Source organism: Schistocerca cancellata, chromosome 2, assembly GCF_023864275.1.
Source record: "Schistocerca cancellata isolate TAMUIC-IGC-003103 chromosome 2, iqSchCanc2.1, whole genome shotgun sequence".
NCBI lineage: Eukaryota > Metazoa > Arthropoda > Insecta > Orthoptera > Acrididae > Schistocerca > Schistocerca cancellata.
The window spans coordinates 813262631-813506423 of NC_064627.1; the positions used below are offsets into that span (position 1 = coordinate 813262631).

The window sequence follows — 243793 nt, forward strand, 5'->3', positions numbered from 1 at the left end:
TGAACAGGTTTTCTCTCACTGATTTTGTAGGAAATGCTTCTTCAAAAAGGCTTGTAACTTCACTGATAAATGTATTAAATTTTGAATTAACATCAACTGTAGCATATACAAGAGACCAGTCCACAAGCCGTAATTGCTGATTAAAGGTTTCAATGGTGTGTCTGTTTATAATCCTAAATGCTTTCCAAATGACATTTTATTTTCTTTGTACATTCATTTGGTTTAGAGGGAGGAATTGCCCTTCATGATCAGAGAGGACATTTATAATATTTTTCATGGTTAAATTATTGCAAATATCCTTATCTACAAATACATTATCTATTAAAGTGCTAGAGCTGGCAGTTACTCTAGTTGGAGTGTCCACCACTTGTACTAAATTGTAACAGTACATTAAATGTTCAAAATCTGTCTTGTTTCTATTTTCTGTTAAAAGGTCCACATTGAAGTCACCCATAACAATGATAGATTTAGTTTTCCTACATAGGTGGGCCAGAAGTGATTCATTTTGTCTTAGAAATACATTTAGATTTCCAGCAGGTGCCCTGTAAACAGCCAGAACAATAACAGTTGCACTGTCTGCTGTTAACTCAATGCCACACACCTCAAAATGTGGTTCATCACAGTATTTGCTTAAATCTAGGGATTTATACACTATATTATTTTTTATAAATATTGCAACACCACCTTTTTCCATAACAGATCTACAGTAATAAGTAGCTAAACTAAAGTTCTCAATCTGTATCATGTGGATCCCACTCATAACGTGATGTTCTGAGAAACACAGTATATCAGGCTCACTTTCACACTCGTCTTTTAAATTTATTAGCAACTGGTCTATTTTATTCTTGAGGGTACATATATTTTGGTGGAATAAAGACAAAGTTTGATTTTTTCCCACCTCTGCATTTGCGTGATGTTTGCTAGGAGTGGCTTTTTTCAGTACATTAGTTGATAGTATTGCTTGGAAAACTCATATTGAACACACGAAAGAGATGCTTCACGCAACTTTGAATCCTCATCTCTCGTGTTACTCACCATAAAAAACGCTGAATTTGTTTTCTGTTGCGTGTAGGACGGGCAATAGTTACCGCTGAATATGTTGTTTTAGCTGTTGGTTCCGCCACTGACGATTCTGCTGCTTTTGAGGATGCTTATTTTTCTTTTGCTGAGACTGGTCCCATACCGGTACATGGAATTTTTCTGTTCGCTCTCTCTCTGTTCACAATGATTTCATTTATCATTTTACATACAAAGTTTTTTCCTTCATAATTTAGATTCATTCCGTGTTTGGTATGCTGGTATCTGTCCAATTTGACTATATCAAGGACGCTACATTTTCCAATCAAAGAACACATCTGCTTTTTTTTAAATGTTAGTTTTACGAATTTCTATATTTACACATGAGTGGTACATTAGATCATATCTGTGTGGTAATGTTGCTACTATCGTATTTTTTTGTTTACTGCGTTCCAGGAATTTCTTTAGTTCAGTGAGACAGTTATTTGTTTCGTTTTTCGCAACATCATTTGCACCCGCTATACACACGACATAGTCATTTTTTCCCGACATTTTGTCTTGTAAATCAATACCAATAATGGTTTTTTTTTGCTGTTGCTCCTGGCATCACAAAACCTGTTGCGTCGTATTTCGTGTTTTCTTTGAATAGTCTCGTCATTTTTCTGCCGTGACTGTCCGTTACAAATAATACATCACTTTCCTCTTTGCACTGTTGTACGTTTTGATTGATAGTGTCTTTCTCATTACTACGTGCAATAGATGTCCCATTATTATGTACAATAGATGGCATGCTCAATTTCGCACCTTCATTGTTTGCGTTAATGCTGAACTCAGAGCCTGTATCACCATTCTGATTACAAAGTTTGTTCAGAGGTTCATGTTCCCTTACCGATGTTAGGCCTAATTCCGCCTCTTCACTCACGGAAAGAACTTGAAACTTGTTTTTACCGCCAACTGTTTGGTGTTTTTACTCCCTGGTGATGCTTTCGTATTCATGCCTCTGTTTTTATATGGTATATTTGTACACTCGTTAGAGTTTTTTTGCGGAAGAGAACTGGCCTTTTGTTTGACTAATGACTCACTTATTTCTTTTCGAAGTTCTGACATCTCACTACTCAATACACTGACAATTTGTTGAAGGCTAAAAATACACTCATTTAACTTCATAATTTCGTCCCTACAATTCACACACACTGTACTTTTACCGATATTATTTTCTTTTTTCGCAGGAACACTACTCACTTGTACACACAACATCTCCGCCATCTTTGAGGTTACTCTGTGAAGCGATTTAAGCGCAGTTATGTCTGTTAACACCAAAGGAAACACGCTTAAGATTGGAGATGATCACAGACAAAGAAAGAAATCGTATGAAATGCCGCTTTTGAAGTTTATTTGAATAAAAATTTGAGATGTGTTACCCTCAGTGTAAAGTATTAGTAAAGAGTCCATGATCACGTTTCTGTAAAGAATAAGGTACCGTAAGCTTCGAAGCAGAAAAACAGAAAAGAATAAGCCAGAAATTTATGAGAAGAGTACCGGTATCTGAAAACTGTGGACGAACATTCGTGCTATGGCGACTTCAAGCAAGACAACTGAGTAGCGTCTATAAAATTCCCACATTTGTCGAGACTGGGGATGTTAATCTACATATTATCTTCCATTATTAAAGTTGTGTGCACAAATGACGTACTGAAAGTTAGTTAATGATTACATAACGAATAAGAATCTCCCTTAAGTATTTCTCAGTTTCAGGAATAACCACCGCACTGAAATGCTTTGCTTTGAAACACGGAATAAATAGTTCAAACTGGTATATAAGTCCCCGGGTACTAGCTACGGGAATCTTAATGCTAGCCTTATTTCTGCAGTTTCCCAAGCAGAACACATAAAATCTCGCTGTAAGCTTCTTCCGAGATTTGCAGACAAATCGGTGTTCATCACTTTGTACGTTTCGTACATCTGTTATTTAGATACTTCTTTACCTACAGCCATTTTTGCGTTGTCTTTTTCGGTAGTCTTTTAATAAGAATAAAATATCAACGCAACACAACCTCCCAAGCAAAGAACGGGATTCATAGAAGATTGCTTACGTAATGAGGCAAAGTGCGGACGCGAGAACGCCCATACATACATGCGTTCCTTCCTCAATATTTTTGTGCATACCTTTCTATCCCCGTGCGTCTGCGACTGTGCACGACAAAAGATGTGGACATACATCTACATTTATAGTCTGCAAACCATCATGAGGTGTATGCCAAAGGCTACGTCCCATTGTACCAGTTATTGGGGTTTCTTCCAGTTCCATTCAGGTATGGAGCGCAGGAAGAATGATTGACTGAATATCTCTGTGCGTGCAGTAATTATTCTGATCTTCTCTTCACGGTGCTTATGTAAACGATACACAGGGGGTTGTAGTATATTCCTAGCATAATCATTTGAAGTTGGTTCTTGAAACTTTGTTAATAAATTTTCTCGGGATAGGTTACGCCTATCTTCAAGAGTCTTCCAATACCGTTCCTTCAGTATGTCTGTGACAGTCTCCAACTGATTAAACAAACCTGTCACCATTCGTGCTGCCCTTCTCTGTATACGTTCTATATCCCCCTGTTAGTCCTATCAAGACGGCGGCCGTTCAAGATACGCAATTCGTGCGCTCCGTTCTCATTAGTAAAAATCGCGTGTATTAGTGTTTTATGTGCAAGAAATATAACGCAGTGAGTGATAGTTTGTGTGAGCCGCGTCACATCTTAATAAAAAAAAAAAACACTTGGAAAAAAAAGAACTTGTAAATCCTCTTGTATACAGGGTGGTCCATTGATAGTGACCGGGCCAAATATCTCACGAAATAAGCATCAAACGAAAAAACTACAAAGAACGAAACGTCGTGTATAGTTGCGCCACTGGACGCAAGAGAAATTACAGGTCGATGACAGATTTTTTGCATGCGTTCCATTTAGCGACGAAGCGTCATTCACCAACAGCGGTAACGTAAACCGGCATAATATGCACTAGTGGGCATTGGAAAATCCACGATAGCTGCGACAAGTGGAACATCAGCGACCTTGGCGGGTTAATGTATGGTGCGGCATTGTGGGAGGAAGGATAATTGGCCCCCATTTTATCTATGGCACTCTAAATGGTGTAATGTGTGCTGATTTCCTACGTCATGTTCTACCGATGTTACTACAAGATGTTTCACTGCATGACAGAATGGCGATGTACTTCCAACTTGATGGATGTCCGACACATAGCTCGCATGCGGTTGAAGCGGTATTGAATAGCATATTTCATGACAGGTGGATTGGTCGTCGAAGCACCATACCATGGCCCGCATGTTCACTGGATCTGACCTCCTCGGATTTCTTTCTGTGGGGAAAGTTGAAGGATATTTGCTATCGTGATCCACTGACAACACCAGACAACATGCATCAGCGCATTGTCAATGCATGTACGAACATTATGGAAGGCGAACTACTCGATGTTGAGAGGAATGTCATTACACATATTGCCAAATTCATTGAGGTTGACAGACAGCATTTTGAGCATTTATTGTATTAATGTGGTATTTACAGGTAATCACACTGTAACAGCATGCATACTCAGAAATGATAAGTTCACAAAGGTACATGTATCACATTGCAACATCAAAATAAAATGTTGAAACTTACCTACTTTCTGTGTTTTAATTTAAAAACCCTACTTGTTACCAACTGTTCGTCTAAAACTGTGAGCCATATGTTTATGACTATTACAGTGCCATCTATCACAAAGCGAAAAAAGTGGTCCAACTAAAACAAGCATATTTATTTACGTACTACATGAATATGAATAATAAATGGGGGTTCCTATTTAAAAGAACGCAGTCGATATCCGTTTGATCTATGGCAGCGCCATCTAGTGGGCCAACCATAGTGCCATCTGTTTTCCTCTTCAAGCTAGACAAGTTTTGTTCTTTGTAGTTTTTTCGTTTGACACTTATTTCTTGAGATATTTGTCTCGATCATGATCAATGGACCACGCTGTATATAAGGGTTAGTGATCAGCTCGGTAAACACGGACGTTTAGTAGTAGTAGTAGTAGCAGCTTTATTCATCCATAGATCTCTTTTTACAAGGATATAGCACATGTCAAAGTATTTACAAGTTTAGATCAATTTAAAATAAGCTAATTCGTATACACATATATTTACAGACTTCTAGTTAGAGACAATCATTAGATTTACTCCTGGTATGCAATACTGTTTTTACAAAGAACTTATTAAATAATGTAATGCCACACTGTTCACTTATATCTCACTATCAGTCACTGCACACACTATTCACACATTGTTTCATAACCACTCACTACACACACACACACACACACACACACACACACACACACACACACACACACACACACACATACACACACTGGTGATCTCTGCATCATTTTCTGTACTGCAACTTCCCATTTGCTATCCTGAAGAACTGAGTCAGCATCCCTCCTTAATAAGTGAGATGTTGAGCTCAGAAAGAGGAAGACGTGTTAGTATTGTGTTATGCATTGCTTGAAGGTAAGTATTTCTAGAAAAGAAAAAAATAAGAAAAAAAGCACTAAGTGAAGGTGTTATGTGGAATGTTGGATGTTTTATAATAATTATTATTATTTATTTGCATAACATTTTTTTTCAAACCCCTACTTTGTTTTATCTATGTAAACCTTCAATGTATAAAATGTATGCATAACAGGTACTTTTAGCTGCCATTTTAAATGAGTGTATTTTTCCAATTCCTTTAATCTCTTTTGGTAATTTATTGTTTAGTTTTATTCCTTGGTAGAGAATGCTGTTTTGACTTTTATGTTTATTTTTCTTGGTAAATGTAAGTTGAGTCTACCTCTTGTTACATGGTCATGGACAGAGCTGTTTGTGCAGTAATTACCAATGTTATTTTTGATGTGTACAACTGACTGGTAAATGTATTCACATGGACAACCACAGCGCCATCTGGTTTCCCCCTTCAACCTAGACAATTTTTGTTCTTTGTAGTTTTTTCGTTTGACGCTTATTTCGTGAGATATTTGGCCCGGTCACGATCAATGGACCACCCTGTATATGAATCGTGCATAAACAAAGAAATAACTGAGGCTAACAAACAGTTCGAAAACATGTGCAAACTGTATCTAAATATTTGGTTTCTACCTGTCGACGTCCTACATAGAGACAGCTTCACGAGACGTCAGAAAGGGCAAGAAACTTCTCTGCAGCAAAAGGGTGGAAATGCTATCTGCAGTTACCAAAAAAGAAGTAACTTGCCTAGGGTAGTTCAACCTTCAATACCTCATGTGTAGGTACATGAGAAAAGACCCCCCCCCCCACACCCAGATATGGTAAAGTTAAAATTTATTAAAAAATGAAACAGCGGTAATGACAGAATCGAAGACCGACTACAAGCGTCGGCAAAAACATTAATTATGAATGTGCAGTAAAGCATAGACAAATGACCATACAACATCTTTCACTTTTTTGTACATGAATTTGTTTCACTCTCTCGTATGTAGAAGTTTGGTTAAGCTGTATTGCTCAGAATATGATGGGCTACGAGTGTTTTGTATCATATGTGTTTCTGAATAAGAGAAGACTTGATATCAGTATTAAGTATTTTTATTAAAGTGAAATAGAACCAAGTTAAGAAGAACGCCTTCATATTTTATATCAACTTGAGTGGCACTGGTGATCCCTGGAGTCGACTGTCTGCATCTACAATGGAAATGGAGGAAAAGTCCAAGGTCATATTTTCATAAAATTAACAGAAGAAGAAGATTTCAGAAGATGAAAAATATAATTAAAATATATACAGTGATGGACAGAGAAAAAGCAACAACGCAAGGTAAAGTGAATGAACGATAGCACAATTTCGTACTCACAGAACATTTCATAACAATGCAACTGCACTAACATTCTCTCTTCATTGCAAGCAAAATGACAATTACCAATCAGTTACAATTACATCTCACTCTTTCCAATTAATTAATTACTTTTTTATTATTATAATACAACTGGCGATCTAAGTGCAACGACTTCAGGACACAGGTCGCAAGTAGGGTCTCTTAACTATTGCTATAGTAAGAAATTTCTGTGACATTGTTATTAGTCATAAAACTAATTGTCTATGTTTTCTGTTTGCATGAATCACAACAGGGAGCAAGTAAAGCAAAAAAGGCAAACATTGAGGAGAAATTTTGGAAAGAAATAAGAATTGGTCCCAGGTCACGTAAAATTTTCCATAGTAAGCTGTTCTGTTTGGCGCAGCAGAGGTAGGATGGCTACACAAGTTGCTTGCATGGCTATGTTTGGTAGCGCCTCTTTTGATGTAGATAGAAAACTTTTCCTCATTATTCCCTTCCTTGAATTTTATTGTGGAAAATTTACAGGAATTTTTCAGTGTGATATGCATTCTGAGTAAAATATAAAGAATCGCAACACAGTAGTCTGTGTGCAATAGTAGACGTAAATCAGGATTTGACATCGCATAAATTACAATTATCAAGTGTAATAATTAGCATTCGAAATTTCTTGTGAAATTTCTATTTTTGCATATTCATACAACATTGTTGATAGCAATAGCGAAAAGATAATCAACCAAGATTGCGTAGAATTGTGCAATCGAACAACTGAAGTTCAGGCATCAGGCATGCCAATTGCAGAAACTTTAAGTAGATCAGAGACGAGTGTCGCAGGTGTGACAAATGATAGCGACGCTCCACAGCAGAGTAACTTTGACGACACAATGTTTAAATTGACAAGACAATCTCATACATCTCCCAGAGTAATACATCACTCATGAATGAAACATTGGAGAGTGATACAAACATGAATATTGACAACATGTCACAAGCACCACTTGTTCACAACACAAACATTAACTTGAAAAGTACAGCTGACAGCAACCACAGTAGTACAACTGAAGCACTGCTATGGCAGTTATTGTCTAATGTAAGCTCGAAATTAGATAATATGAACACCAATTTCAGTGATATGAAACAAGATATGAACATGGTAAAACAGCAACAAAGCACTGTCACACAAGATCTAAACACAACGAAAAAGAACAAAAACAAGTACTCAAGGATTTGCAAGACAAGGTCTCACAGAAGATCAATTCGCACTGAAATCGACGAAAAATTGAATGATATGAAAAACCAGAAGGTAGATTCTTTTAATGACCATCGAGATCTAGTAGAGCAACAGATAAAGAAAATCATAGACAGGAACACCAACACTGAAGCCACGCAGATCCAGTTGTGTTCAACAGCAAAGAAGGTAACCACTGCCGTTACCAAATAAAAAAAAGACTATGAAGGTGTACCTATAGCTGTAGAAGAGCTTACTTTAAGGGTACCAACATTAGAAGTTGACTCAGCATGTGCTAAGAAGGAGAGAGAGAAGATCAATGAAAATCTAAGTGATATCACTGGTCACGCTGAAGCAGATACCTTAAATAAGTAGTAATACCATCGCAGAGAAGTTAGTAACTGATATAAAGTTCTACACAGATGTAGTAGAAAAAGCTATTCACAAAAAAGAAAATGAAATAATGAACAAAGTAAACATTATCCTACAAGCCGCAGAAGGTAGGATCCACAATCTTTTAGAAGAAAATATTACTGGATCTCAAAATGTGCACGTAAATAATACATAGGCTACAGGCTACAGTGAACAAACCACAACCTGTCGGTATTTATCCACAAATTGTCACGAGTTCTACAGCAGGTACCAGTGACAGTTATACCCACACTCCAACACCTGATCAATTACCAACTGGAGTTACAGGTAACTACAATAACAATATAAATATGACGGAAAATGCCACATATCTATCAACTATTCTTGCAGACAAAGGTTTGCTGAGACATCAACAGCTTCCTACATTCATTACTGAAGATAAAAGAGTGAATCTAGTAACAAAAAAGTCTATTTTTGTTAAGGAACAAGTCAAATTTTTAGAACAAGTTGTGTCAGAACAAGGTATATTCCTCCTCCCAAACAGGCCATGAATGCCCAACGGTACCGAACTGCCGCCGTGTCGTCCTCAGCCCATAGGCATCACTGGATGCAGATATGGAGGGGCATATGTCAACACACCACTCTCCCAGCCGTATGTCAGCATAAGAGACCAGAACCGCTACTTCTCAATCAAGTAGCTCATCAGTTTGCCTCAGAAGGGCTGAGTGCACCCCAACTACCATCGGCGATCGGCAGGCTGTGTGGTCACCCATCCAAGTACTAACCAAGCCTGACAACGCTTAACTTCCGTGATCTGACAGGAACCAGTGTTACCACTGCAGCAAGGCCATTGGAGAACAAAGTATATTACCTGATCCAAAAAAAACTTGATGCCATATGCAATTGTCCAGCTCCGAGGAATAAAAAACAACTTAAAGCTTAGTTAGGAGTAACATCATTTTTTCATAAGTTTGTACCACAGCAACTGATGAACAGTGATGCATTACTCAACTTGCTACAAAAAATATAGCTTGGTAATGGGATAATAAGTGCAGGAGAACTTAAATAACATTAAGCAGATATTAGTCAATGCAAACATTCTTAGCCACACTGACATGTCCAAGGATTTTTGTCTATGCACACACGCCTCATCTCATGGGCTGGGGGCATGCTTGTTCCAAATGCGAGAAGAAGAAGGTAAAGAAATAGCAAAGGTCATCAGTTTTGCTAGTCGAACATTATCAGAAGCAGAAAGATCTTACTCTGTGTCAGAAATGGAAAGTTTAGCTGTAACATGAGCATTTAAAAAGTTTGAATTTTTTTGTTGGGTAGGAATACCAAAGTTTACTGTGACCATCAGTCACTGTCATTTCTTTTAACATGTAAACTATTGTACCGTATATTAGCTAGGAGGTGTCTATATATACAAGAATTCAATTTCGAGATAATTTATATTAAAGGAAGTCAAAATGTTATTGCAGATGCCTTGTCTAAGTTACGACAATGTTTAGATGAACTTAGTGAATTAACAGAGCAAGATGCAGAAATCAGTACATTATTAATGCGAGGTACAACACAACAGTCTGATTGCCATAATTTTTGTACGGAAATGAAAATTATACGATAGCAGGATCGCAGATGGAGTAAAGTCATACAAAACTTTAAGCAGGCTGAAGGTGGAAAGGTAAGTAAACGGTATCAGGAGTACAAGGACGTTTTGTTTCATAAAAAATCTGATCAATAGTGTGCGTGTGTTCCTGGAGATTATATCGACGGATCTATAAAACACACACAAAAAGTATGGGTACATAATGGAGTAGGAAAATGTACTGAAAAATTGCAATACTTCGTTATTTTCCAAATTTAGAAGGCAAGTCTTAAAGGTATTAAGAAGGTGTGCAATATATCAAATATCAAAACAGTCCAATATGTCGAAATATACTGAACTACACCCTATACTCGTTACAAACCCTCTAGATATAGTATCCCTGGACATAGCTGGTCCATATCGAAGTAAAGGAGGTGTAAGATATGTAGTGGCACTATACAATATTTTCTTGAAACATATCAAAATGTATGCCATTAAAAATGCAACAGCCACAAATGGATGTAATGACCAAATGTCTCAGCAGCTACTGAGCTATGTAATGCAATTAGTTTTAAGTTAGTTTTTTTTATTTCCGCGCCAAATAGAAATACGTCGAGAATAGTAGGTACCAAATGAAGAATTGGGCCGAACCTCGAGTAAACAACTTAGTTATAAGAATATTTATACAAAGGTCATAAAGCACATGAAAAATGAATATATGCATCGTCGCAGTATAGCTCCGTGACATTTACCAGTACCTATTTGCTGCAAAGAACACACAAACATTAACGCATGTGATTTTACTAAAACCGATTAATTTGTATTGTGCCACATGAAAGCATAAATAATGACATTTACCTGTATTCGAGAAGGATAAGTCTATGATGGTTGACACTCATTCATCATTAACACTAAGCTACACATGAATTGAAGTAAACAGCACTAGCGCATGAAGAAACAACATGATAGTACATGAATGGTTAGTCAGTATACATCATTTCCATGAAATAAGAGTTCCTTGGCAACTAGTCCATGACTGTACGAGTAGCAATTCCTCATAAATCCTTGAACCAGCAGATGAGTATTTCCTTTCTTCCCTCCCAAACAAAGGAGGTGGCGCCAAGCAGAGTTAGACCAGCACTGCGTAATGTTTTAATGTTTTCCTCTCCCCTCTATCTAAGGAAGTAATGAGCTCACATAAGTGATAAAAGCATGTCTATAAAACGAAATAAAAATGTATCATATGCATATATATTGTACCATAATGATGTGTTCTGTAATTAATTTGTATATGTGATGTGAATGTAGATAAGGTGAAACTAACAAACAAACTGTGGAAACCGAAACCAGTTAATGAAAAATTTATGACGTTTTACAACTTAAGAAATTTATGTTCGAGTACAAGCCAAGGATGGAATGTCAGCCATAGGTATAAGCTACCATGTCATATATTGTTGTAACTCAATACTTACACAAATTTTCATAGAAAACCAAACTCTGTGTAAAGGAGTGAACTTTAAAAACAAGCAATTTATACAATGTTTTGGATGGTAATATTAGTCTTTCAACAAAGTGGACAGTGAAGTGCGGTGACATTAACATATGTGTGCAAGGAAGTAATTTCTGAGTATTGTGTCTCACAACACCTGATGCATTAATAATTGATGTGTAGTTGTTCGAGCCAGTACTTTCCTCGTCGACGGATGCTGTAGGCCAGGGTTCTCTCCGCTGAAACTACGAGTACGATGGGTAATAATGACGCCTGGGCCGTAAGAATGGAGATCTTCTGTCACAAAGTCGGGTTGTGAACAACAAGCACACACACACACACTGCAACCAGAATGAAGAGAAACGCCATGACAATCTTTTAATATGTAGTAATCAGGTGAAAGGGCACTACTCAATGTGAAATTAACACTAAGAGACGAGTGCACGCACATACAACATTAGCAACTAGCATGTTAACCGTTAGTGGCTCGTACTTATCCGCCAAACATACTAGTGCACAGACGCAAAACCTGGCAATGAGGCCGAAGCAAACTGAACATTTTTTTCAGTGCGCTAAATTCAAATATGTAATGAACTATCATATTCTAAAATGAAATTTTCACTCTACAGCGGAGTGTGCGCTGATATGAAACTTCCTGGCAGATTAAAACTGTGTGCCGGACCGAGACTCGAACTCGGGACCTTTGCCTTTCGTGGGCAAGTGCTCTACCGACTGAGCTACCCAAGCACGACTCACGCGCCGTCCTCACAGCTTTACTTCTGCCAGTACCTCGTCCCCTACCTTCCAAACTTTACAGAAGCTCTCCTGTGAACCTTGCAGAACTAGCACTCCTGTGTCCACAATATCCTTTCTTTCAGGAGTGCTAGTTCTGCAAGGTTCGCAGGAGAGCTTCTGTAAAGTTTGGAAGGTAGGAGACGAGGTACTGGCAGAAGTAAAGCTGTGAGGACGGGGCGTGAGTCGTGCTTGGGTAGCTCAGTCGATAGAGCACTTGCGCGCGAAAGGCAGAGGTCCTGAGTTCGAGCCTCGGTCCAGCACACAGTTTTAGTCTGCCAGGAAGTTTCAACTATCATATTGTGTGTATAATCTTTCAATTTGTTGTAGAACTCTAACACACATAGGATAAGCTGACATATCCATTCCTTTAAATGAAAGAGAAGCCGACAAATAAAGGGCTTCAACTCCTATCAGCAAATGTAAATACAAGTTATGCACATACAAAAATACTGTATGTCTCCATTCTCCATACCATGTCAACGTACAGTATTTGGGCAATTGTGTAGGTACATGGTGAAAGACACTCCCCCCCCCCCCCCACCCAGATATGGTAAAGTTAAAATTTATTAAAAAATGGAACAGCGATAAAGACAGAATCGAAGACCGACTACAAGCATTGGCAAAGACATTAATTATGAATGCGCAGTAAAGCATAGACAAATGACCATACAACATCATTCTCTTTTTTGTACATGATTTTGTTTCATTCTCTCGCATGTAGAAGTTTGGTTAAGCTGTACTGCTCAGAATATGAGGGGCTACGAGTGTTTTGTATCATATGTGTTCCTGAATAAGAGAAGATTTGATATCAGTATTAAATATTTTTATTAAAGTGAAATAGAATCAAGTTAAGAAGAATGCCTTCACATTTTATATCATCTTGAGAGGCACTGGTGTTCCCTGGAGTTGGCTTCCTGCATCTACAATGGAAATGGAGTAAAAGAAGTCCATGGTCATATTTTCGTAAAATTAACAGAAGGAGAGACGACAAATATAATTAAAATATATATAGTGATGGACAGAGAAAAAGCAACGACGCAAAGTAAAGTGAATGAACAATATTACAATTTTGTACACGCAGATCATTTCATAATAATGCAATTGTACTAACATTCTCTTTTCATTGCAAGCAAAAGGACAATTACCAATCAATTACATCTCATTCTTTCCATTTAATTAATTATTTTTTATTATTATAATACACTCAGCAGCAGCTCAACTTTCAAAATTACTGCATCAACTCAATTCCCAACAGTGAACCCACTGTTACTATTATTAGCAAATTTACCACTGTCAGCGGATCCTACAATGTCAACACCTGTGGCAGCAATACCAGGATTAACTGCTAATACAACAGATCCTTCACTAATGGCAGCAAAACATGAGTCAACTGCAGGAAAATCACTCTTGTCAGAAGCAGCTGCAACAGTAGTACAAGCACCAACAACTGATGCTGCTGTAACGGTCATTCAACAAATTATTTCAGTATCCAGAATAGATTTACCAACGATTTCAGAAGATCAGGGGATATCATCACTACCAGAAGCAGAATAGATGTCCCCAGCATCAACTCAGGAAGATATATTGGCAGCAGGAATAGTTCCAGAGCCAAAAGATGAAGCATCATTAGCACCCAGAGCATCAGTGGTAGCTGTAGCTGAGCCATCAGAGCGGCTAACAGACAAGAATTCATCACCATCCCATGGAGAAGCGCCACCTGCAGGAAGAAGGAGGCAGCAATCCAAAAAATCCACAGTACAATGTGAGAATTTTTTATGGTATCATCCCAAGGAAAGTAGAAATGTGCCGTACCTACATCTTCAGGTTTAAACCTAATGTTAATACTTTAAGAGAGGCTAACCCAATCAACCACCTCAAATCCCCAGTTAGTGCTGATAATTTCACTGTTTTCCATCAGAACATTCAAGGCTTATTAAGTGAACTAGATGAGCTACCCAGTAACATTTTAGACTAGTACTTTATTAATAATGCAGATTTAATCTGTTTTAGAGAACACTTTCTGAAACTTTGTTTGGACATGCTGCAACTGAATAACTATAACCTAGCAGATCTTTATTGTAGGCATTCTTTAGATAAAGGTGGAGTGGCAATTTATGTTAGAGTAAAGTAGCTTATAGAACTGTAGACTTGAGTAAATACTGTATTGAACAACATTGTGAGGTCTGTGGAATTGTAACCTGTATTGACTTTTCTGAAATTACTGTTCTCTCGTTTTACAGGACTCCTACAGGCAAAATTTGTATTTTCCTAAAACAGTAAGAATCTCTGCTAACTAATTTTTTTTTTCAAAAATAAAAGTTATTATAATATAGGTGATTTTAATGTTGACTTTCTTACTGATAACATGGGAAAAATTGACTTACCACATTTAATGAACTGTTTTAATTTAACGGCAGTGGTGGATTTTCCCACTAGGGTCACAGTTAATTCCATGAGTAGAATTGACAACACCCTCTTAGAGAGAAGCATAAATCTAAACACGACTGTAAAACATACATTAAATGAGCTCTCAGACCATGATGGTCAGCTACTTTCGATTGAAGTTGTTAGCTCTCTTAGTAAGAACAATTTGGGGCAGCAAAACTTTCAGAGTAATTAACACACAATCTATCAATACCTTCGGTAATTCCCTACAAGAAGCTGATTGGGACCAATTTGAGGCCTTTGACAATATTAACGACCAGTGTAATGCTTTTCTCAATGAATTTATCTGCCTATTTGAAGCAGCCTTTCATAAAAGAACTGCCAAATTCAAATGTGAAACCTATTCTAATAAAAACTGGTTGACTTTGGGCATCAAAACCTTCTGCAGAAGGAAAAGTAATCTGTATGCCTCACTCAACCCCAGTTTTAGTCTAGAAAAGGAAAAACATTATAAACTATACTGCTCTATCCTTTATAAAGTTCTATGAAGGGCAAAGAGTATTTCTATAAAATCAGAAACTGATGTCTCTAATAATAAACTTAAAACCGTGTGGGACATAATAAAGAATGAAACAAGTAATATCTCTACTGCAAAAAATACCATAGAAATTAAAACAAATGGTACCATTTGCGAAAATGTTGAAATTATTACTGACATTTTTAACAACCACTTTTTGGCATCAGCAAGCCAAACTGAGAAAACATGTTCTGTTAATGAAGCCATGTCATCCCTTCAAAAAGCTATTAATAAAAAAAACAAGCAGATTAAAGTGTCTCCAGTCACATTACTTGAAATTGAGAATATAATTAGAAACATGAAAAGCAAGAATTCTGTTGGCATTGATGGTATCTTTTAAAGATTACCGAGGGGATGCTATAAGCCAATACGCAAAATACTGTGCCAATATTCAATGAATCCATCCAGCATGAGTTTTTTCCTGAGAGATTAAGTTATGCTACTGTCAAACCTCTTTTTAAAAAAATGTGATAAAACTGATGTTACCAACTATTGGCCTATCTCCCTTTTAAAAACCTTCTCTAAAATTATTAAGAAATTGGTTCACAAAAGACTTAATGACCACCTCATTCATTATAAGGCATTAAACAGTACCTAGATGGATTTCAACAGGGGGTATCAACAGAACAAGCTATTTTGTCCTTCAACTATCAGGTCATAGAGACATTTAATAATAAATTATCTCCTGTTGGTAGCTTCTGTGATCTTTCTAAGGCCTTTGATAGTGTTTGCAAAGCAAAGGCTGAATATTATGGTATGAATGGATCAGCTGGCACATGGATCAAATACTTCCTAACTGGAAGAAAGCAGAAGGTCATGTTGAACGACTCTGAGGGGCACTCTGTGTCAGCTAGATGGGGCTTTATTGGCTGTGGTGTTCCTCAGGGCTCTGTACTTGGCTCCCTTCTCTTCCTCATCTTTATCGATGACATCCCTTAGTGTACTAGCTTTAAAGCACATTTTCTCTTTTTGTTGATGACACCTCCATCCTCATCAACGGGACTCCCAACCACAATCTTGACGAATCGGTCAATATTGTCTTCAATGAAAATAATGAGTTATCACTAAATGTTAACAAGACTCACTTTGTTCATTTCCAAGTATGTAGAAAAGTGTAGGATCAATTAAGTATTAAATGTAATTGTAGTGAGTTATTACAGGTTGAGTCATTCCTGGGTGCACGCATTGACAGCAATCTAAAATGGTGTAAGAGGTCCATGAATAAGGAATTTATTGCCAGCACACTTGAGCAGATGTAACTTTGATGGAATGCTCACACGCTGCCTGCGATATGTATGTTACAATAGAATCGCAGACTAGAGAGCAGTGTCAGCAGTAGTAATAGTAGCTCACAGTCGGGTTGTTGAGTCAGTTTGCTCGTAGAGAGCAGTTTTCTAGTTCTACTGTATAGCTCACTGAGAGCACTTGTGGCCTGTATGGAATTACGAAGACTGGTCATGTAGAACGATGGTGGTGACTGAGCAATGTAGTATAAGGTAAAAGCAAACTATTATTTATAGCAGCACGCATATGTAATTTGTAACAACTGATTTTGTACTACTGTTATATCAAGTCTCATGTAAACGATTTAAAAAAAAACTTTTAATAATAATCTTTCTTATAAAAATAACTTTTGACAATCATTCATCTGAATTTAAAGATTTTACCAATTTCTCCTACATACGGTCATCCCGATTATCATAAAGAAAACTCAGTTGTTTCTTTTTATACATGACAAATCTAGTGGCCAGCAGTGCACTGAGCTGTTCCAGAAAAATTTCTTACAGGAGCAGATATATACGCGTTATCCACCGACATAATTGAGGTAAGAATTTTCAGTTTGTTCAGAATGACTTTTCAGGGCCATGACACAGCATTGCTGATGTCCAAATTTACCAGTTTAGATTCACAGTCAGTGAAATGTTATATGTGAGTCACATTTTCATTGGGAGGTTAGTCACATTTTTACTCCGAGGCTACGGGTTTGATCTGTTGTCAACAGCCAGCTAGGATCGTATTTTTTTGTGAATTTCTGAGAAGTAGTCAGCTATATATCCTCTGTTATTTACCTAATGTTAAATGTAGTTTGCATCTGGCGCAACGCATTTACTAATCTGTAACTCCTTCTTTCACAGATCATTGGCAATTAATTGCTCTTTGTTGTTATTTTATTTGTTGCATTTTTGCTTTGCCTTTGTTTAGTTTTGTGCCTACCTTTGACTTGTGAAAATACCGCAAAAAAAACCGTCAACAGTACATCGCTATGCATAATGAGTGAAAAAGCGGAGTTGAATAATTTGACTGATAATACTAGTGACACTCAGTGTCATAATGATAATCCTCCAATTACAGATAATCAGTGCATGCCGACCACAAGTAATGACTAATCTAAATGATGAGCAGACAAATTCAATTACGTCCATAGTAAATTTAACGACAATTGATGACGCAGCACGTTTCGTTACAGTGAATGCTGTCCAGTTTGATACACCTGATTTGCAAAATTTACAACAGTGAACAGATAAATCTTTCTAACAAAGATGAACAATGTGCTCATAATACGTCAAATTTATTTGATTCCGATGTAGTGACCAACAGTGCACATCCAATAGCAAACCTTTTCATGAATCAGACAATGAACAAATGGTTACACAAAACGTGACAAATGCAGGTACACCATCACACAGCACAGAGATTAAAGTCGCTAATTTTAGCATGGATCAAGTTGTGGCATTATTGCTTAATGAAAAACTAGACAACAATTATAGATAACTTAATGAAAATCTCAAACAGTCGAATGAAAAACAAGATAGATCAATCAAATAATCCGATGAAAATTTCAAACAAATTAATTAAAACCTTGACACCTCTATTGAACAGCTTACTGAACAGATTACAGCCGCTGCGGAGCAATGTAATGAAACTAAAAAACAATTACATGGGGAAGTTAAGGCCTGTGCCAGGAATAGTAGTGAAGAGATACGCAATACACATGCATCCACAACAAAATACACTCCTGGAAATTGAAATAAGAACACCGTGAATTCATTGTCCCAGGAAGGGGAAACTTTATTGACACATTCCTGGGGTCAGATACATCACATGATCACACTGACAGAACCACAGGCACATAGACACAGGCAACAGAGCATGCACAATGTCGGCACTAGTACAGTGTATATCCACCTTTCGCAGCAATGCAGGCTGCTATTCTCCCATGGAGACGATCGTAGAGATGCTGTATGTAGTCCTGTGGAACGGCTTGCCATGCCATTTCCACCTGGCGCCTCAGTTGGACCAGCGTTCGTGCTGGACGTGCAGACCGCGTGTGCTCCCTGCCGCCGTTGGATAAGCAGCTGCAGCAGCAAGTCGTATACTCCTACCTCACTCATTTGTTACATAGTTTAATTCTTAATTTCTTTGCGTGTTTTTGGTACTTGCATTGTTTAATTCATAAATTTCGGGCGTATTATAGTATTTGAGAGTTGTAGCATCGCGTTTTAGTACTCGAATAGTGTTAAATCGCGTAGTCTCCTTCCGCCGCCGAGCAGTGTGTCAGCAGTGCACAAGTGGCAGCATTACTGCATTTACTAGGCAATCTTGTATTTTAATAACCGTTTCAATTTTGTGTCGTTTTGTTTGCGCTCTCTGTAGATTAGTTCAGACGTTCTTTGCACAACAGTTTTTAGCATGGATAGGGACTGCAACTGCTGTGTTCGGATGCAGGCTGAGTTGGCATCCCTTCGCTCCCAGCTTTGGGCAGTGTTGGCTTCGGTCACACAGCTTGAGGCTGTTGCCAATGGTCATCACTGTGGGGGTCCGGATGGGGGTTTGTCGGGGATGGCCAGCTCGTCCCATGCATCCCCCGATCGGGCTACGACTGTGGTTGCCCGGGATACTGCCCGCATTGAGGCTGATCCCTCACCTGTGGTAGAGTGGGAGGTCGTCTCAAGGTGTGGCAGGGGGCGAAAGACATTCCGGAGGGCTGAACGGAAGGCCTCTCCAGTTTGTCTGACGAACCAGTTTCAGGCTCTGTCTCAGGCTGATACTGATCTTCGGCCTGACATGGCTGCTTGTCCTGTTCCAGAGGTTGCCCCTCAGTCTGCAAGATCCGGGCAGTCGCAGAGGGTGGGCTTACTGGTAGTTGGGAGCTCCAACGTCAGGCGCGTAATGGGGCCCCTTAGGGATATGGCAGCAAGGGAGGGGAAGAAAACCAAAGTGCACTCCGTGTGCATACCGGGGGGAGTCATTCCAGATGTGGAAAGGGTCTTTCCGGATACCATGAAGGGTACAGGGTGCACCCATCTGCAGGTGGTCGCTCATGTCGGCACCAATGATGTGTGTCTCTATGGATCGGAGGAAATCCTCTCTGGCTTCCGGCGGCTATCTGATTTGGTGAAGACTGCCAGTCTCGCTAGCGGGATGAAAGCAGAGCTCACCATCTGCAGCATCGTCGACAGGACTGACTGCGGACCTTTGGTACAGAGCCGAGTGGAGGGTCTGAGTCAGTGGCTGAGACGGTTCTGCGACCATGTGGGCTGCAGATTCCTCGACTTGCGCCATAGGGTGGTGGGGTTTCGGGTTCCGCTGGATAGGTCAGGAGTCCACTACACGCAACAAGCGGCTACACGGGTAGCAGGGGTTGTGTGGCGTGGGCTGGGCGGTTTTTTAGGTTAGATGGCCTCGGGCAAGTGCAGAAAGGGCAACAGCCTCAACAGGTGCGGGGCAAAGCCAGGACATGCGGGGACCAAGCAGCAATCGGTATTGTAATTGTAAACTGTCGAAGCTGCGTTGGTAAAGTACCGGAACTTCAAGCGCTGATAGAAAGCACCCAAGCTGAAATCGTTATAGGTACAGAAAGCTGGCTGAAGCCAGAGATAAATTCTGCCGAAATTTTTACAAAGGCACAGACGGTGTTTAGAAAGGATAGATTACATGCAACCGGTGGTGGAGTGTTCGTCGCTGTTAGTAGTAGTTTATCCTGTAGTGAAGTAGAAGTGGATAGTTCCTGTGAATTATTATGGGTGGAGGTTACACTCAACAACCGAGCTAGGTTAATAATTGGCTCCTTTTACCGACCCCCCGACTCAGCAGCATTAGTGGCAGAACAACTGAGAGAAAATTTGGAATACATTTCACATAAATTTTCTCAGCATGTTATGGTCTTAGGTGGAGATTTCAATTTATCAGATATAGACTGGGACACTCAGATGTTTAGGACGGGTGGTAGGGACAGAGCATCGAGTGACATTATACTGAGTGCACTATCCGAAAATTACCTCGAGCAATTAAACAGAGAACCGACTCGTGGAGATAACATCTTGGACCTACTGATAACAAACAGACCCGAGCTTTTCGACTCTGTAAGTGCAGAGCAGGGAATCAGTGATCATAAGGCCGTTGCAGCATCCCTGAATATGGAAGTTAATAGGAATATAAAAAAAGGGAGGAAGGTTTATCTGTTTAGCACGAGTAATAGAAGGCAGATTTCAGGCTACCTAACAGATCAAAACGAAAATTTCTGTTCCGACACTGACAATGTTGAGTGTTTATGGAAAAAGTTCAAGGCAATCGTAAAATGCGTTTTAGACAGGTACGTGCCGAGTAAAACTGTGAGGGACGGGAAAAACCCACCGTGGTACAACAACAAAGTTAGGAAACTACTGCGAAAGCAAAGAGAGCTTCACTCCAAGTTTAAACGCAGCCAAAACCTCTCAGACAAACAGAAGCTAAACGATGTGAAAGTTAGCGTAAGGAGGGCTATGCGTGAAGCGTTTAGTGAATTCGAAAGTAAAATACTAGGTACCGACTTGACAGAAAATCCTAGGAAGTTCTGGTCTTACGTTAAATCAGTAAGTGGCTCGAAACATCATGTCCAGACACTCCGGGATGATGATGGCATTGAAACAGAGGATGACAAGCGTAAAGCTGAAATACTAAACACCTTTTTCCAAAGCTGTTTCACAGAGGAAGACCGCACTGCAGTTCCTTCTCTAAATCCTCGCACCAACGAAAAAATGGCTGACATCGAAATAAGTGTCCAAGGAATAGAAAAGCAACTGGAATCACTCAACAGAGGAAAGTCCACTGGACCTGACGGAATACCAATTCAATTCTACACAGAGTACGCGAAAGAACTTGCCCCCCTTCTAACAGCCGTGTACCGCAAGTCTCTAGAGGAACAGAAGGTTCCAAATGATTGGAAAAGAGCACAGGTAGTCCCAGTCTTCAAAAAGGGTCGTCGAGCAGATGCGCAAAACTATAGACCTATATCTCTGACGTCGATCTGTTGTAGAATTTTAGAACATGTCTTTTGCTCGAGTATCATGTCGTTTTTGGAAACTCAGAATCTACTATGTAGGAATCAACATGGATTCCGGAAACAGCGATCGTGTGAAACCCAACTCGCTTTATTTGTTCATGAGACCCAGAAAATATTGGATACGGGCTCCCAGGTAGATGCTATTTTTCTTGACTTCCGGAAGGCGTTCGATACAGTTCCGCACTGTCGCCTGATAAACAAAGTAAGAGCCTACGGAATATCAGACCAGCTGTGTGGCTGGATTGAAGAGTTTTTAGCAAACAGAACACAGCATGTTGTTACCAACAGAGAGACGTCTACAGACATTAAAGTAACCTCTGGCGTGCCACAGGGGAGTGTTATGGGACCATTGCTTTTCACAATATATATAAATGACCTAGTAGATAGTGTCGGAAGTTCCATGCGGCTTTTCGCGGATGATGCTGTAGTATACAGAGAAGTTGCAGCATTAGAAAATTGTAGCGAAATGCAGGAAGATCTGCAGCGGATAGGCACTTGGTGCAGGGAGTGGCAACTGACCCTTAATATAGACAAATGTAATGTATTGCGAATACATAGAAAGAAGGTTCCTTTATTGTATGATAGCGGAACAAACACTGGTAGCAGTTACTTCTGTAAAATATCTGGGAACGATTTGAAGTGGAATGATCATATAAAATTAATTGTTGGTAAGGCGGGTACCAGGTTGAGATTCATTGGGAGAGTCCTTAGAAAATGTAGTCCATCAACAAAGGAGGTGGCTTACAAAACACTCGTTCGACCTATACTTGAGTATTGCTCATCAGTGTGGGATCCGTACCAGATTGGGTTGACGGAGGAGATACAGAAGATCCAAAGAAGAGCGGCGCGTTTCGTCACAGGGTTATTTGGTAACCGTGATAGCGTTACGGAGATGTTTAACAAACTCAAGTGGCAGACTCTGCAAGAGAGGCGCTCTGCATCGCGGTGTAGCTTGCTCGCCAGGTTTCCAGAGGGTGCGTTTCTGGATGAGGTATCGAATATATTGCTTCCCCCTACTTATACCTCCCGAGGAGATCACGAATGTAAAATTAGAGAGATTAGAGCGCGCACAGAGGCTTTCAGACAGTCGTTCTTCCCGCGAACCATACGCGACTGGAACAGGAAAGGGAGATAATGACAGTGGCACGTAAAGTGCCCTCCGCCACACACCGTTGGGTGGCTTGCGGAGTATAAATGTAGATGTAGATGTAGATGTAGACGACGCTTCATCCAGTCCCAAACATGCTCAATGGGGGACAGATCCGGAGATCTTGCTGGCCAGGGTAGTTGACTTACACCTTCTAGAGCACGTTGGGTGGCACGGGATACATGCGGACGTGCATTGTCCTGTTGGAACAGCAAGTTCCCTTGCCGGTCTAGGAATGGTAGAACGATGGGTTCGATGACGGTTTGGATGTACCGTGCACTATTCAGTGTCCCCTCGACGATCACCAGTGGTGTACGGCCAGTGTAGGAGATCGCTCCCCACACCATGATGCCGGGTGTTGGCCCTGTGTGCCTCGGTCGTATGCAGTCCTGATTGTGGCGCTCACCTGCACGGCGCCAAACACGCATACGACCATCATTGGCACCAAGGCGGAAGCGACTCTCATCGCTGAAGACGACACGTCTCCATTCGTCCCTACATGCACGCCTGTCGCGACACCACTGGAGGCGGGCTGCACGATGTTGGGGCGTGAGCGGAAGACGGCCTAACGGTGTGCGGGACCGTAGCCCAGCTTCATGGAGACGGTTGCGAATGGTCCTCGCCGATACCCCAGGAGCAACAGTGTCCCTAATTTGCTGGGAAGTGGCGGTGCGGTCCCCTACGGCACTGCGTAGGATCCTACGGTCTTGGCGTGCATCCGTGCGTCGTTGCGGTCCGGTCCCAGGTCGACGGGCACGTGCACCTTCCGCCGACCACTGGCGACAACGTCGATGTACTGTGGAGACCTCACGCCCCACGTGTTGAGCAATTCGGTGGTACGTCCACCCGGCCTCCCGCATGCCCACTATACGCCCTCGCTCAAAGTCCGTCAACTGCACATACGGTTCACGTCCACGCTGTCGCGGCATGCTACCAGTGTTAAAGACTGCGATGGAGCTCCGTATGCCACGGCAAACTGGCTGACACTGACGGCGGCGGTGCACAAATGCTGCGCAGCTAGCGCCATTCGACGGCCAACACCGCGGTTCCTGGTGTGTCCGCTGTGCCGTGCGTGTGATCATTGCTTGTACAGCCCTCTCGCAGTGTCCGGTGCAAGTATGGTGGGTCTGACACACCGGTGTCAATGTGTTCTTTTTTCCATTTCCAGGAGTGTACTTAGAGATGAAATCAGTGCAGTCGCTAAACAATGTCCACAAAACGCAACACAGTAACGCGACGAGTTTAAATGAATGTCAGCAGAACTTTCACGCACTCTGAATGCGAAAGTCGATAAGAAATTTGAACAACAGAACAGCCAAATTGATGAACGTTTTAGTCACCATCTACAAAACAGTGAAACGTTTTACTGTAAATTCATACAGGAACAGAACAAAGTAAAGTAACAACTCATGGAAACTATTACTACACAGAGACAGAAAGAAAACCGTAACTTGTTCGCAAAAGCAAAAACATACGTAGACACCAACATTGCTACAGTATCAGACGAAATCAATATGATCAAACAGTTGATCACTGAATTGCATGATAAAATCTCCAATCTAAAAACAAAAACAGACATTAATATTCAGACTTTGGAAAATAAATACACAGTAGACTTTCAGACAGTGTCCAGAAGACTTGAACAATTGGAATTAATACAGTTTCCTGATGTCATTAAAGCAGACGTTAAGAAATTAAACAAAACCGCACGTAAAATGCAAAAAACAAATTAATGCTTCTGACACTAAAAATGACAAACAGGTAAAAGCACTGACTAAAAAATTTGATGTATTGGTCAGTCGTATTGATGTTATCGAAACTAACAATGACACCAAGTCAGACGATACGTCACCAGTTTCGTTCAAACACCCGAATTCCAAAATACACAGCAGACAATCAGTAAAATAGGCACGTCTAATAATATATTACGTAGGAAATTGTCATCTTTACAGCAAGAAGTGACAAAAATGAAAAATGTTTCAGCCTCTAACACGTCACAGCATACGCCACATTCTGAACATTTGTCCCCCTCACACAGCCAGTATAACTTAGGTAATTTACAGAGAGTGCGTGACTTAGATTCCGAACAGACACAGACTAATAGATGATCATACAATCCTGAACCTGCTCAGACATTCAGAGACGATAATTTTGAATACAAACACTTTCTATCCATTAGGATATTTAAGGTATTTAAAAACCATAGAACACAGATTCACCATCTTGGATTGGACACAACAATTTAGTTTTGCTTTTTCACCAACTTGGCCCGTAACACACAAACTTGAATTTATTTGCAGTTTTTTTAGAAGGCGAATCGGCAACTCGTATGAGACTGATCGCGAGACAATGTTAATCGGTAGAAGAATTTCAGAATGCTTAAAAGTCAGCCTATTGGTCGAAGACGACACAACGTGGAATCAAGTATCAGTGAATTAGCTTGCCGAATTATGATAACTCAAATTTTTATACTGTCACGCAATTTTTTGGACACATGCTACAGCAAAACCAATGTTTATGTGAGGCATACAGTGAGTCAGCACAAATCCAAATATGTATTTCAAAATTACCATGATCGTTAAGTGTCACGTTTTCGCCAGTCTGCGACGGCTCACCTGAAAATGACTGGCAGGTACCCAGTTGAAATATCGTGCGAAGTATTGAACGACGACCGGCTGCAAGCCCGAAATTTGTTTGAACAGTCAATTCGCCGGGAAAATTTTAAAATTCACAAGTTACAAAAGAATTACAATCTATGTTTGAACCGGCAGTCAGTCTGTATACAAACCCGCTCTATATTGTTACGAGAAAAGGCAGCTTTCTTCGCCTCTTACTTGAATCGCGTCATGTCAACGACATTATTATTAATGAAACAGATCGCCCACAGACACGAAGAACTTCTACAGAAATTTCATGGTTGTTGTTGTTGTTGTCTTCAGTACGGATCTCCGTGCCGGCACGTTCACAGGAGCTCAGTCCGTCAGTTCACCTGATGATGGCGACATGTATGATCGCCGAAATATTGTGCCCGTTGGACACTATAGACTGGCAGCACACCCGTGGATATTTTGATTAACATACTTTATGATTTATCACACTGTAATGCCATTTCCAGATATTTATAGGGCCACTTATTGATTGATGATGATTATATTTTTTTCTTGGCAAGTTCCCAGCAAGGTAAGGTTAGCAGGTCACTTTTCTTGTCGTTATACCTCAAACGGTGCACTTTTTTTTCAGATAAATGTACATATTATGTGACCACTTATGCATTTATATCTATGTGACTACGTATTGATGATGATCATATTTTTTCTTGGCAAGTGCCCGGCAAGGCAAGGTTAGCAAATATAGTATATGCACCATATGATAGCAACCTTGAGTAATTACTTTTCTTTCAAATTATGACTCAATTGTGGCAGAGCTGTGTATGTTAATTTTAGTGATGAAATATGCTGGAAGTAAGAAACTTAGTAATATGATGACACTGATGAATGATGCTGATAAATAAGATAATGAATAATGAACTATTTTTGTAAAGGATAATAAATTATGGTGTCTAGTTATATGAAGAAAATGGTAATGAATAATGAAGTTTTTTTTCTTTTTGCAGATGAGGATAATGATGAAGTTTATGTAGTTATTTAAGTATTTGTTGCATTTCTATTTGACAGTATGCTGTATATCGTGTAGTATAATGATTGAATGTTTTGGAAAGGGACAGCTAGTGTACATGCATGTTAAGCAGATATGTCATTACTTGGTAATTACAAGTTTACCACTTTTCAGCATAATATATATTTCTTCTTTCAGCGTAATAATCCATTTTGTATTTTTTCCAGGAGAAGCTTTTCATGACATTAAAATGAATTCTGAAATGTGTCGTTATGTTATGTGCTACAAGCACTTAGTTATTAAGCCTATTTTAGTATTTGCATTTTTTTTACTCAGTTGTCTCTATCATTCATGAATGTGATCACGTATACTCTACTTGTCTGATAACCTTACTGCAGCTTACTCATGACGAATGACGTTGATAATCCTTATTTCCAGCAATAAGTCAAAAACAAATATTTTCATGTCCCAGCAATTGACTATTGATCCCAACACAATGCATTGCTAGCACAAAAAAATTATTACTAGTCCTGACTACTACCAATATACAACTAAATAATTCTACCAGCTTAAGATATGTTTCTAGTCCTAAATATAACGCAAATTTTTCTGATGTATTGATTCCATTATGTCTATGTATTATTGGATTAAACACCTTGAGTACTAGTTCCAATGTCTTACATTTTAAATACGTCATATGTCACTTGCATGATATCGAATATAGTCAATAGCAGCTTGTTGCACACACAATAACTCCTGTTTTGAATTATGACTTCTGAATAATACTGAATAATGTTTTGTATTACCACATAAATGCTTTGTAACTGGCCAATGAGTGCCAATAATTATTGAAATGAGATGACTTATGAATAATGTTTTGTAATACTCCATACATACTACATAAATGCTTTGTAACTGGCCAATGAGTGCCAATACTTATTGAAATGAGATGACGTATGAATATGTTCTGTAATACTACACAAATGCTTTGTAACTGGCCAATGAGTGCCAATAATTATAGAAATTAGATGACTTATGAATAATGTTTCGTAATACTCCATAAATTCTAAGCCAATATTTACTGAATTAGATGACTTATTAATAATGTTTTTTAATACTCCATAAATGCTATGCCAATAATTACTGCAGTGAGATGACTTCTTAATAACGTTCTGTAATACTCCATAAATGCTTTTTAACTGGCCAATGAGTACCAATAATTACTGTAATGAGATGACTTATGAATAATGTTTTGTAATACGCCGCACATGCTTTCTAACTGGCCAATGATTGCCAATAATTACTGCAATGAGATGACTTCTTAATAATGTTCTGTAATACTCCATAAATGCTTTGTAACTGGCCAATGAGTGCCAATAATTGCTCAAATCGTATGACTCACTAGTGTAGTTCTGAATGATGACTAGCATATTACTAAATGTATCATTCACCTTCTGACCTAATTACCACAAATTACTGTGATATCTGCATGTTCTGTCCATCCTCATGATCATGGAGCACTCTATTTGTATTTTGAACTAATTCTACAGTGATGTAAGATTATGGATTCTACAAGAATGTGGTGTTGACATCAAGCTGTCCACCACCTAGAATGATGGAGATGTTATTATGGACCTGCTGTTTGGTATAACTAATGTACTACCAAAATGATAACATACAATATTAATACAACATTTCAGTGTCTTGGCTACACTGATAAATACTCCAAGGAAGAGAACTTCAGATTGTCTCACTTGGTGTTGAGCTTTTGTAGAAAGATACGGACTTTTAGTGCAGCTATGTGCAACCCACTGTGCTACAAACATGATGCTATCCTTCCCATTCCCTTCCTAGTTCTTGTAAAAATGCGAAAGAGTTATACAGCGTGTGTGCACTTTATTTCATTTCCCAATGTGTTCAGTTCTCTTAAAATGCTAAAGACTTATACAGTGTGTGTGCACTCTATTTCATTTCTTAGTATGTTCTGTACCCATTGTGTGTACACTTTATGTCATTTTTTAATATGTTCTGTACTCAGTGCGTGTGCACTTCATTTCACTTGTTAATATGATCAATTCTCGTAAAAATGCTGAAGACTTTTACAGTGCGTGTGCACTTTATTTCATTTCTTAATGTGTTCAGTTCTTGTAAAAATGCTAAAGATGTATACAGTTCATGTGCACTCTATTTCATTTCTTAATATGTTCTGTACTCATTGCGTGTGAACTTTATGTCATTTCTTAATATGTTTTCTATATACTCTGTAACTATAGACTTAGTAAACTAAATAGGTTATAGAAAAATTTGTTGCTCATGGCAAGTCCAATTGACTCATCATCGCTGCCAAATTTTTACCCCCTAGTGGAGGGTTATGTAAGAAGTCCATGAATAAGGAATTTATTGCTAGCGCACTCGAGCAGATTAACTTCAATGGAATGCTCACGCGCTGCCTGCGATATGTATCCTACAATAAAATCGCAGACCAGAGAACAGTGTCGGCAGTAGTAGTAGTAGCTCGCAGTCGGGCTGTTGAGTTAGTTCGCTCGTAGAGAGCAGTTGTCTAGTTGTGTAGCTCACTGAGAACACTTGCGGCCTGTATGGAATTACGAAGGCCGGTCGTGTAGAACGATGGCGGTGCCTGAGTGATGTAGTATAAGGTAAAAACAAATTATTATTTATAGCCGCACGCATATGTAATTTGCAACAACTGATTTTGTTCTACTGTTATATCAAGTCCCATGTAAATGTTTTTAAAAAATCTTTTAATAATAATCTTTCTTATAAAAATAACTTTTGACAGTCATTCATCTGAATTTAAAGATTTTACTAATTTCTCCTATCCATCGTCATCCCAATTATCATAAAGAAAAATCGGTTGTTTCTTTTTATACATGACAAATCTAGTGGCCAGCATTGCACTGGGCTGTGCCAGAAAAAAGATTTGTAGGAGCAGATATATACCCGTTATCTGGCGACATAATTGAGGTAAGAATTTTCAGTTTATTCAAAATGACTTTTCAGGGCCATGACTCAGCATTGCCGACGTCTAGATTTACCAGTTTAGATTCACAGTTAGTTAATTATTGAAAGGTTATACATGAGTCACATTTTCATTGGGAGGTTAGTACATTTTTATTCCAAGTTTATGGGTTTAATCGGTTTCGAGGTTACAATGGTCTTAACATATTTTACAACTTCTCAAAAAACTCAACTCAGCAATATTCGTTATTCGTATTATTTCCACTGTCTGTGACCGAGACACCACAAAAACTGCTTATTTTAGTTACTTCCATGCACTATAGTTATATGGAATAGTTTTCTGGGTTAATCAGTCACTTTGCAAAAAAAAATATTCATTGCCCAAAAGAGATTTATTAGGATAATGAGCAGAGTCCAGCCTAGACATTCTCATACAAAACTTTTTTAGAAAATTAGGGATATTGACAACTGCAAGTTAATATATCTACTCCCTGTTATATTTCATTGGTAAAAAATGAGCAATTATGCAAAACCAGTGATTCATACCATACCCACAATACCAAGAGGAAGATGGACCACCATTATGAATTAAAAAGCCTTAGTATTGTACAAAAAGGAGTCCATTATGTGTACTGCAATGTGTTCAATGCTCTCCCACCATCACTGAAATCACTTGTCTATGAGCTTCCCCAATTTAAACAACAGCTTAAACACTATCTAACAGATAATTCCTCTTGGTTGAAGAATACCTCAAATGTGCTACCTCTAATTGATTTTTTCTTTTAATTAAATCTTGTGTACTTTTATGCATTATGATGGTTGGAATCATTGTTAACTATACTGTCTTTTATGTAGCTATAAAGATGTACCTTTATTTTAACTTTTTCAAGTGTAATTATGTTCAAATCTATTAATGTGTATTTTGTCTTATACCTATATTTCTCCTAGCAAGAGGGTTTTTGTTTACCTTTAGTATATGGGTCCCACATACCTAAGCAATATTCTAGAGCTGGTTGCATGAAGGATTTGTAAGCAATCTCCTTTGTAGACTGATTGCACTTCCTCAGTATTCTATCAATAAACTGGAGTCTACCACCTGCTTTACCCACAACTGATCCTATATGATCATTGCATTTCCTATCGCTACAAAGCGTTACACCCACGTATTTGTACGAGATCGCCGATTCTAACAGTGATTCATTGATATCATAGTCATAGGATACTACGATTTTTCCTTTTGTGAAGTGAAAAATTTTACATTTCCGAAGAATTAAATCAAGTTGCCACTCTCCTCATCACTTTGAAATATATCAACATCTGACTGAATATTTGTGCAGCTTCTTTCCGATAGTACTTCATCATAGAAAACTGCATCATCTGCTGAAAGCCTGATTTTACTATTAATATTGTCTGCAAGGTCATTGTTATACAACATGAACAGCAAGAGTCCCAACACACCTGACGCTACTTCTACATATGATGATGACTCTCCATTCAGGATAACATGTTGCATCCTCACTAACAAAAGGAAATTTCACTTGATACCCCATATCTACATCTACATTCTACAAAACCACCGTGAGGTGCGTGGCAGTGGGTACATCCCACTGTACCAGTTATTATGGTTTCTTCCCGATCCATTCATGTTTTAAGCGCAGGAAGAATGATTGTTTGAGTGCCTCTGCGGATGCAGTAATTACTCTAATCTTATCCTCAAGAGCCCCACGTTAGTGATACATAGACGATTGTGGTATATTCCTATACTGTAGTATATACCTTGAACGAAACAGGTCTAGCGTGGCTGCCATGTGGCAGTAGAATGGATGGAACTAGAAGAATTAAATCACACATTATAGGCACACAAGAACAGACAACAGTCCGCGAATTGCATGAATCTGAACACACTATAAAGTTGTTTTTTAATTTTTTTGGGGGAAACCTCCAAACACACCAAAAGAAGATAGCGTGAGTGCAATTATTCCGACATAATTAAACGATTTATTGCAGCAAAATAGCCATCATGGTTATACATTAGATTACAATCATTTGAGAGTGAATTACAAGTTTGTATTGAGTGTCTGCATAATTCTTAGTAGTAGATTACATTCAGTACAGGTATTATAACAGATTATCATTTGAACCATTTATTGCATAGTCTCTAATTGATCTGGTCCTCTTGTTGCATATTTCTATATGGTATCTCTCACAAGACTGTCCACATAGTGTACACTTGCAAAGGTTTGACGGTTCGTGGTATGTTGTATTTGCACAAATTTCATGGTGGAATCCATATACTGTGAGTCTTGTAAGTACGTGTCTCATCTCAAAATTTGCTGCTGTCCAAGTGCGGTCGATCATGGCCCCGGATCCATAGAATTCTGTTGGTACTTCCTCTCTTTTCTTGAGTATTGATCTTCGTAGTTTCTCCGATGCTGATGTGTTGGGAAGTAAGAACCTTTTCCTTAGATCCTCTATGAGGAAAGATTCTCAGGTGAGAAGGTAGACTAATCTTGATCTTGTGGTTTTTGCTACCCCTAATGCTCTTTTGATATAGGCTGCTTTTACTCTTTCCAATGTTACTAAGTTCTTTTCATTTAGGTGTATCCATATGATTTCTATCCCATAAGCCAGTATCGGTATTATTTTTGATTTGAAGAGTGCCATAGCTGTGTCTAGATTTAGTGTTCTGATGGAACTTATTTCGTTTATCACTCTGATGACCTGTGTCGCTTTCTCTGTTGTATGTTTAGTGAAGCACTTTGCGGACGGCTGGAGTGTTATCCCTAGATATTTGTAATCTTTTGTGATAGATATTTGCTTTCCTTATAGTTCAATTCTTGTCGTTTTTGGGATTTGCCCACCTGGTCTGAATACCATCATTTCCGTCTTGTCTGTGTTGATAACGAACTTGTGTTTTGTGCACCATTTTTCCACGTCTTCTATAGTCTCCTGTAGTTTCTTTAAGTTTTTTGAGCCTATCACAATGTCGTCCGCGTAGGCATATGCTTTGACATCTTCGTCTTGAGCGATTTCCATAATGTCCTTTGCCGTCAGATAGAACAGGAGCGGGCTTAGTGGGTCTCCTTGGAGTACTCCGTTTGTTTGCCTTATTGGTTCAGACAGGTCGAGGTTGTCCGAAATCCTTATCTCGTTCCATTCATTTATGGAGTTTATGATCCTCGTCCAGACGCTGTCTCTTCCCATGGTTTCGTCGAGCATCTTTTTTACTAATGATCGATTGAGGAGGTCGAAGGCCTTTGTGAAGTCTATGAATACAGCATAATATTTTTGCTTCTTATCGATGGTTTCCCATATGTTTTTTAAAAGCAGCTCCACTGCTGTGATAATGGATCTTTTTTCCCTGAACCCGAATTGAGATTGTGGGAGGTGGACTTCCAAAGTGTGTCTTATTATTCCTGTGATTAGTTTTGTGAATACATTAAAAGGGTTGTTTTCCAAGGCTATTCCTCTGTATTTGTTTGTGTCCTTTGGGTCGCCCTTCCCTTTGTACATTACCCTTACTATTGATTTTCTCCACTGGCCTGGGATTTTTGCTGTTTCAATGCATTTGTTATTAAGTTTTGTCCAGGTTGGGCTGTGTCTTTAAGGTATTCGTTGTAAAGCATGTCCGGTCCCGCTGCTTTCTTCCTTTTTGTTGATTCAATGATGTTTCGGACCTCATTTGGAGTGAGTGGGGACCAGGCTGGCATCTCTTGCGGTGTGAGCTCTTGACTTGCTACCTGTGCTCCATCTCTACCATCTTTGTTGAGAATGTCTTTGAAATGTCTCGTCCATTCTTGCATGCTTATATAGTGTGACTGCCTGCTTTCTGGGGCGCATTGCAATGAATGGGTCTCTCCTGGCTTCTTCAGCTAGTCTTCTTCCCTCTTCTTCCCTGTGTGCCATTCTCTTCTCCCTTGTTAGTGTTTTGTAGGATCTTCTTTTCTCAGCGTATGTTTGTAGTAGTGAGTGATTATCTGTGACCGTTTTTAGTCGGTGTAAAGCATGGAGTACTTCTTTTCTTTGCTGATAACACTCTTGATCAAACCATGGTTTAGCTCTTCTCACTTTCCTGGGGGTAGTTGCTTGTTTTAAGAGTTTCTCCAGTTCAAGCGCTGCCTCCTCTACATTTGAGTTGTCGATTAAGGACTCAATTTGTTCTATCTGGTCGTGGTATTCTTCCACTTTCCTGGGTCCAGTCTCCTCGTGAGCAGTCTCTTCTCTTGGTTCTCTCTTGCCTTCCAATCACTTTGTATGGCTATGTTCATTGGGATGTATTTTCTTATAGGCGTGTGGTTTCATTCCAAAGTGGGCTTATGTCCCCTTTTTATGTTTTCTCTTATGATTGCGATATCAATAGCACTTTTGCCATTATGGCAGAAGTACGTAGGGACGTTTGTGTCGTTTAGCAGGATGACACCTTCTTCTTGTAGTGATTCGATTACTAATTTTGTTTTGTGATTCTGTACATCCAACCGACAGTTTAGATCCCCTGCAATAAGTAAGGGGATGTCTTTCTTGCTCCATCTTATTTGTTGTCCCAGTTCATCAATTATGTCTATGGCCGATTCGCTTGGCTGGAAGTAGGTTGCTAATATTGTGATGCGTTTTACTTCTATTAGAATGGAGTGATTTAGTTCTGCTGTCGCTATAATTGGTGCTATCCACGGTTTCAGTAGGACTGTTATTCCCCCTTGGGGTCGTTCCCTTTCTCCTTGCTTTGCCAGCATATTTATGCTATAGAATTTAGGGTGTTGCCAATGATCTGTGAGAAAAGTTTCTGTAAATATTGCTACGTCATAACCTTCCAGAAAGTCTTTTGGAGCTATGCATGCTGCGTTTTTCAATCCTTCTACATTCCATAACATTATCTTCATGTTTTTTCTCCCTTCGTTTTCTCCTGGTTTTGTCGTCTTCGGGTGCATCTGGTTTTGACACTCTAGTACTGGTGTGCAGATTGTCTGCTATGTTGTGGCATTGCTGGTCTTGGGCCAGTGAAAGTCCTGAGTTTCCTTTGATGACAGCCTCTTGTAGGTTGGCCGGTTTCTGGCTTCATTATATAGGAAGTTCTGATCCCTTATAGGTTTCTTTTTTCTTTCTCCCCTCCCATATCTTATCTGTCAGGTCTCTGATGACATTACTTCTTTTCCTGTTGTTTGCGTTATCTGTTCCTCTTTTGGGGGTGGGGGTGGTGAGTCCTCTTCTGTTGGTGATGATGTTGCTTCTTTTCCTCTACCGGGCATGGTGAGGTTTGTGGGTCTGCTTCTGTTGGTGATGAGGTTGTTTCTTTTTCTTTTATATGGCACAGTGGAGACTTTCCTGCCTCTTCCTCCATTGGTAGTATTATGGGTGTCTGTGTCTGCCCTTGTAGTCTGTAAAAATTTTCCAAAATTTCTTTGCACAGAATAGTTATTCCGCAGTTGTTTCTGTGTAAACCATGCCTTGTGAAATGCTCTCTTTGTAAGCTTGTTGCATTTGTGAAAGTCACATTTGGGAAGCTGCTACGTATCTTCCTAAATATCCTTTTTGTTCTGGTAATTTCTGTATTTACGCAGGTCTCGACCATCAAGTCGTGTCTTTGAGGAATGCTTACCACATATACTTCAGAATGAGTAGCTTTCTCTAGAGTTTCCCTCGGTACTCTTCTTGCATTGATACTTTCGTTTCTATAAATGTCGTTTCCTCCACCTATAATGACACGGCCTTGCTGTTCTGGTACTGCGAACGGCTGAAAGCAAGGGGAAACAACGGCCGTAATTTTTCCTGAGGGCATGCAGCTTTACTGTATGGTTAAATGATGATGGCATCCTCTTGGGTAAAATATTCCAGAGGTAAAATAGTCCCCCATTCAGATCTCTGGGTGGGAACTACTCAACAGGACGTCGTTATCAGAAGAAAGAAAACTGGCGTTCTACGGATCAGAGCGTGGAATGTCAGATCCCTTAATCAGGCAGGTAGGTTAGAAAATTTAAAAAGGGAAATGGATAGGTTAAATTTAGATATAGTGGGAATTAGTGAAGTTTGGTGGCAGGAGGAACAAGACTTTTGGTCTACGTCTACATCTACATTTATACTCCGCAAGCCACCCAACGGTGTGTGGCGGAGGGCACTTTACATGCCACTGTCATTACCTCCCTTTCCTGTTCCAGTCGCGTATGGTTCGCGGGAAGAACGACTGTCTGAAAGCCTCTGTGCGCGCTCTAACCTCTCTAATTTTACATTCGTGATCTCCTCGGGAGGTATAAGTAGGGGGAAGCAATATATTCGATACCTCATCCAGTAACGCACCCTCTCGAAACCTGGCGAGCAAGCTACACCGCGATGCAGAGCGCCTCTCTTGCAGAGTCTGCCACTTAAGTTAGTTAAACATCTCCATAACGCTATCACGGTTACCAAATAACCCTGTGACGAAACGCGCCGCTCTTCTTTGGATCTTCTCTATCTCCTCCGTCAACCCGATCTGGTGCGGATCCCACACTGATGAGCAATACTCAAGTATAGGTCGAACGAGTGTTTTGTAAGCCACCTCCTTTGTTGATCATCATCATCATCATCATCATTTAAGACTGATTATGCCTTTCAGCGTTCAGTCTGGAGCATAGCCCCCCTTATACAGTTCCTCCATGATCCCCTATTCAGTGCTAACATTGGTGCATCTTCTGATGTTAAACCTATTACTTCAAAATCATTCTTAACCGAATCCAGGTACCTTCTCCTCGGTCTGCCCCGACTCCTCCTACCCTCTACTGCTGAATCCATGAGTCTCTTGGGTAACCTTGCTTCTCCCATGCGTGTAACATGACCCCACCATCTAAGCCTGTTCACCCTGACTGCTACATCTATAGAGTTCATTCCCAGTTTTTCTTTGATTTCCTCATTGTGGACACCCTCCTGCCATTGTTCCCATCTACTAGTACCTGCAGTCATCCTAGCTACTTTCATATCCGTAACCTCAACTTTGTTGATAAGGTAACCTGAATCCACCCGGCTTTCGCTCCCATACAATAAAGTTGGTCGAAAGATTGAACGGTGCACAGATAACTTAGTCTTGGTACTGACTTCCTTATTGCAGAAGAGAGTAGATCGTAGCTGAGCGCTCACTGCATTAGCTTTGCTACACCTCGCTTCCAGTTCTTTCACTATGTTGCCATCCTGTGAGAATATGCATCCTAAGTACTTGAAACCGTCCACCTGTTCTAACTTTGTTCCCCCTATTTGGCACTCAATCCGTTTATATTTCTTTCCCACTGACATTACTTTCGTTTTGGAGATGCTAATCTTCATACCATAGTCCTTACATTTCTGATCTAGCTCTGAAATATTACTTTGCAAACTTTCAATCGAATCTGCCATCACAACTAAGTCATCCGCATATGCAAGACTGCTTATTTTGTGTTCACATATCTTAATCTCACCCAGCCAGTCTATTGTTTTCAACATATGATCCATAAATAATATGAACAACAGTGGAGACAGGTTGCAGCCTTGTCTTACCCCTGAAACTACTCTGAACCATGAACTCAATTTACCGTCAACTCTAACTGCTGCCTGACTATCCATGTAAAGACCTTTAATTGCTTGCAAAAGTTTGCCTCCTATTCCATAATCTTGTAGAACAGACAATAACTACCTCCTAGGAACCCGGTCATATGCCTTTTCTAGATCTATAAAGCATAGATACAACTCCCTGTTCCACTCATAACACTTCTCCATTATTTGCCGTAAGCTAAAGATCTGGTCCTGACAACCTCTAAGAGGCCTAAACCCACACTGATTTTCATCCAATTTGTCCTCAACTAATACTCGCACTTTCCTTTCAACAATACCTGAGAAGATTTTACCCACAACGCTGATTAAAGAGATATCTCTGTAGTTGTTACAATCTTTTCTGTTTCCATGTTTAAAGATTGGTGTGATTACTGCTTTTGTCCAGTCTGATGGAACCTGTCCCGACTCCCAGGCCATTTCAATTATCCTGTGTAGCCATTTAAGACCTGACATTCCACTGTATTTGATGAGTTCCGACTTAATTTCATCCACCCCAGTTGCTTTGTTGCACTGCAATTTATTGACCATTTTCTCCACTTCCTCAAATGTGATCCTATTCCCATCATCATTCCTATCCCATTCTACCTCGAAGTCTGAAACATTACTGATCGCATTTTCACCTACATTGAGCAACTCTTCAAAATATTCCCTCCATCTGCCCAAGGCATCCACAGGATTCACCAGCAGTTTTCCTGACCTGTCCAAAATACTTGTCATTTCCTTCTTACCTCCCTTTCGAAGCCTGCTAATTACACTCCAGAATGGTTTTCCAGCAGCTTGACCCATAGTCTCCAACCTGTTTCCAAAGTCTTCCCACGATTTCTTCTTGGATGCTGCAATTATCTGTTTGGCTTTGTTTCTTTCTTCAACATAACTTTCTCTGTCTACCTGGGTTCTGGTATGTAGCCATTTTTGGTACGCCTTCTTTTTCCTTTTACAGGCTGCCTTGACTGTATCATTCCACCAAGCTGTTTGCTTCATCCTACTTTTACACACTACTTTTCCAAGACATTCTTTAGCCACTTCTAGTACTGTGTCCCTGTACCTTGTCCATTCCTTTTCCAATGACTGTAACAACTACATTCAACTAACTGGTACCTTTCTGAGATCGCTGTTATGTACTTGTGCCTGATTTCCTTATCCTGAAGTTTCTCCACTCTTATCCTCCTACATATGGACCTGACCTCCTGCACTTTTGGCCTCACAATCCCAATTTCACTGCAGATTAAATAATGATCAGTGTCATCAAAGAATCCCCTTTGTTGATGGACTACATTTTCTAAGGACTCTCCCAATGAATCTCAACCTGGTACCCGCACTTACCAACAATTAATTTTACATGATCATTCCACTTCAAATCGTTCCGCACGCACACTCCCAGATATTTTACAGAAGTAACTGCTACCAGTGTTTGTTCCGCTATCATATAATCATACAATAAAGGATCCTTCTTTCTATGTATTCGCAATACATTACATTTGTCTATGTTAAGGGTCAGTTGCCACTCCCTGCACCAAGTGTCTATCCGCTGCAGATCTTCCTGCATTTCGCTACAATTTTCTAATGCTGCAACTTCTCTGTATACTACAGCATCATCCGCGAAAAGCCGCATGGAACTTCCGACACTATCTACTAGGTCATTTATATATATTGTGAAAAGCAATGGTCCCATAACACTCCCCTGTGGCACGCCAGAGGTTACTTTAACGTCTGTAGACGTCTCTCCGTTGATAACAACATGATGTGTTCTGTTTGCTAAAAACTCTTCAATCCAGCCACACAGCTGGTCTGATATTCCGTAGGCTCTTACTTTGTTTATCAGGCGACAGTGCGGAACTGTATCGAACGCTTTCCGGAAGTCAAGAAAAATAGCATCTACCTGGGAACCTGTATCTAATATTTTCTGGGTCTCATGAACAAATAAAGCGAGTTGGGTCTCACACGATCGCTGTTTCCGGAATCCATGTTGATTCCTACATAGTAGATTCTGGGTTTCCAAAAACGACATGATACTCGAGCAAAAAATATGTTCTAAAATTCTACAACAGATCGACGTCAGAGATATAGGTCTATAGTTTTGCGCATCTGCTCGACGACCCTTCTTGAAGACTGGGACTACCTGTGCTCTTTTCCAATCATTTGGAACCTTCCGTTCCTCTAGAGACTTGCAGTACACGGCTGTTAGAAGGGGGGCAAGTTCTTTCGCGTACTCTGTGTAGAATCGAATTGGTATCCCGTCAGGTCCAGTGGACTTTCCTCTGTTGAGTGATTCCAGTTGCTTTTCTATTCCTTGGACACTTATTTCGATGTCAGCCATTTTTTCGTTTGTGCGAGGATTTAGAGAAGGAACTGCAGTGCGGTCTTCCTCTGTGAAACAGCTTTGGAAAAAGGTGTTTAGTATTTCAGCTTTACGCTTGTCATCCTCTGTTTCAATGCCATCATCATCCCGGAGTGTCTGGACATGCTGTTTCGAGCCACTTACTGATTTAAAGTAAGACCAGAACTTCCTAGGATTTTCTGTCAAGTCGGTACCTAGTATTTTACTTTCGAATTCACTAAACGCTTCACGCATAGCCCTCCTTACGCTAAATTTGACATCGTTTAGCTTCTGTTTGTCTGAGAGGTTTTGGCTGCGTTTAAATTTGGAGTGAAGCTCTCTTTGCTTTCGCAGTAATTTCCTAACTTTGTTGTTGTACCACGGTGGGTTTTTCCCGTCCCTCACAGTTTTACTCGGCACGTACCTGTCTAAAACGCATTTTACGATTGCCTTGAACTTTTTCCATAAACACTCAACATTGTCAGTGTCGGAACAGAAATTTTCGTTTTGATCTGATAGGTAGCCTGATATCTGCCTTCTATTACTCTTGCTAAACAGATAAACCTTCCTCCCTTTTTTTATATTCCTATTAACTTCCATATTCAGGGATGCTGCAACGGCCTTATGATCACTGATTCCCTGCTCTGCACTTACAGAGTCGAAAAGTTCGGGTCTGTTTGTTATCAGTAGGTCCAAGATGTTATCTCCACGAGTCGGTTCTCTGTTTAATTGCTCGAGGTAATTTTCGGATAGTGCACTCAGTATAATGTCTCTCGATGCTCTGTCCCTACCACCCGTCCTAAACATCTGAGGGTCCCAGTCTATATCTGGTAAATTGAAATCTCCACCTAAGACTATAACATGCTGAGAAAATTTATGTGAAATGTATTCCAAATTTTCTCTCAGCTGTTCTGCCACTAATGCTGCTGAGTCGGGGGGTCGGTAAAAGGAGCCAATTATTAACCTAGCTCGGTTGTTGAGTGTAACCTCCACCCATAATAATTCACAGGAACTATCCACTTCTACTTCACTACAGGATAAACTACTACTAACAGCAACGAACACTCCACCACCGGTAGCATGCAATCTATCCTTTCTAAACACCGTCTGTACGTTTGTAAAAATTTCGGCAGAATTTATCTCTGGCTTCAGCCAGCTTTCTGTACCTATAACGATTTCAGCTTGGGTGCTTTCTATCAGCGCTTGAAGTTCCGGTACTTTACCAACGCAGCTTCGACAGTTTACAATTACAATACCGATTGCTACTTGGTCCCCGCATGTCCTGACTTTGCCTCGCACCCGTTGAGGCTGTTGCCCTTTCTGTACTTGCCCGAGGCCATCTAACCTAAAAAACCGCCCAGCCCACGCCACACAACCCCTGCTACCCGTGTAGCCGCTTGTTGCGTGTAGTGGACTCCTGACCTATCCAGCAGAACCCGAAACCCCACCACCCTATGGCGCAAGTCGAGGAATCTGCAGCCCACACAGTCGCAGAACTGTCTCAGCCTCTGATTCAGACCCTCCACTCGGCTCTGTACCAAAGGTCCGCAGTCAGTCCTGTCGACGATGCTACAGATGGTGAGCTCTGCTTTCATCCCGCTAGCGAGACTGGCAGTCTTCACCAAATCAGATAGCCGCTGGAAGCCAGAGAGGATTTCCTCCGATCCATAGCGACACACATCATTGGTGGCGACATGAGCAACCACCTGCAGATGGGTGCACCCTGTACCCTTCATGAGATCTGGAAGGACCCTTTCCACATCTGGAATGACTCCCCCCGGTATGCACACGGAGTGCACTTTGGTTTTCTTCCCCTCCCTTGCTGCCATATCCCTAAGGGGCCCCATTACGCGCCTGACGTTGGAGCTCCCAACTACCAGTAAGCCCACCCCCTGCGACCGCCCGGATCTTGCAGACTGAGGGGCAACCTCTGGAACAGGACAAGCAGCCATGTCAGGCCGAAGATCAGTATCAGCCTGAGACAGAGCCTGAAACCGGTTCGTCAGACAAACTGGAGAGGCCTTCCGCTCAGCCCTCCGGAATGTCTTTCGCCCCCTGCCACACCTTGAGACGACCTCCCACTCTACCACAGGTGAGGGATCAGCCTTAATGCGGGCAGTATCCCAGGCAACCACAGTCGTAGACCGATCGGGGGATGCGTGGGACGAGCTGGCTGTCCCCGACAAACCCCCATCCGGACCCCAACAGTGATGACCATTGGCAACAGCCTCAAGCTGTGTGACCAAAGCCAACACTGCCTGAAGCTGGGAGCGAAGGGATGCCAACTCAGCCTGCATCCGAACACAGCAGTTGCAGTCCCTATCCATGCTAAAAACTGTTGTGCAAAGAACGTCTGAACTAATCTACAGAGAGCGCAAACAAATCGACACAAAATTGAAACGGTTATTAAAATACAAGATTGCCTAGTAAATGCAGTAATGCTGCCACTTGTGCACTGCTGACACACTGCTCGGCGGCGGAAGGAGACTACGCGATTTTACACTATTCAGGTACTAAAACGCGATCTACAACTCTCAAATACTATAATACGCCCGAAATTTATGATTTAAACAATGCAAGTACCAAAACACGCAAAGAAATAAAGAATTAAACTATGTAACAAATGAATGAGCTAGGAGTATACGACTTGCTGCTGCAGCTGCTTATCCAACGGCGGCAGGGAGCACACTGACTGTGACCAACCGACACTGGCCGTTCAAAACAAAAACAGAAGACAGACGACTACGCGAATTTACACTATTCAGGTACTAAAACGCGATGCTGCAACTCTCAAATACTATAATACGCCCGAAATTTATGAATTAAACAATGCAAGTACCAAAAACAGGGTTATAAATACAAAATCAAATAGGGGTAATGCAGGAGTAGGTTTAATAGTGAATAAAAAAATAGGAGTATGGGTGAGCTACTACAAACAGCATAGTGAACGCATTATTGTGGCCAAGATAGACACGAAGCCCACGCCTACTACAGTAGTACAAGGTTATATGCCAACTAGCTCTGCAGATGACGAAGAAATTGATGAAATGTATGATGAGATAAAAGAAATTATTCAGGTAGTGAAGGGGGACGAAAATTTAATAGTCATTGGTGACTGGAATTCGAGCATAGGAAAAGGGAGAGAAGGAAACATAATAGGTGAATATGGATTGGGGCTAAGAAATGAAAGAGGAAGCTGCCTCGTAGAATTTTGTGCAGAGCATAACTAAATCATAGCTAACACTTGGTTCAAGAATCATGAAAGAAGGTTGTATACATGGAAGAACCCTGGAGATACTAAAAGGTATCAGATAGATTATATAATGGTAAGACAGGGATTTAGGAACCAGGTTTTAAATTGTAAGACATTTCCAGGTGCAGATGTGGACTCTGACCACAATCTATTGGTTATGACCTGTAGATTAAAACTGAAGAAAGTTCAAAAAGGTGGGAATTTAAGGAGATGGGACCTGGATAAACTGACTAAACCAGAGGTTGTACAGAGTTTCAGGGAGACCGTAAGGGAACAATCGACAGGAATGGAGGTAAGAAAGCTTTGAGGGATGAAATAGTGAAGGCAGCAGAGGATCATATAGGTACAAAGACGAGGGCTAGTAGAAACCCTTGGGTAACAGAAGAAATATTGAATTTAATTGATAAAAGGAGAAAATATAAAAATGCAGTAAATGAAGCAGGCAGAAAGGAATACAAACGTATCAAAAATGAGATCGACAGGAAGTGCCAAATGTCTAAGCAGGCATGGCTAGAGGACAAATGTAAGGATGTAGAGGCTTATCTCACTAGGGGTAAGATAGATACTGCCTACAGGAAAATTAAAGAGACCTTTGGAGAAAAGAGAACTACTTGTATGAATATCAAGAGCTCAGATGGAAACCCAGTACTAAGCAAAGAAGGGAAAGCAGAAAGGTGGAAGGAGTATATAGAGGATCTATACAAGGGCGATGTTCTTGAGGACAATATTATGGAAATGGAAGAGGATATAGTTGAAGATGAAATGGGAGATATGATACTGCATGCAGAGTTTGACAGAGCAATGAAAGACCTGAGTCGAAACAAGGCCCCCCGAGAGGACAACATTCCATTAGAACTACTGACAGCCTTGGGAGAGCCAGTCCTGACAAAACTCTACCGTCTGGTGAGCAAGATGTATGAGACAAGCGAAATACCATCAGACTTCAAGAAGAATATGATAATTCCAATCCCAAAGAAAGCAGATGTTGACAGATGTGAAAATTACCGAACTATTAGTTTAATAAGTCACGGCTGCAAAATACTAACGCGAATTCTTTACAGACGAATGGAAAAACTGGTCGAAGCTGACCTCGGCGAAGATCAGTTTGGATTCCGTAGAAATGTTGGAAAACGTGAGGCAATACTGACCCTACGACTTATCTTAGAAGAAAGATTAAGGAAAGGGAAACCTACGTTTCTAGCATTTGTAGACTTAGAGAAAGCTTTTCACAATGTTGATTGGAATACTCTCTTTCAAATTCTGAAGGTGGCAGGGGTAAAATACAGGGAGCGAAAGGCTATTTACAATTTGTACAGAAAGTAGATGGCAGTTAGAGTCGAGGGACATGAAAGGGAAGCAGTGGTTGGGAAGGGAGTGAGACAGGGTTGTAGTCTCTCCCCGATGTTATTCAATCCGTATATTGAGCAAGCAATAAAGGAAACAAAAGAAAAGTTCGGAGTAGGTATTAAAATCCATGGAGAAGAAACAAAAACTTTGAGGTTTGCTGATGACATTGTAATTCTGTCAGAGACAGCAAGGGACTTGGAAGAGCAGTTGAACGGAATGGACAGTGTCTTGAAAGGAGGATATAAGATGAATATCAACAAACGCAAAACGAGGATAATGGAATGTAGTCGAATTAAGTTGGATGATGCTGAGGGAATTAGATTAGGAAGTGAGGCACTTAAAGTAGTAAAGGGGTTTTGCTATTTGGGTAGCAAAATAACTGATGATGGTCGAAATAGAGAGGATATAAAATGTAGACTGGCAATGGCACGGTGTTTCTGAAGAAGAGAAATTTGTTAACATCGAGTATAGATTTAAATGTCAGGAAGTCGTTTCTGAAAGTATTTGTATGGAGTGTAGCCATGTATGGAAGTGAAACGTGGATGATAAATAGTTTAGACAAGAAGAGAATTGAAGCTTTCGAAATGTGGTGCTACAGAAGAATGCTGAAGATTAGATGGGTAGATCACATAACTAATGAGGAGGTATTGAATAGAATTGGGGAGAAGAGGAGCTTGTGGCACAACTTGACTAGGAGAAGGGATCGGTTGGTACGACATGTTCTGAGACATCGTGGGATCACCAATTTAGTACTGGAGGGCAGCGTGGAGGGTAAAAATTGTAGAGGGAGACCAAGAGGTGAATACACTAAGCAGATTCAGAAGGATGTAGGCTGCAATAGGTACTGGGAGATAAGGGGGCTTGCACAGGATAGAGTAGCATGGAGAGCTGCATCAAACCAGTCTCAGGACTGAAGACCACAACAACAACAACATAATGACACATTTCGCACCTTTTGTTACAGATGTTTCCCAGGATTTCAACACTTCACTTAATGGCGCGCCTGGCTTGGTGATTCCGCTTACTTTTAGTTTGTTTTGCATATTGGCCTTTTTTTCTGCTAAGCCTCTTCTGTGGCTGTCTGAGAAGATGTATACGTTACTTTTATTTCTATTATTCTCACTTGTCTCATACATATGATCCTTACTTCTAGTTCCCTGTTTGATCGAGTCTTCACTGGTGTCAGGAAGCTCAATTTTATTCGTTGTTTTCAGATCGTGATGATTTTTGCACTGTTTCACACGCCAGGTTATTTTATGCCTAGTACTCTGCTCGATTTCCACTTCTTGTTTTTGTTTACGATCCCAATTTACCCCTTGTTTCACACGCCAGATTATTATAGGACTAGCAAATGACTCATTTTCCACTTTTTGTTTTTGTTTTAGTTCCCTGATCGATTTTTCTATGTTGTTTGTATACTCTTTAGCTTGCAGTAGATGCTGATCTAGAGTTTGTACGACGTTTCCTTCCTGCATATGTGCTTGTTTTAATAAACACATTGATCGTAAACAACAACTGATTACTCCACAGTCACAAATTGTGCTTACCTTTTGAATTACGTCCTGCTCTTTTGTATAGCCAGCGTTTCCTTCCTGTGCGTTATCTTGTTTTGATAAACACGTCGGTTGAAAACAACAGTAGCTAATTTCCCCCTTGTCACTTTTCATGGTTACTGCGACGAAGCGTTTGGCACATTTTGTATGAATCCATTTTTGACTCGCTGAACATAGTCTTAATCCATTTAGAAGTCTTTCACTGCATAGAATACATTTTATATCGGTGAAATATACATTTTTCCCGGAGCCCCTTACTACTGCTTCTCTACTCGCCGCCATGTTTCTACGACATAAGAAACAGACACAATGAAGCACTGTGAAATGAGCAGTTTAACGTTGGGGCACCAAATTGATGGATTCATCATAATAAACCAAGAACGTATGATGACTGCAGCTGACAATATGATATCCTTAGTTATACTGTTGCAAATTCCAGAGGAACTATAATCAGGTGGCTTATAACTCAGTGCCACAATGTGTAGGAAATGCTTCGTAAAGCACCCTGTATGTCTCAAAATGTCAACATCTTATTGCAAGGCATTTGTGTACAACGAAAATTGATGGAGTTGTATTTGGTGACGTGACCATTGTTTCAGAACACAATTTTGGAAACAAGAAAAAAACATATCTTAAGACTCTTCTTATACCCTCCCCCAATGTTTGATCACAGAGCAACAACATATTATAGCGAACTCGAAAAATTACTTCAAGAGCTCAATGATTGCACGAAGACGCCTATTTTTCCAGTAAATTGACTAAGAATTGTAACCGTAGTCGGTAACTGAAGTACACCAATCAGAAAACAATTTCTTTAGAAATATCGTATTATGGGAGAAGATGTTGAGCAGCCAGATTTTGTTATTCCTTTTTTTTTGAGTTGGAATCAGTTCAGTGGATTGGATGACGGAAAAATCAGTTTAAGAGGAGTCGATATGAGTCGTTGGCTTTGGCGAGTGATCTAAATAACATGCGACAACCGTCCGTAGTATTATACCCCGTGGCCTATCATAAATACAGGCCTAAGAACACGTCTGTAGACCTCCTGTATAGCCGGCTGAATCGTCCACCATGTTTTCCCCGTCTCTGAGGATTCAGCAGTGTTTGCCTTGTGTGTGGTTATCCTATTCACGGAACTTCTTATAGTATTTCTTATAAAATATTTGAAATTCTATGTTTGAAGTGAACCAAACCGTAATTAATGTTTATAGAGACATTTAGAATCCCCTTTTGATATAACAGAAAAATTGAAATACAAGGCTATAGAAATGTAGGCTCGGATTGCGTGATAGTTTGTATTGTTATGGCACAGAGTAATACAGGTTCCATGTTACATAATTTTTAAAGGAGTTCAACCACCTAGAGGTAAGATATGCTGGTTACGCCACGATTAACGGCGGACCAGCAAGCACGGTGACGCAAGACAGGTGGGCAGCACAGTCTGCAACTCTGCAGTAGCTGAGTGAGAGAGAGCACACGCAGCGGGAAAACAGAAAAGGGCAGCGACTAAGCAAGTAACAAGCACGCTCGTTCGCACGGCGGGATGCTCAAGAATCTATAGACACGGCCAGAGAAAACACTCATAGACCAATGTAACTAGCTGCTAAGAGAGAATTAAAGCAAGGGCAGCAGAATAACGAGGCCACATGCGGTCATCGCTGGCAAACCATGTCACAGAACTATGGAGAGATCTTTAAATACCGGAGCACCAGCTCCAAGTAGAGGAGAACGGCTGAGGTCAATGGGAACGACAGAGTCCGTGTCGACGACATTCCGTTTCATGACCATGTTGTTTTAGTCTTGTCTTAGATCAACCAGCGCAGTCCAGTCAACCGTGGAGTGCCACAGAGCTGAACTTCACTGACGAACTTCATGCTGTCACACCAACCACTGCTGATGGGAGAGCTGATGAACTACCAGCAGCAGTGCAGTACCAGTTGCTAAACTCTCTGATTCTGGTACGGAGGACAACAACAAGGGTTCCTGGTAAACTACCGTCCGGTGCGCCTAAGCGCATCTGGGTGTGGGGCCTACCAGGCCAGCAGTATTAGGTTCAACATCTGCCGCCTACATCACACTGCGGGTGGGGTGGTCCATGGAAGAAAAGGCAGAGAATGGGATCAAGTACACTCCCTCATCCGGTAGTAGCTATGCTGTAGCAGGCTGGGCTAAGCATCCGTATCGACACAAGAGGAATAACATCGCAATAGGACGCAGGTGCAAGGACTTGTGCAGCATTCAACACCGAGAGTCTGTTCGTGACCAGGGCAAGAGGCAACTACAGCCAACAGTGCACCACCCTTTGTAAAAGTTGTCAAAATATGCGATTCACTGAATAATCATGATTTCTAAGCGCCATGACGACTTCCAGACGATTCCTGGCATCGTGCAGAGGCATCATCGACTTGGTCCCTCCATAGTAAACATTAAATGTAATGAGGTAAGAACTCAGTCTCAATGTCTTCAAATATGGGTGCTATGTAGTAACAATCTGTGGCAATTTATTAGTTTCCCCTATATATAGCCCATTGTAAATGGGGTGTTTATTTTTTATTCAGAAGGAGGTACTTTAAGAAATGCCACATTTTTGTTGTACAGAGGTGGGGGAAAGTATAGTTTCCTCTTACATTGAAACGAATTTTCATTAATAGTTTCATCTATCATTTAACCAGTATTCATTTTATGTACTTCATGATAGGTATGTTTCTTGCTGAGTTGTGGTAAAAACTTCATTCTTTTTAGGGTTATGTTACTTGTTCATTCTAAGAAATGAGATTAAGTGTTATTCAGTTTGCATATGTATATTTATGATGGTATAAATACATCAAAAATATTCTTCTCCATTTTCCCTACTGCGAAATTATTGCATGAATCCAAAAATTTAGAGATGAACAGCTTCAGCACAGTTTTCGACTGAGAAGAAACGCAATTGCATACAGCTGGTTTAATGTTTTTAACTACTTTTATTAAAGTATATTTACAATACACAACTGAGCACCGCGTGGTTCCCGGTTCTCTCTCTGGAAATCTATGGCCCATCTTTTTCTTCAATCAGGGTCACTAGGAAATATATACATGCGAAAACAATTTTTGCAATAGTTACTGCAGTTCACAGCAGAGCAGCTACCCATATCTATGACCAATAATTCAATACATTTAATTAGACATCTCCAGTCACATTGTGACTAGTGCATAAACAAGTAGGAATATCCTACACTTCGGGTAAAACGAGGCAGACAGTTCTGCTTAGGTTATAGGTGTCTTAACTATATTACTGACGTCACACAGTCATAATAGGAACAGTGAGTAAAAGAAAACTAACAATGTCACAAAAAAACCTTCAGATTGCGAATGTTGTTATGAAAGAAACAGTTGTTTGGACGAAAATGAATTGAGTAGGCCTTATTGTAAAAACACACACTACCGCTATAGGGACGTCAGAAAGTAATGAGTGGAAAGAAATGATTCTGGTAAAATAAAAACTATTCGAAAATACACTTCATATATATACACATCATATACAATGCTTCTCTGTCTCTCTCTCTCTCTCTCTCTCTCTCTCTCTCTCTCTCTCTCTCTCTCTCTCACACACACACACACACACACACACACACACACATATATATATATATATACGTTAACACATCCAGTTTTACATGTAAACAAGAAAGCGAAAAGCAGTTTCCGAAATTCGGTTTTCATATATATGAAAGATGAAAACCGAATTTCGGAAACTGCTTTTCACTTTCGTGTTTACATGTAAAACTGGATGTGTTAACGCAGTTAAATATGGAGTCTGGAAAATAGCTGATCCAGTTTCTGATTTAGTCAACATGATCGTTATTCCTCTTCACTTCAATATTATAGGTAGACAGCTTCATGCTCAGTCTAATATTTCTGCTTCTCCTTCACTGCATAATAAGTCTATTCTAGCTGAATCTTCTGCAAACAAACTGTAACTTGATTATCCAAGCACGTTTCAAAACCAGCTCCATTTACATCGGAGCGAAAAACGATTGCAGAATTGGAAAATGGGAAACTAGAAGGGGATTTCCAGTATCGATTTTGAAGTGTTTATGCGACCATCCAGAAACGGTATTGGGGAATCGGTTTACGAAATCCGGTTTTGGGAACCCCACGTACACGGTATGATTAGGAATTTACAAAAACTGTAGATAAACTGTTAGAAACTAAATCGAGTCATATCCAAGAACTATAACTACCGGTATCTGTTCAAAGCGCCGAATCTACCAAAGTGAGAAATACACATTAATTTTCTCAAAATACAGCCTACATAACTGAAAAAACTGCTACTAAACGAAAGAGCCAAAATCAGAAAAAAAGTAAATTAGTAATACACTTATGAGGTCAACTATTTTTCCAAAGTCTGATGCTACTGATAATGGCTCCCTTAATCCTCGGAAATAATATTTGCTTCGCGAATAATTGTAGCTCATATTAATACTCGAAACAACAAAATATTTTCAAATAATAATTCCTCATAAATCGACTACACACCTTATCTGCTATAAGATTAATTTGCATTGACAATTCACTCCCATATCGTCACATTCCATCCTAACCTAGACCTCCAGCTAAACCAATCCATTATTGTGACATTAATGGGTCATTCCATGTGAATTCAACGAGGGACTCACTAATAGTGTCAGATTTGGCTGAAATTTAGCACATCAATGTTACCATGTGTGGAATCCTCGTGTACAAAGTACACCAAAGTACACCAATGTTACCATGTGTGGAATCCTTATGTACAAAGTACTAGGCTTCCTTGACAACTAGTTCCACAATTACAATTTGCAAAAGAAGATGGTGCAACCCGGAAACTGAAACACACATTTAGCAATCAATCTTCAGAGCCAACTTCAGGGATTAATAACTTAGGAACTATTCCTCACAGTCCAGTAAAATTTTTACCGCCTAGTACCATCTAGCTACGGAACACACTCAATGTATCAAAACAACAACAACATGTTTCTGATGAAAAATAAAAAATGTCAAAATGTGATAAAAAATGTAACATGTTAAAAGATACATATTGTAGGTGCCCACCATGCCAAATATAATTCACTCAAGAAGAGAATAATAGTTTTTGTAGTAAGCCTGATGCAGACATAATGCATACACAACATATCATGTCCAGATATTTCACACATACTGAGTTACATGCACAGGAAAATACAGAAAATTGAAAAAACCACCGGCAAAAAATTTATTTTGGAAGCGTTGTAGCTCAAAAGGCACTAGTTATATCGAAGCAAAATTTCACACACTGCATAAGTGCACCATAATGTAACACAGGGTGATTCATGAAGATAAGCAAATATTTTAATATGTTGTTCTACAAGTAAAACTAAAGAAAAATGTCCATATAAACATAGGTCTGCAAATGTTTACTTATGGAGTTATGGCTAATAAAAGATTTTGACTGAAATTTATCAACTTCGCTAATATGAAGCTATCACAAAACTGTATGAGGTTAAGGTAAAGCATGATTTCCAGTTATTTTGTTGTTATTGATCTGGTGAATCTAATAAAACATGTCCTAGACGTGTATCTGTGGTAGTTTTCCAGAACATCCAGAGAAGCAAAGAAGTAATTTTGTAAAATTTTTATTTTACTAACTATTTGGCCCAATTTGTTTTTTAAATTCCAGACAACTGCGCAAAGTTTTCAACGGAAGTTGTAGAGAGTTTAATTCTGGGAAAATGATGGTAATAACATTAACTGAAACTGTAAGAATGCGTCAGATAATCTGATTTTATTAATACCATTCATGTTAAATCAGAAAAAAACAAAGCTCAGTGATAAGGACGTTGTACAGTGTACATACAATTTCACAATACATTTCCAATATATGTTCAAAAATGTCTCCACCGAGTTCAATGCACTTAGCTACACATGTATGAACAGATTTTGTTGACCGTTTCAGTTTCACAGAGTTGTTCTTAATTTCGTCTGGTGCATTCACAATGCGAGCTAGTAATGCCTCACATGTATTGACTTTGTACTCATAAACTATATCTTTCATCCATCCCCATACACAAAACTCCATTGGTGTTAAATTGAGCGACCTGAATGGCCACAGGCGTTAGCACTACGACCAATCCATTTCTGAGGAAAATGTTCATTTAAATGTGTAGTGACGGCGTTGGTGAAATGTAGAGACGCGCCGTCATGTTCAGAATGCATTTGTAATCGCGTAGGTTGTGGAACATCTTCGAACCGGGGCATTTCTTCTTGAAGGAATTGTAAGTACCTCTCGCCAGTCATTGCACTGTTGCATCTGGGTTTGCTTCAGATCATAGGTGCTCGTTACGTAAATTATTTATACTATCTCGAGCAAACTGTGTCTCGTCATTAAATAAAATTTGTGTAACCGCCGATTAGTATTTAACCAGTTGCACAACTCCAAGCGAAGGGCAGGAGCTCCCGGATGTAAATGATGCACCCTTTTCGTTTATGGTAAGGATACAGATTATTGTACTTCAGTGTATGCCCTACCTTAGGTTGTGAAATGCCTAATCGTTGAGAGATACGACGTGTACTGGTACCCGGTCTACGTTGAACAGCATCCATAATGTCCTCATCATCGTCGTCACGTATCGAGTGCTCATATTGATTATGAATGCTAGGTAGAGAACCTGTCTTCCGTAACATTCGAAATACTTCACGAACGGCTTGTGCATTCGGAATCCTCCAAGTTGGAACGTACGCCAACTACAGCCATAGCATTACCATCATATTTGCCATAAATATGGCTACACCATATTGGCGTATTCCTCTGCTGTAAATTTGACGGCATCCCTATTTCATAAATAATCTACAAACTGCAACAGTTACTATGTGGTTTCATTTAAATATATCGTTGTTATTATGTTCTTTCACTGAACAATATAGAAAACTAACTCGTGTCAAGGTTAGGAAACGATTGAAACAACTCACTAATGGTTGCCAACAATGACATAAACGTTTCTACATTCTTAATGGAAAGTAAACAAATTTAATTGTATAATGATCTTTGCTTCCCTGGACGTTCTGGAAAACTACTGCAGATACACGTCTGGGTCAGGTTTTATTGGATTCACCAGATCAATAACAACAAAATAAATGGAAATTGTGCTTTACTTTAACCTGGTACAGTTTTGCGATAGCTTCATACATTTCAGATGTGTTACGACTCGTGGCTCTACCCTTCATTTGATCCCTGCGAAACCCTACATTTCAGCAGGATAATGCACGACCGCATGTTGCAGGTCCTGTACGGGACTTTCTGGATACAGAAAATGTTCGACTGCTGCCCTGGCCAGCACATTCTCCAGATATCTCACCAATTGAAAACGTCTGGTCAATGGTGGCCGAGCAACTGGCTCCTCACAATACGCCAGTCACTAATCTTGATGAACTGTGGTACCGTGTTGAAGCTGCAAGGGCAGCTGTACCTGTAAACGCCATCCAAACACTGTTTGACTCAATGCCCAGGTGTACCAAGGTCGTTATTACGGCCAGAGGTGGTTTTTTTGGGTACTGATTTCTCAGGATCTATGTACCCAAATTGGGTGAAAATTCAATCACATGTCAGTTCTAGTATAATATATTTGTCCAATGAATACCCGTTTATCAACTGCATTTCTTCTTGGTGTAGCAATTTTAATGGCCAGTAGTGTATACATCTAATATTTGTTTTGTGTATGTTGTAATATTAGATTTAAATTACTTGCCTTTCTCGAAAAGATTTTGTTTCTTTATAACAGACTCAAAATATGCTATCTTAGTAAAGGTATATGGACAATCCTGTGTGATGCAGAATTGCCCTCTAGATATTGAAAGAGGTGGATCAGTACGTTGCCAGTAGAGAAACAGTAACGACAGAATGGGTCTGTCAGGAGAGCACAGTGACTTTGAATGTGGACTAGCCATTTGAAGTCACCTTGATTAAGAAATTCATCAGGGAAATTACGATCCTTCTGTAACAGCCCAAATCGACTGATAGCAATGTGCTTACAAAGTGGAAAGGTGAAGGAAGAACTGCAGCCAAATCAGGACAAGGCAGGTCGCATGTATTGACAGACAGAGACTGTGCAGAGAGTGTTTCTAAAAAGACGCATGAAATCTGTGGAAAGAATCACTTGTACATTCCAAAGTGTTACCAGCAGTCCAGCTAGCAAAATGACTGTATAGTGAGTTAAAAAGAATGGGGCACAGTGGTCTAGCACCTTGTCATAAGCCACACATTCTGGTACACAGTGCTAAGTGATGCTTGAGGTGGTGTATGGCTACCATTGGACAGTGGATGAGAGAATGATGAATTATGCTATACTTCTGGCAATGCAATGGATGGGTTTCAGTTTGGCAAATGCCTGGAAAACGTTATGTGCCATCATTTGTAGTACCAACGGTGAAGTAAGGGGGAGGTGGTGTTATGATATGGTTTTTTCCCCTCTTGTCTCAACTGTCAGGCTGTGGACACCGTATTGTGCTTGAGAAAATGCAAGCTGTGGAAGGATGTAAACACATTTTACAGCATTGTGTGCTGTATACTACAAGGCACAGTTCAGAGGCAATTGTTGTTTGTATCAACACAACTATGAACTCTGTCATATAGCAGCATTAATCAATGGTTCATTGACAGTAATGTTCCTGAAGTGGACCAGCCTACCCAGAGTCCTGACCCGAATCCAATAGAATATTTTTGGAACGAGTGAGAATTTCGACTTCTCTTCAGACCCCAGCATCCATCATCACAATGTACTGAAGAAGAATGGGCTGGCATTCCTCCACATACATCCACACACATAACGGAGTGTCCTCAGCACACTTAAAAACCCATAGTAAAAGTGAAAGGTGGACAGAACCCATATTAATGCCCATAGTGTAGGCGGAGCAGACTATTTTTTTTTCCACTGGATGTCAGTTGCACAAGACGAAATTGTTATTGCAAGTGTGGCGTTATTCTTTTGTGTGGATAGTGCATATCATAGATTTTTCACTCATCCCCCGCTGTGAGGATGTCCACCTGCTCCTCAAAATACTTCCCCAGGAATTTCACAGTCTGCTATCTTAATATTGTCACATAGAAGAAGGTGTAATTAGATGAATGACGAACACTAACTTCACATAACGAAGGTTTATTCAGAACTTGCACATAACATTCCAGTACAATGATTCTTGACATTTGTGGATACTTCTAGAATCTACTCGAACCGAATATAGAATTAAAATTTTACAGTTCAGGTGAGTTTCGAACTCACAATCCTCCATGCGACAGTATAGTATCATTATCACTATACCACGGTGACTGTGCTACTCAGCTTCTTCTGCGTCATTACTCCCTCCTTGAGTGAACAGTGTCTCAGTGTTACATCCTCCTAGTCCAGGAAAAAGTTATCAGTCCTGCACACTCAGAGTCCCGATGATTGATGTTTGCCCTGGCAGTGATCTTCTTAGAACTTCCTTTGCCGCCACTCTCTTCGTCACCTTTCTGCTTGTCGCTGGAGCTTCGAATTGACCCTGGGTTGCAGGCTCCTTATAAGGCTTCATTCGAAGAACGTGGACAATATCTCTGATTTTTCGTCGTCTTGTGTCAGGGTCGAAATCTTCAACTTCATATGTAATATCAGACAACTGTTTTACAACCTTATAAGATCCAAAGTAGCTTCTCAGAGAGACCGACCTTCTGATCAGGAGTGAAGATCCAGACGAGGTCACCAGGCTGGTAGACAAGAGGGCGGTGGCTCGCGTGATACCTTCGGCTATCGTTTACTTGAGTCTGCAGCATGCGAAGTCGAGCTAACTGCTGAGTTTCCTCAGCTCTGATTCACACCTGCTCGATGTAGTCGTCGTCCACGACATCAGGATGTAACAGAAATACAGTGTCCATTGTCGTTCTCGCCTCACGTCCATGCACCAAGAAAAATGGCGTAAATCCTGTGGTGTCTTGTTTGGTGGTGGTGTAGGCAAACGTCACGAAGGTAGCATCTCATCCCAGTTGCTCTGCTCAACAAGGAGAAACATTGATAGCATGTTGGCCAAGGTCTTATTAAGGCGTTCAATAAGCCCTTTAGTTTGCAGATGGTAGGCAGTTGTCCTGTGATGAGTAATGTTTCACCGATGGTTTATCTCTGTCACAAGATTTGATTGGATAACTTTCCCTAGATCCGTAATTAACGACCTTAGGGCACTGTGTTTTAATACAATGTCTTCCACAATGAATTTGACTGCCTATGATGCTTTGGCTGTTTGCACGGCTTTTGTAATGGCATAGCGTGTCAGAGAACCAGTGAAAACAATAATCCATCTATCGCCACTAGCAGACGTTGGAAATCGTCCGAGGAGGTCAATCCCAACACGCTGAAAAGGCGTTTCGGCTGGTGGAATTGGTATAAGTCGGCCAGGTGGTTTCTGAGGAACTGCCTTTTTCCTCTGGCACTCTCGACAGTGCGACACCTAGTGACGAACACTGCTATATAAACCTGGCCAGAAAAATCTCTTGTGGATCCTATCGCATGTCTCAGTAAATCCTAAATGTCCGGCCTCAGGTGTGTCATGGAATTTCTGTAGAACATCTAAGTGCATGTGTTTAGGAATCACTGGTAGCCACCTGTTTCCAAACGGATCAAAGTTTTTCTTGCAAAGTAATCCATTAACTACATTAAATTGTCCTTTCACATCCTCTGACCGATTTAAGGCAAGCGTAATTTGAGATATCTTGGCGTCCTTCTTCTGCTCAGCAACGAGATCCTGGAGTGCAGCGAGATAGTCGCTTTCTTCATCAACGTTTTCATGGTCTTGCACAGGGTTTCTTGAGAGACAGTCGGCATCAAAAATGGTTCAAATGGCTCTGAGCACTATGCGACTTAACATCCGAGGTCATCAGTCCCCTAGAACTTAGAACTACTTAAACCTAACTAACCTAAGTACATCACATACATCCATGCCCAAGGCAGGATTCGAACCTGCGTCCGTAGCGGTGGCGCGGTTCCAGACTGAAGCGCCTAGAACCGCTCGGCCACACCGGCCGGCCTCTAACTTATCGATACAGTCTGTAGAGATACGAATCAGACATTACAAGGATGTTATACGACGGGTTGAAATGAAAAAGCAGTTCGATCTGCGCTCTTGCATATGCCAGTGCTGAACAAACCTTCGTTAAGTGAAGTTAGCGTTCGCCATTCACCTAATTACACCTCCCTCTACGTGACATTATCCTGGTGGAGGCACTGGGTATTGGAATTTGTGATAGCGCACATTATCGACGATACAATGGCTCACATAAGATATATGTGCAGTTACAGAACATTCCAGTACAATGATTCTTGTCATTTGTGGATACTTCTAGAATGTACTCGAACCGAATATAGAAATTAAAATGTTACAGTTCAGATGAGGTTTGAACTCACAACCCTCCATGCAACAGTCTAGTATCATAACCACTGCATCACGGTGACTGTAATACTCAGCTTCTTCTGAGACAAATCTTGGTGTTTGTGTGTGGATTGAAAGTTGTCCGGTTTTGATAGTTTTGTTTAACATTGTAAGGCTTCTGGTTTTCTTTCAGGTGAAGACATACCCAATAAGCAAGTGAACAAAATCCAATGATGTAAATGAAGATTTCTGATGTCAAAATCACTCTGGGGCACAGCTCCACACCAGCCAAAGATAACAATGAACATGGATTTCTGGCCACCCTCTGCTCTTCCCCTTCTCCCAAATATCCCAATAGCTACTCCAGGAGCAGAACGTGGTTAATTTAGACTAAGACATTTTATCTTAAGCATACAGGGTGTATGGAAAAGGATGGAATAAACTTACATGGCTGAAAGTACACGATAATAGAAGCACAAATGTCCCGGTAAACACAGGTCTGCAAATGAGCCGCTTGCGAGATAATCATGACTGTATGGTTCCAAGCCACCACTGATGGCATTGTTTGTAACATTGTCTGGTTTCCCCTTTGTGCACTTGAGGCAGTACTATGTTCGCTGTTTACACAACAGAACATTGCCGAGAGGTGGAGTTGGAATCACGCCATACATGCAGAACATAGAGGACAGATACAGTACACAGTCTCAAAGGGTATCAGTCGCTTCTGAAGAGTGCCAAGTGTGCTATGTTGTAGTTACAATGGAACCATACAGTAATGAAGAGTATGCAGATATGCATTTCATGGACAGTAGGGCTTATGGCAATGCACACGAGGCTGCACGCTTGTACCAAGAAACATATCTTGATCAAAGACATCCTGAAAGTCGTACATTAACAAGGATCCATCAGCGCCTGAGAGCACATGGGGTTTTTGCACATGGCAGAGCAGGAGGTAGGCCTGCTCGCATGGCACCTTAGGTTTAGGATATGGTGTTGGAAGCTCTCCTGGAGCTTCGACGAGAAGAATATGGAGAATTTTACTGTACCCTTACCACCTTCAATGTCTGAATGATGTGGACTTTGTTGCTAGCGTGGTGTTTGTCAGTGGCTGTAACAACAGGCTGTAGTCGACCCTTGTTTCGCATGTAACATTTTTTTTACAGACAAAGCAGGATTCACACGCAATGGTGTGTTTAACTATCATAATACACATTTGTGGATTGAAATAAACCCACATGCTGTTCATGAGTCACGACATCAGCAACACTTCTCACTGAGTGTGTGATTGGGGGTACTATGTGATCAGCTCATTGGGCCGCACATTCTTCCATTACAACTTAAGGGACAGAGGTATCTTACTTAGCTTTCAGCGGCATCATCTTCCAGGATTGCTTGAGTATGTTCCCCTTCAGCAACATCAGAGTATGTGGTACATGCATGATGGAGCTCCGGCACATTTTGCTGCTGGTGTGAGAAGGCATCTAATGTGTAGATAAGGCCAAAGATGGATAGGTCGAGGCAGACTTGTACCTTGGCCTCCAAGATCACCTGATCTAAATCCTTTGAATTTTTGTGTCTGAGATCACTTCAAAAGAAAAATGTATAGGACACCCGTTAACACAGTTGAAGAACTGGAGCAGAGAGTTTTACATGCTTGTCAAGAATTCCAACATGATCCAAGGGTTTTCGAAAGGATGTGAAATTCATTGCAGAGACGAGCACAGTATTGCATCCAGATGAAAGGAAAACACTTCGAACACCACCTTTGACGGGTACCCCATATGTGAAATGTGAACTAATTGTGATGTACAATCCAATAATAAAATCTAAATTTCAAATTAATGTGCACAAACTAGGACGATGTTTACAATGATGTCAGTGGTGGCTTGGAACCATACAGTCATGATTATCTCGCAAGCGGCTCGTTTGTGGACTCGTGTTTACTGGATCATTTGGACTTCTATTACCGTGTGCTTTCAGCTCTGTAAGTTTGCGCCATCTTTTTTCATATACCCTGTTTATCTGTATGCATAAATGCCTGATACTGAACAAAACATGCTCAAAATGCATTAGAATGGGTTAAATGAAACATAAAATAAATAAATGTGACAGGTAGCAAAAAAATACAAATAATTATGTCACGATGAGTTGTGGCAGAATATGCCCTTCTTTTTTGAAAGTAGTTTTTCTAGCTTTGTGACTCAAGCTCATTTCCTGTTTGTTAGGATTTTTGGTATTAACTTCTTCAGAGAGTATTAAACAGTTGTCAAACACAATATAAATGTCAAATTTTAGTACCAGGATTATATGGGGGTGTTTCCACTGCACCTTCGCCTTGTCATTATTTTATAGAGCCTTAAATGTTCACTTTTCAAACCCAAATCTAAATTTTTAAGTGGTCTAGAAAATGGGTTTTACAAAGAAACAAATTTGGAAGAATATGCAGAAAATACATTGTTGTGGAAGTCCGATGAAAATACCCACTTTTGTTGTTTTTAAAAAATTGTCAACTTTTCCGCCGATTTCCAAACTACTGGAAAGCAGTAGCACAGTGAAATTTTATTTTCTAACTCATTGCGTAGGTAAGATATCACATGCATAGTTTCAGGTGTATCATGCATCAATTTTTTTGGCTGACTTTGCCTCAAATTATCTATTTGAATATTCCACGTGATTTTTTTGTCAATATTCAGGGATGTGACAGGAACAATTATTCAAAACAAAAAGTCTAGTAAACAAGGGCTCTAAAATCCTTTAACCACTTCTTTATTTTCGGTACTGTGAAACAAAACTCCACTGCAAGCTCTTTGCTTTCCATATTCTGAAAAGCATTATTATGTACCAAAACAAGGAAAATATGTCCAATAAATACAGGTTATTTTGAATACCTTAAGAACTAAAGGCACCTATTCATCTTCACTACCATGAAACATCTCTCCTATCAAACAAGTGCTCATAGCTCTTAAGAAATGCATTTTAGATCCCATGTTTACTACACAATTTTTTCTTATTTTGGTCCACATCACCAACTTCCAAAATTTGGAGAGCATATAGCTTACAATGGAAGAGATTTGTTTCACAGTATTAAATATGATGAAGCACTCATAGCTCTTATGATATGCATTTTAGAGCCCATGTTTACTAGATTTTTTTTATTTTGCTTAGACTGATCGTTGCTATCATATTAGTAAATATTTACATTCCTTTTGTGACAACCTGTATAATGATAGGACAGAGACTTTGAAAAGAGATTTTAAACTGTATGGCATTATTGATTATGAGCTGCAGATTGAAACAGTAGAAATGGAAAGAAGGTAGAATATTAAGGAATGGACCTGTATGAATTTAAAGAATCAGATGTAGTGGAGGGTTTCAGAAGGATCATTATGCAGCAGTTGACAAACAGGGGATAAGCAATCCAACAAAAAAACAGATGGGTACCTCTGAGGTAGCAGTATATATCCTTTGTTAACATATGAGATATTGAAAGCATTTGACAACAGGAGAAATAATTATTTAAATAAAAATAAATTTTTAATATAATATGTTTTTATATCTGATTAGAATGTATAAAATAATTTCTGATAACGTAATACAGATTCCTAAAACCATACAGATAGTTCTGAAAATTTGTGATTGTGGTTTTTAATAAAAAGATACTTGTAAGATTTGTAACAAATAATGTGCAGCCCATGCAATAGATAATAATTAGAAGGTGAACTATTCATACATCAATCATGTAGTGCATGTACCACATGCTTTTCATTATAAATCTAAAAGTATGTTGATAGCTATTAAAAATTCACAATTATAAATTTTCAGTACAACATGTGTAGAGTTAGGAATCTGTATCGGGCTAATAGAAATTATTTTTTATTTTTTAGACCCAATAAAAATATTATATAAAATATTTTTACTGAAATAATTATTTTCTGCCTAGTCTAGTGTGTGTGAAAGTTTTCAATCAATCTCCAACGACTTGATGAGTTTACTAAAGAGATATATGATAAATTTCATGTTTATTTCTGTTTCTATTTACATGAGTCAACCTCCTATGTATATCTCATGAAAATACTGTGAATATAAAAATGAGATATTTGAGCTCACACAGAGGCTAAACAGTAGCCATTCTTCCTGTGAATCATTTGTGACTGCAACAGCAAAAGGGAGAAACGACAATGGTATACAAAGTACCCTCCATCAACCACCAGACAAGAAAGCATTTAATTATACGGTATTGTCGAATTCCAAGGAACGTTTTGTACCAGAACGTTATCTTCCCAGCTGGTGAAGGTGTTCGTGGACGACACTTTTACTGAAACTCACGTATCCAGATGCATTGCACTGTTGTTATTAATCAAACCGACATAAAACACTTGTTCACATTACCTGGCGACTACAGAACATTTTAACGCCATGAGATCTGACGAACATTAATTTATCTAATGCGTGACATGATGTGATGCTGTTTATTCATGGTGTGGCAGTGTGGCAACAGGGGCACTTTACCAGCAGAACCGCTGACGACGTGGTAGGGAAAGCCAGCTCGCCATTGGTGTTACCCGGGCAAAGGTGTCACGTCCCTCTCCTTCAGCCAAACGTCAAAAGTGGCAATTAATTTTAAACACACTAAGAGTGAATCATTCCTCACGAAATTCAAAATCATTAATTGCAGAAGTTTTTAGTGTCACGTAAGTTATCACAATATGTCGAAGTGCGTAAGCTGCTAATGCAGTTTCTAGAACCGATAGTTTACAGAAAAGCCCTTGAAAATATACCCCACAAACTAGAAGTAATTTTTCGTGAGAAAACTATTCCAGTTCTTATTATCTTAAATGACTAATTCTATACGTTTCTGATTGTAGAGGACTGTGCAGATAGTTTGGTCTGATATGAGCCCTGTGTTTTTTGCCAATGTCCGCAAAAACCTCATGGACATTCGTTTCCTTTCTTAAGCTGGAGCTGAATTCGATCTTTAAGTAGCAGTGCGTTACGTACTTCTCTCGAGAAATTCATATCCTACTACAGCAGTTTACGAGTAGCTATATATTTTTATGTAACATCCCTTTCAGCAAATTGAATTTGTGAAGAGCACAAAGACTGTTGTAACTATTCTTCATAATCCTGTAGATGGAAAAGTATCTACTAATATACTGGACTGGAATGGAGAAACAGTAACAGCTGTTAGGTTTCGTGACATACGCTACATAGCTTAATGAGTATTGTTAGAGCGAGATCTACACAATCATGTTTACATACTTTTTACAAGTATTTGAAATATTTAGAAAATCGGTCGATCTGTTTCTATAGTCCATAGTCTCAATAGTGTGATACAGAAAATTTTCTTCTGAAAGATGTTTCGAATGATGGAATAGCCTGTAAGATACACTGTTGTTGCAGGAAATCAGGATTATTAATATGAAGACTACTTTAGTACAAAGGTATGAGTTTAGAATAAAAACTGCCTGTGCTGTCTAATTGCCATGTGTTTTGCCGATAAATAAAAAGCAAATGAAAATTGTCACTGCTAATTGCAATGATTAAAAAAACAAAGCGGATTATCGAAGCACGTTTTTTATGCTGAAAACCATGATAAAATAGATGACTATGTTTATTTGATACTATTTCTAAACTTGTAAAGGTGTCAGAAATGAGGTTTCTATATTCCACGTATGACAAATGAAAAATTTTATATCAGATTCTTCAAATAAATATTTTTTTTATTTTATCAGTTTTGATTTTGATGAAATCTTTAGGAATTACACACATGAAAACCCTACTATTTGGTGTGTGGGAAAAGAACGTTGTGGCAACACAGTCTTTGCCATAATTTTCTAGGATAGCAAAGTTTGAGACTTTCAAGATTACAAGTCAGGGAGAGTGATCCTGAAATGTAGTGAGTAGTAAGAACACGCAGATCAAAGAGAAGCTTGTTTCTCTCCTTCCCAACTGATTTTCACTCTCCTAAAGTAATGAAAAAATGTTGGTATATTGTTAATTTTTACAAAAATTTTGGTTATCATGCCTGTATCTTGGACAGTTTGGCGATATTAAACTTTTATTACTGCCCTATATTGCAGTGCAAGTATATTTTTCCAAATGAAAGTTTTAGCTCAGTCTAACATAACAGTCGCGAGACTTCGCCTCGATTTTGTTGCCTACCGCCCCAGCAGCGGCCAGTAACTTAAACTGTGAGTTCAGCGCGACCGTGAAAGCGAATTGTGGTGGTTTATTTTGATTTCTACAATGGTTTTTACAAGGGGGACAGTTTGTAGTACAATAAATTGCACCAACAACAGGAAGAAGACACCACAGCTGTCTTTTTTTAGGTTCCCTAAGGATCCTGAGAGATATATACCATCATGTTACTACACCGTATCGTCAGGATTCACTTGCAAACTACATGTGTATTAATGATTAATGTTTCGTTTTAGGAGCAGAAGATGGGTAGTTAGAAGCAGACGAGAAGACCTTATGAAAAAAGACCCAGTTTACCTGTATAATAATATTTGGTTTTGTTCGCTACATGTCGAACAAAATCAGTTCATGAACGCAGACAATAATAAATTCGTGTGGAACGCAGTACCCACACTGTTTGACATGCCAAATAAGCCACCTCAACTGACGATGAAGAGGGCACTGCCACAAAAATTCGACAATCCATCTAAAGCTGTAAAACAGTCCTATGACACAGAAGCAGCCAGTTCAACTCTCTATGTATCAATGCCAGATTGATGTGAATCAACACAGACCTGCTTTGACAATGAAGTGGTTAGATTAAGTGCAGTTATTCGTGTCTCACAAAAGTGTAACGTTTGGTATGTATTTCATTTACTTCTGTTGTTTGTCACTTAATTTTCCTTGCTTCCTTCATGGGATGACGTTATTTTGTTAGCACCTTGTTCACTGACAGATTGTTTGAAAATTATTCAAGTATTTGGTTGTGCGTGAAATGTAATGTAGTCAGATCATTATATTGTTTTCAACATATTTCATCCACTATTTGGCAGTTGCTTGTTCCTCTTAGAATAATATAAAGATGAAGGTCATACTTCTGGCAACAGGCGACAATGACAAACACAGTAGGCCTACTGAATGATAAATGAGCTGTCAATCGCTTTTGCTTGTAGAGGTACATATCTGTGCTTCTAACGTGTGAATACGTGTGTTTATATTCTTTTGATATCAACGAGGTAAGCTGCAATTTTATCCAACATCACAAGTGTTTCTTCACAAATGTATTGCAGCTAGCCACTCGGATCATGGTTTTTGTCTATACTTGCGCTTATTTTAGAATCATTTTTAGAAATATATATATATATATATATATATATATATGCCTTCTGATACTCCACAAACCCTTGGAGGCAAGAAAATAACTCAAACATTTCGTAAATTATGTAGGAAATTGATGCAAATCAAACATTATGCTTACGACGTGTCTGATGTGCATCTTGCTCGCCACTTGGAGCGCTAGTGTCGCTCCGTCTGTCAAACGGTAACAACTTTTACAGCAGTGAGTGTCGTGACTGTTATGTTAGACTGTGGTTTTATTATTGTTGTTGTTGTTATGGTCGTCAGTCCAGAGACTGGTTTGATGCAGCTCTCCATGCTACTCTATCCTGTACAAGCTTCTTCATCTCCCAGTACCTACTGCAACCTACATCCTTCTAATCTGTTTAGTGTGTTCATCTCTTGGTCTCCCTCTAGGTTTAATACCCTCCGTGCTGCCCTCCAATGCTAAATTGGTGATTCCTTGATGCCTCAGAACATGTCCTACCAACCGATCCATTCTTCTAGTCAACTTGTACCACAAATTTCTCTTCTCCCCAATTATAGTTAATACCTCTTCATTAGTTATGTGATCTACCCATGTAATCTTCAGCATCCATCTATAGCACCAAATTTCGAAAGCTTCTATTCTCTTTTTGTCTAAACTATTTATTGTCCATGTTTCACTTCTATACTTCTATACATGGCTACACTCCATACAAATACTTTCAGAAATGACTTCCTGACACTTAAATCTATACTTGATGTTAACAAATTTCTCTTTTTCAGAAACGCATTCCTTACTATCGTCAGTCTACATTTTATATCTCCTCTACTCCGACCATCCTCAGTTATTTTCCTCCTGAAATAGCAAAACTCCTTTACTACTTGAAGCGTCTCATTTCCTAATCTAATACCCTCAGCATTACCCAATTTAATTCGACTACATTCCATTATCCTCTTTTCGCTTTTGTTGATGTTCATCTTCTATCCTCCTTTGAAGACACAGCTACTCTTCCAGGTCCTGTGCTGTCTCTGACAGAATTACAATGTCATCGGTCAACCTCAGTTTTAATTTCTTCTCCATGGATTTTAATTCTTACTCCAAATTTTTCTTTTGTTTCCTTTACTGCTTGCTCAGTATACAGATTGAATAACATCGGGGAGAGGCTACAACCGTCTCACTCCCTTCCCAACCACTGCTTCCCTTTCATGCCCCTTGACTCATATAACTGCCATCTGGTTTCGGTACAAATTGAAAATAGCCTATCGCTCCCTGTATTTTACCCCTGCCAACTTCACAATTTCATAGAGAGTATTCCAATCAACATTGTCAAAAGCTTTCTCTAAGTCTACAAATGCTAGAAACGTAGGTTTGCCTTTCCTTAATCTTTCTTCTAAGGTAAGTCGTAGGGTCAGTGTTGCCTCACGTGTTCCATCATTTCTACGGAATCCAAACTGATCTTCCCCGAGGTCGGCTTCTACCAGTTTTTCCATTCGTCTGTAAAGAATTCATGTTAGTATTTTGCAGCCATGACTTATTAAACTGATAGTTCAGTAATTTTCACATGTGTCAACACCTGCTTTCTTTGGGATTGGAATTATTATATTCTTCTTGAAGTTTGAGGGTATTTCGACTGCCTCATACATCTTGCTCACCAGATGGTAGAGTTTTGTCAGGACTGGCTCTCCCAAGGCTGTCAGTAGTTCTAATGGAATGTTGTCCTCTCGGGGGGCCTTGTTTCGACTCAGGTCTTTCATTGCTCTGTCAAACTCTGCATGCAGTATCATATCTCCCATTTCATCTTCAACTATATCCTCTTCCATTTCCATAATATTGTCCTCAAGAACATTGCCCTTGTATAGACCCTCTATATACTCCTTCCAGCTTTCTGCTTCCCTTCTTTGCTTAGAACTGGGTTTCCATCTGAACTCTTGATATTCATACAAGTGGTTCTCTTTAATTTTCCTGTAGGCAGTATCTATCTTACCCCCAGTGAGATAAGCCTCTACATCCTTACATTTGTCCTCTAGCCATCCCTGCTTAGCCATTTTGCACTTCCTGTCGATACCATTTTTGCGACATTTGTATTCCTTTTTGCCTGTCAGTATCTCCAGGCTTCTTCTATGTATACAATCTTCTTTTATGATTCTTAAACCAAGTGTTAGCTATGATTAAGTTATACTCTGTGCAAAATTGCACCAGGCGGCTTCCTCTTTCATTCCTTACCCCCATTCCATATTCATCTACAACGATTCCGTCTCTTCCTTTTCCTACTATCGAATTCCAGTCACCCATGACTATTAAATTTTCGTCTCCCGTCACTACCTGAATAATTTCTTTTATCCCATCATACATTTTATCAATCTCTTCGTCATCTGCGGAGCTAGTCAGCATATAAACTTGTACTACTGTGGTAGGCATGGGCTTCATATCTATCTTGGCCACAATAATGCGTTCACTATGCTGTTTGTAGTAGCTTACCCGCATTCCTACTTTTTTTATTCATCATTAAACCTTCTCCTGCATTACCCCTATTTGATTTTGTATTAACATAAACAAATGCAGTGCCAGACGAGCGCAGCCAACCGGCTCACCTGATCGGCACCAAGATTTGCTCTCTTTAGACCTGCCTTTGACGCAAGTGTGGAACCTCCATCTCTTTGTTTGTTGCAAATTACCTTTGCTGAGTACATAGAGTAAATATCTCTGGAGTGAGCATTCAAATTAGTGATGGGCTAAACTGCGATTTTCCGATATCAGTGATTTCTGTGAATGCTACTTTTCAGTATCTGTTATTCTTAACTGTGATTTGTCGCAGTTAAGAGTCGCAGTTAAGGAACATAGTTCGTGTATCCCTCCGCCACTGCTATTTCTGCGATTTCTGCTACTTCCGCGATTTCTGCTACTTCCGCGATTTCTGCTACTTCTGCGATTTCTGTGACTTCTGCGATTTCTGCGATTTCTGCTACTTCTGCGATTTCTGCTACTTCTGCGATTTCTGCTACTTCTGCGATTTCTGCTACTTCTGCGATTTCTGCTACTTCTGCGATTTCTGTGATTCCTGCGACTTACCACCCTATGAAAAAGTTACATCTGTCAACACAGAAAATTGCATCTCAACAAACCTGTCATTGGCAAGTATGTTTTACGTTTTTTCTTCCGTTGGCTTTAATTTTGTGTTAAAGAAACAACTGTGAAAATATTAATAGTGTAATTAATATGTAAGTAGCGTACAGTACCGTAATAGTTCGTATTTAGAAAATGAATTCTAACATATTGTTATGTTCACAGGTACCTGAACTACATTTCAGTCACTCAGTAAAGTGATAACTCAAAATATCATTGTCAACAGATCTGAAGAAATTGCCACTGCGTCTTTAGACCGTTTTCGTCAGACGAGAGGTTAGTTTCTAAGCGTTTCGATGGACTTAATTACTTCAGTGAGATCGTTCTTGCAAATGTGATATTCATTATAGCAAATATTAGCAATCTACTCTGTCAATTATATTGCTAGTAATTAATGACAGCAAAAATTGTTTAATAATCCTTGTGTTTTTGCAGACACAGTTCTGACTCTGATTACTGGTTGCTGTACGTATCTATCCACATCAAGGCTGTTTTTGAGAGAGACTCTTGAAGATTCAAGACAGCTCTTAGACGATTTGCAGTTTAAAAGTGAAATAATTGTGAAATAAGTGTGTGAATGATTAAACTGTGTTTTATTGAAGTTGTTGTGCGATTTTAAAGGAATAATAAATGTCAAATACAGTGAGTGAATTATAAAAATCTCATTTTCCACATGTTTAAGCCGTCCTATACCCATAATTTTCCGCCACTTACTTATTGGTAAACACTTGTTGGAGAGTGACATGCCGCCCCCCCCCCCCCCCCTTTCTCCACAATCTTGGTGTGACACTGACCTGTAACATATCCCGAAGTCTACAATATGCATTTTGAGGCTGTTGATATGAAAGTGGGAAGTACAGATCTTCCAGTTAAATCGGGAATAGCTTAAGTGCATTACTTGAAAGTAACACAGGAAAAGCTTACTTATGTAGGTGGTAGTAGTGTCGGCAAAAAGTTCTTGTGTGTGAAGTTGCCATGTAGAACACCAGGTGTAAAACTTTTCTCCCGAGTCTTGAACTGTATCGGAACAAAAGTGAGGCATTCATATGACTGTTTTCATTTCTCTACACTTATACAGATGTCTGAGTTGTGCTGTGTTAACATTGCAAAGTCCTGTAGGCATGTGGAGTATTAACCAAAACTGTCATATTGGAAGCAGAATCAAACACATTTGTTACGTTACTTGATATTTTCAGGAGAAAAAGGTAATGTTGCTTCTTATTAATATAATACATTCAGAGTCACAGCAGTATTTGACCAATCATAACTGATGCTGAATGTGCATGTCGTCATATAATATGAAGGGCTTATTTCAATAGTGGTACAAGTCCATTAGCTCCACTTTTCTGTCTATAATGCTTCTGAAATTAGTGATCCAAACAAACATAAATAAAGGTTCATCTCTAGCAAGAAGCCATATGCTTGAATATTTCTGGTATCTCAAATGCAGATTTGTCAGCGCTCATTTAACTTTACGACTCTGTATCTCAAAATGAACAATAATGGACTTGTACCACTATTGAAATAAGCCCTTCATATGCACACAGCACATCGAACTCGTGAGGCACAAGGCTCTCATAACGAAGTACGTACGTCGGTCAACAGATGACACTAGGAAAAGTATGTTAACTGCGCTTTTTAGTTGCTACTTGCGACTCTTAGTTGCGACTTGTCACGGAAGTCGCAGTTAGACCCGATACCATATCGCAGAGATGGACGTAGTACGAACTTTGGCCAACAGATGGCACTGTTAACCGCGCTTTCTAGTTGCTACTTGCGACTCTTAGTTGCGACTTGTCACGGAAATCGCAGTTAGACCCGATACCATATCGCAGAGATGGACGTAGTACGAACTTTGGCCAACAGATGCCACTGTTAACCGCGCTTTTTAGTTGCTACTTGCGACTCTTAGTTGCGACTTGTCACTGAAATCGCAGAAAGCAGTGCTAAATTCGACCAATAGATGGCCCACGTCTTTGAATATGAAATACTACTAGCGACTGCTAACTGTGACTGAAATCGCAGTTAGATTCTGTAAAGTTGCTACTGTGATATCTGTGACTTCTCAGTCACTGTGATTTCTAACAGATACGCGATTTCCTGCCCACCACTAATTCAAATGCACAGAACAGATTTTGTGTTGTCAACATACATTGCCGGCCTGGTCACGTGTTCTCGGAACGTCGTGTGTTTGTCAGTACAGCTCTCTGTATATTTAGAATGTCACTACATCCCTATACAGATGGATTCTTTTCGTACGTGTCGTGGATTATTTATATATGTTGCACAGACATTTTAACAGTATCCATTTGATACCGGGAATAAAACAGCTACGTAACTTTTAAGGGCAAGTGATATTGCATTCAGCTTCTTTGCGATAGGTGTCACAGTTCAGATGCACTCGATTTTTGGTAGTTTTCGGTATGATATGGAACTTTATAATATTACAGAGCCTGACGTACATTTTTGCGGTCATAGTCTTGCAATACTACTTGACAGTACGCTAGTACTTTTGCAAGTGTCCAAAAAACACCGAATTTGCCACAACAAACAAAGAGATGGAGGTTCCACACTTGAGTCAAAGGCAGGTCTAAAGAGAGCAAATCTTGGTGCCGATTAGGTGAGCCGGTTGGCTGCGCTCGTCTGGCACTGCATTTGTTTATGTTAATACAAAATCAAATAGGGGTAATGCAGGAGAAGGTTTAATGATGAATAATTCGTCCTGTTTTCTGCTATTTCTGCGTATTTATTTTCTCGTTTTGGCGACCTAAAGCACAATTTCTCTTACTGGTGACACTTTGAAGTAGTATTTACTCATCGCATTTTATGTACTTGCTCCCAGTTTATTAAATAAATATTTCTCAGTGAAAGAAAGTAGCGAATATGATAGCCACAAGTTATATATTGAACCTGACAAATTTCGTGCAGGTGGTTTTCATGTGGGTACTTTTGGTAGTAGGTGCTGTGGAAGATTAAAAATAGTTGGTATAACATCTACCTTCAGCCACACACGTCCAAATTTTTCTCTGTCTAAAAATTCCTCTTCAAAGTGTTTTGAACATACTTTGGAATATTTTGTGGGGACAAAATTACTCCTCCATATTTTCTGGAGCCAGAGCTTTACTTGTTGTTCATCCTTCGGGAAACTAAAATATAAATCACACATAATCATTCTCCATGTCCTAGAAACACTTAACATGGTATAGCAAACAAATGAGTTTGGACACACATATTATACGAAGACAATTACAGACTCCCACTCTATTGAATTTATCTGTCTCCCGTCTTCCAAATCTATATCCACTATCGACAAGTCACTGACAAATGCATGGAAGTTAGCATTTGCTGAAACAACTAACCATTCCCTTTCCTGTTCCACTAGGAAATTTACGAGAGGAAGCGATTGTTTGCAAGCTTTTGTACGAGGCGTAATATCTATTATATAGTCATAACATCATAGAACAAAATATGTCTACAGAATCAAGCCTTAATTATAATGCGTCTCGAAATTTTTAAACATATACAGTGTCCCTTACTAATATGATAACTATAATTAGAGCTACATGGTATGTACCCATGAAAAGTTACTATCCCTCCCTTCACATATTTTTCTTTCCATCCGTAGTGACAACAGTAATTCACCACCGCTATTACACTATCAACAAAGGGTGAAAACACAACAAAAACTCTTGATATTATTAACTTCAAACTCTGCACTAGAGGTGGCAAAAAATAACTTAACTGATAGAAATAACTGGTTACTGAGAAGTAACGGTTACTGCGATAACCGTTCCTCTGATTCTGGCAGTTATTTCAATAACTGTTAAGTGTCAATAGTGCCTCGCGCCATCTGTTGACCGAAGATCGTACTGCGCATTTGGAAGGCGTTCTATAGACCATGGGAATAACTGTGAGACTGCGCGCCATCTGTTGATAAGAACTGTGTACTATTTCGTGGGCCTTCGTTACTTTTAGCATAAACAATTAAATAAAGTTAATGTCCGAGCCGTGGCTGATAGGAGCTGCAGTACAGGCATTAACAAGTACGGTCGTTCCCTTAAGCCACCGCCTTACGTGTTAATTTAGCTTGGATGGGTAGAAGAAGGAAAGTTACTTAGGAATTCGAGCGACTATGGAAATAACTGTCAGAGACCTGTATTCTCCTCTGGCAGTAATCGTTATTGGCTCGTAATTCTAGTTCTCTGGTAGTTATCGGGCTACCAACACAGATAACCTGGAAGCTGGTAACGGAATAACTGTGTGTCTAGACGTTCCTGACTCGGTAACTCCAGTTAAAGGTCGTAGTTCCAGGTGATATTTCCAGAGAGGATAGTAACTGGAGCGAACAAATATTTTCGTACTGCTACGGAAATAGCCGCTGGCCATCGCGAGTGACAAATAACATGTCAGAAAGTATAACATAATACAGTGGAATATAATAATTATTATCCTCATCATTTGTCAGGAGATTGTCAAAATATGTGAATATATCACAGTAACTGCTAATATTTACAGAATTGGTACACTGACAGAATAAAACACAGTTACGTACTTTTAATAAATTTATCGTATACAGAATACCCGATCTTGTCTGTTGCAACCAAGTGCTGTCAAAACTGAAATATAGCAGAATTTTTACCTAAGCTGGTCTATCAGTCTCTGTTACGATATTCATCTACAGAGTAGAAGGAGGGGTCAATGGAAGCGTCTGATTCCACCCGTCTGCTTCGACGTAAAGGTGTTGTGGTGTGTGAATGTCATTACGGCACGGTGTTTATGAGTTGGTTTGTGTGTGTGTGTGTGGGGGGGGGGGGGGGGGGGCTGTCGATCTAGGTTGCAGTGCCGGAATTTGCTGGTGGTAATTAAAGTTTTTTTTTCTAGCTGTGATGTTTTGTGTATTTATGATGTATTGAATGTGATTTAATTTATGTAGGGATGATTGATTTGTGGACTTTTGGGATTGTGATTTTATTTTTCGCAGTTGTAGGTGTTGGTTTTTTGGCACCAGTAGCTGTGGTGGACCTATATAAGTCACCGGAAATGACCGATTCCCATTTTCATAGTTGTGTGTGTTGATGTTTTAGTATTGTCATCTGAGGTTGACCTATATAGGTCAAGGGAAATGTCTGATTCCAATTTTCGTACTTTTAGTTGTGGGTATTGGTGTTTTGGTATGGTCACCTATAGTTGACCTATATTGTTCAAGGGAAGTGTCCGATTCCTGCAGTTTTTTGTTGGTGTAGCAGAATGCTGTAATTTTTTTTCTTTTTCTTCATTTTGTGTTTTTTTTTTTTACTAGCTTGTCCTCACCCTAAAACCCCCAACTTCTCGCAGTTATCCCATTGGTTTGATTGTATTTTTGGTGGGAAATGTTATTGTATTATTTATATGTATCTTCGTGTTTGTTGCTATGTGTATGTAGTGACGTCATAGACACTTAAAATAGCCATTTCCAGCATATTGATGACGGGTGGAATCAGACACTTCTGTATCAAATAGTCTTTCAAACACACTGTAAACCGTGCCTTATCTGAAACCAAGTTTTTAATGGTTGCTGACTTGCTGGCAGTTTATTGAAAATGCATGTTCCTGAATATTGGACCCCTTTTGGACCAAGGTGAGTAATTTTAGGTCTTTATGTAGATTGCTGTTCCCATTTCTAGTACTGATATTATGTATTAAGCTATTGGTTGGAAATACTTGTAACAAATTTCATAAAGGAATAAATATATTAGGAAGCAGTGATTAGAATACAAAGTTCCTTGAACAGGTTCCTACATGATGTTCTTGAATTGATACCACAAACGATTTTTATTACACGCTTTTACATGCAAAAAACTTTTGCTACGTTTGATAAGTTCCCACAGAATATGCTCCCTTATGAAATAACAATGAAAAAATGTGGTATGCCCTTCCCAACTGAATTTATTATCGAGTTGTAGTCCCAGAAATGTAACACTGTCAACCTTTTCGATCTGCATGTCTTCATATGTTATAAATATGCTGTCGCTGGAGAAATCGAGCAGTTTGCAAATCTGACATAAAACTTGGATTAGCGTACTCACACTTTCCCCAATAGGACTAGCTTTTACAGCACAGGAGTAAACGAATCTGTCACATTACGTATATTTTTTGTTGTATTATAAGGCTGTACACTTTATTCTATTATGTGAGCAGCACAAGAAATTAAGCTTCGAATTTAACCTACAGTACTCAGTTTACATATTACTTCATACTTAAAAATGCACTTTGTTAACATTTTACTTAAACAGTGCTTTGGCGAAGTTCCGCGTACTTTCTGTCGCAGCTGCGAAGATAATATTTCTAATAGCGACCGATAACCTACAAACATATAATATGAAACACTAATAATCGTTCTAAACATCAACTAAAATGTACCCGGAGTTAATAAGCTCAGGTTATGACACGATTCATACGACATTCCTGCTATTTCACACTACTCCCAGTTATACTGATAACTAAACTGATGGATTCCAACTATGTCGTTATTTAACTGTCGGAGTTAACGGTATTCGCTAGCGAAAAATAACTTGGCAGTTATTAATAACGGTTATCAAAGTATAACTGGAACTGTGATAACGGTTACTCCAGAATAACCGTTTGGCCCACCTCTACAGTCTGCACTCTGCAGGAAGCACACACGTACAGCGAAGTCCCAAAAACAAGTGACTATCCTGGTTTAATGTTGACAACATGCGCAGAACACAATGTTCACTCCAGAGATATTTACTCTATGGCTGAGTGGTTAGATGTTGCAATTGTAATGTCTGGGGAAGCCTGAAATAAATTCTCGAAAGATTTATTTTTGAGTCTAGCGACCACAATGGGGATTTATAGCTTTTACGTAATGATACATTCATTTCAAATTAAAGTTCGTCAATTTCGCGAAATGAGTGTATTGGCAGCACTTAATCCCACCAAAGACGTATCTGTTTTGCTTTTGCACGATATTTGAACTGGTTTTTCAGTTAGAACGTTGTTTGTTGTGTTGTGTTGTTGGACATGAGTGACAGTGGCATAGATTGTGTCGAAGGTGAATGTGTATTGTCGTTTATCTTAGTTTCACGATTTATTTTATAAGTGAGTTTTGTTGGTAGAGTCGAAGAGAGAGCGCAAGTTTCAGTTGTAAGATTGTTGCTGTGCATTATGCTTTCTGTGAAATGAAATGCTAGAAATTCATTTACAGTTCTAATTTCTCAAAATAGGCAAAAAATCAGTCATGGTGCTCACTCTCAAGTTTAGATTTTAGCGCGTATAACTAACGAATATTTCTCGTCTAAATGTTTTCACGTTAAACTAGATTGAGGCTAATGTAACTTGCAGTAAAAGCACCAACATGCTGCAATCCGTAGCCTGTGTCCAATGTAATGGTCGTGGAAGTTTAATTTCTGATAAATTTCGGTTTTTATTGACTACAAGCTGTAGGAAAGTCACTACCAAAGTATGGACTGCTCGACAATCAGTTTAGGTTCCGTAATGTGATATGTGAATTACGCAAATGCATAATTTCAATATTATTTCAGGTGAAAGAGTGCACTTAGGCAACTTCAGTTCACCTAAGGTGCTCTGTGATGAGCTGAGATCCATTGCCACTGATGGACAGTTACCTGACAGGTAAGGGCATGCTGCCATAGGCTAAGTGTAATGTAATAGTTGCAGAATTTCAAAAATCCAGAAAAGATACTGTGTAAGTTGAGGTTGGTTTCGTGGCATGTCGTCTCGAGTAGATCGTAACTCCCTTCTGGAAAAAATTGCGCATCTTTGACAGAGAAGAGGACAGGTTGCCCAGAAACAGGTAACCTAAGCTTTGTATGTGATGAGAAATCTTCGAATGCACTCCATATATTTGTTTAAATTTTGTTTTCTCTACTGCACATGTGACTTAACAACTAAAGAAAACAATGATCCCGTTATTAAGAAAATAGCCTAGACCTGTTACCGATAGGATGCAGATTGCTGTGTGCAGTACTGTAAGTTACCTCCATTCATAGAAAACAGTTGTTGCATGGTGTGCCTTGTCTTCACAGATATGTTGTAAAATTGAAAAATATGCATTCTATTTATGTTCAAAGAACAAAATGTCACACACTGTTTGAAAGAAGTGAACATCTGATACTTGTAGGTGGGTTGTGTTGTCAGTTCAACCGGGGCTCCAGCTAATAGTCAAAAATTTGGATGAAATTTAGCACACCAATACTACCACATGTGGAATGCTCTTGTACAAAGTATAAGGCTCCACTGAGAATTAGTTCCAGTATTATAGCATATGACCTGGAAAATGCAATATACATTTGTTAGTCAGTCTTCAGAGCCAACTTCAGGGCTCAACAACTTAGGAAATACTCCTCACAATGCAGTGAGATTTTTATGACCTAGTAACATCGAGGAACAAGCACTACATCAAAACAGAAATAACATATTTCTGAGGGAAAATAATAACCAATGCCCACCATGCTAAATATAATTAAGTCAAGGAGAGGCTGATATTTTTTGTAGTAAGCCTGATGTGGACCAAACATACATGTTCACATATTGAGTTACATGCACAGGAAAATACAAAAAATTGACACATAACCCGAAGAACGTGGATTTTTGAAGTGCTGTAGCACAAAAGGGACAAATGATGGCAAAGTCAAATTTCTTGTGCTGCATAAGTAGGCCTAGCTCATAATAGGCCTATAATGGTCTCAAAATTTCAATTTGTTGTTGCAAGACATTTGTGCACCGTGAAAATTGGCAGAGATGTATTTCGTGATGTGATCATTGTTGCAGAACAGTTTTGGAAAAAAATCTTAAACTCTTCTACCTCTTCTTACTCCCCCCTTCCCATTGTTTAATCACTAAGCAGCAACATATTGGGATATTAACACAACCTACCATTCATGTTTGATTCATCTTGAGTGCCAAAAACCAGATGCTAGTGCTTATAGCAAAAGTTTTTTCATGCTGTAGCTACTGTACTCGGTATATCAAGTGGCAAATTGTACTGGACACAGTTGTATGAACTATAACATGTTATGATTATCTTCAATAGGACTCCAACAAATGTCTACCAAACATGGCCAGTGAAATGATGTTGCAGGTCCTTCTGGTGCCATGAAATTTAGTAATGCAGTACCTTCTGCTTCGCAGCATTCTGCGACACATCTTAAGTGCCATTTGTCATCATAAATAGCAACAACATAGCATCCTAATAGTAAGTGAACAACAATGCTTCGCAGCATTCTGCGACACATCTTAAGTGCCATTTGTCATCATAAATAGCAACAACATAGCATCCTAATAGTAAGTGAACAACAAAACTATTTTTACAGATGTCCATCACGAATAACTAAATTTTAACAAAGGGGAATACACTTTTTATCTGGAATCATCAAAACTCATCTGATTTTTGATGTTGCCCTCCACGAAGACCTGGGATATCATATTTGCTGTTTGTTGCCTGGCATAACCCCGTGTCTCTAAATTTAGACGACACCAGGCTTTCAATTGCTTTTTGTGAAGTTTGTTACATTTGGCACATAACATTGTGAAGTTTAACACACAGGAGAAAATAAGTTATACTGAAGAAGTTTAACCAAATTATGATATATATATAACAACAGACTGACTGACTACTCCTACTGGTAGATGCTGCCACCATCTATCCTTTCGGATACCAGTAGTACCAGTTTTATATTTACAACATTTTAAATTTTATTCATGGTTTTTTGCACTGAGTAACCCTGGGGTCAGTATGATCCTAATCTAAATTTCTATTTCTTTTGCGTGATATTTATGAAAATAAAATGAGTGTTACAGTAAAAACTGTAATATATTTTTTATTAGTTCACTCACATATTGTGAATTTGTTGTTGTTGTTTTTGTTGTTGTGGTATTCAGTCCTGAGACTGGTTTGATGCAGCTCTCCATGCTACTTTATCCTGTGCAAGCTTCTTCATCTCCCAGTACCTACTGCAGCCTACATCTTTCTGAATCTGTTTGTTGTATTCATCTCTTGGTCTCCCTCTAGGATTTTTACCCTCCATGCTGCCCTCCAATACTATATTGGTGATCCCTCGATGTCTCAGAACATGTTCTAGCTACCGATCCCTTCTTCTAGTCAAGTTGTGCCACAAGCTCCTCTTCTACCCAATTCTATTCAATACCTCCTCATTAGTTATGTGATCTACCCATCTAGCCTTCAGCATTCTTCTGTAGCACCACATTTCGAAAGCTTCTATTCTCTTCTTGTCTAAACTATTTATCGTCCACATTTCACTTCCATACATGGCTACACTCCATACAAATACTTTCAGAAACGACTTCCTGCCATTTAAATCTGCACTCGATGTTAACAAATTTTTCTTCTTCAGAAACTCTTTCCTTGCCATTGCCAGGCCACATTTTATATCCTCTCTACTTCGACCATCATCAGTTATTTTACTCCCTAAATAGCAAAACTCCTTTACTACTTTAAGTGTCTCATTTCCTAATCTGATTCCCTCAGCATCACCCGACTTAATTCGACTACATTCCATTATCCTCATTTTGCTTTTGTTGATGTTCATCTTATACCCTCCTTTCAAGACACTGTCCATTCCTTTCAACTTCTCTTCCAAGTCCTTTGCTGTCTCTGACAGAATTACAATGTCATCGGCAAACCTCAAAGTTTTTATTTCTTCTCCATGAATTTTAATACTTACTCCGAACTTTTCTTTTGTTTCCTTTATTGCTTGCTCAATATACGGATTGAATAACATCGGGGAGAGACTACAACCCTGTCTCACTCCCTTCCCAACCACTGCTTCCCTTTCATGTCCCTCGACTCTTATAACTGCCATCTGGTTTCTGTACAAATTGTAAATAGCCTTTCGCTCCCTGTATTTTACCCCTGCCACCTTCATAATTTGAAAGAGAGTATTCCAATCAACATTGTCAAAAGGTTTCTCTAAGTCTACAAATGTTAGAAACATAGGTTTGCCTTTCCTTAATCTTTCTTCTAAGATAAGTCGTAGGGTCAGTATTGCCTCACGTGTTCCAACATTTCTACGGAATCCAAACTGATCTTCCCCGAGGTCGGCTTCTACCAGTTTTTCCATTCGTCTGTAAAGAATTCGCGTTTGTATTTTGCAGCTGTGACGTATTGAACTGACAGTTTGGTTCGGTAATTTTCACATGTGTCTACACCTGCTTTCTTTGGTATTGGAATTATTATATTCTTCTTGAAGTCTGAGGGTGTTTCACCTGTCTCATACATCTTGCTCACCGGATGGTAAAGTTTTGTCAGGACTGGCTCTCCCAAGGCTGTCAGTAGTTCTAATGGAATGTTGTCTACTCCTGGGGCCTTGTTTCAGTTCAGATCTATCAGTGCTCTGTCACTCTTCATGCAGTGTCGTATCTCCCATTTCATCTTCATCTACATCCTCTTCCATTTCCATAATATTGTCCTCAAGATCATCGCCCCTGTATAGACCCTCTATATACTCCTTCCACCTTTCTGCTTTCCCTTCTTTCCTTAGAACTGGGTTTCCATCTGAGCTCTTGATATTCATACAAGTGGTTCTCTTTTCTCCAAAGGTCTCTTTAATTTTCCTGTAGGCAGTATCTATCTTACCCCTAGTGAGATAAGCATCTACATCCTTATATTTGTCCTCTAGCCATTCCTGCTTAGCCATTTTGCACTTCCTGTCGATCTCATTTTTGAGACATTTGTATTCCTTTTTGCCTGCTTCATTTAATGCATTTTCGTATTTTCTCCTTTCGTCAATTAAATTAAATATTTATTCTGTTACCCAAGGATTTCTACTAGCCCTCGTCTTTGTACCTATTTGATCCTCTGCTGCCTTCAATATTTCATCTCTTAAAAGTTACCCATTCCTTCATCTACTGTATTTCTTTCCCCCATTCCTGTCAATTGTTACCTTATGCTCTCCCTGAAATTCTGTACAACCTCTGGTTTAGTCAGTTTATCCAGGTTCCATCTCCTTAAATTCCCACGTTTTTGCAGGTTCTTCAGTTTTAATCTACTGTTCATAACCAATAGATTGTGGTCAGAGTCCACATCTGCTCCTGGAAATGTCTTACAATTTAAAACCTGGTTCCTAAATCTCTGTCTTACCATTATATAATCTATCTGATACCTTCTAGTATCTCCAGGATTCTTCCATGTATACAACCTTCTTTCATGATTCTTGAACCAAGTGTTAGCTATGATTAAGTTATGGTCTGTGCAAAATTCTACCAGGCAGCTTCCTCTTTCATTTCTTAGCCCCAATCCATATTCACGTACTATGTTTCCCTCTCTCCCTTTTCCTACTCTCGAATTCCAGTCACCCATGGCTATTAAATTTTCGTCTCCCTTCACTACCTGAATAATTTCTTTTATCTCATCATACATTTCATCAATTTCTTCATTTGCAGAGCTAGTTGGCACATAAACTTGTACTACTGTAGTAGGCGTGGGCTTCGTGTCTATCTTGGCCACAATAATGCGTTCACTATGCTGTTTTTTATTCGTTATTGAACCTACTCCTGCATTACCCCTATTTGATTTTGTGTTTATAACCCTGTATTCACCTGACCAAAAGTCTTGTTCCTCTTGCCACCGAACTTCACTAATTCCCACTATATCTAACTTTAACCTATCCATTTCCCTTTTTAAATTTTCTAACCTAATTGTCCGATTAAGGGATCTGACATTCCATGCTCCGATCCGTAGAACGCCAGTATTCTTTCTCCTGGTAACGATGTCCTCTTGAGTAGTCCCCACCCGGAGATCGGAATGGGGGACTCTTTTACCTCCGGAATATTTTACCCAAGAGGACGCCATCATCATTAATCATACAGTAAAGCTGCGTGCCCTTGGGAAAAATTATGGCTGTAGTTTCCCCTTGCTTTGAGCCGTTCGGAGTACCAGAACAGCAAGGCCATTTTGGTTAGTGTTAAAAGGCCAGATCAGTCAATCATCCAGACTGTTGCCCCTGCAACTACTGAAAAGGCTGCTGCCCCTCTTCAGGAACCACACGTTTGTCTGGCCTCTCACCAGATACCCATCTATTGTGGTTGCACCTACGGTACGGCTATCTGTATCGTTGAGGCACGCAAGCCTCCCCATCAATGGCAAGGTCCATGGTTCATGGGGGGATTGTGAATATATCTGTTGTAAATTACTTTTGGTTTGTATGACCCCAGTGGTTTTCAGTGAACAAAAAAAAGTTGATTTTTACAAAACAAATTTGCAATTCACAAAAATGTTTAGTTCATCATCTTGTCGCAAACATATGTGCAATGTTATTCGTAGGTTTTATTTTCTGCCTGCTAAAGCTTTTCATATGTAAAATTGGCTTTTTCCTCATGCTGAAGAGTGTATCGATAATTCATACATTCTATTTCTATCAATAACATGACTTCCAGTTACAAAGTATAGCCAACGTGTACATGTGCTTTTTATTGAAACTGTTCATGAGCATCCAAATCATCAGTTTTTACACTTTGTTTTATAATGCCTTTTTTGAGCTGTTGCTTATGAATTCTACATTCTACTAAAGTTTGTAGTTGTTACTGATATTGTATTGAATGATAGTGTGCAAAAGGTAATCGTGTAATTGATTCAGAACTATGCAGAATCTTTGACACATGTACTGGAATGTGGTATTCTAAGATTCATTTTATGCATTTTGGTCTACCATATTACATTGTAAACAATGAAAAATAGCTGTGCATTATCCCTAGTAGGGTCTCACTTTAAGGCCATCATATGTGAACAGTCCAGCAGGCCAAATGACTTTACACCTTTACGATTGAAACAGTTCTGGCAGGTTAATTAAGGTTCCATTTTGTTCATAGACATGTTACCGGGAAGCTTCACGTTTTTCAAGGCCCAATGTGTAATAGTGATGTCGATCCGTGTGGTTTGTTTGAGTGTCTCACATAATTTGGACCAAGGTTAAATGGACCCTGTGCAAATATTTTATCCAAACGGAGTCAAAGGTGGATTTAATCTTAATTTGCGATAGATCTAATATGTACGAACTGTTAAACACCATACTGATTCTGCAGAATGTGTCCAGCAAGAAATATTGTCATTTCATTTGAGCCTAACCTTTTGATTACCTGAATAGCAGGGGTATAGAAAGTATGTGAGTGCCTCTGTATGCTGTAGACAAGCATAATTTGCTGCCGATATAAAAGTATTCAGCTTTCTACTGACCAACTCTCATTTTTCCGTCACGGAAAACAAATGAAGTCTGTTTAGCCTCTGATATCAAAATACAATCTCTTCGAAAATAAATATTGAAACTGACATGCAAGCAATTGAAGGGATATCAAATTGAAGGTTTTGCATCAGTCTGGGAGACCAAAATCACCATTGGTGTTGATGACAGGCACCAAGAAGAAATAAAGTGGCATTGGTTATGCCCTAGAAATTAAATTTCAATATTGTAACAAACCAGTGTTTATTATTACGAAAAACCTCCAAATAGTAACGAAATAGTATTTTTCTCATTAAGAGCTGCATTTGTAGTGTAACCTACATGCCGTTTATTTTTAACAGGTTAAGTAGAAGCAATTACGAATAGTTCATGTAGAGTAAAGTGAACATAAAACAAAAGCCAATTAAAGAAAATCGTTCATTCAATAAAAAACAATCCATTATATTTTATACTACAGATTGTATACTGTTAGGACATGTTCTATGTCATTTTGTCATATAAATAAGCAGTGATGTTAAATATTAAGTAAATCACAAGTCCAGAGCATGTCTGCCATAATTGGAAAAATCTAGTTGTAAAAAAACCAATTTGCTATTTCCCCTAGAAAGAAATTGTAACATTAACTGTGTATTATGATTTTCATGCATGCACATAAGTGTGCAGTAATACTTTCTCTCAAGATGAAACACTCATTACTTGACCTTATTTCTGTAGAAACAAGTACCTCAGTGAGGAGAGAACAGTCTTCTTTACAACAAAAAATTAAGCTGTTGCTTTCTGAGTGCACATTAAGTTTTTAGGTAGAATATATTTTTGCTAACTCCCTGGAGCACTGGCATCGTTGGCTTCTATTCTCATCTTTCAGCTACCTACAGGTGTACCCTTGTAGTATCTTCACTTATGTGTAAGGTACTTAGTGTTTTTGGATCTATGCGAAGCAGAATTGTGTGCTTTATTATAGAAAACATTTACTCTGAGTATTACTAGCTCTTGTTGAATACTTCTCTGCAGAAGTGTGTGTTGTGACATTTATTGTCTTAAATGAAATAGTGAATTATGTGCATCTGTTGTGATTACACGCACATGCGCGGGAAGCAGTACAAGAGGTTTGGGAAGGGTAGCTAAAAGTTTGGAGGAAGGCAGCAGATGTGCTGGATAGGAACGCAGGTGGGAGGATTAGCAGGTGGAAGAGGTAGGCATGCAACACATGGGCACTGCAGCTGAGGCATGGCTCACGTCGAAGATGGCATGCACTGGGAGGGGGTGACAGGACAGAGGAATGTAAACGTGTTGGGTAGAGGGTGTGGTACCAGTGGATTAGCAGGTTGAGGTCAGGAGGCTTACAGGAGTGGAGAATGTGTTAGGGTCATTCCATGATAACTCACATTACAAAGTGATGTTTATAAGTGTTGGACAATTAACAGAAGGAAATGTTTCTATTAAATTTTTTTTTATACCTCAAAACATATTTTGTACAGAATGCTCTATAAACCTATATCACAATAATTGTTACATTACTATAATAAAACCAAATCTTATAATTATTCTTGGTAACTCATGTTACATTTCCAAGAAATGGCTTTTGCATATGATGAAGAAAATACAAAAGTCTGCTCTGTTTTATGTGAACATTTCTTGTAAGTTTCACACATAATACCGGATGATCTTATAGCGTCATTCCATGTCAATTCAACCAATTTGAGAAAATGTTCCAGCTGATAGTCTCAGATTTGGCTGAAATTTAGCACACCAATGCTACGAAGTGTGGAACACTCATGTACAAAATTTTAAGTTCCCCTGCCAATTAGTTCCAGAATTATGGCTTGTGAAAGAAGGTGGTGTGACCTGGAAATTGCAACCCGCATCTGGCAATCTATCTTCAGACCCAACTTCAGGTCTTAATAACTTTGGAACTATTCCACACAGTCCAGTGAAATTTTTACAACCCAATAACATCCACTTAGAGAACACACTCTATGAATCAAAACACCAACAACATATTTCTGAGGGAAGATAAAAATTCCAAAATGTGATTAAAAAAATGTAATACCTTTAAAGGTACATATTGTAGGTGCCCTCTATGCCAAATATAATTAACTCAAAAAGAGTATAAATTTTTTTGTGGTAAGCTTAATGTGGCCTAAACACACACAGAACTCATCATGCCCATATCAGTCACACAAACAGTTACATGCACACAAAAATACAAAAATTTGAAAAATTACCTGAAAAACATGGATTTTCTAAGTGTGGTAGCACAAAAGGGACAAGTGATATCCAAGCCAAATTTCAATCACTGCACAAGTAGACCATAGTATAATATATGGCAAAATTTCAACTTGTTATTGCAAGGCATTTGTGTACAATAAAAGTTGACCGAGGTGTATTTGGTTACGTTTCTTTTAACACGATTTAGCAAGTAATAGTGATAATGCAGACAGCTTGTTTCAGATAAAGCTGAAGCAGTTGTTGGGAACCATTAGGCAACAGAAAGTTAAACAGGGATAGGTTTCAGGGACAGAATGAGTCATTGTTAGGGAGGTACAACAGAAGGAAACAGGCAACAATTACAGGTTACTCATGTTTTGAAGATTCTAGTTCAGACCGGTCAGTACTGTTGTGGAAAGTCAGTATGGAGGCAGAAGAGTGTACTAGTGGTGCTTTTGTTCAAACAAGTTGCAGTGTTGGTAGAGCACAAGCATCTGAATGTCATAAAACATCATATGGAACAAAGTGTGGCATTCGCTTTGTACTGTATGATCTGGATGAATTGGACCAAGATTTGTTGCTATGGAGACCTGGGATACACCCTGTTGGCACAAGAAGTACAGTTCCAGGAAACTTTAGTGTTTGTTATCATCATATGAAAGTGTTTCTGGATAAGTATTCTTTCCTACAAAGAAGTTGTTTTGATCCATTTCAGATTCATAAGAAGACAGTGAAGTGTAGCCTCAGAGAAATTGATATAAAATCAGTATTGAAAGTGAATCAGTGCATGGGACTTAACATGAAACCAGGACAAAAGTTATGTTCCAGGTGTGTTACACTGCTAAAAAATGAAGAAATTCTGATAATTTACATGACAGTGACGAAGAATATCAGCCACTTACAACCACAGCGAATTAACAATTAAAGACTTCAGTGACTGCTCTTGGTTTGTCACCCATGAAGACACACAAAGTTGGGAAAAGACAGGCCCAGCTATGGTAGAAGAAAACTGCAAGAAGCTCAAATGGAATTAAAACACAAAATAGCTGACACACTAATGGTGGAAGAGGAAGAACCATTTGCTCCAAAGGAACAGAAATCATGCCATAAATGCTCTGATTTGGACAAAATTGTGCATGAGTTGAAAGATAAATGTGCCATATCCACACGCCAGAAAAAAGTAGTTATTCTTACCCTTGCGCCTTCCAGATGGTCTATTGACTACACTGCAAAGGAATTCAATGTTAAGCAAGCTAGAAAAATAAAAGCAACCCAAGGAGTGCTTCCACAACTTCAGCAGCCTCAGGTAAGCAATTGAGTTCAGAAATAAAGGTGCTAGTGTCGGAGTTTTATGAAAATAATGACTACAGCCGAATAATGCCTGGAAAAAGACTACGTAACGGCCTGGAAAAAGACTATGTAACGGTGAAAATGGGAAATGTACGTGTACAGATGTAAAAAAGACCGTTGCCATGCAACATATCAGAACTATATGTAGAATTCAAGGGAAAGTATCCCAATACCAAAGTAGGTTTATCATTTTTTCAATCTTCGGCCAAAATGGGTTGTGCCTGTAAGTGCAAGGGGCACACACAATGTTTGTGTATGTAAGACCCATCAAAATGCTAAGTTGATGTTTGCTACTATAAAGGATTCTGGTCTGGATTACAAAGGTGTAATGAAGCTGCTAGTGTGTGACATCAGTTCCTACCAGTGTATGACACACAGGTGTGAAATGTGCCCTGGTAAGGGAAATCTTGCAGAACACATGAATAACAAACTGTATGGTGAACTCCTTATGGATGACGATGGACTTGTTTCTTATAAACAATGGACACGCATGGATCGCACAAGTCTTGAAACAAAGCAAAGTACAGTGGAAGATTTTGTTGGAATGTGTTGTCAAAAAACGGACAAACTGACCACACACAGCTTCACAGCAACAGCACAATCTGCTTATCTTCAGTTTTGTAAGGATACTTTGAAACAAGATGAAAGTATAGTAATACTAGACTTTTCTGAAAATTATGCATTTATAGTTCAAGATGCCATCCAAGGATATTATTGGGACAACAGTCAAGCAACTCTCCACCCATTTGCGATTTTCTATAGAGGTGAATCAGGTGATGTGTGTGTCATGAACCTGTGCATTTTTAGTGACTTTTTAATTCATGATGCCATTGCAGTTCATGCCCACATTCGCACTGTCATGGCATATGTGAAAAACAAGCTGCCTCACATATATTTTGCGAAATACTTTAGTGATGTGGCAGCTAGTCAGTACAAAAACTGTAAAAATCTCAAATTGATGCATGCATTACCATGATTTTCAGATTCACGCAGAATTGAATTTTTTCACAACAAGTCATGGTAAAAATATATGTGATGGTATTGGTGCTACCATTAAGTGCATGGCATCATGAGCTAGTCTGCAGCACTCTACAGAAGGTCACAATCTAACATCTCGTCAATTATTTATCTGGGTACAGAAAAATATCTCTGGCGTACAATCATTCTATGCTTCGAAAGATGAGGTGAAATCAGTCGAAGAGTTGCTAATAAGCAGACTAGAACATGTTAAAACTGTTGCAGGCGCAAGGAGCCATCATCTCTTCTCTCCAGCGGACTCTGACGATGTGCAGATGAGCAGACTGTCTGGTTATAACTAGGGACGGGAAAAACCCACCGTGGTACAACAAAGTTAGGAAACTACTGCGAAAGCAAAGAGAGCTTCACTCCAAGTTTAAACGAGCCAAAACCTCTCAGACAAACAGAAGCTAAACGATGTCAAAGTTAGCGTAAGGAGGGCTATGCGTGAAGCGCTCAGTGAATTCGAAAGTAAAATTCTATGTACCGACTTGACAGAAAATCCTAGGAAGTTCTGGTCTTACGTTAAATCAGTAAGTGGCTCAAAACAGCATATCCAGACACTCCGGGATGATGAAGGCATTGAAACAGAGGATGACACGCGTAAAGCTGAAATACTAAACACCTTTTTCCAAAGCTGTTTCACAGAGGAAGACCGCACTGCAGTTCCTTCTCTAAATCCTTGCACAAATGAAAAAATGGCTGACATCGAAGTAAGTGTCCAAGGAATAGAAAAGCAACTGGAATCACTCAACAGAGGAAAGTCCACTGGACCTGATGGGATACCAATTCGATTCTACACAGAGTACGCGAAAGAACTTGCCCCCCTTCTAACAGCCGTGTACTGCAAGTCTCTAGAGGAACGGAAGGTTCCAAATGATTGGAAAAGAGCACAGGTAGTCCCAGTCTTCAAGAAGGGTCGTCAAGCAGATGCGCAAAACTATAGACCTATATCTCTGACATCGATCTGTTGTAGAATTTTAGAACATGTTTTTTGCTCGAGTATCATGTCGTTTTTGGAAACCCAGAATCTACTATGTAGGAATCAACATGGATTCCGGAAACAGCGATCGTGTGAGACCCAACTCGCTTTATTTGTTCATGAGACCCAGAAAATATTAGATACAGGTTCCCAGGTAGATGCTATTTTTCTTGACTTCCGGAAAGCGTTCGATACAGTTCCGCACTGTCGCCTGATAAACAAAGTAAGAGCCTACGGAATATCAGACCAGCTGTGTGGCTGGAGTGAAGAGTTTTTAGCCAACAGAACACAGCATGTTGTTATCAATGGAGAGACGTCTATAGACGTTAAAGTAACCTCTGGTGTGCCACAGGGGAGTGTTATGGGACCATTGCGTTTCACAATATATATAAATGACCTAGTAGATAGTGTCGGAAGTTCCATGCGGCTTTTCGCGGATGATGCTGTAGTATACAGAGAAGTTGCAGCATTAAAAAATGGTAGCGAAATGCAGGAAGATCTGCAGCGGATAGACACTTGGTGCAGGGAGTGGCAACTGACCCTTAACATAGTAAATGTAATGTATTGCGAATACATAGAAAGAAGGATCCTTTATTGTATGATTATATGATAGCGGAACAAACACTGGTAGCAGTTACTTCTGTAAAATATCTGGGAGTATGCGTGCGGAACAATTTGAAGTGGAATGATCATATAAAATTAATTGTTGGTAAGGCGGGTACCAGGTTGAGATTCATTGGGAGAGTCCTTAGAAAATGTAGTCCATCAACAAAGGAGGTGGCTTACAAAACACTCGTTCGACCTATACTTGAGTATTGCTCATCAGTGTGGGATCCGCACCAGATCGGGTTGACGGAGGAGATAGAGAAGATCCAAAGAAGAGCGGCGCGTTTCGTCACAGGGTTATTTGGTAACCGTGATAGCGTTACGGAGATGTTTAACAAACTCAAGTGGCAGACTCTGCAAGAGAGGCGCTTTGTATCGCGGTGTAGCTTGCTCGCCAGGTTTCCAGAGGGTGCATTTCTGGATGAGGTATCGAATATATTGCTTCCCCCTACTTATACCTAAAGTAAAGTGCCCTCCGCCACACATCGTTGGGTGGTTTGCGGAGTATAAATGTAGATGTATATGTAGGTTCATGCACATGTGTCTTCACAGTGTGTCTGACTCAGGATTCAGAAGCAAAAGCAGCAACATACAACCAGGTTGCTATGTTATTGCTGTTTATGATGACAAATGGTACTTAGGATGTGTTGCAGAGGGCTGTGAAGCAGAAGGTGATGTATTTGTGAACTTCATGGCACCAGCAGGACCAGCAAGATCATTTCATTGGCCACGTTTGGCAGACAGGTGTTGGATTCCTTTTGAACATATTCTTATGACAGTTCCTACTACAGTGTCAGGAAGACAGTACAATTTGCCACTCAATGTACAGAGTACAGTAGCTAAAGTGTGTGAGAACTTCTGTTCGAAGCACAATCGACTGGTTTTTAGCAGTTACGGTGCAATTAACATTAATGATAGGTTGTGCTAATCTGTCTGTATGTTGTTGATTAGTGATTAAACAGTTGTGGGAGAGGATAAGAAGAGGCAGAACAGTTTACGATATGTTTTTACAAAATTGTGTTGTGGAACAATGGCCACATCACCAAATTCATCTGTCAACTTCCATTGTACCCAAATGTCTTGCAATAACATGCTGAAATTTTGAGATATGTATCATTATGGTCAGGAGAAAGAAAACTGGCGTTCTACGGATCGGAGCGTGGAATGTCAGATCCCTTAATCGGGCAGGTAGGTTAGAAAATTTAAAAAGGGAAATGGATAGGTTAAAGTTAGATATAGTGGGAATTAGTGAAGTTCGGTGGCAGGAGGAACAAGACTTTTGGTCGGGTGATTACAGGGTTATAAATACAAAATCAAATAGGGGTAATGCAGGAGTAGGTTTAATAATGAATAAAAAAATAGGAGTGCGGGTTAGCTACTACAAACAGCATAGTGAACGCATTATTGTGGCCAAGATAGACACAAAGACCAAGCCTACTACAGTAGTACAAGTTTATATGCCAACTACCTCTGCAGATGATGAAGAAATAGATGAAATGTATGACGAGATAAAAGAAATTATTCAGGTAGTGAAAGGAGACGAAAATTTAATAGTCATGGGTGACTGGAATTCGTCAGTAGGAAAAGGGAGAGAAGGAAACATAGTAGGTGAATATGGATTGGGGGGAAGGAATGAAAGAGGAAGCCGCCTTGTAGAATTTTGCACAGAGCATAACTTAATCATAGCCAACACTTGGTTCAAGAATCATAAAAGAAGGTTGTATACCTGGAAGAATCCTGGAGATACTAGTAGGTATCAGATAGATTATATAATGGTAAGACAGAGATTTAGGAACCAGGTTTTAAATTGTAAGACATTTCCTGGGGCAGATGTGGATTCTGACCACAATCTATTGGTTATGAACTGCAGATTGAAACTGAAGAAACTGCAAAAAGGTGGGAATTTAAGGAGATGGGACCTGGATAAACTGAAAGAACCAGAGGTTGTAGAGAGTTTCAGGGAGAGCATAAGGGAACAATTGACAGGAATGGGGGAAAGAAATACAGTAGAAGAAGAATGGGTAGCTCTGAGGGATGAAGTAGTGAAGGCAGCAGAGGATCAAGTAGGTAAAAAGACGAGGGCTAATAGAAATCCTTGGGTAACAGAAGAAATATTGAATTTAATTGATGAAAGGAGAAAATACAAAAATGCAGTAAATGAAGCAGGCAAAAAGGAATACAGACGTCTCAAAAATGATATTGACAGTAAGTGCAAAATGGCTAAGCAGGGATGGCTAGAGGACAAATGTAAGGATGTAGAGGCTTGTCTCACTAGGGGTAAGATAGATACTGCCTACAGGAAAATTAAAGAGACCTTTGGAGAGAAGGGAACCACTTGTATGAATATCAAGAGCTCAGATGGCAACCCAGTTCTAAGCAAAGAAGGGAAGGCAGAAAGGTGGAAGGAGTATATAGAGGGTTTATACAAGGGCGATGTACTTGAGGACAATATTATGGAAATGGAAGAGGATGTAGATGAAGACGAAATGGGAGATAAGATACTGCATGAAGAATTTGACAGAGCACTGAAAGACCTGAGTCGAAACAAGGCCCCGGGAGTAGACAACATTCCATTTGAACTACTGATGGCCTCGGGAGAGCCAGTCATGACAAAACTCTACCATCTGGTGAGCACGATGTATGAGACAGGCGAAATACCCTCAGACTTCAAGAAGAATATAATAATTCCAATCCCAAAGAAAGCAGGTGTTGACAGATGTGAAAATTACCGAACTATCAGTTTAATAAGTCACAGCTGCAAAATACTAACGCGAATTCTTTACAGACGAATGGAAAAACTGGTAGAAGCCGACCTCGGGGAAGATCAGTTTGGATTCCGTAGAAATGTTGGAACACGTGAGGCAATACTGACCTTACGACTTATCTTAGAAGAAAGATTAAGAAAAGGCAAACCTACGTTTCTAGCATTTGTAGACTTAGAGAAAGCTTTTGACAATGTTAACTGGAATACTCTCTTTCAAATTCTGAAGGTGGCAGGGGTAAAATAGAGGGAACGAAAGGCTATTTACAGTTTGTACAGAAACCAGATGGCAGTTATAAGAGTCGAGGGGCATGAAAGGGAAGCAGTGGTTGGGAAAGGAGTAAGACAGGGTTGTAGCCTCTCCCCGATGTTATTCAATCTGTATATTGAGCAAGCAGTAAAGGAAACAAAAGAAAAATTCGGAGTAGGTATTAAAATTCATGGAGAAGAAGTAAAAACTTTGAGGTTCGCCGATGACATTGTAATTCTGTCAGAGACAGCAAAGGACTTGGAAGAGCAGTTGAACGGAATGGACAGTGTCTTGAAAGGAGGATATAAGATGAACATCAACAAAAGCAAAACGAGGATAATGGAATGTAGTCAAATTAAGTCGGGTGATGCTGAGGGAATTAGATTAGGAAATGAGACACTTAAAGTAGTAAAGGAGTTTTGCTATTTAGGGAGTAAAATAACCGATGATGGTCGAAGTAGAGAGGATATAAAATGTAGACTGGCAATGGCAAGGAAAGCGTTTCTCAAGAAGAGGAATTTGTTAACATCGAGTATAGATTTAAGTGTCAGGAAGTCGTTTCTGAAAGTATTTGTATGGAGTGTAGCCATGTATGGAAGTGAAACATGGACGATAACTAGTTTGGACAAGAAGAGAATAGAAGCTTTCGAAATGTGGTGCTACAGAAGAATGCTGAAGATAAGGTGGGTAGATCACGTAACTAATGAGGAGGTATTGAATAGGATTGGGGAGAAGAGAAGTTTGTGGCACAACTTGACTAGAAGAAGGGATCGGTTGGTAGGACATGTTTTGAGGCATCAAGGGATCACCAATTTAGTATTGGAGGGCAGTGTGGAGGGCAAAAATCGTAGAGGGAGACCAAGAGATGAATACACTAAGCAGATTCAGAAGGATGTAGGTTGCAGTAGATACTGGGAGATGAAGAAGCTTGCACAGGATAGAGTAGCATGGAGAGCTGCATCAAACCAGTCTCAGGACTGAAGACCACAACAACAACAATGGTCTACTTATGCAGTGTGTGAAATTTGGCTTGGATACCACTTGTCCCTTTTGTGCTACCGCACTTCGAAAATTCATGTTTTTCAGGTAATTTTTCAAATTTTTGTATTTTTGTGTGCATGTAACTGTTTGTGTGACTGATATGGGCATGATGAGTTCTGTGTGTGTTTAGGCCACATTAAGCTTACCACAAAAAATTTTATACTCTTTTTGAGTTAATTATATTTGGCATAGAGGACACCTACAATATGTACCTTTTAAGGTATTACATTTTTTTAATCACATTTTGGAATTTTTGTCTTCCCTCAGAAATATGTTGTTGGTGTTTTGATTCATAGAGTGTGTTCTCTAAGTGGATGTTATTGGGTTGTAAAAATTTCACTGGACTGTGTGGAATAGTTCCCAAGTTATTAAGACCTGAAGTTGGGTCTGAAGATAGATTGCCAGATGCGGGTTGCAATTTCCAGGTCACGCCATCTTCTTTCACAAGCCATAATTCTGGAACTAATTGGCAGGGGAAACTAATACTTCGTACACGTGTGTTCCACACATGGTAGAATTAGTGTACTGAATTTCAGTCAAATCTGCTACTACGAGCTGGAGCCCCTGGTTGAACTGACATGGAATGACCCTATAAGTATTTTAACAAAGTTCCAAACATGAACAGGTAACTTGCGTTACAACATACGGTAACTCACATTACATTGTCACAGATCACAGTCAGACTTGAAAGAACCATGGGAATTTACCCCTGTAGGGTTTGACCTCCATTCTTCAAAATTTTCCCGAAGAGCGAGCCAATTGGGGAAGGATGCCTTACAAGGTGCATAGTGTCCATCATGCATTGAGATCTTTAGCCCATTTTCTTGTCGTCGCATTGCAGTCCTGCCCATTTTCCGTCTCTTGGGCGAGGACACCTTACTGGGTGTGTTTCCCACCATGCACTGTGCAGTGCCGATTTCTGCGTCAACAATGACCATGGACTTCTTTGCACCTTATATCCAGCACAGTAGCCAATCCGTTGTGGTGGGGCAGCCATGTACCCTGTTGATTGGAGCCCCCTGACAACACACCTCTGCTGATACCTGCGCCGTCAACTCCGGTAGACGCCCATCACCCTGGGGCATCGAGACTCCTGGCTATGACTGTCCTGCCAGGTGGCCTTTGTTGTGGCTGGGTGGCACCCATGCGGAGAACCACTAGTCGGAGTGGGTGGCATCAGGACAGATGACACGCGGTGAAGCATAGTCCATCATCTCTTGCTGGTGGTGAAACACCAGCAGTCTCTAAGCGATCACAAGCTCAATTCAACGCACAGAATACGACCCCAAATCGTTCCGCTCCCTGGCCACACCATGGGAGGAACGTCAGGCTAAGGATGGCAGTGGATCTTATTCACCCCGGTACCTTGTATGTTAGAGAGCTGATGGGCAATCTTTCATGACAATGAAGCCTCAGTTTTTTGTTGAGCATTTAGAGGACGTCTTCGAGGAGGTGGAGGGTTTGTCCAAAATGAGATCTGGGTCACTCTTGATCAAAACGGCATTCTCCGCCCAGTCACAGGAGTTATTCACTTGTGACAAGCTGGGGATGTTTCTGTAACCATCACACCCCATAAGAGCTTAAATATGGTCCAGGGTATCATATTTCACAGAGACCTTCTTTTGCAGTCCGACGATGAGCTGGACGCCAATTTAGAACGGCAAGGTGTACATTTCGTCCGGCGTGTCCACCGGGGTCTGAAGGATAATCAGGTTGCCATCGATGCCTTCATCTTGGCCTTTGAGGGTGATGCATTGCCCGAGAAGGTCAAGGTGATGGTCTACCGGTGTAATGTAAAGCCCTATATCCCTCCCCTGATGAGGTGCTTTAAGTGCTGGAAGTTTGGCCATGTGTCTTCCTGCTGTACTTCCAGCATCACATGCAAAGATTGCGGACACCCATCACATCCCAATACTCCATATGCCCTGCCTCCCATCTGTGTCATCTGTGGAGTGAACCATTCACCTTGCTTGCCTGACTGCAGGATTCTCCAGGAAGAAAGGAAAATCATGGAGTACAAGACCCTGGGCAGACTGACCTACACTGTGGCTAAGAGAAAATTTGAATGCGTGCATCCTGTACATATGAGCTGGAGAAGCGTAAGTCTTCTTCGGTTTCTCTTGCTAGGAAGGGGTCCCTTGGGTCACTCCCTTCCCAGGTTTCTTCTAGTGGGAAAGTAAGACACCTGCTAGTGGCTGAAGAGCCCAAAAGCAGCTGGTCGTATGGCTTCACGCTCATCCTCAGTCCCGGAGACTGAGCCAGTGGAGTCCTTCCAGCCAGGGAAACCCAAGGGGCAGTGAGCGAAATCCAGAAAGGAAACCCCTAAGACCAAGGAAATTGCAGTGGCACCCACACCACCGCTACGTACAAGCTCTCCAGCTGAGGATGGGGTGGAGATTTTGGCGTCCACTGAGGAGCTAGATCTCGCCAGACCTTCAGACACAGTGGATATAGACTGCTCAGGCAATAAATCGGTGGCAGCAGGTGACTCTGGGGCGTAAATTGCCTCATTGAATGATCCATGCCTTCCCAGTCTCAAGATGTCATCCTCCAGTGGAATTGCGGCGGTTTTTACACCGCCTGGCCGAGCTACGGCAACTATTAAGCTTCACACCTGCTACCTGCAATGCCCTCCAGGAAACCTGGTTCCCAGCAATGCGGACCCCTGCCCTCCGTGTCTATAAGGGATATTACAGGAACCATAGTGACTACAATTTAGTGTCAGGTGGAGTTTGTGTATATGTCCTAAACTTGGTCTGTAGTGCCCCTTCAAACTCGTCTTGAAGCTGTGGCTGTCAGAATAAGGACGACACAGGAAATAACTGTCTGCTATGTATATCTTCCTCCAGATGGTGCAGTACCCCTGAATGTATTAGCTGCACTGATTGATCAACTCCCTAAACCTTACCTACTTCTGGGAGATTTTAATGCCCATAAATCCTTGTGGGGTGGCACCATGCTTACTGGGCGAGGCAGAGATGTTGAAACTTTACTTACGCAATTCAACCTCTGCCTCTTTAATACTGGGGCTGCCACACATTGCAATGTGGCTCATGGTAGTTACTTGGCGATTAATTTATCAATTTGCAGTCCAGGACTTCTCCCATCTATCCACTGGAGAGCACATGATGACCTGTGGGGTAGTGACCACTTCCCCATCTTCCTGTCACTGTCCCAGTGTCAGGCACACAGACACCTGCCCAGATGGGCTTTGAACAAGGCGGACTGGGGAACTTCCACCTCTGCTGTCAACGCTGAATCTCCCACACACGGTAACATGGATGTGATGGTTGAGCAGGTGACTAGCACAATTGTTTCTGCGGCAGAACACGCGATCCCTCGCTCTTTAGGGAGCCCGAGGCATAAGGCAGTCCCTTGCTGGTCACCAGAAGTTGCTGAAGCAGTGAAGGAGCGGTGGTGAGCTGTACAGCAACATAAGCTGGAGCACCTCTTAGCTTTTAAATGGTTTCCGTGCCCTTAAATGGTTTCCGTGCCCATGTTCGCTACCTTATCAAACAACGGAAGGAGGAATGTTGGGAGAGATAAGTCTCCGCCATTGGGGTGCCACACGTCACCTTCCCAAGTCCAGGCAAAGATCAAACGTCTTTTTGGGTACCAGGCCCCAACAGCTGTCCCGTGTTACCATAAATGGCGAGTTATGTACCGATGCAAATGCGATTGCCGAGCACTTTGCTGGAGCCTCTGCGTCAGAATTACCCCCCCCCCCCCCAGCCATTCGCACACTCAAACAGTGGCTGGAAGGGAACATCCTCTCATTCACTACATGCTGCAGAGAATCCTATAATGCCTCATTTACGGAGTGGGAGCTTCTCAGTGCTCTTGCACGTTGCCCCGAAACAGCTCCTGGTCCTGATTGCATCCACAGCCAGATGATTAAACATCTCTCATCTGACTACAAGCGACATCTTCTCGTCATCTTCATCCGGATCTAGTGCAATGGTGTATTTCCATCGCAATGGTGGGAGGGCACCATAATTCTGGTGCTCAAACCTGGTAAAAACCCGCTTGATGTGGACAGCTATCGGCCCATCAGCCTCACCAATGTTCTTTGTAAGCTGCTGGAATGTATGATATGTCGGCGGTTGGGTTGTGCCCTGGAGTCATGTGGCTTGCTGAGTCTGTCAGGGTGGCTTCCGCTAGGGTCACTCTACCACAACCTTTCAGAGATGGCAACACCTGATAGCTGTCTCCACCCCCCCCCCCTCTCTTTTTTTTTCCTCCCCCTCTTTCTCTCTCTCTCTCTCTCTCTCTCTCTCTCTCTCTCTCTCTCTCTCTCTCTCTCACGTAAAGCATACGACACGACTTGGTGACGTCATGTCCTTGCCACATTGTATGAGTGGTGTACTTTCCGTGTCCAAGTTGGTGACTCCCATAGTTCCATCCATATCCAGGAGAATGGAGTCCCGCAGGGCTCTGTATTGAGCGTCTCTCTATTTTTAGTGGTCATTAACGGTCCAGCAGCGGCTATCAGGCCCTCCATCTCATCTTCTCTGTATACCGACGACTTCTGCATTTCGTACTATCCCACCAGTACTGGTGTTGCTGAGCGGTCCCTACAGGGAGCCATCCGTAAACGGCAGTCTTGGGCTCTAGCCCATGGTTTCCAGTTTTTGGCCTCAAATTTTGTGTTATGCACATCTGTCGGTGTTGTCGTTCATCCGGAACCAGAACTTTACCTTCATGACGAACCACTCACTCTAGTGGAGATATATAGATTCTTAGGACTGGTTTTCGATGCTAGATTGACTTGGCTCCCTCATCTTCGTCAGCTTAAGCAGAAGTGCTGGCAGCACCTCAATGCCCTCCATTGCTTGAGCAACACCAATTGGGGTGCAGATCGCTGTATGCTGCTACAGCTCTACAGAGCCCTTGTCCAATCCCGAATTGACTATGGGAGTGTGGTTTATGGTTCGGCAGCGTCTTCAGCATTGCATTTACTTGACCCTGTGCACCACTGTGGGGTTTGATTAGCGACAGGAGCTTTTAGGACGCGTCCGGTGACCAGCGTACTGGTGGAGGCTGATGTCCCTCCGCTGCAGATCAGACGTGCCCAACTGCTCGCCAGTTGTGCAGCACACATTCATAGTTCCCCTGAGCATCCGAATTACCATCTCCTTTTCCTGCCCACGGCAATCCATCTCACCCATCAGTGGCCCAGATCAGGGTTAACAATTGCAGTTCGCGTGCTGTCCCTTCTCTCTGAACTGGAGTCCTTCCCTTTGCGACCTCTATTTGCGGTCCGTTCATGTACACCTCCATGGTGTACGCCTCGGCTGCAGCTTCGTCTGGACCTTTTGCATGGCCCTAAGGACTCCGTTAATCCCGCCGCTCTCCGCTGTCACTTCCTCTCAATTCTTCATGTGTTCCAGGGTTCTGAAGTGGTTTACACTGACGGCTCAATGGCTATTGATCGCGTAGGCTTTGCATATGTTCATGGAGGACATGTTAAGCAGCACTCCTTGCCAGTTGGCTGCAGTGTTTTCACTGCAGAGCCGGCAGCCATATCTCGTGCTCTTGAGTACATCCGCTCATGCCCTGGCGAGTCATTTCTCCTGTGTACTGACTCATTGAGCAACCTACAAGCTATCAACCCCAGTGCTACCCTTGCCACCCTCTGGTAGCATCCATTCAGTAGTCCATCTATGCCCAGGAACAGTCCTGCCGTTCCGTGGTGTTTGTGTGGTCCCCAGGACAAACGATCTTGCCGATAGGCTGGCCAAACAGGCGATGCGGAAACAGCTTCTGGAGATAGACATCTCCGAAGCTCACCTGTGTTCTTTCTTACACCACAAGGTTTTCCGGCTTTGGGAGACAGAATGGCATAACAGCATGCACGACAAACTGCGTGTCATTAAGGAGACTATGAATGTGTGGAAGTCTTTCATGCAGGTCTCTCGCAGGGAATCGGTTGTCCTCTGACAGGTCCGCATTGGCCATACGTGGCTAACACATGCTTACCTACTCCGTCGTGAGGACCCACCTCAGTGTCACTGTGGCTCCCAAATGACAGTCATCCACGTCTTGCTGGACTGCCCACTTTTAGCTGCTCTGCAGCAGACTTCTAACTTTCCCAGCACCCTGCCTTCGGTGTTGTGCAACAATGCCTCCACAGCAGCTTTAGTTTTATATTTTATCCGTGAGAGTGGGTTTTATACTTCTATGTAGGTTTTAGAGCATGTCCTTTGTACCTCTGTGTCCTCCACTCTAGTGCTTTTAGGGTGGAGGTTTTGATGTGTTGCAGAGTGGCTGGTTTTCCCTTTTTATTCTCGTGGTTGGCCAGCCACTGTATGCTTCTTTCACGTTTCACTCCCTTCTGTTTCTAGTGTCTCTCTCTCGTTTTCATGTTCTCTTTTGTTCCTTTTAGTATTCGTTGCCTTCCCGTTGTTCTTGTGGCTTTTCCTTTCTTTCCGTTTTGTTTTATGTGTTTCGTCCATTTTATTCTCACCCTTGCGGCATTGTTTTATTGGGAACAAGGGACCAATGACTTCGTAGTTTGGTCCCTTCTCTCTCTTTAAAAACCAACCAACCTTTCGTGCTGAAACTTAGTGATCCTGTTCAACATTTTGGGTACAATAGCTTAGTTGTAGTAAAAAGGTCGGACTATGGTAAATTCATCATAGTGTACTATCAAAGTGGCTCATAAATCTTGTCGTACCAAATTTTGTCTATACTTTATTGCCTTGTATCTTCTGAAAGAATAACTTTCTGAAGATGGTACTCTAGTTGTCCGCAACCTGTCAGCATGTCATAAAGCTCTGTAAGTGGCATCCAGATTGCTCAAATAATAACTGGGTTATCAGAACTCACCTTGTCTGATCAGAAAATGTTGTTTTTATTTTGGAGACACGCCAATTTAGTGTCAACAATGGAGTTTGGTATCATGCTTCAACAGTTAGTCTGAAGCACACTGTTGTGTGGTGAAGAGCATTCAGATGTTGTGTGCGCCTTTTTAAATGGTGTAAAGTGTGTTGTCATCACTGGATAAACATCTTTTTTCGGTAAGTAAAAATTATTACAAGGTATGAGGTGACTCTTTAGAAATGTTTATCAGGTTATTTAATTTTTTTCTGTTGTATTCTCAAGGAAGTTCCCATTATCTATGATTGTTTAATATTTTTCAATTGGAAATATACACCACTTCTACTTTATCTAATATTGAAAGACATGGCAATTGGGATAAATTTAATTGTAGTGTAATGGATATCAACGAGGTTTCAGTACCATGTGTATTGGCCTTGCAGATAATTCTGCATGTCATCTGAAAACACACACACCTCAACAAGGCTTAATTCCAATCAAAGAATTTTTAGTAGAGCAACAGGAGTTAATAAACCAAAGAAGTAAGATATGTCTTGCTGAAAATGCACAAATATGATTTCATCACAAACAATACTTGTGGACAAATATGACTTTCTACAGAGATCTTGTTGTAATCATTTTGGTGCAAAGAACCATTCTGGTAAAAATGGGTTATGGATTGTCAATGTGGAAACAGCAAAACAATTGCAAGCCATGATAAAGAGCAATGTGAAACCTAGTCAGAAGATCTGTCCAACTTGCAGAAAACAATTTTTAGCAAAGAAAGCAGAAAAATCAGACAACTTCAAACCAGTCAGAAGATGAAGCATATTCAGAAGTATCAATTGATTCAAGTCTAACTGCTTTTGGGGTCTCCCCTCTAAAATTCCAGAGAGTATCAAAAAGGGATGTGAAGGGTTACACAAAATGAAAAATAAGTGAATCTCAAGAGGCAATTGTGAATAACATTGCTGCTGGAGGAGGATTCACCCCAAAAGATCTTCACACCTAGTACAAGCAAGACATGTCCTGATTGTGAAGATTATAAGAAGCTGATTAAAAAATTGAAAGAGAAGTTGCAGTTGTCGAGGCAGCCTGAAAAATTGCAAATACTGGCATTAGTACCACAAAGCTGGTCTGTAAAAGAGACAATGCAAGAATTTAGTGTTTCAGAGGATGGTAAAAGCAGCTAGGAAGTTACAGGCAGAAAGTGGTGTTTAGTTCTGCCAAAGAACAAGTGGGGCAAGAAGATTCCAGATGCAAGAATTTAGTGTTTCAGAGGATGGTAAAAGCAGCTAGGAAGTTACAGGCAGAAAGTGGTGTTTAGTTCTGCCAAAGAACAAGTGTGGCAAGAAGATTCCAGATGCCGTAAGAGAAATAGTGGTAACATTTTTTCAGAATGAAGAATTTAGCCGAATTTGTCCAGGTAAAAAAAGACTGTGTATCAATTATAATAGAAGGAAAGAAAGTTTTGATGCAAAAATACCTTCTTCTGAATAAATTGGGGGAAAAAAAATGTTTGCTGCATATCAACTTCAGCCTGATATTGGATTTTCCAAATTTTGCGAATTGAGGCCAAAATGGTGCATCACTGAGGGTGCTGCAGGAACCCACTCAGTCTGTGTTTGCGATTTACGCCAAAATGTGAAACTGATGCTTGCAAGCACTCCAATTAAAGATGATTATAAGAGTCTGATTGGTTTCTAAAACAGTGTGTGATTTGGAATCCAAAGACTGCATGCTTTATCGCCGTGAAATCTGTCTGGGAAAAGAACTACTGGAACAGTTTTCAGAAAGTATTTTGAAGACAGTGATCCAGATGATACCATTGAGTTCAAACAGTGGGTGCACACTGATAGAGATACATTAGAAACCAAGCAGATGACCACCGAGGATTTTATTGAAGATCTGATTTAAAAAATTGACCAACTTTCCACTCATTATTATGTTGCAAAGCACCAGAGCAAGCACCTAAAATGCATAAAAGAAAGCTGTAAGCTAACTGAACTGATCATATTAATGGACTTTGCTGAAAATTATTCCTTCATTGTCCAGGATGTAGCTCAAGGTCTTCACTGCAATAACAGCCAAGCAGCTTTAGACCCATTTGTTGTGTACTTAAGAAATATCTTGGACATCAGCAGTATCAGCTACTGAATAATAAGCGACAGCCTGAAAAATGATGAAATCGCTGTGCATGCTTTTATAGTGAAATTAATAGATCTAAAGAGTCTCCTTGGAAAAATCGCACACATTTACTACTTCAGTGATGGGTTAGACGCGCGGTACAAAAACTTCAAAAATTTTCTGAATCCCTGCCACCATCAAAATGACTTTGGAATCTCAGCTGAGTGGAACTTTTTTGCTACATGCCATGGAAAATCTCCATGTGATGAAATTGGAGGAACTGTAAAGTGCCTGGCAGCAAAGGCAAGCCTTCAAAGACCAAATGAGGACCAGATTTTGACACCAACTGATATGTTTAAATACTGTACAAAGAATATCAGAGAAAGCCAATTCATTTTTGTTTCAGAAGAAGAAACTGAACCATTAAAAACTGAGCAGGAAGCAAAGTTCAAAAATGGCTGCACATTATCAGGAACAAGAGAGAATCACCATTTTGTATCATTAAATGGAAATCAAGTTTGTATTAGAAGAGTATCTAATGATAACAATTTTTTTTTGTGGCAAATGTTGACCAAGGTCAAGCAACAGTTTCATTCAGAAATATTACAGCCTTACAACCAGGCCAATACATTGCCTGTATACATTCTGGAACATGGTGGATTGGTACTGTGTCTGAAGTTTCAGAAGAAGAAAATGATGTTTTAGTCAGTTTCATGCACCCCAATGGACCTGCACATTCATTCTATTGGCCAGCTAGGCAGGATGCTTGTTGGATTCCAAACCAACACATTATTTCTGTCATTCCAGCTCCATCAGCTACAAGAATGGGCCAGCATTATAGCTTGTTAGAATCAACTGTAATTGCTATTAGTAACAAATTTCAGGAAATGAATTAATAAGAACTGATATATTTGGCTTGTGGACTGTAAAGAGCAAGCAATTTTTTAATTTAATATAAATGAAATTTATTTGGTATGACAAGATTTATGGGCCACTCTGATAGCACACTATGATGAATTTACCATAGTTTGACCTTTAGTACTACAACTAAGCTATTGTACCCAAAAAGTTGCACGAGATTACAAAGTTTCAGCACGACAGGTCTCTTAGATCCTGAACAATGGTAAAACAAAGTTGATCATTTATTCATTTCAGTCGCAATGTCAAAAAAAAAAAAGAAGCCTTTACGAAAAGGTGGCTAGTGGCCCCACTATACTACTTATGAAGCTGTAATTTGGCAGTGCTTTGTGTAAGGTCTATATGTACATCCTGTAAAAATTTCATCAAAATTGGAGATGATCGAGTGGGGAGCTTGTCTAAATTTAGGCCACTTGACATGGAATGACCCAACGTTCATTGTAACATCAACTTTAAACTCACCATTTTCAATTTTAGTAACAATACCAGGAAAATATGAATTGCCATATTTTACCACTACCCAGTCATCTACTTGTATATCTAGTGATTTTACTGTTCTTAGTGTTTTCCTCTGCAGCTGATTAAGTGGTGTCTCCTACAACTTCATTAGTATAGAGTTCCAAGTAATGAATTTTAGAAATGTTCAAAAATAGCTTGCAGTTCTCGATTAAGGCAGAGAGATGTAGTTTTTTGCTGCTTTGGCTAAAGTCTTCTTCACCCATAAGAACTGCTGCCACATTAGAAGATGAATCCAACAATGCTTTTACAAAATCTGTTGCATTGTTTTCAACACATTTCCTGCTTTTCACATGAGACCAAACTTGGCATTTGACAGCCCCACCAATTCCATCCACTGGTCCCTTCCCATGAGAAGTTGCAAAGTACTTCCATGTAATTCTTTTGGCATGACTCTTACTTAGAACTTTTATAGCCTCTGCAATGAACTGGGAAGCAGGACCATCTGACCAGATTGTAACTTCTCTAACATTTTTTGGTAGTTCAAGAAGTCTGTCAACATAGGGAATGAGAGTGTTTTTTGTGTGGTCCAGATTATCAGATACCAACATGTAGGAGTGAGAAGTACCGGAATGCCAAATCATGACAGTAAAAATACTAATTTAATTCTGCTGCCAATGTGCACTTTGAATTTCATCATGGCTTACACATGTAAAATTGTCAGAACAATATATTTGCATCATGGTAGTTAGCATCGCAGAAGGCAGTGATTCCTTATCACTCTGATAGTTCTTTGATTGTTCCCTCTTTAAAGTAGCAGTCCTCTGAAAATTTAGGTCCCATGGTAAGAATATGATCAATAAGATTCTGTAATGTAGCTTCTTCCTCTAGTTTCAAAATTCTGCCATCACTCTCCTGCCACACGTACCATTTCACACTGTACTCTTGTATGCCAGTACATAAATCAAGATGATGAACTGCCAATAAATCTTTAAATTTCATGCACTTTCCCAACCAACAATTGGCTGTAGGCTCTGCACATAGAAAAAATTCTGGCCAGTTACTGGTGTATTTATGTATATAAGGTACTATGTTATGAAGAGATTAATAGCACGTACAAAATCCTCGTGATATCTGCAGATGCACATGTTGTGTGGAAGTTTATTGGCAAGCATGACATGTTTGAGTCTTAATTCTGCGAATTTACTTTTACCAATCACTTTGCCATTTTCTTCACAAAACATTGCTTGGGCTTCTTTCAAAGAAAACATGGTGTTGTACTTGCAGCTTGCTCTTACCTTTCTCATCTTTTACAGTCACAACGTCTTTGTGTCCAGGGGCCTGTCTGTTAATGTATTCCTTTTCATAGAATTTGCTCACTGCACTTATTATTTCATCACTTATTTTTTGTGTAGAGATTCTTTCTACTTCTAAAGGTTCGAGAAATGTATGATACAGCCTTTTAATAACACATTTTTGTTTTCTGGGTGATGCTGGAAGTACACGTTTCACTTTTGATATGGCTTTTCCCAATGAAGGCCCATTTTTATATGGTGGAGAGGCAGAACTACTTGGTGTAGCTGAAGATGCTTCCTTTAGCCGTTTCCTGTACTTGACAACTCTTTCTCAAACATTCCATTTCCTGTCTGCAGCAATCCTTTCTCGTTCTCTTTTACTCAAACATTTTTCCTGTTCCTGCTTCTTTTTCCTGAATTTTTTCATAGTTTCCTTGTGTTTGATTTTATACTCTTCATACCTGCCTTCATCTTTCAAATTCTGCCTTCTTCTCATCTTTGCAGCTGCACTTAAAGGCATTCTGCAAAAATTGCAAATTGTTGTAAAGTAAATAGCTATTCTGTATGGGATGTTATGTGGCATATGGAGATAATCTACATTAAATATGTTGTAATATATTGGTAGTTGTGTTTTATGTAAAGCAGAACCAATCTGACTGCTCAAAATTATAACTAATCCCACAAAAATTATGGTAACTCACATTACATAAATAACTCATGTTACATGAATTAAATATCCTATACCAGGAGAAGGCTTCCAGGAGGAAATTTGAGACACCAAATTATCAGGTACGCTTATGTGAAGGTCAGCATGGCATATAAGTTTTTATACTTTAATGTATTTTGTGAAAATCTTTAAAAAATTGTCATTTGGTAACTCATGTTACACATTTTGGGTTAGGTTATATAAATGTTCTTGTATTTGTCATACCTAAATTGTTTGCTTTTAAAAATATACCAAAAAGTAGTAGTAGTTATGCACTTGAAAGTGGTACATAAACCATAAAGAATTATTATAAAGTTGATGATTTTTTCCTTACCTTGAAATTGATCAAATTTTCTGCATGAACAAACTCAACAATATAGTCTTAAAAACAACGGCTTCCACAAGTAAACAATAGGTTTTGGAGGGAAAAATCAATCTTGCCAACAAAATCCAATGTCCAACCTACAAATGTTACAGGGGAAAATATTCCCACAGAAAAATTAATTTTTGATAATGATTCCTCATTTACATGGAATAACCGTTACAAGGGTAATGTCCATCTACATAGATCAGTAAACAGGTGGTGGAGAGGAGGATCCAGATGGCCTGGTTCATTAAGCAGTCATTGAAATCGAGCATGTTGTGCTTAGCTGCTTGTTTGCCACTGGGTGGTCAACTTAGTTCTTCGGCACAGTTTGGCAGTGACCATTCACTCAGGTAGAAAGCTAGTTGGTTGTCATGCCAACATTGAGTTGTGCAGTGATTGCAGCAGGTTTGGTATAACATGACTGCTTTCACAGAGGGCCTGCCTCTGATGGATAGGTAACTCTGTAAGAGGACTGGAGTAGGAAGTTCTGGGTGGGTGGATTGAGCAGGTGTTGCACCTGGGTCTTCCACAGGGATGATATGGGAGTGGCTTAAAAGTTTGGGACAGGTGGGAAGGATGTCGGGTAGGATACCCCTCATTTCTGAGCATGATGACAGATAATAAAAGCCCTGACAAAGGACATAGTTCAGTTGTTCCAGTCCAGGGTAATGTTGGGGATGAGGGAGGTGCTCCTTTGTAGCTGGTGGTCACAAGGCCCCAGCAGTCTCTTAAAGTGGAAAGGCCTCATATGATGCAACACAGTAAGATCCCAATGCGTTCCCTTCACTGGCCATGCCATGGGTGTAACAAAGGAGCAAAGTCCTCCCCCAATACCTGGTCTGTACCAGGACTGACAGGGACACTTTTTTGGCCACAAAGCCTATATTTTTTGTGGAAAACATTGAAGATAAATATGGGGAAGTTGCAGCCAAGATAAATATGGGGAAGTTGCAGCCACTCTTAAGATGAAGAGCAGTTCCCTCCTGATTAAAACATCTCCTGCCCAGACACAGGCACTGCTCTCTTGTCAAAAGTTCGGTAACGTTCCCATGACAGTCACTCCCCATAAGAGTCTCAATATGGTCCAGGGTGCCATCGTTCAGCGCACTCTTCTTTTGCAATCAGACGATGAGCTGTGGGCAAACTTAGAGTGATAGGGTGTGCACGTTATCAGTCCATAGGGAACCAAGGGAAAACAGGGTTGCTACTGGGGGCTTCAGCTTGTCTTTCAAGGATTGTCCATTGCCTGAGAAGGTCAAAGTGATGGTCTACTGGTGTCACATGAAACCCTACGTACCTCCTCCTGTGAGATGCTACAGGGGCATGAAGTTCGGACATACATCTTCCCATTGCACCAGTGCCCCTGTCTGCAGGGATTATGGACGTCTGCTGCATGCGAACTTTTCTTGTGTCCTTCCCCCATCTGTGTAAACTGCAGCATACTCCACTCTCCTTGCTCACCAGATTGCTCCGTTTTTAAGCATGAGAAGAAAATCCAGGAGTATAAGACTCTGGACAAGCTCACATATCAAGATGCCAGAAAAAATATCGGCATCTTAATCCCATACACATGACAATTTTACTGTACAGCTGCAACATCGTTGGCTTCTTTGTTGACGGTGCCGTCCTCTATCCCATCTCCTATGATGGGACCCCTTGCGGGTCCGAGGGTTAGAGTAGGCCCGAGGTATTCCTGCCTGTCGTAAGAGGAGACTAAAAAGAGTCTCTCACGTTTCGGCCTTTATGTAATAGTCCACTGTAGGGTTTACCCTCCATTTTTCAAAATTTTCCCGATGAGCGAGCCAGCTGCGGAAGGGCGCTTTACATGATGCATCGTGTCCATCATGCGCTGAGACCTTTCACATCCTTCGTTGACGTGGATCTGCACTTCTGCTCATTCTCCAACTGTTGGTCGAGGTCACCCTCTTGGTTGTGTATTTTTTCATCAACTGTGCAGTATCATTATCTACGCTGACGGTGATAATGGACTTGTTTGTTTGGTTGCACCTGATATCCAGCACGATAGTCAGTCCATTGTGGTGGGGCCCCCATGTACCTTGTTGGTTGTAGCCTCCTGACCACACAGAGATCGCTCTGCTGAAGCCTGCACCGTTAACTCCCCAAATATGCCAAGGAGTAGACGCCAGTCACCTTGGGACATCGGGACTCCCAGCTATGGCCATCCTGCCAGGTGGCCTTTGTTGCACCTGGGTGGCACCCGTGGGGAGGACCACTGGTCAGAGTGGGTGGCATCAGGCAAACGACACGCAATGAAGTGTAGTTCATCATCTCTTGCTGGTGGTCAAACACAAGTAGTCTCTAAACGCACAGAAATACAACCCTAAATCGTTGCCTTTCCTGGCCACACCATGGGAGGAACGTCAGGCTAAGGATGGGAGCAGCTCTTACTCGCCCCGGTATGTTGTATGTTTGAGAGCTGATAGGGAATCTTTGATGACGATGAACACTCAGTTTTTTGTTGAGTGTTTAGAGGACAAGTTTGGGTGGTGGAGGGCTTGCCCAAAGTGAGATCTGGCTCAGTCTTAATCCAAACAGCATCCTCTGCCCAGTCACGGGCGTTACTCGCTTGTGACAAGCCGGGGGATGTTCCTGTAACAATCATGTCCCATAAGAGCTTAAAGATGGTCCAGGGTATCATATTCAACAGGGACCTTCTTTTGCAGTCTGACAATGAGCTGAAAGCTCTTGAGGTGTACATTTTGTTCAGCATGTCCAACGGGGTCCAAGGGATAATCACTTTCCCACTGGTGCCTTCGCCTTGGCCTTCAAGGGTCACATGTTGCCCGAGAAGGTAAAGGTGATGGTCTAACGCTGTGATGTAAAGCCCTATATCCCTCCCCCAATGCGGTGCTTTTAATGCTGGAAGTTCGAAATTCGGCCATATGTCTTCACGCTGCACTTCCAGCGTCACGTGCCAAGATTGCGGATGCCCGTCACATCCCAGTACTCCATGTGCCCCACCTCCCATTTGCGTCAGCTGCGGAGATCACCATTCACCTTGCTCGGCTGACTGCAGGATTCTCCAGAAAGAAAGGAAAATCACGGAGTAAAAGACCCTGGACTGACTGACCTACACAGAGGCTAAGAGGAAATTTGAATGCCTACATCCTGTATGTATGACATCACCTTACGCTGCCGAAACAACAGTTCTAGCCCTGTAAGCTCTGCCGAACCCAGTCACATCTCAGAGGCTTTCTTCAGCTCCTCTCGCTAGGAAGGGGTCCCTTCTCAGGTTTCTGCTAGTGGGAAAGATGACACTCCCCCCCCCCCCCCCCCCCCCCCCCCCTCCAGTGGCTGAAGAGCCTAAAAGCAGCTGCTCGTAGGGCTTCACACTTGTCCTCAGTCCTGGAGATGGAATCAGTGAAGTCCTCCCAGCCAGGGAAACCCAAGAAGCAGTGAGAGAAATCCAAAAAGATCACCAAGACCAAGGGAATTGCAGTGGCATCCACACCACTGCTACCTACAAGCTCTGTGTCTGCGGATGAGGTGGAGGTTCTGGCATCTGCTGAGGTTCTAGATCTCACCGGACCCTCAGACACAACGGATATAGACTGCTCAGGCAATAAGTCGGTGGCAGCAGGTGACCCTCGGGCGTAAACTGCCTCATTGAATGAATGTTCCATGCCTTCCCAGTCTAACGATGAAGTCATCCTCCAGTGGAATTGTGGCAGTTTTTTTTCCACTCCCTGGCTGAGCCATGGCAGCTGTTAAGCTTTACACCTGCTTTCTGCATTGCCCTCCAGGAAACTTGGTTCCCAGCAATGCGGACCCCTGCTCTCTGCGACTATAAGGGTTATTACAGGAATCATAGCGGCTATAATCAAGTGTCAGGTGGACTTTGCATTTACGTCCTAAACTCAGTGTGTAGTGAAACTGTGCTCCTTCAAAACCCTCTTGAAGCTGTGGCTGTCAGAATAAGGACGACACAGGAAATAACTGTCTGCTATGTATATCTTCCTCCAGATGGTGCAGTACCCCTGAATGTATTAGCTGCACTGATTGATCAACTCCCTAAACCTTACCTACTTCTGGGAGATGTTAATGCCCATAAACCCCTGTGGGGTGGCACCATGCTTACTGGCCGAGGCAGAGATGTTGAATCTTTACTGAAACAATTCGACCTCTGCCTCTTAAATACTGGGGATGCCACACGTTTCAGTGTGGCTCATGGTAGTTACTCGGCGATTGATTTAGCAATTTGCAGCCCAGGGCTTCTCCCATCTATCCACTGGGAAATTTTCACCTCTGCTGTCACTGTTGAATCTCCCCCACATCGTAACATGGATGTGATGGTTGAGCAGGTGACTAGCACAATTGTTTCTGCAGCAGAAAATGCAATCCCTCGCTCTTTAGGGGGCCCACAACAAAAGGCAGTCCCTTGGTGGTCGCAGGAAGTCGCTGAGGCAATTAAAGAGCGTCGGCGAGCTCTACAGCGGCATAAGCGGCACCCTTCCCAGGAGCACGTCATAGCCTTTAAATGGCTCCGTGCCTGTGTTTGCCAGCTTATAGAATGACAGAAACAGGAGTGTTGGGGGAGATGTCTCGACCATTGGGTGTCATACGTCTTCTTCCCAAGTCTGGGCAAGGATCAAACGTGTTTTTGGCTGCCAGACCCCAAAAGGTGTTCCTGATGTTAACAGAAATAGTGTGTTACCTACCGACGCAATCGCGATTGCCAAGCACTTTGCTCGAGCCTCTGCGTCAGAGAATTAGCCGCCAGCCTTTCGCACTCTCCAATGGCGGCTGGAAGGGAAAGTCCTCTTGTTCACTACACACCACGGTGAATCCTATAACACCCCATTTACAGAGTTGGAGCTCCTCTGTGCCCTTACACATTGCCCTGACACTGCTACTGGGCTAGATTGGATCCACAGTCAGATGATATAACATTCCTCATCTGACTACAAGCGATATCTCCTCGTCATCTTCAACCGGATCTGGTGCGATGGCATCTTTCCACCGCAATGGTGGCAGAGCAACATCATTCCCCTGCTCAAACCCAGTAAAAACCTGCTTGATGTGGATAGCTATAGGCCCACAAGCCTCACCAAAGTTCTTTGTAAACTGCTGTAACATATGGTTTGTCGGCAGTTGGGTTGGGTCCTGGAGTCTTTTGGCTTACTGGCTCCATGTCAGGGCGGCTTCCACCAGGGTTGCTCTACCACTGATAATCTTGTGTCCCTCGAGTCTGCAATCTGAACAACCAGCAACACCTGGTTGCCATCTTTTTTGCTTTACAAAAAGCGTATGACACGACCTGGTCACATCATACCCTTGCCACATTATATGAGTGGGGTCTCAGAGGCCCGCTCTCAATTTTTATCCAAAATTTCTTGTCGCTTCGTACTTTCCGTGTCTAAGTTATGGTGCCTTCCATAGTTCTTCCCATACCCAGGAGAATGGGGTCCCGCAGGGTTCTGTATTGAGTGTATCTCTATTTTTAGTGGTCATTAATGGTCCAGCAATAGCTGTAGGTCTGTCCGTCTAAGCTTCTCTGTATGCAGACGACTTCTGCATTTCGTACTGTTCCACAAGTACTGGTGTTGCTAAGCGGTGCCTACAGGAGCCATCCATAAACTGCAGTCTTAGGCTCTAGTCCATGGTTTCCAGTTTTTGACCTCAAATTGTGGGTTATGCACATTTGTCGGCATTGTATCGTTCATCCGGAACCAGAACTTTACCTTCATGATGATCCACTCAGTTTAGTGGAGATATATCGATTCTTAGGACTGGTTTTCGATGCCCGATTGACTTGGGGCTTTCTCATCTCCGTCAGCTTAACCGGTAGTGCTGGCAGCACCTCAATGCCCTCTGCTGCCTGAGCAACACCAACTGTGTACAGATCGCTTTAAGCTGCTGCAGCTTTACAGAGCCCTCGTTCAATCCCACATTAACTATGGGAGCCTGGTTTATGGTTCAACAGTGCCCTCAGCTTGCGTTTACTCGTCTCAGTGCACCACTGTGGCTCTTGCCTAGCGACAGTAGCTATTAGGATGAGTCCGGTGACCAGTGTCCAGGCAGAGGCCGGAGTCACTCCATTGCAGGTTAGGTGTGCACAATTGCTGGCCAGTTACGTTGCACGTGTTTGTAGTTCTCCTGCGTATCCGAATTACAGTCTCCTTTTCCCACCCATGACGGTTCATCTCCCGCATCGGCTGCCCAGGTCAGGGCTTCCAATTGCAGTTCGTGTCCAGTCCCTTCTTTCCATACTGGAGTCCTTATCTTTACAACCTATTCTTGAGGTCCATTCATGTACACCTCCATGGTGTACACCTAAGCTGTGGCTTCGCCTGCACCTTTCACATGGCTGTAAGGACTCTGTTAACCCCGCGGCTCTCCTCTGCCACTGCTCTCGATTCTTGACATGTATTGAGGCCATAAAATGGTTTACACCGATGGCTGAGTGGCTGATGATCATGTTGGCTTCGCGTATGTCCATGGAGGACTTATTGAATAGCATTCCTTGCCAGATGGCTGCAGTGTTTTCACTGCAGAGCTGGTGGCCATTTCTCATGCTCTTTAGCGCACCCACTCATGCCCTGGCGAGTCGTTTCTTCTCCGTACTGACTCCTTGAGCAGCCTACAAACTATCGAACAGTGCTACCCTTGTCATCCTTTGTTAGCGACCATCCAGGAGTGCATCTATGCCCTGGAACGGTCCTGTCCATTCAGTGGTGTTTGTCTGGACCCCAGGTCACTTTGGCATCCCAGGCAACAAACTTGCCGACATGCTGGCCAAACAGGCTACGTGGAAACTGCTTATGGAGATAGGCTTTTCTGCAACTGACCTGCATTCAGTACTACACCGCAAGGTTTTGCGGCTTTGGGAGATGGAATAGCATAACCTCAGTACGCACAACAAACTGCGTGCTATTAAGGAGACTGCGTATGTGTGGAAGACCTCCTTGTGGGCCTCTCACAGGACTGTGGTTTTCTTGGCTCCGCATTGGCCACACTTTGGTGACACAAGGCTACCTTCTGCACTGTGATGACCCACCTCAGTGTCGGTGCGGCGCCTGGCTGACAATGGCCCATATCTTGGTGAGCTGTCCTTTGGCTGCCCTGCGATGGACACTTCAGTTACTGGACTCGTTGCCATTAATTTTAGCTGAAAATGCCTCGTTGGCTAATTTAGTTTTACGTTTTGTACGTGATGGTGGGTTTTATCATTCTGTATAAGTTTTCGCATGTGCCCTTTGTCCCTTTGTGTTCTCCACTCTAATGCTTTTAGGCTGGATGTTTTAATGTGTCGCAGAGTGGCTGGCTTTTCTTTTTTATTCTCATGGTCGGCCAGTCACCGTCATCTCCTCTCTTGTTTTTATCCCTTCTACCTGTTTCTTGCTTCTCTCTCTGTGTTTCCTATTTTGTCCATAGTAGTGTTGGGTGCCCTCCTGTCGTTCTTCTGGTTCTTCCCTTCTGTTACTGTGCTGTACCTCTCCTTTCTTTATTTTCTTCTCTCCTTTGTGTAATTATTTTACGGAGAACAAGGGATTGATGACCTTGCAGTTTGTCCCCTCCCCCCCCCCCCACCCTTTCCTCTTTTAAACCAAATAACCAATCCTACGGTGGGCTCTCAGAGCCGCTCACTGATGCCTGTTCCCCAGGTGTTCGCGGGCCCTTCTGGTGCTTTCATCGCGCCCGCTTCAGGGGTATTGGCTCCCCACCTGTGAGGAACACGAGTCCCTATCACCCAGCTGGAGGGGCCTTGTCTTCCTCCACCATCTCTAGATAGGAAGAGGTCCCTCGGGACTCTTCCTTCCACGTTCTTGCTGGTTCACAGCCAGACACCTCTGATGACTGAAGGAACCACAAGCTGCTGGCCGCCGGTCTTCTCATTTTTCCTGTCCCTGAAACCAATTCAGGGACGCCTTCCCAGTTGTTGTCTTATGAGGAGAACGACAAAAAGAAGTCCTCTAAGACGAAGGCCCTCACTCAAGAAGACTCTGCATGTACTACTTACGTGCCCAATGTGGAAATCCCAGTGGCCCCTGAGACACTAGATCTCCCCATGCAGTGTGTTGCGGAACCTATGTCCTCTGACATATGTCGGTGGCAGCACATGACCCTGGGTCATAACCTACTCCCCTGCTCCTCTTGTCGTCTCGTATCCCCACAATATGTAGACAGTCCGATCCTCCAGAGGAATGGATTTTTCCACCACCTGGCTGATCTACAGCAGCTTTTAAGTACTTACCCAGTATTCTGTACTACCATCCAGGAAATTTGGTTTCCAGCAACTTGAACCCCTGCCCTTAGCAGCTACTGAAGTTATTTTAAGAATTGTACACACAGTGAGAGGGTATCAGGTGGAGTTTGTATGTTTGTGCTGGACTCTGCATATAGTAACATTGTGCCTTTTGGAACGTCCTTGGGGACCGGCTATTCGTGTAAGGGCACATAACGATTTTACCATCTGTAATGTTCAGCTCCCTCCCAGGTCTCCGCTGTCCATTCCTGGTTTTTGTCAAGAACTTGCTATCATGCTGTACATTCCGGGTTCAAGTGGGTGCTTCATTCAATAGCCCCGTACCCAGGAGTGAGGTCCTGCATGGCTCTGTACTGACCCTCTCCCTCTTTCTTGTAGCCGCCAATGCACTTCTGTCACTGTCGTACTGCCCAACCACACCCAGAGCTTTACCTATGCAATCAATTACTTCTTGTACCTCTTGTCGGGACTGGTCTTCGTTTCCAAACTGATATGCCATCCCCATCGTCACCAAATTAAGCGAAAGTGCTGGTGACACCTCAATACGACTTTGCTGCCTCAGTAACACTAACTGGGGTGCAGATCGGTCTAAGCTTTTGTGGCTCCACAAAGCCCTGATTGTCCCATCTTGACTATGGGAGTCTTACATATGGCTCAGCATCATCCTCAGCATTGCTGATACTGTGCGTCATTCATCATTGCGAGGCCCGACTTGACAGGAGCCTTCCAAACAGCCCTGTGAATGGCCTGCTACTTGAGGCTGGAGTTCCTATGCGCTAACAATAGCTGCTGAATTATGCTATTCACATTCGTAGCTTCCCTGAACCTCCCAACTACCATGTCGTTTTCCCTGGAAGGGAGCTCCCTCTCCCACAGCAGTGACTCAGAACTGGGTTTGCAATTGTTGCATGCTTCCAGAGCTGCAATTTCCTCCACTGCTGCCTCTGGTCAGGGAGGCATCGCATCTGCTCCCGGAGCTTGTGCCCTGACTTCGGATTTGTCTCAAGGTCTCCTTTGGACCAAAAGATTCCATTGACTTGAGGATTATTTGCCACCTGTTCTTTGGCTGTCCTTGAGACATATCCGGGTTCAGTAGTAATATTCACTGATGGCTCAACAATCAATGGACAAAAAGGCTTTGCATACTCAAATGCTTGGTGCAGTGAATTCCACTCTCTGACAGATATCTGCAGTATTTTCACTGCTGAATTGATGACCATTAGAGTGGCCGTTAGCCACGTTTGTTCTTGCACTGACAAGAGTATCCTAATCTGTAATGGCTCCCTTAGCAGCCTTCAGGTTACAGACCAGTGCTACTCTCCTCACTCACCAGTTACAGTTACAGATATCCACGATCTTGTCTCTTACCTCCATCAAGCTGGACGGCCAGTCGTTTTCATTTGGATCCCCAGTCATGTTGGGATTTCAGGGTATGAACTTGTTGGTCAAGCTGGCCACTAGGATTCAGATTCTGGAAATGGGGGTCCCAGAGTCAGAGCAGTGAAGGAGACCACAATGGTGCCAGTCTTTCCTGCGTGCTTTCAAAGGGAATCCACCATTCTCTGACTCCGCACTGGCCACACTTGGCTGATCAATGGCCGCATCCTCCGATGTGAGGATCCTTCCTACTGCCGATGTGGAGCCCGCCTGATGGTGGCCCTAATTTGGCTGCTTTGAGGTGACATCGTAATCTTCCTGACACGCTCCCTCTGGTGGTGGTAGCAGACACCAAAGCGGCTCATCTGGTGTTATCTTTTGTCTGCGAAGGTAGTTTCTATTCATTGCTGTAAGGTAGAGCTTTTTGGCCTCATTGACATGCTAGAGCTTTTTGGCCTCATTGACGACCTGAGGGATTTTGGGGCACCCTTCACTACAATAAGTGCTATAATGTGACTTGATGAACACACTTAAAATTTCACTTTTCATTCCAGGCAGCTTCTCCAGTGAGGCAGTGTTTATACAATGGGCTACAGCCATGTATTAGTTGTTATTGATGGTGATCAGGCATAATATGTGTACATTAAAGCACATGTTGAAACCACATGACAGATAGAGCAAGACTGGGACCGAACACAGAATCTTACATAAAATTCTGCTAGGCCCTCCCTCCCATTTCCCAAGCTTCACAAAGATTTATTGCATCACTTGCTGGACAAGCTCTCTTCTAGAAGAAGCAGTGATGTGGGGAAGTGGTGTAACTACAGCCTGCTATTTCAAGAATGAATCTTTCATTCTGCCACAATGTGCGCACTAATGTGAAACCATAGTATTTTACAGTGTTTGCTTATAAACAAATTGTATCCCCACCAGTGCTTAGTCACAGATTACTTGGTTGCATCATGTGAAGTATCCAGTGTGCTACAACAGCTGTTCCGAGGTTCTACATCTATGAGAGCTTCACAGAGAACAGGTAGGAGAAAGTTGATAATTCATAAAAGGGTCACCTTAACCAGTGCAATCTGGTGGGAAAGCTGGGCCAGTATACTGTACATCACCTATACCACTTTCTATAGAATCGGGGCTAGACTGAGAGACTTTTATGGAGGTTGGTTCTGCAAGGGGATTTTGCGTCTTACTGACAGTTATCCAGGCACATGATGAGCTGTCGCAGTATTTGTGAGTGAGGGTTATGACCAGTGCCTGGATATCTGTTGGTCCCCAAAAGACAGCATCTGGGTTTGAATCCTAGTTCAGCACGCAGTTCTAATGTCAGGTGAGTAAAAAAAGGTGCACTCTCCTATGCAGAGTAGAAGATTCATTCTCATGAATATGTTGTCAAGAATTTGGTAAAAGTCTAGTGTTGTTTGTTGTTGCCATTTCAAGCAGAAATTAGAACAATATCAAAATATAGTAACATTGGGAAAATGTACTCGTGTCACAGCTTTGGAGGAATTAATTGTAAAGTTTATATTATATTAAAAAACTTGTTTTGATGTACATCCTTGATAGTACATGATTAGAGGCTCTTTGGATCGCTCAAGGGACATTATTATATAACACTAATGAACTGTATCACTGGCTGTACGATTGTGTGGTGGTGTTCTTTGGTCATATCTGAAAGAACAGACACCGCGCATTCATATAATTGATTCGGACCTCCGGCAGGAATCTCGAAGTAGTGAGCATGGAGGACATTGGGGTAGGGACTGCAGATAGGTGACACAGTGTGGATTGGCTAACTGGCTTGCTGAGGTAGTGCACAGAGTTGTGATAAATGCTTTGTCCGTGTGGCACAGTGGTTAACACAACAGTCCAGTAAGCAGGAGATACTGGTTTTGAATCCTGCTCTGGCACACATTTTCGCTCATCACCTCTGATTTGGTGTAAAGTCCCAATGCAGCTGATATCAATAGTCTCCTCCTCCTCCTCCTCCTCCTCCTCCCCCCCCACCTTCACCTTCAATTTATATATAACACATTATTGAGTGTTACAGTTCCATTTAAAATAAGAGTTTGGTGATACGTGTAAGTTAGTAGTTACTACCAAGTTGGCATTAACTTGCATTTCAATTTCAGGTTTCAGTCGCTAAAACCTGAATCTTCAGGAAGACAAAGGCACAATTCTTTGTGTTCGCCAAGCAGAAAACGCCCTGACCAACGGAGGCGATCACGTTCTGTGCAACTAGTGAGTTTTTAAAAAGTCTGTACACTGTTCAATTTTTAATGCTATACTTGTGCAACATTGAGGAAGAAATGAGAAGCAGGAACAGAAATGCCTTGCGATATTTTCATTTTCAACTAGATTTTCGCTAGATTAAGACTATGGCTGCTTCTAAAGTTGTTTAGTGGATATTAAGAGTGGGCTGGAAAGATGTTACCATTGTAATAATACTAGAGTTGTAAGTTTAGTGCGTTCGTGCTGCCACCTCGATGATTGGCGACTTGGGCCAACAATGATGAAACAAGACCATTGACTCCTAATGGTGCATTTAACCTACACTATCACTGCTAGTGATCCTTGCCACGCGATCATATCAGGCTGGCTTGTTTTTCATACTATGATCATTACTGTATGCCCTGAAACATGAGCCGTGATTGGCTGCTTCAAGGTCACCCTAGCAGTGGTTTTTTTGTCTGCTACTTGTTGCACGGTTTCTTTCATCTACTTCTACAATTCCACCTATCTTTACTCTTCAAATTACTGTGAAGTGTACAGCTGTAGGTACTTATTGTTGTATCGTATATTAAAGTATGGAGTGCAGGAAAAATGACTTGTTAAATACTATTGTGCAAGCTGTAATTAACCTTATCTTTGTGATCACTGTGAGATCGATATGTTGGGAGCTGTATATATTCCTAGATTCCTCACTCAATATTGGTACTTAAAACGTAAGTTCTCTTTCGACAGATCGTTTGTATCTAACTTCAAACATCTTCCAGCTTGGGTTTTTCCAGAGTTTCGTGACCCTCTCATGATCAAACATGTGACCATTTGTACTGGCCTTCTTGGTATACTTTCAGTGTCTGGGGTAACGTTACGTTAATTATCTTTGGAAATCAGTTCATTTGTTTCACCTAATTTATCATTTTAATTTTTTCAGTAGAATATCAGCACAAAAATCTAAGAGTGGCAAATGTAGCACTTGAAGTAGATGTGGATAAAATCTGATGAAATGTTACCTCAGAGATAGTAGGCCTATGAACTGTTCTCCAGCGGAAGTTACGTTAACGATTTAAAAGTCAGATCTTCGTAACCTACAGCATTCTGGTTCAGTAACATTTAAAATAAACTGGAAGTTTTGTTACAACTTTTGCAACCATCTGAAAAGTGCTCTGGGTAATTTTTGAATACCTGCAGTGTGGGTGGTCTACGTTCAACGGTGCATTCATACCACTTCTTTGTCAATACCAACATTTTTGCTGTGAATGAGCTACAGTTATTGACATCAGACGATGCACAGAACATAGTTTTCACTTCCCACACTGCAAGAAATATAAAATTAGCGATGTGAACAGCCACAGGGTAAAAGTTCGAACTGCCCCAAAAGATACATTAAAAGATATTTCTCAGTAATGGACTCAATAATTTATCAGGATGTTGTCCGAATATTTTCCACATGGATTTACATAGCAGTTGATTTCTGGAAAAATTGACATTGAGTAATATTTTTCGCACAGGTAATAGCTGATCGTAAGGCAGCTCTTCGAAATGCTGGTTAGCTCCATGTAGCATAGGTTTGGGAGTGTGGCTTCTGTGTACAGCAGCTGTTGTGGGCTTCTGTAGACTCTGTACATTCAGTCTAAGGGTGTCTTACCAACTGCCATATGATTTTTGTGTTTTGCTGTTTTAGTGAAATGGAATTGAAAGAGCAGCTGAATCTTCATTTTCTAGTTCCTGAAGCTTCATTTTCTATTTCCTGTCCTGGTACATATATCTGCTTTGATGCATAATTGACATTTAATATCAAATATTTTTATAGTGGTGAAGACAGTTTTGTTTTTTGCATTTGCAATTTTATCCACTGTAGGGAAGGCATGCTAAGTTCATAAGTTTCTTGATAGGGCACACTACGATATGGCAATGTAAGTGTCACAACCAATTGAGGGTGTCATGAATGATTAGAGGACACAAGTGCATGAAACATGTTCTGTTACCTTCAGTTGCTTAGAATTTCCTTGCTGGCTGATGGCATTTGTAATATAAAATGTATTAATAAGTACCTTTTTGTGAACATATTGTCAGAATTCTTCAGAGCTTTATTTTCTGTGGAATAACTGTAGAATATGGTAAGTCTGAAAACAACAAAAGATAGATTCATTGTGCAATGTGGTAGGTAAATGTAGGAAACATGAGCTTAGATCGGAAGTCAAGGATTTTGTACACCCATTACTGATCTAAATGTCAGTGAAGAACAACAACAGTAAAAAGCCAGGCAAGGACATATACCGTATGTAATTTCAGCAAGCTATGTATTGTGTTAACCAGTCGTTATTTTCTAACGGTTCAGCAAAATATACAAAAAATGATGCATATCTGAATGATACTTAATGTAGCAGATTACATAAACTACATACTCATAATACACTAGTGTGAATATGGAAAGGAACAAATACTACAATCAACATTGAAGCTGCTAGTTTGTTTGTCAGCCAGTCATGAAACAGGACCCATGATATTACAAAACATCCCTGTTTCCTCATGCCTACTCACAAATATCGCAGATTGAACACACATGAAAAACATGTAAATGTCTCATGTTTGGAATTGAAAAGAGGATAAACATTAAGCAAGCAGTGAGCTCACATACACCACATTAAAGATTTCTCTAAAACTCTCTGTATTTAGTACAGGGCTATTACAAATGATTGAAGCGATTTCATAAATTCACTGTAGCTCCATTCATTGACATGTGGTCACGACACACTACAGATACGTAGAAAACCTCATAAAGTTTTGTTCGGCTGAAGCCGCATTTCAGGTTTCTGCCGCCAGAGCGCTCGAGAGCGCAGTGAGACAAAATGGCGACAGGAGCCGAGAAAGCGTATGTCGTGCTTGAAATGCACTCACATCAGTCAGTCATAATAGTGCAACGACACTTCAGGACGAAGATCAACAAAGATCCACCAACTGCTAACTCCATTCGGCGATGGTATGCGCAGTTTAAAGCTTCTGGATGCCTCTGTAAGGGGAAATCAACGGGTCGGCCTGCAGTGAGCGAAGAAACGGTTGAACACGTGTATCTGGACATGCTGGAAAATTGGCTCATGCCACAACTGGAGACCGACAGCACCGATTTCATCTTTCAACAGGATGGTGCTACACCGCACTTCCATCATGATGTTCCGCAGTTCTTAAACAGGAGATTGGAAAACCGATGGATCGGTCGTGGTGGAGATCACGATCAGCAATTCATGTCATGGCCTCCATGCTCTCCCGACTTAACCCCATGCAATTTCTTTCTGTGGGGTTATGTGAAAGATTCAGTGTTTAAACCTCCTCTACCAAGAAACGTGCCAGAACTGCGAGCTCACATCAACGATGCTTTCGAACTCATTGATGGGCACATGCTGCGCCGAGTGTGGGAGGAACTTGATTATCGGCTTGATGTCTGCCGAATCACTAAAGGGGCACATATCGAACATTTGTGAATGCCTAAAAAAACTTTTTGAGTTTTTGTATGTGTGTGCAAAGCATTGTGAAAATATCTCAAATAATAAAGTTATTGTAGAGCTGTGAAATCGCTTCAATCATTTGTAATAACCCTGTATGATTCATTGTGATAGTTTGGGAAATGTTATTTCGGAAGCTAAATATGCTATCCATAGATATTTTGGTGTCATTCACTATTTGATTATGAAAAGAGATTTAGTCCATTAACTACTTCAAGAGCCTTGGCACCCAGAGTGTATCCGCTGATTTAGTTGATGAATAAATGGTATATTGTATAGTTTCTGAGGACGCCTATGACATGAGTAAGATTTGGACCTGCTAATCAGTTCCATATTAACTGTGCTTTTGCTCTTCTTCGCGAACTTCTTTTCCTTTGCAGAGTATTCAGGGCTAGAGGCTAAAAGAGAGCTGTCAGACCTATGAATTGACAAACAAAATTTCTTCTTTAAATACCTCTATATTAAAGCTTCTTTAGGCATAGACAGATAATTCCTGTCATTCATTTATAACATTTTTGTATTAAAATGGTTACAGTGTCATCTCTTATCAGACTGTACAGTGTGAATACGTTTTGACAGATCACATATCAGAGATTGAATGTCAGAATGAAAGTTTGAAAACTTCATTTGCTTCACTTTTGTGACATCGCTAATTGTGTATTTCTTGCAGTTCTTCTATGACCACAACATACCTTTAAGCCGGGACATCTAAGAACATGCAGCCTACAGCAGGTGGTGATGCTAATTGCATCATCTTGTCTTGCAGATACGCTACACCCATGTACCTCGTGCTACATGCACATAACAATAGCCCATTTCTCCCACAACATGCTGCCTGAAACTTGACGTGTAATAAAAACAAAATAAATTATTAAATATCAAAATCTGTCATTCCTTAGAAGGACGGAGAGTGTAACACTATAGTTCCAATTGGTAAATGTTGCAGCCACAGTATGGAATCAAAAGCCATGTCTCGTGCAGACCATGGAGAAAAGGGTGTGATCAAACTGTGTTATACTATCAAAGTGTCTTTATAGAAGTCCTCAAAACAGTTGCATAACTTGTAATATAATTAATCTCTCCTCAGTGTGGAAGCTTTTGTACTTCCTTCTCTTCTTCTCTCTACCATCCCAACCTCTCTCTTGACCCATCTCCCTCAGGTGTCTTGCCACTTCCTCTGCACATTAATTTGTCTCCCTCTGAACACCCCTGCTCCTCAACCTACATACATCTTCCTCTCAACTATACCACCCCATCCACATCTCTCTCACATCCTGCCTCTAGCACATTATGGCGCTGTTTGTTTCAAATTAGTCATTTCATACTCATCTGTTCAGAGGATGAAGTTCTATTTGGACATTTATTACTCACATTTCATTGTATGGCATGCTGATTGATCATGTACGAGGTGCATTCAAGTTCTAAGGCCACCGATTTTTTTTTTCTAATTAACTACTCACCCGAAGTCGATGAAACTGGCGTTACTTCTCGACTTAATCGCCCTGCAGACGTACACATCTTTCACAACGCTGACGCCGTGATTCCATGGCAGCGGCGAAGGCTTCTTTAGAAGTCTGTTTTGACCACTGGAAAATCGCTGAGGCAATAGCAGCATGGCTGGTGAATGTGCGGCCACGGAGAGTGTCTTTCATTGTTGGAAAAAGCCAAAAGTCACTAGGAGCCAGGTCAGGTGAGTAGGGAGCATGAGGAATCACTTGAAAGTTGTTATCACGAAGAAACTGTTGCGTAACAGCTCGATGTGCGGGTGCGTTGTCTTGGTGAAACAGCACACGCGCAGCCCTTCCCGGACGTTTTCGTTGCAGTGCAGGAAGGAATTTGTTCTTCAAAACATTTTCGTAGGATGCACCTGTTACGTAGTGCCCTTTGGAACGCAATGGGTAAGGATTACACCCTCACTGTCCCAGAACATGGACACCATCATTTTTTCAGCACTGGCGGTTACCCGAAATTTTTTTGGTGGCAGTGAATCTGTGTGCTTCCATTGAGCTGACTGGCGCTTTGTTTCTGGATTGAAAAATGGCATCCACGTCTCATCCATTGTCACAACTGATGAAAAGAAAGTCCCATTCACACTGTCGTTGCGCGTCAACATTGCTTGGCAACATGCCACACGGGCAGCCATGTGGTCGTCCGTCAGCATTTGTGGCACCCACCTGGATGACACTTTTCGCATTTTCAGGTCGTCATGCAGGATTGTGTGCACAGAACCCACAGAAATGCCAACTCTGGAGGCGATCTGTTCAACAGTCATTCGGTGATCCCCCAAAACAATTCTCTCCACTTTCTCGATCATGTTGTCAGACCGGCTTGTGTGAGCCCGAGGTTGTTTCGGTTTGTTGTCACACAAAGTTCTGCCTTCATTAAACTGTCGCACCCACGAACGCACTTTCGACACATCAATAACTCCATCACCACATGTCTCCTTCAACTGTCGATGAATTTCAATTGGTTTCACACCACGCAAATTCAGAAAACGAATGATTGCACACTGTTCAAGTAAGGAAAACGTCGCCATTTTAAGTATTTAAAACAGTTCTCATTCTCGCCGCTGGCGGTAAAATTCCATCTGCCGTACAGTGCTGCCATCTCTGGGACGTATTGACAATGAACGCGGCCTCATTTTAAAACAATGCGCATGTTTCTATCTCTTTCCAGTCCGGAGAAAAAAAATCGGAGGCCTTAGAACTTGAATGCACCTCGTAAGTGTCATTTCGAATGTTGGTATTTTCACTACTGCTCTTAGGGTACCTCTCATTTGTGCTACATGTGAGATGATTACAAAAACAGGTGAAAACTTGAAAGTAATATATGATGCATTTATTTATTTATTTACTTATTTTATTTTATTTATTTATTTATTTTTTTGGTCCGAAATATGTTTCGCCTCTTACTTGCTGAAATAGTAACTTAATGCTGTCATTATCAATCTGCCAGTTGATTTTCCCATCTGTGAAGTCTCATTTTCTGGTGAGTGGTTGCCTTTCCTCATTTTTGTGTACTACGATCTGATTGTTATTGATTTCAGGACAAATCAAATGATTTGCACTTCGAAAAGAAGTCTCTACAGAAGAAATTTGTCAGTACAGCAGAAGCTATGTACAAATTCCAGAGAAGTACACCTGAGAGATTCCATACAAAGCCTGTTATAGGTAATTAAAATCTTAGTTTTCCATAAGAAAAAAAAAAGAAACCTAACTCCTGAAACCTGAATTTGGTTTCATCAAATCAGTTAGTATTCAGGAGTAGCTGATTACCTTATCCCCTCACTTCCTCCTGACTCCTGGGCACTCAGCCCTCCTTATAAGAGAGAGAGAGAGAGAGAGAGAGAGAGAGAGAGAGTGTGTGTGTATTTTGACTGTCATTTAGAATGGCTGCTTGTTATCATTTATGTGAAATGGCGAAACAGTGGGAAGTCAAAGTTTGAATATCAAGAATATTACAAAAAGGACAGGGCACAGTGAGAGAACGGTCATGTGTTCATGAGATGTGCTTGCTTGTGTGAAAGTGTTTTATTTTCTGAAGAAGGCTTTGACAGAAAACTTATGTATAACAGTCTTTCAACTGTGCCTGGATGCAACTCAGTGTGTTATCGCTATGGTAAGTAGCAATCTGTCCTTTTTGTAATATGGAATGGTCACCAATCAACCTAGTGAGACATAAACATTATACAGTTTTAAACATGGCTGTTGCTCAGCAACTTTATACTGGTTTCAACATAGTATTATACAACCAACTGGTTACAAATAACTGTTACGTATGTTGACCTAAGTTTGAACACCTACTAAGGGTGTCTTCATCAGAATGAAATGTTGATAAATTGTAAAATTACATTGCTTAAAAGCAATGGTCAGAATTAAAAGCAGCAATGCTCAAACCAGAAGTTAATAAAACTTTCCAGCCTTTGCCACTTGTGCCAGCTAGGAACATCATCAGACTGATTGGTCTTAGTAGATTTCAAAACATAGTTCAATGTACCTAACAGTTATTTGCAACTGGTTGGCTGTATAATCCTATGCTGAACCTAAAGATTGTCATATTTACACTTTTTTGACACAACCGTAGCATTTTTACTTACTAGCAGGTGCCCCTTACTCTAACAGTATTTTGTTGTGGTTAGTAAGTTGAGTGTGCAAGATGTATTTAGCTTAACTACGCCCAACAAAGTGACACATAAACAGAATTTTCATGATTTTAGCTTGTATAGATATTCATCTTTAGTCACAGATGTTCGTCACTTGCTCATCAATAAAATATTAGTGCTGAACACTTTTCATCGACTCCATACACTAAACACATTCTGAAGTTCCATGACCACTGAAAATATTAGAGTTGACTGAAAAGTAATGCCTCCACCTTCGTAACTCAACAGTTTGCAGCATTGGTATGCGGCAGGTACTGGCTTGTTCTGTAGCCTCTTCTCTATAACTCCAGTTGACGGGAAGCCTTACCATTGAATGGTTGTGTTGTTACAATGAAAAGTATGGAACCCTGTGCAGATGGTTGTCAGTGCGATAGAAGCAACGTGCAATCATTGATTTCTTGACAGCAGAAGGTGTCACCCCAAAGAAGATTCATCAGAGAATGAAAGCAGTTTATGGTGATTGTGTGTTGATCTTAGTACTGTCCGTCTTTATTCTCGTAATGCGATTATGAGAGTAGTTTCTGGCAAATTTCAAGTCTGTGTGCTTTCATTTCAGGGGTCAGCATCCGGGGTAGCCCTCATGCACAGATCTTCCGATAGCCAAGCAAAGCAATAATGTGACCCAAGTGTTCTTGTGAAATGCCAATTGTGCTTGCAATTTCTGAATCAATCTGTCAACATTTTGCTTGTGAAACTCTGTGGTTGCTGTCACAGGATGTCCAACTCTTTGTCATGCAGGTCCGATGTTCCCACCACAACATCTTTAAACTTACTAGCCGATCGACGCACAGTACTCACATCAACACAATCACCATAAATTGCTTTCATTCTCTGATGAATCTCCTTTGGGGTGACACCTTCTGCTGTCTAGAATTCAATGACTGCACATTGCTTAAATCACATTAACTGACTGTCTGCACAGGGTTCCACACTTTACACTGTAACAACACAACCATAAAATGCTAAGGCTTCCTGCCAACTGGAGCTGTAGAGAGGAGGCTACAGAACAAGCCAGTACCTGCCATATACCAATGCTGCCAACTGTTGAAGAGTTACGAAGGTGGAGGCATTACTTTCCAGTCACCCTCATATTTCTGAGTCGATATCCATTTTCGACTGTAGAAGAGTACTCAGCTTTCTGTGTTCATCAAATTTTGGGAAGATGTTACGGCAGTTGTTAAAGGGTCCTGCTAGCCTTTTGATCTGCTGAAATCTTCAGTCTGAAGCTTCAGAGCTATTTCTTGGACCTTCTTGCATAAAAAATTTCCACCCATGGAAGCAGATATTTCCACTTCTCATTTCATGAGGCCATTTTGTTAATTAGATGGTTTCCAAGTCCTGGAGTCTACGCACACTTTCAGTTCCCTATGCAGCTATCACACGTGGTTTTGTCTGAGTGGTAAACCGTGCAGTTACATGTGGTACTGCATACTTCAAGCATGCCATTCACCTATGCGAGAGACTTTTTGGGAATTCCTTGGCATCAGTTGTATTATGTGTAGTGACATGTAAAAATGTGTGCCGGACTGGGTCTCTAATGTGTATTTCCCACTTAGCATGTGCCTTAAACATTTGACCTATCGGTGCATGCCCCACAGTCCAATCCAAATCTCCACATGTCGCACTGTCTACACTCCTATGTTGCAGTCTACTAAACTCATCACCTAATGCTCACTACATTCTTGCATTTCCTCAACAGGAAGAATGAGACAGTGAGGAATTGAGACCAATGTTATCACTGTTCATCCGCCTAGGCTTGTAATACTTTCATAAAGGCTGTAGTCTTCAGTGACAAAAAAAAACTGTGCGTTTCTTTGGTAAATGCACAGTTTTCGTTCTTAGTGTCACCTGAACATCAAACTGTTCTCATTAATCACATGGGGAAAAAATGCGCATTTAGATTTTGTTGAGAGCTTCTGAAATTGTCCTGAACATTTGGGGTATAGAATGTATTGCTTCCTGTTGTATGTCCAGCCGGCACAACGTTATTATAGTGTTTGAAAAAATGACGTGGAGGCTGTATACAATCGTTTAAAGTAAAATCTGGCAATTTCTGGGGCCTGACGTGACTCGTAAAGGTGTAGTGTAGAAAATAACTTCAGATTGGGTTCTCAGAAGCAATTAAAGAACAGCAGCACAACTGCAGCCACACAACAAACTGCAGGTGGCTTATTCTTGTTTCCCATTATCACTTTACCACCTTGAACATGGCACAGAATACCAGAATTGAAAGAAAAGTGGGAAAAACTGAATGTAAAATAACACCTTCAGTTCAGACAACTGTAGAGATATTGACTTGAATGGTTAACTGCATAAACTGAAGGTAGGTAGTCTTCTTTATGTGATGATAAACGATGAATGTTCTCTCTCTCTCTCTCTCTCTCTCTCTCTCTCTCTCTTTTAAATGCAGAAGGCCCATGAGTTTCAGCAGTTAGGAATGCATGCTTAACTTTTCGGTATACACTGCACAACGAAGATTGTGCCAAATTGTATACCTTTGCCATGTTAAATTGTGACATTCAGATTCTTTGACGACATAAATAATTGTCAGCTTTAGCGAAATCTTCAGGTTTCTTATTTTGCTGGCCTTAACTGCATAAAACTATCACGGTGTAGAATTAAACACTTTGCTAAACAACACAATCTGATGAATTTGTGTGGCCTGGGACCGTTGTCATTTGTGGGTAAGTACTTTACTGCCCAAGCTATCCAAGCATGACTCACAACTCTCAAAGTGCCCATTCCCCTCCAGCTTTCCTTCTGCCAGAACCTCGTGTCCTGCCTTCCCGACTTCACAGAAATTCTTCTACATACCTTTTGTGGGACTTCTGTGAAATGTGGAAGGTAGGAGATAATGTACTGGTGGAAATACGGCAGTGAGGGTGGTTTATGAGCCGACAACCATACTTGGGTAGTTAAGTTGGTAGTGCACCTCCTCATAAAAGGCAAATACCTCAGGTTCGAGTCCTTCTGTGGCACATTCTTTTAATCTACCAGGAAGTTTCACAACAGTAAAGTGCTTTATTTTGATATTTCTAATATTTGTACAAACATTCTCATTAAAGAAAATATAGACATAATCAAAAATAAATTAGTTAAGCACAAAAAGTATGTCTGGGTGAAATATGTGGGTTAACTCAACTGTTGCAATTTACTCTTTTTTTTCAAGTAAGATAGCTTGCAGTGCTATGTACTCAAAACCAGACGGTTTAACCTTGGGGAACTGCATGGCAGGAATCTTGCCAAACAGTCATTAACAATGTCAAATAAACATTTTTTTTTTGCAGACAGCTGACAACGTTGTTTATTACAAACATTTTGTAGATGACACTGTAGTCCTATTAGATGGTAGAGGACATTCATAACGTGCATTCACAGATAAATAAAATCAAATTCAGCTGTAAAGTCAAAGTAAATAACTGTAACTTTGTGGATGTTACAGTAAAGATAAAGGACATAATGCACAAATTATGTATAATCGCGCACGCGTTCTCTCTCTCTCTCTCTCTCTCTCTCTCTCTCTCTCTCTCTCTCTCTCTCTCAAGACCGACCACTTAGAACAATATTGGTCCTAGGAAGCCAGCCAATTATGCCGTTACTTAGTGTTACTGACACACATATAATTGATGTATCTTCAACAGTAATGCATACTAAAAAAGGACCAAGTTGCAAGATTTATTTTTCATATTTGTGAGTTCTTAGGTAGATTACATATTCTAAAATAATGATGACAAAGAATAATTATAAAAAAAATAAAAAAAAATAGTGGGGTAAATTACTGAGCAATTTCTTCCTCTTGTGCTTCCAAAATTTGTTACTCGACAAACATTACATATTTGTAGCTGAATTACAGCAAGTTGCAAAACCTAATGTGTACACTGCACGAAATTACATCAATGTGATCACATTGGTTCAACCATTCGTAACAACTGCTACTACATGTGTTAATCTTTCTTTCGAAATAATTCTAAAAACTGACAATAGAAGGCAGCACCAACAAAGGGACAGATTGTGAGAGATATCCGTAATTGTTCTCATGTGAAATGAGTCCAATTTTCGAGTGATGTGCAGATCGCATGTCGAGAAAGTCGCGACCCAACCCATACTCGGGTAAGTTCTTTTTAACACAAAGTTGTGGCCCAATTTATGCTCGGTCTGTGTCTTGAAAGTGTTAATCAATAACACATTGTTCTGCCCTGTAATCTATAGAAAGTGTAATTTCACATGGTAATCTGGAGAATGATGAATCTTCAGCTTGTGGAAGATGGGATTGACCAGGAAATAGCAATCTTAAAAAATGTAGCTGAAGTAAAAAGATTTTGAACCACAGTATTTTGTCTTTGCAGGATGCAATGGCCATGACAGTTTGGTGCTCTTTCCATTTTTTATTTTTTTAAAAGAAACAGTCATTGTCTTCCCCTCTGCACAAATATCGATTGTTCCAGGGGTTGGGAGGCAGCTGCACTTATGTACAGTGACAAGTATCATCTCACCCTGTGCCTACTTATTCAAACTAAATTCTTTCAGTTGCATTTTTTATTGTGGCATTATTGTAGATCTATTGCACTACTTGTCACCTCGTTTTTGGCTGTTACGCATTGAGAGAAACAATAACTTTTGTAAGTTGATATACTATTTATCATAGTTTTTTCCCCTCAGTGTATGACAGAAGTTGATTTGCTTTGTTCTTTAGATTGGATTATTTTGCCAGAGACCTTGTGGAGCCTTGGGACTCTGCAGAGCACACTCAGAGTATCACTGTTCTAGAGAGAAATGGCCATTTACTTCTCCCATATTATGGTAACATTTCAAACAAAATAGCAAAGACTTAAATAATATAAAAATCAGAATTTGGTTTCACACTGAAAACAATATTAAGTGTGACACCCCAACCACTGAACAGAACCACTAAATAAATATAGTATATATAAGTTTTATGTGACTATTCTGACACGATAAACATCAAGCAAACCTCAAAAAAGCTTTGGATTTGCTTAAAACAGCATGAGAAATCCAACAAAAATAATCAAAGTACTGTCTCTATGCCTCTCGTACATAACAAATAAATGGCCCAAAAATATTTACTACGTACTCCAGATTGTTAATCATGCAAAGAAAAAAAATGAATATTACAGAAAAAGTTCAGATTGTTGGTCATTTTTAAAACTAACGAAGTGCACTTATCAGTGAACAAATCAGACTAAAATAACAAAGATATTTTGACAATTATACTGGTATTCTGCTTAATTAACACTAATCAAAACTAAAGTAAGAAATGGAAATGTCGTATGGCTAGGGCCTCCCGTCGGATACACAGTTCGCCTGGTGCAAGTAGTTTGAGTTGATGCCATTTTGGCGACTTGCGTGTTGTTGGGGACGAGATGATGATTATTAGGACAACACAACACTCAGTCCTTGAGTGAGTGGAGAAAATCTCCTACCCAACCAGGAATCGAATCCAGGCCCCTTAGCATGACATTCCGTCGCACTGACCACTCAGCTACCGGGGCGGGCAAAACTAAAGTAGCAATTTTGTTTGTTTTTTCTACAGTTGTGAGTGCTTGCATACTAGGTGAAATTTTTAAATTTTTTACTTCCCGTTTTGATACAACATATAATTTTAATTTATTTTTACTAGCTTTTTCTTTTGTTATACACACATGTATGTGTATCAATAAACAGATCTCTGAAATTGTTGAACTTCCCCTTCCTTTTGTCAGTTTTCCTTGCGCACGTCCCACCTCATGTGCACAAACTATCAAAACGTCAAGAACAGTTAAATTTGTGAACCAAAATGAATGGACACACATAATGTGAATACATTGCCATTTTTTTATGTGTATGGCGTATTTTTTGTCTTAATTGTCTTTCCATGAATTTATTCACACTATTGTATGCTTGTTTCATAGTGATAATGTAGTGTTTTGTTTTCACCTCTAAACACTGGATGAGGGCTTAAAAAAGTGAAACTAATGGTAAAACAAAGAGAAACAATAAATAAGCAACAGCTTAAGTGGAAAAAATTTTGCTTGTTTGTTTGTTTGTCCTAACCATTTCAATTTTCTTTTCCTTGCATATCTCGTATTCCAAGGCCTTTTTATGTATTCTTTGTGAAGTACCAAATGTAGTGCTCTTGGTAAAGAAGCTAATCAAAATTCATAGAAAATCGTCTTTAAGGGAACATTGTGTGTTCTATGCCACCAGTGTTAAATTATCGAATTTTGTGACCCATTATCTTAGAAACTTTTTAAGGCACAAACTTACAATTTTCCATAATTATTGAACACACCTTTCTAGATACACTGAACTAGAATTATTACCAAAAATGTGTTGTGGGGCAGGTTATCTTTTTTTTTTTAATTTTTTTTTTCAAACACTCAAATTTTTTGACACTTTTGTATATCAATGAACATAAAAACAAAACAACTGAGGATATTTTAATTATTCTAGTTCCACATGTGTTGAATTTTACGCTTGGCGTGCTGTGACAATTTCATGTCTCTGCCATCAGTACTTCTTTTAGAAAATGGGCCATGTATTGCAAAAAAGTAAATCAGAGATATTGAGGTTTAAAACTTTATTACAGATTCTTATATAGACTTACAATTCTGCGTCTTTTATGCACTAGACTTGCCCTAGCCCATAGTCTGTGACTTCTTCAGTGTCTCAAGAGCCCAGTTCTTGCCTCCTCCTTTTCTTTCTTGCTTCTTTTGTCATTTGCTGAGCAGCCCACGCACACACACTCACACACACACACACACACACACACACACACACACACACACACACACACACACACAGAGAGAGAGAGAGAGAGAGAGAGAGAGAGAGAGAGAGAGAGAGAGTGTATCAATCATTACAGAAATGAATCAAGCACTTTTCAGTTCATTTAAAACCTGATGAGCTGCATACGGTGCAATAAAATTTGAAATGATTGTATTACATTTTGTGTGTCCACATGTGAATTTAGGATTGAAAAGTTTTTTAACAACTGCTGTAGTACAGTACATTGACTTAAAGCTATGGTTATGCATTGCACTGTGGTATGCAAACGTAGCTTCTTGTGCTGACAGCTGCATATCCATTTCTGTTACTGATTTTAAGATTACATATTAGTCACTCGCGCATTTATTTGTTCTTTTCGTTTGATCACTAGTGCGATGTTTCTTTCTTCTTAACGTGATTCACAATGTCAGACCTTCCACCATGACCAATAGCAAATTTTGATCTGCACAACATACGTTCTACAGCTTCTCAACTACCAGTGATAAAAGGAAACTCGCTTTTTATATTGCTGTTAATATTACACTTTCGTTTTGGCATAATGAAAGTGATTGCACAGTGCAAAGCATTAACAGTGTGGTGACGAAAGCCAGAGAGCAAGTATCAGTGGTGTAGAGTATCTCTGGACCGAAAGGACGGATTCAGTGGATAGATTTAGAAGAGAAGAATCTTCGTTGTTATTCGTAACCTCAAGAGGACATAGTTTTCAGGAGAAAGAAAACTGGCGTTCTACAGATCGGAGCGTGGAATGTCAGATCCCTTAATCGGGCAGGTAGGTTAGAAAATTTAAAAAGGGAAATTGACAGGTTAAAGTTAGATATAGTGGGAATTGGTGAAGTTCGATGGCAGGAGGAACTTTTGGTCACTTGAATACAGGGTTATAAATGCAAAATCAAATAGGGGTGATGCAGGAGTAGGGTTAATATTGAATAAAAAAAAAAAAAAAGAGAACCACTTCTATGAATATCAAGAGTTCAGATGGAAACCCAGTTCTAAGCAAAGAAGGGAAGCAGAAAGCTGGAAGGAGTATATAGAGGGTCTATACAAAGGCGATGTACTTGAGGACAATATTATGGAAATGGAAGAGGATGTAGATGAAGATGAAATGGGAGATACAATACTGCGTGAAGAGTTTGACAGAGCAATGAAAGACCTGAGTCGAAAGAAGGCCCCCAGAGTAGACAACATTCCATTAGAACTACTGACAGCCTTGGGAGAGCCAGCCCTGACAAAACTCTACCATCTGGTGAGCAAGATGTATGAGACGGGCAAAATCCCATGAGACTTCAAGAAGAATATAATAATTCCAATCCCAAAGAAAGCAAGTGTTGACAGATGTGAAAATTACCGAACTATCAGTTTAATAAGTCACAGCTGCAAAATACTAATGCGAATTCTTTACAGACGAATGGAAAAACTGATAGAAGCCGACCTCGGGGAAGATCAGTTTGGATTCCGTAGATATGTTGGAACACATGAGGCAATACTGACCCTATGACTTATCTTAGAAGAAAGATTAAGGAAAGGCAAACCTACATTTCTAGCATTTGTAGACTTAGAGAAAGCTTTTGACAATGTTGATTGGAACACTCTCTTTCAAATTCTGAAGGTGGCAGGGGTAAAATACAGGGAGCGAAAGGCTATTTACAATTTGTACAGAAATCAGATGGCAGTTATAAGAGTCGAGGCGTATGAAAGTGAAGCAGTGGTTGGGAAGGGAGTGAGACGGGGTTGTAGCCTATCCACTATGTTACTCAATCTGTATATTGAGCAAGCAATAAAAGAAACAAAAGAAAAGTTCGGAGTAGGTATTAAAATTCGTGGAGAAGAAGTAAAAACTTTGAGGTTTGCCGACGACATTGTAATTCTGTCAGATACAGCAAAGGACTTGGAAGAGCAGTTGAATGGAATGGACAGTGTCTTGAAAGGAGGGTATAAGATGAACATCAACAAAAGCAAAACGAGAATAATGGAATGTAGTCGAATTAAGTCGGGTGATGCTTAGTGAATTAGATTAGTAAATGAGATACTTAAGGTAGCAAAGGAGTTTTGCTATTTGGGGAGCAAAATAACTGATGATGGTCGAAGTAGAGGGGATATAAAATGTAGACTGGCAATGGCAAGGAAAGCGTTTCTAAAGAAGAAAAAATTGGTAACATCGAGTATAGATTTAAATGTCAGGAAGTAGTTTCTGAAAGTATTTGTATGGAGTGTAGCCATATATGGAAGGAAACGTGGACGATAAATAGTTTAGACAAGAAGAGAATAGAAGCTTGCGAAATGTGGTGCTACAGAAGAATGCTGAAGATTAGATGGGTAGATCACATAACTAATGAGGAGGTATTGAATAGAATTGGGGAGAAGAGGAGCTTGTGGCACAACTTGACTAGAAAAAGGGATCGGTAGGTAGGACATGTTCTGAGACATCGAGGGATCACCAATTTAGTATTGGAGGGCAGCGTGGAGGGTACAAATTGTAGAGGGAGACCAAGAGATGAATGCACTAAGCAGATTCAGAAGGATGTAGGCAGCAGTAGGTACTGGGAGATGAAGAAGCTTGCTCAGGATAGAGTAGCATGGAGAGCTGCATCAAACCAGTCTCAGGACTGAAGACCACAACAACAACAACAACAACAACAACATAGTGCGTTCAAAATTACTTGCGATTTTTGACAGTTCAGTACATGTTTGGGGTATGCTGAAAGTCATCACACGCTTCCTAGTGTATATAATTGCGCAGTTAATAGCAAGTCAAACAACCAGTAGCGTAAAATACTCTAGCCAAGCGGAATCATACAAAAACGGGACATTTGAGCGTCCCCCAAAAAACTTTCGGGACAGCGGGAGATTTTGGTAACAAAACGGGACTGTCCCGGGAAAAACGGGACGAATGGACATCCTACAGTATGTGTGTAGCTGCAGAATTTGACAGTCACACATAAACGTTAAAAATATTATTTGAAGGTATAACAATTGTCTGATTTTAATGTATAATGTACCAAAATGTTAAGGAAAGTCCAAAGTACATTATGGAGTAGAAAACAGGAAATATCAAATTTCAACTAATTTCACGTACAATGTCCCCTTAAAAGTCAAATTTGGAATTCATATATTTCACTTTATGCACAACCCTCCAGTCAGCATCCTTAAAGGGTGTGTTTAAATTGAAACTGTGTATTAGTCTGTTCATTACTTTTCCATGATACTATTTCATTGTAATAAAAAAAATTTTTTTTAATATGGCAAGCTGTGCATTGTAGTCAAGAAGTCAGAACTACTGCATGAACATTTATATCAGTAAGTGTTCACCTGTAAAATTGCTGTACTGCTTTCTTGTATAATTTTGGTAGGAAAATTAACAGAACACTTGTTCTAAGTGTTAGTAGCAAATCCAAATCTATTCTTTCATCTACATCTTTCAGAAATTTATATTAAAATCTCTATAGACGTACATTTCCTTTCTTTTGTCTGCTAGGTGACATAATGATTATTGAAATTTTTATAATAATATTTGAAAGTTCCGCAGTGGAGACCTGTGTACTGCAACAATTATAAATTACTTTTTTGGTAGCTGTAGTTCACAAGCCCAATATTCAAATTGTTGATCTAAGCAGAATTTACTTGGTTTGAAAGAGTCAAACTGAATTTTATTTTTCTGTGCATGACAACTTCCCCTTTCTCCTTATTTTCCCTACAGGTAAGAGCTAATAATTTATAGACATAACACATGAGTTTACTTTTTAACGTATTAGAAAAGCAGATTGTCAAATTTTTTAAACTCGGCGATTCTGATGCTTAGTGATATTCATAAATTTCTTTTTTTGTGTGTGAAGTTTCATTCTTCTGGACTGCTTTTAAAGACTGTTCCAGAGGAAACGTAAATTTGATTTTCATTATTTCATGTACTTACAGATTTTAAAAATTAATGCTGTCATAGTCTTCTCATTGAGGTGTGTAACCATATGTTAAAGGTTTAGCATAATAAGAAAAGCATTCACTTAGAATCTGTGGGTCTTGAGGCAGTGTAACTGATTGTCTGCAAATACCCAGATTATATTCTTCATTTGAAAATGAGAGCACTTAGTGGGCTTCCAACAAACTCAACACACAATTTCATCCTCCTGCGGGTCCATGTGTTAGAGTAGGCCCGAGGTATTCCTGCCTGTCGTAAGAGGCGACTAAAAGGAGTCTCACACCTTTCGGCCTTTGTGTGATGGTCCCCTGTAGGGTTTGACCTCCATTTTTCAAAATTTTCCCGAAGAGCGAGCCAATTGGGAAAGGCGCCTTACATGGTGCATCATGTCCATCGTGCATTGGGATCTTTAGCCCACTTGCTCGTCATTGCATTACAGTCCCATTCTCCATTTCTTGGACGGGGACATCTTCCTGGGTGCGCTTTCCACCAAACCAATGCAGTGTCACTTTCTGTGCCGACGATGACCATGGGCTTCTTTGCACCTCATATCCAGCACGGTAGCCAGTCTGTTGGGGTAGGGCCGCCATGTACCCTTTTGGTTGTACCCCTGACAACATAGGGATTGCTCTACTGATGCCTGCACCATTAACTCCCCACGTATGCCAAGGATTGGGCCATCCTGCTAGGTGGCCTTTGCTGCAGGTGGGTGGTGCCCGTGGGGAGGATCACTGTTCAGAGTTGGTGGCATCAGGGCGGATAACATGCCCATGAAGTGTAGCATGTCATCTCTTGCTGGTGGTCCGCAGCCAGCAGTCTCTAAGCGGGCAAAGTCTAACTTCAGTGCCAAGAAATATGACCCCAAGTCGTTCCCCTCCCTGGCCACACCATGGGAGGAACACCAGGCTAAGGATGACAGTGAAGCTTATTTGCCCCAGTACCTCGTATGTAAGAGAGTTGATGGGGAATCTTTCATGTCCATGAAGCCAAAGTTTTTTGTGGAACATTTGGAGGACATGTTTGGGGAGGTGAAGGGCTTGTCCAAATTGCCCTCTGGTTCAGTTTTGATAAAAATGGCATCCTGTGCCCAGTCATGGGCATTACTCGCTTGTGGCAAGTCTGTTACCATCATGCCTCCTAAGAGCTTAAATATGGTCCAGGGTATCATATTCCACAGGGACCTTCTTTTGCAGTCTGACGAGGAGATGCGTGCCAATTTAGATGGGCGAGGTGTTTATTTCATCTGGCATGTCCATCGGGGTCCGAGGGGTAGCCAAGTTGCCAGCGGTGCCTTCATCTTGTTCTTCGACGGTGACACATTGCCCAAGAAGGTCAAGGTGATGGTCTACCGCTGTGATGTCAAGTCATATATCCCTCACTGATGCGGTGCTTTAAGTGCTGGAAGTTCGGCCATATATCTTCACGGTGTACTTCCAGCGTCACATGTCGAGATTGCGGACGCCCATCACATCCCGCCTCCCATCTGTATCAACTGCGGAGAGCACCATTCGCCTTGCTCGGCTAACTGCAGAATTCTCCAGAAAGAAAGGAAAATCATGGAGTAAAAGACCCTGGACTGACTGACCTACACTGAGGATAAGAGAAAATTTGAGTGCCTACATCCTGTGTCTGTGACCACCTCATATGCTGCTGCAACAAGAACAGTTGTCTCCCCTTCAGTTCCTCAAATTTCTGTCGCCTCTCGGAACCGGGAGACTACAGCTGCCCCCTTCATGGTGGGGGGCACTTTCCTCCCTGCTGCTCCCACACCACCTGCTTTGGGAGCTGGTTGTGTTCCATGCTCATCCTCAGTCCTGTAGACTGGTTCAGTGAAGTCCTCCCAGTCAGGGAAACCCAAGGAACAGCACCAGAAATCGATAATCACCAAGAACAAGGAACTTGCGTGGCACCCACAGTGCCACTACCTAGAAGCTCTGCGTCTGAGGATGGGGTGGAGATTCTGGCATCTGCTGAGGACCTGGATCTCGCCAGACTGTCAGACACAACGGATATAGACTGCTCAGGCAAAAAGTCGGTGGCAGCAGGTGACCCTGAGGCATAAACTGCCTCATTGAATAATCCATGCCTTCCAAGTCTCACGATGACGTCATCCCCCAATGTAATTGCGGCGGTTTTTTCCACTGCCTGCCTGAGTTACAGCATCTGTTAAGCTTTACACCTGCTTTCTGCATTGCCCTCCAGGCAGCCTGGTTCCCGGCAATGTGGACCCATGCTCTCCGTGGCTATAAGGTATATTACAGGAACCATAGTGTCTATAATAGTGTGTCAGGTGGAGTTTGTGTCTACATCCTAAACTCAGTCTGCAGTGAATCTGTGCCCCTTCAAACCCCTCTTGAAGCTGTGGCTGTCAGAATCAGGACGGCGCAGGAAATAACTGTCTGCAGTGTATATCTTCATCCAGATGGTGCAGTACCCCTGAATGTATTGGCTGCACTGATTGATTAACTCCCTGAACCTTTCCTACTTTTGGGAGATTTTAACACTCATAACCCCTTGTGGGGTGGTACCGTGCTTACTGGCAGAGGCAGAGATGTGGAAACTTTACTGTATCAGTTGGACCTCTGCCTCTTAAATACTGGGGCCGCCACACATTTCAGTGTTGCTCATGGTAGTTACTCGGCCATTGATTTATCAATTTGCATCCCAGGACTTCTGCCAACTATCCAGTGGAGAGCACATGACAACCTGTGTGTTAGTGACCACTTCCCCATGTTCCTGTCACTGCCCCAACATCAGGTGCACAGGCGCCTGCCCAGATGGGTGTTAAACAAGGTGGACTGGGAAACTTTCACCTCTGCTGTCACTATTGACTCTCCTCCACATCGTAACATCGATGTGATGGTTCAACAGGTGAGTACAACAATCGTTTCTGTGGCAGAAAACGCAATCCCTCGCTCTTTAGGGTGCCCCTGGCGAAAGACAGTCCCTTGGTGCTCGCCGGAAGTCGATGAGGCAATTAAGACTGTTGGCGAGCTCTACAGCTGTGTAAACGACACCCTTCTCTAGAGCATCTGATAGCCTTTAAGTGGCTCCTTGCCTGTACGCCAGCTTATAAAACAATGGAAACAGTAGTGTTGGGTGAGGTACGTGTTGACCATTGGCTGCCATACGTCACTTTCCCAAGCCTTTTTGGGTACCAGACCCCAGCAGGTATCAATGGTGAGCTATGTACAGAGACAAATGCGCTTTGCCGAGCGCTTTGCTTGAGCCTCTGTGTTGGAGAACTACCCCCAGCCTTTCACCCTCAAACGGCGGATGGAAAGGAAAGTCCTCCTGTTCACTACACACCATAGTGAACCCTATAATGCCCCATTTACGGAGTGGGAGCTCCTCAGCACCCTTGCTCATTGCCCCGACACAGCTCCTGGGCCGGGTCGAATCTACAGTCAGATGGTTAATCATCTCTTGTCTGACTACAAGCGCTATCTCCTCGTCATCTTCAATCGGATCTGGTGCGTTGTTGTATTTCCATCGCAATGGCGGGAGAGCACCATTGTTTCGGTGCCCAAACCCGGTAAAAACCCGCTTGAAGAGATAGCTATTGGCCCATCAGCCTCACCAATGTTGTTTGTAAGCTGCTGGAATGTATGGGGTGTCAGGGGTTGGGTTGAGTCGTGGAGTCAAGTGACCTGCTGTCTCCGTGTCAGGGTGGCTTCCGCCATGAGCCCTCTATCACTTATAATCTTGTGTACCTTGAGTCTACCATCCGAACAACCATTACCAGACACCAACACCTTGTTGCCGTCGTTTTTGATCTACGCAAAGTGTATGTCACCACCTGGCAACATCCTGTCCTTGCCACATTGTACAGGTGGGGTCTCTGAGGCCTGCTCCCGATTTTTATCCAGAATTTTCTGTCGCTTGGTACTTTCCGTATCAAAGTTGGTGCCCCCCATAGTTCCTCCATATCCAGTAGCATGGGATCCTGCAGGGCTCTGTATTGAGTGTATCACTATTTTTAGTTGCCGTTAACGGTGTAGCACTGTAGGGCCGTCCGTCTCACTCTCTCTGTGTGCAGACGACTTCTGCATTTGTACTGCTCCCCAAGTACTGGTGTTGCTGAGAGGTGCCTACAGGGAGCCATCCACAAGCTGTATTCATGGTGTGTAGCCCATGGTTTCCATTTTACAGCTACAAACTCATGTGTTGTGCACTTCTATCGGTGTCGTACCATTCATCCGGAACCAGAACTTTACCTTCATGACGATGCACTTACTGTAATGGAGACATATCGAATCTTAGGAATGGTTTTCTGTTCCTGATTGACTTGGCTACCTCACCTTCGTCAGTTTAAGCGGAACTGCTGGCAGCACCTCAATGCCCTCCACTGAATGAGCAACACCAACTGGGGTGCAGATTGCTCTACGCTGCTGCAGCTCTACAGAGCCTTTTTCAATCATGCCTTTACTATGGGAGTCTGGTTTACGGTTCAGCGGCGCCATCAGCGCTGCATTGACTCGACCCAGTGCACCACTGTGGCATTCGCCTAGTGGCGGTAGCTTTTAGAAAGAGTCCGATGACTGGTGTCCTTGTGGAGGCTGGAGTACCTCCAATGCGGATCCGATGTGTACAACTGCTCACCAGTTATGTTGCACACATTCGTAGTTCTCCTTAGCACCCAAATTACAGTCTCCTTTTCTCACCCAAGATAGTTCATCTCCTGCATTGGCCGCCCAGGTCAGGGCTCATGATTGCGGTTTGCGTTCTATCCCTTCTTTCCCTTTACCACCTCTACTTGAGGTCCATTCACATACACCTCCATGGTGTACACCTTGGCCAAAGCTTTGTCTGGACCTTTTGTATGGTCCTGAGGACTCTGTTAACCCCGCTGCTCTCCGCTGTCACTTCATCTTGATTCTTGACGTGTTCCGGGGCTCTGAAGTGGTTTACACTGATGACTCGATGGCTAACGGCCATGTTGGCTTCGCCTATGTCCACAAAGGCCGTTTTGAACAGCATTCCCTGCCCAATGGCTGCAGTATATTCACTGCAGATCTGGTGGCCATCTCTCGTGCACTTCAGTATATCCGTTCATGCCCCCGGGGAATCGATTCTTCGATGTACTGACTCCTTGAGCAGCCTACAAGCTATTGACCAGTGCTGCCCTCACCATCCTTTGGTTGTGTCCATCCAGGAGTCCATCTATGCCCTGGACCGGTCCTGTCGTTCAGTGGTGTTTGTGTGGACCCCAGGATATGTTGGCATCCCAGGCAAAGAACTTGCCGATAGGCTGGCCAAACAGGCTATGCGGAAACCGCTTCAGGAGATGGGCATCTTTGAACCTGACATGCGTTCTGATTTATGCCGTAGGGTTTTATGGCTTTGGGAGATGAAATGACATAACAGTACACACAACAAACTGGATGTCATTAAGGAGGCTATGAATGTGTGGAAGACTTACATGCAGGTCTCTCGCAGGGAATCAGTTGTCCTCTGTCGGCTCCGCATTGGCCACACTTGGGTGGCCCACAGTTACCTCCTGCGCCATGCAGACCCACCTGAGTGTCGGTGCAGCGCCTGGTTGACGGTGCCCCTTATTCTCATGCACTGTCCAACTTTGATTGCCCAGTGACGAGATCTTGGGTTACCGGACTCGTTGCCGCTAATTTTATCTCACAGCGCCTCATCGGCTGATTTAGTTTACGTTTTATTCGTTAGGGTGGGTTTTATCATTTGATCTAAGTTTTAGTGCATGTCCTTTGTGCCTCTGTGTCCTCCACCCTAGTGCTTCAAGGGTGGAGGTTTTAATTTGTTGCAGAGTGGCTGGCTTCTCCTTTTTTATTCTCATGGTCAGCCATCCATGGTAATCTGCTTTGTTGTTTTAATCTCTTCACCCTGTTTGTTGTGTTTATGTGGTTTTCTGGTCCCCTTTTGTTCATTTTCAAGTTTGTTGCCCGTCATCGTTCTTGTGATTTTTCCTTTGAGTCCGTTTTGAGTTACGACCGAGTGAGGTGGCGCAGTGGTAGCACACTGCACTCGCATTTGGGAGGACGATGGTTCAATCCCGCGTCCGGCCGTCCTGATTTAGGTTTTCTGTGATTTCCCTAAATCACTCCAGGCAAATGCTGGGATGGTTCCTTTGACAGGGCACGGCCGACTTCCTTTCCCCATCCTTTCCTAATCCGATGAGACCGATGACCTCGCTGTTTGGTCTCTTCCCCCAAACAACCCAACCTCAACCGTTTTGAGTTGTCAGTCTCTTTTGTTTTATCCTCACACTTTGGGCATTGTTGTATTTGGAACAAGGGACTGATGACCTTGTAGTTTGGTCCCTTTCCCCTTCTTTTAATCCAACCAACATAATTTCAAGCCTTGATAAAACTGTTAACACACTGACAACATCCCACAAAATGATGAAAGGAGAAAAGTTTACCACTTACATTTTTGCTGACCATGCAGGAAAACCACCACATTAGATGTTATGATTTAATTTATTACTTTTTTACTATTAATTATATTCCCAGCACATTTAGCACACAGTGTCCACATATACCACTGAATGTATCTGCAAATTTACATCTTTGTAAGAAATACAGTTCAGGAGTTATGATCTCATAAACATTGAGATGTGTGGAGAACTAGCATTTGCTTAAAATGGTACGCAAATTATCCAGACTGTACTCATCTAGTGTTTAATAATGAGGCCTTAGACTTCCAACAAACTTGAAACATAATTTCAAACCTTTTCTAAAGCATTTTCTCGATTATATGCATAACATCAAATATTTAACACATTAATTCATTTGTAATCAGACATATGAAGTTGTTTTATATGTGGGAGTTCAGTTCTTTACAGATTCAGGGGATAACTGCTTAAATGTAAAATGATAGCTGCAGTATTTGAATTCTTTCACTGTTATTGTTTTTCCTCCTGTACCATTTGTGTACCTTGCTGTGCCTTGTGCAACGTTCATAGTTTGATAAATTCATCATTATCTTTTACAGATGGTTCACAGAGGTGGCAAGCTAGCCAAGTAAACCCATCTTACAAGAAATTACGGTGTACTGTGCCACAGTCACCTAACTTCACTTCTCATTTACGTGTCAGACCTGTAACTTACCCGTCAAAAGAGGAGCGGGAGGAGGCTGAACTGCAGCAAATGCAAAAGTAAGTAATTGAAATAATTATCTCTTAATGCTGGAATTAAAACAGTGTGTTGTTAGCATTTAATGTTTCAGGTACATTTTCAAGGCAGCACCATTAAAGGCTGATATCTTAAAGGAACCACAATTGCCCAAGAAAGTTGATCCAAAACCAGTGACGAAACCTAGCCCATTTCAGTTGACTGAAGTGAAGAAGTTCGTAAGTTTTGTCTTTGAAAAGTTCCATTTCATTTCTGTAGTGGAATATGGAGCAGGTAGTTGCCAGTGTGTTTATACGGAACTGTATATGAAGATTGTTTGAGGCTTTGCCTTGCTAATGAAAAAGAATTTCATTTTACATACTGCTGCTCATTAGTAATTAAATTCTTTTGCCAATATTAATGACTATGAATAAGAGGAAAAATAGATACTATTTACAGAATAAATCCTTCCTTTGTTATCAAAATACAGCAGTTATACAGTGACGATCTACTTCCCTCCTCAGAAAGAATTCGTGCTAATTTCTGGTTATTTACCAACAAAATTCTTTTAAATATAGTAAGATATATAGAATTAATATTATTTTCCTCTTCTTTACTAAACTTATTTGATTAATTTATATCTGACAGCATGCTTTTTCTTAGTTTCCATTAGATCACCATTGTTTTTGTTTTAACTTTTATAGTTATTTGCTGTATCTTAGAGAGTTTCTCTTTTTACAGCAAGATAAGTATGTTCTTTGCCGTTCTTTATATTTCTGCATAATATTATAGCTAGCTTGAAAGCAGAGGTTGAAGTTAAACGTTCATACTGTAATGCACATGAAAATGTATTTTACATTTCAGATATACACCTACCGCCTTAGAGCTCACTGTCATACTAACACGGCTTTTCCTAAAAGGGAAGAATAATTGCCATTGCCATTGTAACCGTATATGCTTATATTACAGAATTCAGTAACAAATCCCACCTCTTTGGGTATTGATATCTGTCTAACATTACACTCTTCAAGTAATTTGTTACAGTAGTTGCTTAAGGTGGAAATAATTAAAAAAAACTTATTAAAATGTCATATGACAATTTAAACTATCAAGTAAACGATGAGGGTAGACTCTATTCCACTGTCAAATTTGAATTAAGTCTTGAGAAAGACTTGGCTGTGAACAGCAATCCTTCCAACACAAAAAAATGAACAGTAGCCTCTCTCACTGGATAAGTTCTGCCAGGGGTAGCTACATCAAACCAAAAAAGATCAGAAATTCTCCATTCAAATAGTTATGTCATTGGTTTGAGGCGTTATAGACTTGCAGTTCAAGTAATGGCACACCAGTTTCAATTGACTGATACTTATTTATCTGGATTATCCCATACTACAATAGAACAGTTAGTTGGTGGTGGTCTTTCAACAAACTTACAAATTGGATTTAAAGACCCTTCTGTATTTGTAACAGATCAACACAGGGTGTCCCAGTAGAAATGCGGAGTATTCAGATGTATAACAGGAACAATCATTCGAAGCAAAAATGTCTAGTAAACATGGAGACTAAAATATACAAGGGCTGTGAGGACTACTTCAGTGGAAGAGATGTTTCACAGTAGCTAATGTAAAAAAGTGCTCATAGCTTACTTTAGAGTACACATTTATTGGACCAGACATACCAAGTTCAAGTATTAAAATTTTTCCGTAATTATCAAGATTTCTATGCTAGGTTATGGGAGCCCTGCTAAAATTATGGAATTCACTATTTGGTTTATTTCTGTAGTTTCACAATTTAATGGTTTTTGTTACATCATTTTGTGAATGAATATTGTTTGAGAAGTAACACATTAACCCTATTTTATCTGTTTAGCACAGACTATATAATATACACAAACATTTCTGTGCTACAATGGTGCCTCACTAACTTCACTAATGTGGGTAAGTTTGTAGTTTGGTTGTGATTTGGAGTGCATCTCTACTGAGTGTAAAGCAACTTAGTAGGATTTAAATTAACTCTCACATGCTTTATTTTAGTCTTGTTCGGCCATAGGTGAATGAACGTTAAGTCTATTATAATTGTTTCTTTTAAAGTCAGGAATAGTCCGCCGCAGCATTTTTATTGTGCGTCTTTCTCGTGTCTTCATGGTTATGTCACAAGTTTTTTAACACTTACGCGCCGACGCCCGTAAAAATACGGGCATGCGCGGCCTGCCCGAAAGTCCGGCGCTCGTAATTTTACGGGCGCGGGTTCTCGTTCTTCCACTTCCTTCCTTTCTGTGTTCTTATGGCTCCCCGTTGTCTGGGAGGTGCTGCATGGACTGTAGGTCGAGTATTGGTCGCTAGATGGGGCGGGCATGCTGTGGAAGGGTGTGCCTCCCTTTTCATATGTCATGTTTTGTGAGCGGCGATTTATTCCCGCGCGGTCTCAGTAGCGTCGACATGGCGAAGCGTGGCTTGACGGACGAAGAAATTGCTCGCGAGTTACATCGTGATTTAGAAGAAAGTGACGTTGATTTGTCAGAGGAAGATATTGTAGATGACTCTGATGATGACGTGGACTATGTTCAAGAATTCTGACAACAAAACATGTATAATTTTTGTTCAGATTTTCACTGAAAAAACTCCCAGTACGTAATTATAATTTTATTTGCAAATTGTACTCTTCTGGTAGATTCAGAAGAGGAGAGCAAGTGTCCAAGCACTTCAGCAGCAAGTAATCCCGTTGATATTGTGCCTGAAGAACGAGCGAGACTGACGGTGATGGGGAAGCCGAGACCTGCGTGCCGCACCGATCCTGAGGAAGGTTGGACGACTACTGATCGTGCACCACATATCGATTTATTCTCAGGACAATCCGGAATATGCAATGTTGTCAGCTTAGACCGGAACAGTGCAGTGCACCTATAGAGTTTTTCTCATATTTCCTGACAGACAGTATGATGAAACATATGAAGGAACAAACTAATCTGTATGCTCAACAATGCATCAGGAATTTATCAGTAAAATCTTCCGGGCTAAGTTGCCGTGGTCGATCTGTAGAACTTCTTCTTCCTGACGTTTCGTTCTCAACTACGGAGAACATCTTCCGAGGTGAGTCGACGACTGGCTGTTAGGAGCTGGGGCCGCCGCTTATATAGAGATCGTAGGGGGCGCCACCGCACGTCACGTGGCGTCGATGTGCAGCTATCTCTGGCTATCGTTTGTTCTCTCGATTGCAGGCAATCGATTGTCACGTGATTGATGCAATGTCGACCGCCATATCTTATCCAATTTTAATCCTTCTTCTTTACGATTAAAATTGTATTGATGTTTGTGGATTTCAATTGCCTCTCTATACATACGTGTATAATAGTGCGACGTCCTCACTAGCACGCTCATTTCACCAAATTTTATTTCGTGATCTCCATCCTTAAAAACATGTTCCGCTACTGCCGATTTGTCGATATGTCCCAAGCGACAGTTTTTGTGCTCCGTCAGCCGTGTATTGACGCTTCTTTTTGTAGTTCCTATGTAAACCCTGCCACAACTACACGGAATTTTATATACCCCTGGGGTGGCTAAGAGGTGACAAGCATCTTTTATTGATCTTAGGCATTCACTAATTTTCTTAGTAGGTCTAAAAATGGTCTCTACCTGAAACTTGGCTAGTACTTTTCCAGTGCGATCCGTGATATTATGGATGAACGGAAGAAATACTTTTCCAGCTGATTGTTGTTGCTGTCTTCTATTTTTAGACATTTTTCTATTTGGGTGAAGTGCTCGGTTAATCTCGTTTTTCGTATAACCATTTTTCGCAAAGGCCATTCGTAAATGATTTAGTTCTTCTTTCAAGTAGCCTGGTTCACAAATATTATTGGCCCTATCCACTAGTGTTTTTATGACCCCCCTCTTTTGCCTAGGGTGGTGGTTTGAGTTCTTATGGAGGTAGCGATCAGTATGTGTACCTTTCCTGTAGACCTTATGGCCTAAGGTCCCATCTGCTCGTTTGATAACTGATACATCCAAGAAGTTAAGTTGTCCATTCTTCTCCTTCTCCATAGTAAATTTAATCTTTGGGTTGATGCTATTTAAGTGTACCAGAAAATCATTCAAGTCTTCTTCCTCATGATTCCATATTACAAAGGTATCATCCACATACCAATACCACTTCGAGGGGCTTTTCTTGGCCGACTGCAGTGCTTGATGTTCAAAATATTCCATGAATAAATTCGCAATTGCGGGACTTAGGGGGCTTTCCATGGCTACCCCATCGATCTGTTCATAAAATTCACCATTGTACTGAAAATAGGTCGATGATAGACAGTGTTGGAACAAGGCTACTATATCAATAGGGAACATATCGGCTATATGGGAGAGAGCTTCATCAACTGGAACCATCGTGAACAAAGACACTATATCAAAACTGACAAGTATGTCATTAGGACCGACAGTAATTTCCCTCAATTTCTCAATAAAGTGTAGAGAGTTTTTAATATGACTCTCAGTTTTGCCTATGTAAGGTTGTAACAAAGAGGCAAGGTGTCTGGCTAGTTATTGGGTAGGAGCTCCAATTGCGCTGACTATTGGTCTCAAAGGAACATCAGGTTTATGTATCTTTGGCAATCCATATAATCTCGGAGGATAAGCCTCCGTTTTACAAAGATACTTTTTAACTTCCGTAGGAATGGAAGACTGTTTTATCAGACGATTGGTGGCATTCATCACATTCGTTGTGGGATCCTTTTTCAACTTCTTGTATGTGCTGGGTTCCAGGAGATCACTGATCTTCTTGTGATAATCCTCAGTATTCATTAAAACAGTAACATTTCCCTTGTCAGCGTCAACTATAATAACATTCTTGTCTGCATTGATCTCCCGCAATGCTTTCCTTTCCCCTTGAGACAGATTGCTGCTGGGTGGCTTAGCTTTGCGTAATATCCTGGAGGTTTCCATTCTGATTTCATCAGCAGAATATGATGGTAACTGACGAATTCCTGCCTCTATATTAGCAATAATGTCCTCCACAGGAATCTTGGATGGAGTTATTGCAAAATTCCCTCCTTTAGACAGAACAGAAAGTTCTTCCTTAGACAATTCTTTTTCTGATAAATTAATAACCGTCTGGGAATTGTTTGGAATCGGTGTTTCCTGTCGACCCTCTTGTAGACGATCAAACTTCTCCTTCTGCCTATTGGAACACACTTCTGCACTAGTCTCCATGGATCTAAATGTTAAACTGTCTACTTTGTTCCAATGACTAAAATGCATAGTATTGCTAATAAGTAAATGAAGATTTAGCAGTTGGCCATCACATACCGCCAGTCCTCGTCGTGTCTGGTGTATCCGCTCACGTAGTAACGCCAGTTCCATACGAGAGTAAATACGGTTAGCTTGTGCCGAATGAGACATTCTTCTCACATTTAAAAACTTGGGAACTATACCGGTATCACGACAGCGTAGCAGAAAAGTGAGTGAGCAAAGTTATTGACCTTTCTTCTTGCGTAGGTTCTCCAGTCGTCGTACCCTAGTTGACATTTCCTCCTCGTAGAGGCGTCGAATCATTCCATGTAGGCTTTCACGGCCGACGTCTTTATCAGTAAAATCTTCCGGGCTAAGTTGCCGTGGTCGATCTGTAGAACTTCTTCTTCCTGACGTTTCGTTCTCAACTACGGAGAACATCTTCCGAGGTGAGTCGACGACTGGCTGTAAGGAGCTGGGGCCGCCGCTTATATAGAGATCGTAGGGGGCGCCACCGCACGTCACGTGGCGTCGATGTGCAGCTATCTCTGGCTATCGTTTGTTCTCTCGATTGCAGGCAATCGATTGTCACTTGATTGATGCAACGTCGACCGCCATATGTTCCTCTACTGCCGATTTGTCGATATGTCCCAAGCGACAGTTGCTTTTAAGGATGGAGATCACGAAATAAAATTTGGTGAAACAAGCGTGCTAGCGAGGACGTCGCACTATTATACACGTATGTATAGAGAGGCAATTGAAATCCACAAACATCAATACAATTTTAATCGTAAAGAAGAAGGATTAAAATTGGATAAGATATGGCGGTCGACGTTGCATCAATCACGTGACAATCGATTGCCTGCAATCGAGAGAACAAACGATAGCCAGAGATAGCTGCACATCGACGCCACGTGACGTGCGGTGGCGCCCCCTACGATCTCTATATAAGCGGCGGCCTCAGCTCCTAACAGCCAGTCGTCGACTCACCTCGGAAGATGTTCTCCGTAGTTGAGAACGAAACGTCAGGAAGAAGAAGTTCTACAGATCGACCACGGCAACTTAGCCCAGAAGATTTTACTGATAAAGACGCCGGCCGTGAAAGCCTACATGGAATGATTCGACGCCTCTACGGGGAGGAAATGTCAACTAGGGTACGACGACTGGAGAACCTACGCGAGAAGAAAGGTCAACAACTTTGCTCACTCACTTTTCTGCTACGCTGTCGTGATACCAGTATAGTTCCCAAGTTTTTAAAAGTGAGAAGAATGTTTCATTCGGCACAAGCTAACCGTATTTACTCTCGTATGGAACTGGCGTTACTACGTGAGCGGATACACCAGACATGACGAGGACTGGCGGTATGTGATGGCCAACTGCTAAATCTTCATTTACTTATTAGCAATACTATGCATTTTAGTCATTGGAACAAAGTAGACAGTTTAACATTTAGATCCATGGAGACTAGTGCAGAAGTGTGTTCCAATAGGCAGAAGGAGAAGTTTGATCGTCTACAAGAGGGTCGACAGGAAACACCGATTCCAAACAATTCCCAGACGGTTATTAATTTATCAGAAAAAGAATTGTCTAAGGAAGAACTTTCTGTTCTGTCTAAAGGAGGGAATTTTGCAATAACTCCATCCAAGATTCCTGTGGAGGACATTATTGCTAATATAGAGGCAGGAATTCGTCAGTTACCATCATATTCTGCTGATGAAATCAGAATGGAAACCTCCAGGATATTACGCAAAGCTAAGCCACCCAGCAGCAATCTGTCTCAAGGGGAAAGGAAAGCATTGCGGGAGATCAATGCAGACAAGAATGTTATTATAGTTGCCGCTGACAAGGGAAATGTTACTGTTTTAATGAATACTGAGGATTATCACAAGAAGATCAGTGATCTCCTGGAACCCAGCACATACAAGAAGTTGAAAAAGGATCCCACAACGAATGTGATGAATTACTGTTGGTCCTAATGACATACTTGTCAGTTTTGATATAGTGTCTTTGTTCACGATGGTTCCAGTTGATGAAGCTCTCTCCCATATAGCCGATATGTTCCCTATTGATATAGTAGCCTTGTTCCAACACTGTCTATCATCGACCTATTTTCAGTACAATGGTGAATTTTATGAACAGATCGATGGGGTAGCCATGGAAAGCCCCCTAAGTCCCGCAATTGCGAATTTATTCATGGAATATTTTGAACATCAAGCACTGCAGTCGGCCAAGAAAAGCCCCTCGAAGTGGTATTGGTATGTGGATGATACCTTTGTAATATGGAATCATGAGGAAGAAGACTTGAATGATTTTCTGGTACACTTAAATAGCATCAACCCAAAGATTAAATTTACTATGGAGAAGGAGAAGAATGGACAACTTAACTTCTTGGATGTATCAGTTATCAAACGAGCAGATGGGACCTTAGGCCATAAGGTCTACAGGAAAGGTACACATACTGATCGCTACCTCCATAAGAACTCAAACCACCACCCTAGGCAAAAGAGGGGGGTCATAAAAACACTAGTGGATAGGGCCAATAATATTTGTGAACCAGGCTACTTGAAAGAAGAACTAAATCATTTACGAATGGCCTTTGCGAAAAATGGTTATACGAAAAACGAGATTAACTGAGCACTTCACCCAAATAGAAAAATGTCTAAAAATAGGAGACAGCAACAACCATCAGCTGGAAAATTTCTTCTTCCGTTCATCCATAATATCACGGATCGCATTGGAAAAGTACTAGCCAAGTTTCAGGCAGAGACCATTTTTAGACCTACTAAGAAAATTAGTGAATGCCTAAGATCAACAAAAGTTGCTCGTCACCCCCTAGCCACCCCAGGGGTATATAAAATTCCGTGTAGTTGTGGCAGGGTTTACATAGGAACTACAAAAAGAAGCGTCAATACACGGCTGACGGAGCACAAAAACTGTCGCTTGGGACATATCGACAAATCGGCAGTAGCGGAACATGTTTTTAAGGATGGAGATCACGAAATAAAATTTGGTGAAACGAGCGTGCTAGCGAGGACGTCGCACTATTATACACGTATGTATAGAGAGGCAATTGAAATCCACAAACATCAATACAATTTTAATCGTAAAGAAGAAGGATTAAAATTGGATAAGGTATGGCGGTCGACGTTGCATCAATCACGTGACAATAGATTGCCTGCAATCGAGAGAACAAACGATAGCCAGAGATAGCTGCACATCGACGCCACGTGACGTGCGGTGGCGCCCCCTACAATCTCTATATAAGCGGCGGCCCCAGCTCCTAACAGCCAGTCGTCGACTCACCTCAGAAGATGTTCTCCGTAGTTGAGAACGAAACGTCAGGAAGAAGAAGTTCTACAGATCAACCACGGCAACTTAGCCCGGAAGATTTTACTGATAAAGACGCCGGCCGTGAAAGCCTACATGGAATGCATCAGGAAATTACGAAGCACAAATTCCCTTTCACCCACCTGCTCATTATCAAAGTGGAAAGGAGTTACACTTATGGAAATAAGGAAGTTTCTGGCAATTGTAGTCCATATGTGTGTAAGTGTGAGGCCACGTATACGAGAGCACTTGTCCAAGAACACTGTTGTGTCATGTAATTTCTCTCCAAACATCTTGAGCCGTGACAGATATCTTTCTATTTTGAGAAACTTCCACATTAGTGATAATTCCTTACCTAAGAGGAAAGGAGAAACTGGCTATGACCCACTGCACAAGGTGGGATCCCTCCTAGATAATGTGTGTGCTAATTTCTAGCGTGCGTATACACCATATGAAAAAATTACAATAGATGAAGGCATGTGTAAATTTCGAGGTCGTGTGTATTTCAAACAGTACATGCCACAGAAACCAAATAAATACGGTATCAAACTGTACATGTTATCCGAATCTGACACAGGTTACATCTGGAATTTCTCTGTTTACGCGGGTGAAAGGTCTGACACAGTGACTCTGGTAAAGACATTGGTTGCAGATCTGTCAGGGAAAGGCTACACTTTGTTTACGGACAGATTCTACACAAGACCGATACTTGCTTCAGAACTGGATGCTGCAAAAACTGCTCTTGTGGGAACAACAAGAAAATCTCGGCAGGGATTGCCTCGTGCTATAAAAGATCCGAACCTTCAGCGAGGTGAACTTATTTTCAGGTGTAAAGGAAATATGTTAGCACTGTGTTGGAAGGACAAAAGAAATGTGCATTTGATAACAGGGTGTATACGACCCGGGATAACCGGGAGATCCGGGAAAAACCTGGGAATTTTTTCATCCGGGAGGAAACCGGGAAAAACCCGGGAATTGTTTAAAATTCCGGGATTTTTCATTGTTTTAGTTTTCAGTTAAATTTTTGTGATTTTGAGTGGTAAGAACCATAACAAAGGATATTACTGTACCCCTGCTACTGCAGAATAACACTGCAGCAACAAAACATGAAAAAAAGAAAAAAAAAAAAAAAAGTTGCAAAGGAAATGCGCCGTAAACAACAACAAAACACAGTGCTCATACAAGCGTTTGCCAACAGCAAAATGTGTCAGAGGCTTTTGGAAGACTATGCAATGCTGCATAACAACAAATTGCTTTCAGTGAGCGTGACGTGACAACTGTTGGTAAATTTGATTCCTTTGAGCAGTTGCAGGTGGGCTCTTGTGCATGCGTAGTTGAGTCGCGTATGAGGAGTATCTTCTTCCACTTCTTGTTACAGAAGTGTGGCTTGGCTTCACTACCTAATATTGTCCCCGTTCGGAAATATAGTAAATCCAGGCCTGATGCACAGAGCAGTCTTGAGTTGTGGTGGGGAGGTGGGTCGTCTCCACGTGGCCTGTGTTCATGTTCAGTGATTTTGTTGTTTCCTCTTCATTTATTGCTCTCACGTTAAATGATAAAACGGATTTTCGTGACCGGGAGATATCAAATGAATTAAAATACGTTCGCGTAATTACGGATGGCCAAAATATGTCATTAGTTTCCAATTTTACTTCCACCTTTCTGACAGTCAAGCATTCATTAATCGCCTTGCAGAACAATGAAGTTACCTTTGTCGGCTTGCTAAAGAGATTTGGCTTTTGTTAATCTTTTCTGCTGAGGTAGTAAGTTTATTTGAAACGAAATGTTTAATTTCACACAGTTGGCTGGTTTCAACTGTTAGCTGATTTCAAGTGCACGTATGACATTATGCCATAATAAAGAACCAAACATGAGATAATACAATACTAGTACTCCAAGAAAATTTACATCCAAATCTGGACATACGAATGTGCACTTTAAGCCGAATTATGCATTTTAGTATGGTCCACGAAATTCCGATGCTCTTGAATTATCGTTTGATGTCTTGTTTCTTTTATGACATGATGTAAGATCTTTTAATGTCTTACACGTACGAACATAATGGCCTTCCTGCGTATTGCGCGGTGACGACTGTTAATTGGCGCTCTCTTGCAACTGCTGAAATGAACCTATTTCTAACAGGTAGCGGGAAAATATTGGGAACGGTGGTTTGAAAAGCGTTACATACATTAAAAGCAAATTTCCTTTTACGTGAGATGAACTATGTGTGAGAATGTACGATGAATTTCTTAAATAACAAAGCGTTTGACTCTCATTTAAAAATCAATTCTTTGGGGACTGCCATTTTGAAGAATTCCGAGCTCAGATCATCACACATTTACGTCGTTATTAAAAATTTTACTGGCACGTTTGTGTGATGTATTTTAAAGTGTATCGCGCAGAAAAGATCAACATTATATGTGGAAGCTTAGCTTCTCTTCCAGCTTATTAATCGTGGAGACCAATATTATATGTGAATGCTATGTATATTAATTTAAACCATTAACTTTTCTTATTTGTGTTTTCGCGCTACTTAAGAGTGATCTTGCTATTGGCTGATTACATCACATGTCCTATGCTATCATCAGCTGGCGAGATCACGTGACATGAGTTATGAGTGGCTTACAAAAGCGCATCGCAATCTCGATTTCAATGCTTTGAAAACTAACATGCGTTATTTGGTGGAATTCGAATTTATACCTTAGTAATACGAAAATATGCAGCCTACATATTGCTGCACATCAAAGGTGTTTCAAAACGTCTTCCCCCACCCCCCGAGTTTTGTTTTCTAAAGTACGCCGTAGACATCCTGGATAAGTACAAGGCACACTGCTGAGATGGTCACTTTCACTGATCAGAGAGGAAGAGAGAAGTCAAAGCCAGCCTGTGTAGTGGACTACAATAAAAACAAGTTTGGTGTTGACTTATCAGATCAGCGATTGTCATACGGCGCATTTGAACATCGAACTGTAAAGTGGTGGAGAAAGTTGGCTTTCCATGTTATACTAATGGTGATTGTAAATTCCTGCATATTATACAATAAGGTTACTGGAAAACACCTCACAACATCTCACTTCATGACAGTTATCTATGCAGATCTTGCACAAAGCAAAGATCTTGAACCCCGACCTGGTCGATCTGGACTCTCAAGACTATCAACTGCAAATCATTTCCTGGAAAAGATTGAGACAGAAGTAGGTAAGAAACAGAAACAAAAACAGTGTGTAGTGTGTTCTCTGAGAGGAAAAAAACTGACTGGAAAAGTGTGGCGAAAAGACACAAGCTACCAGTGTAGTGAATGTAAAGTAGCATTGTGCAAAATGCCGTGCTTCAAAATTTACCACACAAAGAGCAAAATTGCAGCCTAAAATAGTTACAGGAAGTTACTGTAGATAAGACATGCTGTATCCATCATAATTAGAATTTTTGTGTAAAATAAAAAAATCCTTCTAGAAAGTACATTGAATATACCTTCGACCAAATTTTCCTTTTTTCAAAAACAATGTTATAGTAATAATACTTGTCAAAAGTATGTATTAATTCAAGAGAAAGGTATTATATATGGTTTTAAACAAGAAAGTCTAGGTCTTTCAATAAGAGTAATTTTATTGCTATAACTGAAACCTTTCATGAGTTGTAGTAGTTTAAAATACGTTAAAATCAGCCAGGCTTTCTGGTAGACACCCGCATGCAATGACTCAAGACCCAAAGTGTTAAACACTCCATTACAACTGCAACCACAGCTCCCAAGTGACTAGTGACATACTGATTCCTCTGTTTTTCTGTGTTTCGGAAGTGTTACACATTTTGTCCTTTACAAAGTATATTCAGTTCTTGTGTGTGTAAATAACATGAATTTCAAGTACAGTAGAGCGTCGATTATCCGAAGTAATTGGGGGACATGAGTGTTCGGAAAACGGGTTTGTTCGGATAATCGAACTGTACATGTTTATTTGCCAAAAAGAAGTACTGTACAGTAAATTTATTCTTAAAAACAGGCATCTCTTTTAGTATTACAAGGTAACATACAAAGGCAGCTTCGGTAGGAATATATAGTAATAATCTCGTACTTGTCGCTCATAGAAAGGACAACACGTTTACGTTTAAGCATTTTGTATCATCAAGTTCACTTCTTCACGCAGCAGCACACAAATGGTCGTAACAGAGAACAGAAGGTGGCTGTTGGCACCGTGAGGAGCTCTTCTTGGGGGTGCGCAATCCTTCAAACTGCGCAGAGCGGCACGCCTCAACTCTAAGCTGGCGCAGCTGTTGCTGTGAACAGCTTTGATACTGCTGCTACTTCTGCTACCAGTGCCAAGCCGACAGAAGTGTGCTGATTGTTGAAACACAGCGACTGGCGGCTTGGCCGGTCCGCAGCGCCTTCTGTAGGCTCCCATTAGAAACAATGTGGCCCCATTAGAAGCAATGTTGCACCAGCGGTGGCCCAGTGCGGTGACTACTGTGGAAAACTTGGTTTGGGAGTGAGGGGGATGATGGACGGTAGGGTGGGAGAGTAACAGGTGCGAGCGAGTACACAGTTCGGTTAAGCGGTCGTTCGGTTGACCGACATTCGGATAATCGACGCTCTACTGTAATTAATTTTGCTTTAATAACATTTTTGATAGTGTTGTGTGGATAGTTTGATTGTGTTAGGTGGTTAGTTTTGCTGCTTGAAGAGAAACTTTTGTTTTACTGAAAAACAGGTAAAATGTCCAAGGTGTATTCATTAAACTTTTGGGGGGACGGCCCCGAACCCCAATCTCCAGTTCTCTCCTCATTACTGATAGCTTCTTTTCAAACATGGAATTTCTGTTGGACTCTTTCGTCTTGTTTTGGTCCATACCACCTCCTCCCCAAATACGGAAAGCAAAGAGCTTGCAATAGAAGAAATGTTTCTCAGTATTGAGGATGATAAAATACTCCCAACTCTTAAGGTATGCATTTCAGAGCGCATATTTACTAGAATGATCATTCGTGTCATATCTCTGAATCTTACCCATTCCTTCTGGGACACCCTATAGACAAAGCATACTGTGCACATTTGACCCCAGTAAGCTTACTTCCCCATAACAGTTAAGATGACTTTACAGTATCGGCACTTCTGCTGCTCCTTGTTTATCGATACACATGAAATTTCACATTGTCTGAGTTCGGTCCCAGAATTTTATAGTAGTCAGGAGAGAACCAGGCAGGACGCAACGTTCAGGAACTAGCTTCGCTTGAGAGCACCAAGAAAACATCATTGACAATGACACATTTATTAAGCAGTAATACAGGATTTTCTTCCAAAGCACCACTCCACAGCCAGGGCAGCAGGGCTGCATCCTAATCAGCAGCTGAAGATCGGCATGTGCTCGACTTGCAGTTTGGCCAGCAGAGCGAAGTGTCGGGTGGCAGCTGTTATGTCATGGGGTGGCCATTGCCCTGTGGACCCTGGTGGCCTCCAGCTCTGTGTATCAATCTCTGAAGTGCTCTCATTGACTTTGAAGGTTTAAACTTGTGAGTCAAGCCCCCAGGTCCACCTGAAATACTCGCTGGCTTGCAGGGGTTGGCTCTCGGACCCTGTTTAGGAGACAGGAGCTGGCAGAGTTGGTGTCTGCCACAGGAATGGGATGAGCAGCAGCATTGGTCCTCCCTCTCATAGGCAGTTAATGGACAGCGTCCAGGTCACGTACATCTAACCTGCAGTAGTCATGCAGGGTGATGGTGGCCTCTGCGTGCCATCAGTGTTGGCTCGAAAGTTGGCATTGCAGCTGGCGGTAGCAGCAGCATCCTTCCAGCAAGACTTCTTGTTTCCTAGACGATCAAAGACAACTAGATGTGCCAATGGGTTGACCTTCTTAGTCCCCTTCTCTCTGGATAGTCACAACTGACACAAGGACTGATACTACTCACTGTGCTGTCAGCAATTGGCACTCAGACATTTGTTAGAAAGGGTGGGATATTTCCATTGTGCTCTGCAGTGGCTACATCTTGTATCCTGGTATTCCCTCACTGTCAGCTCTCCTAGTGACGTCAGACTTTGGTAACTTCACCTTTTGGAGGCTCTTTCCTGCTGGTTTGTCACCTGATTACTTATTCTTGCATTGTACCTAACCTTCATTGTGACACTCTGCTTTGTCGCAAGTGTGACGGTATCTCTCAGCTTCCATGATATCATTATGCTTAGCTTGCAGACTTGAGCATGTGTTGTTCCCTCGTGCTGCGATAGCATTCGTATTTGCCGCAAATCACTCGGCATTTCCCCATAGCTGGTAGTCTGGCAGTCTACTGGTTATTGACACAGGTGGTTTGGCTTTCAGGAGCTGCCAAGGTAGAACTTGAACGAATTTTTAGTTTCTGCTGGGGATGCTATTTGGGGACGTAACATCTCCCCCCTTCCTTCAAAAAATTCGTCTCGAATTTTTCAGTTTGGAGTACCTGTAATAATCTCATCCAACATATTTTGCACCAGTAGTTACACATTATACAACTTCCGATAATCTTGCATAGCCATATGGTTAATTTATATGATTTTCAATGATTGATACATCGGAGCAATAACGTAGATATATGCAGAAGTCATTTCTGACACTTAACAAAATTATTCATATACACTACTGGCCATTAAAATTGCTACACCAAGAAGAAATGCAGATGATAAACGGGTATTCATTGGACAAATATATTATACTAGAACTGACATATGATAACATTTTGACGCAATTTGGGTGCACAGATCCTGAGAAATCAGTGCCCAAAACATCCACCACTGGCCATAATAACGGCCTTGATACGCCTGGGCATTGAGTCAAACGGAGCTAGGATGGCTTGTCAGGGTGTATACGACCCGGGACAATCGGGATATCCAGGAAAAACGGGGGAATTTTTAGAATTCCAGGAATTTTTCATTGTTTTTGTTTTCAGTTAAATTTTTGTAATTTTGACTGGCAAGAACTGATACTCTAACTAAGATATTACTGTATTCTGCTACTGCAGAATCATACTGCAGCAATAAAACATGAACGAGAGAAGAAACTAAAATAAAACTTAAATTGCAAAGGAAATGCGCCATATACAGCAACAAAACACAATGCTCATACAAGCGTCTGCCAACAGCAAAATGCGTCAAAGGCTTTAGGAAGACTATGCAATGTTCCGTAACAACAAATTGCCTCCGATGAGCATGACGTCACAACTGTTATTGGATTCGTTTTAGCAGTTACGAGCGGGATCATGTGCATGCGCAGTTGAGTAGTACCTTCTCCCACTTCTGGCTACAGGAATGTGGCTGTTGGCTGTGTAAGCAGTCGCAGCAAGCAGTGAGATGAGATGCTACCGGGAAAAATTTCATTGGAACGCCCAAGCTGCCAGATTCTTGCATGTGCATCAGGCCCAGTTCTAGGAAGGGGGTGGGGGTCAAATTCATACTATTGAGGGGAAAAAAACCTTGTTTCACAAAGCGACTAGCATCCAGCGCATGTTAGTCTATCGATTATTCATATGACTTTGAAACGCATCCCTGTCCATTTTTGAACACATTCTAAGTTGATTTGTGAATGCGTTCATAGTGTACATGATGTCTCTGTCAGGGGAATCCTTGTCGCGTGTAGAAACAAACTTTCCTACAGACAAAAGGGGCTATACGAGCTGAGCGGAGTAAGGCCGAATGGATGAATGCCAACCGCTGTCTGATTTTGTGGTTGATTGGGTTTGCGAATGATGAGCGTTGTTATGATTACTAGCTAAATCCATAGATTCAGACTACAGGAGTGGAAATAAACGAATAACAAGTAAGAAATATTACGTATTACCTTTTCGGTGTATCCAAGAAAATGAAATTTTGACAGAAAATTTTTGGCCCCATCGCTATACTAGTAAGGGCCAGTTGTACTGTCCCCGGCTAGCAGCCGCTTTAAATTCTATTCTGGAAGAAGTGCGGAAACGTGCTGTACGAACATGTAGCAACGCCTAACTGGAGAATAATCGCAGATAACTAAACCGATGATTCTGGCAAAGTTAGTGGAGTTAACCTGCGAATAAGCTTTGACATTGGGAGGAATAGTTACAGAATTAGTAATAACAAGACTGTTAGAACGAGGAAGGCGAAGAAAAGGGGGACATCACACAAATTATGGAACAATATGACGATTCCAAGTTTGTATAACAATTTCGTACTACTACTTTTCGATCTCATACTTGAAAAACTGGAGCATATGAATGAAGTGTGAAACTATTTCCTAACGTAAGGCTTTCTGCTTGTAGGAGGCCTAATAGGCATTTGATATTAATACTTTGTGAATTATATTCTGTCGTTACAAAAAAGATCATTTGTGCCTAAACAGTCTCGTTTATTTGGTGTGTGTTACAATTGTTGCAGTATTAGAAAGGCTATTTTGTTTTATCTAGCAGAGAGTGACAAATTGACGTAATCAGATCGGGAAACTACACCAGTCTTGGGTCCTATTTGCATTAACAGCTTTTTCAGTATTAGACATCAACATTTCGACTTTTCATGTAGCGAAATGTTTGACGAAGTTTGATGAGGTAATAGATCCTTTCGCAGAAAGGAAAGCATGCCATGTAAAGCTGTAGCAAGATTAGAGACAAAACAAATTCTAGGAGCTAACGATTTAAGAAATGTGTATTGTCTTGCTTGTCTCATGTCTTTCCTGGGTTTATGTATCCTATATTTAATTTTATGTCACAGAAATAGCAAGTTGTTTGCTGATAGGGAATAAAGAGTGCCAATTTTCTGAAGAGTTCTGACAGGATGTCAAACCAGCCGATTGTAAGCAGGAGAGGCACCACAGGACATTTTAATTTCCACTGCCCTGAATATGGTTTGATGGCATCCATTACAAAATATACATGTTTCAATTCCACAGAGCGAAGTACAGTGACGTGCGATAGAAGATTGCTGTGTGAGGAGGTGAGGCACTGCCCTTTGGCACACTAACGACCACATAACATGTCTTACATTTCCTCGAACACATATGTTTTATGCATGACGTCCTATCACAAACGCTCATGGGAGTGGCAGGGTATTGCACCGGTTCGGAAATGTTGTAGATCCGGGGCTAACGATGCACAGAGCAGTCTGAGTTACAGCCGGGAAGTGGGTAGTCTCCACGTGACCCGTATTTACATTTAGTGATTTTGCTGTTTCCTCTTCGTTTACTGCTCTCATGTCAAATGAAAACAAAACAGATTTCTGATTTCCACCTTTCTGACAGTCAAGCATTAATTGCCTTGCAGAACAATGAAGTTATTTTTGTCGGTTTGCTAAAGAAATTTTCTTTCATTAATCTTTTCCGCTGAGGCAGACAATATATTTGAAACAAAGTGTTTAATTCCACACACTGTTCGCTGCTTTTCAAGTGCATGTTTTCAACTTCTAGCACATATGGCATTATGCCACAATAAAGAACCAAACATGAGATAACACAGTACTGGTACTCCAAGAAAATTTACATCCCAAAAACCACATTGAAAAGCTTTATATCAGGCTGTGGCCTACATACCCGGGAATATGGACATATGATTGTGCACTTTAAATGTGCAGATTTTAGTATGGGTCTCGAAATTCCGATGCTCTTGGAGTATCCTCTGATGTCTTGTTTCTTTTAAGACAAATGTATGATCTTTTAGTGTTATACACGTACGAAGATACGGGCTCCCTAAGACATCGTAGCTGCCCAAGCGCGGTGACGCCTGTCATCTGGTGCTCTCTGGCAACTGCAGAAACAAACCTATTTCTAACAGGTCACAGGAAAATATTCCGAATGGTGGTTTGAAAAGCGTTACCATCAAAGTACCGTTCTGGCAGTTGCAACGGAGCTATGTGCGATAATGTACGATGAATTTCTTAAATCACAGAGAGTTTGACTCTCATTTAAAAATCTACTCTTTGATGACAAGCCATTTAGATGAACTTTGAGCCTAGAAGACCAGACATTTATGCCGTTATTAAAAATTTTACGGGCACATGTATGATATATCTTAAATTGTAATACAGGCATAAAAGACAAACATTGTATGTGAAAGCTTAGCTTCTCTTGTAGCGTATTAATCTTACAGATCAATATTATATGTGAAAGCTTTGCGTTTCGTGCAGCAACACTATGTACATTAATTTAAACCATTAACTTTTTCTGTTTGTGTGTTCGCGCTACTGAACAGTGATGTTGCTATTGGCTGACTACATCACGTGTCCTAAGCTCTGAATACCCGCTGTCATTGGCTGGCGAGATCACGTGACATGAGCTATGACTGGCTTACAAAAGCACATCGCAATCTCGATTTCAATATCTTCGGAAAGTAACATGCGGTGTTTGGTGGGATTCGAATTTATACTTTCGTAATACGAAAATATGCAGCGTACATGTCGCTGCACATCAAAGATCTTTCCAAAACGCGTTTTTCCCTGTGTTTAGTTTTCTAAAGTGGCAGGAAATTCTTCTCCCGTGTATAAAACCATAATCATTCAAAGGACTTGTAAGTTATACAGTTCTGAGAGAAAATATACTGTCAGTTAACAGGGAAAAAGTATGTTTTCACCCGGGAGAAAGTGTGTTTTTAACCAGGAAATCCAGGAATTTTTTTTCCTTGTCCACACATACACCCTGCGTGTACAGGTACAGCTGCCCGTGCAGCTTCAACACTATGCCACAGTTCATCAAAAGTAGTGAGTGGCGTATTGTGACGAGCCAGTTGCTCGGCCACCATTGACCAGATGTCTTCAATTGGGCAACAGTCGAACATTTTCTGTATCTAGAAAGGCCCGCACAGGACCTGCAACATGTGGTCGTGCATTATCCTGCTGAAATGTAGGGTTTCGCAGGGATCGAATGAAGGGTAGGGCCACGGGTCGTAACACATCTGAAATGCAACGTCCATGTTCAAAGTGCCATCAATGCGAACAATAGGTGACAGAGACATGTAACCAATGGCACCCCATACCATCAAGCCGAGTGATATGCCAGTATGGCGATGACAAATACACACTTCCAATGTGCGTTCACGGCGTACACCAACCAATAATCTCTGAAAGGTGGTGGGTGCATTCTCGAGTCCAAATGGCATTTGATGATATTGGATATGACGCCCCCACCCCCAAATGGAAAAAGCTGCCTTTGGTCGATACTCTCGTGTTACTAGTATTTGATCATATTTGCTCTTTAAATCGATTGTGGAGAAATAGTTACTACCCAGGTTGTTGAGAGTCTCTATTGTGTTTGGTATCAGATATGCGTTGGTAATAATTTGTACATTGAGATTAGTAGCCGCAGCAAAATCTGTATTTTTTACTGCCATCTGGTGACTTTCTCAGTACCAAAATTGTGGGTGATCCCTAGGGACTATCACTGTGCTGAATAATAATGTCAGCTGGCTATTGATAAGTTTTTCCATTATTGGTTGTGTAAACTTTGGAACTCAGTATGTATTCTTGTACAATGGAGCATTATTCTCTGTTGCTATTCTGTGTCGTGCGAGTGGCGTTGCTGGTAATAGACAACTTGAATCGAACAAATCCCTGAACTGCAGTAACAAAGCTTCCATTGCTTCTCTATCATTCCCTGTAAATGTTTCACTTCATTACATAATGCAGTTTCATTGACAGTTTGGATCTGGCATAGGACCTCAGTTGGCCTATCCATGTCATTTTCCTCCAGGACATCAAAATTAGCAATTAGTAGATCATTTGACAGGCTCACGTCATCTCTGCTAAAATTACCAAGACTGACCAGAACCATAAAATCTCTACCCATGTCTCTGATGTGTGCTATATGTCTGTGTACAAAACTGTACGATGTATCCACTTCTTCGTTAGTTTGCGATAGCTGTGCAACATACAATAAATTTTTAGGTAGGTTCGTATCTATGCTTATCCAGACCAGCGTCCCTGTACCTTGCAATATCATACCACATGAATTGATCTTCAGTGCCTGTGTCTGCAGTTTATTGGGTATCACCTTCATGATAAATCTTTGTCAGTTAAACCGTCAGTGAGAGAGCACCTCAAGTTCCTGCTGCTAACAAGGCGAGTACAGCATTAGTTTGTTATATATTTTTAGGAGCTACAAACAGGAGTGACTTATTTTCAGTTGTCTGTGTAGTTACTAGTTTATTTTTGTAACTTATTGTGTGTTTGAGTGTTTACTGTCCACAATCTTTTATTTTAATAACAGTGTATCATACAGTACCACTATTCTTATCAACGCTTGTATCAATTCTCATATTGTACAGGTTTTTGTTTGTTTTGGTTAGTGTAGCTCAGTGTCAGGCTATCCATGAGAGAGCACCTGGAGTTCCTGCTGCTAATAAGGCGAATACACCATTCGTTTGTTATGTATTTTTGAGCTTCAAACAGGAGCGACTTCAGTAATGGATAGGAATGGTGATATCTGTGTGCAGATGTGAGCTGAGTTAGTGACTCTTCGCTCACAGCTTCAGGCGGTGTAGGCTTCCATCACATACCTTTAGGCTTCTGCCAAGGGTCATCACTGTGGGGTAGGTTGGATGCGGGGATGTGAGGGACATCGAGCACGTCCCATGTGTCTCCAGATCGGGCCTCTGCTGCAGCTGCCCTGGCTACTGCCTGCACTGAGGTTGACACCTCACCCTCGGTCGAGCAGGAGATCATTCCAAAGTCTTGCAGGCAGCGAATGTCTTCCCATGGGGCTGATTGTAGAGCTTCCCCAGTTCATTTGACAAACAGGTTTTGGGCGTTATCTGTGGCTGATGAAGTCTCCAAGCCTGATGCAGTCGTCCACCCTGTTCCAGAGGAAGCTTCTCAGCCCGCAAGGTCTGGGCATTCACAGAGGGTGGGTTGGTGGTAGTTGGGAGGTCCAGTGTTAGGCACGTAATGGGGCCTCTTAGGAACATGGCTGACAAGGAGGGGAAGCAAGCCAGTGTGCACTTCGTGTGAATACCGGGAGGAGTCATTCCGGATGTGGAAAGGGTGCTCCTGGATGCCATGAAGAGTACAGGGTGCAGCCAGTTGCAGGTGGTGGCTCATGTCGGTACCAATGACGTGTGTCACTTTGGATCAGAGGAGATGCTCTTTAGTTTCGGGTGGCTGGTGGAAATGGTAAAGACTGCCAGTCTTGCTTGCGAGATTAAGGTGGAGCTCACCATCTGCAGCATTGTCGATTGAACAGACTGTGGTCCTTTGGTACAAAGCTGAGTGGAAGGTCTGAATCAGAGGCGCAGGTGGTTCTGCAACCATGTAAGCTGCAGATTCCGTGACATGCGCCATTGGGTGGTGGGTTTGTGGGTTCCGCTTAAGGGGAGTTGGAATGCCCTATCCCGACTGATATTAAATTTAGTGACTTTGCTTCCCTATAATTCGGGAACCACTGCAGCCATTGACATGAAACTTTTACAGGACATTAAACTGTATGTTCTTAGTCTACTGTACTACAGTAATTGCATTTCAGCCACAGCTTTTGAAAATACAATTTTTAATTACACATTTAAAATTTTGTGTACTATTTTTGTACGTTATCCTAAATGATTTTAATTATAGATAACATTATCTTCTTTTAGTTCAGTAGACTCAGGTTATGTATGTTACTACTCTCTGAAAATTTGAATACTCTACTCGAAGTGACTTCCGAGATTTAAGGGAAAATGCAACAGAAAACGTAAATTTTCAGGAACGGCTTCTAAAGTTCCAAAAGACTGTAACTCACTTGTGCTAAATTTTATATTTTTAGTCACTCAGAAGCACCCTGCACCACAGTGTATATCATCCTCTTGATCTTTCTCAAAGTTTTTTCTTCTTTCTGGACTCCTTAGTGGCTAACTGTGCTGCATACTCGGCTTTATCAATGTGAACCTTGTCCATCCGTTCAAGTTCTCTGATAGTTGCTACAGGATTAATTCCCATATGCTATAGCACTTTCACCCTACCAATGTTGCCATCATTAAAAGCAATAACGGCATCGCTGAACCTCCACTTTAGTGTCTTCACTCCAGCAGAAACAATTTTTGGTAAGCGAATCCATATAAGATTATTGAACGACTCATTGGGATTTTGAGTCTGACCATGCAGACACTTCTCCGGTAATTCAGGATTAGCCAGGGCCCCTATTCTGTATCTTCCTGCCATTTTGCCGATTGGTTCGGTACATGAGCACACTGAAGGGTCTTGTTTTCGAAACAGAGCCCCAACATTATTCAGTAATAATTTCAGAAGCGATACCAAATGGCCCTAGTGAACCGAAATGCTGTTGTCAGTTCTCCTCGTGCCAACCAATGAAAAGCAGTGTGTCTCAGATCCGCGCATGCGCACTGCTTCGCCACAGTGGCATGAACTCAAAGTGGCTGGCAGCTGACACAGGCATGCCATTCTTCACAGTACCGAAAAGTGTGGTTAGAGTATGTAACAGTGTTCAAATTTCGCTGACCACGGGCTTTCATGAACGCATGATAATGATAGAATATTGAATGCGTTCTGGAAACTGTCGTAAGTGTCACATTATGTCATTTTATTCTCATTCACACTGACGTCTTGTTTTGGATTTTACATTTCAGAATTTGAGTTAGGAAAGGAGAGTAGTATCACACTGACAAATACATATACAGAAACGACCGAAAAATTCGTCATTTTTTTCTGTTTTCAGTCATTGAAAATTCATTGAGGTACATTCCGTTTTTGCAACCAATTGAAGGCGGTTTGTTTATTGCCATACACGTTTCGTTTCCTTTTTTCGTGATGATGCTTCACAAATAAAAGAAGCGAAACGCATAAAAAATTACTGATTTTAGTTGGTCTCGAAGTAATGCACTTGAAAATTTTACATTTTCAACCGGTGTAGATTATATTTTAAAAAATGAAATACTTCCCATGTTAGTTTGAAAGTGATATTTTATTTGGAAAACAGCAAATTTTATAATGAGATAAAAATCTGAAAATGTGGAAAAAAATTTTTTTTTCGCTCCAACACCCCTCAATAGTTCAGGAGTCCACTATACACAGGAAGTGGCTACATGGCTAGTGGGGTAGTGTGGAAGGGACTAGGCAGTTTTTTGGGTTAGAATGTCTCAAGAAACCACAGAAAGGGTGTCCGTCTAGAAGGGGCAGGTAACAGAAAGGTAGTTTTAGCAACAATCGGTATTGTAATTGTAAATTGTCGTAGCTGTGTTGGGAAAGACCCAGAGCTCCAAGCCCTAATACAAAGCATTGAAGCTCAAATAGTTATAGATACAGAAAGCTGGCTAAAGCGGGAAATAAGTTGAGCCGGATTTTTTTGAAACAACATAACAAGTGTTCAGAAAGGATAGATTAAATACAGTTGATGGTGTATTTATTGCAGTCTGAAGTAGTTTACCTTGTAGTGAAATTGAAGTAGATAGTTCCTGCGAAATAGTATGGGTTAGAGGTTATACTTGACAATCGGACTAAACTTTTAATTGTATCATTTTACTGATCCCCGACTCAGAAGATATAGTTAGATATAGTTACTGAACAGTTCAAAGAAAACTAGAGACTTATTTCAAATAGGTACCCCACTCCTACAATTATCGTCGGTGGTGACTTCAATTCACCCTCGATATGCGGGAAAAATTATATGTTCAAAGCCAGTGGCAGGCATAAAAACGCCATCCAAAATTGTACTGAATGCTTTCTTAGAAAATTATTTCGAACAACTTGTTCATGAGCCCACTCGTAGTGTAAATGGTTGTGAAAGCATACTTGACCTCTCAGCAACAAATAGTCCTGGACAAATAGTATCTATCATGAGGGATACAGGGATTAGTTCTCATAAGGCAGTTGCTGCTAGGCTGAACCATAACACCCACAACCATCAAGAAGCAGCACAAAGTACATCTATTTTAAAAAGCTGATGAAAATGCTCTTGATGCTTTTTTTTATAGACAGTGTCCACTCCTTCCGATCTGATCACGTAAATGTAGAAAAGATGTGGAATGATTTAAAAGAGATAGTATCAGCGGAAATTGAGAGATACATACCACGTAAGTTAATAAGTGATGGTACTGAAGCCCCATGGTATGCAAAACAGGTCAGCTCGCTGTTGCGGAAGCAACGATACAAGCACACCAGTAAAAGAATGCAAAATCCCAAAGATGGGCAAAGTTTTGCAGAAGTTTGAAATATAGTGCGTGCCTCAGTGTGATATGCTTTTAATAATTTCTGCAACAAAAGTCTGTCTCGGAATCTGGCAGAAAATCCAAAGAGATTCTGGTCATGCATAAAGCACATCAGTGGCAAGATGCAATCAGTACCTTCACTGCGTGATAACAATGGTGCAGTCACTGATGACAGTGCCACTATAGCAGAGTTACTAAGCACGGTTTTCACGGTTCTTTTCACCAAAGAAGACGAAGTAAATATTCCTGAATTCCAATCAAGAACAACTGCCAAGACAAGAAATGTAGAAGTAGATATCCTCGGTGTAGCAAAGCAGCTTAAATCACTTAATAAAGGCAAGGCCTCTGGTCCAGATTGTATACCTGTCAGGTTCCTTTCAGAGTATGCTGATACAACAGTTCAATATTTAGCAATTAATATACAACTGCTTACTTCCAGAAAGATCCGTACCTAAACACTCGAAAATTGCTCAAGTCATACCAATACCCAAAAAGGGAAATAGGAGTAATCTGCTGAATTACAGGCCCATGTCACTGTCGTCGATGTGCAGTGGAGTTTTGGAACATATATTGTGTTTGAACATTATGAATTACCTCAAAGAAAATGATTTATTGACAGTCAGGATGGATTCAGAAAATATTGTTCTTGTGAAACACAACTAGCTCTTTACTTGCGTGAGGTATTGAGTGCTATCGATAAGGGATGTCAAATTGATTCCATATTTTTAGATTTCCAGAAGGCTTTCGACAGTTCCTCGCAAGCAGTCTTCTAACCAAACTGTGCGTGCCTTTTGAATATTGCCTCTGTTGTGCGACTGGATTCGTGATTTTCTGTCAGAAAGGTTACAGTTCATAATAATAGATGGAAAGTCATTGAGTAAAACAGAAGTAATATCCAGCGTTCCCTAAGGAAGTGTTATAGGCCCTCCATTATTCCTGATCTATATTAACGACATAGGAGACAATCTGAGTAGCCCTCTTAGATTGTTTGCAGATGATGCTGTCATTTACCATATTGTAAAGTCATTAGATGACCAAAACATATTGCAAAATGATTTAGATAAGATTTCTTTATTCAGGGTCTGTTGCCACTTTTCGCACCATACAGATAAGTGTGAAGTTAGTCATATGAGTATTAAAAGAAATCCACTAAATTTAGATTACGCGATAAGTCACACAGATCTGCAGGCTGTAAATGCAAATAAATAATTAGGGATTATAACAAGCTCATCCAAGAAATGCGCCCAGTGGGTGCAGGCGCAAGGCAGTGTAGTTCAACGCCCTGTCCGCGACCGTGTGCCACTAGTGTCAGTATAGGAGCGAGAGAGAGAGAGAGAGAGAGAGAGAGAGAGAGAGAGAACTGCGGAGCCAGTGAGACCGCACAGCACTGCTCTGTGCTGGACTGTCCCGTGGTCAGATCCAATGTAAACAAAATAACAGAGGAAGCGCACCTCTGTAAAAGAAGTCGAAGGGCGGTAAAACAAGCAAACCATTTACTGCTTAGGTAACGACTAGTGTTCGTGTGGCAGAATTACTACACAAAGCTTTAGAAAACAATATCCAAAACAAGAGTTGAAGAACATCTTAGTTGTTTTCTGACCCACAGGTTGATTCTATTAGTACTGCACATGCACACTCGTCATATGTACAATAGGTGTCTTCTGAAAAATATATCAGTTTCTTAAATGAACTAAAGTCATAAATATTCTATTTTAGAAATAATTTTATGCCAGGGATATAGTGTCTCATTCTTACTGTTAGTAGTTACAAGCAAATATTTTTTGTTATGCTTCGGGCTACATCTTTTTGTATCCCTTTTCAGAGTTTAGAAATCGGATCCTTAGTTTGCTGTTTTGTATGTAATAATTTTAACCAACCAAGTTTGAAAACTTATTCAAAAATAGAATTAAGGTTATAAAGCGCTTTAATTCTTGCAGTCAACATTGTTAAAGAAGACAATTAACTTATTACACTTTTTTCTTTTTCGAGGAAATGATTTTTTCTAGGTTTGGTACAATATTCCGTGAGACTGCTAACCTCAAGGAATTAGTCAAATTTTTTCGCTAAGTAATGAACGGTTCTTAGTTTTAACAAGCTTTAAAAGAGAGAAAAAGTGCTCACAAACATACGTGCAACCAAACATTGAGAGAACTTCGGCCGCTTGCTTGTGCAAAAGAGGATATTTCTCTCATGGAAGACAGCTGTAAAAGTCATCTAAAGTTTGACACATAAGTAAGCGGTCCTTAGGTGGCTATTGCACTGCAGGTCAATCACCTCTAGTTAAAGCACTTGTGAGACGTCCTCTGCCCGAAGGGAAAATGGGCGAACAAATATATCAAAGGCTGGTTGAAGCTCACTTGTCTCCAGAAATCTGTTATCAATTTGTTCTTGTAATTCGCAAATGATTTGAACATAGTCTGAAAAATCCAAATCTTCTTTAACGCTGTATAGTGCAGGAAAGTGTCCACAATTCTTCTCGCGAAACTGTTTTTCCCACAAAATAAGTTTTTTTTGGAATGCTTGAATCATCTGCAGTAAATCAACAGCATAGTGATTTTCTCATTGGAGTGAAATGGTATTTAAATGACCAGTAGGGTCACTCAAAAAAGCCAAATTCGCCACCCACTTAGGATCACAAAGTAATTCTTCTGGATGCCCTTTCATTTCCAAAAAGGTATTTATTTCGCCCCTCAAGTAGAAAAACCGATGAAGCACCTTCCTCTGCTCAGCCATTTTACTTCTGCGTGGTAGGGGATGTCTGGGTATTCCGCTTCGATATCAGCCAGAAATTCTTTAAATTGGCGACGTGTGAGTCCATGCGAGCGAAGATAATTAACCGTTCGAAGAACAGTATCCATAACATTTTTTCTGTTGACAATGTTCGCACGAAGTGCCTCCTGGTGTATCAGACAATGGACTGTTGTGAATAAGAAACAGTCAGATTCAGCCATTTTTGACCTGACGTTACACAGGAATCCAGTGCGTATCCCTCATAGTGCAGGGGCTCCATCCCTTGTTACACCGGTCAGGAGTTCCCATTTTAAACCCATTGACTCTTAACATGTTTTCCACGGCTAGAAAAATATCCAAAGCCGTGGTTGTGTCTTTTAATAGTATAAGGTCGAGAAATTCTTCGGTGACAGGCCAATTGTCGTTGACACCTCGAATAAATATGACGAGCTGAGATATGTCCGCAGACTCGACAAGAGCAATAGAAAATGAAATGAAGTTTGCTGCTCTCTCTATTAATTGCTATTCAATATCTGAGGCCATATCATCGACTCGGCGAGCAACAGTTTGAGGCGAAAGAGCTATTTTTTCAAATTTTTCCGTGAGGTCTACTGGACAAATACAAGCCGCCGAGTCGATCAGGCAATCCTTGATGAGTTTCCCAGCCGCAAAGGGTTTCCCTACTTTCCAAATTCTCAGCGAGCATTTGTAACTTGCGCGCAAAGTTTGCCCACCTGTTTCCTGCTCCTACCATGGCAAAAAAAGAATGAACAACTAATTTTGTATAATCCTGTTTTTAAAACACTTTTATCACTTTAACAATTAATTGTTTCATTCATTGAAACTCAGATAAAATACTATCAAAAAAAGATTGGTTTTAAGTGTGTTTTCCCCCAGTTCCGCTGAAAAGGACAACGAAATGTGGCTGCAAAATAAATTTTTATCTATTGGAATATTTGCATTTTAATTAATTGAAAACAGATCAAACTACACCATATGTTTTCCCATCCAGAAAGACACAAAAACGAAGAATGACTCTTAATGACACTTTGCTGCCCAAGAGAGCGATTGTGAAAGCTTTTCAGAAAGTGGCAAAACATAACGTACCTGAAACTTTTTCTTATGTCTGTGATACGCAATTTGATGCAACCCAAATATAAAAATTAACCGAAAAGAATTGTTCCTTGTTGCTGACAATCTGATATTCGATAACTGTCACATTGCTAAGTGACATATCATATTATAAAATACAGTTTTATTTATCATCTGTATAATACTAAAGAGTCATACGATAGGAAACACTGCTTGAAATTTTCTTTCAGTTCTTCAAGCTTTGACTGGTGTTCCTCTAGCAACAAATTTTCGAACTGATCTTTGTGACTTGTATTAAAGTGCCGTTCAATCGAGTACTTTCTTAAATACATGCGGTTCCAATGACATACTAAACATTTGGCATGATTTTCGACAGCAGTACACAGGAAATTAATTTCCCTCTCGGGTTTAAATATTGCGGATGCGCCGCTCCTTTTTCTTTTTGTCTGCTGCTATTGACCATTTATCTTGATCCACTGTAGCCTTGCATCTGTTGACTAACGATTTTGTGTCACTTTTGACTGCTGCTGGCGCAGATGTCTGTCGTCCATACGAAGCACGCGTACAGCAACATGGCGAAGATCGGCGGGTGGTCCACATGGCCAGCTAAGCGACATGGCTCGGCCACTGCGGCAACATATGAATTCGCCCGGGGCGCTGGCCACGGGCGCTAGTGCCCCAGGGGCACAGTTTGGACAAGCCTGGATTATAATTACAAATAACCTAAATTGGAATGATCACATAAATAATGTTGTGGCTGGAACAACCAAAGACTGTGATTCATTGGCACTTAGGAGATGCAACAAATCTACTAAAGAGACAACTTACACCACATTTGTCTGCCCTATCGTGAAGTATTGCATTGGGGTGTGTATCTGCATCATCGAAAAACTTTAAAGAAGGGCAGCTCGTTGTGTATTATCGCAAAATAGGGGAGATAGCACCACAGACATGATACGTGATTTGGAGTGACGATCATTAAAACAAAGGCATTTTTCGTTGCAACAGGATCTTTTAATGAAATTTCAATCACCAGTTTTCTCCTCCAATTGCTAAAACCTTCTGGTGGCACCCACCTACAATAGTATCTTGAGCCTGCAGCGTGCAGAGTCGAGCTCTGGTTAACACCTCGCTGATGTAATCGGCGTCTATGTTGTCAGGATGTAACGGAAATAGTGTCCATTGTCGTCGTCGCCTCACGCCCATGCACCAGGAAAAATGGCGTAAATCCTGTGGTGTCTTGTTTGGCGGTGTTGTAGGCAAACGTCACGAAAGGTAGCACCTCATCCCAGTTGCTCTGCTCAACATTGATGAACATTGATAGCATGTTGATGAAGGTCTTAATAAGGTGTTCAGTAAGCACGTTAGTTTGCGGATGGTAGGCAGTCGTCATGATGATTAATGTTGTACTGACGGTTTATCTCAGTCACAAGATTCGAGTGAAAAACTTTCTCTCGATCCGTAATTAATGACCTTGGGGCACCGTATTTTAATACAATGTCTTCTATGATGAATTTTGCTACATTGAATGCTTCTGCTGTTTCCACGGCTTTTGTAATGGCATAGTGTGTCAGGTAATCAGTGCAAACAATAATCCATCTATTGCCACAAGCAGACATTGGAAATCATCCGAGGTGGTCAATCCCAACACGCTGGAGAGGCGTTTTGGCTGGTGGAATTGGTATGAGTCGGCCAGGTGATTTCTGAGGAATTGCCTTTCTCCTCTGGCACTCTCAACAGTGTGACACTTAGTGACAAACACTACTGGCCAGAAAAATCTCTTGCGGATCCTATCGTATGTCCTAATAAATCCTAAATGTCCGGCCCCAGGTGTGTCATGGAATTTCTGTAGAACATCTAAGCGCATGTGTTTAGGAATCACTGGTAGCCACCTGTTTCCAAACGGATCGAAGTTTTTCTTGCAGAGTAATCCATTAACTACCTTAAATTGTCCTTTCACATCCTCTGACCAATTTAAGGCAAGCATAATTTGAGATATCTACATGTCCATGGTTGAGAAAAACTTAGCCCCCTTCAGACAATCTAGTATATCGTCAGTCCGTGGAAGAGGGTAAACGTCCTTTTTAGTTATCTTGTTAAGCTTCCTGTAGTCAACACAAAAGTGCCAACTTTCATCCTCCTTCCTGACGAGAACCACTGGTGACGACCATGGGCTCTGTGAAGGCTGAATGATGTCATTCTTCATAATTTTCTCTACCTCATCGCGAATTATTTGACATTCCGCTGCTGACACACAGTTCCGCAGTATCTCATCTCGTCTAGCATAATCAAGTGACCACAATCTATAACTGCTTGAGAAGCTTTCAAAAAGTCCCATCCGAGAATGTCATGAGTACACTCTTGTAAGACGATGAATTCCAAGGGCAGTGTGTGGCCACTTATACCCACACGAATGACACATCTTCATGTAGGTTTTACATATTTCCCATTAGCCACCTTCAGCACAGATGTTTTGTGGTCGACAAACATGGTTTTCTGCAACTGGCGACAGCACTTCTCCAAAATGACTGAATAAGATGCTCCAGAGTCCACAAGAGCTTGGGCTGGTTGGGCATCCATGAGGATATCGACGTAGTTTCCTATAATTTTGATCGACGGCGGAGGATTTTTCTCTTCGGCGACCTCACCTCCAAGGAAGGTCGCACCCTTCAGTTTTCCAGGTTGCTACGGCTAGGTGATCGGCTGGAGCATCTAAACGGCGATGAAGACCTTGATCAGCGTGTTGGGGAGCGTCCTCTCCAGCGGCTAGCTTGCGGCAATGATGACAGACGTCGTCCTGCACCCACATCTTCTGCATCTTTGTCGTCCCGGAGTTGGCGTCAGCTGAGATCGGTCTGCTGTCTTCTGGTGCGGGCTTCATCAGATATCTGCCGCCTTTGTCGACAATAGCACACCACATGTCTCAGTCGTCCGCAATGGAAACATACTGGTTGGTTATCTTGAGTCCTCAAGACATCAGTCTTCCTTGGTGCCCAAACAGGTTCCTCGTGCGGCATTGTAGGAATATAACTTCGCCTGGATCTCGACTTTTTTACCGTTTTAAAGGGAAATGAAAGACGAGAGATTGGGTTCAATGTCTGTTCCACCTCTTCCCTTATGACCTCTTGAAGCTTCTCAAGTTTTTGCTTGCTGTGCAATCCAAGTGCCTTCTGAACTTCCTCTCTCACTATCTGACAGAGATCACTTGTGAAATCGGTTTCTTCCTCCATCACAGGCATAGATACGATGTTTAGAAGCAGTTCAAACTTCTTGCATGTAATTTTTTTTTGATGCATTGACTCGATATACTGGCACCACTTTATGAAGTCGTCTGCTGTCGAAACTTCCTTCAGGAGTAGGGCTTGATACATGTCCTCATCAACAACCCTTCATGAGATGTGCCACCTTATCTTCCTCCTTCATTCAAGAATCCACTATTTTACACAGCTCCAAGACGTCTTGAATGTAGGATGCTGTTGTTTCTCCTGGGCGCTGTGCCCTGCACTTTAATTTATCTTCAGCCTTGCACTTCTTTTGTTGTGTGTCGCCCAAATACTTGCGCAGTTCCACCTGGAATACTTCCCAGCTTGTGAGCTTCTCCTTGTAGTTCTCATTCCATTGCTTGGCAGTGCCCTCCAAGTAGAAAAATACATAGCCAAACACAGGGTGTCATCCCATTTGTTAAATTTGGCTATACGCTCATATACCTGCAGCCACTTGTTTGGCTCTTGGCCATAGTCGCCAGAGAACCCGGAAGGATATCTCATGTGGTGCCACACAGTTGCTGTCATTGTGACATCCTCTTCCTCTCCTGTCTCCGATAGATTGTGGTCTGTTGAATATGGCTCGAACTCTGGTTTCTTGCCACCTAAACGGCGGCTCTGTCGTGGCCTGATGGGAGCCACTGTGTCGTCAGTAATGTGCTGTAGCACGAGTTCCAATACCCAACACCTCCACCAAAATAATGTCAAGTAGAGGAAGGTGTAAGTAGATGAATTACGAACACTAACTTCACTTAACGAAGGTTTATTCAGCATTTGCACATACAAGAGTGCGAAGCGAACTGTCTCTGTCCAGAACACCTACGGTATATATACAGCTACAGAACGTTCCAGTACAATGATTCTTGCCATTTGTGGATGCTTCTAGAATGTACTCGAACCGAATATAGAAATTAAAATGTTTTAGTTCAGGCTTCCTCTGCAACAACATTATTAAGTCCAAATGTATTTATAAGGAACGATAAGTTCACATGATCAATAATGACAATGTTAATTGTTCTCCTTTAAAATTGTCTGTATGTAAAGTGGTGCAAATACTGCTCTTTTGTCACTAAATACTCAGTTTTAAATGCATAGGTAATTGTGCTGTTTGGAGCTGTGGCTGTAAATACTTTAGGGTGAAGAGGACTCAGGAAATAGGAACCAAAGAGAATACCTTATGTGGAAGCAAAAACAGTGTTGCTCATAAACCAGCAACCTTTGCAATGTCATTTGTTTCAGGGGCTAAAACATCGTTTAAGAAGATGTTCTTCGCTAGAGACTCTGTCTCTTGTAGCTATCACACTTTCAGATAAAAGTTTTCTTTTAGTGTTGGAGATGCCAAAAGGCACCTCATTCCAAAGCATTAAGCAAAAGCTACAGAAATACTCTTCAAGCTGCCAGTTTGTCCTCACGGGTAGAGAGGTCAAAGTTGAACAGTATGTCTAAAGTTGATGTCTTTCAGGCAAGATAAGGTTAAGACCAAATCAAATAGCCCCACAGCTATCAGACAGCAAGGACATTGAAATATTCCTGATAGGAAAAAGCCCCTGCAACATAGATGCTTCTGTTGCAACAATTCTATGTCAACTGAAAGGAAATTTGAAGCTTCACACTGCACTATTAAGATGTGTCTCATTATACAGTGGAACATAAATATGTTCGACACATCTGGAGGAAGTCGGACGAGAAGAGAATTTTAAATAACATGACACATTTATGCTAAGGGGTAACAATTTGTACAGTAAGGATTAGAGAACTGAAGTAGTAGAAGAACTATTCATAAATGGTGCATACCCCTCCTTACCCTCCCTTCTCAACAACAGCTTAAAGGCAGTTATTACAGTGCATGCATAGCATAATCACTGTTTGTTCCCTTACATATCGATCGAGACATGGCGCCCACTCATCCCCAAGAGATCCTTCCAACCTTGTAAAGAATCTCTCTCTCTCTCTATGCTTAAAAAATGAACTAAAATTGATTTTCACAACAATATTTGTTATTAAATTTGGAAATGTATCTGATGCATGAATTTAAAGGCCTGTTAGAAAAGGAAGTGTGTTTAATTTTACGCTTATTGGTGGTAAAGATTAACGCAGCTAATTCAACATTTTACTTGGCAGAGATATGAATATAAAATATCATGAGAAGAACATATCCAGGAATAAAATAGTTAGGTCCAGAACATTTATCCTGCAGAGTGTAATCTTTTGAATGAACTACAGTGCTTAAAACCAAATCGGCATCTACATACATAATTTGCAAATGCACTGTGATGTGTGTGGCAGAGGATACTTGGATTGAGACAACATTTTAAGATGTTGTCCTATTCCAGTCACTATAGGGCCTGAGAAGAATGACTGTTCAAATATGTGTGTATATGCACATATGTGTTATGATTAGTTTAATCTTCTCTTCACAATGTCTACGAGAGTGATACATATGGTGTTTAATATCTGGGGATTCTTCACATAATACTTATTCTTGAAAATTTCTTTGCAGGCTTTTGCTGGTTAATTGGAGTCTTATCTAAAGGGCCTGGCAAAACTTTTTTTTTTTTTTTTTTTTTTTTTTTTTTTTTTTTTTTTTTTTTTTCCAACATTTCTGTGATACTCTCCTGTGAGTCAAATATATGACAGTCATGCTACCATTCCTTTTTATATGAAATGTTCCCCATTAATACCATTTGGTAAGGGCCCCTACAATTGAACTGCATTCTAAGATGGAGTGCAAGAGTGTTGCGTATAGAACCTTATTTGTAGTTCAACTGCATTTTTCCACTATGCTGCCAATGAGATCATTTTGTACTATAATACTGTAAATTCTTACACATATTTAAATGAGCCGATTTCCAGTTGTTACTGATTTTGTTTGTATGTGGAATACTAAGAATTTTCTTTGTGAAGTGTGTACTTTTACGTTTGTGAAGATTTAAATCTAGCTGCCAGTCTTTGCACCGCTTTCAAATCTTATTGTGATCTATGTAGATTTTTCCACCCCGTCCCCCTCCCTCATGTTGTACTTAATTATAGATAATAATACCATGTGCAAAATGTCTGAGGTTACCATGGTGACAGGATTGTCAGTCAAGTTGTGGCCATGATTTATTTATTTATTTATTTATTCATCCATGCAGTCATCAAATAAATAGTTTTTGTAATTGTTTGCTGTACTAGTCAGAAAATGGTATATAAAACAGTTAATGTATATTAAATTTCGATTATATATTTATCACATTACAATTACTATGCTATTACTAGAAACAGATTCTTAACTTGAGGCACGTCGTATGACACATCAGAATTTTGTCTTAAAATTCTTTGAGGGAATATAAACATTTTTTCTATCAGAAAATGTTTTAATTTTGTGTTCCATTCCCTTTCATGTTCTTAGTGAATTTGGAAGACTGTAGAACTAAATCAAACCATTTATAAGTGGACTTTGTTCTGTCATTTTCAGTTTGTTCCTTTGTTGAAAGTAGTTAAATATTGTCCTGGTGCTGTGATCGTTGTAGGTATGCTAAGTAGTACATCTATTTGCTTCATTTTTTGGGAAACCAAAATGTAACTGATACAAAAAGGTCTAAAGAACATATTCAATTAAAATGAAAGTATTTGTGCCCCTTGACTGGAAGCCAATGTTCTGTTTGTGTGTCTACTGAACAGCTCCATAATTCAGTCTGATAGTTAAGAGAGTTATAAATTGTTGTATTTCTTGACATTGGGCTAGACTGTTGTTGGGAGCGTGTTAAGGTGATTCAGCCTACTGCAGATTTTTCCACATCTGAAATTAATGTGGTGTACCCACCTAAAATGTTCATCCATTTTGTTGCAGAGATACAGTAACATTATTTATGTTGTTGTGGTGAAAACTAACTGCTTCACCATTTGGCTGCTGCAGATACACTTACCACATGCTGAGGAGCTGTGCGCTGTGTTATGGCGTATCTAACTGCACTCATTAGCTAGTGTTTGGACTTACACCGGGGCCGTGCCAGTATGAATACTAAATATTTTTGGAGTGTTCTCAGTGATGTCTTGTTCCTGTACGATTTGTCCAACCAAAACTAACATGATTGTAGGTGACAAAATTAGTTCCTAGTTTTGAAGCTTCTGGATGAATTTACATTTGCGATAGATTTGCAGAGATGTGAAGACTACTTTTCCTTCAGTAGATTCTGATAAGATTTTCGTAATACACTCAGAAAATTACAGTCACTTTGATTCTTTGGCTTCGGAAAAAATATAATTTGTATCTCATACAACTGAAGTTCTACATCTGCTTATGTGGACAGCTTAGGACTGCTGTTTTCAGAATTTGTGGAGAAGTTATCATTTGCATCAGTGCTCACTGTTGTTCTTCATGTGTATCTCCAGGATCTCTTCCTCAGTTCAGCCACGATGCCTTGTCATTTTCTTTATACAAGGGTCAGTCAAAAAGTAATGCCTCCTATTTTTTTTCTACGTTTAATTGTCAGGAAATTTAAATGCAATTACATAGGTTGAAAACCACAACATTGAGGATCATTTTGTCATTTTTCAATGTAATCTCCGCCCATCTCTACAGTTTTGGTCCATCTTTGAACAAGGGCATGTATCCCAGCACGGTAAAAATCACAGCTCTGCTTCCTAAGCCATTGACGCACGGATGTTTTGACGGCCTCCTCATCTTCAAAATGAATCCCACGATGAGCTTCTTTTAGTGGCCCGAACAGATGGAAGTCTGATGGTGCCAGGTCAGGGCTGTATGGGGGATGAGGAAAAACTTCCCATCCAATTTTGACAATCTCGTCAGAGGTGTGACGACTGGTGTGTGGTCTTGCATTGTCATGCAAAAGAAGAACATCTGCCATTGATTTTGTTGGGCGAACTCGCTGAAGACGTGCTTTAAGTTTGTTGAGGGTTGTGACGTATTGAACAGAATTTATTGTGCATCCCTGCTCCAGAAAATCAACCAGAATCACACCCTCTGTATCCCAGAAAACTGTTGCCATAACTTTCCCTGCCGATCGCACAGTTTTGAATTTTTTCTTCCTCGGCGAGCTTGTGTGACGCCACTCCATTGACTGCCTCTTTGATTCGGGTTCAAAAAAATGCACCCATGTTTCGTCCCCGGTCACAATTTTTTCCAGAAACTCATCTCCCTCCAAACGGAAGCACTGCAAGTGTTGGGAGGCTATTGTTTTCCTTGCCTCTTTATTCTGATCGGTTAACATTCTTGGAACCCACCGTGCACAAACTTTTGAGTACCCCAATTGTTTAATAATCGTGATCACACTGCCTTTACTAAGAGAAATAATGCGACACACTTCATCTGCAGTCACCCGACGGTCACCACGAATGATGTCATCAACTTGCTGAATGTTGTGTGGAGTCACTGCACTCACCGGCCTGCCGCTCCGCTTTTCGTCAGTCAACGGTGTTTGCCCTTCAGCTTCCTTACAACGACGAACCCATCGTCTAACAGTGCTGACATCCACTGTCACAACACCATACACCTTCTTCAGTCTTTCATGAATGCGTATGGGCGTTTCACCTTCTGCATTCAAGAATTCAATCACACTACGCTGTCTCAAACGAACATCGATGTCGGCCATCTTACAAACTTCTGCTGTGCTGCCACCTGTTGACACAGAAAGTTACTACTGCAGTGGATTGCAGAAGAAGGTTTGAGGAATGGCGCCAAATTCAAATTTTTCACTTAACTTAATTTCTTTAAGTAGAAAAAAAATGGGAGGCATTACTTTTTGACCGACCCTCGTAGAACAGGTCATGAAAACACTGATGACAATCCTGACGAACAGTGTGAGATGTAAAAGGAAGTCGAATGAACCAAAAAGAGGTTACAGCAAAGTGCCTAAGCACAACCTAGAAGCCACAGAGGTAAAAAGCTACTGAGATAAAGGGCAGAAATCCAGCTGCACACCTTCAACAGAACCTGAGGAGCAGTGGAGCCTAAAGACAGTCAGTTTCAATTCTTGGTAACTGAGTTTTATTGACTGTAACCTTCAAGCCTTTGTTACTAAAGTATTTAGTTATTTCTGTTGCACAATTACATACAATAATTCCAACACACTGTGTCCCATAGAATAAAATTGAGATGCCTTCTCCATAGCTTATTATGTGAGAGTGATGGGCTTGTTAGTCATTTTTTGTAAATTTTCATCATGCTTGTGATTAAGAGAGTTGTAGGTTGATTGTGAAGTAACTGATGGTTTAAAGAGTCAGTAGCTTTTATCAGATATAAAAATATTCTTTGAGTATGCAGCTTTGGGTCCGGCAGGCTATATACTCGTACTTCATGGATGAACTTGTAACATTACTGACCTTCTTTACCTAGATCATTATTTCCATTAAATGCCCAGTATATGAACTGCTAGGTGCTTCAGCAGTTTTAAATAACTGACATCATCGAAGTTTCTATTTGAGTAAAGCACTTCTGTTTTCACACGACGCTTCTATGATCAGCTTGAAGATGAGAGGTTCCATAATCGTCACAAAATAGGTCAGCAATTTACAAAGACTAAGAGATGTATAACTTAAATAGAGGTGTCGAAATTAATTTACCGACTTCAAATTCCTTGAAATTGGCTGTTTTATTATAGATCCACTATCCAATAGTGACATAAAAATTTGTGCTGAACTGTGACTTGAACCCATATTTTCTCTTATCAAGAGCGGTTGCCTTAACCATTTCCACTATCTGTGCACAATCCCCTGACCGACCTGCACCTCTAGATGCCACACTGTCTACACCCCTATATTGTGGTCCACTAAATTCATCATGCAATGCTTGCAAGATTACTCGTATTTCCATAAAAGGCGGGATAGGAGTTCCCATTTTAACATTTCCAAGTACTCTTTTTCAATGTGGGGTTGAGTGTTGTCGTGCTGTAAAATCACTTTATCGTGCCTCTCGCTATATTGCGGCCGTTTGTTTTTTAATGCTCTGCTCAAACGCATTGATTGCATGAGGTAACAAACACCTGTGATTGTTTCACTTCGTTTTAACTCCTCATAGTACCCGATGCCGAGCTGGTTTCACCAAATGCAGAGCATGATCTTGGAGCCGTGAGTATTCAATTTGGCCATCGACTTGGAAGCATTGCCGGGATATCCTCACGATTTTTTGCATTTAGCGTTATAATAATGAACCCATTTTTCATCCCCGGTCACAATGTGATGCAGAAATCCCTTCTGTTTTCGCCTCTGAAGCAGCTGTTCAAACACACAAACACTGTTCAACATCTCTTGGTTTCTGCTCACACGGGACCTAAGTTACTTCTTTCTGAATCATGCCCATAACCTTGAGAGGTTTTGAAATGGCTTGCTGTGTCACTCCCACTAATCATGCCAATTTTTCTTGGAGTTTGATGCGAGTCTTCACTCGGCAATGTCTCCAATTCTGCATCTTCGAAAACATTCTCTCTTCCACCACTATGCTGGTCTACGACATTAAAATAACGTTCTTGAAGTGTTGAAACCACTCGTGACACGTCCTTTCACTAAAGTGTCCTTACCATACGTACTTGAGAGCATTTGATGAGACTGGGCCGCTGTTTTCCTCATATTGAAACAAAACAGTAACACCTCCAGCAAATGACAAGAATTAGGCTGGTAAATTGACATTTTCTGTCAAGAACAACTTTATGATGCCGACTGATGTTTGAATGAGGTTATGTTGACTGAGGTCCAAGCTAACTGCCTGACGTCTGTGATCTTTTTCTTTTGACCGCTGCTTACTGTTGTTGCCACCTATAGGCAAACAGCGGAAGCAAAGTTGTACACCTTGTAATATACTCACTTTAGCATTTGGTAATTTTTTGGTGGCAAATCCTTGCTCCAGACTAGACTACTCATATACTGCAAGAATCCCTGGGCTTGCTTTCCCCTTTCTTTTATCATCATTCCTCCCATTGCCTCCTATTATGTTCCCTTATTACTTGAAATTTTCCACTTTCTATAGTAACTGCCTTCCAATACTTGCATATTTTGATGTTTTCGTCTCATTCTTTATCACGTAACTTCACACTACTTAACATTAAATTTCTGTCCATTGCAGCATTCCCTCCCATACATTTAGCCTTTCGTGTATCTCTTTTTATCTGTTTATCAACATCATTAAATCAGCTGCAAATATCATTGCCATCATCTTTTCATCTCATATTCATGCTGCCACCTCTGTGGATTAATGATATTGTTCTATAACTAGACACATGTTACTAACTACCGTTTTTATATGCTGGCTTGAGCACACTCATTTTTAGTCCACTTGGATATTTTGTTTTCTCAGATATTGCAGTAAGGCAGCAAAAAATTCTGATGTGTTTTTACAGCATGTGTTTGTAATGTATTCCTTTATGCTGTCGCATACTTTATGCTGTCGCATACTTTATGCTGTCGCATACTTTATGCTGTCGCATACTTTATGCTGTCGCATACTTTATGCTGTCGCATACTTTATGCTGTCGCATACTTTATGCTGTCGCATACTTTATGCTGTCGCATACTTTATGCTGTCGCATACTTTATGCTGTCGCATACTTTATGCTGTCGCATACTTTATGCTGTCGCATACTTTATGCTGTCGCATACTTTATGCTGTCGCATACTTTATGCTGTCGCATACTTTATGCTGTCGCATACTTTATGCTGTCGCATACTTTATGCTGTCGCATACTTTATGCTGTCGCATACTTTATGCTGTCGCATACTTTATGCTGTCGCATACTTTATGCTGTCGCATACTTTATGCTGTCGCATACTTTATGCTGTCGCATACTTTATGCTGTCGCATACTTTATGCTGTCGCATACTTTATGCTGTCGCATACTTTATGCTGTCGCATACTTTATGCTGTCGCATACTTTATGCTGTCGCATACTTTATGCTGTCGCATACTTTATGCTGTCGCATACTTTATGCTGTCGCATACTTTATGCTGTCGCATACTTCATGCTGTCGCACCCCAATGAATGTTTATTCTGTCACATTGCACACTTAATGTTGGTTCACCTACACAAATCGAAGTTGGCACACATTACAATGTGTAGTACGTTTGTAAACTGAGTTGGTTGGTGAGAGAGAGAGAGAGAGAGAGAGAGAGAGAGAGAGAGAGAGAGAGAGAGAGAGAGAGAGAGAGAGAGAGAGAGCAAGGGAGGGGCAATCACTCACTCACAGCAGAAGACAATGCGTGGAGCGCAGAAAGACTGATAAGGAAACAGCTTTTACCACTAGCTTTAGAGCTCTTTTCCTTTTTGCACACACTTTTTCTAAAAAAAAAAAGAACAAGTATCTCTAAAACAAATGTGAATGCTGTTTCCTATTATGTCTCTGTGCTCCAGACTTCAGTCCTATAGAAGAGTGGTTACCTTTTCCTTATTTTACATATTGCTCCATCACAGAAAACAAAATACTTAGGTGTATTACAGATAGTGTTGGGCGGATCATATCATTTCTATGGTAATAAATTAGAATGGATTGTGGATATATGAGATAGAAGTGAAATATTGTGTGAATCTCAGCAAAATAACAGATATGTAGGAAAGTTATTGTAAATATTTTGCACATTCCTATTTACTATTTTTATTGTTTTTCCATCAGACAGGGGCTGCAAAACCGATCAATGAATCTCAAACTGTGCGTACTAACAGGAACATATTTCCAGATGAAAAGCGGGCTGCAAGATCTGAACATAATACTGATCATCCTGTGTGGGAGGTAAAATTAATATTACTTACTTTGATTAATTTCTGATAAAATATGTAGACATTAAGAGCATCATGTGGTCATGACCAGTGTCCCATAATGCACTGATCATCGTCCTGGTTATTGACAATAAGGTGTGCTATGTTTCAGTTCAGCATTGGTTTATTCAACTCAGGAGGGTTTAGTATTTGTATTCAGAGAATATAAAAAGTGTTTAATGAAACAATGGAAAATACAGGATGGAATGTAACAATATTATGAAAAGGATAGTTGCTACTTACCGTATAGCGGAGTTAAATGCCATGCTGAACACTCAGAAACAACGTGACTTGTGCATATATGTGTGCCTCAGTGTGGTACACTCGATCACAGCACACTGTAGTGGTAGTTGTCAGCAGTATCTAGCTCACACATCACCCTGTTTATGAAATGTATGGGTGTAAAGTTGCTACATTAGCTCTGGTAAAACACACATTTGCCCCCTTTCCACATGCTAGTTATGTCGTTCTGTCTGCAGTACACATAAATAAAAACTTCAATATGCATGTGCATGTTGTAAAGCAGAAAGAAAAGTACCAGTCCAGTCAGTACAGACATCGGCTTGTAGAAGTCCCATTACAGATTGTGCAATACAAATTCTTACTTGATAGCTGTTCCTATTTAGCAGCAAAACCTTTACAACATGTCAAACAAGAAACTTAAACCAAGAAAGTATCAAAATATTTTACTGCAAGCTGTGCAAGTTCTCTTGTAGATTAAGGCACTCCTCGGAGTGCACCTACATTTACAGAACATCGAATGCTATAGAATACATATTTATTAAAGTAATAAGAAAGTATCAGAACCTATTAGACAATGTGAAGGCTAGTAATAAAAATGTATGGATGTAGTCAATGTGAACCGGCAACACTTCACTCGTTCATTTCCCATTCTGCAACACTACATTGTGCTGTATCGATCATGACTGTTGAGGTACCATACTTTTGTTCTTACTGTGTACTGAAAGCTTTAATCGTAGATATGTTGTTAACTGATGTTTAATTATAACCAGTTGTATTAAGGACATTGCATTACTTACAATCCTTAGTGTGCCATTGCCGTGAAACGGTATACTTTCATAATATACAAGTTACAGTAATTTTTTAACCACCAGTATGATGTTTCTTGTCATTTTATTACAGCAAATTGTACGGTTAACAAAAAGTTTTTGAGAGATCCTGAGTTTTCTGATGCTTGGAAACAGCATATATACATATGGGCTTCAACTGAAAGCCAGTATGGCGGTTCACAGTTCTGTACTGAAGAGAGGTGGCATGCATGTGACAAAGGTGGCGTTCTTCCATCCCAATGGTCAACATTCACAATTGTGTTCAGAATACCTGTCATGTTATTGCTCTACATGTTCGGGAAGAATCCCCAATGTGCTTTCCACATCCCACTTAGCACGCTCAATGCTCGAACGTATGGATCGTGTGCTGACAGCTTTATGCACATGAGTCAATATGTGCGATTGTCTTCGAAGTATTTCAGCGCCCTCCGCTGACAGGTGTGCCATACACCATCCTCTTCGTACTACCCCACAGGACATAGTTGAGAGGTGTCGGATCCGGTGACCGTGCTGGCTATGGAACTGATCCAGCCGTACCAGTCCATTGATTGTGATATGAGACTTTGAGGTGATCTCGCACATCGACATTGAATTGTGCTGGAGCTCCGTCGTGATACAGCCACATGTCCATTCGAACACTTAATGGCACAACATTCAATAGGGTAGGCAAAACAACTCATAATGTGAGGTAGTTTGGTCCTGTTAGTCTGTGTGGTAGGAGGTGTGGCTCAATGGTATTGTCACCAATTAGCCCCGCCCAGATGTAAATGCTGACCCCGTGTTCGTGATTTTGAATCACCTGTGCACACAGATTTTAGTCCACTCAAACATGCATGTTTTGCCACTTTAATATGCTGTCTCTAGTAAATCTGCAATCATCTGTGAGCAGCACAAAGCTCAGAAATTGGCACTAGAATATGCGTTGTTGTTGTTAATTCCACTGTGCAAACAGTACCCTTAGTGGGTAGTCCTCATCTTCTAATCCCTGGACTTTCTGCAGATGGTATGGGTGGAGCTGGTGCTCATGGACGACATTCCTCATGGCACTTTTACCTGTATGCAGCACCTGTGCCACCTGCTGAGTGCTGGCGGCTGAGCCCTCTTCTAACATTCAGTATGTCCTTCTCCAACTGTAGTGTTAGAGCCAAATGTGGACGACCCGCATCACATTTTGGTGCCTATAAGAGAGCAAACAGTAAACTAAGAATAGTATTCACAAGTATTAAGCACAAAGTGCTACTGCTTTGCTGTTCAGTGAAAACACTTCAGGCACAAAATACCTATGTGCAACTTTACGGCTTCTCTGAGGCATGTCTCTATGGCTGCAGGGCTTAATTGGCTATCTTGTTAATATTATTAATTTAAACTGTTCTGTAGGGTTAACAAAAGAAGACATTCAGAAACATTATGTAGATACTAATTATGTTTGCAGTTCGATCTAAACATCACCCTTACAAGCACAGTAATTTCATAGCAAGAAGGCCAGACAAACAGAATGGTTAATCGTTAATTTTATGCTGCTAAAATTCACAAAACTGTGAGGCAGAGCTTACATGAATATCAAATTTGCAATTTAAATGCATGAACAAGCTGATGGCATAGTAACCCAGTCGATGGAGACCATAAAACATTGAATGTGAGAAATAATTTGTGTAGTGGTAACTTGTGTAAGCTTTTCTTGAATAACGTGAAAAATGTGCTCTCTGTTTAAAAAATATCCCTGTGCAAAATGAAACTGCATTAAACTTTTTACGAAAAAGGTCCTATTCATTTTTTTCTTAAGGTCTAATAGTTTGCATGAAGAGAATGAGAGAGTATTGGAAATCCTGCACTAGGCACAAGCTCTGTAGCTTAGATAGTTTTTGTTGGTCGAGGTAGTTTTCCGACTTGATTGACCACAAGTGACCTAATTAAAATTGTTTATCTCAACCACTCTACACCATTGTTGGTAAGTTACGGTTTACACCATCTATAAGGTGGTAAAGTGTCTTTTGTGTTAATGCAGTGCTCTGAGGATCTGCTCTTTCTTGATGTCCTATTTTTCTCATCTCTTAGAAAAGCTGCACAAATTAGAAAGATAAGTAAATCTGTATGTGCGCTCGATTTACGTCACATTTGTTTGTAGCTTGGGAAATGTTTCCTTCAGCATGTGACTTGGGATGCTGCTGTTGCAGCCTATTGACGAATCTTTGCTCTGCTTGCTAGTGTCGTCAGACGTTATCGACCAAACAAGCTACCGCTCCTTTTATCCAAGAAGGATCTGGCTCTTCGAATCAGATCAGGAATGAATTGTCCATCTCTAGAGGAGACGGCACGGCCACTCTAGGCTGGCTGGATTCACGTGTACAGCAAGAACGAGAAGGTAGCAAGGGTTCAGTCGCCTTTGATCTGGTCTCCATAGCTGACAACAAAAATTTGGAGTCCACATTTGATGGAAATAGAGCATGTGAAAGTGCAGACTATCAGAAGGCCAGCAGGTAGTGAACTTGCATTTCTATTGCTAACAAACTAAGGCCAACAGCTATTAGGAGTGCACAATGGTGTGAAGCCAACTTGTGGCAGAAGAGAGACACTGTAATGATCACTGAAGTTACCAAAAATCAGTAAAATTGATCTAGGACAGCAAAGAAATACACAAATATACCATTGTAAGGAGAGAATTAAGAAGTATTTTTTAAGTTATTTCAGGATCAGAGTTTCATTAGGATTCATGAACTGTTAAAATTAATAACTCTTTTACACATTCAGCAATTTTTACAAACCATGTCTCAATAGCTACAATTGAAGGAATTCTGTCAAAGCATGATATCAGAAGCTTTGTAACTTTAATACAAATTGAATTGTAAGCGGGAATGTGCATTCTGTGATGTAAAAACCTGAATTTGAGGGAAATAATTTGTTGATAAATAAAAATAATAGAAGTATGCTAAATTAGTTTTTGAAAGCTATCTTAGCCTGTGATTATTTAATAGTTTTTAATCATTTAGCAACAAATTTGTATATCCTAGATATACACTGATAAAAATGGTAATACTCCCCCCCCCCTCCCCCCTCCTTCATTGAACCAAACAGATGGAAGTCGGAAGGTGTGAGATCCAGACTGTATGGTGGATAAGGAAGAAGAGTCCAGTGAAGTTTTGTGAGCCCCTTTCAGGTGCATAGACTTGTGTGAGGCCTTGTGTTGTCATTTGCATTTTTGTGGCAATGAGCATACTCAAGTTGTTTCTTCAGTTTCCTGAGGGCAGCACAGAACACTTCAGAGTTGGTCATTTCACCATGAGGGAGGACATCAGAGTAAGCCCTTCAGTGTTCTAGAAGACCATCACCGTGATTTTACTGGCTCAGGGTGTGATTTTGATCTTTCATAAGAGAGGTGGTGTGGGTTGCTGTCTTGTTTCTGGTTCAAAAGGATGAAACTATGTTTCATCACCTGTGACAATGTTCGACAAAACAACTGTCACGATCAGCCTCATAACATGCAAGCAGTTCTGCTCAGATGATCTTTCATTGCTCTGTGCGGTCTTCTGTTAGATGGCAAGGAAACTAGTGGGCCCAAACCTTTGAATACCACAACTGGTGGATGGGTTTATTGGCAGTACTGACAGACACATCCAGTTGTGCAGTGATGTGTTTGATCGTGTTCTTTTGATGACATCAAATGAGTTGGAGTTAAAACTGCTTGTTACTAGCCAGCATTTGGGAGGTAGGACAGGTGTGTAAGACCTCGTTGCAGTGATGAAAGAAGACTCGCTCAGCGGCTCACAATGCTTTTTTTCCACTACCAGGTCTCTGTAGACATTCTGCAAACACCTATGAATACCTGTGATGCTCTGGTTTTCTGCCAAAAGAAATTCAATGGCAGCTATCTGCTTGGAACACACCGCTGTTACAGATGCCATTTTGAAGGCTACATATAGTGCTGCCACCTATCGGAACATCATGAAACTATAGAGGTTGAAGCGGAAATATTCCACAATGTCCCGTAGCAAATTCTGCATTTTTTTCCAACCAAAAATAAGTAAGTGTTACTTCCCTGTGATATGAACTTTGATATAATTGTTTATATGCACAGTGCACAACACTTCCTTAAAAAAAGTAAAAAAAAAATCAACAATAGCAACAGTTGTACAGTATATTAATCAAACAGATTGTCGGTAGCGGCACATTCTCCATTGTTTTTTTTTTTTTTTTTTTTTTTTAAAATTTAAAATAGCTTTTTAACCAGAACAGTAACTTTAAACTACTACTATTTTTTTGTCATTAGTGACAAACAGAATTATGAAAATGATATGCTATGTGATCAAAAGTATCTGGACACTTGGTTGAAAATGACTTAAAAGTTTGTGGTGACCTCCATTGGTAATGCTGGAATTCAGTATGGTGTTAGCCCATCCTTAGCCTTGATGACAGCTTCCGCTCAGGCAGGCATATGTTCAATCAGGTGCTGGAAGGTTTCTTGGGGTATGGCAGCCCATTCTTCATGGAGTGCTGCACTGAGGAAAGGTATCAATGTTGGTCGGTGAGGCCTGGCATGAAGTCAGCGTTCCAAAACATCCAAAAGGGGTTTTACAGGATTCAGGTCAGGACTCTGTGAAGGCCAGGCCATTGCTGGGATGCTATTGTCATGTAACCAATCCGTTACAGGCTGTGCATTGTGAACAGGTGCTCGATCGTGTTGAAAGATGCAGTCGCCATCCCTGAATTGCTCTTCAATAGTGGGAAGCAAGAAGGTGCTTAAAACATCAATGTAGGCCTGTGCTGTTATAGTGCCATGCAAAACAGCAAGGGGTGTAAAGACCCCTCTGTGAAATACGTGACGACACCATAACACCATCACATTTGAATTTTACTGTGTTGGCACTACACACGCTGGCAGATGACGTTCACCGGGCATTCGCCATACCAACACCCTGCCATCGGATTGCCACATTGTGTACCGTGATTCGTCACTCACCACAATGTTTTTCCACTGTTCACTCCTTACACCAAGCAAGGCATTGTTTGGCATTTACTGGTGTGATGTGTGGCTTACAAGCTGCCGCTTGACCATGAAATTCAAGTTTTCTCACTTCCTGCCTAATTGTCATAGTACTTGCAGTGGATCCTGATGCAATTTGGAATTTCTGTGTTGGTCTGGATAGATGTCTGCCTATTACACATTAAGAGCCTCTTCAACTGTTGATGGTCTCTGTCAGTCAACAGATCAGATCAGCCTGTACACTTGTGCTGTATGTGTCGCTTCACGTTTCCACTTCACTATTACATTGGATACAGTGTACCTAGGGATGTTTAGGAGTGTGGAAATCTCGCATACAGATGTATGACACAAGTGACACCCAATCACCAGACCACGTTTGAAGTCCGTGAGTTCCGCGGAGCACCCCATTCTACTCTCTCACGATGTCTAATAACTAGTGAGGTCGCTGATATGGAGTACCTGGCAGTAGGTGGCAGCACAATGCACCTAATATGAAAAATGTATGTTTTGGGGGTGTCCGGATACTTTTGATCACATAGTGTAATGCAATCATTAATCTTGAGTAAGTAAAACAAGACACATAGTGTACCAACATAAAAAAGTGTTGTTGGGAAATATTTTATGTACACCCTGCATATACACTATGTGTATAGGTAATCTAATAAAATGCGAGGAAGAAAAGATTAGTTACTTCAGAGGAGTAGAATAATAACAGGAGAATTAACCCCAGTTTGCTATTTTTCAAGTACTGTCTGTATTTTGCCGTGCTGCTATCAAAAATCTATATATGTTGTTATATTTTTACAATTACTTTAAAAACATCCTTTTCAAGTGAAATTTTCCTGTATCTATAAAATGTGTACAACAGGTGTTGGGTGATGGTCTTTGACTGAAACTGTTCACACGTTAAGAAATAACCCAAACAGCAGTTGATGGTGTTTTATGTCATTTCTACATTCACAAAACTTGTCTCTTTCTTACTAGAAAAAAGTCGCAGAAGCAGTAGCTAACAAGGATATGGAGCAGAAGGGTGTAAAGAAAGCAACACCTATAAAGCGTGTAACAGTACCTGCACCATTCACGTTTGAGGAGAGGGACAGAATAAGACAGCAGCAGAAAGAAGAAAAAATAAGACAGGTAAGTAGAAAATATTCATAAAATAAATCGTAAGAGAGGTAGAGTGAATGTTAATCCATGCAAAAATATTGTTTCGTAGGAACTGTTGATGGTCGTGTCAGAAATTTCACTGTTCACTAATTCCTCCATTCATTGTTAGCATAATTTGTCTTCAGTAGAGTCAATACCGGATAAAAACATGGTACATTAATACAAGAAAAAAGATTTATTTCACATAGTATGTTAAAGAGAAAATTATCAGTTTAAGATAAAACCTTGATCATGTGAAATTTCATACCTTGGATTAGTGGTAAGATACCTGCTGTATTGGTGTATATTGTTATCTCACTTCATCCTTTAGTGCTCAAAAGTATATGAGATAAAATTACAGTACAGTGTGTAGCATTGTGTGAAAACTGTGTGTGTTCATGATGGCTCCTGTTGCATCAAAATTACCACCTAAATTAAGAACTTGGGTTATGATCGATGACACTTTTTGCTGCTGATACAGAGATTGTTCTCCGTCGAGCTTGCAATAAACAGATTCTATATGATGACCCAGCTTTAGCAACATATACATATTGTAATGTTGTGCACACAAGAAACAAAGCAGTGCCGTTGTCTTAAGTTTCTAAGAAGCAAATGTTGTTGATGCATATGCAAAAGACTCCAAACTCCACAAATGAATTTTTGCAAGGTAAGTGTTCCACTATTCCAAACCTTCTACAGTACAAACTTAAAGTGCCCGTTTATGGCACATTGCTGCAGCAGTATTGTGGGCTACAGTTTTTGGAGCCTTGAGCTTCTCACAATATAAAAAATAGGACTTATTTCAGCTTCATTTAATATTTGCTTCAAAAATTTTGGTGTTTTCATGGTATTCGGTGGACAGTGCTTCATGGCCACAGTCTGACGGGGAATGTCATTCTCTAACTGCCAGGCATTCAGAAAAATTTGAAGTTTGTCAGCTGAGTTAGCCCATCTCAGAGTCAGATAGTTTAGTGAAAGTCAGATCAGATGTGCACTGTGCTATCAACCAACTGTGGACCAGGTGAGTGATGATACTATCAAGGTGGCACCAAAGTCTTCAGTCTTTCTGCCTCATGCAGGATACATTACCAACAGTCTTGGTCACATTTTGCAGAAATTTGATGTAAAATGTGTTTTATGGCCACTGTAGATTTGGACCATTTTGGGATCTGTGAACAATGATCTTGGTTTGGTAAGATGGGCGTGTATCATATTCTTTGAGGCTGTGGTGTGTCATACATTGATTAGGCCATTAGGATGATGGAGGACTGGTGCACTGAGCATAAGCATCACACTCGCTTACAACATCTGAGCAAATCTGCTATTGCAGAACATTGTTTTGGTACTGGTCATTCCATGGAATATAACAACATGGAGATTCTGGCATTCACTTCCCACTATTGGGATAGTGTTGTTAGAAAGCAGTTGAAATTAATTTAGCAAGTGACCTTATAAATACAGATGGAGGGTTTTGCATAAATACTTTGTGGGATCCTGCTTTTTCCTTGGCAGCATCTTGCGTTGGTTGTGTGGTGCGCACACACACACACACACACACACACACACACACACACTCACACACACACACACACAGAGAGAGAGAGTGAGAGTATGGTCTGCATATCGAGCTATTAAATTCTCTTGCACAGTACTTCCTTACTGCTTTTGTGCCTTGAAAATAACAAGTTGTGCAGCTGTCCATTCTACAGTAGGTTATTTTGTCGGTTACAGTTGTTAAGTGCTGTTACCTGTAGGAATTGAGGAAGAAAAAGTTCTTGGTACATATGCAGAATATGCGGCCTATTTGCAGAGGTGGCAACTGTCCTGTGCATATCTTGTCCACATTTAATCCATTTCACCTATCTTCCCCTGGTAATGTTGCAGTGCAAGGTTTAGTGTGCAGCATCTACCCAGAAAAGCCCAACACCGTGTATTGCTTTGTATAGAATTGCTGCTGAACCTAGCATGCCACCAGAGCCTTTCCCAACAATATGGGGTACATGAATAGAAGCTGGTAGTTTTCATATTGAATATTCTAAAGCCGTGAAATCTGTTACTAAAACTTTTCCAACAGAGTCTTATGTTTCAGTACAAGAGGCACAAAACGCTTCCACTGAACATACATTGAAGTGCCAAAGAAACTGGTACAGGCATGCGTATTCAAATTCAGAGGTATGGAAACTTGGCAGAATGCAGTGCTGCAGTTGGCAATGCCTATATAAGACAACAAGTGTCTGGCGCAGTTGTTAAATCTGTTACTGCTGCTACATTGGCAAGTTATCAAGATTTAAGTGAGTTTGAATGTGGGACACAGCATCTCCGAGGTAGCGATGAAGTGGGGATTTTCCCGTACGACCATTTCATAAATGTACTGTGAATATCCGGAATCCGGTAAAACATCAAATCTCCAACGTTGCTGTGGCCAGAAAAAGATCCTGCAAGAACGGGACCAATGACAACTGGAGCAAATCGTTCAACGTGACAGAAGTGCAACCCTTATGCAGATTGTTGCAGATTTCAATGCGGGGTCATCAACAAATGTCAGTCTGCGAATCATTCAACAAAACATCACGAATATGGGCTTTCGAAGCTGAAGACCCACTCCTGTACGCTTAATGACTGTACGACACAAAGATTTATGCCTTGCCTGGGCCCATCAACTCTAACATTGGACAGTTGGTGACTGGAAACATGTTGCCTGGTCAGACAAGCCTTTTTTCAAACTGCATGAAGCAGTAAATGTGTATGGGTATGGAGACAACCTCATGAGTCCATGGAGCCTGCATATCAGCAGGGGACTGTTCAAGCTGATGGAAGCTCTGTAATAGTGTGGGGCATGTGCAGCTGGAATTATATGGGACCCCTGATATGTCTAGATACGGCTCTGACAGGTGACACATACATAAGCATCCTGTCTGATCACCTGCATACTTTCATGTCCATTTCACATTCCAACAAACTTGGCAATTCCAGCAGGACAATGTAACATGACACCCCACACATCCAGAAGTGCTACAGAGTGGCTCCAGGAACACTCTTCTGAGTTTAAACACTTCTGCTGTCTGCAGACGTGAACAGTATTGGACATACCTGCTATGCCTTGCAATGTGCTGTTCAGAAGAGATCTCCATCCCCTCGTACTCTTACGGATTTATGGACAGCCCTATGGGATTCAAGCTGTCAGTTCCCTCCTGCAGTACTTCAGACATTGGTAGAGTCCATACCATGTCGTGTTTTGGCACTTCAGCATGTCACCGGGACCCTACACGATATTAGGCAGGTGTATTAATTTCTTTGGCTCTTCAGGGTAAAATTGAAAATGCTGTTATGTGTATGTGTAGCAACTTCAGCTTTCTTGGCAGCAGCATTAAAGAATTATAATTGTTCAGAAGTCGTTAGCAGTGGATGTGAATGTCAAATACAAGCTGACTGGCATTAGTGGAAATATTGAGCCCAATGTAATGAGTAAGTTTTACACTTGCTTTGGCAAGAAATCGTGCTTGACTTTTGCTACCATCTGTAATGTCCTCAGTGGGGAAAAAGAAGGTGCTCTGGCAGAATTCTTTTCAGGGAGATGTTCTTAAAATTTGCTATGTCCACGTCATCCATGGTATTATTTTCCTCCTACAAAAAATATTTTTTTCTGATTAGCTTCATTCTATAGTGTGTTTGGAGAAGTACCTGGTTGTTCACTGTGCTTCAGAATGGAAGATAAGATAGGGTACTTCAGTATTTTCAGTGAAGACGAAAATTTTAGTAAATATATGTGATGGAAAATAATTTTCTTTCATTAGTGCTGCATAGACTTACACAATAAAAAAAAATTAAGTAATATAAAATATACTGAAGTGGCCTGGGGTGACGAGCCACTTTTGTGCAGAGTTGGGTTGTTGTGCAAAGTTGGGTTGTGGGTGTGAGTCATGGCGAGGGGTGCAGGCTGTTGGTAGCTCAGTGAAACAACATTGAAAGGTCAAAATTTTTTTGAGATTACGTGCTACTACACTTGTGGCATGGCGGCCATGCCCCCTTTGGCACTTGGCATGGCGGCCGTGCCCCCCTTTGGCACTTGGCATGGCGGCCGTGCCCCCCTTTGGCACTTGGCATGGCGGCCATGCCCCCTTTGGCACTTGGCATGGCGGCCATGCCCCCTTTGGCACTTGGCATGGCGGCCATGCCCCCTTTGGCACTTGGCATGGATGGCTCTTGGTGCACTGTGGTGGCCCAATAGCCAGCCATCACATCTCCAGTCAGGAATGATGACATCCACAGAGCCTGCTCTTTAGAGCATGCATCTTCTGCATGTGCTCGGTCTTTCCACTGTGTTGACAGTATTGCCATGTTCGACTTGGCCAACTTCACAAAGCATAAACAGCTGTGTTACTATAAGTGTCAAGCTCACTTCTGATGCACGCCGGCTGCTTACAGCTTGTGAATTTCTGTGGGTGAGCTGTTATTTACAACAATTTTCAATACCAATGGTACTATACTGTGGAATCAAAAAGCTTGCTCCCTGTGGTAATAACCACAACATAATTACTCTTTGCCAATTATAGTAACACAAACGACAAGGATGCTTACATGTAATACTATCATACTACTTCTTACTGTAACTTAATTATAGTGCCTGAGTGGCTGCTAATAATTATTGCTTTCCACTCTTAATATAATGAATATCTCTTCACAGCACTCAGCCTCAGCTCCTGAATCACTATATTTGGTTAATACGTAATTACAGGGTTCCCATGCGCCTTAAAAAGGCCATATTTTAAAGTTTAAGGCTCGAACAATTGTATTAAAACTTTTTGCGGAAATAATCGCTCATGTGTGAGACAACAGCCACGAAGGAAAGCAAAGGGTTACTGCCCACATATAATTTGGCTACAGAAAGAAGGAAGTGTGGGGGGAGAATGGGATATATGAACAGTTACCGTGAAAGGGTCAGTGGTAGCAACCCTCGGATGAGTGCACTTCATACCATACAGCATCTATGATATATTGTACTCACGATTGTAACAAGGGTTTATGCACACATTATATAGATGGTGAGCGCTAGATGTGGTATCAGACTTTTTTGTAGCAAAACATGTGAAATTAAATTCGGGCTTTCATAACTCAACGATCCCAAACATCCACTACTGTTAGATCACTGACCTTGGCAAATAGCTACAATGGGGAACATAGGACAGACTACACAAAAGTCAACGAAACACGCCTACATTACACGAAGAACAAGCCACCTTCTTTCCCTGCAAAACTGTAGAGGGCTTGCGTAATTGAACAGCGAATTTCTGGTATGCAAGACATTGCATTCCTTCTGCCCATTCACAGTGGTTCTTTGTGTCGCTACTGCTGCTAGATTTGGGTAAGTAAGGATGGCACGTGTCTTCATCCATAATTAACAGATTTTCTGTGTGATGAGAAGAATAAGTGTTCTACTGAATCGTGCATTGCCTTTCCATTCAGTCCTTCTAGTCAATACCCTGTGGGCTAACACTTTTTTAGTTCTTTAACGCAGATTTTGTTGAGTGCCACTGCCTTTTAGTAAAAATTCCAAAGTTCCATAAAAGGCAATGTTTTTGTAATGATCTTTGGGATCAATAGTGACGAGCATTGGGTGCCTATGTGAGACTCAGCCCTGGCGTCACTTGCATAAGAGATTGAAGATGCTGAGGATAAGTGCTTATTCTTTATTGGCAGTAGTTGCCACGTAGTATGCAGAGGCGCTGTGGATTATACGGTAACTACAGCCAAGAATGAATAGACATTAACACCCATGGCGCCTTCGATCTCCATTTATGCATGTAACGTCAGGACATAATCTTCCTCTATCTACCATCTTCGATTAACAAAATTTGAATTGATATGTCCTCTGTTGAATCAGTTCTTGAATGTTATCACCATTAAGAGCCCATAAACGGGTAAATGTGTGTTTAATCTTCTTTGTTAAAGTTCAAGAATTGGATTACACTATATGGTGACAAAATCAAAGCAAATTGCACTGTGTGCAACAAAGATTTTGCACTTTGATAGGTGGGAGAATTGTCCTAAAACTACATATGAGCAGTAAGTATATTTTCCATCATTTTTCATACATATTTATTTTATTACGGTGGATAATGCTATACAGCAGAATAATTTTGTGATAAAATAATTAATACAGAACAGCCTCCCAAATTCAGTACTGCTCAGAACTTTCAACAACTCTGGGTTAGAAACAGAGATCCCGAAATATCATTTGAATTTGAGACTATGAACAACATAGATATTTCTGTAGACAAGGAGGGTATCAATATATCCCATGCACAGCATTGTGCGTAGATTGGTTGGTACTAGCTTGTTTACATTTGCTTGTAAGTGACAACATTCTTGCAATATATGATGAGAGGGGGGAAAAAAAAACGGAACGTAAGTGAAATCATTCTTGTTTTCTTTGAAAATACTGATCTGTATTCTTTCTGGTTCGCATGAGCTATTCTTATTGCAGCACTCGTTCCTCGCGCCAGTCATCCTATCATAAAAGAATTATGAACATTTAAAGAGGTCATTTTCATTCGTTTTGCAAGAGACTAGTCTCTTTTCCTCAGTTCTCTGAGAGAGAGAGAGAGAGAGAGAGAGAGAGAGAGAGAGAGAGCGACTATAAAAAAATAAATAAATAAAAATTTCTTTGTCATTTTTCACGTTGATGCAAGAATGTAAACTAGCAAACAATTGACGTGTGCCACTGCAAGCGAAATATCTCGAACATTTCCATTAAGAGATACCATAAAAACTGTTTTAGTTTTGGTATACAAGCAATTTTCTTTCTCTCTCCAATTCTGTAAACCAACATGACTCTGTGGCTAGGTGGACCTTTCCATTTGCTTTAAACCTTTATAATGCTGGAGCCACAGCTGCATTTATCGTCACAAAGCTTTGCGCAATCATACGATACACGCAAATGTAACCGGCCATTATTGGCTACCGTCGTGAATATTAGAGCTTCTCTCCAGCTGTCGCCCTGCTGGCGTTAACATAGTGGCTTAGTGCATTAAATGTTGTGCTGTCTGGACGGATTAGCTTTGCTCACTTTGACTGTTGTTCTCGGACTGTTGTTCTACATTCATTCATGCATGAAGTAATTGTTAGCACACTTGTAGAAATAGAAAACTCGACAAGTCTATAAATTGTGTAGCGGCCATCTCGGATAATGCTAGGATAAAATTATGAAGCCGCTAATGTGACCGCATTAGCATGCTTTTTAGCAAGCAAAATAAAGGGTGATTCATGAAGATATGCAAATATTTTAATATGTTATTCTACAAGTAAACTAAAGAAAAAAGTTAATACAAACATGGTTCACAAGTCCACAAAGGTTTAGTTACGGAGTTAGGTCTAATAAAAGTTTTTGCCTGAAATTTAGCGACTTCGCTAATATGAAGCCATTGCAAAACTTTACGAAGTTAAAGTAAAGCACGATTTTCATGTATTTTGTTGTTTTTGGTCTGGTGAATCTAATAAAACATGTTCCAGGCAGGTATCTGCGGTAGTTTTCCGGGACATCCAGAGAAGAAAAGATAATTATACAAGTAAATTTGTTTACTTTTCATTAAGAATGTAGAAATGTTTGTCATTGTTGGTAACCATTAGTAAGTTGTTTGTCGTTTTCTAACCTTTGGGACTACTTTTACGTCTTCTCGGTGTGTGACCCCATGACCAGCCCCCTTTTTGCCAGCTTTTAGATTTGGTCTCACCTTTTGTGCCTTTACTGTGTGTGTTTAATGTTCGTTATTCTATAATTTGACTCCCCTGACTGGATCCATCCACTTTTAGACGATCCTCTTTCTTCTGTGACTCACTTCAGAATCGCAGGACTGATGACCTCATTGTTTGGTCCCACAACCCTTCTCAATTAATTAATTAATCAATCAGTCAATTTCCTAACCTTGATAAGAGTTAAGTTTTTGTATTGTTCAGTGAAAGAACATAAGAACAACAGTGTATTATTTAAGTGAAACCACATAGTAACTGTTGTACTTTGTAGATTATTTATGAAATAGGAATGCGTTTCAAATTTATTTATGGCAAATGTGATGGTAATGCTACAGCTGCAGTTAACGAATATCACATACCTTATCCAACTCGGGGGGATTCTGAATGCAAGAACCATTAGCAGAGTATTTCGAATGTTGCGGGAGACAGGTTCTCTACGTAGCGTTCATAATCAGTAAGTGCATTCGATAGATGAAGATGATGATGAGGATATTATGGATGCTGTTCAACGTAGCCCGGGTACTAGTACATGACGTATCTGTCAACGATTAGGCATTTCACAATCTAAGGTATGGTACTGAAGTACCATAATCTGTATCATTACCACAAACAAAAAGTGTATCATTGACATCCGGGAGATCCTGCTCTTTGCATGGAGTTGTGCAACTGTATGCAAATGTATTTTCAACATGATGGCGTGGCTCCACATTTCACCAACACCATTACTACACATTTAAATGAACATTTTCCCCAGAAATGAATTGGTTGTGGTGCTACAGGTCTGTGGCCACCCAGATTGCCCGATTTAATACCAATGGATGTTTGTTTATGGGGATGAATGAGACACATAGTTTATGAGGACAAAGTCAATACAAATGAGGCATTACTTGCTCGCATTATGAATGCAGTAGACAGAATTAAGAACAAACCTGTGAAATTGAAATGAGAAGCAAAATCTGTTCATACGCATGCAGCTAAAGGCATTGAACTCAGTGGAGACATTTTTGAACATTTATTGTGAATGTATTGTGAAATTGTATGCACATTGTACAACCTCCTCAACTCTGAGCTTTGTTTTTTTCTGGTTTAACATGAATTCATGAGTGGTATGGTATTAATAAAAGCAGATTATCTGACGCATTCAAACAGTTTCAGTTAATCTTATTACCATCATTTTTTCAAAATTAGATTCTCTACAACTTCTGTTGAAAACTTTGTGCAATTGTCTGGAATTTAAAGAAAAAAATTGGGCCAAGTAGTTAATAAATTAAAAATTTTATGAAATTATGTCTTTGCTTCTCTGGATGTTCTGGAAAACTACTGCAGATAAATGTCTGGGACAAGTTTTATTAGATTTACTAGATCAGTAACAACAAAACAATTGGAAATCATGCTTTACTTAAACCTCGTACAGTTTTGCAATGGCTTCATATTAGCGAAGTTGCTAAATTTTAGGCAAAATGTTTTATTAGCCATAACTCCGTATCTAAAATTTGCAAACATATTTTTATATGACCTACTTTCTTTAGTTTTACTTCTAGAATGACATATTAAAATATTTGCATATCTTTGTGAATCACCCTGTATATGCAGCTTCAGCATGCATTGATTCGTCATGATGGGCGCAGGTGCAGTCCCAGCATTCAAATTGCTTTGTCCAATGAGTATGTGTTAAGAGTTCCGATGCCACGCTTAACAACTTGCTACACCTAAAATTATGGCTCAAAACAAGCAGTTAAGTGAGTTGTTTCGATTCATCAGGTGCATTTGAACCACAGTATTTGGTACTAAGTTATTGAGGTAGGAAAACTGAAATAGGGCAGGGCACAGATCGTTTGATTGAGGTGGAGCTTGGAATATGACGGATCAGCAGCAACCAGGAGCCTAGAAGCATGTAGTTGGTTCACGTGATGCGAGAACTGCGCCTGTAGCAGATGAAACTGGAAACTGCGATGTAAAAATTTATGTTGGGTGGGAGGTCGTAAATCTCGTTACATTCATTTATGGACAGTCCAATATCAAACTTTCAATTCAATTCAGCAGCACTGCACAGATGACATTGTAATTAATTGCACTATGTGATTGTTGGCTTGAGTTCGGGTTTGAGAAGTTGTACGGTACAATAGAAATTTGATGGCATGATAAAACTTTTAAGACCTTAATAGTAAATGTGTACCCAAATTTAACTTGACTTCCATGAAATTGAATATACATATGGCAGCTAATGAAAGTTACATTTTTATTTTCTTTTTTAGGTAAGAGACATTTGATGTTAATGATGGCCAAAGAAACAGCTGCCGTGAACTTAAAATTATTTTTATCCAAAAAAATAAAAAAGAAACTAAAACACCCAATTCTGTAGTTTTGAAACAAAAAGAGACAAAAAACATTAATGGAGCAATAGAACAAGTGGCTACTGTATCAAATCACATTTTTAAAAATTCAGTGTTGGATGCCGAAATAATATGGGCAATAAAACATATGACTAATAATTTTTCATACAAGTCGTGTGCGGGTGTCAGTAGTGTTTTTCAGCAAATGTTTCCAGACAGTGACATTGCAAAACAGTTTTCATGTGGACCAACTAAGTGTGCATACTTGGTCAGCTTTGGGGGTAACGCCATATTTCATGAATGCACTGTATAATAAAATTAATTATGTATACACTGCATAATAAAATTAATTATGTGGATAGTTTCGCATTGTGCTTTGATGAAGCATTAAATAAATCTTTACAGGCCAAGCAAATGGATTTACACATCTGTTACAGGTAGATGTAATCAATAAAGTAGAAACACGATATCTGCATTCTGCTTTCCTAGGTCACAGTACTGCTGAGGATGCAGTGAAAGCATTTTATAATCTAACAAGTAAACTGAACATACAAAAGTTAATTCAGATTTCAGTGGACAGTGCAGCTGTTAATTGGAAACTATTTGGTATGATTCAAGGAAATTTAAATTGAGAACTCATTAAACAGGAGTGTAATTTAGGTAGCTGTGGTCTGTATGTGATGAATAATGCTTTTAAGAAAGAAGTGGCATTTCTAAAAAATTTCAACAAGTAAGAAAATTTCATTTAATATTTGTAGCTGTAGGTGCTTTGAAAATATTCCAGCAGCAAAGAGGACATAAAAGATATGGCATGATGTGAAACATTTTGTTTTTTGTGTGGGGGGAAAAAGCAGTTTAACAAACCACGTTCAGAATCTTATGAGACATTAGAAAAAGCTACTGAAGATAATTTGATAACTGTGAAACTTAATTTTTCCTTATCTGTTGCCAGAATGTTAACCCCACTCTTAGAAAAGTATCAAAACAGTAATCCAATGTTACCTCTTTTGCTGAGGATCTCGGAAGGTTTGTTCTTGACCTTTGTATAAATTTTCATATAATAAAAAAAGCATAGGTAAACTAACCTCTGCAAACTATCAGAATTTGATTTGGCAGATAAATCTATCCATACAGAAATTAATAAAATTATTTTATGCTTTTTAGCAAAAAATTAACTTTTTGAGAAAGTCTCTGAAAAAGATAACTTTAATTTAAGATCTGTTACTCATAATTTTTTGATTTCACTAGTTAAAAAATTGCTAGAAAAATCTCCAACTATCTCACTAATGGTTTAAAGTTTATCTTCTTTAGATCCAAGGCAGATAGCATTAAATCACTTTGATTGTTATGCCAAAATGAAATTGGTGTTAAGAAACTTTATGAAACCGTAGTTGTAAATCGGAGCTTGCTCCAACTAAGGTTGACAACCTTCGAAAGTCAAAAATGGAAAGGTCTTTTAGGAAAAAAATTCCACCGCCCTGCTCAAAAAGGCAGGAAAAGGCTACATCGGATTCGGTGGGTACTCAACTAGAAGACAGCAACGAATCGGAGCGTTTGCAACCATCCAAATGCACACTAAAACGCAAAAAGAAGATTAAACATGAGCAAATAAATTATATAGCAACACACAACATAAACTCACTACTTCAGACCGGAAAACTCAAGGAGCTCACAGATGAAATAAATAAACAAAAAATTTTAATAACAGGGATCCAAGAAATGAGGAACACCACAGAGGACCCATTCGAATCACAAGGATACAGAATTTATAATGGGAAACCAGGACCGAGGGCAATGAAACAATGTCCCCAGTTTGGAACAGGGTTTTTAGTAAATATAATAATAATAATAGATTCAGTAACGGATTTCCAAGCAATATCACCAAGAATTGCAACTCTAAGCTTTAAAACAATGAATAAAGCCTATACAATAATAAATGCTCATGCCCCAACAAATGAAAAAAATTGTCTAACAAAAACAAAGAAAGAAGTAGATAAATTTTGGGACCTTCTAGAACAAACTGTGAACAGAGTAAATAAAAAGAATGTAAAAATCTTATTGGGAGATTTCAATGCTCAGCTGGGAAAAGAAAGGAAATATAAAGATATAATTGGAAAATGGAGTCCACATAAATTTACAAATAAAAACGGTCAAAGACTTGTACAACTCTGCAGAGAACACAACCTTATATCTAAATCAACATACCTTAAGAGGAAGCCAAGTAAACTTAAAACATGGAAACATCCAGACTGGAGGAAGGGCGAGTGGCAGCTAGACCGTGTCTGTATGGACAAAAATTTTCATAGGGAGATCCACAATGTTAAAGTACTGAGAGGAGTAGACACAGGCTCAGACCATTATATGGTTAAAATTAAAATCACATTCACTCCGTTAAAGAAGAGGACCGGAAAAACTAATAAAATAAAAAGGTGGTTTGACCCACATCAGCTAATTAAAAATAATAAGTACCAACAAATAACACAAACCATCAAATTAACAGGTGATCTAGAACAACTAGTGCCTAATCTTAAAAAAGAAGCAGAGAATCTAGCTCCCTTGAACCCACGAAGGAAACATGCATAGTGGACATCAGAATGTGACAAATTCCATGAAGATAGACACCAAGCATGGTTCAAGTTTCAAACACATAAAAATGAAGAAAATGCCATCAACCTAAAAAATGAAAGAAAAAAATTCACTCAAAATATTAGAAGAATCAAGAGAGGATTTCATAAAGATATTATAAAGTCTATAGAAGGTAATTATCATAAAACCAACTCCAGGAACTACTACAAAATCTTTGGGAAACAACTACAACAATATGAGGTTCCTACACTAATACTGAAAGATGAAGATGGAAGAATGACACACAGTAACAAGGAAAATGCAGAAATCATGGCAAAAGCATTTAACAAACTTCTGAATTGCGAGGAACCCAAAGAACCCTTACAAATCAACATAAATACCCCAATAAAAACCAAACCTAACAAACCAGACCCTCCAACTTTCCAAAAAGTAGAAAAAAAATCTTAAAGAACAAAAAAATTATAAGGCATGTGGAGATGATCAGGTTTTTGTTGAAATGTGGAAATATGCAAGTGACGCAGTCAAGACCTCCTTACACATGGCTCTAACAAAAATTTGGGTAACAGAACAATTTCCCGGACATTGGACCACAGCTATCATCCACCCACTACACAAAAGGGAGATAAGAGCAACCCAGACAACTACAGAGGAATCTCTCTCCTAGATTGCAGATACAAAATTCTATCCAAGATCCTATATGAAAGAATCAAGGAGCAATTAGAACAGGAGTTAGGGGAATATCAGGGAGGTTTCAGACCATGGAGAAGCTGTGCAGAGCAGATAATTAGTTTAAAATTGATTATGGCATACTACAAGAAACGGAACAAACCTCTGGCAATAACATTTGTAGATTTTAAGAAGGCATATGACTGTCTCCACAGACCTTCAGTATTAAAAATTTTAAGAAATCTAGGACTCCATCCAAAATTAATTAAAATAATACAACTCACTCCAACCAACACCAAATCAAAAGTGAAGTTTAGAGGAGAAATTTCGGAACCATTTCTCATAAAAACAGGCTTAAGACAAGGTGACTGCCTATCACCATTACTGTTCAACTGTGCACTGGAATACATAATGAGAGAATGGTACAAGGACAATCCAAAGAGGATAAGAATTGGAAGTGCAAAAGATGATATTAGCTTAAACTGCTTGGGATTCGCTGATGATCTTGCTCTCCTAGCCAACACCGTTCAAGAAGCCAGGCAACGAGTGAAATCACGATAAGAAATAGCAGAGAAAGTAGGCCTTAGAATATCATTTGAAAAAAAACGGAGATTATGCTAACTGATCCACCACTTGCAAACAAAATTACAATAGGATAACAGGAAATCAAAATTGTTGATAAATTTAAATATTTAGGCGAAATAATAACATACAATCTAAATGAGAAGCCATCATGGCAGAATAGAATAAAAAAAACTGAACTATGCAAATTACATTACCAAAACTACATACAACAAAAAAAGCCTATCTATAGATGCAAAATTAAAACACTATAAAACAGTTACACAACCAGAAATAACGTATGCAGCTGAAACTATCTTCAAAACAACTAATACAGCAGAAATTGACAGAATACAAAAAATAGAAAGAAGAATAATTAGGACATGTATAAATAAACAGTATAAAATAAATGGACATTGGAGAATAGCATCAAATGAAACAGTATATAAGAAAATAGAACCAGTCATGAGCACAATCAGGAAGAAACGCATCTCATTCTTTGGACATCTGATAAGAACTCCAGAAAACAGAATTAGTAAAAAAATAATACAAAAATTGTGGAATAGCAAGAGCGACATTAAATGGATCACAGAAATTAAGGAAGATATAAAAGAACTTCAAATTACAGTAGATGACCTAAAAAACAAGACAGAAAAAAAACCAGAATACTGCAAGACCCGCAAACCAGACTACAAATGAAAATCAATAAAAGGAGTACAGGAAGAGTTGTCTCAGATGAAGGAAGAAAGAAAATATCTGAAAGAATGAAGAAATGTTGGGCAGACAGAAGAGCAAAACACCTTTCATATAAGAATAGACTCTAATAATTATATTACCTAAATATCATATTAAGTTATTGTTCAACCAAATTGTATCCCTGTGTAACAACTTGTTTAGAACTTTGTATTTTTGACTAGAGTGGTCCAATGAAGGCCATAAAATAAATAATAATAATAATAATTCCCGTGGAGGCCCGGGAAAAGAATAGGCCTCCGGTATGTTCTGCCAGTCGTAAAAGACTACGAAAAGAACAAACCACTAATAGGGCTAACCCCCTTTTAGTGTGATTAGTTGGTTCAGGACAGAACTAAAGAAGCCTCGGACAAGCGCCGTCATGGTCGGGGACGACGCTTGAACACTATGCTCTCCCACAATGGTAACGACACTGCTAGCCAACTGGAAAATCATTTAAATCCAAATAGAGGTGTTTTGCAGGATATGCTTCCTGCAACCATCCTAGAAGGAAAACAGACAGAGGATGAGATGGTCAAATGAAGTTAATCGACACCTCATGTTCTGTTACTACCAAGCAACAAACCTAGGAACCAATACAACTGGATACAGATCACAAGTATACACAACATTTATTACCAGATACCCAGAATTAAAATTTTTAACAGAACAACGTCTAGCTGATCAGATTCGTGTAATAAACAAAAATATAAGGATACCCCAGTCAGAATTACAAAACATCAAACAACAAGTACAACTAATACTAGAACAAAATAATGTGCAATCAGAAGAAGAAGAAAATACAGTAACGGACTCAATCATCCCAGAGAAAACAAACAAAGAACAAAACGCGTCAATTAAACAATCAGAGGAAAACGACATCTTAAGACAGCCACCAGAACAAGCACAAATAGAACACGAAGTGACACACATGTTAGATATAGAAGAAAAATTTCAGCTGACATATATACACTCCTGGAAATTGAAATAAGAACACCGTGAATTCATTGTCCCAGGAAGGGGAAACTTTATTGACACATTCCTGGGGTCAGATACATCACATGATCACACTGACAGAACCACAGGCACATAGACACAGGCAACAGAGCATGCACAATGTCGGCACTAGTACAGTGTATATCCACCTTTCGCAGCAATGCAGGCTGCTATTCTCCCATGGAGACGATCGTAGAGATGCTGGATGTAGTCCTGTGGAACGGCTTGCCATGCCATTTCCACCTGGCGCCTCAGTTGGACCAGCATTCGTGCTGGACGTGCAGACCGCGTGAGACGACGCTTCATCCAGTCCCAAACATGCTCAATGGGGGACAGATCCGGAGATCTTGCTGGCCAGGGTAGTTGACTTACACCTTCTAGAGCACGTTGGGTGGCACGGGATACATGCGGACGTGCATTGTCCTGTTGGAACAGCAAGTTCCCTTGCCGGTCTAGGAATGGTAGAACGATGGGTTCGATAACGGTTTGGATGTACCGTGCACTATTCAGTGTCCCCTCGACGATCACCAGTGGTGTACGGCCAGTGTAGGAGATCGCGCCCCACACCATGATGCCGGGTGTTGGCCCTGTGTGCCTCAGTCATATGCAGTCCTGATTGTGGCGCTCACCTGCACGGCGCCAGACACGCATACGACCATCATTGGCACCAAGGCAGAAGCGACTCTCATCGCTGAAGACGACACGTCTCCATTCGTCCCTCCATTCACGCCTGTCGCGACACCGCTGGAGGCGGGCTGCACGATGTTGGGGCGTGAGCGGAAGATGGCCTAATGGTGTGCGGGACCGTAGCCCAGCTTCATGGAGACGGTTGCGAATGGTCCTCGCCGATACCCCAGGAGCAACAGTGTCCCTAATTTGCTGGGAAGTGGCGGTGCGGTCCCCTACGGCACTGCATAGGATCCTACGGTCTTGGCGTGCATCCGTGCGTCGCTGCGGTCCGGTCCCAGGTCGACGGGCACGTGCACCTTCCGCCAACCACTGGCGACAACATCGATGTACTGTGGAGACCTCACGCCCCACGTGTTGAGCAATTCGGCGGTACGTCCACCCGGCCTCCCGCATGCCCACTATACGCCCTCGCTCAAAGTCCGTCAACTGCACATACGGTTCACGTCCACGCTGTCGCGGCATGCTACCAGTGTTAAAGACTGCGATGGAGCTCCGTATGCCACGGCAAACTGGCTGACACTGACGGCGGCGGTGCACAAATGCTGCGCAGCTAGCGCCATTCGACGGCCAACACCGCGGTTCCTGGTGTGTCCGCTGTGCCGTGCGTGTGATCATTGCTTGTACAGCCCTCTCGCAGTGTCCGCAGCAAGTATGGTGGGTCTGACACACCAGTGTCAATGTGTTCTTTTTTCCATTTCCAGGAGTGTAGAATACAAAGACACAAATACAGACATTAGACCATTCTTGCATAGACCACCAAATAACCCACAAGTCGAAACAACAATGACAACTATCAACACAATCATACACAACAAAATAAATGAAAACACAACTATGGAAGAGTTACAACTACTGGTTTATGTAGGAGCACTCACTACACTAAATATACACACTAGGCAGAGTTCAGAACCAACCAACACACAGAAGAAACCCACAGAACCAGCATGGCAACACAGGCTACAGATCAGAATAGAAAAACTGAGAAAAGACATCGGACAGCTAACACAATTTATAACAAATGAAATATCAGACAAAAAACGAAAAAGGTTAGGTAAAATCTCACAACAAGAAGCAATAGAGCAATTAGATGAACAGAAGCAGAAATTACAAGCATTGGCCAAACGACTTAGAAGATACAAAAAAAGTGAAAATAGAAGGAAACAAAACCAAACATTCAACACAAACTAAAAGAGATTTTACCAAACAATAGATAACACACACATTAAAATAGACAATCCACCAAACATAACAGACATGGAACACTTCTGGAGCAACATATGGTCAAACCCGGTACAACATAACAGGCATGCACGGTGGATACAAGCAGAAACAGACACATACAAGATGATACCACAAATGCCTGAAGTGATAATTTTGCAACATGAAGTCACCCGAGCAATTAATTCTACGCACAATTGGAAAGTCCCTGGAAATGATAAAATAGCAAATTTCTGGCTAAAGAAGTTCACCTCAACACATTCACATCTAACTAAATTATTTAACAGTTACATTGCATACCCATACACATTCCCTGATACACTTACACATGGAATAACCTATCTGAAACCTAAAGATCAAGCAGACACAGCAAACCCAGCTAAATATCGCCCCATAACATGCCTACCAACAATCTACAAAATATTAACTTCAGTCATTACACAGAAATTAATGACACATACAACACAGAACAAAATTATAAATGAAGAACAAAAAGGCTGCTGCAAAGGAGCACGAGGATGTAAAGAGCAACTGATAATAGATACAGAGGTGACATATCAAGCTAAAACTAAACAAAGGTCACTACACTACGCATACATTGATTACCAAAAAGCTTTTGATAGTGTACCCCACTCATGGTTACTACAGATATTGGAAATATACAAAGTAGACCCTAAATTGATACAGTTCCTAAACATAGTTATGAAAAACGGGAAAACCACACTTAATATCCAAACAAACTCTAATAATATCACATCACAGCCAATACAGATTAAGTGTGGAATATACCAAGGAGACTCATTAAGTCCTTTCTGGTTCTGTCTTGCTCTGAACCCACTATCCAACATGCTAAATAATACAAATTATGGATATAATATTACTGGAACATACCCGCACAAAATCACACATTTGCTATACATGGATGATCTAAAACTACTGGCAGCAACCAATCAACAACTCAACCAATTACTAAAGATAACAGAAGTATTCAGCAATGACATAAATATGACTTTTGGAACAGACAAATGTAAGAAAAATAGCATAGTTGAGGGAAAACACACTAAACAAGAAGATTACATATTGAATAACCGCAGTGACTCCATAGAAGCGATGGAAAAACAGATGCCTATAAATATCTAGGATACAGACAAAAAATAGGAATAGATAATACAAATATTAAAGAAGAACTAAAAGAAAAATATATACAAAGACTAACAAAAATACTGAAAACAGAATTGACAGCAAGAAACAAGACAAAAGCTATAAATACTTATGCTATACCAATATTGACCTACTCATTTGGAATAGTGAAATGGAGTAACACAGACCTACAAGCACTCAATACACTTACATGTTCACAATGCCACAAATATAGAATACATCACATACATTCAGCAACAGAAAGATTCACATTAAGCAGAAAGGAAGGAGGAAGGGGATTCATCGACATAAAAAACCTACATTATGGACAGGTAGACAATTTAAGAAAATTCTTTGTAGAACGAGCAGTAACTAGCAAAATACACAAAGCAATCGCTCATATAAATACATCGGCTACACCACTGCAATTTCATAACCACTTCTACAACCCTTTAGATCACATAACATCAACAGATACGAAGAAAGTAAATTGGAAAAAGAAAACACTACATGGCAAGCACCCGTATCATCTAACACAGCCACACATCGATCAAGACGCATCCAACACATGGCTAAGAAAAGGCAATATATACAGTGAGATGGAAGGATTCATGATTGCAATACAGGATCAAACAATAAACACCAGATATTACAGCAAGCATATTATTAAAGATCCCAACACCACAACAAATAAATGCAGACTTTGCAAACATGAAGAAGAAGAAGAAGAAGAAGAAGAAGAAGAAGAAAGCTGAAGTTATTAGAGATAATGATTGTGAAGTGCTGCTATAGATTATAACAAAGTGAGCAAGTATTATCTGATATGATATCTTTCGAGTATGTTCTTGACTCCAGATTTTTCAAAGGTGCACAGTGTCATAAAAAAGTTATTGATTTTATCTCGTGGTCAAGCAGATGTAGAAAGAGGTTTCTCATCAAACTAATTTATATAACCTGCCTAATACTTTCGATGCCATTTTAGCGGATGACCCACGAGCAGCTGCTCGTGTTCTTTGTTTTATCAATTTGACAAACCTCGCTAAGGACATTTGATGTCGTTTTTTAATCCTATGCCTGTCAGTCTGTCTTTTATCGCGTTTTCCCTTTTAGTTGTTGTTGTCAACTTGTGCCTCGCGGTGCATTCTTAGAGTAGTCAGGGCGCTAATGACCATTGAAGTTGTGTGCCCTAAAACCACAAAAAAAAGAAAAAAAAAACTAATTTATAGAAGTGTAAAATATGAAAAGCAAAACATTTATTGCCCAAAGAGTAATACCTAACACACAAAACATACTGGAGAATTAGTTAATTGTGAAGTGAGCAAGGAACTTCGTTTATCTGCTGCTAATATCAGGCAAAAAATATACAATGTATATTGAAGAACAGAAAAACTTGAGGCAAGCTGAAATGCAAGGTTCTAAAAGAAAAGCCGTTGTAAATGAAATACAAGAATTTAAAACCAAAAATAGGAGATTATAAGGTGCTGTTAGTGAACTAGAGAAATGTGCTGATGATTTGGGGGATAAAGCTGAAAATGTGGGAGATAAGAAATATATTTTCCAATAAAACAGTTTCAGAAGATTAACCAAGGGGAAAAAAGAAGAATTGACAGGAATAAAGTCTAAAATTGAATCCATGCTGAAAGATGTGAAAGTAAATTAGAGTATATAATTATAATTATTATGTATATAGATATTGGTATAGTATCTGTATAAAATATGCTTACAAAATACATATTTTAAAGTGGCACAAAGTGACCTTTAATTGGTTTTGCTAAATTAAAAAAAATTATTTTAAATTTGCAGCTTCTTTTTTAGTTTTCTCTTTAGAATGAGTGTTTTCACAGGCCTTCAAGTCCAAACTTTTCAGATCAGGAAAAGAGTGGGAACCCTGTTATACAGTATACCCTTAGGCAATGAAGTGCGGCACTTGCTCATAACTCATATTGCGAAAGTAACATTGCTGTTCGTACACCCATGGAGCACTCTGTGACTGCTCGCCACATAATGAGCTTATCAATTCAGTTACACACATAACAAAAGAGCCATTGACTCTCCATGATACAGTTAAACTAAAAGACTGTGCTCACGCCACCACATGTTGACAAAACTGCAATGCTGCCTTAGTTGAGTCAACTTCCTCATCCACAGATATTGGTTGCAGGCATTGTAGATCTCTCTTCTGTCACCAGCTGAAGTGGCCCAGAGTAATGAGCTACTTCCGTGCAGGGTTGGTTGCAGCAGTGAGTTATGGCAGGGGTATAGGCAGAAAGTCAAACATTTTATTGAAATTTCATGCTAATGCACTTGCAGAACTTCGGTGGAGCAGCCAAGCCCTATTTGGCATGTTCTGCACTTGGGAATGCTCTGATACCCAGTGAGCTTGCTCAGCCGTGTGTGCCCCAGTTAAGTGCAGTTTAGCTGCTCGTGGAAAGTGCCAGTGACATGGAGGATTGCCAAAATACTTGCGGGAGTGACAGCCTCTAGGACTGCAACTTGCCCTGTGAGTGAAGGTGCGTAGTACCAGGATGCCCTCCGCATAGAAAGGTGAGTGAATGTTCCGCCTCGGTATCGGTTTTTTGGCCATCAGGGCAAGAGTCTGGCGGCTGCTGCTGCTGCTGCGAGCCTAGAGGTCTATAAAAAGGGTATATGACTTCGGTGCAAATAGTGCCTTCTGCCACGCATTGCTTGGTGGCTAGTGGAGTATATATGTAGATGTATATGAACCCGTGTTTCATCCCCAATAACAAAATGGTCAAGAAACTAAAACCTTTCTCTTGGTACCACTGTAGGGAATGTCAGTAGTGTGGTCGCATGTTTGGTTTTGTTTTCATATGTCAGTTGTTTTGCCACCATAAGACAATTTTGTGCAACAGTGACTGAGACATAAGGGGAAATTGATGAGAGAGTTCCGAAATTGTGAAGCACTGGTTCTGTAAAATTGCTTGCCATACTTTCTCCATCAGTTATGGTGTTACGAGGAATGGTCAGCCACTACGGTGTTCGTCATGAATATTGGTTTGTGATGCATTGAATTGCCTGCACCATTTTCTGACCATACTGTTGTTCATAATGTAGTGTCCATACATGTGGCACAATTGGTGATGGATATCTTTTGGAGATTTTTCCCGAGCATGCAAAAATCAGATGACTGCACAAACCTTGCAGTTGCCGGGAGACTATATCAGAGCAGCCATTGTCTATTGTGTTTTTATCCTGTGCAGTAGCCACTGTCGTCACAAGACTGAAACTGCAGAGCATTATTCCCACATACCTCTTCTTCGCTCCTGTGCATTCACATTTCTATCTGGCTACTTTTGCCATCTATGGATGTGATTGGAAATTACTTTCTAGATTCACCTTGTATGAACATATTTTGCATGTTGATGTTACATAAAAATCTGAGTTTAAATGAAAATGTTAAGTACAGCAGTTGTTTGCAGTTAGTGATTAATGCATTTTACAATTTGCAACTAACACAAAAAGCTTAAATGAATATTGTACCAAAACATAACATTTCCCATAGCTGCACTTGCTTTGCGTCATTTCCTCTGCTTGTAGTTAGTACATCGGATTTACTGTTTCAGGTTTTAGAAGAGGAGAAAAGAGCTCGGGAATTCCGTGCAAATCCAATACCGAAATCAGTAAAATGTTCAGTCTCGCAATCAGAATTAAAATCTCACCCTCCTACGCAACCCGAACCTTTCCATTTGTATACTGAGGAAAGAAGAGTGCAGCATGAAGAAGCACTGAAAGCAAAAGTAAGTCTCTCCCCCAACTCTTTCTTTGTTAAAAAGCTTTACTTAAATTAGTACAAATACTGTCAGTTGGTGTGTATGCAGAGTCTAATTGTTTTTGTAGCTTGAAGAAGACCGTCGAGCAGCAGAAGTGACACGGTTTAAAGCCAGGCCTCCTGTTGTCCTCATGAAAAAACCTTTTGAACCAGTGAAGCCACAACGTGTGTTCAAAGAAATAACAGCTATATGTCTAAATACTGATATTCGTTCAAAAGAGCGTGAAAGATTTGAAATGAAAATAAAGGAAAAAGAAATGCTTATGGAAGAATACAGGAGACAAGTAAGTTTGCTATCTGTTTCTACTTGCATTTAAATTGAATTTGCAATATCAGTTGTAGTTGTGTTCTCGCCACATGTTCAGACGTAGCATGACTGGACTTTTGATCTGTCTCTTCTTGTTTCTATTTGTGTGGTGTGGACTTGGTCTAAAAATGGTTAGTCTTACTTCAAGTAGTTGTAACAAAAATTAGACAAGAATATTACCTTGCCCAGGGTTTTTGGGAATCATCACATTCCAGCTGCAGACTGTAGGGGAATAGTATAAATTTTTGGTTTTGTGCCAGCTTTCTTAGATTGGTTGTCATCAGTAATTTGTCAGTCCTGGTCCCCCCCCCACCCCCACCCCCCCCCCACGCCACCCCAAGGGGCTCACGGTCCTTTCGTGAGTACATGCGTGGCGAGTACAGGGCCCCGAGGTATTGCAGCCTGCCTTCTTTCCTGAGCTGCATTTCCTTGCCTTTCCCCTCCTTTCCTGTCCTTGCTCTTTCCCCTTCACCCTCTCCTTGCCTCTCTTGGTGTCCTTGTTTATGTTGGCCCCGCTATCCTCCTGGTTATGTTGGCTTTCCAATTTGGTTTTGTTGCGTAATTACCTCATCCTTTTGGTATTCTCTGGTCCCCCTCTGGGTTTTGACCTCCATTACTAAATTTCTGTTCCATAGTGTGAGCCATTTGGGGAAGAGCACCTTACCTAGTGTTTCTGACATGTGCCTTCCTAGTTCCTTCCATCTTTTCCTTCACATCGTTGTCTGATGGCTAGGGTGCATAGCCAGCACTGTAGCCAGCCCGTGTGGTGGGGTCTCTACGTACCCTTTTGGTTGAGCCCCCTGAAAACACAGGCTTCACACTTCTGATAACTGAGCTGTGACCACCTCATGTAAGCCTAGGAGTGGTTGCTTGTCGTCCTGGAGCATCTGAACTCCTGGCAGTGGCCACGGTGCCAGACGGCCCTTGCTGTGGCTGGGTGGTGCCCATGGGGAGAGTCCGTGATCGGAGTGAGTGGTATCAGAGTGGACGCTATGCAAATGAAACGCATATGGGTCCAGAACTCTGGCCGTTCTTCTACGGCTGTTTCTTTGCATGGAAATGATTCTTTTAGTGCTGCTTCTTCTGCTCCTTCGGCCTTCCCTTCCATGGCTACCCCCTGGGAGGAGGGTCAGGCTCGTCGGCCAGGGGCTAAACCTTTCCCCCGCTATCTGGTTTGCACCAGGACTGATGGGGATACTTTCACCAATACCAAACCTTTATGTTTTGTGGAACACATTGAAGACTAGTTTGGTGAAGTGCACTCTCTGAGTAAGATGCGGTCGGGTTCGTTGTTCAAAACTGCTTCAGCTGCCCAGTCTGCAGCCCTTCGTGCCTGTAACCATGTTGGCACAATTCCTGTGTCCATTACCCCCCACCAGTCTCTCAATATGGTTCAAGGTGTGATTTTTCACAGGGACCTCATCCTTCAAACTGATGAGGGACTTTGGGACTGTATTGGACGGCGGGGTGTTCACTTTGTTCAGCTTGTTCAGAAGGGTCTGAAGGACAATTGCATTGATACTGGTGCCTTTGTCCTGGCCTTTGAAGGGGATACCCCCCCCCCCCCCCCCTAGAAGGTCAAGATTATGGTTTATCGATGTGACGGGAAGCCGTACATCCCACTACCTATGAGATGTTTTAAGTGTTTGCATTTTGGACACACGTCTCCCCGCTGTTCGCAGGCCCCTCTCTGTGGTGACTGTGGACGTCCACTCCATGAGGGGAGTTCCTGTTCTCCCCCTCCTGTGTGTGTTAATTGTTATGGCAATCATTCTCCACATTCACCAGATTGCCCAGTTTATAAGAAGGAAAAGAAGATACAAGAGTATAAGGCCCTTGATCGTCTAACCTACACTGAGGCTCGTAAGAAGTATGCAAGTCTTCGTCCTGTGTCCATGATGTCTAGCTATGCTTTAGTTACACCTTCACCCCTTCCTCCCCCTTCCTTCCCCTGTGGCTCCCACACCTTTCCCTCCGGGTGCCGCTCCCCCTCCCCAGCTGGAGAAGTGCCCCACTTCTTCGGCATCTACAGGTCAAGGATGCCCCTCCCGGGATACCCCTTTCCGGCACCTTCCAGGCCAAAGGTCTGCTGCCACACGATGACCACAAGAACCACGGTCTGTGGCCCCCCAGGTCGCCCGACCTCTTTCCATTCCAGATCTTGCTGCAGCTAGCTCCTTTTTGCCGCACAGCCCTCCTCGATCTCAAACAGAAAAGAAGAAGAAACGTAAGTTCCACGCTAAGGAGTCTCTAGTGTTGCCAGAGGTCTCGTACCCATCTTCATAAACTGATTTTGACATGTTGTTTGTGGATGTTGCCCCCTCCTTGTCTGTGACGGATGGTGACCCAGCGGCATGACTGGTTTTAGCCTGTTCACCCCACATTTGAATCATCGTTCTGTGGCTATCCAATGGAATTGTAATGAATATTACTGTCACCTTCCAGAGTTGAAATCCCTTATGCACCGACCCTCCATGGATTCCGTGTTTTCTGTCGAAATCAGGTCGGCCCCCAGCGGGCCTCCGGTGGCGTTTGTACGCTGGTCCATACAGACGTTGCTAGCGTGTGGGTTCCTCTTCAAACTACATTGGAAGCAGTTGCTGTTAGGGTCCACCTGGACTCTGAGGTCACGGTTTGCAATCTTTATCTCCCTCCTGACAGGACTCTTACACCTGCTGCCCTAACTGCCCTTCTTCAGCAACTCCCTCCTCCCTTCCTCCTCCTCGGGGATTTTAATGCTCATCATCCTTTACGGGGCAGTGCATTCCCACCTAGTCGGGGTCTTCTCATAGACCAGTTTCTTGCAGACCACGACTTGTGCCTTCTTAATGATGGCTCCCCTACTCATTTCAGTGCCGGTCATAGTACCTTTTCTGCCATTGATCTTTCTCTTTCATCTCCCTCCCTCCTCCCTTCATTACACTGGTCACCACACGACGACCTTTGTGATATTGATCATTTCCCATTGATACTCTTGCTGCCTTCCCGCTCCCCGATGGACAGGTTACCTCAGTCTTTCTAATGAGCTGATTGGCCTCTCTACACTGCACAGGTCGTTTTTTCTCTCTCTTTGTCAGGTTGTATTGATGACATCCTACATGATGTGTCTGATGCAATTGTTCGCTCTGCTAGCCTTGCTGTTCTACACTCATAGGGACCATTTCGCCGCCGGCAAGTCCCGTAGTGGAGTACGGCTATTGCCATTGCGGTCCGTGATTACCATCGGGCTTTGCAACACCTTATCCTTTGCAACACCCATCTGTTGCCAGCCTTATTACCTTCAAACACCTTCGCGCTAAAGCCCGATACTTAATCAGACAGAGTAAACGGATGTGTTTGGAACACTTTGTTTCTTCCCTTGGTTCTACTGTCCCTCTGTCACGGGTATGGGCTACACTTCGCTCTCTCCGAGGTTCCCGTCGGTAGTCTACCTTCCCGGGCCTACACCTGCCGGATGGCATTTGCATGGACCCGTTGATTCTTGCGGAACATCTTGCGACCCATTTTGCAACAGCATCGGCATCAGCCTCCTATCCGGCTGCTTTCCTTCACCAGAAACAGCAGGCCAAAGCTTCCGCCTTACGTTTTACCCTTGTCAGTCAGAATCTTAAAACAACCTTTACTGAATGGGACCTTCTTTCTGCACTTTCTTCTTCTCATGATAGGCCCCTGGCGCAGACTCCGTTCATAACCAACTGCTTCAACATCTCAGTGCTCCACAACGGCAACATCTTCTCCAGGTGTTGAACCGTATTTGGCTCCAGGGTGACTTCCCTTCTCAGTGGAAGGATAGCATTGTGGTTCCTGTCCTTAAGCCTGGTAAGAAACCCCTGTTTGTCGAAAGCTATCGACCTATTAGCCTGACAAATGTTATTTGTAAATTACTTGACCGGATGGTAGCGTGTTGGCTCAGTTGGGCCCTCGAATCTCGGGATATATTGTCCCCTTACCAGTGTGGCTTCCAAGAGGGACAGTCTCCAATCGATCATTTACTTCACTTGGGATCCGCAGTTCGGCAGGCTTTTTCCCAGCACCGCCATTTGGTTGCAGTATTTTTCGACCTTCGCAATGCCTATGACACGGCTTGGTGCCATCACATCTTACTTACACTTCATGAGTGGGGTCTTCGAGGCCTGCTTCCGATTTCTATCCGCCAGTTCCTGTTCCATCGATTGTTCAGGGTTTGGGTTGGTATTGTTTTTACTTCTCCATGGACCCAGGAGAATGGCATCCCACAGGGTTCTGTATTGAGTGTACTTCTTGTCCGCATTGCTATAGATGGACTTGTGGCCTCCGTCGGTCCTTTGGTCTCCCCTGCTCTGTATGTGGATGATTTCTGCATTTGGGTTAGTTCCTCTTCGATGGCCTCTGCAGAGCGGCAGCTCCAGGGAGCTATACTGCGTGCCTCTACATGGACCCTCTCACACGGATTTCAGTTCTCTCCTTTAAAATCGCGAGTGGTCCACTTCTGTCACTGTACTACGGTCCACCCTGATCCAGAGCTCTCCCTCGATGCACGATGATTATTTCTATAACTGTAATTAGCGAATTTACTATATGCAACAATGCATCAGTTGTTAGCAAGCGTGTATAAGACCCGTGAGAAATCATCTGGGAGATACAGTATGTTATAAAATCTGGAGCAACATTCTGTGACTTAATAAATTGTATGGCTGAAAATATAACTCTTTTCACATCATTTTAACCATGGTGTTCTCTGGCCCGTTTTCACTTAAGAAACTTACAGGGAAGATCAACTGCAGCAAAGTAACAAAATGAAAATAAATTCTGGTCAACATTTATTATTTTTAACAAGATCGAGTTACACCCACTGTATTTCGAGAACATTTATTTTAGCTACCATTGACAAAATTAATATTTGGTAAAGACGTTTACTTTGAATTATTTTCTGTTGACAACATTTATCGCAGCAAAACACAAGTTGTCTTGCAATAGTATTTCACTTTCAGTGGATGCTGTTTGTTTCAGTAGTCACTGGGATAAATATGGTGCCTTAGAGGTAAGAAATTTCTCATCTTTTCTGCACACATGTGCCACCTCACACCCCGACTCAAAATAAAGTCATGTAGTGGAGGAGTGCATTCAGGGATCTGTATTATTGTCCCAGCTGCAGGTTGCCTAGTGGCTTCCAGCTAGGACAACAAAAATTTTATTTTCAATATCTCACGTAATTATTGGCAAAATTTAAAATGCTCTTATAGTCTACTCATTAACCGGGATAACGTTATATTACAAGTTTATCACAATAAGACATTTATTACATGTGCTTATGCTTATGTCTTGAGACACTGTAGTGCACAAGACACAAATCATACCAACTGCATTCATCCTGTGTTTGAGAATGAGTGCACTTAGAAACTTCCAACAAACATAATTTTAATTGTTATGAAACACTTTCCCACAAATGTCCCATGCAAAATGATGAAAGGGAATAAGTTTCATACTTCATTTTTGCTGTTCTTGCAGTAAAATTACTTTTTTACTACTAATTGTTTTTGCAACACACTTTGCAGACAGTATCCGCATATAGCACTGAATTTATCCACAAAATTATATTATTCTGCAACATGTAGTTCAGGAGATATGGTGTCATAAAGATTGACAAGTGTAAAAAGTAGTTTTTGCCTAAAATGAAGTGCAAATTACCCAGACTGGATTCATTCAGTCTTTCATAATAAGAGCACTTTGCAACTGACAACAAACTTCAAACATAAAACCTGTTCTAAACTTTTTCTGCTTACTTACTAATGTCAGATATTTATCACATTAACTCATTTGGAAAGTAATCATACATCTGAGGCTGTTATATACATGAGGCTTAGATTCTTTAAGGATACAGGGTACTTTTCCGAATTATATAAAAATCAACACCTATTTCTTTCGGACACTGTTTATAACGCATATGTTCCACAGATTTTTTTGTTGATATTGGGTAGTGCAGCACACTTTCTAAACAAATTAGAAGTATTTTGAATATTTTTGAACCTGCTTAGGGTTATTAAAAAATTACAAAGAAATGGATGATTCTTTTTTTTTTTTTTTTTTCAAAATGCTTCCTCAAATTGAGGTATTATTTAATCCAATGTTATATGTTTGTAGGAGACCAGAATTTTACCAGATATGCATGACATAATGGCTGAGGTACTAGACCTATTTAATTCCACATATTATGTATATTACAAGGATAAAAAATATTACATCATACATTTTAATTTTTGTAATTGTTTTCCTTTTTAAAATGTTATTTTTTTTTCTATAATTTAGTTGATTCTGCAATAAAGCTTAGGTCTACTACATAGTTACGAACTATTGCAAGTAACAGAAAAAAATAGAGCAATGCTTTATAAACTTTAGGAAAGAATTGTGCCTGAATTCTGAAAAACACAACTTGCGGGAAATTGCAAATGCAGGCTGTATACGACCCGGGAGATCCGGGAAAAACCCAGGAATTTTTTCACCTGGGAGAAAACCGGGAAAAACCCGGAATATTTTTAGAATTCCGGGAATTTTTTGTTGTTTTAGTTTTCAGTTAAATTTTTGTAATTTTGACTGGTAAGAGCCGATACTCTAAGAAAGGATATTACCGTATCCCGCTACTGCAGAATAATACTTCAACAATAAAACATAAACGAGAGAAAAAAAAACGAAAATAACTTAAATTGCAACGGAAATGCGCCATATACATCAACGACACACAGTGCTCATGCAAGCGTCTGCCAACTGAAAATGTGTCAAAGGCATTAGGAAGACTTTGCAGTGCTTCATAACAACAAATTGCCTCCAATGAGCGTGAAGTCGCAACTGTTTACATTCGATTTGTTTTAGCAGTTACGCGCGGGCTCATGCGCATGCGCTGTTGAGTCATGTTTTAGTAGTAGATTCTCCCGCTTCTGGCTACAGGAATGTGGCTGTTGGCAGCAGTCGCAGCAAGCAGCTAGATGTTACCGGGGAAGGGGGCGCCAAATTCATATTCTTGAGGAAAAAAACTTGTTTCATAAAGCGCCTAGCATTCAGCGCACGTTTTTCTATCGATTATTCATATGATTTTGAAACGCTTCCCTGTTGAATTTTGAACACATTTTAAGTTGATTTCTGAATGAATTGACTTTTGAATGAATGCATGCATAGTGTACGTAATGTCTGTCAGGAGAATCCTCGACGCATCTAGAAATAAACTTTCCACAAACAAAAGGGGACGGGGCTACACGAGCTTGAGGGAGTAAAGGCAAACGGATGAATGCCAATGGCTGTCTGTTTATGTGGTTGATTCGGTTTGCGATTGATCGGCATTGTTATAATTACTAGTGAAATCCATAGATTCAGACTACCAGGATGGAAATAAACGACTGACAGGAATAACAGGTGAGAAAGATTATGTATTATCTTCTCAATGTATTCAAGAAAATGAAATTTTGACAGAAAATTTTTGGCCAGATCGCTACACTAGTAAGGACCAGTAGTACAGTCCTTGGCCAGCAGCCGCATAAGTTCTATTCTGAAGTAACGCGGAAAACGTGTTGTTCGAACACATAATAACGCCTAACTGGAAAATAATCGCGGAATAACTAAACCTGTGATTCTGGCAAGGTTAGTGAAGTTAATTGGCGAACAAATTTTGACAGTCCGCGTGACCGCTACAGTTGCAGGTTTGAATCCTGCCTCGGGCATGGATGTGTGTGATGCCCTTAGGTTAGTTAGGTTTAAGTAGTTCTAAGTTCTAGGGGACTGATGTCCACAGATGTTAAGTCCCATAGTGCTCAGAGCCATTTGAACCAAATTTTGACAGTGGCAGCAATAGCTACAGAATTGGTGATGACAAGATTGTTTGTTAGAAAGAGGAAGGAGAAGAAATGGGGACATCACACAAATTATGGAAGAATAAGACGATTCCAAATTTATATAAAAATTTCGTAATACTACTTTTTGATCTCATGCTTGAGAAGCTGGTGCGTATGAATGAAATGTGAAACTGTTTCCTAACATAAAGCTTTTTGCTTGTAGTAGGCCTAATAGGCATTTGATATTGGTACTTCGTGGATTGTATTCTGTCGTGTTATAAAAATGGCCATTTGTGCCAAAACAGTCTCATTTATTTGGTGTGTTACAAAATTGCTGCCATATTAGAAAGGCCTGTTTTGTTGTATCTAGCAGACAGTGATAAAATAGACGTTATCAGATCAATAAACCACACCAGTCTTGGGTATTAGTTGTATTAACAGCTTCTTCAGTATTAGATAACGACATTTCGATTTTTCATGTAGCAAAATGTTTGTCAAACTTTGATGAGGTAATAGATTCTTTTGCAGAAAGAAAAGCACGCCATGTAAAGCTGTAGCAAAATTAGAGAAAAATATGCTAGGAACTAAGGTTTGAAGAAATGTGTAATTTCTTGCTTATCTCTTGTCAGTATTGGTTTTATATATCCTATATTTAATTTTATGTCACACAAAACAGCAAGTTATTAACTAATAGGCAATAAAGAGTTCAGATTTTCTGAAGAGTTCTTGTTCTCTCGATTACATATAATCACATCCGCTATTAATTGCGAGATTTTTTTTAAGAGGTGCAGGCTGTCAAAGCGGCCGACTGGGAGCAGGGGAAGCACCATAGGACATTTCAATTTCCACTCTCCTGAATATAGTTTGGACGCGCGATAGAAAAATGCTTTATGAAGAGGCGTGGCACTGCACTTTGGCATACTTAAGACCAAATAATATGTCGTACATTTCCTCGAATATGTATGTTGTATGTTTCAGACTTTTCAGAAAGATGTGTGCTACAAGATGAACATATTTTGAAAATTCGATATTTTTTTTTTAGTATTGACCCGGTTCGCAAATGTCGTAGATCCAGGGCTGATGCGCAGAGCAGTCTGAGTTATAGTGGGTAGTCTCCACATGACCTGTGTTTACATTTAGTGATTTTGCTGTTTCCCCTTCGTTTACTCTCAAGTCAAATGAAAACAAAATGGATATCTGTGGCCGGGAGCTATCAAGTGAATTAAAACACATTCACATAATTACGGAAGGCTGAAATATGTCATTAGTTTCAGATTTTATTTTATTTCCACCTTTCTGACAGTCAAGCATTAATCGCCTTGCTGAACAACGAAGTTATTTTTGTCTGTTTGCTAAAGAAGTTTTTGTTAACCTTCTCCACAGAGGCAGTCAATGTATTTGAAATGAAATGTTTAATTCCACAGTACTGGCTAGTTTCAACTCTTCACTGCATTTCAAGTGCACGTTTTCATTTTCTAGCATGTATGGCATTATGCCACAATAAAGAACCAAACATGATATAATACAGTACTGGTGTTCCAAGAAAATTTACATCCCGAAAACCACACTGAAAAGCTTAATACAAGGTCGCGGTCTACTTCATTGGGAATCTGTACTTACAAATGTGCACTTTAAAAGTGCACATTTAATTATATGGTTCACGAAATTCCGATGCTCTCGCAGTATCCTCTGATGTCTTGTTTCTTTTATGACATAATGTATGATCATTCAATGTTGTACACGTATGTACATACAGGTTTCCTACGTCATGATAGCTACCAAAGTGCGGTGTCGCCTGTTATCTGCGCTCTCTGGCAACTGCTGAAACGAAACTATTTCTAACAGGTCGCGGGAAAAAATTGCGAACAGTGGTTTAAAAAGCGTTACTTTCAAAGTAAATATCCTTTTACGTAAGTTGAACTATGTGCAAGAATGTAGCATGAATTTATTAAATCACAGAGCGTTTGACTATCATTTAAAAATCAACTCTTTGATGACGAGCCATTTAGAAGAATTTCGAACCCTGAAGATCAGACATTTATGTCATTATTAAAAATTTTACTGGCACATTTTTGTGATATATCTTAAACTGTAACACGCGCGAAAAAGATCAACAGTATATGCGAAAGCTTAGCTTCTCTTGCAGCTTGAGACCAATACTATATGTGAAAGCTTTGCTTTTCTTGTAGCAACACTATGTATATTAATTTAAACTATTAACTTTCCCTGTCTGTGTGTTCGTGCTACTTAACAGTGATGTTGCTGTTGGCTGACTACATCACGTGTCCTCGGCTGGCGAGATCACGTGACATGAGCTATGAACGGCTTACAAAAGCGCATCGAAATCTCTATTTCAATGATTCGTAAAGTAACATGCGGTGTTTGGTGGAATTCCAATGTATACTTTCGTAATACGAAAATACGCAGCGTACATGTTGCTGCACATCTAAGATATTTCCAAAACCTATCTTTTTCCCTGAGTTACTTTTTCTAAAGTGCCGGGAAATTGTACATCCTTATATAAAACCATAACCATTCAAAGGATTGATAAGGGAAAATATACTGTCACCCGGGAGAAAGTGTATTTTTAACCGGGAAATCCAGGAATTTTTTTCCTTGTCCACGTATACACCCTGAAATGAAGATATGAGTCCAATTAAACTGTGCCTTAGGACATGCCTCAAGCATTGTCTTCATCCTGCAGCATTTCTTCGTCTTCATGCTTCCTCTTGGCATTACTTTTAGCAATTCTTGCTTCTGTGGTAACTTGAAGAGCAAATCTTTCACTTTCATGCACTCGTTGTCAGTCACAGACAAGCAATTGATATTCCATATTAGAGCCACATTTTATGCCTAAATTTCTCAAGACTTGCAACCTTCCTACCAATCCAGCATTGAAACATATCACTGCATCTACTACACCAACTTTTAATGTATTTACTCCTAGAAAAACATTTTTGGGTAATCTTTCCCATATGAAATGGTTGAAACTTTCATTTGTATTCTAAGTGCCCCCATAAAGACATTTACTAAGCAAAACAGGGTCACTCAGGTCTCTAAAAACTAGTTTTATTTCATTCATAATGGGCTCAGGAAGAGGATGCTTATAATTGTATATTTGACCACTTTCTTTTACTTTTTGGTAACCACACCAGGAATATCCTTCTTTAGGGCAAAGTCCGTGAACAGGGTGGTCATCTTTGGACAACTTAAGAAAATATGTGGCCCATACAGCTTTTCTCATTGCTCCAACATCATTCAGAGATGCAGTTCATCTAATGGCCAGTCCATAACAACTCTGAAGAAGGGCTATTTCAGTTTCTGTCAGTCTGCCTTGGCCAGACACAGATTTTCCCATCAGATAGCAACTTTCCTTTCATTTCTCTTCATAGCCTCCTCAATGTAGCACCCATCCTCTTTTGCACATGTCCACAACACTCCAGTTTTGTTACCAAGCGATCACCATAAACATTGAACTTATTAATTTTACTGAAAGCTTTAGAGTCCGCATTACCTAGGTACTTTGTATATCTAACGTTATAAACAGGCACCGAGCTCTGAAATATTTTTAGAGCTCAATCACACTCCATACATCCACTGTAACCATCATAATTCTTAGAAAGCTGGTGTTCAGTATGTCCTTCAGTGTTACCATGTCAGATGTGGCAGTACTGAGATAAGCACTCAACATCAACTTCTCCATACTCCAGAGAAGTAGCACTTCAAACGCCATTCAAGGAATGATGTCCTCGATGTTGCCATGTCCCGTCAAGTGCAGCAGTAATGTCCCTGGTTCCACAGTTTCTTCTACTGCATGTTTCATAGATGCTTTAGACACAACCGTCAAGGCACCTAAAGGTATTTTTATGCACTTGTTGAAACTACTCAGAGGAGGAGGTAGGTCCATCAAACCATAAAATGTTTGAACAGCCCTTTTTCCTTTTCCTTTTCCTTTGCAGGCACTGCATACACTAACTTCAAATTCACATCATACGAATTATGCACAGTGTTCGAAGTCATTTTCGAGGTAGATTTATTGCAAGATCTACACACAACAACTAATTTTGACACTAAACCCTTCCTGCTACTTTGTTGTTCAGTTATTTCCAGACAGCCTACACTATCACATTGTTTACATTTCGCCACTTCCTTTATCAAAGAAGATAAGATGCCCACATCAACAACTACAAATCCACTACAAACAGCGTCATTGTTAACACAAAAATTTGAATCACCAGGAGGCGTGCCATGTGGGAGTTTCCCTCACCTAGTGGCAAACTATTTTCTTCTTCTTCTTCTTCTTCTTCTTCTTCTGATACTCCAGAGTTAGGCCTAGAGAAATTAAATTCTTGCTTTTGCCATTCCAGGCTAGGCCTAGGGCCTGTTCCGGTATCACATCTACAGCCACAGGACCAGTCTGCAGTGCACAGTTAAGTACGTGGCAGACGGTTCATCGAACCACCTTCAAGCTGTTTATCTACTGTTCCACTCTTGAACAGAATGCGGGAGATCACAGTTAATAGTAACTGATGGAAAGTTATCAAGTAAAACATAAGTGATAATCTGGCATTCGTCGGGATGGTGTTATAGGCTGTCTGGTGCTCCTGATATATGTAAACAATCTAGGAGACAGTCTGATCAGCACTCTTAAATTGTTTGCAGATGCTGCTGCCATTTACTATCTTGTAAAATCATAAGATGATCTAAATCAATTGCAAAATGATTTAGACAAGGTACCTGTAGGGTGCGAAAAGTGGCAATTGACTAAAAAGATGTGAAGTTATCCACAGGAGTCTAAAAGAATTCTTCTAAATTTTGGCTAAATGATAAATAAGACAAATCGAAAGGCTGCAAATTTAACTGAATACCTAAGGATTAGCATTACGAGGGTTGTCCACAAAGTAATGCACCACATTTTTTTTTGAACAATTCTTTGTTGAACATAATGAGAAATACACACAAAAAAGGATGGTATTTTATCTACACACCCTATTTTTCCACATAATCTCCATCCCATTCTATGGCCTTGCTTCAGCGTGAAACGAGGGCATGTATACCCTGTCGGTACCAATCCTTGTCCTTGTGGCAGAGCTGTGTTCCACCGTGTGTATCACCTCGTCATTGTCCTCAAAATGTCTTTCATGAATGGCACCCTTTAATGGCCCAAATGAGGGAAAGTCTGAGGGAGCTAGGTCAGGGCTGTCAGGTGTGACAGCTGTGTGTGGATGGTCTCCCTAACCGCTGCAAATCATAGCACTCTGCCAAACCGCCTTCAGATGACCTCACACACCTTGCCCAGCGACTAACTGTACTTCTGTTGACAGCAGGTGCTCCATAGACTTTGCACAAGTGTTTCTGAATATTCCCCACAGTTATTCCTCTGCAGTGAGAAATTAAATGACGGCACGTTGCTTGTAATGTAAATCACCTACAAATGCCATTTTGAAACTGTCCTGCAGCTACGCTATCTGTTGAAAGTGATGGGAACTTGACGCGCTCACTCAGGAGACTTCATATAATACGTACGTAATGTTTTGCATTTGTTGCACTATTTTCGGCTGAGGAAAATAATGCGGTGCATTAATTTCTGGCAACACTTGTACAAATAACTTGAAATGGAGTGATCACATACAAAGTGTTGTGGGAAAGGCAAGAATTTTTGACAGAACACTTAAGAGGCAACAGATTCACTACAGAGACTGTATTACTGTGCAGTATAGGATCCTTATCAGATAGGTTTGACAAAGGACATTGAAGAAGTTCAAGGAAGGGCAACTAGTTTTTTGTTATCGTGAAATAGGGGGAGAGTGTTGCCAATATGGTATGCGAGTTGTGGTGGCAAACGTTAGAACAAAGGCATTTTTTGTTCCGGTGAGATCTTTTCACCAAATTTCGATCACCAACTTTCTTCTCTGAATGCAAAAATAGTGTGTTGGTGCCCACCTACATAGGTAGAAATGGTCATTGTAATAAGAGAAGTCGGAACTAGCAGTAACGATTCATGCGTTTATTTTCCGGTAAGCTGTTTGAGAGAAATAGCTTGAAGGTGATTCCATGAACCCAGTGTCAGGCACTTAAATGTGATTTGCAGAGTAATCGTGTAGACCAGAATAGGCTCTAGGCCTAATCCTGAAGTGTCAGAAGAAGAAAAAGACAGCTCCATTAAGTTTCGGGAATGCAGCCGCATGAATTCTGCTTCTTCTTCTAATATTTCGGCTGTATACCTTTCAGCCATCTTCAGAGAGAGCCGTATGGCTGAAAGGTATACAGCCGAAATATTAGAAGAAGAACCAGAATTCATGCGGATGCATTCCCGAAACTTAATGGAGCAGTCTTTTCGCCGCGAAAACCTGAAGATTCAAGAAAAAGACAGTTTACCATTGGGTGGGAAAGGGGTGGATGGTAGGAGTGATAATTGAATCCAAGCTGGGTTGCCTGACATTGGTCTCTTCCTCAGCCTTCCTTTATTCCAAGGCTCTGTGTGAGCCCTTGCAGTCTGTACATTTTTATGTACATGGCTTATCGACCTCTAACAAAACTCCCATCCAGGACAGACAGGTAATTTTTGTTCAAGGTTTTTCTTTCTTAGCCTTTGGCAGGTCAGTGCCTATCTGCAAGGCAGCAGGGTTAGGTCTAATGCCTCTTCCAGTTTCACATCTACATCTACAGGGGCGGAGGGAGGGGGGGGGGGAGGGAGGAAAAGGTTGATAAAAAAGAAAACAAAGGCAGCCTGGCACAAGTAAGTGGAAGTAATGTCAGACTTAGCTAGGGCCCCATCTGGTTTGCACCCATAAACTCCCAAGAATGTAGCCAACTATGAGTCTACACTTCGTGTGGGATCTGACCAATCTTACATGGGTGACCTACCAGGATTGCTGCCGCCAGCATAGCTCAGTGGATCATTGAGGCACACAAATTTCCCCACCTGTGTTAAGCTGGTAGACCATGGGGAGTATGTTAAACTGTTAACTGCCATAGATGCACTGTGTGTGTGTGTGTGTGTGTGTGTGTGTTCGTCCCCCCCCCCCCCCCTCCCGCCCCCAATTGAGAACCCCTGGTCTCTTCTTCTGCCTTTCCATTCTTCCATACACCCTTATTACCCCCCACCACCACCACCACCTTCCTCAACCCCCCCCCCCCCTTTTCTCACCAGCTAGTCACCCCTTGCAACCTCTCACAAACTTTCAGTATAATTGCAGGTCCTTATGTGAATTTTACGCATACATCCAAATTTTTGTATCTTGTACTGAGAAAAAAGAATAGTAGTTGCCGACTCTAAAGATAGATGTAAAGCTCAGACACGTGCACTGTGTGCCACCCATCAGTTATCTGTTCAATTTTTGTTTTGTATTTCAAGCTATAGTTCATCACATTAAACTGCATTGTCATGAGTGAAAAAAATGCCCAAAGTTTCTACTTCATGATGATGATTGTCATTGTTCATTACTGATGCTTTTGTCATTTCAGCTCAAAGAGGAGCAGGAAAGAGAAGAGGAAGAAGAAAAAGCAAGACTGCGCAGGGAGGCTATTCATAAGGCCCAACCCATTTCCAAATATGCTCCTGTTGTAGTTGCAAAATCTACAAAAGAACTGACTGTACCAGAATCACCATTTTCAAGAACTAAGACATATAAACACTGACTGAGGATTTATGACTTGACACTATTATATATTTTTAGTCCTTGTTTATTTTTGATATGTTTTAAAACTATATATTAACATTCTTTAAAAGCATGTTTAATAAAGTCTCTTGTATAATGAAATGTCAATAGTTGTCTGTGGATAAGAATGTGTCTATTTTTAATTAGACTGGGAAAGTTACATAAAAGTATCTACCAAAAGTGATTACTTCATAACAATGGTAATAGTGTCATGACAGAAGGGCTCGTGTTGTTTGTACATGAGCTTTTTCAAGAGCTAATACAAGTAAACAAAACAAATGAGATTTTATTATTTGCCAATGTAATTTTATATTTCTTGTTTCATTTTTGACAAAACTATTTCCCATACTTTTTAAAAACCTGGTTAATAAACTTCTTATTCTAATGAAATGTCAGTAGTTGCCTGTAGTACTGGATGATCAGTGTGTCTGTTTCTAACTTACTATGGAGAGTTATGTAGAGGTGAAACTTCCTGGCAGATTAAAACTGTGTGCTGGACCGAAACTCGAACTCAGGACCTTTGCCTCTGCAGTATCCTTTCTTCCAGGAGTGCTAGTTCTGCAGGGTTCACAGGAGAGCTTCTGTGAAGTTTGGAAGGTAGAAGACGAGGTACTGGCAGAATTAAAGCTGTGAGGGCGGGTCATGAGTTGTGCTTGGGTAGCTCAGATGGTAAGAGCACTTGCCCGCGAAAGGCAAAGGTCCTGAGTTCGAGTCTCGGTCCAGCACACAGTTTTAATTTGCCAGGAAGTTTCATATCAGTGTACACTCCGCTGCAGAGTGAAAATCTCATTCTGGTTACGTAAAGGTATCTGTGACAAATGGTTATTACATAATCATGAGCTCTGTGTATGTTCATGGTAGTCATCTGGAATAGTTATCAATTTTATGCAAACATTACGTTGTGTGTTGTTTCAGTTTCAGTAGGTTTGAAGTTCGTAAACAATATCTAGGCAAAGGTAAAATTTATTTATACAGTATACATAAATAATTCTATTACAAAGGCCGTCGTGAAAATAGGCATCTTGAGGTCATCTAACAGTCGTACAGCATTGCCTGTTTGTGACACTTTCAAATGTGAGTACTTTCCAAGTGAAAATTCTTGCCAGTAGTGCAAAAACAATACAAACTGATGTTACAAGATCTTTTCAAGAAAAATGTTTTTTGACTTCAGTTGATGGGAAAACCAGAGCCACTGACATATTTGGGCTGAAAATGATGCATGAACATGCTGAAAGTTTATAGATACATTTCATGCACATTTTGTCTTGAAAACATGAGAGTATTCTGAGGAAAACATAAAATAATGTAAGAGTTGTGCAACTGCTCTGCCTGTGTTAAAAAAGTCATCACTGACAAATTTGTGTTTTGTTGGACCTTGTAGAATCGCCCAGTGAGAAAGCTGTTAATAAAACTATGAAACTTAATTTTGGTAACATCTGAGACACAGTTATTGTAGTATACACTGTCATACACAACAGTAAGGAGAGAGAGCCTACAGATTGGCGCAGCAACAGTCTTCGTAGGAAAGCTGGATAGGAGCTGAGATGATTAGCAAAAGAGTTAGTACAACAAACAGCAGATTTATTTAACTTGTATCACTGGTAATGCAGCAAGAAACGAAGTCCAGATGTCTCTGAGGAGCAGCTCCAGGTGCAAGAGTGGTGCCACCAGCCATCCTATATTGTGGTGGCAGAGAGTGCTTATAGTCCAGCATGGCTGCAGGCATGCTGCATTGGGTCCACCGGATCCTGCACAACTGCTGTTGGTATTGAATGTAAACTTCCAATTCCATTGCCATCTGTGATACACTGGTAGAGTGGTGCGATACACAGTACGACAATTATTGTATCATCACTTATCATAAAGTTTTATTTACCAGAGAGTCTGTGCGTGATTTTAGTTCCAATGGCTCCCATTAATCCGATTGAGAATATTCTCTATTTCCTGAAAATTTTTTATTTTCAGCTCTTGTGAATCATTTGTCGTTGCGTCCATTACCACAATTGCCAATATATGTTGTAAAAAAGTAACTGTGTACTTTCATTGGTGCATTTTACACGAAACTATGTTCTTGCTGCTGCAGTGTCTCTGCATTCCACTAAAATTTTTTGTCTGTCATTATACTTTCTGAATAAAAAACCAGGTGAGCAGAGAAGACAAAAGTATGGAGGTCCCTGAGCCAAAACAATTTATTTTTTCACAGATTGCCCTGTTTTTCTAGTTGTTGGAGACTCTTCTCCATCACAGAATTGAACTACTGTTCTGTGTAGTAACTTTTTGTGAAATTCCATAATTTACATTCTCATTTATATCCTTTTCTTGGAGAATCAAAACATGTGCTCACATCTAGAGTGTCTACTGATGGTACTGCACTGTTGCTATGGAAGACAGTTTATTTGGAAATACTATGAGATTGTGTTATTTCGTGAACTTGCAGAATATTTACATATTCCTGGCTTCTTCACTGTTGGCCATATCAGTGAAAAAGTCTTAAATATGTTCAATACAATTTTAGATTGTTTTCAAAAGTCTTCCAGCCCTTTATGCACAGCAACCCAAGCATTACTACGTATAGGTCCTTCCTCCTGCATTTTGCTTACTACCAAAAACAGGTCAACATACCTTTCCATGGAAGGCTGAAACCACACATGAACACACGATACTGCATGGAAGCAAAGAACATTCAGTTGGCACTGACCTACTGCAACTAAGCTGTGAGACGGGGGAATCGCAGCTCTTAGCACCAACAGGTTGCAGGGAGTGGTTGTGTCCTTGGGGGGTCTAATTTTGTGATGTCCACTCTAATTGGTGTTGTCTAAAGCAGCCTGTTGATTGTTGGTGATGTGATTGTGAAATAGAAACACAAGGGAACAGCTAACCCAAAACTAGGTGGAATTCATATCTTGACAGTCAGGGGCCATCTAGCATTGTGGAGGGTGGTTCCAAAATTTGCATGAAATAAACAGGACAACTCGTTCATGAATTCCAAAGTGCTAGCAACAGTTCAGCATGCACAATGCCTATGTGAGGGTGGTTAAAAAGGAACGATGTGCAGTGATGGAACAGCTCCTCATATGCCACACATTTCTGTAGTAAGTGCTAACTGATGCCCCTGGACAGTGGATGACTGAAGATGAGCAACTTGAATTGCACTACACCCTATTGCCATCCAATGGAAAGGTTAGGGTTTGGTGAATGCTGGGAGAATGTTACCTGCCATCATGTGTAGTGCAAACGGCGAATACAGTGATACAGTAGGGGTTGTTTTCTGTGGTTAGGCTGTGGTTCTTTTATTGCATTTAAGGAAATCCTAAATGCGGAAGGATATGAACACAGTTTACATCATTGTATACTCTGTACAGCAGAGGAACAGTTTGGAGATGATGGTTGTTTGCATCAGCACAACAATGCACCCTCTCATAAAGCAGCATCTGTGAGGCAACAGTTGGTGGACAATAACATTAATGAAGTGGAGTGGCCTAACCATAACAAACGTCTCAAAAATGAGATCGACAGGAAGTGCAAAATGGCTAAGCAGGGATGGCTAGAGCACAAATGTAAGGATGTAGAGGCTTATCTCACTAGGGGTAAGATAGATACTGCCTACAGGAAAATTAAAGAGACCTTTGGAGATAAGAGAACCACTTATATGAACATCAAGAGCTCAGATGGAAAGAAGGGAAAGCAGAAAGGTGGAAGGAGTATATAGAGGGTCTATACAAGGGCGATGTACTTGAGGACAATATTATGGAAATGGAAGAGGAGGTAGATGAAGATGAAATGGGAGATACGATACTGCGTGAACAGTTTGACAGAGCACTGAAAGACCTGAGTCGAAACAAGGCACTGGTAGTAGACAACATTCCATTAGAACTACTGACGGCCTTGGGAGAGCCAGTCCTGACAAAACTCTACCATCTGGTGAGCAAGATGTATGAAACAGGCGAAATACCCTCAGACTTCAAGAAGAATATAATAATTCCAATCCCAAAGAAAGCAGGTGTTGACAGATGTGAAAATTACCGAACAATCAGTTTAATAAGCCACAGCTGCAAAATACTAACACGAATTCTTTACAGACGAATGGAAAAACTGGTAGAAGCCGACCTCGGGAAAGATCAGTTTGGATTCCGTAGAAATACTGGAACATGTGAGGCAATACTGACCTTACGACTTACCTTAGAAGAAAGATTAAGGAAAGGCAAACATACATTTCTAGCATTTGTAGACTTAGAGAAAGCTTTTGACAATGTTGACTGGAATACTCTCTTTCAAATTGTAAAGGTGGCAGGGGTAAAATACAGGGAGCGAAAGGCTATTTACAATTTGTACAGAAACCAGATGGCAGTTATAAGAGTCGAGGGACATGAAAGGGAAGCAGTGGTTGGGAAGGGAGTAAGACAGGGTTGTAGCCTCTCCCCGATGTTATTCAATCTGTATATTGAGCAAGCAATGAAGGAAACAAAAGAAAAATTGGAGTAGGTATTAAAATCCATGGAGAAGAAATAAAAACTTTGAGGTTCGCCGATGACATTGTAATTCTGTCAAGACACAGCAAAGGACGTGGAAGAGCAGTTGAATGGAATGGACAGTGTCTTGAAAGGAGGATATAAGATGAACATCAACAAAAGCAAAACGAGGATAATGGAATGTAGTTGAATTAAGTCGGGTGATGCTGAGGGAATTAGATTAGGAAATGAGATACTTAAAGTAGTAAAGGAGTTTTGCTATTTGGGGAGCAAAATAACTGATGATGGTCGAAGTAGAGAGGATATAAAATGTAGACTGGCAATGGCAAGGAAAGCGTTTCTGAAGAAGAGAAATTTGTTAACATCGAGTATAGATTTAAGTGTCAGGAAGTCGTTTCTGAAAGTATTTGTATGGAGTGTAGCCATGTATGGAAGTGAAACATGGACGATAAATAGTTTGGACAAGAAGAGAATAGAAGCTTTTGAAATGTGGTGCTACAGAAGAATGCTGAAGATTAGATGGGTAGATTACATAACTAATGAGGAAGTATTGAATAGGATTGGGGAGAAGAGGACCAGAAGAAGGGATCGGTTGGTAGGACATGTTCTGAGGCATCAAGGGATCACCAATTTAGTATTGGAGGGCAGCGTGGAGGGTAAAAATCGTAGAGGGAGACCAAGAGATGAATACACTAAGCAGATTCAGAAGGATGTAGGTTGCAGTAGGTACTGGGAGATGAAGCAGCTTGCACAGGATAGAGTAGCATGGAGAGCTGCATCAAACCAGTCTCAGGACTGAAGACCACAAAAACAACAACCACCATAGTCCCAACCTGAACACAGCTCAACATCTTTGAAATGAACTAGAATGCAGACTTTGGTACAGGCCTTAAGTGTCCAACACAGCTACCATCTCTGGTTTCAGCTCTTGATGAATAATGTGCTGCCATTCCTTCACAAACAACTCAATGGATGGGTCACCAGCAGATTTCAAGCAGTCATGAAGGCGAAGTGTGGGCGCACTCCATATTAATGTCCACTAACAGTATCCAGATGCATTTGATTTGATTATCAGTCACTGGCATCCACTTTGGTAAGAAATTTGGTGAGAGTATTTTGTGCAGCATATAACTTAAGACTGTTTACAGTACTTGGCTTTGAAACTACTTCACCATTGTATTCCACCTAACTAACCATCGCAAGAGACAGTGTCTTTCTTTAGTCACCTGAAGATTTCTTAAGGGGTAAAAAAAAAAAACTCTTTCAGTATTTGCATTTTGGCTTTAAATGGAGAAAATAAAACTGTCCATCTTCCATAAGTATCAGAGAAACTAAGCACATTTTTGTGAAAAAAAGTTAAATTTTTTTGAAATCTTGATTCTGTAAGGTAGGTCAATGACTGTTTTAATGGTAGAGCCTCAAACAAGAAAAGACTAAACTGTGTCCTTTACTTCCACAAAATGGTGATTTTAACTTAACACTTCTGAAGTATTAGAATGGGGTACAAACACTGTGGAATGTAAGAACCGAAGATACAGTTCAGAAAACTGGTTTTCAAAGAGTCAGTACTGACACAGATTTAAATGATTTGTAGAGAAGGTAAGGCTTTACAGAAGGGAACATTTTAATAAGCCTCTGTAGAGCAAGAAATAAGCCTGATTGTTTATGCTTGAAAGAACTCAAAAGCTTCTGGTAAGTAATAAAACAGTTTGTTAAATTCAAGAGAGTCCTTAAGTTGATCTGAAAATAACATTTTCTCTTCTTGCTCATGTCACAATCGTACCCAACTGTCAAATGACCTAAGGCTTTGTGAATGATGTATCACTTGGTAAAAGTTTCTCTCACACTTTAATGAGTTCTGTCTGTAACATGATATGCATTTGAAACTGCAATTATTTTTCATTGTTAAAATAATCAGATGCTTATGTCTGTAGAAGGAGAGAAATTATTTAAAAAAATAGTGGATGAATGTTTAACGGACTTCTGGCCACATTAGACGTGAATGTAAAATAAAATGTTGTCATTGTCCAAGACTTTTTTTAGTCTGTGTGGCACTTTATTTAGATGTCTGAATTATGATGTGGAGACTTCACTGAACTTCCATACGCAGTCAGATTGTTAAAGCCTGTGATTGATTAACGTTTTGTAGCGATGCTGATTTTCTTATATGGTAGATAACTCAACTTATTTCTCTGCAGTCTTTCAGCATCAAGTGCCCACTTCTGTGCACCAATTATGAGTATAGCCTACATTTTATGTGAAATTATTTCTTGGCTGATTTGATGATGGAATATTCATGTCACCTATATTTGTTTGTGATGCTGTGTATAGCATCAACAGGTTTGTTGAATTCGTGGTATTTAATATGGCTTCAGTGGTCTGTGCAGCATTCTGAAGTGGTAAATACTGACTGACCTATGTGACTGCTACTACATCCATAAGGAGTTTTTTCTGAACTAGTCCATGTTTACTGGGTCCCAAATGGGCTATGGTTACTAGGTTTATGTCTCAGCAAAACCTTCAGCTTTGAAGCCAATGCATCATTCTGGAGTAAGACTGGTTACTGGCACCTTCTGCATTAGTCTTGTAGACAGTTCAGGTACTGAAGCAGGGATCTTAAGTCTTCAGTTTGGGTGGTACCAGCTCCTTAATCATCTGATTTATGCTCATCGTTGGGTGGTTCCCTCTGTTGGAATGAGCCTCCAGATCTCTGTTGGATCCTCTGCCTTCTCAACTTTAGAATGTCCTCCACGTGTATTCCTGTGCACTCATTGGTCATTACCTGGACCACAAATTAGTACCAATCTGTTTCCAGGACCTAAAGTTTGTTGCCCCATGACCTATTGACATCCATTTCTCTCAGTTTGCAGTAGTATCATGGTGCTACCCTTATTTACACCTGACAGCTCTAAAACTATAGATAGTACAGCATATACTTTTGCATCTCTAGCCAGTCAGAAACGACATTTGTTGCAGGGAAGCTGATGGCCATTAAGAGAGCCATACACTTTATAACCAGAGATGTTTCGACCATGATTTAATATGTAGTGACTGAATGAGGCGTCTCCAGACTATTGATTGTGTTACACTTGTTACCCTATGATATCGACAGGTAACAATCTTTTCTCTGACCTTAGTCATACTGTCTTCTCATGTGTATATCCTGGGGAACAAATTAGCCGACCGTTTGGCTAGAGATGCAGTTATTCATCCAACATTGTCATTGATGATCCAGGCACAGACTTATTTGCGGGTGCAGATAAGACTTCGGCACATTCGGGGATAGAACAGCAGCTGGTGGGCCGCCTCTGTCACCACTAATAAACTTTAAATGCAAACATTTTAGGTTACATTTTATCATGACTGTTATTGACATTAAATGAAACAACAAGCTTACTGTTACCAGTTACTGTTGGAGGAACTTGTGGCATTGTCTAGTGGAGAAACAGAACACTATTTCAAACATGGGTTTGGGTTTCTTTTGACAAAAAATTAAACATATATCTAATGGTAAACAAAAAAAAGTAAAATACAGTACCTCCAGTGGTCACAAGTTTCTTTCACTGTCATAACACATCACATGTATACTGTCATATTTTGTAAACAAATATGGCGTCTGGAAACTACTGGGTGCAAGGATCATATAGCAGAAGAGAAAACATTATCACAAAGTACAAAGAATATACACTGTGATGACATTACTACAGAATAAATTTTTTAAGGGATTTGGAGGTGTTTGTTTTGAGGTGTTGAATACATGCTTTGGAATAAATACTTCAGGTGGTATATAAATCCTATTTTGACAAGTTAAAATAGCTTAAACTTCATACTCGTTTATTTAGTTACGTGGAATGTTAAAATAGCTTAAACTTTATACTAGTTTATTCAATCAGGGGAAATGTTACAAACTTTAAGTACAAAAATCATATTGGCTACAGTGGTAAAATTATATACAAATAACAATTTTGGTCAGGATCCATAGATAGATGTGAAAGGTTGGAGGGAGAGGGAGAGAAAGAGAAAGTGAGAGGGTGGATAGAGTGATTGTATAAGAGCAATCTTTACAAAACAAAGAGTCGTAAGATTATATCTGTGGCATGTAATAACTGTGTAAAGGTTGGGGTAATATATTGGTTAATGCTTTAAAATGCGCAGATTGAAGTAAAATTTGTGCCAGTAGTTGATATACTTATAGTTTCAAGCTGACAAGGGGTACGAGCTGTTGGTGTGATGTAAATGAGGTCAATCTCTTGTACGCTTGGTGGCTGTCATGGTAATATAACTAAATATCTATGATAAATATTAAGATTAAGGGGTGTGTGTGTGTGTGTGTGTGTGTGTGTGTGTGTGTGTGTGTGTGTGGCTATTGCAGATGTGTGGTATATTTTTTTTTTTTTTTTTTTAGTGCTGCCATGTGTTCTTTGAATACTGCCATGTGTTCTTTGAATATAATCTCAATCTGCCTGTCTGGCCTACGTAGAAGCAGTCACAGTCCAAACATTCAATTTTGTGCACACCTGTGTGATTTTTGATGAAGTGGGTTTCATGTGCTGATGTTGCGGGGGTAACTTCTGTCAAATCTTGTTGTCTGTGGTTAAGGATATGCTTATGCATTTTCATTTGAAGACATTGGCAATGTGATATGAAATGTTACCTAGAAAGGGGATTGTATGGAAGATGTTATTTTCTTTTTGTTTTTTGTGTTCTGATTGCTTTGCCATTATTGAGTGTTTCAGAGTGTGGAGAGTGGAGCTGTTATAACCATTTGCAATAGCTGTTTGTTTTATTATTTCAATTCTTGATGACATTTGTCTTCAGAGAGTGATAGTTGGATAGATATATTGCTAATGTATCGGAATGCTGCCATTTTGTGGGCTGTGGGGTGACAAGTGTTTGGTGTTTAGCTGTGAATTTTATGTTTTCATGGAAGTTGTTGAATAACTGGTTCAATTAATTGATGTCATCTTTAGTGCCTTTGATTAAAATGATGGTATCATCTACATATCTGTAGTAGTAGATGATATTTTTGAGGTGGTGGTGATTGGAATTCAGGATTTTCTCTTCTAAGTTACTTAGAAATATTTCAGCTAGCAGTCCAGAAAGATTAGAGCCCATTGCCAGACCATCTGTCTGTTTGTAGATTTTATTGTTAAATTTAAAATAGTTGTGTGGAAGTGTGAAGTCAAGCAGGTCCATTAGTTCAGTAATGTGAGTTGAAGGGATTTTTTGTGCTTTTTTTAGTTTGGCATTGATTATCTGTAGTGTGGAATCTATTGTCACAGAGGAATAAAGGTTTTGTATGTCAAATGATGCAAGTGTGGCTCCATCAGATACTTCTATGTTTTTGACGTGTTGTGTAAATTCTGTTGTGTTTTTAAGTGTTCTCACATTACTAAATATGTATGCTTCTTACTGAAAACAGCATCTGTATTTTTGTTAAGTGGTCAGAAAATCAATTGAATACTGTGCCTGCCCAGGACTGCTAGAGTGATAGTAACTCTAGCTATGAGAGGTTATTAGAAACTGTAAGTAGGCTGTTTAGGTTTTTATGTTGGTAACGCCACACAGTGCTCTGTATGAAAATCACTGACTGTGCTGTGTGCAGTCTGTGGCTGGTTTGCATTGTTGGAATATTGTAGTGTTGGGCAGTTGGATGTGAACAGCGCATAGCGTTGGCAGTTGGAGGTGAGCCGCCAGCAATGGTGGATGTGGGGAGAGAGATGGCAGAATTTTAAGAGCGGACAATCTGGACATGTGTCCGCCAGATAGAGTAAATTTGTAATACTGGATATCATGAACTGATATATATATTATGACTTTTGAACACTATTAAGGTAAATACATTGTTTGTTCTCTATCAAAATCTTTCATTTGCTAACTATGCCTATCAGTAGTTAGTGCCTTCAGTAGTTAAAATCTTTTATTTAGCTGGCAGTATTGGCGCTCGCTGTATTGCAGTAGTTCGAATAACAAAGATTTTTGTGAGGTAAGTGATTCATGAAAGGTATAGGTTAATGTTAGTCAGGGCCATTCTTTTGTAGGGATTATTGAAAGTCAGATTGCGTTGCGCTAAAAATATTGTGTGTTAGTTTAGTGAATGTCTGAGTACGCTCAGTTTTGCTCAGCTGTTTGAAAGCCAAATAGTGTAGATGTTTATCAGCACTGTAATTCATTAATTTTTCTAAGGGGATGTTTCAAAACTAAGGTTACAAGGTTGATATTCCGGATTTGTCTGTTACAGGGAAATTAGAACTGTGCAGTAATTCCGATACATGTGTTGGCAACTGTTCAGAGTTTCAGCCACTCGTCACCTACAGTGCTGGTAAAGAGAAATTGCGACTTGTTTGGAAAAGTGGTCTCACAAAGAAATACACACAGTTTATTTGATTCTGTGGGCGAAAATGTAACTTGGGCGAAAATGTAACTGTGGCTGTAATTCACCAGCAGCTGGTCGAGTTTGACAGGCTAGATGAAACTTCAGAGTCTTGCGTAGTAACTAATGTTCAAGGAAACAAATTACCCTTTTGGACTGTTTTGATACAATTCAGGAAGAAGACTCTTGGGATGTTATTCAATAAGAGAAACATTTGCTTTAAGAAATTTACTTCACAATCCAGACTTTTTGTTTGTTCTAAATTTTTTCATATTGATACTTTGTATAACACAGTTCAGATGCAGAATGCAAATGCCATTAATATAACCAATGCATTATGTCATTTTGAGTCAGCTGTTTCTGAAGTACAAGAGAACATTGAAAGGTATCAAGTTTGTGAAGATGAATGTTTTTCTCCTTCAAGGAAATGTTCAGAATGTAGCACTGAACCTAATCTGACAGCAGATGCCAAAGAAGTGGGTGACATTGTGACCAACCAACTAACAGGGAGATTCAAAACTCTCATGTATTCAGTATTATCGTAATTCTTCATCCAAAAAAGTTTGCTTCTTTCAAAGAACATTTCCCAGCCACTTCAGTCAATACTTTTTCATTAAGTTACAGTCCCTTTATTTGCCATGATAAATCGAAAAATGTGATTTATCACAATGATACATTTAAAGAGATTACATTGGTTTGTGAGCTGTTCACCTTTCTTGTGAAACATTTCTTGGAAGACTTGCAGACTGAAGTGCACAAAACATAAAATTGCCTTAACTACACCTGTTTCAACAGCAGAAGCAGAGTGCAGTTTCAGCACCGAACTTCAACAACAGAGTAATTGATATGTTTGCCAGTCAGAAGAATAGGCATGTACAACTAATGTGTAAATAACCTGCCAGGATAGAGACCTCATTACTTAACATGCTAGTTGGGTAAAATATGTGTGAAACCACTCCTAGTCAAGGTTTTTGCCATTGGCCCTAAGGGGAAAGCCATTTGTTCTCTGGTGCATTTCCAGTGGTGAAGACGTTACATCCTTCCTCCCACAATTACACCATTTTTCTTTTTACAACAGCATCAGACTACAGAAACACAGCTAGAACAATTATGAACATCAGCAGAAGGAGAGCTGGCGAACAGATTGAACCCAAACAGCTCCAAGGTTATTCAATAAAATGTGACGCCACAGTACTACCTGACACACCCACAAAAATACACATAAAACCAGATGGGGGATTGGACCAACTACAATGTTATATGCACACACAAAAGTGAGTTCACATGTATACATATTTTATTACTAGCTAGGAATAATTGTGTATTAAAAACAATACTGCACTTAATGTGTATTTAATAAATTTGCACATTTATTAACTCTCTTCACAAACAGAGCCAATATGCCTAGATTTGTAGGTCTAGTTCAGGTAAGCCAAAACTGCTTACCTACTGCTTTTACATTCAGAATTGTAACAGATCACATGCAACCATTAATCAAATTGTTCTTCCCCTTATAAAGAAAAATTACCATGACTTCTTGACTTGGAATAAAGTCACTGAGTTCGCTCATACCACAATTGCATAAAAGGGCTTTTAAGAGCGAAGCACATTATCTTGTCTGAACCATACGAGGCAAGAAGTGATCAAATTAAGACATCATTTACGTATAATGTGCTATCACATTGTTAACAATGATGTTGGCTGTCAGCTATCAAAGCAATATGGATCAGCATAGTGTGAATTTTTACCTTTTGTAGATGATACATTTTAAAGTTTACTCTTATGTTGCTGTAATCCTGTTTGGTGGCAAGTCTTGGAATGATGATTCAACTTTGTACCAGTGAGGTGTGGCTTGTATTGCGAGCTGCCAAGAATGCTACTTTTCCCATAAAGAAAAATATTGTAGTGCCAACAAAAAGGCACAGTAAATGCATTAGTATTTGTAGCATTCCATTGCTCTTGTATTGCTATAATGTGCTTCTATGAAAGCATAGTTTTGAATAATGGTATTATGTTAAAAATAAGGCATTGGTGTGGATACCATTGTAATAATGTAGCAGGCAACCACATTGTGTCTGAAAAAGTGTGTTTTGCTTGAAAGATCATAGCTGGTACTTGCATTGTGTATTATGTGATCGTTTGGTGCTTTGATATAGATGAAGTGATATGTCGAATGCTGTGGCATGTATAAATTACCTTCCATGTGTTCCTCGCAGACTAGAAACAACTGTAAATAAACATCATATAGTAATTTATATTTGGACTTCATAATTTTATAAATTAGTTACTAGATGTCATAGGAAGAGTTAATCACCCAGGTGAGTGCAATAACTGAAAGTAGCATTGTAACAACACATTCCGTCACATCAGCCATTATAAACATCATAAAAGTAAGATATTGCAAAATAAAGTTATAAAGGTGCTGTTGTGTGTCCATTCAGATGTATTTGCTGTCACTCAGAGGTTGTGTAGGTACTGTATGCACAATGTAACTTGGATCTTTTGCAGGGGATTCTGGGAGCAGAAGCACAAGCTTATTGCTTGCTGCTAGGGAGGAGAGGAGTCGGGGAAATGAGCCCTACCTCCTCCTCACAAGTCAAGCAGAACACCAGAATCAATAGTGCACTGACAATCTTTGCTAGTGCTATAACAAATTGCTGTGTTTAATAAGTTAAGTTGACAATAGGCGGAAACATTCTGTACCTGCCTGAAGTCACCAGATTTCAACTGATCCCTTTACTCCATGAAAAGCACTAAGTTATTTTGTGGGGACCACAATAAAGAATTTAAATATACACAGTAATGGAAAAAGTAAAGAAAAATGATAAAATGGCACCAAACTTCATGACATTAAGTTTCATTCCTTATATCAAGACTGATTCATTAGTTTTCCTAAGAGGCATCATTATTTGCAATACTTCAAACCATGCAAATTTATTTACACCCCACTGACCCAGGACACAGCAGGTGAAGTATTTCACAGTTGCTCAGTTTCAGCACGGGGCAGCATCTCAGACTTCTTTGTAATGGGTTGGGTACACACGTGTTAGTTCTCCTTGTTACATTTCTCTCCTTTGCGGAACTCCTAAATTTACTACCGATTTGCTACTCTGTCAAGTTGATAAGTAATTATAGGTACTGTGTTTCCAGGTGAAGACAATATCTGTAGGACAGGATAATACTTGAAGTAGCTAGTACTTTGTCTGATGAGTGACTCTAAGTAGTCTGCCCAGCACATGCATTTGCAACAGTTTCCAGTCCCTTGACAGCAGTCACAAATGACAAACAGCTAACATATCCCATGTCCAAGAACATAAAAATGTTGCACCAACCACACTGCAACCTCATTGAATGCTGAACAGTAATAAAATACCTGTACTCAAATCCAGAACTGTGACTTTTAGGGAAAATGTCCTTACTGACCGAGTTAGCTGGATGTGACTCATGATCTCTTCATAGCTTTACTTTTGGCAGTAATTCTCACCTACCTTCCAAACTTCACAAACTCTCCAGCATACCTTGCTGGACTAGCACTTCTGGAAGAAAGTGTATAGCACAGAAATTGCTTAGTGGCCACAGCCTATGAGAAGTAAATCTGCGTGAATGGGTTGTGAGTCATGATGGGGCTGATCAATTGCTAAAACATCATCTGCAAAACGCTACATATCTGGTTAGAGTCCGAAACTGGCATACAGTTTCCACTTTTAATCTACTAGGAAGTTCCAGAATTGCCCACTATCTGCCGCAGACTGATTGGTTCATTCCAGTAAACAAAAAAAACTTTGTTGATTCTATTCAATTTCAGGATCTGTTACACTAAAAAGATTAAGAGTTCCTTTTAACAGCTGAAGCTACAAAGACCAAGAAAATGGATTGTGTTACATCAAGAGAGAAATCTGGGACAAATTTTGTTTCCCTGCAGGTTTTTGGGACTTTTGTTTTGTTGAGTAACAAACTCATGCAATAAAGATGAAAGAACCTTTATTATGGGGTTGGGAGCAAAACAGAGGATCATCACTGTAACTGTTCTGGTATGTATTTGATTGGTTTTCTTTGTAGTAACCTTAACTAACTGCTTTCTCACTTACCTAGCTGTATTACATTTTCGTATACATTAAGTGTAAAATTTGCATATCTTGATATTTCTACTTTGGAATTTGGAAGAACAACATGCACCATAGATGATGTAGTATTTTGAAAATTGTGTAATTCCATGGTGTCTTCTGAGGTCACCACAGCACCCCCTTGGCAACTCTAGATTCCACTCTTTGTGCCTCTAGCTAATCTTTTATGAGCATTTCTAGCAGCTGTCACAGAATATCCTTCTGTTATACGTATCCTAGCAACTGTTTTTAACTTTTATTGTCCATGAAATGAGAAACATGAATAATTTTGTCTGTGATCCAATTTTAGCTATCTTTGTGAAATGCTACTCTCCAGATAAGAAGTTGATATTC

The 243793-nt window shown here is 40.5% G+C and overlaps 1 protein-coding gene and 1 long non-coding RNA gene across 3 annotated transcripts; both read left to right on the forward strand.

Moving 5' to 3' along the window:
- The first annotated feature begins 67095 nt into the window (after positions 1 to 67095).
- Positions 67096 to 67847, forward strand: LOC126162701 (uncharacterized). The gene is made up of 3 exons (XR_007535102.1): positions 67096 to 67217; positions 67371 to 67481; positions 67641 to 67847. It is a non-coding gene; the product is annotated as an uncharacterized LOC126162701 (long non-coding RNA).
- Positions 67848 to 73864: 6017 nt separating this feature from the next.
- On the forward strand, positions 73865 to 228891 carry LOC126162703 (targeting protein for Xklp2 homolog). Of its 2 annotated transcripts, none has more exons than XM_049919356.1 (11): positions 73865 to 74259; positions 74750 to 74840; positions 116067 to 116175; positions 122707 to 122830; positions 141485 to 141647; positions 141719 to 141842; positions 182930 to 183046; positions 190105 to 190257; positions 212522 to 212695; positions 212796 to 213011; positions 228301 to 228891. In XM_049919356.1, the coding sequence occupies exons 1-11, from the start codon at positions 74229 to 74231 to the stop codon at positions 228472 to 228474; spliced, it is 1476 nt and encodes a 491-aa protein (XP_049775313.1). In that variant the 5' UTR covers positions 73865 to 74228; the 3' UTR covers positions 228475 to 228891. The 2 variants fall into 2 exon arrangements, with proteins under 2 accessions (XP_049775313.1, XP_049775312.1); XM_049919355.1 differs by having other exon boundaries at positions 74222 to 74306.
- The last annotated feature ends 14902 nt before the right edge of the window (positions 228892 to 243793 follow it).

Excerpts from the sequence above, each read along its gene's own strand:
- LOC126162703 (XM_049919355.1), top strand. The coding sequence starts at position 74,264 with ATGTGTATTGTCGTTTATCTTAGTTTCACGATTTATTTTATAA. Across the intron at positions 74,841-116,066 it reads GATGGACAGTTACCTGACAG|GTTTCAGTCGCTAAAACCTG; the intron begins GTAAGGGCATGC and ends TTTCAATTTCAG. Across the intron at positions 116,176-122,706 it reads GATCACGTTCTGTGCAACTA|GACAAATCAAATGATTTGCA; the intron begins GTGAGTTTTTAA and ends TATTGATTTCAG.